The sequence below is a fragment of the Nipponia nippon genome, unplaced genomic scaffold (genome assembly GCF_047370975.1).
Source record: "Nipponia nippon isolate SJK-2023a ecotype South Korea unplaced genomic scaffold, ASM4737097v1 scaffold_1, whole genome shotgun sequence".
Classification (NCBI taxonomy): Eukaryota; Metazoa; Chordata; class Aves; order Pelecaniformes; family Threskiornithidae; genus Nipponia; species Nipponia nippon.
This window is the reverse complement of record NW_028262290.1, coordinates 19,487,931-19,750,029: the sequence shown is the minus strand read 5'-3', so window position 1 is coordinate 19,750,029 and position 262,099 is coordinate 19,487,931. Positions and strand designations below refer to the sequence as shown.

General features: G+C 40.4%; 4 protein-coding genes across 11 annotated transcripts; 2 read left to right on the top strand and 2 right to left on the bottom strand.

Annotated features, from left to right (window-relative positions):
- Window positions 1-45,087: 45,087 nt before the first annotated feature.
- Window positions 45,088-100,433, bottom strand: NUDCD1 (NudC domain containing 1). Of its 2 annotated transcripts, none has more exons than XM_087747364.1 (10): window positions 100,173-100,433; window positions 91,235-91,389; window positions 80,876-81,061; window positions 77,602-77,785; window positions 73,950-74,135; window positions 71,571-71,778; window positions 63,461-63,605; window positions 61,109-61,234; window positions 52,982-53,141; window positions 45,088-49,381 (listed from the first exon to the last, which is right to left on the bottom strand). In XM_087747364.1, the coding sequence occupies exons 1-10, from the start codon at window positions 100,288-100,290 to the stop codon at window positions 49,089-49,091; spliced, it is 1,761 nt and encodes a 586-aa protein (XP_087603490.1). In that variant the 5' UTR covers window positions 100,291-100,433; the 3' UTR covers window positions 45,088-49,088. The 2 variants fall into 2 exon arrangements, with proteins under 2 accessions (XP_087603490.1, XP_087603498.1); XM_087747372.1 differs by lacking the exon at window positions 100,173-100,433 and adding an exon at window positions 96,153-96,459.
- A 76-nt stretch (window positions 100,434-100,509) lies between these two features.
- On the top strand, window positions 100,510-106,300 carry ENY2 (ENY2 transcription and export complex 2 subunit). Of its 4 annotated transcripts, none has more exons than XM_087747397.1 (5): window positions 100,510-100,573; window positions 101,000-101,093; window positions 102,982-103,052; window positions 105,023-105,097; window positions 106,040-106,300. In XM_087747397.1, exons 2-5 carry the CDS (start codon window positions 101,026-101,028, stop codon window positions 106,114-106,116), a joined length of 291 nt encoding a protein of 96 aa, XP_087603523.1. In that variant the 5' UTR covers window positions 100,510-100,573; window positions 101,000-101,025; the 3' UTR covers window positions 106,117-106,300. The 4 variants fall into 4 exon arrangements, with proteins under 4 accessions (XP_087603523.1, XP_087603532.1, XP_087603509.1 ...); XM_087747406.1 differs by lacking the exon at window positions 100,510-100,573 and adding an exon at window positions 100,683-100,813; XM_087747383.1 differs by lacking the exon at window positions 100,510-100,573 and adding an exon at window positions 101,761-101,924 and having other exon boundaries at window positions 100,685-101,093.
- Window positions 106,301-115,935: 9,635 nt separating this feature from the next.
- On the top strand, window positions 115,936-140,597 carry EBAG9 (estrogen receptor binding site associated antigen 9). 3 transcript variants are annotated; one of them, XM_087734842.1, is made up of 8 exons: window positions 115,936-116,109; window positions 122,340-122,515; window positions 123,445-123,542; window positions 126,996-127,074; window positions 127,281-127,439; window positions 133,551-133,658; window positions 134,692-134,783; window positions 140,061-140,597. In XM_087734842.1, the coding sequence occupies exons 3-8, from the start codon at window positions 123,460-123,462 to the stop codon at window positions 140,179-140,181; spliced, it is 642 nt and encodes a 213-aa protein (XP_087590968.1). In that variant the 5' UTR covers window positions 115,936-116,109; window positions 122,340-122,515; window positions 123,445-123,459; the 3' UTR covers window positions 140,182-140,597. The 3 variants fall into 3 exon arrangements, with proteins under 3 accessions (XP_087590968.1, XP_087590958.1, XP_087590976.1); XM_087734850.1 differs by lacking the exon at window positions 115,936-116,109 and adding an exon at window positions 116,318-116,464; XM_087734832.1 differs by lacking the exon at window positions 122,340-122,515.
- Window positions 140,598-145,962: 5,365 nt separating this feature from the next.
- SYBU (syntabulin) lies at window positions 145,963-189,238 on the bottom strand. Of its 2 annotated transcripts, XM_087747343.1 has the most exons (7): window positions 189,059-189,237; window positions 188,694-188,880; window positions 174,204-174,401; window positions 153,024-153,126; window positions 150,421-150,624; window positions 149,281-149,430; window positions 145,964-148,055 (listed from the first exon to the last, which is right to left on the bottom strand). In XM_087747343.1, exons 1-7 carry the CDS (start codon window positions 189,083-189,085, stop codon window positions 146,942-146,944), a joined length of 1,983 nt encoding a protein of 660 aa, XP_087603469.1. In that variant the 5' UTR covers window positions 189,086-189,237; the 3' UTR covers window positions 145,964-146,941. The 2 variants fall into 2 exon arrangements, with proteins under 2 accessions (XP_087603478.1, XP_087603469.1); XM_087747352.1 differs by lacking the exon at window positions 150,421-150,624 and having other exon boundaries at window positions 145,963-148,055; window positions 189,059-189,238.
- Between the last annotated feature and the right edge of the window lie 72,861 nt (window positions 189,239-262,099).

Below are 262,099 nucleotides of genomic sequence, written 5' to 3'. Positions count from 1 at the left end.
GGGGCTCTTCCTTATTTACTGGGGGGCTAAGGCTTGCCAGCTTGTCTGCCTGAGCAGCACAGGCCACCAGACACATGCAGTGGGGTCTGTTTCTGTGCATACGCTCCATCACCATGGCATCTGAACACCCACACAACTGGAAGGGGGATGTCCAGACTCTTTGCTGTTTTTAAAATAATAAGGAAAAAATAAAATGACAGAGTAAGCACCATGGCAGCCAAGTGGGCAAAGCTGACTGGGGTTCAAGAGTCAAAAGAGAAAAATACCAATGTTATTCTAGACTTAGTACCTAGCAATCATATCTCATAAATACAATACAATAGCAGTGACATACACTTTGAACAAATCTTTCCTTTGTAGAGCTTGATGTGAAATGAGAGAGTTCCATGGCATTTTACCGCTCACTTGCTTAAAGTTACAGTTTGCCACCATAAGGGGAAGTCAAGGAGAGGTACCATGGGCCTGTTGGAGCAGGTCCAGAGGAGGGCCACGAAGATGATCAGAGGGCTGGAGCACCTCTCCTATGAGGACCGGCTGAGAGAGTCGGGGTTGTTCAGCCTGGAGAAGAGAAGGCTGTGGGGAGACCTTATAGCAGCCTTCCAGTACCTGAAGGGGGCGTACAAGAAAGCTGGAGAGGAAATTTTTACAAGGGAGCATAGTGCTAGGGCAAGGGGTAATGGCTTTAAACTGAAAGAGGGTAGATTTAGTCTAGATATAAGGAAGAAGTTCTTTACTATGAGGGTGGTGAGGCCCTGGAACAGGTTGCCCAGAGAAGTTGCGGATGGCCCATCATGGGAAGTGTTCAAGGCCAGGCTGGACGGGGCTTTGAGCAACCTGGTCTAGTGGAAGGTGTCCCTGCCCATGGCAGGGGGGTTGGAACTAGATGGTCTTTAAGGTCCCTTCCAACCCAAACAATTCTATGATTCTATGATACCACAACCTGTATAACATTTCCTCCAAAGCAACTGCCACAGTAAAATGAAATTATCTGGGAAATCTTACACAGGCATTTATATTTACTTAGCCAAGAGGCATATTCAAAGTAAAAGCAAGTTCCTGTGTCTGCCTGAGCAAAACCTTTGTGTGCAGTCAGCCAGCACCACTCCCAGCTGATTCAAAGCAGATCCCTGGGTCCATACCAGAGGGAGAGGGTGCAGAGGCAGCCGCAGGTGGAGCAGGCACGTGGAAATCCTTTCGCTCTTCAGATGCTGTTATCAGTTAGGCATCTATCCAGTGCTTTCAGACTAGGCCCTACCTCACAGACTTTCTAAAGAGGTGCCAGAACTAGGTCCTTTTCTTACTGAAAAAGCGAGCAGACCTCCAGGACAAGCAGCAGGCAAAGAGAATGCATGCCATGGACACCTGGCTATACTGTTGGGACCACAACTGTCTGGGCTAAGTATGCATGTAATAACAGTAACACAAACTTATGCTTTTATCTTGACCTTTTTCAGAGTACAGACTGAACTACAACTCTCATAGACTGACAATATCAGAATTAAATTCTCTCCTTTATTTGCCTTTTTGCTCAAAAAGTAACTTTCTGCTTTCTCAGCCTCTGTCTCCATAGTTCTTTATTTTCAGATGCTCAGGTGAGGTATTTAAGCCCATATTCTTAGTGAGGTTTCATCAAGGTCTAAAGTCTATGTAGGTGGTTTTTTATGCACCATCGCTTGGAATTACAAATGAAAAGGAATTATTTCATGCTGATATTTATTTGTGCAAACAGAAATTATTATGCATGCAAAATTGTGTGCAAAAATGCAATATCTAAAATTGCAGATTTAAGTTAAGGTGTGATTTTAACTTATAATGTGCTGTGACTATGTCTTTACAGATGTTATTCATGAAATCCATGGTAATTTTATACTGATTCCTATAGCCGTATGAAACTTTGCTAGATATCCTCCTAATGTGATTTTTAGATCTATTTCTGTGTTTGCCCTTCTGTTTATAACAGCTATCAACCTTTTTTCTTGTACCTAGATGTTGTAGATTAGATATGTGGGCATGTATTTATTTAAAAATTTGTGTGATTTTAAGTTTATTAATAATATAGCAAACTTTTTTGCTAGAAGTGAAAGTGACTGGATGTCAACCACTGACTGCAGTAATACAACTATTTCTCTTTATATACTTATTTTATGGATAACAAATTCCTTTGCAACATTTAGTTTGAAAGAATTGTCTGATTGGTAGCAATACTGAAATCCATGTCTATATCCTCATTTAATGGCTTTGATGTAAGAGACTGCATTCTTATTGCATTTTTATTTGGAACTTTACCCAGCACGTAACAGAAAAGACGCTGCTGTAGCATCTGGCTTTTGGAGCTACACTGCTTCCCGTGTGAAATACTGAGATGTTGAAAACTTCAGTGTTGGCAAATTGTGCAGCTGAGAAAGGTCAGGTGTATTTAAAACACACTTTGGTTCAAATTAGTGCACGACGTCTTTGAGGTCAGAGTTAAGGATATATCAAAGCAGCTCCAATGTATTGTGAAGGGGTTTATGATGCTTCTGTGGAAATGAATGGCACAAGTGAAATGACAAAGCTCTCACTAGCTTCCCTTCAAAAACAATTATGCAATACAACTGACTGAAGGACTGATCCTACTTCAGGAGCTGCTGCCGTAGATCCCCTACTACACAGTGAATGCTCGGAGCAGTCACTTGGCCTTTGGAAGTAGACAAATATTTCTTGGTTGTTTTTTAAAAAGCAATTCTAAAAAAATACCCCAGATCTGAGCATTGTCACTGTGGAAAAAAACATATTATTGCAAGAATGTGCAAAGCTAAATTGTTCTTTCAACAATGCCGCATATGCTTATTTATTTCTACACTATTGTATGAATTCTACTGTGTACAGTTGTTTTATTTGTCACAAACTGCAGTGAAATTTCAAAATGATTTTTCAGTATTTTGTTATCTCTTCTTCAGACAGAATTGTTTCTTTTCTATTTTATTCTTTTCAATAAGAGATTATTTTCTCGTGATTCTTTCATTACTACTGGGATACAGTGATACAGCAAACACCAATGAATTTTTTCAGCTGGAGTGATTGAGACTCCAGAATTCCTTAATTTTGGAGCTGAATCCTGGAAATTTGAATTCACACAAACTATTCAAGAGCAGCTGGTTAAGAAGGAATTTCTTTTTCACCTACTCCAAGTAATTCTGATCTCATTCTGTCACTGCATGTGATTTATAAATTTGTTTATTGATATGATCGTGAAATTGTTCAGAGAAATGTACTGCTGATAAACGTAGTCCTTCTAAAAATTAAGAACAATTTTTGTTCAAAAGAAGCAATTTGTAATTCTTTGATGCATGCCACTGTGGATGGTTTTGTGATGGATTTTTGTTGCTACTCTAATAAAACGTTGAGCAAGATAATTATACTGCAAATTTAGTTTTTTAACAGCCACTTGAATACATACCTTTTGCCTTGCTGTCCTTGGCAATGGACAGATAATGTAACCACATCCTTTGTCATCTGTAGGGGAATGAGCATCCCAAAAAAGCAAGTTTTGTTTCCTGAAGGAAGAGCAGTTTGCCAGTAGTCTAGCAGTTACAGTGCTAAACAGGAGGGGATTCATGTGAATCCTTGTCTCTGCCACAAGGATTATTTATGCATTTTGTATTGGACAGAATTAAACCAGAAAAAAAAAGGAGAAAAAAAATCATCTTGGGAGTAGGGCCAGAAGCCACTTTGTTCTTTGGTCCCCACAATCAACTTAGCTGATTCCTCTACTTGATGGGGAGTGCCTTGCTTTTCTGTTAATGCCAGCCACTTGTTCTTGGACCCAGCCTCAAGAGAATGAGTGGAAGTACTTGGTCTACTCTGATTTTCCTCCAGGTAATGCATAGGAAACTCACTCTCCTGGGGAGTAGGATATACACAAAGGCTGAATTACCTAAAGGCTAGACTAAAGCCAAATGCACATCTCTCATTTCTTGGGTAAATGTTCTATCAGTAGTACTAAAGACAGATGGCTTATTCTCCTGTCAGATCTTGCTGACTTCTGTGAATCCTAGGCAGTAGGTATCTTAATCTTTTCACTTGGTACCCAACTCAAGTTGTCTACATGGGGATGAGTAACTCCATACTTTAGTCCATGGTGGGAGTTGACCTGCTGGAGACCAGCTCTGCAGATATGAGGCACTATGGATCCTGGTGAACAAGTTGACCATGAGGCAGCAATAAGCCCTTGCAGCAAAGAAGGCCACGAACCTCCTGGGCTGCACTAGACAGACCATTGCCAGCAGGTCGAGGGAAACAATCCTTCCCCTCTGCTCAGCACTGGTGAGACACATCTGGGGTACTGTGTCCAGTGCTGGGCTCCTCAGTACGAGAGAGACACAGTGTGGTGGTGCATTCCATCCCCCCCTTTTCTTCTTGTGCACCTGGCAGAGCATGGGAAGCCAAGCTGCTTTACAATCTCAGTAACTCCTGTCAAAACTTGGCCTTTGTGTAATGAGTTTGACAGTATCAGAAACTCTTACATGGCTAAGGTGGGAGCAGCACTGTCTGTACCAGGGAGGCAGCCCTGACAACCTTGGAACATATTTTTCATTTGTACCAGTCGCCTCCCGACAGCCTTGGGGCCTGTCTTGTCTGAGCTGTAACTTGGGAGGATCTGTACCAGCATCACTGGAATTTTTGAGAACTTCAGTAGTTTCCAGCTCGGGTTGTGAAAGTAGGATGGAAATTTACTGATGCCTAAAGTCAATCGTTTCGTGACCCTATAAGCAGCTGTACCAAGTGAGACCCTTTGAGCTCTCCTGGACCACAGCAGGCTGCACCAGAATCTCCCTCTGAGTGGGACACCTCTCAGAGCTGTGAACTTCTAAATTTGCATACGGAGGCCTGGCAACAGGACCTGAGTTGATCTCCAGCACTCTTTGCTCCTCAAGGTTTGACTTTCGTCCATTGAGACAGACCTTTAAAGTGAGTATTTCACTAAACCTGAGGGGAATTTTTATAGGTGCCTTTAACTGCACATATTGCATTTTTACTAAACTTGAGTGATTTGCAATAGGTGCCTTTATCTGCACATATTTCAATAGATACCTTCATCTGCGCATATAAGGTGTATTTAGGCCTATTGTGTGGTTGTGCGTGTGTGAATCGATTCAAATATTGTAGTAAACCTCATTTAATCACTTTGTAGATGCCAAATTATCAATGATTACTTACTGCTACATTCTTGTGATTTTCTCCTTGCTGCAAACAAACCATAAACTGCTGCTAAACATATATAATCCTTAGACATAAACTGTTGACCAAGTCTGAGACTAGGATTGGATGCAGCCACACCTAGACTCCTCTCTGAGAAGGAGTTTAGAAAGCAAGGGGGTCCATTCTGAACCTGACTCAAGAGGAGGGCCCCCTTTTCCTCCTTGTATTTTCTTTGAACTCAATTTCCTCTTTCTTTCTCTTCATATATATATATATATATTCCATTCATTTAATAAGTAATAGAGTGAACCTTGCCATTGAACTTTGTTAAATCACACTTTTATAGATTTCTATTAAAATCGCTATTTGCAAATATCTTTGGCAGTGATTCTTTGAGTGGCCTAACCACTCATCTGTGACACGTGGAAATACTGGGGTGAGTCCAGTGAAAGTCTGCAGAGATGATGAAGACACTGGAGTATCTGACATATGAGGAGAGCCTGAGAGAGCTGGGATTGTCCAGCCTGGAGAAGAGCAGGCTCAGGGGGATCTTACCAGCATGTATAAATACCTGATGGGAGAGAAGCTGGACCCAGGCTCTTCTCAGTGGTGCTCAGTGACAGGGCAAGAGGCAATGGGCACAAACTGAAATACAGCAAATTTACTTAAACATTAGAAAAAAAAAAAACTTTTACTGAGGGTGGTCAAACACTGGAGCAGATTTCCCAGAGAGGTTGTCAATTCAAGGTTAAGTTCCTCCCTAGAAACCTCACTCTTTGAGCTTTCCCTAACAGCTTTAGATGGTAGCAACGGAGTGTTTATTTGCTCCCATTCAGAAGAACTTTGTTATTTGGTGAAAATGCATAATTGTCCTGTTCCTCTGCAGTATATTGCATTTCTCTCTCTTTTAGGGCAAGTAATTCTTCTATGTGTTTTGAGGCTTTTTGTGAAGTTTACCATACATGTGCTTTTATTGATGATTTGATGTATAGAACTAAACATGGAGGAAAAAGGCATTTGTTACATTTTGTTAGTATTGAAGGCATAATGATTTGTGCTACTTCAGAAGATTCAAGTTCCCTTTATTGCCACTTTTGCACATAAATCCATGAAATATTTTTTTCTGAGAGCTGCTTCAGTTTTATTTCAGTATTAGGTGTTGCCACAATTTTCAGTAAGAGGGAAATATCACAATATTTGATATCATAGCTTGCTTTTGTATGCTTTTGTGTCAAAAGAACGTGTCTACATGGCTCTGAGACTTCTAAGAAGTCATTGAGATGAACTCCTCTGGGTAGTGGAGGGATCCCCTGAGAGGGGGATCCCTCATGCTAAAAACAAGTGCTTGAAAAGATAAAGAACTAGTGAAGCACTGTCTGACTGTAGCGCACTGCTTGCCAACATGCCATGGTGAAGTGCGGTAAGGAAACGGGACTGATGACACACGCACTCTTGTCAGACTGTGGCTGCAGAGGTTCATGACGCTGAAGCTATTACTGCTTGCACAGTTATGAGGAGGTTGAAAGTACCAGCACTGAAGACTCTGAGACCAGTGGTGTTGCTCCCAAATCTTCTAAAATAAAGTGCTGCTACCAAGAATTATTTGCATTTGTCAAATTATCTCTTTTCAAATCTGCAATTATTGCACATATTTGCATGAACATGGTGGGTTTTTGAGCTTTCAGTTTAAAGCTAGTATTCAAGAAAGAACAAGATATTGAATCCTTGCTTGGAATGTTTTATAACAACTGGATAAATCTCCTGAGGGATAATCAGACCCATCTTAACAGGCTGATGACAGGCCAGCTAGACAGCTGGATTTTGTCATGACTTAATAAAAGCATATGAAGTAGAGGAATGGACCTCTACAAAAAGAAGAAATAAAAAAAGAAATAAAAACCAAAAAATCCAACCAAACATCCCCCCCCCCCAAAAAAAAAAACAAAACCAAACAGAACAAAACAAACCATGTCAGCTTTAAGAACAGGGATGTGCTTACAGAAACTACCTGCTGGTATTATTCATTTTCAGTATTCATTCAGTATTATTCATATTCATTCATTCAGTATTACTCATTTCATTCCATTCATTCAGTATTATTCATACAGTGAGTCTCTGAAGACAAAAAGTTGGTAAGACCTTACAGAGCTTATGGATTGTGCAGGAAGCTGGAGAGACTTCAAACTTGAAATCTGTTTCTTGAAAGTGGTACAGGTGCAAGATTGCAGCTTCAGGTCACAATATCCAACACTGGGGAAAAACTTGAATAGCCCCATCACCTCATCAAATACTTGGCTGAAAGAAAAGCCCAAATACTATAATAACCCCTGCCCAAACAGGTATAGAAATAAGTTTTGAAATACATCTATATATACTGTAGGCAAGTCCCTTCTGCCACCTCAGGGTTATTGATATGACTTTCCCAAATAATCTCCTGAGAAGGCAGATATATTTTTTTCAGACTGGAGGAGTCAATGAGCATGGATGGACTTGTAAAGGATACAGAGATGTGCAAACTGTAAATCTGCTCTAACCAAACTCAGGTGGCGAATAAGACTGCAGTTAGAAAAATAGTTTCAGTGAAGGTCTGAATGAGCAGCCATATGTAGCTTGACATATTAATCTGGGGTGGCATTCTTCTGAGCCAATGTAGAGACCCAGAAGTAAACTTCACACTGTCACAACCAATTTCTCTGGATTGACCATAAAGATTAACTGAATCCCTAATGCATTACATATGCCCTGTATAGCTGATGGTGCACCATGGTGGGTTGATCCCAGCCAGCAGCTAAGTCCCCACAGAGCTGCTCGCTCACTCCCCCCACAGCCCCAGCAGGATGGGGGAGAGAATATGAAGAGCAAAAGCAAGAGAACTTGCAGGTTGAAATAAAGACAATTTAATAGTGAAGGAAAGAGGGGGGAAAAAACTAAGCAATGAAAAGGCAGTCACTTCCCACCTCCCACAAGCAGACTGATGCCCAGCCACTCTCTGAGCAACAGACACCTTGGAAGACAAAAACCTCAGTCTCTTCTCTACCACTCGTCTTTATTGCTGGGCATGACATCATATGGTATGGAATATCCCTTTGGCCAGTTGGGGTCAGTTCTCCTGGCTATGTCCCCTCCCAGCCTCTTGCCCACCCCATGCCTACTTGCTGTGGGGACAGAGCTGGAAAAAGAGAAAGTCTCGATGCTGTGGGAACACTGCTCAGCAGCAGTCAAAATACTGATGTGTTACTAATGCTGTTTTAGCCACAAATGCAAAACACAGCACCATATGGGCTGCTATGGAGAAGGTTAACTCCATCCCAGCCAGACCCAGTTCATGCATTTAAATAGTTATTATTTCTTAGTAATGCCTAACATATTAAGAATTTATTTTACTAAGTACGCATGTTCAGTGCTATGGTACAAAACCAGATTTAGCACCATATGAGAAGGTGTCATTCAGAGGGTAGCCAACCCTGCTAATCTCCTGGGCGAGTCCGCTGTGGATGAATAGGGCCTGTGCAGACACATGTCTCCAGTGAAATTTGCTGTTTCTAGTAGAACCAGCAGCAGAAATTTCTGACATTGATTCACTGGAAGTATCCCCACACACCTCGGGGGGTATTTCCCAAAGGAGCAACTACTAGATGCAAGCTGAGTCCTATGCAGTTTTATTCAGAGTAGCTGATGGTGGGGGCGGGAGGGAACTCCACCACAAAAATGCTCAGAGACATCCCCCATGATCACACTCATTTGGGGCCTGGCTGGTCCACCAGCCACACTGGAGGGATGTTGGGCTCCCTGGGTCAGTCAGTGTCCTGTAACTGGCCAGTCCACCTGACCGCACCTCTGTGCAAAGCCTCAGGGCTCCCAGGTGGTCCTGCTCGGCGGTGGCCACCCTTGTACCCCTCTGGGCTCAGATGACCCACTGGGGCTGGGCCATGTGTCCTCATGGTGCATTGAACCCCCTCTTATAATTAGGTATGTGCCTATGTGCTCCTCAATCATAACCTCTTCTTCACTGTTCTTGTCCAAAAGGACAAGTAGCTAAATATCATTAAATACTAATGAATTTCTACTTAGTTATTAATAACAATGACTAATTAGGGGTCTTTGCTACTTAGGGGTCTTTGCTACTTCATTAGGGAGCTAAAAATATGTTACAAATTGTACATGGAAAAACAAATGAGCTGAAATAAAATGAAATAACCCAATGTAAGTTATAAACTAGACATTATTATAACATTGTACCAATTTTGTTAGTTAATGCTGAGAACTGATTTATTTGGGGGATAAGTGTTTTAGCTATTCTAAGATCTAGCCTGCCCACCTGGCATGCCTTGGGCATTGGTACGGTTCATGGCAGCGCAGAACAGTATTGAAGTGTTGTTTTCCAAAACACACTTTGTGAAATAAGGAAAAACTCTCTGGGGAGGAAAGACTTGTTTCTTTTAAGGTCTGAGAGATTCTGCCAATGTTCCTGTTCCCCTTGTGTGCTGTCTGCTGTCTCTCTGGAGAAGGAGAGATTAGAACAGGATGTAAAAATCACAGTGTAATTCTTATCCTCACAGACCAAAATGGGTTGCAATGCACATCAGCAGACTGAGAAGCTGAAGGAGTTTTGGGCCCACTTGCTTTCAAACCAGCTGAGTTGCTCAAGGGGACAAGGAGTAACCAGCAAAACTAAACTACATGTGCAAGAATCCATTTAGGAATGATCTTTTATGGAAGATGGGGGAAAGAAGAATTGTGGCCACATTTTGTTTTGTCACACAACTAGTGTTTGTTTTGCAAAGTTGTCATATCAGAAGCATAAAATTTGGCAAGTACTCAAGATTTTTTAAAAAGAACACGTGCAGAATATTTGTGGGGCCAGTATGCTGGAGGTGGAGGAGTGGGGATAAAGCAAAAGTAAGAAACGGTTGTACAATGAGGGACGAACTAGGATGGAGCAGCCCGTGCCTGCTGGAGCTCATCGTGCTGTTCATCCTTCCCCTTGCTCTTGCTGCATGCACCTTCTCTGAACTACTGCCACTTTGCTGAGTGCATGGCTCATTTTCAACCAACCTTTCTGAGCGCAGAGGGCGTTTCACCTTTGCTCTCCTACATAATATTTCCAGGGACATGTGAAGTGGAGCAGTTAACAGCGTGCCATGCCAGAATTTCCTTGCAAACTCTGAACATGGAAAAGGTCCAGGGAACAAAAGAGTACCCAGAACAGTTTGAGAGAAATGTTCACTCTTGCATCAGTGCAAATTCCTTCAGGGGATTTTTTTTTTTTACCAAGTGTTTATCGCATTAAATCATTGATTTCTAAGTAAAAGTAAATACTTGTTAGCTGCATTCCACAGATGCAGCATCTCGCCCTTGCCCAAATTGTGTCCCCCCCACCCGTGGCAGGAGGTGTGTTGGGTGGGTGGGGAGAAGCACCACCTGGGCTGGGGGACAGACGCAGAAACAGGCCGCTTGCCTGTGCTCTCCCCAGCCAATCCCCCCCTGCCAGGAGGCAGAGGTGGGGCAGTCAGAGGGCTGTGGGGCACGTGTGGGGCAGGAGGGAGGGCAAGAGAGGGGATATGTAGAGTGGCCCTGTAACAGAGATGCTGGAGGAAGAGTGCTATAAGAGGGCAGGCTGAGGAGAGGAAAATTCAAGGACAGGACAATGTGCAGAGCAGGACCTGACTGGAAGACCAGGGTAGAGGTAGAGGTTAGGGAGCTAGGAGAAAAAGGCTTTTCTATATTAGTAGAAAATGCCATCCAGGGGGACCTGGACAAGCTTGAGAAGTGGGCCCATATGTATCGAATATATGGTCAACAAGTCCAAGTGTAAGGTCCTGCACCCGGGTCAAGGCAATCCCAGACATGAGTACAGACTGGGAGAAGAACTCATTGAGAACAGCCACGCAGACAAGGACTTGGGGGTCCTGGTGGACGAAAAGCTGGATATGAGCCAGCATGCGCACTACCAGCCCAGAAAGCCAACCATATCCTGGGCTGCATCAAAAGAAGCGTGGCCAGCAGGTCGAGGGAGATGATTCTCCCCCTCTAGTCTGCCCTCGTGAGGCTCCACCTGGAGTACTGCATCCAGCTCTGGGGCCCTCAGCACAAGAAAGACATGGACCTTTTAGAACGGATCCAGAGGAGGGACACTAAGATGATCAGAGGGCTGGAGCACCTCTGCTATGAAGACAGGCTGAGAGAGCTGGGGTTGTTCAGCCTGGAGAAGAGAAGGCTCCAGGGAGACCTTATAGTGGTCTTCCAATACTCAAAGGTAGCTTATGTAAAAGAGGGGGAGAGACTCTTTATAAGGCAGATAGAGATAGGACAAGGGGGAACGGTTTCAAACTGAAAGGGGGAGATTTAGATTAGATGTTAGGAAAAAATTCTTTACTCAGAGGGTGGTGAGGCACTGGAACAGGTTGCCCAGAGACGTTGCGGATGCCCCGCCCCTGGCAGTGTTCAAGGCCAGGTTGGATGGGGCCCTGAGCAACCTGGTCTAGTGGGTGGTGTCCCTGCCCATGGCAGGGGAGCTGGAGTTAGATGATCTTTAAGGTCGCTCCCAGCCCAAGCCATTCCATGATTCTATGATTCTATGAGTGTCAGGAAGAGACACTGAAACTCCATTATCCATATCATTGAATTGTTAGAGCCATGTGGATTGCTAGCACCATTCCAAACCATCCCTTGGTGAGCTTCAGAAGCAAATATGGCCCAGGGCTGTTCCAGTAGATACTCTGAGAGCATCTGTCCTGTTTGAGAGGACATGCAAGGCATGGGCTACTCAATGGTATAAATATACTCAAAGAAGGAGAATGGATGTGCTACATTGTGAGATGGGTGGCATACCGGGAGAAGATAGAAGGCTGCAGTCCTCCAAAAGCTCTGTCAGCCCTCCCTAGCTCCTTCACTTCAGCTTTCCCCACGAGCGCCTGCCCAGAGCTCACTCTGCCACTCCAACAGAAGTGAGTTTTGCAGCTACCAGTCCCAAGGACAAAGCTGGTTGCTTGAACTTTGAGCTCTGGGGGCCCTGGGAGAGGGGCATTCAATGTGCCTGCACTTTAAGAAGCTTTGGGAAGGGGATTTTACCTGCAGGGTGTTTTACAGACATGAACACAGTAATGCTGTTTCTTGTAGTCATTCTGATGGCAAATCCACTAGGCTGGAAAAGAACTCGATGCAAAAATAACCTCTGAACCCCTTATCGCGATGAGTTCTGCCATAGATTTGTTACCTTGCCCTGGGAAAATCCCTTAAACCCTGTCTCAGATCACCTGGAAAACTGGAGTTAATAGTCAACTTGCAGAGTTTGTGATGCATTCTGAGAAACGGAGCAGAACATTCAGTGCATTGGGTTTTTCCATAGATCTTCTCCTTTTACGTACCAACAGGTCAGATACTGGTTCCACAAGAAACTCACAAAGCACAAAATATAAATTATGTTATTTCTTTTTTTTTATTTGTTTGTTGATTTCTTTGCTTCTAGTACAGTTCTGCTGCTCTGCTGGAAATAGCCAGTGTTAGGAAAACACTGCTGGAAGGAACATCTGGGAGGACATAAATACAAACAACGGCGAGTAAAGAATATCACCAGCAATTAGCTTCCCTCACAGTCACCAAATCTGCCATGATTTGTATCTGGGATATGCTCGAATCCTAAGCATATTTCTCTGCAAATATTCCTGATGTAGATGATTGCTCAGAAAGTCTGTCGATGGCAGCTGCTGGCCCAGAAGAAGGAATATCTGGACTCACACTTCAAACAAAGAAACTTTCTGAAAGTCTCTTTCCATGCCAGGGAAAAAATTACCCTTTTCTGCTGACAAAAAAAAGTTGTGCTAGATAACATTTTGACAGAAAGCTAAGTGTAATTAGCACTTCATTCTTTTACTGCAATGAGGTTTACTGAAAAGTCTGAATTACTTTCATATTTACTGTATACCATTACATCACAATCTTATACTAAATCGAATGTGCACACAACCATGAAATTAGAGAAAACTTAAATTTTAAAGGATTTTAAATTTAATTAATATAAATTTTACTCTTGAATTAAAATTTCCTTTAAAATATAAAATAATTTTAGATTTGAAAGGAAATTTTAATTCAATTTAAAACCAGCATGTGCTTCTATTTAGAAAGAAAGATTCCTCTGACACAGTCAGTGCTGGCCACTGCTGGAGATGATAGGGTGTGGAACCAGCAAAACAACTCTGGCCAAATATGGCAACTCTGGCATTGGTGTTATTTCAGGAATGAAAAGCTTAAAATGGAATCATTTAAATACAAATATAATATTTTTTAAAAAAATTAAAGAAATTAAAAAGATGTCATTTAGATTGCTATTCTTGATTGTATTCATACATACACGTATATATTTAGACACACACACATATATGTGTGTATCTACTACACCTTAATATGAAACCATATCTTCCTCTCAAATAAGTCTGCTGCATTATTACTGGATGCCTGTGGACGTGTAACTACAATGGTAAAATCCAAGCATTTTCAGATATTTTTGGATTGGGTAATGAAGAACAAATCCTTCTCAAGACTGCGAGAAGACCAGAGGGAAAGAGCAAGAGTACATTTAATTCCCAGGCACACCATTAGTTTTTCAGTGGCAAAACCAATTCATTTAGAGGTTCAATATAAAAGAAAATGAAATATTACCATTTGTTTAAGCAGTGAACTGTCGAAATATCACAAAGACATTTAGATATAAAGAAAGAGAAGAAAGAGAAGATACAGACACAGTCTCACATCTAGTAGAAATACAACAATTTCTCCTATATAAGAACAGCGTCAAATGTCGTTTAGTTTATAGCATGCTTCGCTAATGATCATAGCTGTTAACAAGGATTTGATAACTTACCAGGTGAATAGACACCAGAATGAGCAGAGAATTATTAGTTATAAGTGATAAAGTCAATGGTTAAAGTCATAAAGTAACAGTTTTGGTAAATTCTGCTATGAAGTGTAATGAAGACAAGAAAAACAACTTTTCAATTTGTAGCTTATTTAGAAGTTTATTTTATGAACCAGCTACATTCAAATTTTAAACTGTTTTGATCGACCTGATGTGAAATCATGTGGAATCTTTCTTCATTAGAGGAAGACAATTTCTAGGTAGGCATCCAGCAAAGTTAGTGGTTAAAAATTCATAGCAAAATTTGATTAAATCTGAAATTGCAATAAGCAGCCCAATTAGTAGCTAATTTCTGTTGTACTGAACTAGGAGACCAAAGCATTGGAAAAATGAACCCATTTGTAAATTCAGTTTTTTTCTTGCAAATTTTACATAGGATAAGGTAAAGTTCGTAGGATAATTAAATACATGGACCTTTGGAGGCAATTCCCCTGTGAACTTTGATCCAGCAGAGCCACCAATACCTGTTGAAGGTTCAAACTAGCTTGGCCATCATGGTCATCGCCTGGTGACAGCACAGACATGTGAGCATGTCCCGGTCTCAGATGAGGGTGCAGGGCTGCTGCTGGGGAGGGAGTGCTCAGCGGTGTGGGGCAGGGCATTGGTGTCCGGCAGAGCACCGGCCCCAGACGGAGTCCTGAGGGCCTCAGCATCCTTCAGCCACATGTGGCCCCAAGTCTTAGCCTGCACCTCACTGAGTTTCCCTCCTGAAATACTTGCGCTTACACTCACCATCGGATGTTGTTTCCAAAAGCAATACTGTGATATAGTGCAATACCAAACACTCTACAGAAATGCACTAGGGCTGCACTGGCCTACGCAGATTAAACCTGCCTGATGGAGCTTTTTTTCTTTCACACAGAACTCAGTCTTCCCCTGCCCAGAGAGCTCTTGGGCTTATGCTGGCATTTGGAGTCTCTTTCAGAGCTTGATTTCAGCAGGGAAAAATTAAGGGAAAGCAAAGCTGCATCTGTGCTGACAGATCTGTACCCCGCGTGCATAGTATTCCATCAGACAGCAAGATATTTCTGCTCTGCACACATTTCTGATCCAAACAGGCAGAGGAGAAAAGTTTTCGGTCTGCCAAGACCAAAGCAGGAGGCAAGCAGATGGAATGTAAGAAACAACAGAAAATAATAACAATCTCATATTATAAATTTCTATTGAGTGCAGGGTAGATGAATGGTCCTTCTCATTGTTAACAACCATTGATATCCTACAGCTTGGATATATCCAAACAGGGAATCATGAAAATAAGATTGTAATAAGAGATTTTCACCCAAAAGCTTCACTTGACTCATAGCGTCCAATAGAAATAGTACATAAAACAGGTGGAGTCTAAAATAAGTGGCATCCATCCAACAAGGATCATTTGTGAGGTGAGAGATCTCCTTGTCTATGATGGGCATACCCTGAGTTTATATCAGTTTCAGAATGTAATGATGCAGGTCTCCTGCCAGCTCTGCAGCAGAAAGAGGTCCGGTAACAATGAAACAAACCTCTTTTGTCCACAAACAGGTTTTTCTTTCAAGTTCTGGACCATAATTATATGAAAGAAAATAAATATTAACATGAGACAGCTCCAAGTGTCTGGAGGAACTACAGTCAGCAATTCAGGATAGCAGATCAGTCTTGTATGCCACTGGTTTATATTTGACATAGAGCAAAGCATATTTAGAAGGAAATTATGGAAAGATTTGTGGTTTCTTGAAAGATAGGCTGTAATGGGTTTGGGAAGACATTGTCATTCAGGAGGACAGTGAGCAGAAATTAAAAAGGCTCAGTGAATTATTCAGCACATAACATGCATGTTTAGAAATGAAATGGGAAAAGACAGCTTTGTTGTGTGGAAGCCTCTTAAAAATTGCCTCTTTATAATGTACACATTAAATTTTTAAATGTAATACTGGATCTTACCCTGTTCATGCAGAACAACAACTAAAAGAGCAAGCGACACTGTGAGAGCATATAATGGACATGTGGAAGAGGCAGATGGCAATGTCTCTATCGCAGTGAGAACGGGTTAGTCTAATTGTTTAGAGGTCATGTCTAATAACAAGTTGCACATCAAAGAAACTTCAGAAGTTGTTGATGTTACACTAAAATAGGATGAGACAAGATGCTTGAAAGAGACTGCTGTGTCTGTTGTACTAGAAAACATAAGGGAGCATGGAGTGAGCTCAGATAGTAAGATTGTATTTTTCAAAATTACAAACTCTAGTTTAATTTCCCCAGTGATATGACACTCTGGAGTGTCAGACTGAAGTTCAATACACTACTTCTTATTTTGACTTCTTAAATTAAATATTTTGGTGCTAAGGGAAACTGTTTTGCAGGTGATAATTGCATGTAGCGAATAGTAGTGAATTAAGCAGCAGCTTGGCACTGGCACTGTTCTTCTGCCATCGACACTGTTAAGCTGTTGTACGGTCTCTGGAGCACGCCTAGCCCCATGGCAAGCGATACTCTCACAGGCAAAGGGCAAGGGTAAGCCCAGCCTGGCAGTATTCCCAATAAGCACTTTGGGTGTTGCCACCCTCTTTGCAAGGGTACAAGAGTTTATACAGTACAGACACAGACCATGCGGTGCCTGTTGTATCTGAAGCTAGCAAGCAGATGGTGGTCTAGTTTGAGTGTTAACATAGGCACAGCCACCCTACCTCATGGGAACTAAATGCCTTTACTATCTTTTATTTATCAACAGACTCCTCTTCTCAAAAGGTAGTAATTCACCTTTCTACCCTATCTTCATAATGAAGTTAAACTCATAGCAGTTGTTCTCTGCCTGCAGTTTGGTCCTTCACGTCCAGATCTGAAATTGGACTTGTGTACTAGAAAGCTTGTTTGCTTTCTTGAATGGTTGTAGATGGTCTAATAAAAGATATTACTTCTCCCTGAAAAATATCATTCTGCTATTATAAAGAAGAAGAAAATAAACTTTACTATAATATGGATTAAATTTTTCATAGAATAAGTGTTTTATACTGTTTGCAGATTGTGCTGTTCACGAGAAGCTAAGAAAATGACAAGAGAAATGAGCAGTACAATGCAAAGTAAGAAGACCAACTGAACATGGTTAAAAAACACTATAGAAGGGGTAAATGCCATCTAATTATGCCATAGATAATTACAGCTTTTTAAGTGCCTTTCTCAAAGATACCAAGTTTGTGCTGAAGTGCTGTCAAAATTCTTCATATCACGAAATTCATCAAACACAAGCACATGCTTGATGACCTCTATGTACGTAAAATCTTTGCAGAACGACATTGGCTAATGAATTGGAACATTCTTTTTAAATAAGAGAGTATATATAAGCAACAACTCTGTGGACCGAGGCAGTTATCAAAATTCAGGACGTAATAATTGTAAGAAATCAGCTTGTGCAGAAATCCCCCAGCCTGCCACTTCAGTGAGATGAATCCCCTTCCTTGTTGGAGGTCAAGCTCACAACTCCAGTTTCTGCCTCTGGCACAAAAAGCCTGCCACTGGTGTCCTGTTTTCTGCCGAGGAAACCACAGCACACCTCCACCCTGACCGTGCACATCAGCTCTCAAGACCGTAACCGCTGCCTGAGAGCCTCGCTGCACAGGGGGGATATCTCCGCCACCCACATGGAGCCAGTGCCTTTGCAGAGAACGTGTCCCCCTTCCTCCCATTCCCCCATGCCAGTTGTCATGAGTACACTGCAGTGCACCTGGATAAAAGAGGGGTTGCGATGCTACTAGAAACGATAGCACCATTCATGAGATGCCTATTGCAAACAATAGATGACACAGAAAACTTCATCTTATGTTAGAATGTAAGACTAAATCTGAAATAGGGGGTTATTTTCTGCTCTTGCCCCAGTAATAAGACATCACAGACTTTTCAAGTCTGATGGCATCTTAGTCCTAAACACTAATCTCATTCCGTGGACAGCTATCACAGTAAGAGAAGACACCGGGATGAATTCTCTCTTCCCACTTAATGAGACCTGTCAGAAGTCAGATTTTTCTGATTATGGTTTTAGCAAAAAAAAAAGGACTTCTGTCAATATTTCAGAAGTCTAATCTCTAAGACTGTTCCAGAAGCAGCAAGTCTACATGAACGTATTAGATGCACAGTGGGAAATAAAAGACTGCATTGAAAAGTATCTCAAATGGGAAATAAATTCTTTTAATTCCTTCTATTTCAGTACTCAAAAGACACTCTTTGAAGCGATATCCCTCAGTAAACCCAAGTGAACAGACTGCATATGTAGGAGAGCTGCCATCAGCAGGCAGCTAAATGCAAATTTATAAAGTATATCTTGTAAGGCTAACCACTAAAACCTATGTTTATTAACAGTGGATTTAATCTGCATACGTTGACATCCATAAGAGAAATGAACAACAAGTAACCTCTGAGCTCTGCAGCAGGGATTCAGTCTCCAGACTTCTGAGTGAAGATGTTTTCTTTTAGTCTGTTGTCAGGATTTTTTTTCCCACCAAAGGATGCTGTCTAATGCCTGCTTTCCCTTTTGCTCTAGGCCATTTATTATCCCCTAACTTGCTGTTCAAGCTGCAAATCCCATTTGCTGGTTTGGGGCTGGGAGGCAGTTGGATTTCTAACTTTGGTTGGTTTCTTTAGTTCACTAAGACAAAATAGTGAAACTCTTAGAGCACATAAAAACTAGTACAAGCCCCCACAAGCCAAGTGTCCCTTCTGCTCTCCAGAACATGGCTCCTTTGTGAAGCTGCTGTTTTAAGAGACTGACTTTGTACAAGGCTTACACCTGGCACGTAGATGTCTCTGGTAAATCATATGCCCCATTTTCATGAAAGATGTTCCCTTCTTGTTTTTGGCATTAATAAGGACATTGCAGGGGCAGTATCACGCAGCGTGTGCTCTCTACCACTACAGTTGTAAGAGTCAGTGAGTCTTTATGGGAACCTCCATGCAAAAACTGTCTTTGAACATTTATTTCCATGAGTGCCACTTATCTCTCTGCTGTTTTATGTTCTGGTTACCACAGTCTCTGAGAAGCTCCTATTCCTTACTGCACTTATTGCCACAGCACAGGCAGAGAGAGGCTGAGGCTGTGCCTGTGATGAAGGCACACAACACATTTATAACCAGATCTGTAGGCAGCTTGCTGCATCCACCCTCAACCCCAACGTGGAGTTTCCAGCACAAGGAGGGCTACAGCTTCCAGCCTGCCCATGTCCCTCGGCCCCACGCCGCAGGGCAGGAGCTGCATCCGAGGCATTGCTGCAGGTCCCCGGGGTGGGGGAAGCAGGGGGAGCCCTGTCTGTGCAAAGATACTGAAGAAATCAACTTCGCAGAGGATTTTCCTCACTTCAGACTGCCTCATCTCATATTTGCACACAAATTCTTCTTCCAGTTAAAGTTTCAGTCTTCTTAGTGCCTTTGGATTATCTCCAACAGAAAATTTCTCCCAGTTTGTACATTCATTTTCAGGAAAATTTCCAATACTTAACGAGGCTGTGTTGAGTATTTATTTATGTCCTGGGTTTTATTTCACTTCTTTTCTTGAGTTGCTTGTTTCCCCAAAAATGTGGCTGGAACAGGCTAAGGTGTGACTTGCTAAAAGTATGGTTAATCAACAGGTGCTTTGCACTAACAAGGACTGTGTCTTTATGAGGTTTGAGTACTTAGTTTGCAAAGCTCTTTTGGGAAAGGAGTAATAGAAGTGCTGATCATCAGTATAGTTACTCCTGCTGCTTATTTTCCCCAGGTAACTTCTTTTCCCCAGGTAATTTTCCCCAGTCTGTAAAAGAGAAACAAGTATTTTTGGGGAGAGGGGGGAATTCTCTCTCTAATTAAATTATAAACTACTATAAAAGTCAAAAAGTAGTGTGTTACTGTGTCGTCTTTTACAGAACGACTAAGGGATTTAAAACCTCATTTTTGTGACATGAAGAGAGAATGTCACATGAATCATTCCCTGCCAGCATGACTAGGAGCTGTACCAATCTAATCCATCATTGCTACAACCTTCAGAATGTCATTTTTCATAGTCTCTCATATGATGAAATTAATTGAAATTAATTGAAAATTAGAGGCATGTTTTACTGATCAGGAATGGAAGGGCAAGGCAAAAACACCTTCTGCTTCCCCATCTGTTACCATCAATTCCATCAATAAACAGAAATAAATCAAATATTGGTTTGAGATTTTCTGAGTTTCAGAACTTGGTTGAAAGATACAGTATTAATTACTTACACATAGAGCAATTATTCCTACACTTGATCCAGCTGGTAGCAGAAATGAAAGAAAGCAATGAAAGGTTCATGTAGCATAGCATTTGCCTTTCAGGATGAGTAATTTCAGAAATGCAAAGGATTGGAGCAAGGGAAACAAGAAGATTGCACTGCATTATGTCTCCTTTAATAATGCCACGTGAAACCAGAGGATAAAGCGTGATATGAAATATTTTTTAATCTGAATTTTGTATCAAGAACATGGTTCAGAACTTACAAACTTACTCTGAGAAAACAAGAGTCTCTGGACCTAGCTCCCCAAGCCCTTGAAGATACCAGAGTCCATCACAACATGCACCACTTCCAGTTCCCTTCCCTCCCTTCAGCTGCCACTGCTTCTTTAATAGCTCAGTGTGAGGAAGGGTCAAGGACCATCCTTGATTATACTCAGGCTGTTTCTGTTGCAGGCTCTTTCACAACAGATAAATAGCAGATGCGCTCTGACCAAAACATCTGGAGAGCTCAGAAATTGCTTTCTTCAAGTAATACCTTTTTAGCGTCTCAAAAATATAAAATATCAAAATAAATTGAAAATTTAGAGTTGTTATTACCATCTGCAATGCCAGATCCTGTAGTTGCCTTCAAGTGTGGTGCAGTGGTGAATTCTCCCAGACCACTAAATGGATGTAGCTATGGAGTGAGTGTTAGACCTGGTAGTAGGTGATTTTAGGCTCAGGACCTAAAAGCATTACTTAACTACTAGAGAATAACTCCCAGTGAGTAATAAAATAAAGAAAAGACTACATGAGTGGGGAAAGCCATTGATTACTTGCAGTAGTTCTGTGCTTTGTGACAATACTGAGGAAGAGGCTACTGTATGCTTCACACTACACTTCATATGCTAATTACACCTCGGTCACATTGAGAAAAAGGTGTTTTATTTCAGATGCGATTCTATGTGGCGGTTTCAATGTGCACTGAAAACTGTTGTAGGTAAAGACCTGTGAGCTGCTCGGTCCTGTAAGTTAATGTTAGTGCTTTGCTAAGTATTTCGCTTTTAAGTAGAATGAAAAAGAAAGATGATGAATATAAAGAGCATGTCACCTCCTGGTAGTGCAAGCCCTGAGGATGCAAAAAAGCTATATCAAGTCTTACATATTATGCATGAAATTCATTCAGTTCATCTTTCTTTCCTATCCCCCCTCAAGGTTCTTGAACTTTCCCAGCTGTGATGATTTACAGTCATCTAAAGGTGATGAGCTTGTTCCAGTACATGGAGCCATGAAGCAGAGACACTGAAGTGCCATGTGGCTATGAAGCTTGCCTTCCAGCGAGGAGGCCCTCAGAGAAGCTGTGCTACTGAAGAAGACAGTGCCTAATGGTGTGGACCTTACTCCTGACGGACACTCAGATGGGGTATCCTGTGACCCTCCTGCATGTTTCTGCTGGACTAGGGGCCTGGCATGCACAGCTGCATGTTTCCTGCTGTATCCCAGGATGGAGAAGCTGAGAGGTCCAAGCAGGCCCAACAGAACTTCATGAAGAAGGACTGACTTTTGGAAATTGCAATGGATTTCTGCAGTTTAATCAATATAAAATTAGAGGAGATGGAAGCTGTCAGCTACATCAGCAGCTTCCCAGTGGTAAAGGAGTATACCCCGTTGGTAACATAGAGAGCTAACAAGGATTCCAGGTACATCTCAATTTCTTTCTGACACATGAAGCTCAATAGAGGAAAAAATAAGCCTTGACTTTTCTAGTTTCAAGGAACGCATTCCTTAATTATAAAGGTATCAGTGTTTATCTGATTTTTCAGACAGAAGGAAGCAGCAGCTTCAAAGTGCAAACACCTACCTTTCTTTTCACTGGGTGAAGGTTAAGATGCCAATGATAATACTGTTAAATGTCAGCTTTGTCAATTAATTTGAGAATCCTCTAAGTATGTAAGAAATGAGAGGAAACATCTTACTATGGAGAGCCAAACTATCCACTTTGAATGAGTGACAGCTCACTTTCATGAGATACTATTAATGTGTGGTCTTGCTGAAGGGCATTTGGACTGATTTTGTTTCTTTGTAAATCAGATCAACTTTCAGAAACTGGGAAGATGATGAGTTTGATAACTCCAACTGGTACTGACTCAAGAGCAAATTCAGTTTATCATAAAAGAGTGTGACAATGTGATCTTGATTCCACGGCTGTTGAAGGCATACCCTATGATGTGTTCAAAGGAATCATAAATCTCATTAAACCATTGCCAACAACAATTGATTACGTTTCTTCAGTGGTTTGTTTCCTGTATTTCTAGATGAGAGGTTGATATTTATGCTCAAAATACTTAGGAAAAGTGAGTCTTTCCTAACTTCATAGTATAACTGAAGATTCAGAGCAATCTGAAGATTGCTTTAAGTTTGAAACTAATTTTTCAAGCACTTAATGTACTCTCTTGAGACTTGAACCAAGCTCTTTGTTTGGTACAAAGGCCAGACTTCCCATACATTTCTGTGTTTGGAAGTGAAAGTACTGCCTGAAGTTGTCATCACCTCTCTCCACATGTGTTCAGAAATCTCTGCTATGATTTCAGGGTCACTGAAGTAAGGGTACAGATGAGAAGTTGTTCATCTGTAATTTAGGTAGGCTGAAGATAACATTCAACAAGATTGCCACACTTCCTTCTAGATGCAAAAAACTCTCAATAGAAAGCAAGGAATGATTTGACTATGGGAAACATTAAATAATTTGAAAGAATTGTTCAAGTCAAAGCCAAATCTTAAGATTTAATAGACAGAACTACCCTACTTGTAACAGTGCTGTCTAGGAGTGATAGTAACTAGACAGGTGTAACAACCATTTTCTTAATGAAGGCAGTGTTTAAAGTACTATTCTGACAATTAATGTCAATAGGCTCAAGATTTCATCCCCAATGTCTAGCTGTTTAATCAGTTATTTATTTGTTTACTTTCCTGTCCTTTCCTTTGTTCATGATCACAATTTTCTTTATCTTACACTTTTTTTTTTTCCTAGAGTAAAATGCTTTTTAACCATATAATATTATGGTATTTAATTCAATATAATTATAACCTGCGGCACCCTCAATTTGTCATCCCCTTGGTAGCCTCACCTTGGATAAAAGCGTGGATTCGGAAAAAGACAGCCTTACTGATCCTAAGGGGAGACACTGAACTCCCTGAGCAAGAAGCCATGTTGTATGTTGCTGTAGGTTGAAGAGAAGGGTACGTAAAGAGGTGACTAATACAAAGCAGGGAAGGTACCTGCTTCATTTACAGTATTTGCAAAGGGAACACAAGGTGACATGAGCGATCCCTAACCACACCTGAGCAGTCATGGAGCTCAAGAGATCACATCCCAGATCCTCCCACAGAAAAGCAGAGGTCTGTGTTCATTAGACAGAGTACAACATGTATTTGAAACAAAAATCACTTTAAATCTGAAATTTTGAAGGCCCTTAATGTGGGCAGGTCTCAGCAGCACTGAATACCAACTAGAATTTCTGGTGTCATTTCTAGAACTTTTAGAAATATGGTGAGGCTGCCTATAACAAATTCAACCTCAACAGGTGAATATCCTACAGCAAAAACAACTGTAGCTTTTTCCACAATAGAGTCAATATATTTAATTCTCCATGATGTAGCATCAAATGTATCAGAGCACATCAGGTCTCTTTAGAAGAGGAAATAAGCCTTCATCTCTGTCATTTTCAAATCAAAGTTTTGCCTTTATTTTACTGCAAATTATCATCTTTCTGTATTAGAACTAGAAACTCTTCCTAACTGGATGAGTAATCAAAGCTGCAAAATGCTTATGCTTGGGTGGCTAATCAGAGCTGCAGACTGTCTGGTTGCTTAGAGCTAGACATGCTTTCATGTTCAGCTGAATAATTAAAATTGAATGTTTTCCTGTGGAAAACGAGATACTCAGGGACTAATTTGCAAAATATTTAAGTATTAGCAGCTTGAAAACTCTGTCAAGCTAGAGAGGAAGAACTAAAGAGCCCCATAAGTATCTAGGCCTTGAACTAGGTTTCGTTTTCCCCCATCAGAAATTCAGCTTTTCAAAGTAATCAAAGGTGGGGGAAGGTGTCTCTTAAACAATGATGGTGCTCTGCAGAGATTCCATCTGTTTCAGTCAGGAAAGATTAGAAATAAATCCATATGATCGGGTGCACCTCTTTCAGTCACAGTAAATAGCAGAGTAATGGAGGACTTGGTAATTTTTATCATCAGTGCCTGGTACTTGTGAAGTGCTTTTCAATTCTGAGTCTTTTGCAAGTACTAAATTATCATTGGAATACTCTTGGGAGGCAGGCATTAAGGTTATGCTACAGGCAGGGCTCTAAAAGTGGCTTCCTTTTAGAGTCTGAGCATATATGACTCCAGACTAATCTCCCTCTGATTCTCCAGTTTTAAGTCCAAGAATTTTGAGTGACATGTTCAGATCCAAAAATCAAGTGAAATTTAAACTCAGAAGAAGATACCCAAAATGTCTGACTCCCAAGACTGCACAGGAAAATTTATACAGCTACCATTTAACATCATTGCCATATAATCTAAGCAACTTCAGAGGCTGTGTGGAGTCAAATCATACTAGGATACAGTGCTAAAATACCCAAACTGGCAGCAAATGTCATTCAGATACAGTAGTTTCAGGTAAGTTCTTTTTGCAGGATTGCATATAGACTAACATGGATGACACTCCATGGATATATCTATGGTACCTTCAGTTCTAGAGCTGGTTGTTTGAAGTTAGCTTGGCTCTCTATGCCTGGCACTTGTCTCTGTGTTGACATAAACACAGTAATTTAAATTAAAAACCCTTTCTCTCAGAATTTTAGGAGATGAACTGCATATTCTTACTCTAATGTAGTACTAATCCCTTATCTTCTTGCTGCATGCTGCATGCTCAAAAAAAGCTTCAAAAAATTTCCAAATCAGTTTGCTGGACCAAGCTAAGTTGCCATTTCCCCTTGAAATTCCCATCCTTGAGGGAAAAGCATCCCACCGATTAGCATTTCTGAAAGGCAGCAAAAGCTGACTTCAGACCAAGCATTGTCAAAACTAAAAATATACGGAGCTGTAGGCACAAGAAGAAATGTAGATGCTGGATGTATCTTCACTAAACAGAATTAAAGCACTCACATACATGGCAGAATCCCCACAGATGTTGATGGGACAAGGATTTTTCCCATGGCAGTGTAATTTGACTTTCACTGGCGTGAGAGCAACAGGCTCTATGGGTTTATGAATGAATACCAAGGTAGTAGAATTTACAACTCTGAATGCAATGGTTACTTTGCAACAGTTCAGCACTTTTAAAAGACAACTTTTTTACTGCTTCCTCTCTGTTTCAATCTTCATTATCTTTAAGAACGTCTACTGTAAGAAGATCCAGGAGGAACAGGGAAAACTAGATACAATGCCCATCTTTTACTAGAAGGGAAGAAGGTGGCATTGTAAATTATAGATCTAGCCAGCTAACAAAACAGGAGCCAAGATGTTTTTATTAAAAGTCAATAATAAGAAACAAAAAGAGCTACATTTATATCTGAAATTCAGAAGGGTTTTTGACACTTACTGGAATGCCTGGAATGTCTGGAACGTCTGGAATTTAAACTACTAATAAATCTGGCAAGATCAGATTTATTCCTTTGGGTTCAAAATGTCATTGATAAACAAGTATTTGAACTTTTTAGACAGAAAGTAAATATCAATGAAAGAGAATACAAATGAATTTTCAGTTACGTTTCAGTTACACTGTAAAAAGAGAAAACCACAGGTAATTAACTCCAATATAGATGTTAACTCAAGCACTTCAAAAAACAAAGGGATTCGCTAAAAGAGTTTTAGTTTAGATCAGAAGTTCCCTTAGAGGTAAATCTCCCAATTGTCTTCACAGTGGTTTGCATCCTGGAGGTTTTGAACCATGCAATCTAGATCCCTTTTCAATAAAACTAACCTGGAAACTGTGCTCCAGTAGCAGTCTCAATTAACTGCAACCACTCCTGGGCTGACCCAAGGCTGCCAAGAATGCTAGTCCAAAATAAAATAATAAATAAATTAATATGCATTTATTTTATTTATTTATTTATTTATTTATTTATTCAGGTCCAAATGGGCCTTTTTTCCTTCAATACCAAAAGAACCTCATACATTAGGAGAAAGAGTCCTAAAATAGCACTTCTAAAAATCTAATTTAATTCTATCTAATCTGCACAGAGTTTTACCATTTCAGTTCGTGTCTTAACAGGAAATACTCTCTACAAAGTCCTTTGTTACCTGAGTCACATTCATCTGCTTGGTACATCACATCCAAGTATTCTGCATGCTGGGGTGCTCCTTGAAATGTGTTGTTGATAGAAGATGCAGAAGGAGAAAAACACAGCTGGTGTCCTGTTAACTGAGCAGCTGCACCTAGACCAAACCATCTTTGAAACACAGCACAAAAGGAACCTGTCGTAGGTAGGCAAAAGTAGACAAGCTTCAGGTTTGGGCTGGTGAAAAGGCTGTAAGGAGGCCCATAACTAGGAAACGTGTGTGAGAGAAGTGCATGTTGAAACAAGAAGCCCATACCAGAATAGGGTAACTATGGGTAGAGATGGGTAGTGTTGAACAACATTCTCCATCTGTTGTTTCATTTCGTTCCTTCTACCACAGCCTCCTATGAACTCTTTTCTTTCTGTCTCTACTTTCCTTTATTTTTCCATTCTCTGGAAAACTTCTAACACTGTGAAAATACTAGACTGCTGCAAGGTTCCCTTGCTTTCCAATGCTGGAAACAAATCTTTCTAACATGAAGCAAGAATTATCACCTCTGGTCTTTTAGCACTTCAATACCTTAGGGTTCTTCACAAGGCTCTCAAGAGGAAAAACAGGTCACAGTTGTTTTGTGATAAACAAAAAGCTCCAAGTGTATCAAACTGTTTTCACTATTTAGAAATTAAAGTTTGTTGTTGGCTTTGTCTTTTATATGTATGTGGTTTTTATATAATTTTTTTCCATTTTCACTGATGTATAAATATTCAAGGAAATTCCCTTCTCTGCATATATTCTCAATCATAAATATTTATGAATTTTCTCAAGTAAACCCCAAATTTAGACAATGAAGTTGTCGTCTTCCTCTGTCCTACAGACAAATTCTCTAGCACACACTTTACAAATACAGAAATTCCTGGAGGCATACCAAAAACATGCAACAATTTTTGTGATGATTGTACATGATCTGCCATACACCTACACACTCTTACTCAGTGCCCTGCAAGACAAGTCCTGTGCTATCCCTGTCATTTCCCATAAAGAGAAATCATCTACATCACTAAAATACTAAGAAATCACTAAAATTCATGAAAGCAACCACAGTGCATTTAATAAGTACTGCCATTTCTCTGCCAGTGGACCACTCTCCATTGTACTAAAAATTAATATAGTATACAAAATATACTGCAAATTCAACTTATAGCAATAAAAACCCTATCATTGTTCAAACAACAATGCTTTTACTGCGCTTCTGTGCACCATAAGACATAGTAAGTGATTTGTAAGAATGTGAGAAGGCACATGTCCAAAACCATAGGCTTTTCCTCAAAGCAGAAAGCAAGGAATCCATGATAGCATGCTCTCGTCAACTGTGGTCAAACAGTTAGCAACTGTTGGGGTTTTAAAGAATTCTGAAAGTTTCTGAACTTTAACACTTCTCAGTGATTCTCCCTCTCTTGCTGTCACTGATGATCTGCACAACACAGCCTGCAGGCTTCATTTAAGCAGGTATCATTCAGTTACCTTAAGCTTCCCAGTTAGCATCCATCAACAGCTCTTCATTCTCCTAACACAACATCTTGTTTTCGTGCTTTATCTAGAACAATGATAACTGGGTGGACTCTGTATGATCACTGCGGAGTTTGTTTTGCATCCTTCATGAATTCCTACAGTTTTAGAAATTGCACTTTCATAGTACAGACAACTGTAGGCAGTACAATTTTCTAAATGCAGCATTTGTTATGCATGCGTTGTCAACGTCTATGACCATTATTTCTAAGAAGAAGCAGAATTACTCAAGGTGGTAGACCATAAGCTTGTATCTCTCCAGGCCATCCCAGTAGCCCACTAGAGAGCCAATCTCTTACTCTTCGAAAAAAAGAGGTCTGATTTCCTGAAAACCATAGTAACGTGTACTTTTCCAGACACTGGTAAATACAACAGGGCAGTCAATCAGCAGAGTACTGTAGAGCAGATGGGGTAGGGATTCTCTAGATACTCCTATGTATTGAAACCATCAATAAACTCCCCAGGCCTGACAAACCTTGAATACATAGTGGTGATACTCATCATTGTTTAAAAGGTATCTGAGAGAAACTCTTTGATGGTTTCCAGGATGCCACTTGACACCCTGAAGTTGGATTTAGTCACCCCAGATCTGCAACATGGTCCTTTCTCACCTTCAGTGTTTACTTTGCAAGACCAAAGAGAGCACCCCACCATGAAAGAGGAAAGTCCATCTTAAGGTGTTCCTGAATCTCACAACTCTTCTTGCCTTTATCTATGTTCATGTCTTCTCTTTATGAATTTGTATCCTGTGGTGACATCAAATGCCTGCAAACATAAATGCCTGCAAACAAACTTCTGTGCATTTCTGCCCCCAGAAAGCTGTGGTGGCAATGTGAAGGCAGCAGCAGCTATCCAAACAATTGGTGGTTCATAAACCAGTAAGATTAGAAGTTCCATGGATTCTGAATTAAATGCCTTGAAAAGGAAGTCAACAATTTCCAGCTATTTTCTGCTAGATATCCCACTTGGCACTGCAAGGAAAACCTCCAAAAACTTAAAAATTGGTAGCAAAGAAATGCTTTAAAGGAAATCCATTATGTGTGGTTTTAGCAAAGTAAAAAACAGATGTTAATTTGGAAGTAGTTATCATGTATTAATTAGCACAAAACCTTTATGAGCCTGATTTCATGCTGTATCAGCTTGCATAATAAGCTGCAAATGGGGATAGAAGCCCTGCAAGATCTAGAATTTGGTTTTATACTACACTTATAGATTATTTTACATTTTATACATACATTGCATACTATACATACATTTTGCATAGATCATTTACATATACATACATCCAGGGCCTAATTACTCTAAAGGCAACTTTGATTCCTCTTGATTTCCCCAAATCAGGGAAAAATTGGGATCCATTAAAACCCAGTTTGGGACATACAAATGCCCCAAAGTGTGACAGTTGCACATTTCAAAATACTTTGTTGTTGTTGTTTAAGAAGCGCTATATCATTTGTAAGGGAGTACTCTAGTTGCCTGAGCAGTAGCAGCCAAATTTATTTCCACAGAAATCGGAAATTTCTTCTCACCTATGACAGGTGCACATTGACCCAGGGTTACTAAAGAGGACATTACCTAAGGAGAATGTGCATGGAGAAATTTATCATCTGCCTAAAATTTTAGAAACTTTCACATGTCTAAAACTTGAAAATCAATCTTGTATTAACAAAACCAGAATAATTCTTCTTTGAAACACTTCCAATTGAAAACAATAGAAACATTTCAAAACAGATGCGTAATAGCTCTTCGGATTTCCTAACCCAGCTGCCATTTGCTTTTCAGAAGGTGGATTTTGTTATCCGTCTGCCTTAAAGTTAAATTTGTGCACGACAGTCAGCTATTTGGCATGCTTCCCCATCGTCCAGCTCTGGAAGGTATTAGCAGTGCTTCCACTGTGTAGCTGCATCTCTACTGATAAATCTCTTCATAAAACTCTCATGTACCACCTAGCAATTTTATAGTTTCTGAGACAGGCAGCATCACATCTTAACTTTGGAAGAAAGAACCACACATTTTTAATAACTTTTGATTTAAAATACCTTCTGTTATCTGGCACTATTATTTAGGACAATTGCTTCCCTGGTAGCTTTCTTTCAAGTTAATAAATGTTTTCTGCTCTCTCCTCAAAGGGATTTCTCATCCTTTCCTTCACAATACACAAGGAAAGCAAAAACAATAGCCTGAAAACAAAAATGATTAAAAGCTGTCTTTCTTCTCTTTATAATAAGGGTAGGTATATCTGGCTTTAGAACTGATATTGCACAACTACTCATAGAATCATAGAATCATAGAATCGTTACGGTGGGAAAAGACCCTTAAGATCATCAAGTCCAACCATTAACCTGTCGCTGCCGAGTCCACCACTAAACCATGTCCTCGAGCACCACATCTACCCTTCTTTTAAATACCTCCAGGGATGGAGACTCAACCGCTTCCCTGGGCAGCCTGTGCCAATGCCTGACTACTCTTTCAGTGAAGAAGTTTTTTCTAATATCCAACCTAAACTTCCCCTGGTGCAGCTTTAGGCAGTTTCCTCCTGTCCTATCACTTGTTACTAGGGAGAAGAGACCAACCCCCACCTCGCTACAACCTCCTTTCAGGTAGTTGTAGAGACTGATAAGGTCTCCCCTCAGCCTCCTCTTCTCCAGGCTAAACAATCCCAGCTCCCTCCCCCAGCTCCTCGTAAGACTTGTTCTCTAGACCCTTCACCAACTTTGTTGCCCTTCTTTGGACACGCTCCAGCACCTCCATGTCCTTTTTGTAGTGAGGGGCCCAAAACTGAACACAGTGTTTGAGGTGTGGCTTCACCAGTGCCGAGGACAGGGGCACTATCACCTCCCTGGTCCTGCTGGCCATACTATTCCTGATACAAGCCAAGCTCTTCAACCTTAAATCCCTTCAGCTACGCTGCCTCTCAGGCAGTGTGCATGAGCATGATATGTATGTTACATTGCATGTCAGTCGCTTCACCCACCACTGAAGTGTAGGTCCCTTGGTGGTGGCTGTGGCTGGAGTCTGGGACCGTGCAGCTTCACTCTCTGACAGTAGCAAGCTCAGATCAACAGAGCTTGATCCCACGATCTGCAACACTGCTGTTTCAGTGTGAAACTGATGCTCACAGGTGTCCCCAAGCTGCTGGGCACTACATTTTGAGTAGCTGTCAGGAGCCGCACCCCTGGTGCACATCCCTGGGCAGCAGCCAGGTGCTGGCTCCCTGGGGTTCACTGGCTCGGGAGGCGGAGGGCTGAGGTGGCCAGCCGGGGCTCCCTGAATTTCTCCCAGTGAGCTGGGCACTGCAGGAGGGGCAAGATCTGCCCCTGAGAGCAGGCTTACAGACAGCAGCACTAGCACCATGTGTGTACCAATTTCATTACTGCATTCCTTTGCGGGTCAGAATAAATGCACAGGAGTGATATGAGGTTAGCATTTCAAGCCACAGTGCAAGTTTTGTTTGTCATGCTGACCAACCTTGGACTGGGCACCGGGGAAATAGTCCTAAACATTTTCCTGTCATCTCTGGACGTGTTAAGACAGCTTTGTGATTTGCAATTGATTCTTTGTGAATTGCAAGGGACTGTTATGCAGTTGAGACACAAAACAGGTTTGCCAGGCAGGGTGGAGATGCGTGGGGAAGGGGATGTCCAGGAAAGACCAGATTTAAAGCAGTTCAATGCATCATCCAAGACCTGTAGGTGAAAGCAGACAATATCCAGAACTGAAGTGACAGAAAACAGATATGAGCAATAGGGAAGGAAAAAAAAAAAAACAACAAACACCAACAGGCAACTGGGACAGGACCTGAAAAGGCAGAGACTTAATTAATTCCAGACCTAGATAATTAGCTAGATTTTGAGCCACTATAATTTAGAGTGTAATTTGTGATGTCTTCCTGTCATCATCGCTGAAAGCGCGCCTGAACAAAACCACTCTCTCACTCAGCAGATAAAGGCAAGCTATCTAAATGAACAAGGAGTGCTCGGGCGCTTCAGCATGCATTTTCTTTTCATTACATTTAGTCAAGCACTAATCAAGCAGACATACTCTTGTTTTCTAGTCCTTATCTAGTCTGAAAATCCTCTTGCATTTCAGATATGCCAGCATATACAGAGAGGGGACAGAGTTACATCTATATGATGGTGCTTCTCCCCATGTAAGTTATTCCCGGTTTTGTACTCGATGTTACAGAGCCTGTGCATGTCCCTGCCCAGCTGCATTTGCTCCTGTATGTGTGCCAACATACAGGCATGAAAGATGTGTTTCATGCAGGGAGATCCACCTCCCATGCTAGACTGGGTGTCAGGATACCTTATCAAATGTTGAGTTTCTAAGATTTCCACATCACAGGCTGATATTCAAGGCCAGTTATAGCTAATCTGCCTCATCATCCTTTTTAAAACTCTCCTCCAGTATAAATCCATGTTGTTCAACAGCCCGGTATCCTTTCCATCCTCATGCACTTTCACACTGTCTCTGCAGTCCAGTCACACTCAGGACTGGGCACAGACTGCGCCCCTTCGTTTTTAAGGATTTAGTTAATGGTACGCACACTCTTGGAAACAAATTGTTCCACAGATATTAAGGGTGAGGAAATCAGTCGTGTTTCCTAGAGTGCTTTTTTTCAGGGACTTCTGATACTGGTGTGAAAGAAAAGTAGCTCTGACTGATGCCTTTGCCTCCGCTGTGGTATTCCTAGGGTTTCTTTCCTCTTCCCAGCAGCTTATTTTAATGAAGTTTATAGGAATCTTATTTTGTGGAGTTCTTCATGTCTGTGTTGAACTGGGTAGAAATCAGTCCACATAGAAAACAAGGCAAAAAGTAAACTAACTTTTCATTCAGTAAGAATGTACATTTTTAAATTTAGCTGAAAGCATAATGAAGCCAAGAGGATCCTTTATGCTTCTTGAAGAATATTTATCTCCCAAAAATTCAATGAGCAACAATTGCAAATGGTACTTGAAAGCCATGTCATATCAAAGGATCAAAGATTTCTCTCATAGACAATGAATGGCTAGCGTGCAACACGCTAGGTATAGTCTTTGTGTTGCTGAGCGCACCACAGAAAACACATCAATTTTCTTTTGGACATAAAAAGATGAAAAAAGGAGAGAGAGAATAAACCAGGTTGTTGAGATCCATCTTTTTTGATGCAGCAAGAGAAAAAACTGTCAACTTGAGCCTTTGCAAAGGTCACAGAAAGGCTTTATTCCTATAAATGTCATACTTCTAGGACGTAAAAGATCTTCTCCTCTCTTTTGTGCTTCTTCTCAGGTTTGGATTGATCTTTTTTTCCTTCTCCCCTCAGGTCCTTCTAGTACCCCACAGCAGGTGCAAAGCTCCCCAGGCAGGCGAAGATATTTGGATGAATACTGAGCTGAAAATGAGCTCTCATGACTTGGTTTCCTGCCAGTAAAGGCACAGGAAAACAAAAAAATTATGTCTCAGTTTTGACTGCCTTCAATATTTTGTTTTGCTCTGGCAGCAGAAGAGGAAAATTCTCTCCTACCAGAGAATTACCCCTCTGACTGGATCCACACCTGCCGGTCTCTGGGGACGGGTGTCACAGGGCAGGACAGAGCTGGGAGGGAAGCCTCCGGCTCCACAGCAAACAGCAGCAGGGATGGGTCACATCCATGCATGGAGCCCAACACACTGAAAAAGAGTGCTTTCCAGAATAACTCCATTTTCAGCTTTCAAACTGAATGCAAAAAATTTCTAAAAGTGCTGTTCAACTCATCTCACAGCAGACCTTAGCTGAGAGCTTCCAGGACTTTCTAGGAGAACAGCACGGTCTCTTTTCAGATACTTAACTGAGGAGCGATCATAAAGAAACACCTAAATCCAAATCCCAAAAGGAGAGCCAGGTGGGATGGAGAGTCTCCAGCCCCCATTCATGGCATAAATTCTAGTACCTCTTCAGTTACAGTGGAGTTGGGTATTGTCCACAAGAACAACTGCTTCACTAAGAAATGTTTAATACTGGAAATCAAATGCCTTTTAAAATGCAATTTACTGAGAAAGCAAACAACTAATTTACTTCTCATGGTGTTTGTCAAACAGCCCTTCCTCTTTCTTTCATGTATGGCTGCAGTGATGAGCTCCAGAGCTTATCTATTAATGACGGTGGCCTATAGCCAGTTCCACAGCTCTCCTTTTGCCTTATCCTAGAAAGACTAAATCTGACTATAAATGAATAAGTCTGAATCCTTTCCAGGAAGGAGAAATCTTAGCAGCTGAAAAGTGCCGTAATCTGGCACAAAGCCCTGTGCCAGGCGTGTCTGAGCCAGCATATATCAGGGAAAAGGCAACTCATACCTCCATTTCAGCTGACTCACTAGCACCTAGGCATTGCTCATCTCAGTCAATGCCAGAGCAGCCTGAAAAACACCAAACTTCACCATTTCCCCTTGGGATCATTTTGTAATCCTGTGTCAACAGTATCTGAGCCCAAGAGAAAATCCGGCCCAATACAATTTAGCATGAGAGATGGCCAAACAGGTATATGGCTTCTTTTCTCCCTTCTCTCACCCATGCCACCAGAGAAAACTTGTCACGGTTTCATGTACTCATGTTTAAAACCTAAAAACAAGAGTAGAAAAAAGCAAACCCTGCCAAGTAAGACACCAATTTCTTATTTATCAGCAAGCACCATGAATAAGTAGCTCTGCATAAATAGGAACTAATAAATCCTCTAGTTTAAACAGCCAAATGGCAAAACTAGAATGCAGTGTAAAGCTGTAATTCATCCTACATATTAATCCTCAATAAGTGGTATCTAAGTCATTTCTATTTGTATATAGAGCTAAGCGTACAGAGTACTTTACAAAGACATGGATCCTAAATAGCTGATGATGTGAAGGCCTGAACTTGCCAATATTTACTTTCTGTCCTGCAAGTGAAAACTAGACAAAAGCCCTAGCAGCAAGAAGACGTGAGATCCACATGGAGAGTATGAGTTGAACCAAGTAGTTGATGATTTATGTCATATCCTTACCAGAAACAGCTTTCTACACATATTGGATCTTGACCTATGTTTTTCACACTGCTAACCTGAAGATTGCTAATGGATTTTGAGTGTTTACAGTTTGTTTTGGAGATCACTGGGTTGTAAAGCTCCTGGGCTTCAGGGTAAACAAATTTTTTGCACGTTACCAAGCAGCTGGAATGACAAAAAAAAAAAAAAAAAAAAGACAAGTAGCTGTCTGCTGGCTAGCCCTTAACCAGGAGATGGCATCTGGACAGGGTGGCCACAGAGTATGTTTTTGCAGACAGGACAACTAAGAACCCAATGGAAAAGAATACAGGTAGAGAGGGAAGTCATGATGGATACATGAACTGTTTCATGTGTAGATAAATACATCCTGTATCCCCTTCCCAAGAAAGAAAATAAGAAATTAAAATTTCAGACGATGTACATGTGTAAAAAAGTACTTGTGAACACAAGTTATTGACAATCACGTCAGCAATGGGTTGGAGCAATGGGTTCAGACTAGAACCTGTTCTTCACATGGATGTCTTCTGCTTTTTCAGGTCTGTAGGGTACTAGAGGTTCTAGATAGTACCTCAACCAACAGGATTTGCCTTAGTAAACATGGACTTGTTCTTGAAACTAATGCTGGTCTTGAGCATCAGAGATGTGGGGACATTTAGGGATACTCTCTGCAATATGACCAAAAGAAGGTGTTTCACAATTGTCTGAAACATTAGACACTTGGGAACTTGAAGTACATGAGTTTATAGCCCTTATCCACTAAATTAAGCTATTCTTTCCAGGCCGGGAGTGGAGGGGGAAGGGAAATAATACATAATATATACAATTAGGGTGTGTTTAATAACAACAGCAAGCAGAACCAGCAAGCTGCTACTAATACACATGAGTTAATCTAGATTTCAAACCAGATGGACATCTCCATGATCTCACTTACTTAGGCAACAGACTTTGTAAGTTTGAAATACATTATAGCATGGTCACAGTTCTGGCTTGCAATTAGAGATTTTCTGGAGATCAGGACATTTTAATTTCTAGTAAAACCAGAACAAAATTTTACATACAAAGTCAGATTCTATAAGGCTGGTGCAATAAAAATGAGTAAGCTTGAAAAAAGCCTTGACAATTTCTGCATCAGAGAATGATGTTTCAACAACAATACAGAAGGAAATAAAAGGAAAATAAATAGGTAACCATGATGAGAATCATGAAGAAAGGAAAGAAGGAGGAAAGAGCAATGAAAGAGAACATAACTCTAAATTACCCTTTAACATAGGCTCCTTGTGGTAAGAGCCCAGACAAATTTCAATGACTCCAGCACCACACCAACAGGGCAAGACCACTCATTATCTGTGAGGGCATGTTCCTGGACACATTGTATGTGAGGGCTGTGTGGTGGATTGACCCTGGCTGGACACCAGATGCCCACCAAAGCCACTCTATCACTCCCCTCCGCAGCTGGACAGGGGAGAGAAAATATAATGAAAGGCTCATGGGTCGAGATAAGGACAGGGAGAGATCACTCACCCATTACTGTCATGGGCAAAACAGACTCAACTTGGGGAAATTAGCTTAATTTATTACCAATCAAATCAGAGTAAGGTAATGAGAAAATAAAAACTAAATCTTAAAACACCTTCCCCCCACCCCTCCCTTCTTCCCAGGCTCAACTTCACTCCCGATTTCTCTACCTCCTCCCTCCAGAGGCACAAGGGGATGGGGAATGGAGGTTGTGGTCAGTTCATCACACGCTGTCTCTGCCGCTCCTTCCTCCTCGGGGGGAGGACTCCTCACACTCCTCCCCTGCTCCAACATGGGGTCCCCAACATGGGGTCCCTCCCACAGGCTGCAGTTCTTCACGAACTGCTCCAGCATGGATTCCTTCCACAGGTGCAGTCCTTCAGGAGCAGACTGCTCCAGCGTGGGTCCCCCGTGGGGTCACAAGTCCTGCCAGCAAACCTGCTCCAGCGTGGGCTACTCTCTCCACAGGTCCTGCCAGGAGCCTGCTCCAGCACAGGCTTCCCACAGGGTCACAGCCTCCTTTGGGCATCCACCTGCTCTGGTGTGGGGTCCTCCACAGGGTGCAGGTGGATCTCTGCTCCACCGTGGACCTCCATGAACTGCAGGGGGACAGCCTGCCTCACCATGGTCTTCACCACGGCCTGCAGGGGAATCTCTGCTCTAGCACCTGGAGCACCTTCTCCTGCTATTTCTTCACAGACCTGGGTGTCTGCAGGGCTGCTCCTCTCACATATTCTCACTCCTCTGTCCGGCTGCAATTGCTGTTGCGCAGAAACTTTTCCCCCTTCTTAACTATGTTATCCCAGAGGTACTACCACTGTCGCTGATGGACTCGGCCTTGGCCAGCGGCAGGTCAATCTTGGAGCTGTCGGACTTTGGCTCTATGGGACACAGGGGAAACTTCTAGCAGCTTCTCACAGAAGCCACCCCTGTAGCCCTTGCCCTTGCCCTTGCCCAATTCAGGCTGCCAAGGTAACGGAATGAAAAGGGATGATCAGGGTTGGAAGGGCAATGTATGTAAAATCTAACAACTGGCAGCTCACAAAGCACATGAGACAAAGCCTTCCACTGATGGCACCAGAACGCCAGCTGGTGTGGGGTATTACACACAGGTACAGCTGCTTAACTGCACCTTTTTCTCATTAAGAAGTCAGCATTCATTCCTATGGCAAAGCTTCACTCATTCCTGCCGCTGCAAAGAACACCAGCCCCAATGGACCCACAGTTTCACACAGCAAACCCTCAGCCTTGTGCTCCCTTCCTCTGCACTTTGGGACTACAGTTGCATCAGCAGCTCTGTTGGGGTTGTTCACTGGGGACAAGATTCTGGCCACAGTTCTTCAAGTGAAAACGTTTCCTCCTAGAAGATAAAAATAATTCTTACAGAAAACAATCCAACTAACTACTGTAAAAATGCCCACCAATTTAGTGTTCTGGTGCCCGGTTTGAATGCAAACACAGAGCAAACTGTAACAAACAGTAACAAAAGGTGAAGAACCATTCTAGAGCTTCACAGAAAACGGGAAACAGAGGTTAAAAAAAAGTTGAGGAAGATGCGGATAAAACGTGTTTCTTTCTTAAAATCCTCCTGAACTTTTAAGTTAAATCGACTATAAATTATAAAATGTAAGTTATATAAAACTAAGGCAATTAAAGATACAAACTTCTTGTCAGCATATTGCTGTGCTAAAATACAGTTTTCTCTGCAGCGGGATCAAAGAACCGTATTGCCCTGGATTCACAGCAGCCAGGGTTGTTCTTCTGTTGGAAACGAAACACACGGATGCTCAGACAGGACACTTTCAGTTGCTTCGCTCAGGTTTACTTTCTTGATGAGGGATGTTGACAGAAACAAGAGTTGATAAATGGCAGGCTGAGTTTTGCTTTCAGGGGTGGGACAAGAGCTGCTCGGCAGGAGGTGGCTCTGTGTTTGCTTTCCAGCTGGGCGCCAGCCCTGAGAGAGCCCCTGGTGCTGCCTTTGTGCCTCAGCCCCACAGGGCAGCCTGGGGGCCAACATCCCTCCTCCCACGCTACCTGTGAAAAATAATTTCACTGATATCGCATCAGTACGTTTACTAAAACTCTTTGTTCGAGTTACTGGAGACACTGAATGCTGCTGGTTGTCAGTTAATTTTATTTAACTAAAATCTGATTATATTTCCTTGTAAGTTTAGTGATACAACTCTCACATGAATATGATGTGATATTTAATATTCCTTCAGAGTAAATCTAAATAAACAATGTGATGCACTAATACTGTTTACCATGTATGTATGTTTCTTTTCTTTCTAGGAAAGTACAATATTAAGAAGTCCGATGCACGTGGGCTAGGGCATGCAGGCCTTGCAAAGTCGTGGTAGAAGTGAAAACAACACACTACCACACAGCTTTGCCAGGACATTTATGTTCTTTTACGGAGATAGCTGGAATATTCTCCATGCAGCTCCCACCCTGGTGCTGTAAAACAATTTCAACAGTTTCCCCCAGGGAGAACATCAGCCCCAACAGCAGAGTCAACCACATCCCTCATAAGGTGTTTGGAGAGGCGAGCTGCTCGCGGGATATCAGGGAAAGCGGCCACCATAGAAAGCATCAGGTAGAATTAAGAATCAAGTTTTCAATCTACTTTTTTCTGTCTCAAAGACAAAAAAAATGATGCTAGAAGAATGCCAATACCCTGTCTAAATGATCTTTTGACATGCCCCTGTTGCTATGGATAGGTGTCCTGAAGAAACAGCTCCAAACATCTGTGCTTTGAACTTACCTTTCTGCATAGCTCCCAGTGCATTTCTTTTCGGATAAATGTTTGGTTTTTCTGCCAAAGAAAACACACAGAGGAAAGAAAGGAATCTTGTATAGAAACTTTTCTGTCATTCATAAAGGCAGAAAGCATGTATTTTGAAGTCTATGAGTAAGAGTGATGGTTCTAGATGAATCTTTGAATGACTGCTTCGGTAATTACAGAAGATAATGTTGGTCTTAATAGAATATTTTTAGAGTCTAAGAAAAAAACCTGTAAACATTAGGAAACAGATGCTTTCTAACTAGCTACAGGGCAGCACCAACATATAAAAATAAATAAGCTCCTTTTAATCTTATTTGTATTTCAGGCTTAGTAGAAGTCCAGACTTTTTTCTTTTTTTCTTTTTTCTTTTTTTTTTTAAGTCCTTTTTAAGGGCTGCTTCTCTGAATCTTTAAGCTGGATGCTGGCTTGCTTTTTTTGTCTTTCAAATGTTTGTGTGTTGATTCAGCTAGTTTCCTGAAGCACCAGCATGGGAACATCTGAACCTCAGCAGCCTCATGTGTATCAATGCTTACAGTTATTAATTTGCCTAACCAGTACAGCCATTTGAAACCCACTGCCACATGGCTCACTTCTTTCCTCATCTTCTGCCCACATTTTCATACATAGAAACACATATGATACTCAATTTATTTAAAATATACCCTCAGCTTTCTCTGGAAGTTTTTCTCAGTTGGCAGTAATCATATACCCTGTTTCCTCTCAATTATTTTAATGGGAAAAATTCGAAACAGCTTAAAAAGCAATGCACCTTCCTTGACCTGGCTTTTGAAGAGCATCTCTGTGCTGTCATCACAGGAACTCTAACCCACGCCACAGTTAAAGGCAGAGAGGTTTCCTCCATTAAACTAGAGAAGGAAGAGAAAGCTGGCCCCGAAAGGACACAAGAGCAGCACGGTTTAGCCATGGTTCGGATACAGGTACTGCTCACAGGAGCCCTTAGGACCAGATCTGATCATTACCTGTCAGGCATCCCTTAAACTCATCTTCTAACAACTCCTCAATCCCATCCTCATTACAATTTGGTCTGCCCACCTCTGCTCCTGGAAACATGTTTAGAGTTTACCTGCGTACATAGATGGGAAAATCCTCCAGCAAGCAGTGCCACAACCCTCTCCGGGCTGTTCAAGCTTGGAGATACACACTGCATTCCTGAAGTCCAGGAGGGCTGTTTTGCCATAAACCACACAAGGCAGAGGACTACAGCAAGCACTGCAACGCAAGGCTGGTGGTTGCGGAGCGTGGTTGTAACCCAGCACACGAGAGTTTCCTCTGTCGGAACGGCAGAGACACCAGGAGCTGAGCGTGACCCGGCAGGTGAGGAGGAAAGCTGGAGCTGTGCCGTTTCGTGCGTGTGCCGATGACAAAGCCAGCAGCCCAAAGCTGAGGGGCCTGGGGCTGCAGACAGCAGGGAGGGTACATGCAGAGCAGCTCTGCCTGTTTGCCCATAACAAAGCAATCATGCCGCTAAAAGCAGCTGCTTAAGGGACAGAAGAGATGAACAGATTGAGCTTTGGTCTGACTACTTTATTATACATTTTTATTGCAAATCCAACCACATGCATATCTTGCATTTCAGAGGAAAGTCCTGTGCATATGGGTACAGCTGGACATCATTGGTATTCTGAAGCTCAAAATACATTATTGTTTTAATTTCACAGAGTCAGAATCTCTGCAGAGCTGTAGGGCAGCATGGGCTGGGTTACTATGGACTGTGACTCCAATAGCCAGTTACTGACCCAGATACCAGAAAGTTGGAATTGGGATCATTACTTGAGATAAGCTTGGCTTTAATTAAATAAAAGGACATGATTCAGATGGGAACTGCAAGTTGCTTCTTCCTAGGCTATAATCTTGGTTAGGACTAATGGGGGCTGCTAAGCTCAAGAAACACCCAGAAGTGGTAGGATTTAAGCAGCTGCGCTCCCTTTGCATTGGCAGGGAGCTTTTATCAGGATGCTTTTAAAGCACCGTGAAGCACTCACTAGTCCTCTCTGGCCTTGTTCACTTTGACCACTGCCAGTACTTAGGAGGCAAAGCTCCACTTTCTTAGGCAGTAGCACTCAAGAGTTGCAAAGTGAACTAGTTTTCAGAGGTTTCAAGAAATTTACTTCACATAATAAGGACTGAGTAACCAACTGAAAATGAAATACTAATGAGAAGTGCTAATTATCTCCAGTTCTGAATTAATGTTCTCTTATGTTTACCTACAGATCTGTGAATAATTCCACTAGAAAATCTGAGTTGTGGGAATTCATTAATTATAAAAATTAATCAACTCAAAGTCAAAAACACATAAACAATTTGTCATGGTATAAATCACATTTGATAGAGAAATGTATCTCCCAAGAGCTGCCTTTGTGCTCTTTCCTTGCAAAGTAGATACTGCAGTGAGTTAGCAAGTTAACTTATTTCTGCCATCATAGACAACAGATATTTATGACATGAGATAACTGAGTAAGAGCACCGAAATCTGCATAGACACATCAGATGTGTTCCCAGAGTGAAATGTTGTGCTAGCTAACCCACAGCTGCCTTTGTTTGGGCACCCGAGACCTTCCAGTACATTGGATTACATGGAGCTCGGAGACTGTAGCCATGTAAACAGACACAGTGAACCTGGTAAAAATAAGCTGACTTCAGTTTTTCCCCACTTCCCAGTGGGATAGCCAGCAATTCCAGCAACTCACATGCTCATTTTTCTCTGAAACACAGAGTCAGTGACAGATATATTGAAGCCCCCATGGCATTAAGACACATGTCGTGGTTTAACCCCAGTCAGCAACCAAGCACCACACAGCCGCTTGCTCACCCTCCCCTCCGCCCCCACTGGGATGGGGGAGAGAATCAGGGAAAAATAGTAAAACCCATGGGTTGAGATAAAGACAGTTTAATAGGACAGCAGAGGAAGAGGAAATAATAAAATAATCATCATCATCATCTTTGGCCACTTTGGGTCAGCCGTCCTTGCCTGTGCCCCCTCCCAGCTTCTTGTGCACCGGGCAGAGTATGGGAAGCTAGAGAGTCCTAGACCAGTGTAAGCACTACTTAGCAACAACTAAAACAGCAGTGTGTTATCAACATTATTCTCCTACTAAATCCAAAACACAGCACTAGACCAGCTACTAGGAAGAAAATTAACTCTATCCCGGGCAAAACCAGCACAACACACCCGGTTTAAATTTTAAAAAACAAATGCAATATCCTCAAAGCACAAGACAAAGATTTCTAAGATCAGAGAGAAAAAGGTTACTGATGTACTTCCCAGAAAAAGCAGTGACACAACAATAAAGCAGCCTGAGTTTTAGGGTTTTTTTGGTTTCGTGTGAAAAGGCACATTTTATTACAGATGTCATGTTGGATCCAAAGAGGTTCAGAACTGCACTGCTAACAGCAGCCAATACTTTTTTATGTAAATATCTTGTTAGCTATTATACTTGTGAATTTTTCAGACAGCAGAGAGCACCTGGAGCTACATCAGGCAAGAAATGGCACAAAAGGAGTAACGCCAATCACACCAGCATCCAGGCAGTTTTGCTGATGACTTACCCTTGCCGAATGCATATAAAATAGGAACAGAGGAAGCCTCGATCACGCACATGTTCTCTTTCTGATTGATCCAACTGCTTTGAATGGAGTATCCTATATATTTCTAGGAGACTTTAAAAGGTAACCTGCATATATTTTATCTTGCCTAAGCAAGCTTATTCTGCACAGGTTCCCATGTTTTTAGTCTTTTTAGAATCTAACATTACAACTCAAGAAAATGTCTTCACAGCACCAGTATTTATTTCTGTTTAGATGGTCATCAGCTCTTGATCAAATTGAGAGCCAGTGTTCCTGGTCTCTTTACGACTAGACGTATCCATCTTGTACCTCATGCCCATATTTTAGATACCCATGTGCAAGTCTAATTCAGTTATTCAGGAAATTCCAATAAATTGTTCAACCTTAAATTACCATAAGGTGCTCTGTATTTATTAGAGGGGACACATGGAACAGGGAGAATGAAGAGCTTCAAAGAGAAAAATCATTAAAGGCCAATCAGCAGCAATTTCAGTGATAAAGTGACCGAATTAGTACTCGGCGGACCTTATTTCTTTTCGCACTAAACCCTACTTGTTTTGATAAAAATAAATGCTTATTACTCCTGCATCATTTCTTCCAACTTGAGGCATCTGCTCAATACTTGGTCTCTGAGCTGTTTAAGTTTGGGTATAATGCAATACTGAGATATCACATACTTAATCCTCAGCAGAGGAAAAACTCCATAGGATTCATAACTGACGTTTTCACATAAAGCAGTTATCATGACGTTACAACGCATTTATGCCAGACTTACAGGTGTTTGCATTTTGATGTGGGACAACGTGCGCAGGAAAACTTGTCACAAAACCAGTAGAAAAGGAAAACCAAAAATATAATACACATTCCAAGAGGACTTTGAATTAACGATCAAGATTTCTTCACATTCAAGAACTTATTCCCAAGTGTAAATCCGTGTTTTAGCACACAGCAAAATATTTCTACGTAAGGTCAGACTGCTGGCTCCACAGCAGACAGACTCATGAACAGCCAACGCATTTTTGGAAAAGCTTGAGGTTAATGAAGAATCTATGCTTTGCTGTCAGTGATGTTAAAAGATTCTCCTCTCTGGAACCCACCGCATCTTCCTCAATACTTTAAAGCAGTACGAATACATACATGTGTGTGCGTATATAGGTGTAGCTGAAAATACAAACGTATATACACACACAACCCTTGCACATTCAGAATGCAAGTAATCTATTAACAAAAGCTAGTGGACAACGTATATTCATCATAGCATAATAAAAGTGACACTCTCAAATGAATCATTGTTTAAATTTGAGTTTCTAGCATTGTTCTTGACAATTCCTTGCAAGTGCCAATTTAATTCGATTGCAAAAACACACTGGAATGGTTTATAAAGGATATTTTGCTTAGAGCATTAGATCAGTAAAGATTATGATAAATACTTTCCAGGTCTACATTTTAACTTGTTAATTATATCTATCATCAGATTGTAATTGATACCTAGCTACCGCATCACGGTAAACATCTTTGTTAAAAGAAAGTTAATTTTTCAGAAGTAGCTTAAATCTTTTTTAAAGGAAAAAAATTACACAAGCAGATTTTGTAATTATTGCAATAGTCTTGACCAAAAGACTTGGCTGATATTTGGATTTTCTACCTCAAAGACTGCAGCTGAGTTATCTTTTGACCTTGCTGATCTTTACCCATAGCACAAATGCAGATGACTTGCATGGGGAGGAGAGGAAACAAATCTCACCAGATTTCCAGAAAGCTGTTATGAACGACACATGGGACTGCCTGCACAAATTTCTAAACCAAACTGCAGGAGCAGTTTGCAAAAGCAATCCTACTAGTCTAAGCACAGTTGTTAGTACCTGAAGCAGCTCATATTTGGGTATACAAGACCACGTTCCTTTTGGGAGAAGGGGAGTAAGTTCTTACTTAAATTCAGTTATGGGTATCTGCCCTACCCAGCAAGAGAAGATGGAATAATACATGAAAAATCTAGGACTACTGATTCCATTATCAGAGAGGTGACCATGCATATGTTATTCTCCCACAGAATGAAGAAAATCTTGAAATGAGAATCAGAAGCTCATGGTTGCCACTGTGATTATAGCAATTTAATTCACAAGCAAGTGGTGATATGTAAATTTGGGATATTAACAGTTTAACTCAAAAAATCCAAACCTAGCTACAATATTTTATGTGGCAGAATCAGACAGCAATAATTCAAATAAAAATTTTTATTACATGCTAGTGTGTGATTGACTGCAGGCTTCAAGTTCATCTAATCTGCATAATGAGAATAGAAAATATAAATTGACAGAAGGCAAGGAAATTCAAAAGTTATAGTAGTAATAATGTCCATTATTGAAACAAAGCACAGCAAACTAAAATAAAATATAAGCTTCAACATTATCTGTTACTCTTACAGGGTCTGCTGCTTCACTAATGAAGAACCACTTTTTGACACAGGACGTACACACAGACAAAATCCTTCTTCCTCTTCTCCTTCACTCTCCTGCAAAAAAGCACCCCGGGTTGAGGCAGGGGGCGGGAAAGGATGTGCACATCTCTACTTCTTCCATCTGGAAGGGTTTGTCCAGATCATCTGGGTCTTGTGCACAACAAAGACACAGGATTAGGGGATGCAATGTACACTTTAACATGAACACACCTGAATGCATATCAACCCCCTCCAGTAACTACCTCTGTAAGTGTGTACGTTGGCAGATAGGAGATACGAAAAAAACTCTACAGGGGTTTTCACAGAACTGACCAAGGAGTGCAATAGTGCACGTCTTGGCAACAGACATGACTTTGCAGCGCAGACACCCATCAGAACTTCACCCTAACAGAAAATTCCTTAGCATAACAAGTCTTATTTTAAGGAATTTCTTGTTTCCATTTTTCTATTTTGTTTCAGTAGCATAGGAAGGATGCACATTTGAAATGAACAGAAATCCTTTAAAATATTTTTAAACCCCCTTTATTAATAAATGTAACATTTTTTCCATTTATTTAAACTTGTAGAAGAATACATGATACATTTCAAATATGCAGCCAAGGAAAAAACTGAAAAAGAATATTAGAAATAAATAATTCAAGTCTGTAATAGCCAAATATTTTCTCAGAAATTCTGTAAACAGATTGTGATTGGGACCTCTCAGGAAGTACTGCGTCTTAAAATGTAAGGTTTCAAGATGTAAAAACCTGGAAAAATTGAAGTATGGTTCTCAGAAAACCACCTCTTTTAAATATCCACATTCTATACTTTGTATAAGCCTGCATTAATATGCTAAACAAATAAGCCTTAAAATTAAGTGAACAGAAATGGAAATGCTGATAGTAAGTGCCTCCCTGTGGCTTTCAGCCATTTAATTATAGTAGCTTGCTGTGCAACAGCATGCAAGGTTCCTCAAGGCAACAAATCTTTTAAATAATACAATGTCCTTAACTCTCATAGAAAGCAAAATAAAAGAGAGACTACCTGACATAACCTTTCTGAGAACACCATGATTGCAAATAGATGAGTAACACGGAAAAAGAGATGAACCCCTTCCCCATGTTCAATTGTTCCCAGGAGCAAACAAGAACTCCCTTGAAACAGACACACGCTTGGGCAGAATGTGAGCTTTAGTCAGTACATACTCTAACACAGCCTCTGAAGAGGTGATCATTTTACTTGACAGCAGAAGCATGTTTCCAGATATCTAACGCACAGCAAGGAGAATTTAACAAAGAACAGCTGAAATCCACCACATCTATACTGAAGCTTCCTGCAATAGACCTGAGGTGACAAAAGCATGTTGCCTACGAATCCTTCACTCCCTCTTCATTCCTCCATTCCCCAAATTTCACAACACGTTCTTAACTCTGTGTTCCCAGTGATTAAATCTCAGGTTACTAAGTAATATTCATATAAATCTCAAAGCACTTACTTTGTGCTGCCAAGTAATCAGCTACGTAAAATCTTTTCTAAAGGACCTCTGCATGAATTCTACCACATTGTTTTCATTGTTGGGCAATAATGAAAATTTAGATGCAAGAGAGTCATGGAACAGTAGTACATTCACTGAGCCTTTTTAAAAAGCATTTTCAAGACAGTTTTTAAGAAACAGAATGAGAAGGGAAGGTTTGCAAATCAAGTCTGTTTTAACTCACCTGGGTAAGAGTAAGGAAAAACTTTTCAATATTGGATATACAATATAATACTGGTGTAAGGAGGAAGAAAATCAGCTTCCTTGAAAAGCTACTGAATTAGGAGGTTTTTTTGGAAGCCACAGCTCCTTGTCTCCCTCTTAAATTCTCAGTGTATTATTTAATCAACTAGTCACAAGTCTGGAGAATTTACAGGAGAGTCAAAACAATCACAACTAAGAAACTGTTAGTCCATAGAAAAGGAACGCTTAGTTTCCTCCCAATAGATTCATAAAGAGGTCCAAAATAATATTGCAAGAGATGCAAACTATTAGGCCACCTGTATTTGTGTCTGTCTCAGTAATTTGTATCTGTCTCAGTACTTTGATACCACAGATCACAGCAGCTTTCCTGCCAGTACACAATATATCGATGAGGCATTCTTTGCTATTGAGTTGTAAGCAAACTATGAAAAACTATTAAAAAAACAGTCCAGGGCAGAACTGTCACAACTGACCCTTTTTTGGTTTAACTGTATTGACAATGTCAATACAGTTGCTCAATGTCAATACAATTGCTCTCTACAACTACCTGAAAGGAGGCTGTAGCGAGGTGGGGGTCGGTCTCTTCTCCCAAGTAGCAAGCCATAGGACGAGAGGAAACGGCCTCAAGCTGTGCCAGGGGAAGTTTAGGTTGGCTATTAGGAAAAAATTCTTCACTGAAAGGGTAGTCAGGCATTGAAACAGACTGCCCAGAGAAGTGGTTGAGTCTCCATCCCTGGAGGTATTTAAAAGAAGGGTAGACGTGGTGCTTGAGGACATGGTTTAGTGGTGGACTTGGCAGTGCTAGGTTAACAGTTGGACTCGGTGATCTTAAGGGTCTTTTCCAACCTTAACGATTCTATGATTCTATGATTAAAATAAGAAACAGAAATCTTCAGATACAACTTTTCAACAAAATTAACCATGCCAGTTTGTGAAACAGAAGCATCCTCATGCCCTGTGTACTCTTAGCACATTTGGACTTGTGCATCATGGGCAGAATGGTTAACTAATAACAGTATTTCCAGTGATATCTGAGGCAGAAGCAGCACTTCTGAGTTTCCCATCTCAGGTTACAATACAGGTGCTTTTTCTGTTAGCCATTTTCTAATTGTAATTTAGTCACTTGCGGTGAAGTACAATGTCAAGTGAAAATGACACAACTGAGAGTATAACTAGACCTTGACTAATACCATTCAATATATAATCACCAGCTATACATTCACTCTTTCTTTGCTTCAATAAAAAGCTACTACAAGCTATTCTAGCGTCTCTTAAAATGTGAACAGATTTCACTGCAAGCATGAGTAAGTCCCAAATCAATAATCTAAAATCTGCAAGTTATTCCACTTGAATTAATTACCTGTATAAGAAACATAATACTCCATTCATTCCATTCACATTTCACTCAATATTACTGAATATTGAAATATTAAATCTTTTTTTTGGCCAACAGTATTTGAATTTGGAATTTTTTTTATGATACACACTTCTTCACTTTGCACATCATACGCTTGTAACTCAAGGCTTTATTTTCTTTATCTGACTACTTCTTTCATAGGTAAACAGTGATATTTAAAAACAGAAGTGACTTCTCAAAACTCAGAAGTATGGCAAACAGTCATTTGGAAAGAACAACACATAAATCTATTCACCTATGCAATAGCAGCCTCTGACAATTGCTTTGAGAAAGCTGTTAGTGCAGAAGACATTTTCCCATAGCTCTGAAAAAGCTTACTTCAGTGACAGCCAAGTTGAAAACTGTCTCACTATCTTCCAGACAAATTCTAATGAAAAATTTTGATTCCCCTGTAAAATACCTCCTTTTTAAACTTCAACAAATTGTACTGAACTTCTGAGATCATTTACCTAGCCAGTTTTTTAACAAATTGTTAACACAAACTACAGCAGAATATACTGAATAATTAATTTCCAGAGTTCACCTTTATTAAAAACAAGGTTTTTGTTGTGAGAACAAATAATCTCTCACTTGTAGCTTGAAAGCCTAAAATAGGATCATTGGCTTCCAGGGTTGCTACTAGCTGCTTAGCAACCTGTCCTACTTGTCTTCCTTCCTTCCTGTTGTAGAGAACTGTGGACAGAGGAGTCGGCTGACGATAGATGAAAACTCGCCGCAAGCACTCACAAAGAGCAGCATAGGAATAATCTGGAGCACAAGCCATGAACTTCTTGTCTTGCTTTGATGCTTGGACATAACCTGCATAGCCCAAAAAGAAGTAGAAGGGAGAAGTAATACATTGGTTTCAACAGCACTCTGTCTAAGACAAAATCAACCTTAGCTTAAAAAATTATATGCAATGAGTAACAAAAAAGAAAGAAAGAAAGAAAGAGATATATGTTGTTATTAAATAAGCCAATGGTTTCTGAAGGTATGCATTAACCAATTTAATATCAACGTAGAATTCTTCTGTACATCTTTCTAACTGGCATTTTTGATGCGCATCTATGTATAGCTAGATACTGTTCCCACATCATCTAGACCCTCTCCGCCTCACAAGGTCTTCCATTTTCTCAGCAGGATCATAAGGCACGGATACACACCTTGGCCCAATATTAGTAGTCTAAACAGAATAACCCTCTTCTCTCCCCTCATCCCCCATTTTGTAGTTACATTTACAATTTGAGATTTCTGAGTCTACCTAATCTTGAACACACACTTGTCTTCTATTTAGAACTGACTGAAAAAAACGCAAGTTACTTTTCAACACACTGTAATCTTTGTTAATATTCACTGAGAAGGAAAGATCTTCCTTTTCCTCTTCCATTACAGAACTCGATTAGTAAACAGACTTACTTCAGACTGATTTCCCTTCACACTTTTGTAGAGACTTGAGAGAGAATCTTTGCAAAGTGATCTACCATCTTTCTGAAAGGTTATTTGCTTCACTTCCATTGAACAATGCATGGCAATGGTTATCACTGAAAGACAGCACCTCTGAGAACAGCAAGCATGCTAGAGTTTACTTCTTTTGTCTCTCCCTCTCACAGGATAGAGGTCAAAGTACTTGTACTGGGGCTGGCTGGGATGGAGTTAATTTTCTTCACAGCAGACCGCAAGGTGCTGTGTTTTGAATTTGTGACTAAACCAGTGTTGATACACGATTTTTTGGCTATTGCTGAGCAGTGCCTGCACATTGTCATGGCTTTCCATTTTTTTCCATTTTTCCAACTCTGCCTGCCCCCAGTAGGCTGGGGGTGCACAAGAAGCTGGGGGGGGGGACACAGCCAGGACAGCTGACCCCAACTGACCAAAGCGCTCAGCCCATGAGCTTTCTTGCTTTTGCTCTTCCAGTTCTCTCCCCTGTCCCGCTGCGGGCAAGGAGGGGGAATAGGAAGAGAGCAAGCAGCCGTGCAGTGCTTAGGTGCCCAGCAGGGCTAACCCGCAACAGTACCATCACACTTTAAGAGGGCATTTTCATGCCTTGAGGGTTGTTTTTTTTTTTAAATGTTAACCATAAGACTTCTACATTTACAAATGCTTGCTGCTGTCCTCAAAACATGATCTCCGTTCAAATCCAGCTTGACAGTTTTCACCACAAAACAATCATTAACTGTATAGCTAGACTGTCAATTGACATGATTGCTGTACTGGGAAATATTAGGACAGCCAGAAAAACTTTCCAAGTGTGAGTTCATTAATTTAATTCATATATTTAAACACTGGCACTATAAGCAGGATAGCCTTGCAGGTAAAAGAAGCTTTTGAGCCAGGGGACTTGTATTTAAATGGGATTTCCCAGAAGGGAAATTGTGGACTCCTTATTTTTTAAAAAAAACAAATCTAAAAAATGTCACTGTCCTCTATTTTTCTGGTTTATAGTTACAACCCTGTTAGGAGCAGGGGATTTATACAGCAAGACTAATGAGTAGTCAGTGAAAGATACAGGCTTCTTCAGCAAACTGTGGTAAGTTAAAAAAAAAAAATATTAATTTTTCAATCATCATCTTTGTACAGCTTGTTAAAAATAAATTCCAAAATTTTGAGCAGAAGCAGAAGGAAATAGGGCTACTACTATTGCTTTGGTCAATATAATGACTACTGCAGGTTTTGGAAAACTAGCCTTTTAATCTAGAAAACACTAATTTTTACTACTAGCTCTTGCAAAGTACTTCTAAATTTGGTTGTAGATAAACAAGCTGATGACTTACATCACCTCTGGCACACAAAAGGTGAACTAGATTAGTACAGAAGTGTAGACGTCAAGATAATATTGTAAAATGACAGTACAATAAGGAGAAAGAAGTAGAGGAACAATGTTGGTTTTTATCACCTTAGGCACAAAAAGCTCAAAGATATCATAATTTCCTTCCTGTTATTTTCAAAACAATAGAAACATTCTTAAAACAGTACTACAAAGTCAGCATAGAAACCTGAAACTAATACTAATTTGAAAAAACATCTTAATCCTTATCGTCTGTTTTTTCCCAGCATAATGAAATTTGAAATGAGTAAACAAAGAACAAATTGTGAAATTAATCTCTTTTGTTCGAGGATTTGTTAAGATGCTTATAGCTTAATTTGATCTTAAGTTAAAATAACAGGCTATTAAAAAAAATTACTTATATTAAAAAACTAAATAAATTGCAAAAGCTCAGAACAAAAACAATTATGTGTTATGGTAACTTACATGAGCTCTATAAAACAACTAATATCTTCCCTTTCGTTTTGGACCCAGCCTGAGAGTGGTGTGGTCAAACAAATGTATTTGGGGGAAGAAGGGAATAAATTGTCACACTCATGGCATTACTGAAGGAATGGGTCTAGAGACCACTTAGAGAACATGAAGACTACAGTTGTCACAGCAGAAGTAAACTCTGGACCAGATTAATTTTCATGAAAACTGATTTATTCGTTTCTTACTTTATAGGTATAATACTGGGCTATGTGGACCATCCTATTTAATCTGATGTGGAAATTCTTACTGATGCATTCATATTTTTCAAAGTACTTTCTTCTTCTGAGCTCTAGGATTCTGCTTCCAACAGTGGGTAAAACCAAATTTTTAGTCCTGATTGCAAGAACACAGCAATAACTAACGATTCTTCACAATCACATTTTCTACTTTTCTGGCAGTCTGTAATTTCAGAACAGTCAGGGGCTTCTTGAGCCAGAGCTGGCATGGTTATGCTCTTGATTGATTTTTCCTGTCATGATGATTTTTTATTTTTTTTTTCAAATTCATGAAAACTTTCCATGTCCACAAAGTTTTGCGGCAGAGGGTTCCACAGCTTAAATGAGCATACGTGAAGTATGTCTTTTAGCTTCTTTTGAACCTACTATACACTAGCATCATTTGATGCTCCTAGTTCTTATAACAGAAGAACAGTGAACAATCATGTCCAATTCTTTGGACTTGTCACCTGGGACAATGAGACAGGAAAAATCTAAAGGTCACTTATTAAAACATCTTACCATAAGCATATATACACCTAGACATGTCAACAATGAACTGCAGCTGTTCCCCTGGTGATTTCTGTATGAGCGTTAAGGTTCTAATTGTGCTTTTAAGTCTTTAATTTGAGTTCACTTATCCAAGGAAGACTCCTTTTTATTTTGCAGTACTGTGCTTGCATCCTGTATATGGTCTGAAAAGGCTTATTTTCTTCCCAAGGCATAAATATTTTATTTCTTATGCTCTAATACTTCTAAAATGAAGCTAGCATGCTGCTATCAACAGAATTATAGTACCTTTCAATTCAAATTTAATTAAGTGAAATATCAACAGAAGCCATACTAAGAGTATTCAGGTAGAAAAGTCTCAGATAGAGGAGTGTAACACAGAAGTTAATTTCCTACCTAAAGCATTAAAAGTTGCAATGTGTTCCCACATGTTCTCTGGTTGGTCTGAGTGGGGCTGCCAGAGAAGAGCATCAACATCATGCCTCAGGCAGAAGCATGGCATTTCTCTGGGATCCACAACAACTGAAAAAAGATACTGGTTGCTTCCAAGATTAATCTGAAAACAAAACAAAGAAATAGAAAATATTGATTCAAAGCATAAATAGCAGATTCTGTCACACATACTGCCAAAGTCAGATGATCAACTCCTTCATGTTTGTTAGTTGACAAAATGTTTGAGTACATTATGCTGCATCCCACTGATCAACAGCTCAATACACTACAGGTAGCTAATACATTTCAAGCAGATGCAATTAAGTTTCTTGGGATAGTATTTAGGGAAACGTTATGTCACTACACAAGCAAATGGGAATGTGTTTTGTGTAGAGATGGTTTTCTAGGATAGAGGATCCTAACCTACAACTTCTGATGTTAGGAAAAGATCGTCTCTAAGTAATCACGTCAGGTTTTCTGCAGTGCCAACAGAGAAGGAAATGCTGTCCCTCTGCAGTAAGCACTGAAACAAGGATTAGTTAAAATACTAAAATTACGAAATGTCATCAATTTTTTATTTACTCACAATCAAATAATTACTAAATTTCAGATTAGCACACTCTTCATCAAATATGTCTAGATGGCCAAAAACATTCAATAACCACTTCTATTCACCAGGAATGACCAATCACATAAGAAAGACAAGACAGGCATATCCTGCTACCTGAATAAACAATAGTAAGAATAAAAAATAAAATACCACATATTTTGAGCTTTCTATGTAAGGCCTTCTAAGGGAAGTTAATAGCAATACTTTTAATGTAGCACTATGATTAGCAAATGCTCAAAGAGGAAAGAACAATCTGTTCCCTTAAGGTCTATCAAGAAAGAATAAAGAATGCTCAGGAATTTCTGTTTGTACTCAGAGCTGATCTACATCATTCATGTTACCAGATGAACAAATACATTTGAACTACTTTTTATATCCAGAAGCTATGTCTGCCACAGCAACATGGAGGATGACACCTTAATGCATGGTACGATATATTACTCCTCAATGAGCATTTCAGATGCTGACATTCATTGACTAATCATTCTCAAAACAGTCATCACAGCACTCTTTTTATTACATATATTGTGGCAATAACTATGAACTGCAAGCCTTTTATGCTATCATTGTACAAATGTCACAGGATGGAATCTCTGTCTTGAAGACCTTAATTTAATCTCATAAGATCCAGTGGACAGAAACAACAGCTATTGAGACCCAGAAATTTGTTTACTCGAGGTTATACAGTCTACGGCAGAACTAATGTAATTATTTCAGCTGATTAAGTTCAAGTCTAATGGCTCAACTTCAGAACAGCCTTCTATTACTACGCCATTCAACAAGCACACAAATTCTTCAGTTTTATTAAAACTACAAAAGAGGTGAAATAATCCTCAGTCTCCATTAGGGCCAGATGCTATCATGAAATGAGGGTTACTAATTTTCTAAGCAACTTAAGAGGCAAGGAAACACTAATGAAGATAACATCAAGAGCTCCACTAATAAGGTGCCTTAAGGAGAACAAAGCAGAAAACAGGAGGCAGGTCTTGTATTGGTGCAATGTGCTGAGCAAAACAGCAAGTATGAAGGTCCCAGTCCCTCAAACTTCTTAACATCTGAGAAAGGTAAGAAGTCAGCAGAGGTCAGGCAGATGACACCGACAGAAGTGAATGGGACAGACTTCCAAGGAGCACAGGAAAAAATAGGCAGAATGAATGAGAAACAACTTGAGAAAGGGAACAAGTTGAGACTTCTCATATGTTCAGCTCAGGACTCACTCCATGGGCCCCTATTGCCTGCTCACAGTGGCACATGCTTTTCACACCTGGGTAAAAGTGAATCATGGGGACTGTGCATCAGACAGACTGGTGTGATGACACTCCACAGGGTCATGGACAATGAGTTACAGTATGATTTGACCAGAAGAGCCTCCTAGAAGGCCCAGCCTCCTTGGTTGTTTTTCATCAATGTGACCTCTGTTTTGCTGCTGGACAGCTAACCTCCCCAAAAGTCATCGTTATTGCTTCTACTTCATTACCCCATCTCCCAGGTAAGAAAAGCAAGTTGTTCCTGGAGCACCAGAAGGAAATGAAGCTTGGCTTCCTACAAACTGGAATTACATTTGCCTAAGCTTCTGTTCCCCAGAACTCCTTGTAGATTTCATCTGTTCTCATTTTTAAGCTCTTTCCTCCCATAATCCCTATCTGCTTTGTTGAATATGAGGTAGCATAGTCTAGGACTAATCCTGAACTTTGGCTGTGCTTACAGGCCAAACAGCTGCTGCCTTTTAAACTGGATATGCACTGAGTTACTGTGGTGGGTTTGACTTTGGCTGGCTGCCAGACACCCACCCAGCTGCTCTCTCACTCCCCCTCCTCAACAAGACCGGGGAGAGAATAAGATGAAAAAGCTTGTGGTTTGAGATAAAGACAGGGAGATCACTTACAATTCTACCATCAGAAACAGACTTTGCTTGGGGAAAATTAATTTAATTTATCACCAATTAAAAATAAAGTAGGATGATGAGGAACAAAGATTAAAAAAACCCTTCCCCACACCCTTCCCCAGCTCAACTTCACTCCTCCATTCCTGACTGCTCTACCTCCCCTGCTACCAGAGTGGTGCAGGGAGATGGGTAATGGGGGCTGGGGTCAGTCCATAACACTTCCTCTCTGCTGCTCCTTCCTCCTCACGCTGTTCCCCTGCTCCAGCATGGGATCTCTCCCACAGGATACAGTCCTTCATGAACTGCTCCAACATGGGTCCTTCCCATGGGCTGCATTTCTTAAAGAACTGCTCCAGCGTGAATCCTTCCCAAGTGGTACAGTCCTTCAGGAACGGACTGCTCCAGCATGGGTCTTCCATGGGCCACAGTTCCTACCAGAAAACCTGCCTCCTGCATGTGCTCCTCTCCACAGGCCCCAGCTCCTGCCATGAGCCTGCTCCTGTGTGGGCTCTCCACTGGCTGCAACTTTCTCCAGGGCACGTCCACCTGCTGTGGTGTGGGGTCCTCCACAGGATGTTGCATCGATATCTGCTCCACCACGGTCCTCCATGAGCTGCAGGGGGACAACCTGCCTCACCATGGTCTTCTCTATGGGCTGCAGGGGAATCTTCTCTGGCACCTGGAGCACCTCCTCCCCCTCCATCCTTCTCTGACCTTGGTGTTTGCAGTGCTGTTGCTCTCACATTTTTCTCACTCCTCCTTCTCACTGCTGCTGCACAGCATTTTTTACCCTTTCTTAAATATGTTTTCCCTGAGGGGCCACCGGCATCCCTGATGGGTTCAGCTGTGTCCTACAGTGGGTTCACTGGAGCTGTCTGGAACCAGCTGTGTCTGGCACTGGGTAGCCCCAGCCTCTTCTTGCAGAGGCCACCCCTGCAGCCTCCCAGCTGCCAACACCTGGGTATGAACACCCAATACAGCTCTACAAGCTGAGGCACCATGTACAGGTGTCTCCCCTTACTTATTGTTGTATCTCAACTGACAGAAGTTATGCATCTTTGAAATGGATAACAGCCAGAGCACTCTTCTCATCCACAGCTTACTTCATTATGCATCAGTCCTTTAGCTAAGGGAGAGGGTCGGACTCTGAGGAATCAACTCTAATGAAATTTCTTTGAACTGAGGAACTAGTTTCACAGACAATAAAAAAACTGCACAAATGTTTATGACACCACTGTAAAATCCCAACATTAGCACAAAATTAGCTTTGAAGTCACCAACGATCACCATTTTCAACTAAAGGTACAACAGTATATAAATCAAATTATTTACATAAGACAAGAAGTAAACTTTACAGCACCCAGCACTGAGTAATTTGTAGATGTCTTTCAACAGCAGCTACACATATTTTTAAGGGTCAAGCACTTAGTATTTTGTAAATCCCTCATCTAGTAAAGCACACAGCAAAATTTAAAAAAAATGTATTCTTTTAGAAGTACCATGTCAGGAATGTGATAGTTTTACAAACATCAAGATTTTGGTTCTACTAAAAATCTGTAGTTAAGCAAAAAAAACCACAAAACACGCAATATGCAATTTAAATCTACGTGTCCTAAAAATAATGTTATTACCTATGTGATAAGTACAAGTGCCATGTTACGTTAATTTTTACATCACAAACAGTTTTGACCAGATGAAAGTAATTAAGTTTTTTTCCCAGGTTTCAGTAAGTTCGTGGAATATGTAGAGAAATATTTTAAATGTACAGAACCTCAAAGTAATTCTGAACTTTGATTACTTTTTTCCCCCAGAAGTAATTTACAGTGTTTTGAAAAACTCAATAAATGTTATTTAAGCTGGGTTAGTTGCCTATTTTACATGCAGCAGAGATATCACTTGGACAGACAGTCCAAATGAAAAAAAAATTTTATGAGTGTTGTCAGAACACGAGAAACTCGACTGTAATAAAGAATCATTCAAACCTGAAGCAGTTATTCAGGCAAAGCATCCAGACCCAGAAAAGCTCTTGAGGAAGACCTTGCCTCTTCTCTATCACCACTAGAGCATCTCCACTCCAATGGACATGCACATGCCTTCCACACTCTCATAGCTCAGATGCAAGCATGATGTGGTGAATAGAGTTAAATCCAGTTGGCAGCCAGTCACAAGTGGTGTTCCCCAGGGCTCAGTACTGGGGCCAGTTCTGCAGTTCTGTTTAATATCTTTATCAATGATCTGGATGAGGGGATTGAGTGCACCCTAGGTAAGTTTGCAGATGACACCAAGTTGGTCAGGAGTGTTGACCTGCTGAAGGGTAGGAAGGATCTACAAAGGGATCTGGACAGGCTGGATTGACGGGCCGAGGCCAACTGTATGAGGTTCAACAAGGCTAAGTGCTGAGTCCTGCACTTGGGTCACAACAACCCCATGCAACGCTACAGGCTGGGGGAGGAGTGGCTGGAGAGCTGCCTGGCTGAAAAGGACCTGGGGGGGTTGGTCGACAGCTGGCTGACTATGAGGCAGCAGTGTGCTCAGGTGGCCAAGAGGGCCAATGGCATCCTGGCTTGTATCAGAAATAGTGTGGCCAGCAGGACCAGGGAGGTGATTGTCCCTCTGTCCTCGGCACTGGTGAGGCTACACCTTGAATACTGTGTTCAGTTTTGGACCCCTCACTACAATAAGGGCATTGAGGTGCTGGAGCGTGTCCAAAGAAGGGCAATGAAGTTGGTGAAGAGTCTAGAGCACAAGAGCAGCTGAGAGAACTGGGGTTGTTTAGTCTGGAGAAAAGGAAGCTGAGGGGAGACCTTATTGCTCTCTACAACTACCTGAAAGGAGGTTGTAGCGAGGTGGGGGTCTGTCTCTTCTCCCTAGTAACAAGCGATAGGACAAGAGGCAACTGCCTCAAGTCGTGCCAGAAGAGGTTTAGATTGGATATTGGAAAATATTCCTTCACCAAAAGGGTTGTCAAGCACTGGAACAGGCTGCCCAGGGAAGTGGTTGAGTCTCCATCCCTGGAGGTATTTAAAAGATGTGTAGATGTGACACTTAGGGACATGGTTTAGTGGTGGACTTGGCAGTGCTAGGTTAACGGTTGGACTTGATCTTAAAGGTCTTTTCCAACCTAAATGATTCTATGATTCAATGTATTTCACAGAATGACATGCAGTTGTAGTTAACAGAGGTCATTCTGGCACCTACTGAGAAGGCAGATTCATCCTTCTATATAGGCATACAAGGAAGGGAAGAGTGATCTTGTATGTCAGCTAGTAGAAAATGAACAGAAACAACGGTTGTTGTTTCCATAATCCACCTATCAACCAAAAAAAGTCTCCTGCCACAAATCAACTGTTCTCCGAGATTACCTACTGCAATTAGCTATTCAAAAACCTAGGTTTACATAGTCCATTTCCTATTTTCTCCTTGCTCCACAAATCACTGGGAATATTCTCTTCTTTTCCATCTAAAACCAAGCAGCGTCTCTTCCCTTAAGCCATCCCAATTTTCCTACGTATTGGGATGCCTGGGTTACCCCACTGCAAGCACACAGCGCCACTTTGTACTTCAGGCATCTTTCAGCATTTTTTCAACTACTAATTTTTGTGCATTTTGTCATACATGCCTGCAATTGGTTTTAGCAGGATGCATAAATACAGAACTCAAGCATATGGTAGTATACATATTTATCTACATAACACAGAGAAGGCAAACTTCACGCTGTAAATGCTACTGCAAGCAGTTCCAAAAACAAGGTAGTGTTTTTAGGTAGCCCATACTTCACCTGACAAAGCGCCCCCCCTCCACAGCAAAAAATGTTGTCCATCATGCATCTCTAGTTTCTGATGGCTTGGAAACACAACACACTGGAGGTTAGGCCACCGTTAACCTAACTTAAAGAATTTATATTAATAAAGCAAATATTTCTCCATAGGAGAAACTGAATAACTGCATTAGAGCTAGAGGAGACAAATGTCATTTTGCCATACAAGAACAGGCCAGTATAGCAATATATTTGACAGAGATTGCTGGCTGTCAAACCTATTTATTTCGGCTGGATTATTGCCATTGAAATGCACTAGAAAATGTCAAGAAAAATAGAATCAAGTCTCTTTACAGAACAGATATCATTACATCATCTACGTTTTATATCCTTAAATTATAACTTAATGTGGGAAATGTTCCTATATAAATATTTCATGGTCTTAAATTCTCTAAGATCCTGGATGCACATTTCACAAAGTTCTGTCCAACTTAAGAGCAAAGTCATTGAGGCACGAACTTCTTATCCTTCAGGGCAAGAAGCAGTAGTTTAGGCTAAGTTATTCATAACTTTATCCAGTCCGGTCTTGAAAACCTCAAGGGCAGAGGTGGCACAACCTTACTAGACAGCCCAATCCATGCTACAACCATTGTGTGAAAGTTTTTCCTTCCACCGAGTTTGAACCTCGTTTCTACTTATGCCTGCTGTCTTTTGTTCGCTTACCACACATCACTGAACAGCTAAAATCCATTTGAACTGAGTTGCTATAAAATGTCCTCCTACCAATTACTGATTTTATCTTCTGACAAATGCTACCTATCACACTGTATCCACAAAACAGACGCCTTTCTTCGTGGAGCATGCTAGCCTTTAAAATTAATCTTTTTTTTTCTTTGGCAGCACAGATGCGTTTACAGGCATATATATACATACATATATATATACACACATACAGACATATACATATGTATCTGTACTGCAAAAGGAAAAAAGAGTATTTTTTTTTTAAAAGAACAAACCAAGATCTGTAAGACACAGACTTAAGACTTCTTCTAGAGCTTTTCTGAGGAAATGGGAAATTATTAACTGATTAAAAATCTTATCCTGTAACTATAACATTTTCTGTACGAAACAGGTTTTCCTACATGTACTTTGCATGACACAAGGTAGTGATGAGGTGCAATACCAATGTTTATTACAAGCTTAGTAGAGACATCTTGAAAAAAAACCAAAAAACAAAAAACAAAAAAACCCAAGATGACAACTTAATCTGTGATGCTTTCATGTGATTATTTTGTTTCCCCCTTTAGCCAATGGACTAGATCAAGTCCTAACTTACTGTTAGTCAACGTTGCTTATAACTCAGATCAAGCCTCCTATTTCAGCATTTTGCTTACAATCTGTTATTTCCAGTGTGACTGACAAACAAGTATCATAAAGTGATCTATGCTCCAGCTCCTTAGTAAAAAGGGTTAACTTTCTACCACGCTATCTGAAAAATTACTGAGCGAAATGCAAGCTAAGAAATCTAGAAGAATTTTATGCCACTGAAAAAGACCCCTTTCTTATCATTATTCTGACATTGCTTTTTCAAATGGCTCACTTGTGAAAGTATATATATTTTTAAAATCAGAATAAAAGGAGCCTTGTTTTTACGTTAAAATGGCATTAAAGAACACATATTGGTTGATAATTTCCGTTGCTACTGTGATTTTACATTATGGAAGAAATTTATGTGGTTTCAAGAGTTCGCACAGATTTTTGTTCTGATAATAGAATTCAGCTTGCATTTCAAAAAATGTTTAGAAATATTTCTGTATAATAACTTGCAGCACTTACTACATGAGTGACTTTCAAGGTATCACCATCAAATCTGCATAAGCTTGCGCTATCTTCAAGAAAAGCATCACATTCTTCTAATTCTTGAGCATTACAAGGTGGGTTTTCCTTTTCAGGGTTTGGATTCTGAAATAAAAAGACAATGAACTACACTGAAAATCCAAGCTACTGAACATATATATATAAAAAACCCTTTTCATAATAAAAAAAGAAGTTCAACAGAACAGAAAGAATCATTTGCATATCTTTACATACTTAAAAGATCAAGCTATTATGTACTTATTCAAAATGAATAGAACAATTTCTGTTGTGGAGGATAGCATGAGTGGTAGGTACAACAAAATCCATTTCAGTTTAAAGAAAGGTACAGAAGCCATTAAAACATGGACAATAAACTCCCTTCTGTAAGTAGCAGAAGTATACAATTCTGAAAACCTACGCAGGTTTAGTAAATTTACATCAGTGTAAGCTTCTTTCAGATTGCCATCGGAAATGCTATTAAAATGGATTAATTCATTTTGTAAGAAGCTCTGTTATTTAAAATTAATAATGTTGCTATGCCTATTTTTCAATGCACTCAAAACAAGAAAAAAGCACATGTATTTTCTCACATCCCACAAGTGAAAGAAAGGAAAAACCATCACTTTTACTAGTAATTTGAGAGCAAGATAGAATACTACTGGATACAAGAACAGCTTACTTCTGCTAATGACATCTTCCTTGGGTAATTTTCAAAACAACCAAGCTATGTTACCTTTGTGATATATTTCAAGAACTAATTTTATGATAACAGAAACAGACCTTTATTTAACAGAAGGCAAAAATATACACTTCCTCATTAAGTACGAATTAATGTTGTCTCTTGCACAAAAAAGACCATCTTGACAACTAATATAAGCTGAAAGCTGAGGCCAAACAATGTGTAAGGAAAGATTAAACAGGGCACTGACTCAATTCATCTGACAGGGAGGAGTTCTTGAGTTTCTGTGCTCTTTCTTCGTCCATTTCAGCTCATTATTAAGAACTTCTATTTTGGTTCCGTCCATAAAGTGAAGGACATGACCACAATTTTTTTTTTAATTGGTAAGACAATTTAAGTTCAAAGAAAACAAACACTAAGAGATAACAAAGAAACATCCTTAAATGACAGGGACCAGGACAATTAAGTGTCATATACTGCAGACTAATGCACAAGACTTAAAACAGGGTATCTGTCTCTTTAGACGATAGACTTTGGGGTTCACCTCTCCTCTACCAAGCATTCTTAATGGCTTCTGGTTTACTGTTTCATCGGGGGGCTTTTAAAATAACCTTTCGGGTAAACATCATTACCATAAACAAGTGAGATGACCAAAAAGAATCAATGCCCTTACTATACGTACGTAGCTAATGCTGCAGTATAACAAATTACGCAACATTTATTTAAATGAACAGTTACCTAAGAAAAGATTTTTTTTTTTTTACATTATCATTATTGCACACAAGGTGAAAAGTTGTGCCAAAAAAAAAAAAATCATCACTTTAAGCTCAGTATGAGTTACAAAAGAAAAGAAATTTGAAGTTCCCAATAAATCTACGGTCAAAAGATGTACTACAATATCTTGCCCACAAATAGTGGGAGAGAGAGGAGGGAAATCAATTTAAGCACTAAACAGAATTTATTTTAATAACACTTTTCAGCCTTATTAAAAAAAGCAATAATCCAAAACTAATATATCAAGACCCATAGGGAGTCACACTTCACAAGTTTTAGATGAGATGCCATTTTCTAATTAAACCAAAAGGGGAAGTATCAAGCAAGCAGCAGTTAAAAATGACATTTCATTTTGTTTTAAGTAGACTCCCTGTAAAACAATAATGCCAGAAAGTTCATGAGTCATGCTTATGCTTTCCTAAATTTTCCTTTTAAAAGTGTCATTTACGCTCACAGTCTGTAAGTCAAGTACAGTATCCCTAGGAAGACAGTATAGAAGTGTTGCTAACCTATTGATAAACAAGGAACAGACATCCTTCAAAATTACTTATATCAACTGCTTTAAAACAAACTGCCACATTCGAAGTGGTGAAAACAAAATTTATATTCAATGTTAAATCAGACTTCTGTTTTTGTGCACAGACACTACCACGTAAGCTAAATTCAGTCCCCCATGAAGATGATACTACTGTTCAAAGTATATTCACAGCTCTAGTGCCATAAGTTTGTTAACAGTTTCAGTTAAAATGAATGTAGAGTTAGGATTCTGAATAGTAAATGAACTGATGAGCTATGTCAATGAAGTGCAAATTAGGATATCAAGAAAAGACAACAAGAATTCTACAAGAATTTTAAATGTTTTACTTTCAACTCCTTACCATTACTTCAGAGGTAAGATGCATCAGGCTTTCAGTTATTTCAGAGCATTGAGAAGAGTCCATAATGAATTCCCCTCTTGTGTCACCAACTATTAGCTCTGGCCACCGGGGTCCCTCATTTTTCTTAATTAGAGAAATTTCCAAACTAAAATGCAAATAGAAGACAGAGTAGTACATAAAAATACTGCATTGGTTTCTCAGATTAGTAAAAAAGCTCTAAATGTAGATTTGAGCACTTCTCCTCTCCAAACTGAATTAATAATGAAAATCACATAACAGAAACAATTAGCATTCAATTTATAAAATAAACTATTCTAATGGAAAATATTCTAAAGAAAACCAGACAAAGGATATGTGATTTCTAAAAGCCTTAGAACAAAGAGAATGCATTCATACAAGTGTCCTCAGAGTTTTCAATGTAAATGCAGTTTCCACCGAAGCAGTCTTATTAAAATATTGTAAATACCACATGAGATCACCTGTAAAGAAATCTATTCAAAAAGTGACAGAATTTTACTATAGAGGTTTATTTGAAACCTAAGAAGTACTTAATAGGGTTACTTAAGTATGCACTACCCTTATACAGCATCTAGGACAAAAATATTTGTATTTTATAGAACTCAGAAATACTAAAACAGTTAATTATCTACATTGTAATATCTAAAATCATATCTCAGAAGAGATAGGATTTCTGTAACCTGTAAAAAAAACCAACAAAACACCAAACTTAAGAGAACCTGGTATAACCATTAGGAATAACTAACTAAATGAATAGAAAACCAGAGACTTAGCCCAATGCACCAATACAGCAATTTCATTTAATAACTGCGTTAGACCAACATATGGATATAATGACAAAACAAGAGTTAGTTTTATTATATTCACTTTTTGATACACTTATAGGGTTTACAATGACAGCCTTTTACCTGACAGAACAGGAAAACCTTCTAGAGTTATTACCTACTGCATCATAGCAGTAACTATTCAGTTAACTCTGAATCAGTTTCTGAAGCAATTACACTGATATTAGAAACGGCATACTTTTACAGAAGATATTTGGAGCAAGTTCTAGACTTTTAATCAAGAGGTTTAAAGTGGTACTGCATTAAGAAATGAGTGTGACTTACTACATTGAAATGTGTAATTACTATTTCCCATTTAAAATAGAAAACCAAGATTCATGCAATATTGCTCACTTTATTGAGTAATAAAAAAATCGAGTTACTCAGTTGAGTTATTTTTCAATATGGAATCTAATAATCAACAACTGAAAATCACATTTTAGTATATAGTATTAATATAAACTACATACAAGTATTAGTCTCTTTATTGAATTCTTTTGGAGAATAACTATCTTTTACAGTTAACCTTTTGGGAAAAAGCAAAGATTTTTGATGAAGCAAACCAAGGGAAAGTCATAGAATATCTCAAGTTGGAAGAGACACATAAGGATCATCAAGTCCAACTCCTTGCTCCTTGCAGGACTACCTAAAACTAAACCATATGACTATCAAATGAAACTGAAAAAAATTTTAATTGCAAGTGTAACTGCAAGGGGAAGGCTGTGGATGTCGTCTACTTGGACTTTAGTAAGGTCTTTGACACTGTCTCCCACAGCATTCTCCTGGAGAAACTGGCTCCTCATGGCTTGGATAAGCGCACTCTGTGCTGGGTTAAAAAATGGCTGGACGGCCAAGCCCAGAGAGTGGTGGTGAATGGAGTCAAATCCAGTTGGCAGCCGATCACAAGTGGTGTTCCCCAGGGCTCAGTGTTGGGGCTGGTCCTGTTCAATATCTCCATTGATGATCTGGATGAGGGGATTGAGTCCACCCTCAGTAAGTTTGCAGGAGACACCAAGTTGGGTGGAAGTGTCGATCTGCTGGAGGGCAGGAAGGCCCTGCAGAGGGACCTGGACAGGCTGGACCGATGGGCTGGGGCCAACTGTATGAGATTCAACAAGGCTAAGTGCTGTGTCCTGCACTTGGGTCACAACAACCCCATGCAATGGTACAGGCTGGGGGAGGAGTGGCTGGAGAGCTGCCTGGCAGAAAAGGACCTGGGGGGGTTGGTTGACAGCCGCCTGAACATGAGCCAGCAGTGTGCTCAGGTGGCCAAGAGGGCCAATGGCATCCTGGCTTGTATCAGGAATTGTGTGGCCAGCAGGACCAGGGAGGTGATAGTGCCCCTGTCCTCGGCATTGGTGAGGCCACACCTCGAGTACTGTGTTCAGTTTTGGGCCCCTCACCACAAGAAGGACATGGAGGTGCTGGAGCGTGTCCAAAGAAGGGCAATGAAGTTGGTGAAGGGTCTAGAGAACAAGTCTTATGAGAAGCAGCTGAGGGAGCTGGGGTTGTTTAGTCTGGAGAAGAGGAGGCTGAGGGGAGACCTTATTGCTCTCTACAACTACCTGAAAGGAGGTTGTAGCGAGGTGGGGGTTGGTCTCTTCTCTCTAGTAAGAAGTAATAGGACGAGAAGAAACGGCCTCAAGCTGTGCCAGGGGAAGTTTAGGTTGGCTATTAGGAAAAAATTCTTCACTGAAAGGGTAGTCAGGCACTGGAACAGGCTGCCCAGGGAAGTGGTTGAGTCTCCATCCCTGGAGGTATTTAAAAGACAGGTAGACGTGGTGCTTGAGGATATGGTTTAGTGGTGGACTTGGCAGCGACAGGTTAATGGTTGGACTCAATGATCTTAAGGGTCTCTTCCAACCTTAACGATTCTATGATTCTATGTCTTGCAGAAAATGTCACGCTAGGTTTTTTATTATAACCAAACCTCACAAGGTATATACACCTATATACTTCACACACCTATATACTTCACACAGAAGTTCAAACAATGCATTACTGAAAAATATCAACATCAAGCTTGTCCAAGCACCCAGAAGTCAGTATTATCTTTATCACATCTTTTTTCACTTCGTATTTTAAACTGTTATAATGGCAAGAGTAACTACTGCCATATATATTATGTACAAAGCAATACGAAAACTATCATAAAGACACAGTATCTGAAATGTATAACACTCTGCTCCCCAATTTCCACACTTGGGGAATGGTAGTGAAAATATACATATTTAAAAGTTGTCATTTGAAATTGTAATGATTTTTTTTATCCTTTTTTCTACTTGAAACTCAGACTTCATGGTGTCAGAAAGCTATGGTTAATATAAAGTCTATTTTTCTCTGAGTCTTCTCAAAAACCCTCCTTAGATGGCCATATTTTCCATAACATTATGTTTGGGAACATTATTGTGCCATTGAAATAAATCTGTATTCTCCCTACTTACTGCATGCTCATTCAGGTTTATAGGATTAAAGTTTGTGCATCTCAAAACCTCTCAGAGAAAACTAAATTGGAAACTCTGCACAAGAAACTCTGCAGGAAACTCTGTGGACCAAAAATGCCTAATGGAAACCCAAGGACAGATCCAAACCACACAAAGCTACGGGGTTTTTTTCATATCAATAAGCTTCACATATGCAGAAATAACTTCTTGAACTGGGACGCTGAGACAGAAAACTGAAGTGCATACACTCTCATAAAACAGGTATTAGATACTGAAAAGTGAAGGGGATTAATAAAACCACTAGCCCTGCTCTAAGGCTCTACCTGGTAAAAAATAAAGTGCAATTTTCCTATTGTTTGATTATTACTATATATTGCATTCAGAGTAACTAAACTGTAAAAAAAGTAATAAATCTACAGCAAAACAGGGGGAAAAAACCCCAAAGGAGCACTGATTATAAAATAAAGGTAGAGACATACTGAAAGATTCTTCTACAAAGGTATAACACTGCAATTCGAATCCTGAATTGCTGGAGTCAAAAACAAGATTTTCAAGAAATATGCATGGTCAAAGGGATAATTTTTCTTCAGAAGAAATCACTACAGCACAATCATATTTTATTGCCAGATGCACAGCAAGAATCACTTCTACAGTACTAGATAATTGGAAATTTCTTTCAACACCTGTACATCTATGCTCAGAGCAAGTATTTGGTGACTGTTAATCAAAGAAAACTCAAAAAGTAAAGAAGTCAATAACTAAGAACTCAAAGTTTTTAATTAGTAAGTTTAGTTTATGGAACTTCAAAAGGGACTGTAATGCAAGTAGCAAACACTGTTATCTGGCATTTACATTTTTCAGAACCCATAGTGCTTCAAAGTAAAACTATATTGGATATTAATGAATGGTATTAGAAAATGAAAGGTCAAGCAGAGAACAACAGAAGACATTACAAAATGCCTTGGAAATGGACACAACTAATACATTCCCCGCCCCCTGGTCCCATGTCCAGGAGGTATACTGTGGCTATTAATACATTAGGAACTTTAAGGCAGAGTTTTTCTTAACCAAAGAAATTCTTGATCCTTAAATCTAGTAAACAGATTTAAGCATTTCTGCTGCACTCATGCACTGGCTTTGGCTGAGATAGAGTTAATTTTCTTCATAATAGCTGGTGTGATGCTATGATTTGGTTTTGATTTGGATAAAAGACATATATACTTAGTGATATAGGCAAGTTTATATTTTGCTAAATTTATGTCCTTTATCACACAGTATTTGCAAAACTTCCTCAGTGAGAAAAAATAATTTTTATATTATTTAAAGGAAATACATCTATTTCCATAGAAACAACTCCTTTCTTCTTACATTTTTTCACGTGATGACACCATATACGGAAATTACTCTTTAAGCAACCATTTAACCAAATCTGCTTATTTCAAGAAACAGTGGCTCATTACTTTATCCTAGGAGAAAGCAAAAGCAGCAAATGTCCAAATATGTATAATATACTGACAGACCATGTTGCTTTTCTTATACTTTTTGGAAAGTCCAAGACAAATTCCATCATGAACCACATTCGAACAATTAAACTTGAAACACAGTTTTACTTATTGGCTCCTTTCCTTGCATTCCCTCTTCCCCATCAGCCTGTATCCTTCTTCCCCACCCTTTATCTTATGTTTAGATAATATTTTTGGTTCAGGACTTAGCCTATGGTTCTGCATTTGAATGATCAACACAAGGTGCTTCCAGTCTGCAACCCGTGTTAGATGTCACAGAGCTTGTGACAGACTAAACCCCAGGGGGTGGAATGTGACTCACTGAACAAACCCCTACAATGGAAGATTGCTGGTGGAGGTGGGCAAGGGGATGTGCCCACAAAGCTCAGGGAATAATGCAAAGAAGCTGACCTTATCTCAACACAAAGGGTGGCCTTTGTTTTAGATAAACAGCTATCAACAACTGAGTAGATCAACTGGTGGTATAAATGTTTCTCCTTGAGTTCATTAAAAGAGTGTATCTCCCAGAGGAGCATGGGGGGAGTGAATATGTGGCTCAGCCCAGGCACAGTATAAAAACTAGACAACTAACAAAAGAACTTGGAACAGAGCAAAGGGCTGGAGCTGGCTTCAGCCCATGTATTCCTTCCTGGGAACTGGGGATGCTCAGCGTTGTGATGGTAAGCATATTACAGAGACCGGTAATGGGAATCACATTGGTATTGTGACTAAACCGTGTATTGCAATTCCTATATTTTGCTAAGCGTAACTTGCATTTGTATTGAGTTTTCAGTGTAGTTTGTATCACTCTGCTAAATCAGAAATGCCGTGTAACATCAACTGTCTTCAAACAAGTAAATGTGATCATTACACCCTCCATGCATGGAATATCTAAAAGAACCTAGTCAGAGTATTGGACTCTGACAGAGAAGCACATAACAGCTGCAGCTCATTCTTATTTTGGTTGAAGTGAACAAACCAGCACAAATACCTTCTATATCCAAATATCTTCTATACCTTAAAAGGAATACCAAAGTTAGCCAGTTAAAGATTAACTTTTCATCCTGTAGCACACTACTACAAATATGGCCTCTAACAAGTTCAAGAAAAAAAAAAAAAAGAAAACTCACAAATTTAATACTGTAAAAGACACTGGAAAACAACTGATTTAAGTTCATTCTTAAATTAAGTATGGACATTCCTACTACTCTGAACTCCTTTTGTGATTGCGTATTAATTATAATAGCTGTGATATTAACTAAGGCTACAATAACTACCAAACGTATAGATGGCTACCACTGGTTAGAATACTTTACCTGGAGTGAAGAAATATTTGGGTGCCTAGATTCACAGATATTACAGAGAGAATACCTGAAGAACCTGGACAACTTTATCTTGCAATAAGACTATATATACCAATATCTGATAGCTGTGGACTTACGTACAAATCCCTACTTGAACATGTAAGAGACTAATATGAGACTTCTAAATAAGGAAACACACCCCTAGGTTAAATGAATAATATGCTGAGTTACAGACTGTAAAATGCATGAACTTTTCAAAGTTCAGAAGTATGATCACAAAGCTCTTACAGCAGAAAATGTTTAGCCCGTTCCAGATTTTCAAAACCACCTCCCTCAGGCAGACAAACAAAAACCCACCAGTGCACTTGACAAGAGATGCTGTAGAAATTCCAAGGTACTTTTACAGGTAATATGGGCTTAGAATACAAAGAAGAACAAGATCATTAAAGTACGGATCAACTACTTGTTTTTCGTAATGCACATACTGCATTTCATTCATCACCACTTAAGTCTTACTTTGCACCATTTAGATGGTGCTTCAGTTCTAGCTGTTCTGTTGGCCCTGCTTGAGCAGGGTGGGTTGGAGCAGATGATTTCCAGAGGTCCCTTCCAACCTCAACCATTCTGTGGTTCTGTGACCAGGTAGCACAAGGGGAAGTACAACTGCCAAAGACGAGCAAAGACTTTCGATCCCTCTTGTAAGTGGAAGAATCAAGAGGAGTACATTTAGCAGTATTTAGGCATTCAACAGCTTTCTCAGTTCATGTCCTACAAGGTAGGACAAAATGGTGCATGTAAGTGTTCACTGCACCTGTTAACTGCAACAAAAAAAGTGGCTTATAACATAAACTTTTAGCTTCAAGTCTCAAATAGAAAACTCAGAAGGGTCCATTTCCAAATATATAGGGATTTCACACTCCCTTTTACATGTGCAGAAACATATGTGGAAAAAAATCTGAATACTTATGCCACTTTCCAGATATGAAGCATTTTTATTGCTGCAAATGCGAATGTTGTAGACAATTTGCACCAAAGAACCCTAAAACAATGGTTGAACACATCTTGTCACTGAGATCAGTTTAGGGTCTGAAGAACCCTCCAGAGGCTCTAATAACGACATAAAGTCTAAGTAGAAGGCAAAATTAGATGTCCAGGATTAGGTTGCAATTCTCTATCAGAGAACTAAAGTTCTAAAATTTCTGGCTATTTGGAAAAAATAAAGTTTTTCGTTAGTACTTCAAAATATTATTAAATTAACTTACTGAATTTATCACTGAAGTTTCATAACTGTATGATACACTGTCTTTATGAAAATCATTTAACAGTTCGCCTACTCACTTTTCCACTGTGATCAACTAGAAGTGAATGGACACGATTATTCTCAAAGAGGATAAAAAAAAAAAAGGTAGTGATACAGACAGGTAGTCATACAGACATGCACGGGTTCATCTCCAGTAGCTCCTATCACCAAATACCATTTTAGAAAGGCAACTGACAACATTAGAACAGGACATTAACTCTGGCTGCCAATAAACACGGGCAAAACGTGTGAAAATAGCGTGAGGAGGTTAACGTTATGAGCATCAACATAGCCTAACGTTGCAAAGAACTCTGCTTCACAGCTCTGTAGTAGAAACTCTTAATTTCCTGGTCTGATACAGGTATAGCTGTCAGTACAGACAGTTACGCATAATGCCTTTTTTCCTGAAACAAAATAATTTATTATTTTGGAAAGGCTGCTCTATGTTGCTGTAGAAAATAGCTAGTCATGTAGCTTATAAGCAAGTAACTGTAAGAGGAGGGGATTACTTTCACAATTAGCTAAAGAAACAGTATTATGAGACAGCATTGCAAAAGCCAGTGAACTATTTTCAGCAGAGGAAATAAACTGTCGTAAGGAGGGATGCAGGGTGCAGCATTAAATGAGTCTGTACCCAGAGGGGCCAGAAGTCAGAGATATGGTATACACTTTGAAATCCTTTCCTATCAATAGGAAAACTAAAAACCATATACAACACCTTTTGTTCTCTTTAATTATCCATGTGCAGCTTTCATGGTCCACAGACGAATAGAGTTTTCCTTCCATCAAAGGAGGCTGGTCTTTCAGTGTAACACATATGTCATCAGAGGAAAAGTGTACTTTTATGTCATCCTTGGTGATGTCTTGAGGAATGTGAACTGTTATTGTCACATCATCTTCAGTCTGCTGCCAGTAATAGAGAGGGTCTACAATTGAAACATGCAGAAAAATACAAACTAGATTACAAATGCTGTCCTGGATTCCACAGAATGCAATGTCGGGAGATATGGAATAGAAGTTTGTAGAAGAGTCGAAATTAACGTTCACTGAACAATTTATGTAAAATATATTCTGATTATAAAATGAAGAAACTTTTTTTTAGCAATTAAGTTCATTTGTGCCCCTTGTCTAGAGAGGAATTTATATTCATGTCTATACTCAAATATGCTGATAGAGTTATACAATGGGCATTAACTATTACTCTAAGTTTATTGTAGCATTCAAAATCAATAACCAAAATGTACTTAAATACACTGAGACGTTAATGATTAATAATTTGGTTGAAGAGACCTCAGGTGCCAGTGGTACTGACAAGCTACTGCATGCTCAGAAGTATATGCCACTGAGAGATCTGAATATTTTTTTCTTACCTATTTTGCAAGAAAATACGCTGACTATTCAACAGAAATTATTTTAGAAGACTGAGTAGTCTTCATCTGCCCCAGCTGATGGAGATTAAATAAAACTGCCTGCCCAGAGGTAATGCTTGACTTTTGCCCCTGGGTCTAGAATCTGTCTGATGTCTATCTTGATTATTAAACTGCTATAAGAAGTGGCCTTTTAAGAGAAATGTTTATACAAAAGGAAAGCTATGACAGCATGACTCGGTAGTGCACAGTTGTTCACAGAAAACACAAGTACGAATGCATTCATTTTCTAAAGAGCAATCTTGTACATTCTTTATCTATTTTGCAAAATCCTATAAAAATTAAGAGCTCTATTTCTGGCACATCTTGTTTCATTATCTGATATCTATTATGCCTGCAATTTTATATAACCATGCAACTAAAATTATAGCCTACATTAGGTTTAGCAAAAGACAAATTCTCTATTAAAAAGGTATTAGACTTCCCTCGAAATTAGTTCAGGTGTCAGTACTTTCTCTACCATTAGATTTTTGTGCCATGAGAAGTTTTCTAAAGGTACTGCTGCAAACAGTAGTCCACACATTACAGGTTTCTGGGCCTTGGCAACACCGTATGTGCACATACATGGATGAAATGAGCTATCCTAAGAGCCATATAGTGCTCTTTACTGTGTTTCTTTAATCACACCTACTCAACTACCTAATCAACTCAAGAAACTCTTAAAATTCTTAAACCACTGAAGTAGCTAATTCAGGTGACAACTGCATAGACATTGTATTATGGTGATCAGTGCACTGAAGAACTCCTTTGCCTCAAGATTTATACACACAGACTATTCGTAATACAATTACATGTATAACGTCACAGTTATCACAGCGTATAACATCAACACATTCCAGAAAATTGACCTTTTTATACTGTTTCCCAAACAGATTTTTGTACCATTGACAAAGACTGTGCTAGTATCATTCAGTTAGGATTCGTTCATTAACCAATGTCTCATATTCAGAAGCAAAAATCAAATCTGAAACAATAAAATATAACTGTATAAACATACAAATTGCAGAGCTCAGTGATATTTAAGATGAAACAACTTTATTAATAGGTTTTTACATACCTAATTCTGTTTTGATCTCAAAGAAAAAAAGTATGGATGCCTTTTGTTGAAGTTTATTATTTTTTCTGAACTGCTTTCCCACTGGAGAAAAAAATAATTTTACAGGACTCTCGTTCTTTGCAATGGAGAAGTTTTGTTTGTTTGTTTGTTTTTAATTTGGAAAGGCAGGAGTAAATTACATATCAGAGAGCTTTCTGATGAGAACTATTTGGGGGAGTCAATGGATGCTACACTGCCCTCTCTTATCTAGGAAGACTGGCTTCTTAATTTGAGTACTTCAGCCAGATGCCTAAGTTTAGGTGCTACCTTAGCAATTCAACTGCTAGCAAATACATAGTGTAGTTCTGTATGCAAAATATCCTTTTCCTTAGGACAACAAAATTCTTTAAGTGTCTCCTATCCAAAAAAGCTTCTCATATAGGTTTATGCACAATATAACTTCCCAGGGTGAAAACAAACAAAAAAAGCCAATCTGTGCTTAAAAAAAAAAAGCTGGAAGATAGATATTAAGACAAACGTTTACTGCTACAATTTCCAAACAGATGCTAAACTGACAAGCTACTTTCTAAGCCAAAAGAGAATAGCCTATCATAATCTGCCAGATAAGTCTTACCTTTCTTTTCATTTGCTGCTTTTGCATCGTCATTTTCTTCTAATTTGTCATCTTCATCTTGCATAAATTTGAATGGTTTGTAGGAAACAATCATTAGACCGTCCCCGCTTGGCTCTATTGCTGCATAATGGGGGACTGATTTTCCTTGTAAAACTCTCCTTTTAAAGATTTCATATCTATGATCACCTATAAAATAATAAAAAAAAAAAATCTAAGTGGTAACGTTTTTCTAGAAGACAAATTATTTTAAGATAATGTCATTACACTTAAAAATACTAAGCAATCCTACCAGTAAAATCACAGTACCATAGTTTAAAAAGAAATTTCTCACAATTCTGTTTTCCAATGAGTTTGCTAAACATGTAGACCCTAAAATTAATCTAACATTGCCCTTTTTTCTCATGATGGCTTTGTTAATCACAGTTAGCCCAGCAATTCATAAAACCACTCACAGCCTCTGTACAAACAAGTTTTCCAAATACTTTCTGAGCTACTGTAAAAACTTGAAAAGCAATGAAATAGCTAGTGGTAACACTTTATTCATAATGGAAAATGCCCATCTTCCTCAACTCTTGTAAAACACTGCCCTTTAAAGGGGAGGTCGCAGAGGCTGGCTACTGGCATCAATGACCATGCCATTCTCTACTGTGCTCCCAAACACATGAGAACTGATAACTCAAATCACCAATAAGGTGACAGGTTCTAGGACAACGTTTGTTCTTTTTCCATTACAATCTTACTGCCCACAGATTCCTCCGTAATTGATCAGCTTCTGAATAATAACAGATTGTACCAATGGATTTTTAGTAAAAAAGTAAAACTTGATACAATTCTCACAGGTGATAAAATTATCCACAGGAATTGTTTAGGTTTTCACATTTATGCTTCATCTTTTCATTAAATCACTGTACTTGTAACTACAACTTTACTTGAAAGAAACTGGGAACTCATTAGCAGAGACATTAGACAAAATCAGATTATGATGGTAAAAATCACCTATACCACAGCAGTACTCCAAAATGTGTTCCTATTTGACCTCAATGTTAAGCTTAGAGGAACATCGAAATCATAGGAGAATATAGATAATAATGGATAAGTCAGGTATAATTTAGGTCCTCTCAAGCAGTTATCTTGTTTTGCTAAGCAAGAAGTGGTGTAAAGAGTAATAACCACACTATCACGTAATTCTGGTACTTAGTGGTGTTAATTAAAGCCCCCTCCTTTTCCCTAAAAAGTTTGATCAGGGCAGGAGGGTATTAATTGAAGAGATTCAACCATTCTAATTAGAGACAGAGTAGAGAGATCCATACAATCAGAAGACTCCAGGCAACAGGGTAACCTGCTTTAAAAATTAACAAATTAACTCAGCTTAGATACATGACCAAAAAGAGCATGTCTTTGTGTAGTGGGAAGTTAGCCACTCATTGAACGAGCTGTTATTTAACTGACCAAATTTAATCGTGCACTGAAACATCAAATTTGTCTGCATGTCTCTCTTACAGCATTTGCTCACTTATTAAAAGGCTCTACAACCTCACAACTTGTCATTGTGTGACCAAACCTTTTGTAGGGTATTTTCAATCAATCATCAACACTTTTACATTTTTTAAGTAAGCCTTTATGATCTTTTCAGTAAGTTTATATCACATGATTTTTCTTGTAAAGAAGGTCAGAAGAAAGCTAAGCATGTAACATTTTCTAAGTCTAATAAAGCACCATGGTGGTTCTTCATTTCAAGCTTTTACAGTGAGGATTCCTAAAACATTAGTTAACTAAAGAAAACAACAAACTTTGAAAAGGTCTACCTGTGTCACAACCCTCTGAAGTACCACACAAGATGTGGACAGACCTAATCCCTGCTTCCATTCAGATTTATTTTCATGCTTCCATTTTTTGCTCTTTGGTAATACAATAGTGGTAGGCGTGATCACTTTGTCTAGCCAACCAGACACGGCAGAGACTCTCACAGTTGTTGGTGTCAAGACACATAACTATGTTTTGAGGCTGTGCTTTGATGAAGCGTAGATTTTGGTAATTTGAGAAATGGCTTGTTGATTAACTACTTATTTTTGCTACAATCTGATTTGATAAACTGCACCCACAGGCAGAGTTTCAAGAAAAGTTAAGCATAGCAATTGACTACTGAAGAAAGAGGATGCAAAGTATTTTAATTCCTCAAAACAGCTTTTATCTTCGAGACTGGTTCATACATGACTCTGATTTGCAAGATGCTTATTTAAAAGAAATCAAAACTTATTTATCTCTTCATAATTAAAGTTTGCTTTGAAACTTGTTATTTACATCTCTGCTGACTGTAATTACAAAAATTTTGTCTGCTACTTGGAAATGCTGGAGAACTGGCAAGATTTTTTGAAAGATTTTTAAATCCACTTTTATGGAAGAGTTTCATTCCATGAACATTTGTCTTAAGTGATAAAAAACACACTGTAAAAAAGAATTTGTTTATGAAAATACGCAGTATTATGAAGTATAACAAAAGTTTGTGTTACTGTTCTCTTTAAGCAATGGTCTTCAGTTCTAGACTGGCAGTATTACTGATTTAATTTTTCTTACAAGATATAACCAGTAGTGTTCAGAGGTTTCTTTCTCTTGTTGAGCTCGCCACAAAAGCATAAGGCAATCTCATGTGGCTTTCTGGCTCTCTTAGAAATATTTCCATCATCCAAGGTTTCAACAGCAGACAACATGAATAAAGCCACTCATTCTCCTATCCATACTATATATGTAGGAGACCAAGGAACATTTGGGTAGTAACATCGCAGTATGCAATCAAATGCTTTAGTTCAAGTAAAGATCTAGTTTCTATTGGTACCAAAATTATACTTTTTGGAAGATATTGAACGAGACCAGATCACAGTCTTCCCAAAAAGGTAAATTAATTTAATCCACACATCTTTAAATCAGATGCCGAAGCATGGGGTCTTGTATCCTTTATAGGAATCATGATATTTAACGTATATATGGTCATACTGAACAGGTAAATTACCCTTTGCCAAACTTTATTAGGATAATACATTAATCAGTAGGTATTAATAACACCAACTAATATGTTTTTAATGTGTTGGTCTAAAATTAACTGAATAACTTCATACTCTCTTATTGTAGGGAAACCTAGAATACGCAGTATTTACTTTTTATGCTACAGTTTTTTATTTATCTCATACTAATTCCAATCCCATGACACTGTTAATTGGAGGCTAAAAAACCAACAAAAAAACCAAAAGATAACCAAACAAAACCCCATATCCAGCTGTACAAGATTTTAAAAAGTATAACAGACATTAGTTAGAAATAGTTCTGTATAACCTCAATTTTACAAGATCAAGCTAAACAGGAATTGCATTTCATAATGTCACAAAATAAAGTTCTATCTATCTTGTTTTCTAATTAATGACACACGTATAAAACTTGACTTCTTCCTGTCTTCCAAGTGTTTGTAAGAATTGAAGTCTAAAACCGATAACTTGATCTCAAAATATAAGAAAAAATTACCTATGTAAAATCCAAGCTGAAGTTTTGGAAAAAGGAAATATCAGAACCTGAGGAAAAATCAACTTCTGAGACAAAAGAATAAAAGCAGGATTTTTTTTTTTAACATTACTCACCAGTAATATAAATGTAAAACACTTACCCTCTTTGCTTATCTCTGCAATTGTAACCCATTCCAAGGTAATATGAAATCCACTTCCTTTTGTGTCCAATTCATCTTTTTCTACCCTAAGCAGCAGCACAGCTACTGAATGCATATCAGATTTTACAAATGAAACACTGTGTGCTATAATAAATGGACTTCCTAGTTCTTCATTAAATGCAATCTAGAAGACAAAATTGTAGTAAAAAAAGTCAGTTAAAACTGGAAGTCTTGCTCTTTCTCAGAAAGCAGTGAAAGGCTTCAGTGAATGTCAAATCAGTTAAAGTTTGCTTCCCACAAACCTCTCTGCTAATATGAATCCACGAATGTCATACATTTCTGGTTCCTCCCTCCTTGGCTATCAAGCCACTGTTCTGAAATGCTTTTAATTATTATTGTTTATATTATAAAATCATTATAAGGGCCCATTACACAAAGCACAAAGACCCACAAAACCACTTGCATTACGGCTGTTTACTACTACAACAAGTAGAAGTACAACAACTGATCAACAGAACAGGATCCATAAACATAGCGTATCAACCAGGGAAAACAGTCTCACACTCAAGACGAAAATGTAGGCACTTCATCAAGGCCCTCACTACTTCTCTAGACACCCCAACGTGCTGAAAATCTTTGTAGACCTTGACATGCGCAAACAAGAAAATAAAAAGGTCCACTGCATTACTGTCAGTGTTTAATCATCAAACAGTACTGAAAGGAGAGGGGCTCTCTTTATTTGCCTGCTATCTTTACAAAGAGATTCAATTTTCCTTCTCTATAAAGTTTTATGAAGTGGAGTAAGAAACAAAAACCTACAACTAAATGAAGGAGTATAATATTCATGTGTAGGAGGAGCTACGGATAGAAGTTTTTGAATTTTTATGTATACGGTTTGGAAAAGCGCATCCGTATTTGGATGGGACTAGGTAGGCAGAGTACATAAATAATACTGTCATATAGAAAGGCTGTTGTGGTTTAACCCCAGCCGGCAACTAAGCACCACACAGCCGCTCACTCACTCCCCCCTGGTGGGATGGAAGAGAGAATCAGAAGAGTAAAAGTGAGAAAACTCATGGGTTGAGGTAAAGACAGTTTAATAGGTAAAGCAAAAGCCACGCAAGCAAAGCAAAGCAAGGAATTAATTCACTGCTTCCCATGGGCAGGCAGGTGTTCAGCCATCTCCAGGAAAGCAGGGCTCCATCACGTGTAACAGCTACTTGGGAAGACAAATGCCATCACTCCAAACGTCGTCCACTTCCTTCTTCTTCCCCCAGCTTTATGTGCTGAGCATGACATCATATGGTGTGGGATATCCCTTTGGTCAGTCGGGGTCAGCTGTCCCAGCTGTGTCCCCTTACAACTTCTTGCGCACCCCCAGCCCACTCGCTGGTGTGGTGGTGCGAGATGCAGAAAAGGCTTTGACTCTGTGCAAGCACTGCTCAGCAATAACTAAAACATCCCTGCACTATCAACACCGTTTTCAGCACATATCCAAAACATAGCCCCGTACTAGCTACTATGAAGAAAATTAACTCTACCCCAGCCAAAACCAGCACAAAAGCTAATAAGCACCACCATAAACGTGAAATAATTTCATACAGAAGGACTGCACTTCTTGTAGCATGAGACATTTAGCAGTTGGTACCTATAGCTGGAAGTTTTAATTCTACAAATGATGTATTTCAGCTGTTCTCAAAAAAGTACTCATTCAGCAAAAACCCCAAGAAGATAAAAACAAAATTAATCCAAATCGCAGAGAAGAAGAAGAAATAAAACATTCTTTATTTGCTAGAACATTAACACATGAAAATGAAAGAATAAATGACAAGGAATTCAAGCTGCGGCGGCTGAATGAGTCTAGGCTCAATCCAGCTGTTGTTACTGAAAACTGATAAGGTTTGAGGATTTATGGGGTTGGGAAGTTAATATCATTGTAAACCACTGGGTGCCCTAAATACTCAAAAAGTGAATTTAAATGGTGACAGAACCTCAAGATATAAATGTCATGTTTTTGTTATACTGCCAACTCCTATTTATGTACCAACACTCTCGCACAGAACAGAATAAAAACCAGTTGGTATTTATTACCAACCACCTAAAGAATAAGATGACCTAGTTACTGAACTCTCAAAAGATGTAGGGGAAGGAGCTCATCAATCATGCTGAAATCTTCCACTTCAGGACATATACCTGATTTCCTCCCAATACTAAAACCTTGATTGCCTAGGAAACTGCCCTCTAAAAAAGCAAATAGATGCAAAATGTGAGAGCTTTATACCAGATTTTTATTTCATTAATAAAGAGGAACTAACCACAGACCATGAGACTCAGTAGCTCAGGTAGAAATGTAACTTGATTATATTTGTTGTGTCCAAGCAGGATAACCAAAACCATTATCAGTGTAGTAAGATCATTTTGATGTGGATACAAAAAATGCTCCTTATCAACACTCTTTAAAAGAATTATGTAAACAATTTAATCACGAGAAACATAAAAACATACTTCAGTTACAACCAACTGTAATATAAAAATATAAAAGTATTAAGCATCAATCCTTCTCCAGAGCTAAGTGCACAGTATGAAGATTTTCCCTACCAGAGAGGTGGAAATATTACTGCTTACATTATACCTGCTCTGCAGGTAACCCTCAGGGTTACTTATCAAAGCTTTTTAACCACCAGTTTTGTTTAAGTTTTATTCTAGTCTCTGTGGATGCTTTTTTAAGATGGGGCAAAATAACTGGTGAATATTTCAAGCACAATTACATCTGCACAGACCAACATCACACAAACCAGAAACTACCTAACTTAAAAATAAAAGTAGCTTTTAGCTTGGTTGACATTCATTTCAAACTTTGTAAAAAAATATATATGTTATTCCACAGACCAGTTGAAATAGCAAACAATAAAAGATGGGGGAAAAAAATCCTAGACACACACATATGAACAGGGAATGGAAAACGGAAACGTGTTTTAGAAAAAGTTCTGCTAGACAAGCACTTATCCACCTATTTAGAAACACTCACTTTTACTTAGATTTTTCTTCAGTCAAAAGGCTGTTTCCTTTCAAACATTTGAATTTTAAATATCTTGTGCATAAAGAAATCATTAATTTAGTCATCAGTTTGAACACAATCCTGTATCAGTGATACAGTTATGATTTAAAGCTTAATTCTTCATAACATTACATACGTGCAATTCTCATAAGAAATACAAGAATAAGAATTATTTGGTAGATGTACAATTCTTAAACATGTTATTGCATGACTTACCTCCCACTTTTCAGATGCACTGTTTCCACGCTTGCCTGATTTAATTAAATACAGTCTTCCTGTACCATCAGAAAGGGTAACCCATGTGGAAGATGAGAAGTGTATTGAGGCACAAAGGCGATTATCATAAGCTGTCAAGTCTGTAGGTAGCCTGAAAACTTCTCTTGGTTTTTGTAGAGCAGTGTCCTAAAGCAAACAGTCACACACTAAGACTTTATGAAGTATTTATCAATTTCAGTAAGTATTACAGACAAAGTAAGAGTAACAAATCTCAGCAGCAATTCACCAGTTTCTTTTTTGCAAATATGCTCAACTGCACAAAGCAGGTAGCAAACGTCATTCCCACATTTGTGGAAAAGGTGGTGGAATTTCATAATTCAGTTGGTTTCTATTTACTGAAAACATGAGTGTTCTATAATTGACATTTCAGCACTCCATTTTTTTTCCTTCCATTTTACAGCACTAATTACATTTTGCATTGAAAAAAAAGGCTTTTCACTTCTTTTCCCCTAGCATGCTCATATAATTAATCACCTACCTTAAATAATTCTAGTCCCAGTAAAAATGCGGAGACTTTAAAAGAAATGAAAGTCACAGAACTGTACTCAAACTAATTCATAAAAACTCACTTCTAAATTAAAAAGAATTTTAGCCTATTCTCTTACACAACTGGTATTTTCAAGCTGATATGTAATTTCTCAGCTTTCCTAGAGTGGTTATTTTATTCAGTAAGTTAGAGAAGTAACAATTGTGATTAGCTAGCAAGGAAAAGCTGTACTAATTCATATCATATTTGCAAATAACTTTTCCATCACATTATGATTATACTACGCATCAGGCGTAAATTTATTTAGCATCCTGTGTCAGTGGCACACTGCAATCTTATTTTTTGTTTTTAAGCCAAACATAGATAGCATAGATAGTTTTTGAGCATGAATAAACAGAGACACTATAATGAACAAAGTGCACAGATGATACAATTCTCCAGTGAATAACAAATACATGTTTTTTTAAAAAATGATACATATCACTAAATGTTAAAAAAAACAAAACAAAATGGAAAAATCCAGTATTTCTTGCTGCATAAACTTTCCACAAATCAGCCTGACTGAATAATATTGCAAAATGAATGTTAGATTACCAATTTCGTCTATATTTCTAGTAATTGTTCTCAGAACTCCTGCTTTAGTTCAGCGTTGCCTTCTTCATTTCCTGCTATTTCTAACAGAAGAAACTGCTTTCCTGCTGTGAATTGGATTTCCAGCTGTTGTCATTAAGTACAAAGGCATGTCTTCCAGGGTATCTTTTAGGGATTATTCTTTATCTTGTGCCTTCACTCTTACATACAGCCCTTTCTTTGCTGAATAAGACTTTGTAAGTCTCAGCTCATTATTTGGCTTGCAGAATGTCAGCAACACTGCTGCCTGCTTAGAACTACGATTTACCTCCCTTTTTTGAGTTGAAGTAATCTCTGAATATCCAAGAGGCTTGTTAGAAAAAAAAAAAAACCTGGCCAAATCTTTATGATTTGAAAAGAATTTGGCATCACAGTTTAAAAAATGGTCAGGACATGCTTATCAGCTATAGAGCTTTATCTGCTACTTACTAAGCAGATCAGGCTGCAGCATTAAGAGCACAAACAAAATATTCTTACAGAAAAACATAAGATGCAGACTGGAGATTCAGCAACATCATAGTCAGATCTCTATAATCTTTCAAATAACTGAAATAGAACTTAATTGCTTCAAGTTTTGCAACTGAACTAAGTAGTTGCTAAATAAAACAGGCTGTCAGTCGGTCACAAGTGGGGTCCCCAGGGACTGATACGAGGCCCCACGCTGTTCAACATCTTCATAAATTACCTGGATGACACTAAACTAGGTGATGAGGTAGACATGTCACAAAGGAGAGCCATCTTGCACAGAGACCCAGATAGCCTGGAAGAGTGGGGTAGCAAGAACATTGTAAGGCTGAACAAAGACAAGTGCAAGGTCCCGCACCTGGGACGGAATAACCGAAGAGCCCAGTACCAGCTAGGATCTGTGTGTCTGGGGAGCAGCTTTGCTGAAAGGGACCTGGGGTTCCTGGTGGACAACAAGCTGAACATGAGTCAGCAGTGTGCCGCTGCGGCAACAAAGGCAAATCGGATCCTGGGCTGCATCTGCAGGAGAATTACTAGCAGCGGTAGAGACGTGATCATCCCACTCTATGCAGCATTTGTAAGGCCACACCTGGAGTACTGTGCCCAGTTCTGGTCCCCACAACTGAAAAAAAGACATGGTCAGACTGGAGAGGGTCCAAAGGAAGGCCATGAAGATGATCAAAGGGCTGGAAAACCTGCCCTATGGAGGAAGACTGAAGGAGTTAGGTCTTGTCTCCCTGAAGAAGATTCAGGGAGGACCTCATCACAGTATTCCAACACTTAAAAGACAGCTACAAAGGGGCTCCCTTTTCATAAGAAGTCACATCGAGAAGACAAGGGGCATTGGGTAAAAGTTACATCAGCAGAGGTTTCATCTTGACATAGACAATTTTTTTGCAGTGAGAACAATCAATGACTGGAACATCATCCCCAGGGACATGGTAGAATTCCCACCACAGGAGGTTTTCAAGACGCAACAGGCCAAGGTGCTAGATAATCTCATCTAGGCTCATTTTCCCATGGAAGGTTGGACCATATGATCTTTTGAGGTCCCTTCCAACCTGGGCTGTTCTATGATACTAAAAAAATGGTGGACACTAACTATGATTTTTAAAAAAATAATAAGTATTCACCACCTTGCCCCTTATACTGACTGATAGACTTCAGGATCTGATGCGGTCTCCAAAAAGGTCTTTCAGTAATAACAAACAAAACCAATTCCTGTTGTTTCTGTGCTGTATCTTAAAGAAATGTTTCTCATGAAGTTGCGGTCTTTTCCCCTCATCTCTCCGACAGTTTTATATAAATCATAAATAAAACAAAACTAAATACAACAGGTTTCATAGATACTTTGCAGGCTAGCGTACCTACACATATTTGAACAAATAAACAATCATCTCTGGGAAAAAAAGGTGCCTCACTGGCCTTTACAGATCAATATTTCCCTTTTTAAACCCAATCTATCTTCTTAATTCAACAACAAATAGATTATGTTGAGAACATAAGTAATGGTCATAGAGCCAATTAAACTATTTTCAGTTTTATTTTACTAGGCTCATTTCCAGTCAGTTGATCTACAATCGTTTTAGAAGCTCCACAAATCAGAAAACTCTGCTTAGCAATAAGGAAATTCTTCCCTTGTTACTAAAAATCAACATTAGTGTCACAAAAATGAAAAGATATTTAAGTAGAAATACATTTTTAAAAATAGAAAAACAGAATTTGAAAGAAAAACATTACAGGAACAGTTTTGAAGATATTTACAAGTATGTTAAAGGAAGCACAAACAGAAGCGTATTTTTGTATTGAAAAGGGGGGGGGGACAAGTATTTATCTATTCTGTGCCACACAAAATGCACTCTCTTAGTACAGTAAGGGTGGGCTTGAGACTAAGAAACAGCAGTGAAAAAGTATTGGATTAAAACAGTGTCTCATTACAGGCCCCAGAATTTCAGCCACAAATTATTATAATATTTTCTAAGCATCTCCTGTCCCTCTGTCTTCACTTAAGCAATGGATAGCTTGAGGGGTGAAATCATCTATATACGTATCTACTTCTAGTAAAAGAAACTCATTCTGATCTATAAAATAAGGCAGTCAAAAATATACATACAAAGCACCATCTTTAAGAGTTCTTTGCACTTGTGCACGTGCATGCAATACAGAAAGAGTACATTTGTGCATGCAAAGCATGCCATGGCCTCATTTGTTGAGAGTCCTGTATTTGAGGGGATTTCAAATCCTTCATATTTTCCAGATGTTATTAAAATCAGATGTGCACTTAAAACACGTTCGAAGGTAAGCAAGATAAATTGGATTTGGCTAAGTACCATTTTAATAAGCAACAGCAAAAAAGACCAGATGACAGATAGCCTGCCTGCCTTTTGGGCCTACTTGAATTTGTATTAGAGATTACTGTGTACTACAAAAAGGTACAAGGGCTATTATGAAACTTGCAATGGAAAAGATGCAAATTTGATTTTTAATTATTGGAAGCATTCAGGATCACTTTGTAGATTCAGTTGCATCACTATGCCCCTTGAACTATTTCACTAATTTATAACACATTCAGGAAGGGAGAATGAAAGAATTAAAAAAACAAACAAACAAAAAAACCCCAAACCAAACAAACCCACAACCCAAACAAAACAAAAAAAAATCCCACAAACATTAGATACAAAGAATTTTGGCTTCCTCATCTTTTACTTAATTTTAAGGTTTCACTGAAAGGCAGTATTTTCTACAGTAAAAGTGTTCCATTGTAACTAGCAAGTTGTATGACTACTGTGCCTAGAAAAAAAAAAAAAAAAATCAAAATCCCATGCATCTTATCATAGAAAGACAAGAAAAAAAATCAAAATCCCATGCATCTTATCATAGAAAGACAAAACATCAGCCTGCTAACAGTGATTTACAGGGCTATACTATGTAACATTACAGAAGACCACACTTTTGTCAGCCTTCAAGTGATTCTTAACAGTAAGCTTCAAATAGTTTTAGATGTAATTAAAAAAAAAAAAAAATCAACTATCAAACATTTAATCTTCTAAAGCCCACATCAGATTTATCAGCACTGAGCAGGAATGCCAGGACTCAATACATCTCCTGAAAAAAGTGAAAAATAATTTTCATTACACATCACAAAGCTTCCCTCTCAATAGGCAAGAAAGGAAATGCTCTTATTCACAGCCCTTCTGTTCACTAATTTAACTTTAGGCATTTATTAGAACAGTCTCTAATCTCAGTCTGACAATGAAAAGGATGGACTTACTTGAAGCTGAAACAAAACCTGTCCTCAAAACCCTTCTCTGTCAGACTTCTTTTTTGACTTACTGTTTCTCTGTTCACCAGCTGGTTATCAGGAGTTAATAGTAACTCCCTACTTCAGAAGTATGAGGGGATGCTGAAATACTATATTCATGTTTTATACGAGTAAGAACTGGCTAAAACAACTACAGTCATTTTAACAGAAGTCAGATTTACTCACTGTAATTAGCTTTAAATGACAGCAACAGTTTGTTTAAAAAATAGACGCAGCTTCCTGTCAGACCCAGTTCTTCATCTCCCTTCACTTCTCTACAAAAATTCTTCGTTTAACTATTTTTCACTCCCCAAGTCTCTCTCTTACCTCTTCCACTGGCCTTTAGTTCTAGCTCTGCCCACTTCCATACTTCTTGACAGTGCACTCTGCTTCCTTTTGGCCTCTGCCATTCTGTTCGTCTTCCAGATTTCATCTGGGTGCCTTCACTATTACAACCACCCCTTTCCTTTCAGCCGCTCGTTTGCCTCACCTGCCTATGGCACTAACCCTGATTTTGAGCCTTTTAAGCAGCCCAGGTTTCAAATTTGTACAGAAATTCTGAGCAAACAGTTCCTCCGCAGGCAAAGTCAGGCAGACCAAGCCTGGGTGTACTCCAGTTGCTCAGGATAAGGAGCCAGTGTGCTTGTACAAGAGGTAAAATGTAAAATGCAAGCTTAAAAATTCCCTCTGTTCCTGACTCCCCTGCGCCAGGCTCCATTTAAGTAAGCGTGTCTTAGCTTACATAGTTAGAATAGTGAAATTTTACTTAGGTTCTTTGGCATGCCTGTAAGATTTAAAGTGGCATGCCTGTAAAATGTAAATTTTTTAAGTTGTACTCAGAAATTGTATTGTTCCAAAGCCACAAACTGTTTGTCATACTGTAAAAACAAGCGATATTTCGTAAGAGATTTAAAATAAGAATGAATTTTCCAAGGAAAAGACAGGGAATGAGAAAAGAAAAAAACATACCAAAAGAGAAAGGAAAAAATAAAAGCTGTAAGTTATATGGCAATTTCCACAAAGTAGCCATAACAAATATAAAACTTTGTTTTTATGAAAAATCAAAATATCTAGGCATTGGACACGTCTCTAACTGAGCAAAAAACCCCACAACCCAAAAAAACCCAACTCAGTAATCCTGACACTACACTACCCATGGGGTCTTTAAAACAAAGTACTGATGAGGGCTTATTGAATGAAAGAAAATCAATAGCTGTAATAGAAGAATGTTAAAGCTTTTATGTAGTATTTCCAGTCAAGTTAGGGTAACAGCTTTCTCAAGCCAGTATTAAAAAAACACTGGAATACCCATCCATCAACTTAGAAAAAAATGCTCATGTTGATAATTTTTCTTTTTCAGTTATGTTTGATGTTGAGCAAGTGGCAAGGTATTATCAGACTTCACAGATGACATCTTTTTAAACACCTAAGTTGCAAGGGTAATTCCTGATTTATGGATAACTAACACACTGCCATATTAGAATCAAAGTTGCAACAGAAATAGGAAGCAGAACTAGAAATAGTTACGTGTTAAAAAGCCTATGTGTTCTTTCACTTTGGATTTAGGATAAGCATGTTAACCTGTTTCACCTTCTGTTTTAGAGAAGACTGACATTAATTTTAATTGTGGCCATTGCTAATTTGTAAGCTATACTTGGCTGAAAACTATTATTTGTAATATACATATGACTAATACAGGGCCAGGCACATTTGTAATAACACACCTTGTTGATGTTTCTGAATACACATTCCTTTTTATACATATGCAAACATGTTTCCTTTGCAAAACAGCACTGTATTGCATATTAGGACACAAGATGGAGGCTATTTATTTCACTAGAACTCCTGACAAGATATTCACCAAATGCCATTTTCTTGAAGATTCCAATGGACCCACCAGTCCTAGGGAAGAATATTTATTATTTCAATTTACTGCATATAAAAACGCGAATTACTGCCTGCCAGAAAATCCTTTATCTGGTTTATCTGCTAAGAAAGAAATTTACACACTTTAGTGCCCTCCTAATAAAGGAATGTATTGGATGTCTGTGCTGTGCTGGCACTGGGGAGCTGCAGGGCTGCCCCGTGCCACACAGCCACTTCCAGCTGGCTCCAGTGGACTGGCCGCAGGGCACAGCTGAGCCCGTCAGCCAAGACGGTGGTGTAGAGCACAGGTTCGCCTGCAGCCCTTGGAGAAGACCATGGGGAAGCAGGTTGCTCCCCTGCAGGAAGATCACAGTGGGACAGATATTCACACTGCAGCTCACGGAAAGCCTGTGCTGGAGCAAGCTCCTGGCAGGAGCTTTGTGTGGCTTTGTTGCCCATCACAGAATCATAGAATGATTTGGGATGGAAGGGACCTTTAAAGGTCATCTAGTCCATCCCCCCTGCAATGAACAGGGACATCTTCAACTAGATCAGGTTGCTCACAGCCCCATCCAGCCTGTCCTTGAATGTTTCCAAGGATGGGGCATCTAACACCTCTCTGAGCAACCTGGTCCAGTCTTTCACCACGCTCGTCATGAAAATTTTTTTCCTTGTGTTTAGTCTAAATCTACCCTCCTTTAGTTTAAAATCATTATCCCTTGTCCTGTCACAACAGGCCTTGCTAAAAAGACTATCCCCATCTTTCTTGTAGGCCCCCTTTATGTATTGAAAGGCCACAATAAGGTCTCCCCACAGCCTTCTCTTCTCCAGGCTGAACAACCCCAGCTCTCTCAGCCTTTCCTCATAGCAGAGGTGTTCCATCCCTCTGATCATTTTTGTGGCCCTCCTCTGGACTTGCTCCAACAGGTCCATGTCTTTCCTGGGCTGAGGACCCCAGAGACGGACACAGTACTCCAGGTGGGGCCTCACCAGAGCAGAGTAGAGGGGCAGAATCACCTCCCTCGACCTGCTGGTCGCACTTCTTTTGATGCAGCCCAGGATACAGTTGGCTTTCTGGGCTATGAGAGCACATTGCCCGCTCATGTGCAGTTTTTCATCTGCCAGTACCCCCAAGTCCTTCTCCTCAGGGCTGCTCTCAATCCCTTCATCCTGCAGCCTGTATTGATACTAGGGATTGCCCCGACCCAAGTTCAGGACCTTGCACTTGGCCTTGTTGAACCTCATGAGGTTCACACAGGCCCACTTCTCAAGCTTCGGCCCACTTCTCAAGCTTGCTACTTGCTATCATCCTACTCTATTTTTAATTGGCAATAAATTAATTTCATTTCCCCCAAGTCAAGTCTGTTTTGCCTGTGACTTAATTGGTAAGTAGTCTTCCTGTTTTTATCTCAACCCACGAGCTTTTCTGTCTTATTTTCTCCCTGTCCTGTTGAGGAGGGGGAATGAGAGAGCGTCTGAGTGGGTGTCTGGCAGCCAGCCAAGGTTAACCAACCACAAGGAAAAAAAAACAAAACACAAAAAATGAGATTGTGACAAGCCAGTGTTCACAAAAGGCTTTCCCTGACAAGCTTCTTTCTTTTAGACGTTCCTACTGGGAATCCAGATGATCTCAAAAGATTTGGAAGAAGTCCCAGAAGATTATTCTGTCTCAGCAAGAGTCTGCCAAAGGCTCCAACTGCCTATATGTTCTATGAAAAGTGAAAGAACTATTTTGCAGCTCCAGTTCTCAGCCTACCATCCTCTGCAAACCTGTATTTCCTGGAAAATCTAGAACTACCATTTCAGGATTTCTTTCACCTTAGCCCCAGCCTAGTAATTTCCACTCCTAGAACCTTGCACAGAATAAGTCACACTCTCTCAAAAAATCACACATCATCCTGTGTTTTCTTTTGTCCCACAGGGTTAGAGGTCAAATTCCTTGTCAACATGACAATGGATATTTTCCTTTCCAAACCTGAAAATTACATGTAGTCAGTTATAGCAATGAAATAAGTTTAGGCCAGTACTCTGTGGACTGAAGAGCAAAATGTTCTGTGGAGTCTAGAGAGAAGAGTATGAAGAGACTCCATAAACTTTAAACATCTCAGCAGTATACAATCACGCTGAATATTTGATTAACAAAAGGTTAACGACTTTCTCCTCCACCCAACTCCTTTAAAGATTCCTTCTATTTAACACTCACACAGTCTAATTAATCTTATGTCAACCAACATGATTCCAGAAGTCAGATTACAGTAACTGGAAGAAGTTGCCACACCAAAATATATGAATGAAACAGGAACAGCTATAGAAGGAGGAAAGTATTAATATGTGACACATTTTGTATTTTCCAGAATTATATTAATCTCATAGCAGAATTCAAGTGACTTGTTACATAAAATTAACATTGTTTTATGTAAAAATCAAACATCAGCCCTGAATCATTTACTGCCAGAGCAAATCTTATTATGAGAATTGAGTATTGACATGTTATTACCTTTCTCAACATAAAATGTTAACTAAATAACTGGTTATGAATGAAGCATTGCTATTTAAATTAGCTAACAACTGGATACAGTTATGGACTTCTTTTTTCCTTCTGCATAGATGAACATTTAAGAAGCTATACTTGATGAATTCAAAAGGATTGAGTTAAAGTAATGAAAACAAAAAATCCTACTTTGTGGTGAAAAACTGCAAGCATATATTTACTGTTCATCAGGATACAAGTCAAAATTGTCAGAGATACAATCTTACTCTAAATTATACATTCAAAGCTAAGAAGACATTGTGATAGCTGCAAAATCAGTGCCAGTAATGCAGTCTTCTATTCCTTAAAGACCAAGCACTACAATTGCATGTACCAGAAACACCGTGTCCACAGAGGCGTACCCTTTCCCCTCCAGAAAAATGAATGACTTTGTAATGGAAACTAGTGCATCCATGCATTAAAATGGCTCAAAAGAAACATAAAGTTTGACTACTTAAGAACATCAGTATAAAAGCAGAGAATTGTCATGTTTTTCAGACTCGGTCTAGCTTGCTTACACGCTATTTCAAGTCTGCACAGGACCACCAGCATCTTTTTGCCTCCAATGAGTGATGCCCAGATTAACCTATTAATATGTAAAGGCTTTCATTTCTAATTCTAATGCGTACAGCTTCTTTCTCTCCTTATATCTACAATGACTGGATTTTCAAATTAGCAAACAGACAAACACCAAGTAACATAGGGGAGAAACAGCTGGCAACTAGAAAAGAAGTGTCCACTCTTTTCTTCAGCTTGTCACTGTATCTCTATCTTCCCCAGAATGGAAGCAGATGCAATACCATTTCAATACTAATGCAATACTACTAATGAAAAGATGTCAGAAACCTCACTTAAAATCCTTTTATCCTTCCTGTTGAACTGCATTTTTGTTAATCTATCTGTCTTCCTGGCAATAGCTTCCCCCAATTTTTGCATTTGAATCCTCCTTGCCATATTTTCTATCTTATCTACCCTCTACCTTTTCAAATTCAGTAATTTTTAGAAAAAGTTTATTCTTACCAGAGTCACTGACAGATTCATAACCCTTCCAAACTGATCAACATAGTAGACATTATCCTGGTACCAGGAATCAAGGTGAAGATAATTATACATGCCAAAAGCACGCATGTGGTCAAGGGTATATTGATCATCACGGAGTTTCACTTCTGCTACAGCTGGGGGGGGAAAAAAAAGACTATATTAACAATTATTTGTTTATAATTTAATTATTTAAAGTTCAAACTAATAATTTAAAAATAATTCTTCCATCCTTAGTCCATAGGTCTGGTTTATTTGAAGAAAAATACATTATGTGTACATAGGTTTAAAACTTCACCATGAACTTGGAAAGCAGGTTATCCACACTGAAGGTCACTGCAGTCATTCACTGTGATCAAGTAATAACTATTACCATTTATAGTGGCCCATACTGTCTCTTCCCAACATGTGTTGAGATCCAGTTTGTCAATAACCCACACAAGATGAAACACACATGCAACAACTAAGTAAAACCTACTTTTAAGTCTGCTTGCAAAGGGCACGAATGATTCCTGATATGTACATGGTACTACAGTAAGGGAAAAAAATTCTGCTCTATGGTAACTCCAAGAAAATAACAGCCAAAAGAAATATCCCATCTAACGACATGGATTTCATAGTCTTAAATACTGAACCAAGCTATCAACACTTGCAAGGCAAAAGATCAACACAGTACAAAGCAGAATTAGTACATGGTCATTACTAAAAAAAACTATGTTCCTAGCACTCCCACTGAGGTTGAAATCTTGAGAAATGTCCAAGATACCACCAAAATTTCAGACTAAGCTTTTTCTAACTCAAAGAGGCTGTAAAGAATGGCTACTCGTTATAACGGTACCTTCTTCAAGGCAAGAAGCATGCTACTTACAGTCATCCACTTGAGCAAGATTTTTCCAAATAGGAAACCTCTCCTCAGCTACCAGTAATCACAATGGGGGTTATCTTTCTAAGACTAACCAAGTTTTTATTTAAACTAGCTTCAGCTCTTTCTTCCTATTCCATATCTATACAGAGATCAAGCAGCTGTAGTCCCAACATCTCAAAATACAAAAAAATCTCAAGTTTTAGCAAAGACATTAGCAGAGGTTTAGCCCATCCTTCTGCAAATAGTTACTTGCAGTTACTGTCTCAGACAGAATGGAATTCCAGTTCACTCTCCAGTACAGTCATCCCAGGATCCTTAGCTTCCCTGCAGAAAGTTTATCTCCAAGTTCACACAACAAGCAAAATCCTTTAGAAAGTTATAAGTAAACTCTGTTAGCCCATGATGATTAGCCTTCAAACCCAGGGTATGGGTAAAGCACCTCAAGGCTAATCCTTCTCATAGCAACAGTTATTTTTAGTTCCTACTTTTTCAGCTTCCACTTTCTTCTCTTTTCTGCTCAGAAACAGAGCAAAACTATTTCCAGTATTTCACTTCTATCCACCCCCATAACAGGGACCATTCACAACTCTATGCAGCAAAACCTACTGAAGAAGCAGTAGTTTATTCTACTCCATCAGAACACCAATTACTGCAAACAGCAGTTCATTTCACAGTGCAATCATTGCTACTGCATAGCTATCACAATACCATCATCAGATAGTCACTAGATGGCTCAGAACTGACCCCATTAGAGATATTGGCTATTAACATAAAAGTGGCTATAGGAAACTATGCAAGATTATACTGTCTGATTAATTAAAAAAACCAGTCATACTATACAAAATGCTTGCAAAATGACAGTATAATTAGCAATTAGTCTCCTAATCACTGTTGATATTTGGAAACCAACAGCATTAATTCCACTCAGCTCAAATCATTATTCATATTCACCACACAGGAGGGATTTCCGTACCTCTGCAATTAATAAATTGCTGTTCTCCAAGCCACGGCCCTTCAAAAAAAGCTAGAATATCAACAAAGGAGTGAGAAGAGAATACACCTGTCATAATGGGAAAAACTGCTACCCATTCCAATTTCTACTTTAACTAATTAGAATATTTTACAGTAAATTTCACTGTAAAAGATATTAGAAGGATGTGTTGTGAAAACGTGTTTTAAAGCTGTTTGTACAATCAAGCTTTATCACAGAGATATTTTTCTCAACACGACAAGAGATGATGCGAATAGCCTGTAAACAATTAAAGACAAACCAAACATAATCTACCATAATTATTTTCAGTGAAACCAAGTACATGTCATCTACTTCCTGTATAGCTACATTAACTGATCTGCTGAAATTAGAATACACATGCGGAAGCACGTAAAGCTTTTTCAGCACAGAAAGCCTAAAATTGTCTTATTTTGTAAAGCTTCCTTTCTCCACTTCTCCCCCCTGAATAATAAGGGGTCAGGAATAGGAGATTCAAATCCCTTCCATAATTGCAATATGCAATTAATTCTTCATAAACAGAAGTCAGAAACTATATAATTTGTAGGTGATTTTAAACCAGTAAATCAAACAAATGTGTACTCTACTGTCATGAAACACTTCACATAAGGTTATCAACTGCTTGCAGAATGTGTCCTGTATATATAGCTCTCTGCCAAGAAGTAGTAATTGGAGAAACTATTCCATCCTTGATTAATTGAAATTCATTCTGTGATCAAGTGAAATCTGTGCACAAATGCCATCTGCTATCACATACCACGTGCTCAGATAGTTTATAGGAGATTTTACACTAGGAAGAAGTTCATTCCTTCCAGGTTCAAGTTTTCTTGATGGTCTTTGGAAAATGAGGAGAAAACCAACAGAGCTGAGTGGGAAAAAAAAATTAAGGACAAAAGAGAAAAAATGAAGAATTTTAAAAAAGTAAATTCAGAAAAACAGAAGTTAATATAAAGGGAAACAAAGAGATATTTCAATCACATCATCACCTTATTCAGTCACATAGTTCTGGGTTTTTTTGTTTGGTCAGGATTTTTTGCTGATTTTTTCTTGTTGGGGGAGTTGGTTTGGGTTTGGTGGGGTTTTTTGTTGTTGTTTTTTTTGTTTGTTTTTTTGTTTTTTAAGAGTCACAGACTAATTCACTAGCTTCAACTGAGTTCAATTAACAAACAGCAGTTAATGACAGCTATATTCATCAGAATGATACATGGTCTCCTTCAAGTTTCTGGTAAATAAATCTGCACTACTAAAACCCAGGAACATTGATTCATACTCTGTCACACCAGAAAAGAGAGCAAATATACAGAACATATAAATTAAATCTCAGCTTTCAATATTATTTCCCAACGACCCTAGTTAGGTGTGATATTTCAGACCAGTACGAAGAAAATCATGCCATTTTTCTAGAACTGTATTTATCTCCAGCTCCATACTTAAAAAAAAGTAATTTCAGTCAAAATATTTCAAAGATAATTAAGCAAAGATTTTTACTCACACCACCTTTACTTAAAAGCAAAAGCACTAAATACAAAGCAACTCATAAGAACCAACAGGAGGAGTAAGATATCCCTAACCTAACTGGATCTTATTATAATTATTACTCTGCACTGCAAAAAAAAAATCTCCTCTGAATAAAGAGTACTATTACGGGACTTAGACTTTAAATGAATAGTGAAGTCTTACATCTGCCATCAAACACCATAAAGCAGAACTGGGGAAAAAAAAAAAAGTGGAGAAAAAAGGGTGAGAAACACCCCTCACTCCCCCTCCAGTTTTAGATGTTTTACTATACATCAAAACAACTTTACAATACCGAAAAATATGTAAAATAATTATATCAACATATTATTTTAGGGCATCAAATGTTATATGCTTGCACGTCATACTTTGTTTTGCAATGCCACCCAGTGGAAGCAATTTAGTATTTCACATACACTTATCTACTAGTGGAAGAGATTACATTAATTTATTTTCTAGTATCAGCATTCAAAGATCCTTCTAACTCTGTATTAATTCTTTTTTCTTTTAATATGAACAAATATGTTTTTATTGTTAATGGCAGCATCATCTAACTGCTGTTGTTGAGTAAAAGTACAAGGCTTGTTTATTCTACTGCAGTAAGTATGTTAATAGACTAAACACAAAAATTTACTGTTTAATAAATGCATAGCTTGCTGAAAACAAGCACGGGCTGACAGATACCATGTAATGAAGTATTTTTGCCGGATCAAATCACTTACACAGGTGTGAAAATTAAATGGGATCTATCACGCACTAAATCGAACAAATAAATTGAACAAGATCCAAAAACCAGCAAGGCATTTGTGAAAGTGTCACTATAGCAATGCCTTGATTTATAAGCTGACTTGTGCCAGCTGCAAGAAACATTTTCTTTAACAACAGTTACAAGGCAGAACTCACCTCTACGTTATCTTTTTTTTCTCAAGAAATTAAAGTACAACCCAATAACAGATATACATGTGCCTGAGACCTAAACCTAGATTTATGAACTACAGCTGTAAATGTCTGAAAAAGCCACAGCTCAGTTTCTTAGTATTTCCCACAAATTAAAGACTTTTTTTCTATATTTATTTTTTCAAATGGAAATGGAAAATGCAAATGGAAGTCTCTGTAAATGTTTGAAACATATCAGTGCCTTTGGCTCCATAAAAAGACACAAATGCATGTTTTCCATGTAGCATTACTAATGGGCAACTACCTTTCACTACAGTACAGTGAACGGGCAACTACTTTTCTCTGAAGTACAAACCTTCTCATGTAAACAGGCTACAAATAGGGCAGTCATTTATTAACACCATTTTTCAGGAAAAGCGATAAAAAACTATGAATGCACGTGATCAAAAGAATGCATTCTCTGCATATTCTCCTGGCTTGCAACAGGAGCTCCATGTTGGAGTGAATGTTTACTATGCCTTTCAGATGTCATTATATCTAAAAGCATATTCTAGATCTAATGTGCAGGGGTTCTGTCAAATAGACAAGAGAGGAAAGGCATGAGGGATACCCACATTTGAACAAATTCCAGGCCTCTGGGAAAAAAAAAGGAATCGAGTGACATCTGACCAGTGGAAGTTAAGAGCAAGGTTCTCATTCCCTTAAAAATGTCGTGCATCTTAGACATGCTCCGTGTTGAAGACAAGGATTTGCCCCACAGTCACTGCTTTGAGCTCTGCCGAGATCAGATCAGGGCAAGGCAGAAGAGATGACAGTAAACGAGATGCTCTTTCCTCCCTCCCAAACGTTCAGTGATCTAAAAGAAAGGCATTACAAAGCTCAATGCAAAGGAAGCATTTGAAAATAAGTTATGGAAATAAACTAAGGAAAATAAGGGAAAAAATAGACAACATTTAGGATGGAGAGTTGGGAATTAAAGGCATAATAACGTGGGACTCATTACTAGTTGAAACTTGTTACCAGGATGAGAGATGAGAAAAGAGAAATGACTGTGAAAGTTTAGATTAACTAGAACAGAATGGGTAGGAGTAAGGAAGAAATAAAAGAAGAATGTGCAAATCAGAGTATTTAAAAGGGAACATAAGATATCAGAATTTCACCATTCTTCTTCACTGTGACCATATATTTCAGAAACTCACTAGAAAATTCCCCTCTACCCCAGATCTAATAAATAAATAAACAAACAAACAAATAAATAAATAAATAAATAAATGTTATATTTCTTTCTGCTTCAGCTGCACATCTGACCACTGCAAATTCCTGGCAACTACAGCTGGACAGTTAAAGGCAAATTAGAACTGAATAGTATTCAGTTTTACATGATGGTCAGAAAAGGAAGCTTGTTGTAGTCCACATGAGCATGACAACCACCACAAGTTGCCCCACAATACCACGTGCTGCTATCCACCTGCTCCAGCAGTAATAGCCTGCATCAATTACATGTGTCAATTTTTTTTGGTCATTTTATTTTAAAGCTAGCAGTGAAATTCATAAAAATAGATAACTATAAAAACATAGATGAAAATATTGCCAAAGAAGATTAATACTCCAGTGCTTAATACACAAGATTGTAATAACACTGTGTAAATACTCAACTACAGCGGAGGTAACTCAGTTCTACTTAAGAATGAGTACTATTTCTATTTATTGTCACGTATTCTAAGTACTGTAAACCCTACATGTTCATTTTACTGCATGAAATTTGGGATGCCACACAGGCAGAACTCCAAATCCCAGGTCATTTGACAAGTACTCCTAAAGAGTTTCCTGGAAAACAAACAAAAAATTCAACAGCCTTTGTACATTAATCTTCCAGATTCTACTACCACACTTTTGCCCACAGTTGTGAATAAAATCACAAATTAGTCATGCTGACAGTGTTCCTAAACATTTGACATTTTTTGAAGCTATTGTACTTTACTCACTCTCACTTTGAGGAAATTAAATCAAACTCTTTGCTCAGTGACAAATATTAATTTAATAATCCACAAACTACCAAGTACTTCCATCACATTCCTGAGACCTTTAATCTGCTCACAAATGTGCTAGAAACCAGAAGCCCTTGGCCTTCTCACACAATATTAATTTCTTCTCCTGTGCAATATTTTGAAAAAGCCACAGCCTGCACACCATCCACAGTCTCTACAACTCAACCCATTATTCCTGCACAACGTAAAACTCAAGTTATGGGAGGATGCCCTCAATATAACACATAAGTAGACCACTGACACGAGGAAATACAAAGTTCAGGTACAGAACATCTCTGTACAGTGAGAAAACTGCCTCAGGGATGTTTTAGCTATTGCTGAGCAGTGCTTACACAGAGTCAAGGCCTTTTCTGCTCCTCACCCCACACCACCAGCGAGTGGGCTGGGGGTGCACAAGAAGTTGGGAGGGGACACAGCTGGGACAGCTGACCCCAACTGACCAAAGGGATATTCCACACCATATGACGTCATGCTCAGCACATAAAGCTGGGGGAAGAAGGAGGAAGGGGGAGATGTTCGGAGTGATGGCATTTGTCTTCCCAAGTAACCGTTATGCGTGATGGAGCCCTGCTTTCCTGGAGATGGCTGAACACCTGCCTGCCGATGGGAAGCAGTGAATGGATTTCTTGCTTTACTTTGCTTGCGTGGCTTTTGCTTTACCTATTAAACTGTCTTTACCTCAACCCATGAGTTTTCTCACTTTTACTCTTCTAATTCCCTCCCCCACCCCACCAGCGGGGAGTGAGCAAGCGGCTGTGTGGTACTTAGTTGCCGGCTGGGGTTAAACCAGGACAGTGAGCCAGCTGTATAGCCTCAGAGCAGGCTGAAATACAAACAAAACATCCAGAAGACAGATATAGGACCTGGTTTGGTTTATATTTCACGTTACTAATTTTAAAAAACAACAACAAAAAAAAAGGCTTTCCACTCTCCAGTGGACCAATATATCTATATATATACAGATACACACACACGCAGAACAGAGTAAGTGACTTCGTATTAATGATTTAGTAGGAGAGCAAAATAAATGGGACTGAAATGAGTCAGCGTCTTGGTGCTGTGGGAAGCAGAGAAAGAATGGAGGCACACATACCCATCTTCTATCACACAAGTTACCATAACTATTATGTAAAATATCTGAATGAACAAGAACTGACTAGGTCCATCTCTCCATTAGCAACTCCATCATTAAAATATTTTAATGAAAATCTGCAATCCTCATCTACTTAGAACAGATGCATAATTGACTATCCAAGAACCACATTGCTTGTTTGACCATAAGCAGAACATCAAATAAAGGACAAACTAAGAGACTGTACCTTTGCTACGTAACTGTTGCCATCTTTGACACAGCTGTAGTACGCTCCTAACACACATACACTCACATTTGGACTGTCTTTTAAAAGGTGACACCTACATCAGTCTTACAGTAAAAATGTCAAACTACATAAACAAAAATGTTACCCTCGTTAAATTTTTCAGTTCTATCATAGATACGTATACAGTATCGCCTAACTCATTCACTCATCCTTCAATACGCAAGTCGCATACAACTTCCATCTTACTGCTGACAATTCACCATGGCAAACATACCTTTCTGTTCCACTAGTAATATAATGTATTCAACACAAAACTAAAGTAACATATAACAGATAACTCATGGCTGAGTAAATATAGTGAGGCAGAGATCAGTCCACTCAAACTGTATATTGCTATGCTAGCTTTACAAAAAACCAAAACTAATTCATCCACGTTACAAAAGACCTGAATTTCACAAATCAATGAAGGTAGAAAGCTGAGAGACTTCAGGGGGCATGGCTGAGCTTGTAGGCACACACCCAACATGACTCTGTGCTAATGTTCTTCTCAGTGAACTGAGAACTCAGTGAAATCATCCACTAATGGGCCAGTACCTCAGATGCTAATAATGCTTAACAGAAAAAGGAGAGGATGGAACGAACAGCCTGAAGATCCACCTCTGAACTGCGGGCAGAGTAAGAAGGAAAAGTGGTTAATTCACTGAAGTCTGTAGAAGATGCTCATTTCACACATAGTCGTCTAAATCACGTGCATTCATTTCAGACACCGCCACTGTGAACTACCTCAGCTGGTCATCCGGCCTCACCACGTCTGCACAAGCCAAGGCCAGATTTAGCACACAGATTTTCCTACCCATCCAGAAACTAAGCTCAGACTCACAGCGGCAGACAGTTGTAAGGCAATGATTTGACAGCAGTCAGAGACCTTGGTCCACCATAAAGCCACATGAGGCGGGGGGAGGGGGGAGGCAATGACAACACTGCATGCAGTTGTAACGAGAAAAAACGAGAGGAAACGCCGAGCCTCTTACACGCCCGGCGCTCCCCCAGGGGACAGGCGGGCAGGCCTGCCGGTAAGGCGGGCCGGGCCTCCCCCGCCTCAGGGCACGCTGGCAGCGAGGGCCGCTGGGCCGGGCGGTGGAGCAGCGCAAGAGGACGGAGGGAAACGCGGAGGGATCCGGTGCCCTCCCCCGCTGCCCGCGGGGCGAAGGGGAGGCCCGGCGGGCGCTCCCCCTCCCGCCCCACCGGACCCATCCCCGCTGCTCACCCGCGTCGAGCCCCAGCTGGTAGCAGGCCAGCGGCTCCAGGGACAGCTTGTAGCCCTCGAACTTGGGGTCCAAGAGCAGGCGCTTGGCCTGCAGCGAGCAGTGGGCGGCGCCCGCCATGCCGCGGCTCCGGGGAAAACTTCGGGACCGGGCGGCAACTCGCCGGCCGCTCGGGCGACGCGCGGGAGCCGCCGCGGAGCACCACGGGAAGGGCCGCGCTGCCGCCCGCCGGCCCCGGGGCTCGCTGGGAGCGGTAGTCCGGGCCCCAGCGCAGCCGGCGGCCCCGTCCCAGACTACGCTTCCCGGCGGCGCCCGCGCGCGAGGGGAGGGCGGGCAGCAGGCGCGTTGTGCGGCCGGGGCGGCTCCGCCTCCTGCCGCCGGGGACTGGCGCCGCCGCGGCGGGGTGAGCCGGCAGCGCGCCGGGCCTGGGCCTGCGCCTGGGCCTGGCGGCGCCTTCCCCGCGCCCGCTCCTCGCTCCGGCCGCGGCGGGGGAGCCGCGGGGTGGGGTGGGCCGGGCCGGGCCGGGCCGGGCCGGGCCGGGCCGGGCGGGTGAGGCGCCGGGCGCGAGGGTCGGGCTGCGGGGAGGCCGCGCCCGCGGAAGCGGCCCGGTGAGCTGCCGGTCCCCTGGCGCTAGGGCGGCCGGGTGAGCGGCGTCCCGGTGCGGCTGCGTGCCCGCTCGTCACCAGAGCTGGTCGCGTACTGGTGTTCCGGCACTGACTGCGGGGGTGCCTCAGTGGGCACGGCACCGCGGGCAGTTCTGTGCAAGTGACTTCGTTTTGTGGTGTTGGTGACGCCAGTATTTGTCAAAACTCTCTTCTGCTCTGTGTAGGTTTGTGAAAAACCTAGATTTCCAAAATGAATAAAGATGCCCAGATGAGAGCAACCATTAACCAAAAGCTAATAGAAACAGGAGAGCGAGAACGGTAAGTGGGCTTCCTCCTCCCTGCCAGTAAGAGGCTTTAAATATTAGCAAACGTGAAGTATACCTACAAGTAAAGATTAAGTAAACTTAACTCTAAATTCTTCAAATGCTCGTATGTAAAAGTCTTGTGTATGCTATAAAGCTATATAAAATTTTTTTTTTGCCTTTTGAACAGTTTTATTTTAGCTTTACACTTGAGAAGCTGGGAAAATAAAGGATGGGGTGGTTGGCTTATGAACTCTAAAGCTTTTTCTTATTCTGGTATATTGTGCCGGAAGGTTCTTTGTTCATATAAAAATCACCATTCAGTGCAATTTGTTGCAGTTAAATCGTGTTATTTCCTGATAAAGAGAATGAGACAAAACTTTCCTTTTTGCTTTTAAGTTTTTCTTGTGTTCCTATCTCTTCTCTTGTTAGGGAAAGAACTATACAGTGGAACACTTAAAACAGCACTTGTACAAGTCATTGTAGAGATCCCAATAAAGGCAAACAAGTAAATTATGCAACGTAGTGTGGCAGCTAGTTTTTGGCCTTTTGTTGTCTCTGCAACCTGTTCTATTTGTGTTGTATTTACATATCACTAGCGTGCTTATGATGTGTCCCTCCTCATCATTTCACTACATTTGTGACACCATGCACCAAAAGCTCTATTTCCTTCATTTTTCAAGGCCTGTATGAGAAGGAGCCTTCTTCCTAGGTCATCGCATAGCTCTGTACCTAGTGTAACCTTTTGTAGACTGACGTGGTGCCTGTGCTCTACTTCTTTCGTGCTTGTGACCATCCCCTTGGAGACTGCACGGAGCTTCAGCAGAGCAAGCAGTTTCTTGAAATGGTATTGGGACCTATTTTACTCTCATTTAAGAGTAAGAAGAGTTTTGACTGGATGTCAAAAGCTGTATTATAAACAAGCTTTATGAGAGCTGTACTATGATCAGAGACAGAGCACTCAGATTTCTGGAATTAAGAAATACCCAGAAGCAGTGAAATTCACCTGTATTGTTACTCTGCTTTTTGTCGTCAGTTCATCTGCCCTCCACACAATTCACAGAGGGATTCACAATTCTAAAAGGATTGGACCTACACAATTCAGCCTCTTACTGCAATCCTTTCATTCATAAAAACAGAATTTTGCTCGATATATTTAGGATGGTACAAAATAAGTAGGCTTGCTAGCTGATAGAATAAAGGATGAAGATATTAAAGCTTATTTTATAATATCTTACTTTCATTTTCTCTTCTGTTTTTCAGTACTAATTTTTACTTTTTTAGCTAGCTTTCAATATTCTCTTTTGATATATGGAGTAGACGTATCCTTGCGGCAGGTTGTTGTGTGTCTTCTCTGTTTAGTGCCCGAATCCTTGTTGCTTATGCTTATAATCGCTAACCACACTTAGGAAGCTAAGATACACAATCCCTTTGTCTTCACCCAGCACGATGTAGCGTAACTGGGGAGAGAAACCTGCAGCTGAAGACAGTAGTACAGAATTGTCCTTTCAGAAACGAGCGGGGAAAGTTTTATTTATTTTGAAGGCCTGGTTTCAGGTGAAATATTTTAACTTTGAAAGTTAGCATACATTTGCTAACAGAGTAGACTCGGGCAGTTCAAGTGATTCAAGGGCATCTACCTCTTTTCTGTGGCTGCAGCATCAATGCTGCCTGAAGAAATACTGTGAATTAGCTCCTGAGCTGCCGACTCCTCATAGGCCAACATGGTAAACTGAAATTGGTACTCATTCGGGTTAGGATTCACATGGTGTTCAGCCATTTCTGCTGCTGGTCTGGGAGTTCTGCTATAAGTAGTAATTGCAAGCTTAACTTTCACACTGAAGCATATTTAAGCTGTCAGGAATGTTTGCCGTTGCTAACAAGTTTGTATATTGTCTTAACAGCCTTAAAGAGTTGCTGAGAGCCAAATTAATTGAATGCGGCTGGAAGGATCAGTTGAAGGCACACTGCAAAGGTAACGGTGGTCAAATAACTAATATTCTTTGTAATCAGCTGAGGGTCTGGCCAAATAAAAGTCACAGATGAAAGCTTCATTGCCTAACACTCCATTTAAGTGAGACTTGGGCAAGAGGAAATTATCTCTGGCAGTTGGTTTTGCATGCAAGAAAGCATCTTGCCATCTTGGCAAAAAAAATCTTGAAACTTTTTCTCTGATCTGAAACTTATTAAGCTCCTGAGAGAAGTATTGGAATTGGTTCCCTAAATATTCATCATGATACAGCTTTTTGTTTTGAGAGGGATCACTTTCTTACCACAGGAGAATAAAAACCAAGATAAAGGAAAATGGAGCAAATGCAGTAGTTTGCAACTTAGAAACTTTAGAGAACTTTGTTGTCTGCATGTGGGAGAGAAAGAAGTGCATTTGTACTCTTTCTCAATACAATTCTTGAAAATAAGATCATCAACTCAGATGAGAGAAAACAAGCAGATGAGTCTCCAAATACCCAAATCTTTAGTTTTGAGTGAAGTATTCAGTATTACTACAATTTACTGACTTTTGAATTGTATGAAACTGTTATAAATACTATGTAAGCATCCAGGAATATTACCGCATGATGATATTTCCTTAAAGCAAAATCCCTTGAGCTTTTGCTTTAATTCTGATTTGGTCTGTTGTGCCCAGCAATTCAACATTCCATTACAAAGTTTTTTGTTTGGTTGGGTTTTTTTGTTTGTTTTTTGTAGGGCTGAGTGTGTTAAGTTGTTTTCATAGGTGGATTTGCAGAGAAGGCTGAAATGACTCATGCTTTCAGTTGTCTGCCTGATGCCACTGCCAGAGATTACACATTTCAGTAGTACAGATAGCGAAAGGGATGTTTATCTGCCTTCTCAACTATACACTTTATAAACTGCTATAGTAAAGTTATGTAAAGTTGTTTGGTTTACATTACAATTTTGAACTGTAACTGCAGCTGCTGAGAATGCAAAAATAAGTTCTGTTATCCCTGTTAAGGGCCTAATAACCTGCAACAGAAAGGACAGAGAAGGATTTGGGGGTTTTTGTTGTTGTTGTTTTGTTAGGGTATGGGGGTTTTTTGGTAGCTTGTTCTAGAGCCTCTTGCCATTATGGATTAGGGCCAATAATTGAGCAATCCAGGATCAATTTCTACAGGGAATTCAGCCAAGAAAAAGTTTACAAATAGTCCACGTGATGTCAGTTCAGAAAACATATTTAGTGTCTTGGGGACAATCAATCCTATGTACTGACATATAGTTAAAAATATTCATGTTTAGACAAAATATTTTAGGTTTATGCTACTGAATTGAGGTTTCTTCTCAGCATTGAATTCTGCATTTTTCAGTAGTCTTTGAGGCACTGTAAGTAGACAATTTGTTTAAATACTGGTATGTATTAATCACACAGTATATCTTAATCATAGCTTTTATTTTGCTGTAGATGTATACCTTTCTTTCAGAGACGCTTTTTTACTTTGCTGAAATATATAGAGAGATGCTGTTTAAACCAGTTAGGAAGAGTAGTAAGTATTTATTGTCTCTGTGCTCTCTCTTGTATGTTCCAAAGTCTTTTTCCAATTGCACCTCTTTCTCACTATTATGTAAATAATGTATTTGAAGAGATAAGCAGACCAACTTGTGAACTGCTACAACACTCCAGTAATATGCAGATCTGGTAATGTTCAGATAAGCTTAAACTTGGTAAAGTTTGATTTTTAAATGTGAGCTGATCAAGATGCATCAGTAGTGACAAGTTCCCATCCTTAAACCTATGGTATGAATGAGAGACTAAATCCACTGTACAATGCAGTGTAGGTACTGAATTAATAACCTACATTTAGGTCACAAGCTACTTCATCTTCTCTGATGACCTGGGCATGCAGGTTTTGCCTCTTAATCATTGGCACAGGTTTTGTCTTCTAATGAATGGATTAAAAGACTTAAAATACTTACCTTGGTCTTCCCCAGATGTCATTAAAGAAAAAGGATTGGAGCATGTTACTGTTGATGATTTGGTGGCAGAAATCACTCCTAAAGGCAGAGGTAAGAAAATGCAAACATGGATGTGGTAGTACCTCAATAAACATACCTACCTGTATTTCATTAATATTTTCAAAGCAGTACTATGAATTTACCTGTGTTGGATTCAAGGAAAGATGATAATAGCTTCAAGGAAAGATGTTAATAGCTTGATATGAACTACAAGTAAAACATCTGAATTCATATTGTGTAACAGCCGTTCAAAATCTGTGATGAGCTGTGTGTGTAGACTACTTGTGCAGGTTACATTATTTAGTCATGAGTCTGTATTTATCTTTATAGTTGACTTAATGGTCCCAAGAGAACTTGGGGTATGAGGCAGAGATGTTTTAAAATTCCAGTTCTTTTTAAGATGGAAAATCTGGACTAACAGTACTTGTGTAATGCGAAGCGGCAAAAGGAAAGGACGTAGTGTCCAGATACGGAAAAATGGAATCTCTTAAGGAAATACTGCAGTCTTTATGTAGTTCTTTTTGGACTCTCTAATAGGCTTTGGTGTTAGTGGGAGAAACTTCATTAAGTCTTAAATAAAAATCAGCCTTCAAAATAACTTGCTGAAGACCCTTACTCTGAGGTCATAGCTGAGATTTTTTTTTTGTCTTAAGTTTGTGAAGAAGAAAAGTAGGATAATCAAACTAGTTTCTGATGATTAGATCCTGTTTACTGTTGAATAATCCTCTCCCTCGAACTTTCCAATTTTCTTGACTATGGCTAGGCAAAAAACCCAAACAACAATAACAACAGGGTTCTCAATAGACTTCAATTTTAGCCTATTTTAAATGGGAGAAATATAGATATGCTATATGAAAATCAAGTAGCCTCATTTACTTTCGGTATTAACAGAATTGCAAGAACAAAGAATAGAAGTAGCTGTTGTAAAAGGTTGGTATTAGCGTATTTTCCATTTTGTCTTTTTTACTTCCTGCTTTCTTACTTGTGTTTCAGCCTTGGTACCAGACAGCGTAAAGAAAGAACTCTTGCAAAGAATAAGAACCTTCCTTGCCCAGCACGCCAGTCTTTAACTTTGACCTTCATCTGGGATACAGTGTTGCTGTTTCTGTATTATGTCAATCATGTCAGGATCGGAATGCAGTTTCCATACTTAAGGATGGAAAATCATTATTTTTTTTGTATGATGAGTTGAAGTTTCTTTGCACTGCATTGATTTCTTAAACTTGGTGTTATTTTAATAAAAAATTTTGTCGACTTGTGGTTCTAAGGCTCTTTTCTCTCTCAATGCACTGTAATATGGTGTCACCTATTCCAGTTTTTAATAATCTATAATTTTATACAGTTGTACAAACTTGCTCAGATTTTCATAAAAGAAGTGTGATTAACAAGTGTGTTAACTAGAAATGCAGAAGTGGGAAAAAAGTCTGTGGAAAATGGGATATGATATGCTACTGAGCGTATCCTTTCTAATTTTCCCGAAGTAGCTGAACAGCATGAAGTTAAGACTACGTGACACTGTTGGTGGCATTCCTCTTGGTGCTTCTTTGCTAGAGTGTGAGTGGTTTGAAGTCTCTGACTTGTATTGCAAATATTCACTAAGTAATTCATAGGAGGATGAATTCTTCAAACAAAAAAGGCAGTCATGTCTTTCATCAATTATTCTCTCTTCTTTTCACATTTACTTTAATTAAAAAGAGTCACTATTCTGATCCACAACAACTACTGTTTTCTAGCTTTGCTCATATTACTGGTAATTTTTAATTATGTGGATCTTTGGGGCCTTTTGAAATTTAAGTGTGATACAATAATTTGCCAACATCAGTCTCTTAAGATGACACATTTTAAGTTCTCGTATCTGGAATTGCAACATCAGCCAGGTCTATAAATAGCTGCAAAAATAATGGTGATGAATAAAGAGGCTTTGAAGTGAGAATGTTTAATTTTTGTCAGCTTCAATTTGAGGTAAGTGTCTAATAGACTATGAAGTGGAGGAGAAAACATAAGCGGGAACTGAATGAGCAATTAGATACTGTTGTGACTCGGCTACTGTGAAAAATTAATTGCCTCAACATAAATCTTAATCCTCCTAATTAGAAGAATACTCAACGCTGTCGCTTGGCGGGGGGCTGTCCTCCAGCTGCTCCGAAAGCGGTGCCTGTGGCTCTGCGCCCTTTCCCGCGGGGCCGCCCGGGGGCAGCCGCGCCTCAGGCTCCGCTCCGCAGCCCCGCCGCTGCCTCCCGCTCCCTCGCCCGCCCGAGAGAAAAGCGATGGGCTCCGCTGCCGAGCCAAGGCTGCGGGCCCAGGCTGCCTGCTGCCCGGGAAGTCAGGCAGCTGGGGCTGCGGCCACCCGAGCCGGTCCCCTGCACAGGGCTGGCCTGAAACGGCAGCAGCAGGGCTGTCGGTGCCAGGCTGACAGTGTTTCGTTAACTTCCCCGCTCAGACTGCGAGCTGGGGAACAGATGGGAGAGAGGAGTCCAGCAACAGGCCAAGGCAAAGTCTGGCACGCGACAAAAGTCAATGTAAACTGGGCAATACTGACGCTCAGTGGGACGAGAGGTAACCGGTCACGAACACCTCTTACCTAGGCAAGACCGAATTGCTGCTGAGACTGGAACACCGCAGGAGCCGGGATCAGGGATCTACTGCAGCGCACAGATACTCCTTCTGAGGACCTGTGCTGTACTGTCTTAAATACACCTTCACGCCAGTTTGAGCATGCTTGCCGTATGTCGTTGCCTCTATGCTGTTAAATAATGGAGGATGCAAGAAAGAAGAAAACTTTCTTCCACTTAAAAGTCCATCTTGGTTTTTAAAAACTTTTTTTGCATTGAGTATGTTAATTCAATGTTTGATTGCAACTTCATTTGCAATGACTATGTTCTGTTTGAATTGCATATACTTATATCTGTTCTCATCTCTTCATTCTAGACTTGATTTACCCAATGCTAGTAACGGATGGAGTACAGAATGTTTCTTCACGCAATCTAGCAGAACGTACCCTAGCTGAATGTATGTTTAATGTATGGCAAGGCTGTAAAATATCCTCCGTATTCTTACTCTTTTGTCTTAGAGGTCTTTGCTGATGTTCTTCGATATTTTGCATGTGACTTTACGAGTCTTTGCTTGATGAATGGCTGCAGTGTGTCATGGGCACACAATAACTTGCTCCAGAGCTTCCACTTGATTTCCTTCACTGTGGTGGAAGAGGGCCAGACTTAAGGTATTCACACACTGAACTGTGGAAGGCTGGTTGTCTGATAAGTAAACATTTGAGATTCCATCTAGAATGTGACAGTTGAAGTGCAGTTGCTGGAAGTGGGGCGTAGTTTTCCTCTGTAGGCAGTTCATGCTTGGCACAGAAGAAAGACTGAATGCCGTATGAATTTTCAGAAAGTGCTGCTAACCAATCTGAAGTTAAAGGCTTGACAAACGGCTCTTTCATATGCTTCCAAAAATAAGTTGTAAAGTTCTGCCCAGACTGGCTTAAAATGCAAGAGCATTCAGAGACCCAGAAGGAAGGGGAGTGACTGCCTTCCAGACACGCACCAGCGGCTCCCATCTCAGCGTAACACAGGCTGCTCTCTGATGCAAACAGCCCAACGCTGCACGCTCCTGCCGTGAGTTCTGCTGGTCACACCAGTGCAGCCTCCATTCAGTAGCCAGGCAAAAAGCACGTTTGACAACATGTGCAGATCCAAATTACACTGGAGAGGACTGGTCAGATGTATCTTGATGGATTTTCTTGATCCATCCAGCTGAAGATGTCCCTGCTCATTGCAGGGGCGTTGGAGTAGATGACCTTTAAAGGTCCCTTCCAACCCAAACCACTCTATGATTCTATGAGTCTATGATTCTAAGAATGAAGTTAGATTTGGGGTGATATCAGCAATGGGAGATGGTTTCTTGAGGAATAAACAGGTCCCCTTAGTGGCCTCATATTTTTGTTTCAACTGCAGGTTTTACTCTCAGATGCACAGGGTGGCTCTGTTTTGCAAACTGTTCTCTGCACAATCTCAGTTTCTACTCATTTGGTTGAGTGCTGAAACCAATCAGTAACATTCAGGATTCAGCCAGAACATTATTCTCCTGTTGAGGTTTTCTTTGCACACTGAAAAATAAGATGATCTGTGCTGTTAAAGGTTCCATACCTATAGCATATACAGACATATAGATGCAGTAAGTACTTTTTCTTTAAAATTTCAGCATTTTTGATGTCATGAACTGCATTCATTCCTTACAAAGGCAGACAGCACCCAGAACTGCATAGCCAAGAAGTGACAATTTAGGATCGATGTGAATTACCTCAGCTGAGGGCATATACTTCTTTTAGATGCAGCCCTATATATACACTCTAGTAGCTGATTCAGCTTGGTCTTTTTGTAGACAAGCCTGTAAAAAGTAAAATCAGTTTGTAAATTGACATTGAAATAATAGGTCAGATAACAGCTAGAGTAAATTGGTATAGCCCTGGATGCACACTAATCCAAATTCTATGTGACAGTGCATTGAATAGTCCTACTGCTGTCAATGAAAGACCAATAGAAAAAAGTTAGCCTAGCCTCTCCCTTAGTCAGGCCCTGGGGGACCTGAAATGCACAATGAACTGAAACTGGTTAGATTCCAGTTTGTTTGATAATTACTTCCCCATGAATACTTCTCCACATTGACATAGTCCAGTCAAAAAATGTTATAAAACAGTAACATCACCAAGAAATTCTGCTGAGATGTCAAACTTACACTCATACCTTAGATAGAACCTTATCATTTTGGCACCACAGGTTTGTCAATTTTTTTTTTTTTTTCTATTCTTTTTTTCCCATTCTTCTTCATTCTTGTTTACTGCCGTGATGTTTCAGCATGGACATTTATCACTTGGAGAACAAGTATGTCTGAAGTCTGTTTAAATCCAGCAAGAGTCCATCACTGCTGTTAAAAAATTATTGCTGCTTCTCAGTTCTTCTCTCCGGAGGGTCCTGTGGGGTGACAGCTCTGCACTACCTAGCCCATGTCCTCATCTTTTCTTTCACATAATTGAATATGTTTAATTGTAGTGATTGTGGCACCTTGATAGTTTGGCTTTATCTTAGTGATTGAGTTTTCACTGGAGCAATAAAAAATACCCAATGCTTTTACCTGCTGGCTTTCTTTAAATTTCTAAGTATTTGCAATTGAAATCAGAATTGTGTTCTACTTGGCCTGTTTTTCTCAGCTATTCAGTTTCTAAAAGAAACAGCTGTGGCTGCAGAGCCAAATTTGTAATGACTGGAGCCCAAAATGAGGAAAAATAAATTCCTTTTCTCATAAATAATTTATACTTCACCACTTCAGTGTAATGAATAGGTTAATCAGCATTCTGCTTGGAATGAGAAAAGGCCTAATCTCGTTTTAGTGTATTCCACATTTACCATGGTGCTTTCCATCTGAACAATATTATTCTAAAAAATGTTCCTTACGCTTACCTTATAACTAGTGAAGTGATTTAGTAGTAGATCATAAAAAATATCGCTCTAAGAAATCCCTGCTGATTTCTGTTTGTTGGAGTTGCTAGGAAAGAGGTTATCCATTCTTTCAGTCATTGACCCCGAGCTAAAGTATCCAGTTGCTGCTGATAAAATCTGCAGCTGGCAGCCTGCGGGTGAATACTGACAAGGGCAGAGCAACCCGGCCTCTTCTGTTGGCCGGCTCCCTTTAACTGTCTGTATACAAAGTCCGTGCAGTGTTGAGTTTTTACATCGAGTGCAGAGGGCAAAAGCAACGCTTAATTCCCTGGAAAGCAATGACACTGGAAATCACAGTGAAAAGCTCATCATCTGCTTCCACGGGATCTTTGAATACACATGAACAGAGATAAGCGTAACACTGAGCTTTGTATACGGCATTGCTGAGACTGACACTCATGATGTACGACTCGCAATTTTGAAAGGAAGAAGGAAAAAATGGAGTACTGAAAGAGAAAAAGGCATTATTGAGGGCTAGCACTTCTATTTAAGCTTTAAAAATCTCCCAGTGTTAGTTTATTGAAAAGAAAGCTGACTGACAGAAAATATGGTTGTGATGTGTCAGAACCTCCTCAGGGAGAAAATAGGAAACAAAGGGCACTTCAGTCTAACAGAGAAAGGCATGAAGAGTAGATGGAAATAGAAGTCAGACAAATTCAAATTTAAAACAAGATGGCATTTGTAAAAGTACAGCTGCTTGATCACTGGAACAAACTATGAAGCAATGTGGTGGATCCTTCATTTTTCAATGCTTTCCTGAGTACAAGATGCCTTTCTGGAAGAGCTGCTTTAGTTCAGAGTTACTCAGACTTTCTGGAAATGCAGTACTCACCTATGAGTGTTCCTCAGAGCTGGCAGCAACAGCTCAGTTTCTTCCAACTGAGAAAGGAAAACCAGAATAAATACTGCATGTTTATACCTCTGCTCCCGTGCAAAAGAAACAGAGGCATCCCCAAAAAGGTAAGGTCCAGAGCAGTTCACTGATCTGTATAAACTGCTTTTTAACTCCTCTGTTCTGGAAAAGCTGAGCAGCATCTTAAATGCTATTTTCTAATACTTTCTGAGGTGAACCTTTTAATGAAGTTTCCATAAAGAGAAATGGTGCTTTAGTTGAACACAAGCAGAAGTTGTTAGCCCCAGTACAGGTGTAACTGGGTGGAATGTCCTCAGAATGTACGATGGAAGTGGCAGTAGCAGTTAAGCATTACAACATCTTTTTTTGTAACTTGAAGAATGCTCCTATCTAGCGAATTTGTTTGTTAGCTTTTTCACGCGCATTTCATTCTGAGGTAAGTTTCTGCCCAAATCCTGGATCAGTTTGCTAATATTTGAGTAGTTCGGATTACATTTCAAAACACCTGTTGGCATATTTTTTGCAAGGAAGTGTTTCATGAAATAGTCCATGGATGGAAGAGGACTGTTCTTCCTCTGTTGAATAAAGATCAGAAAGAGTATTGTCTATGCCTGTTTTCTGCCTACTGACTGCTGCAATGATAAAGATGACTTGAAATGCTTCCTCACTATCATGACATAAACAGGAAAACTTGATAAAGAATGAAAAAATGTATTTATTTCACTTCCTCACTTCCCTTCTTTGATCACTGTCTCCTCTAGACTACATATATGAGGCTAACCAGTTATATTCAAAACCAGATGTTGTTTTTTTCTCCCCATCAAAACTGGGATCTAAAGGTCCCAATCCAAATTTTATTGAGACAGTAAAGTTTGTCTGAAGCTGGCAATGATTTTAGTCAGATTTTGGGAGCCTTCCAACAGCCTTTGGCACTTCCAACAGCCACTTGGGCTTGGCAATAGGTGCTCAGATAAGAACTTGAGTTTTGGAGTTTTTGAGCTATAACATAGATCTTTTTTGCTTAATTGATTTAAAATGGGAAAAGAGAGGATTCATGATTAATTTAAGGTTTCTTTTTCTGTTAAGTTCTTTTCCCAACTTTAGAATAATTCTGCTTGAAACGAGACGATTAGATCTGGCAGAGGGCATGAAAAAAAGAAAAGAAACACACATTCTACCAACAGGTAGAAATTCTTCTAACAAATGCTGAAGTATGAAGAAACAAAGAACAGTTTCATGATTCTTGCCCTCCAAAAAAAAAAAAAACCAACCCTAGAAAGAAAATCCTTTGCTTTCCTAAATGCTTTCCCCAACAAAACTTCATGACCTTATCTTTCCATGCTATGCACTCTCTCTCCCGTTTCCCTAAATGCAAATCATACACATACAGACATGCACACACAAACGTATCCACGTAGATAACTATTTTTATAAAGCAACATGCTAGATACCCAAGTATTTAGAGGATTTGAAATGCTAACACTATGCCTAGGATCCAAGTGAGCAGTCACTGCTGCTCTTTGGCCTCTCTTGGCCACTGCTTCCAAAAAAATTACTTCGGGTGTGCGCCTTTTCACAGTTTCGAATATGATTTTTTATATATTGTATGCTTGTTAAAAGTCAGTTTGTTGAATTTTCCTACAAAGGCCTCTCAGCAAGATCACCAGTCTGGAAGTTTCCTCTACAAGGCATATCGGGCCTTAATGTGCACGAGGGAAGGAATTTAAGGTATGCTGGCAGAGGCAGCGGAGAGTAGAGCTTCAGCCTGGAAGACCTTTAGAGAGAGAAGAGGCTTTCATGACTGCTTGCCTACTTACTTGGGAAAGGGGACAGATTTTCATACATGCTAGGATACACATTTGCCTAAACTTAGGCAAACTCTTTGGACAATACTTAGATTTTACCAACAATAGGTGCTCAAGAATACTACAAAGGAATGGAAAATGTGTCTAACGATGGAACTGTCCCCTCTCATCTAGACTTTCAAGATAGTTAATGATGAAGTTTCAAAGAGCAGAATATGAATTTGTAGCAGCAGTATGGAAATTTACTTCTAAATTTTATAGTAAAAACCTGCAATTTTTCTGTGGTTGAAACTATAAAAACTCTACTTTGACCAGAATCAAACACTGGTAAAGGGCAAATTTCTTCTGCAAATGTAAAACACAAGTTAGTGCACAATTCAACAGGATTGTAACTGAGGAAATGTACCCTTAGATAAAAAAGCTATTTGTAGCTTTAACAAATGACTGAGAGAGCACACAAGTAAATGAAGCACATACACTGTAGGAAGAATTCATATTGAAAGAGAGACTGTATCCCTTTTATAGACAGAACAAAGTTATTAAATACAAACATGAATGTATCAGGATGGCATCTACCCAGTGGCTGTGGAACAATCAACCATGAAGTGATGGAAATTGCTTTAGATGTAAAGAAGTGACACTAGCAAACTTGGAAATTGTCAGGTGATGTGACTGATGTGTTTAATCCTTAGTATCTGTAAAAGAAAAGAAAAGCATTAATTTAAAAAAATGTAGTTCCCTAACAAACTTTGTTAGTTTACTGTAGCAGTACTACGTTTGCTGTGGCAATGAAATATCTAAGATTTAAGATCTGTTTGGGAAAACTAACTGATCCAAAGGAATACAAGTTAAAAACTTAAGAGCTAAGGGTTAATGAAGTTTTGAACAGAAAAGTATTTATCCCAGCCAACATTTCTTTTAGAAATTAAGTTATGTTTATATTATTCCTAAATTTGAAGTTGCATAATTATGTTTTTATGAAGACAGTTATTCTTCAATAGCGGTCTGCCAGTTTCCGGGATTTTTTCCTATTAATGCCACAGCCACACACAGGTCTGTTGTGCATTTAGGGGGATAGTGTGGGTGAGCCACTCTGGCAGTTTTTCTATTAAGTGTGGGCGTTTAAATGCATATTTTAAAATGTTTCATTCTCACTGTGGCATATTCCCTATTGAGTACATAGACTGTAATGCCAAAAACTGAACGTGTTCTCAAAGGAAATGTCACTGGCTATCTTCACAACCCGACCTCTCCCAGCGTCCCATGCTTGCAATTTTGCTTTTATGTGTGAATGCAGATGAAGATTATCTTCCAGTTTCTGCTTTAGATGGAAACCTATACTGAAAGGTGTAACCCTTCGCTACACAAATGGTTTTGAAATGGTGCTTAAAATTAAAACCAGCATTGCATATGTTGAGTTTCTCTTATTGAATGCAGGTTCTGCAGGCGTAAGGGTGTCAGTCCCCACCTGAGCAACACCGTATGAGTGCTGCCTTTCAGCTTGGCCACCGCTGTGCCCTGACTCGCTGTGGACTCTATTGGTCCTGGACCAGTAGACTGACTCTCTGGCTTGTCCTCAGATCTGCCTCGTCACCAGAAACCTGCCTGACAGTCTGGACTCTGAGCTGCTCTGGTCCTGGCTGGCAAGGCCTCTGCCCTGCTGCCAGCCATATCATGCTTGGCTCCTTGTCCCTTTGGGGCCTGTTTCCTGATGAAGAGTTGGGGAAATGCAGTTACAGCACCTGTCAGGACATGGGAAGAGGGGAACGAAGGAACCCTATGTGATAGCCGTGCCTCCCCACAAGAGCCATGTTCCTGGCATCCACCTCCTCACTGCCTGAACCAGCAGTACAGAAAACAGCAGCGCGCAGGTTAGCTCTCTGGGCAGAACAGGCAGTCTTTAAGAGAAGATATTTACAGAGAGCAGAAAGAACTGGGTGGTATGGTTTCAAGTTGAAGGGACTTTTGTGTCAGTGCCGCCTTAGAAGTTGACTAGGCCTCCCAGTGAGACAGGGACAAAGCCTCCCTCTACCTCATCTACTGAGTCTGTTGAACGTAACGCAACTGGAGGCACACACCGACCTCTGGAAAATCTTACGTTATTTAACATCTTCCTCCTTCTCTTTTCCGCACATCAGCAGTGAATGAATACACTGTACCCGGGAGCCAACCAGTTAACATGCACAAGCATTTTTTGAAGCATCTGGGTGAAGTGAGACACTGGCAAGACCCGCTGCCAGCGGAGGACACGCCCTGTCAGAAGCTACTTCAGCATATTTTTTAGTAGCTTCCAAATTTAGAGCTCAGCACCTAGCCAACCACATCAGAACACCTTTACAACCACATATGCAGCACATTAAAGACCAACGCTTTTTTATTACAGTTCCCCGAAGTGACAAAGACCTGGCTCAAACCCCGCCGGTGCGAGCCGGCCGCTGTGGCGAGGAGCGGCCGCAGCGAGCGGGGCGCAGCCCACCGCCCAGGGCGGCCTCGGCCAGGCGCGGTGCGGGCCGCGGGAGGGGCGGAGGGCGGGCGAGAGCGAAGGAGGCTGGCGGGGGCGGGCCGCGGGGCAGCCGAGCGCGGTCCCCACAGAGAGGCCACGTCGCCCCGGCCGCCGCCGCCTCCGCAGCCGTTGGCCTCGCAGCCGTTGGCCCAACGGCCCAGGGCGGGAGCGGCGGGCACGGGGGCGAGCGCCGGTTGGCGGCGCGGGGGGAAGAGGCGCGCCCGGAAGGGGCGGGCCCGTCTCCCGGGTGACAGGAGGCCGAGGCGGCGGCGCGGGAGGCGGCGGCGCAGCGGTGCGCGCCCGGCTTTGAATGAGGGGCGGCCGGCGAGGGTGGAGGCTGCGGGAGCGGCCGCCTCGGCCCCTGGAGCCCCGCGCCCCCCGGAGAGCCCTCCCCCGCGGGGCAGGTGAGCGGGGGGGGCCGCTTCCTTCGCCGCCGGGTGTCCGCTTCCGCCTCGGCGCGGCTGGGCAGGGGGCCCGGCCTCGGCGCCTTCCCGCCGCGGGGCCGGCCCTCGCGGTTTTCCCTCAGTAACGCCCCCGCCCCGTTCCCCTCCGTGCTCGGGACGCCCCGGCGCTGTGTGGCCGCCGCCGCACCTGCGCCTCGCCGGCCCTCGCCCAGCGGCGGGCCTGCCCGGCCGTCCCCGGGGAGAGAGAGGCCTGCGGCCGCCTCGTGTCCCTGCCCGGCTGGTCCGGGCCCCTTATGGGGTGGAGGGGGGTTGAAATCTCACGGGCTAGGAAGCACATGAAGTGACTGACGAGTAGGTAGGCAGCGTTTGGGGACTGGGAGGTTTGGCCCTCTCTGGAAAAGGAGCGGCGGGGTGGGGAGTGCGTCCTGTCGGAGCTGGGGGGTTTTAAGCTTTTTTTTGGTGTTTCTAGGGGCTCTGTGGAACCACGCTGCCTGGGGTTACCTAGCCTGAAATTTTTCTTTGTTCGTGCTGACTGACACATTGCATAAAAGTTAACGTGAAAGTTGCTTAGTACACCCTTAAAGACTTAAGAATCTCTGACAGGTCATAGAAAACTTAAGTGCTACCATCTGGTTTCAGTGCTGCCTCTAATAACACTCGAGCCTGGGCTGTTCTGTAGAGTGGTGGGGCACTGTTTCATGGTCATGAATTCACAATGTAAGTGCCTCAGTTGCACATCTAATGAAAAATAGTATAGCTTGCTGCTTTATAGTCCTTCTGAATACTCTAGAAATACAGACGTGCCCTGTAGAGATTTCTTTAAGCCATCTTGCACAGCATGTCTTGTAGTGTATCTTGACTGTAAATAGCTGGTGCTTGTCGAGACAGCAGATGTTGCAAGATGATTTTGTGGTAGTAACTGAGAGTGCGTTAATGTGTCATCTCTGGCTTTCCATATAGGTACAGGTAACTTAAGTCCAGGATGACTGATAAGGGCTGGAACAGAACTGGGGTCTCTTAAACCCCGGTTCTGTGTCTGAGAACTTCTCCAGTGCTGCGAAGTCAGTTACATGAATTAGTGCATTATGTCAAAGACTTCTTGCAAATGTGAACTAAGTTGTAGTGTAGTATGGGATTGAGTGACTTCAGTCTTTGTTCTGCCTGCTGCTTTTCAGAAGGCAGTAGCACACAGACATAAGGAATTGTCAAAGAATGACTCTGATTAGTCAGTGAACGTAAACTTTCTATTTTAGCAAACGTTGCCTTGAAAAATAGAACTTATTCTAATTCAGAACAGAAAGCTTAAGAGTTCACATTAACAAGATTGGAACTATATCAGTTTCTTGGAGAGGAAGGGGTAAGATGAGGTGGTATTACTATAGAAGTTTTATGGCTCTAGGAGTAGCATGTTTAAAAAAAAGTTGAAACTCCATATGTCGTATAAGAGAGTGTTGGGTGTCTAGGAATAACTTAGGAATCGTCAGCATGCACCAATTTTTACTGCCTTTAGTTAGAGAGACAAACATTCCTTCTTGAATTTTATCTTCTGTAGCTCCTGATAGTGGTGAAATTTCTTCCTGGATTTGAGCACCTTGGATGACTTATCTGACGCTCCCATAAATCATAGGCAGAGTAGCCTTCTCTCCCAGCTACCTCACAGCTGCCTAGTTAGGGTACTTGCACTGAAAGTTGGAGCATTAGTGTTGAAACTATAGTGCCTATTACAGACATCCCCTGACCACCTACCTATAGTTGGATAGAGGAGATGCCTCCGAATCTTCCCTTTGGATTCCACTCCTCTCTCTAATGCCATAGTAGCATGGCTTTAAGGTTCAGTCATGCTGCCATTTAATGTATCCATTTGTCAAACTCAGTGGTAAAGACATTGACGTGATAAGTTTTTTCTTCCTCCTCCAGTGTTCCCAGTATTAAGCTTCTATATAAAGTGATGAAAAAAAAAAACAACCAAAAAAACCCCGAACACATAAATCAACCAGGAAGAGGGGATTAGGCTACAGAATCATGGTTGCTCTGTTTGAAATGCAAGGGATGCTGGCTCTGTCTTTCAGTACCTGACTGAATGCTGTTTGTGAATCATTATGTTGCTGCTTTTAAAATACAGAATGTCTGTACATCTTGTAATGTACGTGATTTGGAGGAGGGTGTGCATGCTTGAAAACAAACATTTTTTTTCTAACTCCATCTACTAATCTTCATAAGATTCCATCTCTCTCTAAACCTGCTTGGGCATCTTCAGATTGATGTGGCCACTCTACTTCTGTAAAATTTCATACAGAATGAACTTTTAAGAAATCCTGTCATTACCACTGAAACTTTGGGGTAATCATATGGTACTTGCTCAGTTCAGTGGTGCTTTTGTGGAGTTTTGGTGCTGACACATATAAGCACTCAAAGCCATGTTAGTCTTTTGTACTAGGAAGTAGACTTCTCATTTTGCTTTAGGAGGGTGAGGCTTTTTTTGTGGCTACTCATGTAAATATGTAGTTGGCGGTGAACCTTTCAGTTTCAGACAATTTATTTTTAGTCTTGATTTAGATGCTATCCTTTTGTTATTTACCTAGCTGTGTTTAATATAAGTTAAAGTCACAATTCCCAAGGTGTCTTCATGTATTCCAGAGTCACAGATGAACTGATGTGAAAGAAAGAAAATGTAATCAATTCACAAACCACTGGTAATTCAAGGCAGAAATTCCATTCCTAAGATGGTGATATCTAAAGAAAACCACACGGTACAAATCAGTCAGCATTGTAGGGGAACAGAGGAGAGCAGGATAGGTGCCCTGTAATATGAGTGTTTTGACATCTTTTTCAATGTCAGTAGGAGATGAGTTCACTAGGAGAAAACAAGTCTCTAAAGCAACTTTAGTGCCACAAAGTCACTTTATTTTAGAATCGGCTCTGTCTCTTGAAATATTGTTTAAGTGGCGTTAGTGTGTGCAATTAGGTATGAAAGAGGAAGTGCTTCTCCAGATGACAACGTGCTCATTGTACGGTGATGGCCAGGGAGAGTCTTGCTTATTGCACCATAGTTGACTAACTCAGCTGGACTATGTGTGCTGCAGGCGATTTGCTGGCTAGTGTCAGTGAAGTCAGAGGTGCCAGGAGTTCTAACGAGGCTGCTGCTGCAAGCTGAAAGCAATGTAAAAATGTTTCAGTTCAGTAAACGTCTGAACTTCCTCCCCCCGCCCCCATTTCCTTTATGGATCCATAATATGTTTTTGGCGATAGGTTGCCTCATTCTTCTGACTTGGCTCTAATGTGTTTAACATCTCACTGCTGCCGTGCTTTAATTCTTTCTGTGCTTATCTTACGCGTGAGCAACTGCTGTGACTTTGTACCAATAGAAAGCAGTATGAGCTACACAAGTCAAATCCCAGCTAAATTTGGTGTCCGTTACAAAATTGTTGCATTGACTACTGGAATTAAATTAATTAGGATTTGTGTCCTGATTTATTTACTTATTTATATCTGTTGTAATGGAACTTAAAAGTTCAGCTGACAGTAAGTCTGATAAATGTAATAAATCAGAAGCAATCTCAATAATGGGAGAAGAAAAACTATCCCATTTTACAAATGAGAACCTGAGGCATGAGGCGTGATATGCACAAGGGTGTATCAGGCTGAGAGACAACTCTATCAGATTTTCTGAATTCTAGTCCAGTGTTTCACCTTTGCCTCCATCTGTTAAGAAATGTTCTAGGATTCTTGCTGGAGCGCTACCACTTTGCGCTGTCCTGTATCATGCTCGGCTGCTGGTATAATTGTAGTTCCTTTTGGGACCGATTATCAGGAAAAAGCTTAAGAGAAGAAAAGGAAGAAAGAAGTTGTGGCCCTGCCATTTAGCATGACACTGTTCAGTATTTGTTCCCATTCATGAGATAAAGAAGATACATGGCTGTGCTTCTTTCCGGTACTTGAGAAAGATGGACAACAAGAAAAGAATGAACACTTTGTTTCACTTAACAAGCTTAGTGTAATGGTATCAGGTGAATTAACTTTGCAGTGAACTCAGGAAGTATTAAGGTTCCATGTACATTTTTATTCATACAACTGTTTCAGAATATAAAATTATTTTCCTTTGATAAAATCAATTAATTAAAAAAACACAAAAAACAACAAAAAAACCTAAACACAAAAAAAAACCCCACCCACACAAAAGGCACCAAACAAAACTCAAAACCTTTAGTTTACCTTAAACTTTTCTTTTTGGGTAATGCTGTCCTTAGAGCAACAATGCAAATACTTCAAGTACTGTTTCAGACACTGGGGAGAATGCTTGACTTGTCCTAATCTTGAGCCAATAATTGGTTCAAGATTCTATTTTAAACAGCTTTTAGCATACCGCTAAAATTAATGCCTGTATACTGCTTCATGTCTTAATTAGCAGTATAAAAACTAGATACACTGATGAAAGTACTTTTTAAAGGTGGAGGATTGCTAATATTACTATGGCTAGCTGATAGCATATTGTTGCCAAAACTCTGGTTGTGCATCTGGCAATTTGGAGTGTATAGAGCTGAACTTAATTGGGAAGACTACAATCAAAGTTCAGCGAAGAGGCAGGCAAACCAGTACTTACTGTCTTGAAGGGCCTAGCGCTGCCACAGTTGAAGTGAGACGCAGCTCTAACAAATACGTTATGTGATTGTGTGTGTGTGTCTTTCATCATAACTCTGAGATTTTTTGAATGACACATAGCAAGTGGAGAGGGACAAGTTATCTGATTGTTATGGGGAATGACGATAGCTATTGAAGCCTGCCAAACAGGTGTCCTGGTGATACCGGAACTGTAGTCAGTCATGTATAGGAATGACCTGGGAAAAATGGATTAACTTCTGGTGGCTAACTCTTGTCAGCAGTGGACTTCACAAGCTTGCAAGCCAGGCTTCTTGTGCATTCTGTTCTTTTAGTTGTTTAACTTCATATTGGGAAGTCAATATAGTATATGATTTGAGAGATATAAAAAAAATGGAATTAGTTGAAAAACAGGGATTATATACATACACACACACACATATATACACACACATATACATATATATATGACACACTTGAACATTGTTTTGGTTTTAGTTTTGCACTAATAAATTTCCCAGTCCTTTGAACTTACACACAAATAATATTAAGTCTGCAGAAGTTTGTGAGTAATGGTTGCTTCCTAAACCAACCTTTTCAATCAACAGTTTGTTGATTTTGGGTTTTTTGTTTTGTTTTTTTTTTTTAGTTTAGGATCTGTCTTGGCTGTCCAGTGTGGCAGTTAGGTAGGCTAAACAGTGGGGGAAATGGCTTTACTCTTTCTAACATTGAGTACTTTTCTACTCCTTCCCTCCTGCCCCCCAAGCTGTGAATTCTCATAGAGAAGAGTGGAGTAAGCTTCTAAACAAGCTTCCTTTCAGAAAAGATGTACCTTTATTCTCATTTCAGCAGTTCCCCTGCTCTTCGTACCTCAAATCCCAGGCAGATGGCTTCTAGCTGCCTCTTTTAAAAGTAACAATTTCTTTCACCAATTCAGTGTTAGTTTGCAATAATTTCTATCTTTAGAATAAAGAACTGCACATCTAGTTGCTATCCACTGTTTTTTCACTAACTTCTACTGTTTCTGAATCCTTCAAATTCTTGACTGATGCATTCTCCTGTCACCTAGATATTGTCAAAATTGCTTATTCCAGAAGGTAAGGAAGTGCTTGAGCACAATGTGAAATGAGAGTCCTGTCTTTAAAACTAAAAGCTAAATGTGTTGGATGGTGTCTGCTGTTCTTGCTTCTTTGTGGGAAGTTTGACTGTTCCCTATTGCTGTTGGGTGAAAAGGTCATTTAATACCCATTCTCGTATAAGGTTCTCTACATTTTTAAGTCTCCCATGAAATGAAATTAAGACAACACTAGTGTTGAAGTAGAGGTGAAGTGTGTCCTATGAGGCCTCTCTCCTGAGCTACAGCTTGGTAGTGTGGTCTGTAATTTGGTGGTTACTTACTGACTTAAGCCTTCCATTTTACAGTAAAAGGGCCTGTGTTTAATAGCCACCCTGTATGATTTTTTCAGTAGCAGAAATTCCTTATCTGGACTGTATGCGAAGCAATATTCCAGTACTATATTACTACAGTGTTTAATAGTAGTTACATTATCTAGCAAATGAGCACCAATAAAAAATAAATCTAAGCTCCATGAAGCTCACAAATCCCATTATGTACTTTTTAATAAAATCCTCAGGGCAGTATTGGAGCAGCCTACCTAATGATCCACCTTCCTGACTCTTCCTAACTTAAAGCCTGGAATATAAAAAGTGATTTAAATGCCATAGCATATTTGAAATCAAGCTGTCCTTCCATGGAATACTCATGGCCTGAGGAAAATGTCACAGGGCTGCCTTCTCTTCTCACCAGGAGGTATGTTAAACTTAAAACAGAAAATGTTGTTACAAGTGTAGATGTATATAATGAAAAGCTATTTATGAAGCCTAACCTCTTCTTCTTTACTCTGTAATGTTCACCTGTAGGAGAGAGAAAAGGGATCCTTGAATTACAGCAGGTTATTTTGACTCAGTCTGTACCTATTTGAGGGGATCTGTTGCAATAATGTGGTATACTGAGTATAAATTCTCTAGGTTATCAAACTGACACTGAAAAATAGCTGCCAACATAAGTGGCTTCAGCCAAAGATCAATTTTTTCGTGGCTGGGTTTGCTAGCATGATCCAGTCTGGCTTAGGAATATTGATAGATCTAGGGGTTAACTGGTGCTACAGTTCACACAGGATTAACGGAGTCTTTCTTTGCTGATGATTTTTCAGTGACGCTTGTTCTAAAATAAACAGTGTTTGTTCTTATCATACATTTCCAGCAAAATGGAAACTATATTTAAACGGCCAATTTTGGGTTTTGACTTAATGACTAAATTTATAATTTGTATATGCAAGACTTGCTCAAGCAAACGTGAGCTTCTTACTGATGATTATTCTGTTCTCCTTGCATTGCTGGTGTTCAGTGCCATTGTTAGTTTCTGAAACAGATCAGCTGTACAGTCACTGCAATTGATTGCCTGCACTTCCCCTTTAAAAGTATCTTTGACTGTGACTTGACCTATGGTCATGTGCTGTTTCTTTAAAGGCCATATACATTAGGTACTTGTATTATTTACATCAGTGAAATGTCCTGATAGTAGGCAGGTAGCGTCTTTGCTCCAGGTACCTCTTCTCTTTTCTTGCATTAATATAGTTTCACAGAATGCTCCTTGCTTATGAGCAACTAAGGATATTGGCTTTAAGAAGTGTGTAAAGATGTGTAATCCTCTACATCTAATTTTGTTTTCTTTTGCAGGAAGGGTTTCTCACCATGGCCATAACACAGTTTCGACTCTTTAAAATCTGTACTTGCCTGGCAGCAGTGCTTTCTTTCATTAAAAAGTTAATATGCAGGTAAACATGTCTTATTTAATTTGGTTACCTTTTCTTTTTTTATTACAGGCTCTTATACTTCTTTCCTTCTCCCAACACCCACCCACCACTTTTCCCAGTTCTGATTTTACTAATTGCAAAACAATCAAGACAGATAAAAACTAAGTCAAATTCATTCTTTAATATGTGTATTCCTTCAGAGTTCAAAAGTCTATGTAGTGCAGTTGTGAGTATATTTTGTGGCATGATAGCTCTAATGAGGAGTGTTTTCTAATCAGCTATGACAGGGTTTTAAAATTGCCTTTTAAAAATATCCTGTGTCAAACTTGAAAAAAAATTGTTCTCTGCATTTTCTAGAAGTACTTGGCAAGTGATATTTTGGTTTTTAAGCAGTTCAGTTAATGCAGCATCCTCCGAGTCATCAGTCAGTAGGATTTCGTTATAAATGTAAGTGATTCTCATCCTGCTTTGTCAAGAAGCAGTTGCCTGAAACTTCAGATTGTTCTGCCTATTGAAGTTTCTTTCAGAAGATTGGGGGACAGCAATTAAAGTTCAAGGGTACTGCTTTTGGGTTGGTTTTTTGTGTTTGTTTTTTTTTTTTTTAATGAACAAGACTTATCTTTGCTTACTCTTGTAAGTCATACTTGGTGTTCTTTTGAGTTGTAGGCTGATGAACACAGCAGTGTAGTACCTAGAAGCATTCAAAAAACCCTCAAGAGTTATGGTTATATAATAGTAGAGTTCAATACTACAGTAGCAGAGTACCTGAGGTAGATCTTCTCAGCACTGTGCTGTCATCTGAACTACTGTTGCTTCTTGCCATTCTTGCAGAATGTTGTTTTACATAAACAAATAGCAATCTAGAGAAATGTATTCTCCTTTTGTGTATGATGACTGCTCCTTTGCCAGTGAGGTTAAAGCATATGCAGAATATGTGGTGGACAAAAAATAACTGTTTATTTCTTGTTTGCCTTTACTTATTCCAAGAATAAGAGGAAGCTCTCAACTGGTTGGTAAATTCACTACAGATCTAGTGAAGCTTTAAAAAGATACATTATAATGCTGTGCACAACTATATAGATGTGAACCTTAGTTCTGTGATTCGAATTCCAAATTAAATTAAGAATATTTGCTGTTCAAGTTCTAAAAGAAGTCAAAACACTGAGTTGATCATAGCTTCTATATTATGTGGACCCTTCATCTCTCTAAGTGTTAAGGTAGCTTTTATAAGCAGATAATTATTTAGTAGGTGTAAAGACAGTATTTTCCTCCGTTTTTCAACTTTTGAATGAACTAAGTCCTTGAAGTGAACAGCTGAGGAACTGCTTGGAAGTAAAAAGGAGGAGAACTTTTCTTCTGTGAATAACAGTTAGTTGAAAGAACGAAAATTTAAAATCTTTCACGTAAGCAAGTCAGTGGATCAAATTAGCTCAGTCCCTTAACTACAGATGTTTCTCCTGTTTAATGTCAGCTGCAAAGCATAGCTTGATAAATTTTGTTTTCCTGTAATGCATCCCTGCATATGAGTATGGCTGATAATCAGCAAATGTGATTTAATTAAATGTACATTTTAATTCCATGTATATGAGCTAGTACTTATTTAGATTATTTAATTTATATTAGTTTTTAATTTAAACAGGTGTCTGTAGAGATCATGCATCCCTCTAGCCAGCATAAAGCCTACCTACAGTACTAGTTATCTCTTTAGTTAAGACTTTTTGATAAACAACAGCCTGCCAGAATTCACTGTTTCCAGGAAATAAAAGGTATAAGTATGAAGAGAGGTGAAACTTCATTCTGTTTAAAATCTCTAGTTATCTTCTCCATTTGAGAAGTCTGGATGCTGCTAATTAGTAAGGAGAAACAAACCCAAGACTTCTTGAGGCATTTGGCATTCAGAGCAGTGATCAATATCTGTCTAATGATGGTTGCGAAGCAACTGTTCCTATAAGCATCTTGTTCCCTACGTAGAAAAAGAAGTGGAGATATGTAGCCTTCCTGAGCGATGCCCTGTGTAGCATATTCTTTCCCATGTTGTATGACAGAAACTGTTTCCTCCCACCTTCACCCTTGTCAGTGTAATCATTTTGACTAGATGGATGTTTGTTATAAGCCACTTGCTGGAGTCTTCTAGACCATGTATATTTCCCTGTTTATATAATTGCAGAAGTGATGGCTTAGAACAGTATTGAAGATAGGTATGTTGTACAGGTCTAAAGGAGGATGTTTCTAAGCTTGAGTTTCCTTTAGAGACATCAGTTAAATCTAGTCAGCCAGAACCAGAAGTCTCTAATATGTTTGAGGGAACAATGTTTTCACCTCCTTTACCCCTAAACTATGTTGCTTTTCAGCTTAAAGGACCAGTTTCTAAAGGGAGTAGAGTTAATTATATAAAGCTTGAAAATTTGATAATAGTACCTGATCTTTCCTAAGGAAGAATCTATTGGGCTTAAAGGAGGAAAAATATATCTAATCACTCACCAGCATGCAGCAGAGGTGGTATCGCAAGCAATTCAGCTATTCTGAGTTGATGGTAGAACGTTCTATAATAGTACAACTAATGGATACGAACTCCAAATTCCAAGTTTCCCAGTTGTATTTCCATCAGTAGTAATAAATGAAACTTAACTTCTCCAAGCTGCATAAGGTCAATTACGTGACTGTCTTGCTATAGGAGCTTACACTCCTTGGGGAAAACATGAGTGTGAGCCTGAATTTCTTTCATTCTCTTGTGTTGTAAGGTTTTAAAATATAGCGAATGTGAGCTAAGAATATTTAAATTATTATTGTGATCTTTGAACGCTGTCATTAAGTAAATATCTAGGTGGTTTATTTGGAGTGCACCAGTGTTTGTCTTCAATTAAAATTGATATAGTTGCTGAAATGCTTTTATTGAAACAGTATTCTTTAAGTAAGTAGAAGCATGTATTGAACAGAAGCTGTTGACTTGCATAATCTTGTACTACCTCTGTTTAGACTTTGAAGGAAAAAGTGCTTTAGAGGGGCTTTCAAATCAACCAGCTCAGAAAGCTATTTGTTAGACACAGCTTAACATCTAAGACAAGTTGAAAGATTTCTCGGCTTACAGTAGAAATGGTTATCTTTGAACAAATGTAGATCGATAGTGTTTGCTTCATAAGCACTGACAATCTAAGAATTGTAACTGACTATGCAAATAACTGAGTTAATTTGTCCATTTTCATATTTCTTAGAGTTGCTGCTTCTCTATTTCCACTGCAGTTTGAAAAGCAAATTGCACTTTGAAATTCTTGTGAATACTGCTTTAAATTCATTATGAAATTCCTTTGTTTAGCAGACTTTTGCTGGCAGTAGTTAATATTAAGGTAGTTTAAGCACTTAATGTTTTAGCCATGACTATTTTCAGTAGTGCTGTTCTCAGACTTCCTTTTTGTTTTTTTTAAACGTAGTGCTCATATTTTCAGAGCTTGGAGGAATCCTACATTTTTCTTTCAGGTCTGGAAGAGGGCGAAAGTTAAGTGGAGATGAAATAACTTTGCCAACCACAGTGGATTATTCCTCTGTTCCTAAACAGGTAATTGCTTAAGTGGTAGGTGACTTAATCACTCTGTTAAGTCGTTATCTATTATACCAGTCCTACAACAGGATTGGTATATATCTTAGAAAGATGTAATGTTATTATATATGCTATATAATATTAAGTATATATCTTAGCAAGATACAAGAAGACAAGTTTTTACTTGCAGCCAATATTAACTTGTACCATATGCTTCTATTCAGGCAGAAGTAGAAGACTGGTCTTCATGGGATGAAGATGCACCTACCAGTGTGAAGATTGAAGGTGGCAATGGTAATGTGGCTGCTCAGCAAAATCCTTTGGAACAAACGGAACCTGATTATTTCAAAGATATGACACCAACTATAAGAAAAACTCAAAAAGTAGGTATTGCACTTTCAACTATACTTATGGAGGGTTTTCCTTGCTTCGAAATAGGGTATAAGTAAATTGGCAACTTCTGGTAAAATTAAGCTGTCCTATTGAAATGAGAATAGGTGCCTATGTCTAGTCTAACACAGCCAATAAAGAATATTGACTCTTTGAGATCTTACCAAACGTGATGCTAGTTCATGTTTACATCTCTAGTCTTAATATTATTGTAAACTAATGAAGAATTTCATAGTCTGAAGGCTCTGGGAAGTATATTGTGAGAACCCTCGAGTCACTTTAATTCTGAAAATGGAACCACTGCACTAAGATACTTGTGGCCATTATTTGAACAGAGATCAAATGTGTCCTGCTTTACTGAAGTTTGAGTTAGCAGCACTGCTGTTTCAGAAAACAATGGTTACTCGTTTCACCAAGTTATATTGTGGAGGCTGGAATTAGGGAGCTGATATTTCAAAATAGCTTGCTCTTCAAGTATCTATTTTTATTATGGGGACAAGACAGAAGGGCATATCCATAAAAGCATCAACACTGTAAATAAATGCTGATTAAACTTCTGGTAATTGCAAGTTTTGTTTCTATGTGGAAATCTTTCAGCTGGGTACTTACAGGGCTTTGAGTCAATTGGAAAACCCTTTTCACAACGAAGGCAGTCAAACACTGGAACGGGTTACCAGAGAGGCTGTGCAGGCTCCGTCTCTGGAAGTATTCAAGACCAAAGTGGATAAGCCCTGAGTACCTCCATCAGCCTCAGAGCTGGCAGTGCTTGAGGAGGAGGTTGGGTTACAGACCTCCCGAGGCCCTTCCAACTTGAATCTTCCTGTGCTCCTATGAACTGGAGATGATACTGGGTCAGTTTTCTGTACATTCAGGTTCTGCAGTATTCTGTAGACTAAATTCTTCTAAGGATTTTGATCTCCCAAAATCTAGGTGGCAGAGGAGGACTAGGAGAGAGGTAGATTTCTTCTTTGTATCTAACAACATTTTCTGCCTAATAGATTGAGCTTCAGGTACAGAACAAAACCTGAGAAGAGTCCATGCTGTGTGAATACTGTATACTGGGTTTAGTTTAAACGTATCTCTAAGGATGACTGCAGGCACCATAAAGAACATTCCTGCTAACTTGGCTTTGTTACTACCCTTAAATATGAATTTGCATTTGTATTTTCACTGAATCTGGGCTCAATATGAACCCCAAGATCTGAGGTGGAATCTATTTGTGTTACCGCTCATATCTACAATGTCTGGAAATGGAACTTCTGTTAAATAACAGAGTTTGTCGTTGCCAAGTAAGATGGTCTAGTCCGGTTTCCTTTTTGGCATTGGTACTAGCATTTGTACAGTCAATGGAACTGTGAATCTACCTCTCTTGAAATTAGTAGAGACTTAAAGTAGGCTAAATGAAATAAGTGAGTAAGTTGATATCTTGAGGTCAAGACAAGGAAGGGATATGTGATCTTAGCAACCATGTTAAATTTGCTAATAAGCCTTTTAGAAGAAGCATTAGTGCATGTTTTTCAGCCAAATCAGTATAGAGCTTTACCAGCTGATGTGATAGTGAATTACATTTTAACTCTCCTTGTGGTCTACACCCTCCTGGAAGAGACTTAGCCATGGTCTCCACTTGGACAAGAGCCATCGCCAGAAGGGATGTGGCGACGCAGACGGAGCTCCCACTAAAACATGCAGCTGCCCAGGTCTCTGGCTGTAGGGAGTGCCAGAGCCTTGCTCTGGTGGTGGAGGGCTGCCGACACAACGCCTGCGTGAGGTGCAAGCAGGTGGAGGATCTGCTCAGCATGGTGGCAGAGCTGAAAGAAGAAGTAGCAAGACTGAGGAGTATCAGAGAGTGCGAGAGGGAGATAAACTGGTGGAGCCACTCCCTACCATGCCTGAGACGAGCACGGCAGGTGGAAGTGTCAAGAGAAGGAGAGGATCCCTTACCCTCTTGCCACCAGGCAGAAAGAGGGGACCTAAGAGATGGAGGGGGATGGAAACAGATCCCTGCTCCGTGCAGCAGGCAAATTCTCTCCTGGCCTACCTCGCCCTCCCAGGTGCCCTTACACAATAGGTACGAGGCTCTGGAACTCGAGGGCCAGCAGGATGAAGATGCAGACAGTGATCCATCCAGGAGGTTGACCAAGGGGAACCAGTCAGCCCCACACATTACAACGGCCACTGGTAAAAAAAAAAAAAAAGGGGTAATTGTCATAGGCAACTCCCTTCTGAGGGGAACATAGGGCCTGATATGCCAACCGGACCCATCCCATAGGGAAGTCTGCTGCCTCCCTGGGGCAAGGATAAGAGACATTACTAGGAAGCTCCCTAGGCTGGTAAAATCATCTGATTATTATCCACTATTGGTTGTTCAGGTTGGCGGTAATGAGGTAGCTGATAGAGGCATAAAGACAATCAAAAGGGACTTTAGAGAACTGGGGCGATTTACTTGAAGGATCAGGAGTGCAGGTGGTGTTTTCCTCCATCCCTTCAGTAGCCAGGAGGCATATGGAAAGGAACAGGAAGATCCATCTCATTAATGCGTGGCTCAGAGGCTGGTGCCAGCGGTGGAATTTTGGGTTTTTCAGTCATGGGGCAGTTGACATGGCACCAGGCCTACTCGAGACAGATGGGGTTCACTTATCTCAACGGGGGAAAAGGATTCTGGCTCAAGAGTTAGCAGGCCTCATTGAGAGAGTTTTAAACTAGATGCGAAGAGGGAAGGGGATAAAACCAGGCTTGCTAAGGATGAGCCTAGGGGTGGCACGCCTGTGTTGGAGAAGAGGTCAATAGCCCAACTGAAGTGCATTTACCCAATGCACGCAGCATGGGCAATAAGCAGGAGGAGCTGGAAGCCACTGCGCAGCAAGAAAACTATGATGTGGTCTCCATCACGGAAACATGGTGGGATGACTCACACAACTGGAGTGCTGCAATGGATGGCTACAAGGTCTTTAGAAGGGATAGGCAAGGAAGGAGAGGTGATGGGGTAGCCTTGTACGTTAGAGAGTGTTTTGATTGTCTAGAGCTCAATGAATGTAATGATAAGGCTGAGTGCTTATGGGTAAAGATCAGAGGGAAGGCTAATAAGGTAGATATAGACCACCCAACCAGGATGAGGAAACAGAGGAAGTATTCTACAAGCGGTTGGCTGAAGTCTCACAATCTCTAGCCGTTGTTCTCGTGGGAGACTTCAACTTACCAGATATCTGCTGGAAATACAACACAGCAGAGAGAAAGCAGTCTCGGAGGTTCCTGGAGTGTGTGGGAGATAACTTCCTGACGCAGCTGGTAAGCCAGCCAACCAGGGGAGGTGCCCCGCTGGACCTGCTGTTTATGAACAGAGAAGGCCTGGTGGGTGATGTGGTGGTCAGAGGCTGTCTTGGGCTCAGCAACCATGAAATGATAGTTTTCAGTTCTTGGAGGAGTAAGGAGGGGGGTCATCAAAACCGCTACCCTGAACTTTAGAAGGGCAGACTTTGGATTGTCTAGGAGTCTGGTTAGCAGAGTCCGTTGGGAGGCAGTCCTGAAGGGCAAGGGAGTCCAGGAAGGCTGTATGTTATTCAAGGAGGAAGTCTCAAAGGCACAGGAGCAGGCCATCCCCGTGTGCCGTAAGTTGAGCAGGTGGGGGCGAAGACCGGCCTGGCTGAATAGAGAGCTTTGGCTGGAACTCAGGAAAAAAAGGAGAGCTTACCACCTTTGGAAGAAGGGGCAGGCAACTCAGGAGGACTACAAGGATGTTGTGAGGTTATGCAGGGAGAAGATTAGAAAGGCGAAGGTGCAGCTGGAACTTAAACTGGCCACCGCTGTTAAAGATAACAAAAAATGTTTCTACAAATATATCAGCGACAAAAGGAGGGCCAGGGAGAATCTCCCTCCTTTGTTGGATGCGAAGGGATACGTTGCCACGAAGGATGAGGAGAAGGCTAAGGTACTTAATGCCTTCTTTGCCTCAGTCTTTAATAGTCAAGCTAGTCATCCTCAGGGTTTTTGGGCCCCTGAGCTGGGAGATGGAGATAGGATGCAGAATGAAGTCCCCGTTGTCGAAGAGGTGGCAGTCACCGACCTGCTCCTCCACCTGGATGCCCACAAGTCCATGGGGCCAGATGGGATCCACCCGAGGATCCTGAGGGAGCTGGCAGAGGAGCTTTCCAAGCCACTCTCCATCATTTATCAGCAGTCCTGGTCAACCGGGGAGGTCCCAGATGACTGGAAGTTAGCAAATGTGACACCCCTCTACAAGAAGGGTCGGAAGGAGGATCCGGGGAACTACAGGCCTGTCAGCCTGATCTCAGTGCTGGGAAAGGTCATGGAGCAGATCATCTTGAGTGCCATTATGCAGCACGTGCGGGACAACTGGGTGATCAGGCTCAGCCAGCCTGGGTTTATGAAAGGGAGGTCCTGCTTCACTAACCTGGTCTCCTTCTATGAAAAGGTGACCTGCTTAGTAGATGAGGGGAAGGCTGTGGATGTTGTCTACTTGGACTTTAGTAAGGCCTTTGATGCTGTCTCCCACAGCATTCTCCTGGAGAAGCTGGCTGCTCATGGCTTGGATAAGTGCACTCTGTGCTGGGTTAAAAACTGGCTGGACGGCCGAGCCCAGAGAGTGGTGGTGAATGGAGTCAAATCCAGTTGGTGGCCGGTCACAAGGCGTGTTCCCCAGGGCTCAGTGTTGGGGCTGGTCCTGTTCAATATCTTTATTGATGATCTGGATGAGGGGATCGAGTGCACCCTCAGTAAGTTTGCAGGTGACACCAAGTTGGGTGGAAGTGTCGATCTGCTGGAGGGCAGGAAGGCCCTGCAGAGGGACCTGGACAGGCTGGATCGTTGGGCTGGGGCCAACTGCATGAGATTCAACAAGGCTAAGTGCTGAGTCCTGCACTTGGGTCACAACAACCCCATGCAACGCTACAGGCTGGGGGAGGAGTGGCTGGAGAGCTGTCTGGCAGAAAAGGACCTGGGGGGGTTGGTTGACAGCCGCCTGAACATGAGCCAGCAGTGTGCTCAGGTGGCCAAGAAGGCCAATGGCATCCTGGCTTGTATCAGGAATTGTGTGGCCAGCAGGACCAGGGAGGTGGTAGTGCCCCATACTCAGCACTGGTGAGGCTGCACCTCGAGTACTGTGTTCAGTTTTGGGCCCCTCACTGCAAGAAGGACATGGAGGTGCTGGAGTGTGTCCAAAGAAGGGCAACAAAGCTGGTGAAGGGTCTAGAGCACAAGTCTTCTGAGGAGCGGCTGAGGGAGCTGGGGTTGTTTAGTCTGGAGAAGAGGAGGCTGAGGGGAGACCTTATTGCTCTCTACAAGTACCTGAAAGGAGGTTGTAGCGAGGTGGGGGTTGGTCTCTTCTCCCAAGTAACAAGTGATAGGACGAGAGGAAATGGCCTTAAGCTGTGCCAGGGGAAGTTTAGGTTGGATATTAGAAGAAACTTCTTCACCAAAAGGGTTGTCACGTATTGGAACAGGCTGCCCAGGGCAGTGGTTGAGTCTCCATCCCTGGAGGTATTTAAAAGAAGGGTAGACGTGGTGCTTAAGGACATGGTTTAGTGGTGAACTTGGCAGTGATAGGTTAACGGCTGGACTCGATGATCTTAAGGGTCTTTTCCAACCTTAACGATTCTATGATTCTATTGAAACTTAAATTGTCTGCACAGATACACTATTAAAGTAGCTAAGAGAGCTTATGTTCCAAAGCAGTATAGCTGTGCAGACGGTGCTGTCCTCAAGAGTAGTACCTTACAGTGACCTATCATGGAAGCAGGATTTCTCCAAGGAATATATCATGTAATTGGTAGCTTATATGAGTACTGGGAGATGTGGCTATTTGATCTGTAATTCTTTGTGCCCTTTCTCTGTCTTGATACAGTCATAGGTCTCCATGTGACTTAAGAAAAAGCTAGTTGGGGGAGGAGGGAGTTCTTGTGCCTTTTGCATTTAGCTTCTCTCACTTACCAGTTTATTTAGCTGTACAGCTTCCAGAACCTGAGCAGGTATGAGATATGGTGTGGTGTTGTGTAGCTGTGCCTTCGCAGGCACAGAATTGTATGATCATAAAGGAATCTGTGCAGTGCTTTGACTCACCACTTATCATTCTTTTTTTTGAATGTTTTCAGATAGTTATTAAAAAACGAGAGCCTTTAAATTTTGGGATTCCAGAGGGAAACACAGGATTTTCTAGCAGATTAGCAGCTACACAAGATATTCCCTTTATTCACCAGTCTGTAAGTATGCTCTAAGTATTGATTTTGTATTTGACAGTTAAATGACTGTTCTGTAGGAGAAGGAATAGTCTGCCTAAGGTGTGCATTGTGGGGAGCAAGAGGAATAGTTGTGGAATAACGTGAATTGTTTTAAAATTGAGTATTTGGTTCAAAGCAATGCAGTAATTAATCTAATTTGAACTGATTTATTCTCCTGAGAAACTTAACATATCAGTGATAAAAAGGTAAGAAGCTTCAAATGCTTGTATACTTGCAAATCTTTTAAAGTAATGCACTATACATTTTTTTGGGTTCTACCCAGTAAATTCCTAGCAAAAGAGTAGAAGTTGTTTGTTTGTTTGTTTGTTTGTTTGTTTTTTCTTGAAAGCACCTTTGTTTTATTATCTTGGACCCATTTTTACCTTTCTGCTTCTCCTTTCCTTTCTGTAGGAGTTGTATTCTAACAGTCTCCTAACTTTTGCTCTTTAGCCTTTGAAAATAGTCTAGTTACCTAACAGCCTGGCTGTTTAGAGGGAGGTGCTCCTTCTCTCTCTTCCCCTTTGCCTTCTTTAACGGTGCTTCTGCTTTGATTAACATAGTGCACAAAAGGGTCTAGGCAGAAAGCAGTACAGAATGGTCATGCCACTTCCTTAGACTGTCCATAATGAAAATAATTCAGGAAAGAACTTCTAGTGAGTAAAAGCAGCACTCAGGTGATATTGGACACACAAACATGTGGACGTATGTGTTGGTTTGTCTGTGCAACTTCCAGAAATCTTTTACACTATCTAGTCAATTCATCTGCTCAATTTATCTTCTTCCTAAAAATGCACCCCAGTACTTCCTTCCTTCCTTTGTTACCCACCGATAGAATAAAAAAACCCTCCAATAATTAACTGGAAAAAGTCAGTACTAGAGCAGGGGAAAACGCTTAGACAGTAAGCTGAGAAGTACTGTTGTATCTCAAGTATTTCTGGAAGTCTGAGTCATCAAGGTTAAAAATAAGTGTTTTATCTAATTTTTCCATGTGCTTAGAGCTTCTCTTTTGTTTCAGCCTGAACTGGGAGACTTGGATACTTGGCAGGAAAATACTAATGCCTGGGAAGAAGAGGAAGATGCTGCGTGGCAGGCAGAAGAAGTTCTTAGGTAACTGAAAATAATGTAACACTGTGTAACTTTTACATGTACGAGAATCAAATACAGGTTCGTTTGTTGTAACGCCTTCCTGATAAGTGCTAAGAATTGTTAAACAGTTCTTTAGACAAATTATGCATCTAATCTCTCTGTAGCTGGTACTTGGCAGAATACATTTTGGATCTAATCAATTTAGTAGATGAGAGAGTAGGGGAAATCTGAGAATCACTGGAACGTTAGAACAACACATTAACCCTCCCTGCCCCCCAAAAAACCCCAGCAATGCCCCCCCAAACCCAACAATTTATTATGTACAAATAACATGTTTCAACTTGATTAAGTAAAATACCACTGGATGTCGTTATAAAAAGAATCATAACCATGTACTGTAAAGTAAAAAATAGTTCACAATAGAAGGTGAAGTGATAAGTATGTTCGTGGAATCCCTGTAGGAGCCATGCTTTTCTAGCTAACTTAGCTAAACTAGCTGGTAAGGCTTGAATGTAAAATCAGCGTCTTGCACAAAATGAGCGTGAATATTTAATCTGTTCCATTTGTGTTCTTTTTTTCCTCTTAAGAACACGTGGAAGGAATAGGAAGGGTAAAGAGATGGAGATTGAGTTTAAGCTAATCACATGCAATGATTTGAATTGGCAGTGACTTATGTTAATCTGGTTCATTTCAAGGTTTTATCAAACTTTAACTGATTGCTACATCATCAGACAACCTGTCTCAGGTGGCTCCAGCTTCCTGAACTGCTCTCATTCTACTCACAAAGTTACCAATACATGACTTCAGTGGGACAATAGTGATAATATGAAATAAGGACATGATATATTCAAAAATCATTCTAGAACTGTGAATCTTTAAAGGGAAAAAAGGTATTTTTGCAAAAAAAGGATTCTGGCCAACTATTGTAATATTTAGGAAAATTTACTTTTTTCAACCAGTAGAATAAGACAAGAGGGAAGTCACCAGCACACTTTTGATGCATTAATGATAGATAATAAATTTAACCAATTCTAATTTTGTCAGTCTTGCTCTGCAGCAGCTTAACATGTGAGAATAGGGCTGTAATGCAAATATTTTTGTAAACTTAATCAGATACCTCTATGTGTACAGTCTGGTCAATATCTTGTGTTTTTTTAACTTGAACACTGGAACTGTTTCAGGTCTTGTCTCTCACTAATATATCACAGAAGTACAAGCTTTGTGATATGAATGATGTGCCTTTGGGCTGTTTTTGTTCCAAGGATAGTACCTTTTCCCGTAAAGAATATCAATAGGCTCAGTAAGGTTTAATCTCTAAAGTGCAGTCTACTGAGACTTAATCTATGATGCACCAGACAAAGAAAATGAAAGACAATGAAAAATACTGCTTTTTTTTTTTGAACTGAGAAATGAAACAACCGCTTTTGCTAATTGCAGAGGCCGCATTGTACTTTATTTAACCCTTGCCACATTCCATTACAGATGTTTTTAGGACTATGAAAAGAAGTGCTCAAACTTTCTGAAGCAGGGACTTGTCTTACACAAATCAGCTACTACAAATAATCTGGTGTGTGCATATGCCATCTTATTTCTGGAGTGTAAAATTTGTGTAGTGGATATTCCCAGGATGGTTAAAGGTATAGTGTCTGCCAATTGTCAGGTTCATACTCTAGAATACTTAGTAAGAGAGATCTCTTACATGGCAATAGCAGTGGGGTTTTCCCATAAACTCAGTTTTTCAAAGTGTCATCTTAATTGAAGCTGTTCGAAAGATTTCAGCCTGACATCTTTGCTATTGAAAGGCTCAAGTGGTTACTTTTCATAGAATTCCTTCCTGGCCCCACTAAAAATTATCTTTACTTGTTTTAGAAGAGATGCATATGTGTGCGAATATTTCAAGTAAATAGAAAGAACATGATCAGAACTGTAACTGTCTGTATTACATGCTGCTTGGCCAGCTATGCATGGCCACCTCGGTACAACTGATGATTGTGTAAGCTGTATCCCAGCTGTGTGAAGTAAAACCTTTGTTTTGTTCATGACACATCCAATTACAATGTTTTTCTGTAATTGAGGAAAGTGCTGGCTGATTTTTAGCAAGATTGATAGGAAATACCTTCTGGGTTTACAGTTTCTCTTGCAGTAGACATCTGCGGCGTAATTAACATCTGACATTTAACATAAAACTTAAGTATAGTACTTGACAGGCCTGGCTCTGTTTTGAACAGACTGTACTAAGGAAGTGATCTGGAGTCTCTTCTTAATGCTAGAAGACTTCATCTTGGTCTACAAAATGATCTGAAGATTTCAGACTGCTAAACGGGGGGCAAAGTCACCATAACCCTCCACAGTGTTAATGTTGACTGTACTCCAGCAGTGCTTATTGAGAATGGAATAAGTGTGCAGAAAAAGTAAGGATCTTCCTTACCTAGCTGTGTCTGGGTACCTGTTGGTGCTCAGTTAGTATTCAGAAGTGTCGTGGACTGGAATAATTTTCTTGTAGTAATGGAGTGCTGATCTATCATGCAAAAATAGGCTGTGGCCTGCTAAATAGCAGAGAAGACTGTATGCTGTGGCCTTCTCTCTGGTGACTTAATGTGTATGCGTAACAGTTGAAATAAGCATGTATAGCAAGCCAAATGCTTCCTGGAATCAAAGCATGCTGAAAGACAATGCTGAGGAATAGGCTGCTAGTGCCTGACAAGTTCCTGTAGTCTGTTTTGTTTTTTTTTTTTTCCCGACTCTCCAGAAGGTTTTGGGCTGGGATGCACTGAAATTTTCCAGTCAGTGATGAATCAGCATAGTGGATGATAAACTGGATTTTCAGTTAACTGAAGTTAGTTAGAACTTGGTTTCTTCTGCAAATTGTAGATACCTGTTTGCACCTTTAGACTTTCTAATACCAATATTTTTTTTTTTCCCCAGTGGGAACAGTTAAGCTAAATGCTGGTGCATTTTTAATTGTGTCGAAGTAAAAGACCAAATGGTATGAAATCATTTTTATTACAGTTATTCAGTATGTGTACAGTAAATAAAAACATGCTGGAATAAGAATGTTTGCTAACAGTGTTCTGATTATAATTAGTGTTCTGCTAACCAATGAGAGAGGTTTAGGTTTTTTGGACATAACTCATGTTAGGAATGCAAAGCAAGATTGATGTCAGGAGGAATGAATACTTTCCTGGTTTAAACAGCTTACATCATTCCATCCAAACTCTGCTGAACTCCTTGCTTTGGAACCCAGAAGAAGTGAGTCAGATATGGCTGTAGTTCATCATAGGCTCTTCCTTTACTGAGAAATGAAACCTTTCTGAGCCTGAAAGGTAGTAACTTTATTCCAGACTTCCTGCATGTTTTCAACATAGAGATCAATGTTTTGAATAATGACCAAGTAAAAGAGCAGTGGAAAGGTAATCACTTTGTGGTAAGCTACTTGTTTATATTTTTTTGGTGACTTCAGTTCCTCTATCTGAGGTGATGGGAAGGTTTCTTCTCACTTGGGCATAACTGAAGTCCAATAAAATTACTCAGCCAGTAGAGGGCATGGAAACCACTTCTCTGTGCAGAAGACTTCTGCATTGTGCGGTTTATAAGGGGAGAAAGAAATACGATCTGCTTTGACTTTCCTCACTTCAGAATTGCAAATGAATAGCAGCATTGCTTAACACCTCATGTGGCTTTTTGGAACTCTGCTGTCTCTTCATGCTGGCTGGTGTACATATAGCTTCTTTCCTTCTGCATTAGTTCAGAGGTGTGGGGAATATAAGAAAACCTGCTACTGTAAAGTGACAAATATTATTACTCTGCATATGCTAGGCTGACAGCACTGTCAACTATCCGGCTTTCTGGTGGAAGGTAGAATAGTGGGTCATGATCTCAAAAAAAAGTTTGGGCTACCGTTACCTTGGGAGGTTGATCTTGATGTGACTAATTTCATTCTTCCATGACAGACAGCAGAGCAGCTTAATAGAGTATAGGAAAACATCTAGCCATTAAAAATCAATCAAAGGAAACCATGAAGGTGTTAAATAAGTGCAGTCCCTCTCCTGTCCAATACAAAGATAATACGTAGTCTTTATACCTCAAATATTTTTAAGTTTTTTGTGCCCAGTTTGTCCATAGTTGGAATCTACCAGAGAAGGTTGCTTCAGCATAGTTTTTAATTCTGTATGTTTACACACTTAAGTGGATGTGCACAGGTAATTTAGATATAGCGAAAGTTAAATCCTTACTGCCTTGTCAATTAGAATTCTTTATTCTCTTTTAATAAGCAATTCTTTATTCTTACTGAATCTGTGTTAAATTTCACCTTTTCAAGTTAATGAAGCTTCATTTTTATTTTTAAAGTCCTCTTGCAAGCAACTTAGCAAATTTTTCATATCTAATAAACTGAATCCAAAGCAGGAGTGACCTCCTTACACTATTCTATTACTACTTATGCAGTACAGGAGAGAGCTGCAATGTGCCGCTTGGAGTATGGATCCTTGTTGCCCTGGCACCACTCAGTGATGTGTTCTATCTGAAGTGAGGGAATAAAATAAGTGGATTTTTGTTTTGGTTTTGTCCTTAGCTCTAGTCAGCTATGTATTTGTTGAAATTAGAAGCCTATTTCGGTAGACAGATTCTTTGAGCTAGCAGATAGTGATGTCGGGTTTTATAGCAGTGATAAGAAATAATGCTGAAAGGATATACAACTAAAGACTTTTTAATTAATTTTTTTAATTTCCTTAAAGGCTATTGCTTATATTTGTAATGAACAATAGAGTACAACACAGATCCTGAACATATGAAAGGGAATATTAGAAGTTATCATCTCATCTGTTCATGAGGAAAATGTTTGTTGCACTTGCATTACAAAGAGGATAGCTACTGATGCCTCTGCTGAGGGAAAGGAGGGCACACAAGTCAGTGTTCTAGACAAGTCGAACTGTTTTGGTCTGAATTTGAAAAGACAGGTAATCTGGCTACTCAAAACATTAGATAGATTCCCACCCCCCAAATAGCTCTAGGCCTTATAACTGTTTTACAGTCTCACTGATTCACTGACTCTGAAGCTTTGAGAATTGAGTGGCTTTTAGATTGTAAAATATTTGAACAAATGTTGCTGCCTAAGACTAGATTAATCTGAAAAAAGGACTTCAGCACAATAAAAGAATAACTGTTCTGAGCCTAACTGCAGTAGACTGAAGCTCTGTTTTATTAGTTATAATAACCTGTGTATTGACAGGAATTTAAGGTACAACTATGCTGAAAATTGGATTCCTGTTATTTAACAATTCATATTTTCTTTAATTACAGGCAACAGAAGATAGCAGAAAGGGAAAAAAGAGCAGCAGAACAACAACGAAAGAAAATGGAGAAAGAGGCCCAAAGGCTAATGAAAAAGGAACAAAACAAAATTGGTGTAAAACTGTCCTAACAGAAACCAGGCATCAATGGCAGTGCCAGTGAAAAAGAGAATTTCAGCTCTACAACATACATATTGGTATTGATTTAAGTATTTCTAGGACTTCAACACACTGCTTGGTTTCAATGCATTCTTCAGGTCATCTTGGAAGCCAGGATTCTCCCAAAATACCTTGAACTACTAGTAGATGGTTCTTAAAGGAGAAAAAAACCCACAGAAAATCATGCCTTGATGGAATTATGTTTCCTGCAATAGTTCTATTCCAGCACCCTTCTTTGCAGCAAAAGTGATTGAGCAAGGATGTTAATTAAAAGACACTCGCAATGAACAGCTCAAGCCTAGAGAAAAGAATGTAAATATTCAGTGGTGGGAAATCTACTCTATTGTCTGTGCTTACCTGAAACATGTAATTAAACAATTTTAAAGAACCCTTTGCTTCCTTCCTGATAAAGAATGTCTGCTTTTGCCTTTGTATAGAAGTATTTATAAATACTTCACGGTTTTCCATGGGAGATCGTATTGACCTGTGCAGAAGAAAATTACTTGTTATGGATGACCTGCAACCTAAATGTACTCGTGGTATGCTGTGGTAGAGCACAAGTTACAGCCGAACACTAAAGTGGCTTTCTTGTCACTTTGTCACTTGCAGGTTCCTGTGCTACCATGCCCATTTACAGCTCTGCAATGGCTACCAGCAGTGGCATCACTACACAACAGCTCCTTTCTTATGAAGGCTGATGTTGTGAACATAGGGGAGTGATTTAATCACTTACTTGTATTAGTAAGCTTGTATTTCTAGCACAAATTCTTCTACTTCCTACAGTTAAGAAAAAAAAATCTTCGCACCTTATACTCGTTGCATAGGCAGTATAATTGGAGGAAAAAAAAAGTGTCCTCCTGTTAATAAAACTAGTGTGAAAATTCCCAATTCAGTTAACAGCACTTCTCAAATTCCATTTTTGTACACTTAACTGTATGTACTTACAGTGGAATTCCTCTGGGAAAAGTGTGCAAGGTAAATATGCAGTAGAAGACAACAGTGCGTTAATGAAGAAGAGTTATTGTCTGCTGGAAGGCAAGGTGGGTGGGAGGAGGGGAGTCTATGAGGTTCTTCTGTCCAGCTCAGAGCTTCAGTGAATACCTTCTCAATCTTCTGTTGCGTGGATGCTGTTATCCCTGAATTCATGGGTTGTATGGATTTCTTCTCTTGTGACAGATGAGTGAAGGTGGCAGATTCTGTGCCAGAGACTTGTTCCCGGTGTAGACAGGGCACAGCAAGTTGTAAAAGAATGGGGAGAGGTGGGGGGCTATCTGACTAGATCATCTCTGCCCACAAAAATAGAATTTTTAACTAAGTTGTAAGTAGACTCTGACACAAGTTTTGCTTAAAAGATAATTCTTACTGTCTCGCTTTCTCAATTACTTATCTTTAATGGCCTTAGTCAAGGAGAAAAGTTTTTAGAAATGTTTAGTATGCTTGTCGTATTGCGTAAAATCTTGCACAAGTCAACTGATTTGACAGCAGTTTTCAGATATAAAATAAGTCCTTGAGAAATGTTACATTTTGAAATACATGCCTAAGTGTTCTGGCCGGAGTAGAATGGATGGCTACAGTCTGTGTGGACCAAACGGTGGTATGGCAACCAACTCTGCTCCTATACACACCTCTAATGTATCTGACAGTGGATGGGAGACAAGGAGAGTCTGTGAATAAGCTTTAGTAACCATCTATCTGTGTTTGTCCTTTTAACGGCACTGATGAGGTAATGAGGTACAAGTCATAATTCTTTCCCTATTGCTGACACAGAGCAGGGAAACCTAGTATCTGTTGCCTACTTAAGGTAAAACCTGTTGGAAGCTACATCTCATCTTTTAAAAAAACTAGTTCAATGCTTACTATTATTATTTCTGAGACAATGTAAAATAGATGCAAATAAATTATTTATTAAAAATAACAAAATATGGGCTAGTTAGTAAAAAGTTATAAACAAAGCCCCTGAATACATCATGGAAGCACAGCTGGTTTTTGAGCTGTCAGCCATTTTAAAAGCCGTTAGGTACTGCCACCTTCGTGCACGTCAGCCTTCCTGCAGTGCTTTTCCCTCTCCTGCTGTGTACTCACGCTGTTTTGTTGTTCTTTCCTCCCGCTACCTGCCTGTGCTTGAGCACAGCTGCTCTAGGAATTACTCCCATCTCCTCTACCATGTGCTGAGGTAATGCCTGTAAGGATACCGTGCTCTTGTATGTGGTATCTTGCATGTAAAAACCCATGCACTCGTATCTGTTTCATCTTTTCCCTCTGCTATATTATCTTTTCTCCTTCCTATATCTTGATTTTTATCCTCAACAAATGTGATTTTTTTTTTTCCTAACCCTTGTATTTAGCTGTTGTTCTGTCATTATCTTTTCCATCAGTTTGAGTTCCTTGAGGGATCTTGTACACCCACTGGGTTTGCTGCTTTCCCTCCTGCTGCCGTAGGCTCCTCCTTTTCCCTCTCCATACACTGCATGTTGGCCGTGTTCGTTTGTTTTTGTTTTTTTTTTTAATGAAAGCTAGTGATTGTCTTTGCTGTTATTCTTGACTATGGAGGACTGACCTGCCAGGAGGACTGAAAAAGCATCCTTACCTTGACTGTGCTATAGTTGTTTATGTTTGCAATGTCCTGTGTTCATTTGCCTGAAGAGTTTTGGAGTAAAATGTTCATTTATTCTTCTCATGTAGGACATATATAAAACAGTGCTTTCATTTTAGTATGTTTCTGGAGGTTGGGATTTAGGAGAGGTACTTAATTTGGGGGGAAAAGAAGGAGAAATGAGTAAGTAATGAGAAGTTAAGAGCAGCCTTGTGAGAGGGTAGACATAAGTAAGGGTGCAGGTGAAATCTCTGGTGGGGAGGTGGGCAGTGCCTGTGCTGCAGCATTTTCAGCACTGTGGGGGCATGTTGGGTACCTCTAAGCTGAATATTAAAGAAAGGCTTTTTTGTTCCTGCGTTAGAAAGGAAAATGCTTAGAGGATCATCGACAGGCATTGCTTCAGCCCAGGAAGGAGCTGACTTGGTTCCTATGCTATCCTGTAAGTCTGAATTCAAGTAGACATTTGCTATTTCACCCTTAGCCGGTGAGCTGCATGCCCTCCTCACCTGCATGCTTTGAGACAAGACTTTCCAGTGCGGTATGGGTGTGGGTATGAACATTTTCTAAACTCAGAAAACAAGGATAGTTTTTATTGAACTGTTTGGAAGCTGACGGTCCTCCCCTAGCTACTCTGTACAGCACCAGTGGGATCCAGGTGAGACATGACTAAGACTAAAGCCAAATATTAGAGGGAAAAAAATTAAGATGGTATGTCTGCAGCAACAGCTGGCATATCCTCCGTGGATCGGGGAACAAAGGCCAGTCCCCCGAAGTCTGGGACTGGAGCATTTATCGTGGCACTTCAGCCCTCTTCTTACAAAGGGCACCTTGAGATGCCTATGTCCTTGCGTATGGAGGACTGTTGTGGTTTAACCCCAGCCCGCAACTAAGCACCACACAGGTGCTTGCTCACTCCCCCCAGATGGGATGGGGGAGAGAATCAGAAGAGTAAAAATGAGAAAACTCGTGGGTTGAGATAAAGACAGTTTAATAAGTAAAGCAAATTAGGAATTCATTCCCTACTTCCCATCGGCAGGCAGGTGTTCAGCCATCTCCAGGAAAGCAGGGCTCCATCACGCGTAATGGTTACTTGGGAAGACAAACGCCATCACTCGAATGTGTCCCCCCCCCTTCCTTCTTCTTCCCCCAGCTTTATGTGCTCAGCATGACATCATATGGTGTGTGATATCCCTTTGGTCAGTTGGGGTCAGCTGTCCCAGCTGTGTCCCCTCCCAACTTCTTGTGCACCCCCAGCCCACTCGCTGGTGGTGTGGGGTGAGGAGCAGAAAAGGCCTTGACTCTGTGTAAGCACTGCTCAGCAGTAACAAAAACATCCCTGTATTATCAACACTGTTTTCAGCACAAATCCAAAACATAGCCCCATACTAGCCACTGTGAAGAAAATTAACTCTATCCCCTTCACAGCCAGCACTAGGAAGAAAGGTGGAAGCTTGGAAGTGAGCTGAATTTTGGGTAGAGATCAGAACAAGGACTTTTATCGGGAATGTGATGGGAATTTTGGCACCTCTCACTGAGCATAGTTAAATGCCTTATGAGAGCTGAGCAGACAGTAAGATTTTTAAGGGCAGGAACCAACTTTGACATTATTCTGGTGTTAGCACCTTATGTCTTAAACAGCATGTTTAAAAACACTGCTGTTAAATGGAGCTTGCCTGAAATATGGCTTGAAATAAGTTCAGTCTATTGAAATTTTAAACATAAGTTTAGGTTTGTGCTGCTTTGTTGCCTGCTTGCTGCAAAAGAAACCTGGGCAGTCACAGGTGAATGTCTCTCCTAGAACTGAAGATCACTTTTTCCTCTAAATTATGCTCCATTTCACCACCATTCAAAGTGAAGGTCACTTAAACAATAGTGGGTGTAAAAGAGAAATCCAAAATTGTAATAAAGTTGGTAACATCGGGTATAAAATATTGCTCTCTTGGCCTTGAACAGACACACTTTGAAGTAGGAATAAGGCATTTTCTGTAATGTGTTCCAGTCCCAAGACGAGTTATCTAGGAATGATGAAATGCCATGGTTGTGCAAAATTTAGATTAGCACCCCTCCCAAACTATTAATTTTGGCCCTTGTCTCCATGTAATTAAAAGAAAAAGCTTTTAAAAGTGACCTTTGGGCAATATGTATTGCAGTAGTGTCGCAAGGCAAGCCAGCTGGCCTGCAGGAACCCAAGAAGGCAGGAGAGCATGGAAGAGGAAGTTACTGGCAGAGAAAGTAAGATGCTCTCATGGCCATCTTTGTAAACTCTTGGGGACTATGTTACATCAACTTGTCTGTTAGATTTTTCTTCCTTAATATAACGCTTAATGAACCCTCCTGAATCTTTGTTGCGAACACAAGTAATTCAGAACCCAGGCATCACAGGGATGTGAAAAGTCTCTGAGTCACCTCTCTAAGCATCAGTGTCTATCACCCTCTTGAGTGTTGCAAATGCTCCCTGCATGCTGGCCAATTATTCCTCCTCCTCTGTGGCTTACTGACAACTCCCTTCTTCCCAAAAGCTGCAGAGCAATGCATGGCATTGTTTGGCTTGACTAGACCTCTTCTGCTCTGGGTTGCACAGCGAAATACTACATTTGCTTTGCAGGAGCGGAAAACAGGAGGCCAGTGAGGTTTATATGGCCAGAGGTGTTGCTGAAAGGTTGGGTGGAGCCAGACAAACCCCACTGGTCCATCTCTAGGGTAGTGTTGCTCTCCTCTGATCTATGTACAGATCTCAAGTTTTAGACATGGAGAATTCATGGTTTGATGGTCACAGTGGCATCTCAGTGTGCACACCGGGCCTGCATGGCTCTCGGCTGGGTTAAACAAGGCCTTCTGGACTTCTGTTAAATGCCAGGAAGACTAATGCTCTCCTGGCAGTGCAGAAATGAGAAGTTACAAGCTTCTAGAAGATCGCATTGGGTTAAAGATTAGGTCACTTGCATCTGTTAATGCAGCATGGGTGCGGCGGAGCAGGTGGCATGCACTCTGGCTGAGTGCTTACGCTTGGAGCTGCACTTAGGTTTCTTCAGTCTAACTCTGTTCTCCGGGTCCCGACGGTTCCTTATGGCCTGACACAGTGCCTCCTCCCGCTCAGCCTGTGCCTGACAGCTCAGCTGAGAGAGGGTATTTTTTATAGCTTTGCTTCAATAAAACACTCGCGCATGTTTAATATTTTTAACATGCTTTACTGAACTTGTGATTATAAAGGTAATTTACAATAAAGCAATTAAATAAACAATAAGTTAAAACACAATACATTTATACATAGTATTTCAAAGGGCTCGAATGTCTATCAGGTTCCAATACATTAAGACTTTAAAACAACGTTAATATTCAAAGTGTATCCACGCCTATACTTACCATTGTAACATGTTTCAAGACTCCCAACAACGTACGTTTTTGGTTACAGTCCCCGTATACGCACAAGACCAGTGAAATGCTCGAGCAATTGTACGATTGAGAAGAGCACTACACGAGACAGGCACGAATGATGTGCTGGAAGCTGCCTGGGGAATATGGGTTTTACCTCTAAACTGAATTGACACTTCAGACAACAAATGGAAAGTGCTAGCATGCTTTCTGGAGTACATGTGGGAACAAGGCTCCATGTCACTTACTTACTTAATACTGTAGTTTCACAAATGTTTTAGGTTAGTGCTGCCTAAAGAAATACCCCACCTTTCTCTGGCCATTTGCTCCCATGTGCACCTCACACCACCCTTGAGCCAGTGCAAAGCACTTGTACCTTTGCTCAGTGAACCAGCCAGGGAAACTGAGCTTAACGCTAACGCAGCAAACAAACATGAAAGAGCACTAGCTGTAATTCTCCTTTATTTCCCTGGTCATGTTCACCGTGCAGATGCGCTGGCACCAGAAAGACACCAGCACAGGGGAGGGGGACAGTGCCTGGGAGCAGGAGGACTATTTCTGTAGGCAGCAGTACTGTTAAAAACACCAGTTAAAAACATCTTGTGGAACTACAGGGTTCAGCTTTTTCATTTTGAAACAAGGAACATGTTTTCGAACCGATTTATAGTGCAAATCAAAGAAGCAAAAGCAAAATGATGGACTCTGCCAGAATATACAATAACTTTATCTCATCCCTCTTTGTCTTTGCCCAGGGAACAGAGTGGACTTTAGGTTTTGATATTGAAGGGTGTACGGCGTAAAGAGTGCAGGGCCACCAGGCAGCAACCACGAAGCAATGCTCCGATATTGTAAATGGGATCTGTTCCTCCTCTCTGAGTACTGAAAGCCCACATGATAGTTGGTACAACTGGGGCGGCTACAGCCAGAACATCTCTGAGGAGACTGCTGCTCCAGTATCTCCTCTTTATTCCTGTCTGAGAGAAAGTATTGACACACCCAAAGGCTTCATCATCATAAGGTTCTGTGAAATCAAGTTCTTTCATGAAATGCTTTTCATTAACTCCGCGCTCCACCTTCCTGCATGGAGACTCCATAGGAGACAAAAGGATGGCAGAGTTTGGATCACTTGGAGTTAAGTCCACTATGATACCAGAATCACTGAAGCTTCCAAGAGAAAATTGACCCAGTTCCTTCAGTGAAGAAGGTGGGCTTCGAGGACAGGCATCTTGAGCTCTGAAGATGTTCTGAATGAGCTGCTCCACATTTAGGCTATATGGCACCACATCAGTCTGGATGGCCTGTTCCACCATCACATTCCTGCTTTTCTCCTCCTCCTGGGAATAAGTTAGTTTTTCATCCAGAACGTTTTCAAGCATCTCGTTATTCACAGCAGAACTGGAGAGAGCTGGATCACTCAACTCAGAGGTTTTGGTGGTCAAACTCTCTTCAGATGAATCAGTCCCATTAGCTGTGTCCTCATTAAGAAGCAGCCCACTATCTGCCACCTCCTCCAGAGCTTGGTCCTCTGTCATGAGGCTGTCTGGCATCATGGCACAGAACGCTAACGGCTTCCCCTCTGAGTCACACGTGTACTCCAGGCACTGTTCATCCCTCACAGAGCTGTTCTGAGCCATCTCCATGCTCTGCAGCAAAGATTCCAGTTTCTTGTTTTGAATGTTTATGTCCATGAAGTATTTCTGAATTTTTTTGTCTTTCTCAGCCAAGCTGTTTTTCATGGTTTCAATAACCTGCTTGAGTTGTTTAATTTTGCTTCTTGCTTCCTTTAAGGCCAGCTCTGCCTCCACACGGTTACACTCTTCTTCAATCCAGTCTTCCCTCATCCGTCCCAGCTGAGCTTTGAGCTCTTCTATTTCTGTTTCCCTGTAGCAAAATAAAAATGTTGTAACACTTCTGCTGACTGGTCAGTTAAGGAGTCAACGCGGGGCTCCACCGCACTGGGATGGCTATGCTGCAGAGATGCTCCAAGAAGGAAGATAATTCCTCCACGCACCATTTGCTGCTGCCTCTGAGAGAGCTGGCAGAGATTTAAGCCAGCTGCCAAGACATGCCAGCGGATTGCTAACTGGAGTCACCGACCTCACCACACAGACAGCGGCCTTGTGGGCTGAGCCATGATCCCGGACATTTTGAGGCAGAAGCGGTGTCCTCTAGGTTAGATCCACCAGCACAGCGCTTAACATCTCACCTACTGCCTCGTCCTGGAGCAAACAAGAAATAGCTGCCTGGATGCTTCCCCTGCGCCTGCCAGCAGCTCGTCACGTACAGCCAGAGCCAATGCTGGCTTCGGACAGCAGGATGGCTTGGGGCTGCAGGCACCTGCCTTGCTTTGCCCAGCATGGAGCCAGAGGCTGCTGTCTTGACTTGCAAGCAAGTGGGGAGTGGGGGCCCCTACATGAAATCCAGCCCTTGCAGATGCAGAGGTCGGGCTATCCCGAGCTGGATCAAGGGCTCCCTGGGACTCTGCCCTGGGGCTCCATTCAAACGGCCCTTTGTGACCGCTTGGGTTGTGTGCTGGAGAACCAGCTCTCAGGGCAGTTTTAGTAAAAGAAACGACATTTGTTGCTGTGCAATGCACATCGTGACTTCTTTGCTCAATGTCCATACAAAGGACTATTGTGAAAAATTCAATATCTAAGCAACAAAAACACAAGCAGGCACACTGGTTTGTGTAAGAGCTTTTCTTTCATTAGTGGAGAAGGGGGGCATTTGTAGTCATATTTCACTGAGTGAGGTAGAACAGGAGACTAAGGTAATACACACTGGCAGGTAGAAACTGTTCTGTGTATAAAAGGTCTCAATGCTAAATCAGATGGGTAAAAAATTATCCTTTAAAAATATTCTATTGGGAAAGTTCAAAAAAGGGAAAAGAGACAGCCATATTCATAGCTAAACTGCATGGTACGTATTCACTGAGCACGCTATGAAACCTGAAATATCTAAAACCAACCTAATCAGACTAATCATGTTTCAAATTTCTTAATGAACAATTTATGTGGTCAAGAAATGAGTAAAAATTTCCAGGTTTTCCACCCCTAAATGCTCCTGAATAAATCTTTCTAACTCAGATTTCTGCAGTGAAATATACCTTTCTTTAAGTTTGCTCTCAGACTCCTTCAGCTTTGTTTTCAAATGCCGTACTGTAACTTCTTTCTGCTGCAGAGGAGTCAAATACTGCTCTGGATTTTGTGGCTTAATGCTGTGATTGTCACCACAAGAATTGTATCTCCCTGATCGCCTGAAAAGAAAAAAAAGAAACCATCACATAACATCAATCCTACAGTTCTTCAGTCCTGGCAAAAAGAAAAACATCCTTGACTGATACGAAGTTTGACTCATTTGGGGCTCCTCAGCATCCACACAAGTGATTCCCTCTGGCAAAGCAAAGTACTTGAGGAAACGGCTGAATTGTGGCTATAGTGCAAAATTTACTATTTATTGTACTTAGTTGCAGTGCCATTACATCAAATGAGACATTTGACTTTAAAATACCTAGCCATCCCCTCACCTGAAATGGGTGGTGTGCCCAAGAGCAGGCAGCTAGGCCACTAGTAAGGGCACCCAGCTGTAGATACAGCCAGGTAAGGTTGCCTACGGACCGAGTTCAGCTCCACACATGAGTTATGAAGCTAAGCATGCTGAAACCTAGATTCATCCTATCTAGCTTTAGTTGTGTATCATCTGACATGCTTGGCCGTTGAGTTGCCTGAGAGAGAGAGAGGAAAACAGCAGCAGCGTGGTGGCTATTTCTTCTCTGCAATATGTGTCACATGCTCTGGCAGGTATCCGTTTTCTTTCCTGTAGAGGAAACTGTGCTCCTTACGGAGGTGCCTGAGGCTGGGCAGGGTGAATTTTCACCTGAGTGTATAATGTTTCCTATACTACCCCACCCAGCTCTCTCCAAAGCGAAAGGACCCTTATACGAAAGAACCAGTAAATCCCCATGAGAACTGACGGCATGAAACCACATGGAGGAGCCTGCCTTGGAGTGAAAACCAACTACTAAGGGCTTGGACTAAAAGTAACCTTGAATTTTACCGTGCTGAAACAATAAAGCTTTACATGGGATGGAGCACCCTGTTGACTGTTGAGCCACCAACATGAGGAGCCACACCTATGCTGTGGAGCGAGATGACCTGCTTGGCAACCCAGACAGCTGATCCCACGTTACAGTGCAGAGAAGGTAAGCCAGTGCGCTGAACACTGGGATGCTGACATAAAGACTTGCCTCATCACTGGGCTGCTGTCGCTTCCTTTGTATGAGCCTGAGTTGCTGCTGCTGGCTGAAGAAGCCCTGTAACTCTGATGGATGTTAGCAGGACTCAGCTGGTTTTTGCACAGTGTTGTCAAAGGGTCCTTTTCACGGGAAGCAGGTGGGCTGGCTCCAGACTTGTAGGATAAGGATCCATTATTCCGACCATAAGGGCCACGACTGGAGGGGAACCAAAACGGTTAAAGCGTATTGGATTATCCTCATCATGCAACCTGTTATGTGTCTTATTTTACACACGAAGTTGTCTAAACACTAAACCAGACAGATAACTGTGAGTAGCTGGGAAGAAAGAAAGTGCTGAAGTCATCAGCCACTGCACGTTCTTTCACTGACTGTGGGGTGCTCAGTCTGAATTACGTGATCTAGGGAAACCTTGGCCATTTTCACATGCCTCTGTGGATAGCACAGTTCCCAGCGACTCCATCAGACCGTCCACGTTCCCTGAACCTCTGACTCCATTAAGTAATGAGAGGATTGCAGCCTGGACTAGTGCCAAAAGAACCACGTTTCGGCTTTCCCTGGCCAGGCCTGCGGAGAGATGCCCAACCCTGGAGATCTGCTGTAAGACTGCTTTCATGCTCCTCAGCCAGCAGCCCGAGGGATCACAGCGTGCAGTGAAAACAGATTTTGTTTCAGCCACTGTTCTTTTCTGCCTTTGGCATACTGGGTGCTTCAGCTGTCACTGTCAGCTATTCATTTGCTTAGATATAGTTTGAACCCCAGTGAGAGCAAGCTGAAATGGTATTAAAATAGACAAAGGAAAGCGTGGCCTTTTCTTTCTTCCTTCCAGTTTCCCTCATACATATCTACCTTTCTTTTCCCACTCTTCATTAAATAATCTGACTGTCAACTGCGTGTGCCTGAAAGCATTTGGTATCTGCACTGCCCAACAGCTGCCAAAGGGCTGGGGAGCTCTGAGGTCAGCTTCTTGAGGTGCCTTCCTCGCTTGCTCACTTGGTTTGCCCTCCTGCACTGCTGTGCTGCTACCCTCATCCTCCCATGGAAGTTGTTCTTCTAAACTGTAATGAAAGGGCAGGTTTCAAAAATTACAGAAAAAGGCAAACCCAGCCAGCAAAAGAGAAGGCTTGAACATAAAAATTTAAATACCACAGAATTATGAAGCAAAATCTCTTCTTAAAATTGTTTGACTTGGTTTCCTCCCTTCTCTGAAAATGGAACAGTTTATAAGGAACAGATGGTTGAGTGGCTGCTGCAAACCTTCATCACACTGCTGCGGTTTGGGTGATTTTATAATTATTTTACAATGAAGCGCAGGACTGTGGTTTGTGACAACATTGAAATGTTTCATAGTGAGTTAAGTCAAACAGTTAAAAAAGAACATATTGCAAAGGAGACATCTCCTTCCACTTTGTACAGTACAGCACCAATGCTGGTATGAGGCAGAACTTGCACAGACTGTGCATAATACAGCAAAGCATTTGAAGAAGCATGATTATAGAGGACTTCTGTCCAATTAAGTAGGTCAGTACGCTCTAATTTAAACTTGTATTTAAATACACAATAATACATGAAATGATACATAATCTTACTGAAAGTAAGGTGATTTTAGGGCTTCTTATTACACTTAGTACTGTTTTTTCCCACAGCCAGTACCTTTACTTGTTAGATTTAATCTAGAGAGTGCTTAAGTAATGTTTATTTTTCTAACAGCCTCACGATACAGATAGGAAATTGCTCATTAAGCATCATTCTGCCGATCTCTGTACGCTGTGACCTTGGAGACGTTGGTGTGACTTAAGCGTACGGGTATCCCGCTGCCGCTCCCAGCCTGCCTGCCAGCTCTTCCACAAAGGGCAGGAAACCAGTCCTGTCAGTCTGACCTCTTTCCGCCTACTCCAAAAAATGTAACCAGCAGGGATTGCGTGGGCAGAGCACAACGTGCACTGCTCCATCCAAGTGCCCCCGTATTCGCAAGCTGTCTGGATTTGCATTTCACGCATGATAGGGAGAAAACTTACAGAAATCCTTCATGAAAGGTTCATTTAGATAGATGACTATGATGATTTTTTTTTTTATTTGCATATAGCTTTAGTTATATAAAGGTTGGGCAAGGGTGTTTAAGAAAAAAGTGTCACAGGCAATATTGTCTGCTTCTTCCTACAAAAAATAACGTCATGATCTGGAAAGGTGCATGCCGAGCTGACAGTTCATTACAGAGAGAAAACAAAGTGGTAACACCAAAAGGTTAAGGTTAACTGGTTAGAAGTACTGCTGTTAACTAACATATACTCAGTTGTTTCCTCCAGCCGATGCCTTTTCTGCCTTACCTGATTATATCTCCCACACTTGTTATGAATAAACAACAAAAAAATACAAGTCAGCTGATCTGGCATATTGACAATTTTTGTGTTCCAAATACAGCAATTTTGTTTCTGTCTCATATCACAGTTCTCATCAGTGTAAGTGCTGCCCAAAGGCACAGCGTTACCCAAAATGTTTTAAAACTCACAATACAATATTAGCTGCAAGATCTTACATAGTAGTCTATCTTTGCATAAGCAACATTTGCAATATTCAGGAAAAATTGCTTTGCTTACTTGCGAGAAAAAGAAGATCTTTTGCTTCCAGCAGCAGACATATGGACTTCAGGCGCTGAAATACTGCCCGTGCTGCTTGAAGAGCTAAAATCAGCTTCACTCCCTGGAAAGGAAAAGGGAAGAGTGAAAACATGATGGAAATTATAACTCAAAGACTGTTTTCAAAATAACAATGAATCACAAGCATCCTTCCTTTGTCCATCCCGTGTGAATTTTAGAAGTTGCATGAATTTTCAAACATCCCTGAGGACGAGCGCTGGATTTGTTCCAGATTTTCAACATTTCTTCAGAACTGGCACTTCAACAAGAGAAGAAAAAAAAAAACATTTGGACACAAAACGCTCACGCTACAGAAGCCATTTTAGGACTCGACTAGGAACATTTGTTGTGACAACCTGTTTGCTTTCTCACAGCCACCAAGACATGAATGAGGCTGCTCACGTGGCTCCTTCAGGAGCACAGTGATTAGGAGCACACAATTGTAACTGGAGATTTCTCTTGCTTTAAACCATATGAAAATACTACTTGCTGGGAGGAAAGCTACTTCTACTTTGGTTTCTAAGATGATGTACACATGCATGTATATATGTGTAAATGTGTATAGGCTATCAGGGTATATGCATATATATATGTACACAGGTATGCAGGTTTTCATGTGGCATAGAAGCATAGCGAGGCAGCTCTAATTGCCTTAAAATAATCCAATAATCACATGTGGCTCTCAAGTGCTTCTTGGGTGCTAAACCACCTATCTGATTATTGTCTTCCTATGGATCACAGCTTTTATCTCCCAAGCTCTGGCATACACAAGGAAAACTGCTCTCATTTTTCTAAGGTCAGCAGTAGGCAGAAGTACTAAGAAAGTCTTATCATCTGGAAAAAAAAACACGCTAAAGTTAGGATTTTTTTCAGTCTGTCACTGAAATGGCAAATGTCCCAAGCCATATCCAGGTCTCATGCTGCAGAGCCACAATAATGGATGGTGACTTTATCTGAAGATATGGAAATAATTTTCCAACATCCTTTAAGCAGCCGGTCAGGGGGAGCATCTCTCACCTGAGAATTTCTGGGTGCCGTCTGATGCACAGACACCCCCAGCCAGAGGCTGCAGACTTACCACAAATCCCATTTTTGCTATGTTTTCCACGAGGGGGAGATGGAGCTGCAGCTACCATCATCCCCGCCGCGGCAGATAAACCTTCAAGTGCACAATCTCTCTTAAATCCTTTGCAGAGCTGCTGCTGATGGGCACATCTTGCACCCCTGAATACCTGGGACTGGGAAAAGGCCTTGTCAGAGCCTGTCTTCATTGCCTTAAGGAGGATGAGACATCCAGCAACCATCCTTTGCAACTCTTAGCAACCGGTCTTAGGATCAGACATGTTTGGATTTAACCCAACACTTTCCCAGGCTCACCAGGTCTGAGATCAGCCCCCATTTCTCTGTGCCTCTGGTTCAGCCCAGCCCAGAATATTCCTCAGCCCAATTTCAAAGTGCTCAAATGCAAAGCTTAGCTCTTCAAAGGGGTATCCCAGGGACCCAGGTTTATCACCTCTAAGCAACTCCATACCCAGTACAACACCCCTGGTAATCAGACCCAAGTCACCACCGCTGTAACCAGATCAGAACTGCGTGCAAGTTTGCAAGGGGAGGGAGGGAGAGCAGCAAAGCCGCTTTGTTTCACAGAGTATTTATATCACGTCTACAGATGCAGATGTCAGTGACCCTCTCCTTGGGGAAGCAAAATGACCGTGGGACATGATGTCTGAAGCTGCAACAGAGTTTTCCTGATAAACAAAACATTCCCATCTACGAGACTAAAGTACACTCCGAATACTGTCTTGGTACCACACTACTTCCAAATCTACTTTTCCAAACAAGACCCAAACAGGCAAACACGTCACGTGGATGTCATACCTCCGGTGTTCAGGCCCCCAAAACATTCCTGCCCTTGCAAGACACCAGCAGCTTTCCAAAGCCAAGTCCTGGCTGCGGCACAGAGAGCAGGAGCCCTAGCCGATGCTCATCTCTGCTTAAGTAGACCACATCGTAATCAGGTCGCGCTATCAAAAGCATCTGAAGGAAGCAAGGCTTAATAATCACCTCTCCCTGACCCACCTGGCTCGGAGCGCAATGCTGGGAAGGGCTGCCAAGCTAGGCGCTGCCGGTAAGAGTTATCAGAGCCTGAAAACACAACCACCTCCAAGGCTGAGATTTCTGAAAGACTGAACTGCACCTGAGACCACGAACTGTGTTTGCGAAGCACGAATTAACCTGTCCAGCCCCAATTCTGGCAACAGCTACACACAAGCTTAACGCTGAGCACAGGAGACTACTTATGTTTAAAATTAGACATCTGGCTATTTATAGGATCTTTGAGAACATTTTATAAATTAAAGGGGTCACTCCTAGTAATGGTTCCAAGTGTGTTAGTGATGTTCAAGCCAGCTTTGCGTGTAGCACAGCAATGTTACCAGGAGACTTTAAAAAATATTTTCCCCCATTTGGTAGAGATCTCTAAGCAAAATAACATGGCATCAATCCATAAAATATCAATTGCAACATATTCTCCTGGGTAAGTGTGACTTCTGTCTCACAAATGTCTTAACAAGGAGGGGCAACTCCTTGTCTAGCAGCAACGCGGGCAGGAGCCGAACATGACCTCTCATCTCTCCTAACACCACTCTTCAGAGTGACAGCTCCCTAAGGACGCCCGTTGACTATTTCTGCTGCTGTGACAATGTGACGGCAAAAGCTCATACATGTAAGCCTCAGAACAGCCCACTGATTCAGCGTTAACCATGAGAGAGGCTGACATTTCTCAGAAACATATTCTTTTGTCCTAACTGGCCAGAACGCTTGTTTAGCTCTGATCTGAGACTTTCCTGTTAAGAGGACTGTCTTACCCACCCTTTCCTGCAAAAGATGCTACATGTTGAGCCACTGGCTTCAGCGGTATCTCATCTGAAATTCATTCATACATATTCTTCCATGCTCCAGCCACTCAGTGTCTCAGCAGTAACAGCCTGCCGGCAGGCGAGCTGACTCGGGAACATGCTCTGATGAAAATGCTCATGCTGCACATACGGCATCCGACGCTGGGAAGCCCATCGCTCTGGCCTCCCCCCACCTCACAGCAGGCTCCGAGCAGCAGCACACCCACGCCACGGGAGCGGAGCTGCGCACTGCTCTGTGCAATGGGAAGAACAACACAACGATGGCCAACAAAGTACTGTAACATTTTCCAGGATTGCTCCTTGCCTGGAATGGATATCTGAAAAGCAGGAGTGAAATCGTGCAGCGTCTAGCGCCATCCCTGTGCTTTAATGCTCAACGGGCAACAGCACCGAGCTAAGAGCGCACTGCAGATAGCATCACGCTTTGTGCTGCCTTTTAGCTTTCTTGCTGCCCTGACGGCACCGTGACAGTCACCGAGCTCCAGCTGACATGGCGGGGAGGAAAAGGGAGCCTGCAACCCCGCGACTGCATGCTGCCCTGCCTGTGACAAGGAGCGCAGGCAGCGTGGGCAGGCACAACCCAGGCAGGGGCAGAGAGGGCAGCGATGGTCCGGCAGACGTGTGTGCTCATCTGCGCCGTGGGTCGGGGACCACAGCTCAGGGGGCTAACACCATCCTCCTGCAACACTGCAATCGACTGGGAAACCTCCTACTAATTACTCATGGGCAAATTTTCCATCCTGTATGTGATGCAAGTACAAACTTCGGGGCAGGATTGAGGAGAGGAAGAAAGAGCTGGCTGTGCAAGGGCAGGTACGCCTCCAGCCGGCACTGGTGCGTGTTTATCCCATTCCTGCAGTGCAGCTGTCGCGCCCACATTTTAGGTATAGAAAAGCTCTACCTTGAACTCTGCTCTCTTCACCGCCTCAGCCGTAGTGCAAGGACAATGACACAGTACAGTGACCGTGTCACACATTGCATTCACAGCTTTTACAGGGACATTGGGCCTCCCGGGACAGTATGCAAGCACAGAAACATGACGTCATGTATGTATATATGTATACAGAGACAGTATATACATTTCTTACACAGAGTCACACAGTAACCCCACATGCACACCTGGAGTATGGCATCCCAGTCTGCTATTTCTAGGCACTACACATGGTTGGATACCTTGTTGTATGGTCTTCTGGACTCAGTATTAAAATTTTTTCTGCACTTCAGCATTTAATCTTTTTTCTTCTGTAAGAATAAAGCTCAGACATTCTTGTGTGCATTTTATTGTCTATTTGCTCTCTAAATAGTAAGATTAAAATATGGAAAAAAGAAAAAAGTTCAAGTAATATCCGTGACAGGAACACTGACAGCTGAGCAGCAGAACTGGATTCCCAAAACTCAGGATGCATATGAGCTTATTAAAATTTAGTCTTTTTGTATAAGTCTTTCCTATTTGCAACTTCACCACTGTTTCATAGCTGCCAAAGTATATAAACCACAGCGCTTACCTATCTTCTGACTCCATAAACATGACCTCTTTTTATATATATATCACCCTTGATGCTAAGTTTTGCATATAGTCACCCAGTGAAACAGAGCTGTAAATAAAACAGTGCTGACAGAGACTGCTTGTCCTTAAAAAGTAAAGCACTTAAAGTTGCTGAGCTTCCTTGCCTTCAAAAGCATCCTGTTATACGGCAACAAGACCAAAATATGCATACATGTTCACCAGCCCCATGGAGCAACTAGAGGAGTTAAGTGGCACGCTGTTTCTATAGATAGCTTTATTTAGAGACCCCAGGGGAAGAGATAGGGCCTGGCTGTGTAAAAAACTTCAGCAAAGCCATTAGAAGCAGCTGGAAAAGTAGAGAGAATTCAGTTGTAATGCCCACTACTGAAAGGACCTGTATTTTTAAGATATTTGGTTTCATTTATCTTGAAACCTTTAACTCACAGCTACGTGTGTTGTTCCAGTCTTTAACAGCATAAGCAGTATATTTCCAGGAAACACTAATGCTGCTTCTTTTCCATTTAATACAGGGTTGTTCCTGCAAGATTGTTTTTGTACACAAGCAATTAAGGAAAGAAAACCACACTGCTCACATGCACTAACAAACGTAAGAAAAAGAAGCTGCAAAGAAGTGATGAAGTCTTGCTTTAGCATTTCAGGCTTTTCTTCAGATAACACACTTAAAATTGACCCATTTCAAGGGCAAAGTCTCCTAGTGGGAAGTGTACTCGATTCACAGTGTCAAGCGCATAGCTGACAGTGGGTTTTGGTTCCAGTCCCTGGCGTTTGACTTATTACTTGTTTGACTTGCTATTACTATACGTGAGACTCTTGTCTTGGACTTACTTTTATATTTCACATCAAACAGTAACTGGGTAAAAGCAGATATAACCCCGGCAGCAAGAAACAGGACACCGGACTCTCCTCCACGTGGACTGCTCTAGTCTTTGGGTGACAGAAGCTGCTCCCACATGCTCCCTCTCTGCCCATGTCTCATACTCTCTACCACCATGAGGTCTAAAGCCAGTGGAGGAAGCTGAGGATGACCAGTAGGTCGCAGAGGTTCAGGAACTCTTATGAGAGGTGTGGATTTGAACTTCTTTGGTCTAAGGAGAGCGCTGAGCTCTCATCTTTTCCTCAAGCTCTAACTGCTCAGCTATGACACAAAACAGGTAGGTGGCTAAGTCTGGGAGACAGGTGCTCCTCTCTGGCATCTCCTGTGGACTGGTGGAGGTGTGCTCCTGCCTGGCATGCTCTCTACTGTGAATCTTGGATTTTAGTACCCTCTGATTTTATATGCAGTTTGGTGATCAAGCTCAGACTTGTAAGTTGTGCTCCCAGATTGATGGCGAGAAGCTGGGCACAGCAATGCCTGGCATGGTCAATCCTAGGGGTACCAACAGGCATCCCCTCCCCTACCGTGCTGCGCTGGCCAATGAAGCCATCACTCCCCACTCTTTGGTGGACATCCACCCGACTGCTTGCCAATGCTCCCTCATCAGACAGATCTGTTAATCGCGTTTCAGCTGATTGCACAGTCCAGTAACAGCTGGTAACTTGAATAGCTGGCAAAGATGCAGTCAGAGGGGATGTGGAGCAAAACTTTCAGTGTGACTCTCCATAAATTGTTCAAACCTGCTGGGTGAGGAAACTTCCAGCTCAAAACCAGACAGAAGACTTTGGGGAAGAACTGCAACACAGATCCTGTTTCCCCACGTTCGGATCTAAACTTGATTTTACAAATGATCCCCTCAGTTCAGACTGCTGGTTGTGTGATCTAAACTAATTATTTATCTTGATTTTTGCTCATCTTGGTTGCTTACTCTTCTTACTTTGGAAGAAGGGTTGTTATCAAATAATTAAAATTTATCTCATTAAGCAGTTTTCTGATCTCATCTAAATACTATAGTTTTGGTAGCAATCTGAACTACATTAATGCAAATTATAAGCACTGCAGCACTCAAAATGAATACAGAATGTGACTTGTGTATGCTGTGAAACCACAATCAATCAAGCTCTTCTCTAAAAACACAGTCACTACAAACTAATTACTGATATTGGCTGAGAGCCATCACGTATATTCTGCATATCACTATGATCTGGGCTTGTGTTTTTCTTAATTGTTTTTAATTCATGGATTTGTAGAGCAGCCACAAGCGGATGTTGGAACAGACAAAGAGCATTACAAGTTGGGTTCTTTTTCTGCTTTATATTTTAAGGTGATTCTTCATATAGAAAGCAGCCTGACCTAATTATTTTTTGTGCTTTTATTCGCAGTTTGAGCTGTTCTAACAACACCTTAAAAATGGCTTCCATAAATTTTCTCTTCTCAGCCTGAAATGACCTTTGTCAGGGGGAACATACGTTCACAGCGCAGAAGGGAACAGTCTGGGGAACTTATCTCCCTGTTCAAACAAAAAGGCTCTTTGGATCAGAGACGGAAGGATGCTGCTTTGCTACACGAACCTCAACAGAAACATTGAGACTTTACGTTCAAAAAATACACTGAGAGTGGTATAACATGATACTCAACTTGCATTTGACAGTTTTATAAAATGTATGTGTAAATCCACCTACTTACAAGTATCTTTTATAAGCAAGCATGTAGTGTCACCTCAGGAGATTTTTTTGTGTACCTGGCAGTGCTATTTGGTCTGTTTGAAGGGAAATGGATAGGCTGGTCAGAAGTATTTTTAGGACCTGGAAAATGTAATCTTTGGCAGGGATGACTTAGCAGTACACAGAAAGGGAGCGAACTCCATCACACACTGGGAAAACATCCCAGCCCTCCCGTCACGTTGGTGGCAGAAGTTTAACAAAAGGCTTTGGGAGGCCCCTTCAACACATCTCCGAAATCTGGTTCCCATGCACAAGGCGGAGAGAGGCTGGCTGGTGCACAGCAATTAACTGCACAGGCACGCGTTCACAGCATATACACAAATGCATGAAATCACATGCTAAACCTGATTCAGCTGAAAGCTTTTGCACAGTCACCCTTAATATAAGACATACGGTTTTCATTATAATGTGCACAAAACATTTTAAATCAGTTTGACGTGTTTTCAACTGGCAAAAGAAAAACAATGGAAGGAGAAACATATCTGGGAGGTAACTAACTAAACAACCCTGCAGTCCCAGGATGAAAAGCAAGATTTGTCATAAACTAATCCAATATTTACAATGCACATGTTGAAATGATTACAAAAAACTAATAGAGTTCAAGTGTCTTCCATTGAAAAGAACAGTAAAACCCTACCCAGTATATTGATTGGTTGCCTAAACTATATTTTTTACAGTAATAAAGCCAAGGCAGGTCTGAGGGTACGGCATTTCAAGTTATGACTGCTGTCATTTGCCGATTTTTTTTCCCCAATAGCACTCTTATCGTTAAGAAGCACAAACGACAAGACATGAAGCCTGTGCTTTTTCAGCTTATTAATTCTTGCAGGTTTGTGGTCACATTGTATTCTGCCAACTCTAGCAAACAGTCACAGCCTGCCTGGATTTCGAAAGCCAACAGCTTTCTATTACTTACAGAATTTCAGAAGGGAGAAATAGAGACCTGTGATGAAGTGCCTCAGCGTGGAAGCAGGACATGGCTCGTAAAACTAATAAAATATGAAACAAACCCTGCAAAATATTCATTTCCTTTAAATACATTTTATGTAACGGTATATATAAGATATGCTATTATAAAGTAGGTTTACTATTTTGTTATGTCACACTAAAGGCAAAATGTTTCAAGCTCCTTGGGGAAACGATGTCCACCTTGCAGTGGCAGAAGGCTGGATTTATGAAAGGATGCCAGGTCCCCAGTTCCCCAGAGGAATTTTGGAAATGGCCCTCTGCCTATCTGCCACCTCACTTGGGAAATACCTCCCGTCAGTCTCAGTAAGAAAAGCTTCTCAGCTCTGTGAAACTCTTGTTTCTCGGTGGGCTAGAAGGGAGTCGGCATTAAAAGCACCGAACAGCTGGTACCTGGCTCCTGTCTAAAGACCAGGGTGGGTGTTTCACACTACACCAACTACATCAGGGTCCACACAAAACTGGCCCAAGGAAAGCTCTCTTCTGCTGTTGCTTTACTGGGGAAATGATCCATCTGGGATTCGCAGGGCCAGATTTAGCTTCAAACTGGGAAGAGGCTGCACAGCATCTCCCCATCACACCACCAGCAACACGCACTGCATCCAGCAGTAAGAACTGGATGAGGAGATGGTGTTCCCGTCCTTTCAGCTTATCATGCCCCATGAATCCACTGAATTTGGGATGCCTCCCTGCTACATGGGGGAATCCAAACAGGCCTGAATTTCCCACAACTCCCACCTCCATCAGGAGACCCTACCCAACACCTGCACCCAACACATCTGAGAGAACTAAGCTCTACAACCTAAAGGTTTCGGCAAAGTTGGGCAACCTCTATCTAGTTGCTCTTCCAGCTGCTGGGTTTTATTTTATGTATTGTAATTCTGGTTTATTTATTGGAACAGGGACTGGATGTGCATTTCTCCTTTCTCCTAGTCTCTTCCTGAGCTCAGAATTTTAACTTCAAATGAGAACCAAAACAGAGTGAAAGCATCTAAAACACAGCTTCCCGAGGATTTAGGTATGTGGGTACATAAAAGCAAGTAACATACCACTGCTTAAACAGGCCAAGTGATCAAAATGCCACCGCTATCTGCAAAGACCTGCTTAGTTGTTTATGCTTGAGCTTCCACTTCTGAGCCCAGTAACCACCAACTTACCCCATGTTTTTATAGCGCAGTAAAATCACGTAAGTGAGATTTGCATGACTAAAATAAAAACATTCCCTTAGCCTTCCATGCCTACGTATAAATACAGATATATAAACACAAGGAATATATAGACATATCCACTCAACACTGATCAGAAAGTATTTAAAGTAAGCACTCTGAGGGAAGCAAAAACTTCTAGGTAGTAATTTGGTTACCAAAAAACAAAGTTCAGAAAACACTGAAACTGTTTATGATTTGAAGTCAAACATGGCCAGAAAATGGAAAACCAGAATTTTCTACTTTCTGTTTGAAATGATGCTTTAATTTTGAAAACTGCCAAATTTCTTTTTTCTTTTAAAAAGGGGGAAAAAACATTAAAAAATCTCCCCAAACATTATAAATATTTTAGATTGAATATCGTCTTTGTTCAGTCTGAAACAAAGGTTTTCTTTAATGTTTTGATTCGGCAGCAACCCCCAAAATCAGTTATTTGCATAGCTCCACTTTGAACATAGCAAGATGTCAGACAAAAAAGAAATAGGGGATGTAAAGGAAAATAGAAAAGGAAATAATCTATCAATTCTTGAGTAAACATTGCTCAGAGAACAGTTTAAATCCCAGGATTCTCATTAAAAAGGCATTAATAACCTGGAGGAATTCCAAAAAAGGTCAACAATAACGATAACAGGATTACAGGGCACTGTTTATGAAGGGAGATTAAGAGAATGCAATTTGTGTATTCTAAGATAAAAAGAAATACTGGCAACACTGTTTATCACAGGGAGAAGGAATACAGCTGGAAAACTGGAAAGAAAACCATATAACAGCAACACAGGATTCCGGCTGCGATGCCTGTTATTTCATGAAAAATGACTTGAAATAAAAACGGATGTTGGTGGGAGTTGTGCATAGTAAAATGTAGCTGGAGTAGGTTCAGAATACTTTAACCAGGGAATCAGAAAGCTATTTTAAACATTGGCATAAATAATACCGATTGTAATTTAAAAGCAGACCACAAAAAAAAAAATCTCCTAAGGGAAGATTCATAATGGCCTCTTTTGTATGCACAGTATTTCTTTCTGTGGAGGTGAAGGGGGCTGAAAACCACAGAAAACAGCCAGAAGGAGCAGAAAATCCGCTGCAGTAAATGCACAAATTGCAAAGCATGTTCTAGCTTGACCTCACACGCATTTTAAAACAAACACTTAAGAGTGTGCTGTGTGTATAGCATTGGTTTATCTTTTTTGGCTCATATTCCACTCTGGATTAGCAGAGAAGAGAAAAAAAACCTGCTTGAATATACAAAAAGAATTTTTTTGACTAAGGATCACAGCTATTGCCATCTTTCATATCTGCCTCAACTCTGACCTCTAAACCCCAGTGCCCTTCTTAGGTCAGGCACTCAGCCGTCTTTTCCAGATGCAGGAGCACATCCCCACAATCCCCAGGAGACCTGCATCTCTATCAGAAGCCATCTGGAGCTAAAAGATTAATTGGCTGGCACAGGTCTCACCCTGTCCAGCAGCTCGGGTGCTCCCTGAAAAAGTCCCATATCCGCATCCCCTACTCACTCCGGTTTGCAGTTTGAGCCGTGGCTCTCTCACGGACCAAGCGCAATGCTAAGCTCGAGGCTGCAGGCATCCTCAGGCGAGAATCTCCCTTTAACAGTGGGTGTCCCACTTTCTGCACATCTGAAGCAGTACTGGGACAATTAACAGGCCAGAGAGAGAGAGAGAAAGGAGTTATGGTGTGCCTGCTGGGAACTCGGCTTCAAACCCCCAATAAAACAGTTAGTTACTAAATTATACGAAGTGGAACAGCTTCCCTGGGAGCCGACTCCCTGCATCCCCTCAGCCTGCCCAGCAGCCCTGTATTAGGGCACTCTCCTTCTTTGTGCTCAAGTCCATCCTCCAAAAGAGGTCCAAACAGATCTAAATATAAGTTTCATTTCCCTTTAGTGAACTAAGTAAAAGGGATCTCCTTTTATTTATTTAACTTTTCTTTGTGAGGAGGAACATAAGTACCTAACTGCAGAAGATTTTTGCCCAAGACTCTGAACTGTAGGTGGCCTGTGCCACCAGCCCACAGCTGGGCAGGTCATTATCTAGGACAGGTGGGACTCAGGCTTTCACCTTTTACTTGCCAATTCTTCCTTTGCAACTTGCTGGCTTCTTTTTTGGATCCTCCATTTTTGCTGTAATATCTGGGCACTTGCTGCAGCCCAAGAGTCTTCTGAACAAAACCAGATACATGTCTTGAGAGGCCACAGCCCAACCACTAATTGGCTACATCTCTACTAAGCAAGATCTAAAATAATTTTTCAGAAAAGAGTGGATCATAAAATTCGCGACACAGAATTAAAAGATTGTTTTTCTAAGCCACTTTAACAGGAACTTGTAGATTTGGGTTCAAAAACACGAAACGCTTTAAAGCCAAAGCACTCGTAGCTGCTACTTTGCCTATTCTCATTTGAAAGAAATACTTGGCTATCTGAACATGTTTTTCACATCTATTCAAGCAAATTTGTTTAAATTCAAAGTTTAAATCTAAAATATATAAAAATCTAAACTAAAAAAACAGAGCTATGCTAATAATTTTTACCTAACTTTCTAAGCATCTTTTGCTCAAAATAGTTATATTCTGATTATATTTAAGTATTATCTCTTGGAAGCTACAGAACACTCTTTTCACTTCAGTGCAATTTAGTTAGCTTATGTCCTAAAAATACTTCATTCCTGCAAATCCACGGTGTGAAATGAGATACAGAATCTCCCTGTGCAAAGCCAGGCACCTTGGGCAGCGGTCCTCAGAAACAGGACAAACAGAGAGTGCCTAAGCTTATCAGGGATGAACAGAAGAGGAAAAGGCATCTAATGAGACCTACTTGAAGATCCATGTATGATCTTCAAACACAAACTTTCTTCTGCAATGGAATGTCTAAGGCTGACTTTCCTTTCTGTTAAAAAAAAAAAAAAAAGAGAAATAAAAGAGATGATAGAGACTGTAAGACTGTACTTGGCTTCAGTAAGGGCTAACAGCAGAGTAGTCAGAGACCTGATGAGGAACACAGGAGATAGTGATGGGATTCATCTGACTAAACGTGGGTGTCTCTAATGTAGACACCCATGTCCAAGCCAACCTTGGTCCCATTTTTAGTCAGTGGAGTGTTAGTATAACCAGTGAGTTCAAGGTACTATTTATCTTATCCTAAAGTAAATGTTTATATATTTGGTCAGAAAGACTGCACACTAGATTCACTGATTTTATTTGTTATAGCTCCTTTAAAACAAAATAGGACCTTAGTCCACTTGTGCAGGTGGAGACGATTACAACTACATTACAGACAGGGAACTGAGGTCAGATAAATTACAGGCCATCTCTGCTCTACCCAATTTTGCTCAAGACCATGAATTCACATCTCCCTCACCTGCAAAACAGTTCCCATAACCCCCAGAAGAAGGGAAATGGCAGATTCACCTGTTTGAGCTGTTCCACCTCTTGTGAGCAATGGGACCAGTCGCTGATCAGAGAAAGCCAGCTCCTATCTGCAGCCCACAGCTCCTGAAGGTCGTCTAAGGAGACCTGTAGATTCAAACTTCACCTCTTCTGGATCACAAATACCAAGGGATTTATGCCAGACAGAGGAGATCCAACAGGATCTACTGGCTGCATGGGTCCATTGACCCAACTGGGAGGGACCGTTCCAAAACTGCCACAGGGACCCAGGTGTTCTGAAGCGTGCAGGGGGGGCTGGGCTGTGCAAATGACGGACCCCCCAACAGCCACTTCCACCCCACCTCCATCCACCAGACTTCACAGTGCCAGTCGCCTTCCAGACGTCACAGCACCGACTGCTACAGCACACCCAGCCTTTGCAGGGTGACGCCCCCTCCATGCTCAACCCTAGGGTGCAAGCTTTGAGGATAGCATGGGCTTGAACCCGCACACGGCATCCTCACTCCTGGGGGGCGAGATGTGCATGTTCATCTCCCTGCGAAGCACACCCCGCTCCTCCGGTACCCATGGCGACCGAGTCTTTAATAACTCCCTGTGCTGGCAGGTCAAGTAAGCAAATCTACACAGCTCCATAGCAACAGACGTGAAATTAAAGCGGATCCCATCAGTAAAATATACAGGAGGGCTCAGTGCATGCAGAATTACTATGCAGAAACACTTTTACTTAAAAAAATCAGCAGTAGCTATTTTGTATGGGCCCAAAATGAAAGGCGAAGAGAACGAAGAAGAGCAAAAGTAAATTAGAAAAAAGAATAGGGTTGAAAACTGCCACAACTGTATTTGTTAGACTCTGTGTTAGGAAAGATCTCAGAAACTTTATTGTCCCAAATAAAATTATGAAGTGCACATATAAGAAAGGGAGAAGGGTGAGATTAAAACTGTACAGGAAATAAATGTTGCATACTGTTGGATTTGAACGTCAGGATGGTTACGTTGGCTGCTATCAGGTGCGGGACAGAAGTGAAGCATTCCAACCATGTGCTTGCATCTGAGAAAGATGACACATGCTCCAGTGCTTCCTCCCTTTTTATTGCCAAGGTGATGTTTTAAAAAGCAGATAGAAAGCCTTCCAGAAGCACATGTAATTAACCAGTGTGTATCTGCTCTTTGCCAAATATCGAGCTGCTTAAATGCTCAAACCATCTTCATCTGCTTTAAGTTACTCAGGGAACCTGGGCTATTTCCTTGCAAGCTCCTCTGCACCTCTCAGAGAATGTATGCTTTACATTTATCAATAAACACGGCCACATCAAGAGATTGCTTATTATTAATTCAGATAGTTTAAGGAGGTACAAAAGAAACAAATATATGGACAACTTATGCTGACAGGCAAGATGCTCCATCATTTGTTATCCACTTACTTCACTCAATCCATCTTCAGATTATTTTTTTTGTTCTACTTTTTGATTTTTTTTATTGATTATTTAAACTACACTGAACCAGGTGTAGCTCATTTCCTAATTTCAGCATTCTTATGCACTTGACACCAACCACATATTTAACTATATGGATATTCCCAGGAATGGAAGCGTGAATCTTCCCATCTTCACTGCACAAGTAATGGCTGATTGCAGGATGAGAGGATGGTGTACTCTGATTAAATCCTGCATTTGTAACCGGGTTAAATGTCCTTTGACATACCCTTGTTCTTAATTATCGCTCCCTCAGAAAAGGTGCAGGCTTGCAATGTGGGTTATAAAGTAATGCTAAATAAGTCACAGCAGAAAGAGAGACACATTACAGTGAGTTTACCAGTCTTCTCATCACTCTCACTGTTGTGTGATTCTGCTTTTAAAATGAAGCACGCCAATTTATTTTAGGGATCAGTCAAGGTGGATTGCTATCTCCAAATACAGGGTTTCTGTTGCCTGGTTATTTTTAAACAACCAAACAGTGTGACTTTGCATTAGAATTCATAGTACACCAGCAGCATTTTAAAAAGTATTTCAACGTAAGAGGTAGAAGTACCAACTAGTAGTTATAAAGAACAATGAATCCCTTTGCATGCCACAGGATCTATTCAAGTTAGCACATTCTGTAACTCGGTTTTTGTATTCTGTACCGTTGTTCCTGAACAACGGGGACAACAGTTCTATTATTTTTCCCACTGCTTGCAGAAATTTGGTACAGAGAATGAACAAAAGCCATGCAAATAGAAGATACAATGTTCTTGGATAAATGCACCAGTAAAACATGTCTTTCTAATATTTTATTAGCCTTCCCAAGATAAAGCAAAGTCCTTATCATTGCATCCTTCTGCAATCAGAAAGGTGAAGTTCTTGAGAGTGAAATATATTTCCAGAATTACCTCTTAAGACAATCCTCTTGCAGAACTTACACACCAACTCATCTGTTTTTCAAGTGAAGCACATACATACGTATATATCAGTCAGACACTATTATTCCCACACTGTCATTCTGAAGAGAGGGAGCGAGCTGACAAAAGATCTGTAAAATCATACAGCCAGATGTCAGTAATATAACCCAAATCAGAACTTTTATGTTTTGCTTTTAAAATAACCAAAGTGGCTGCCTTTAGAATACATACGGAAGTAGAGTAGCAATATGGATAAACTTATCTGCTAATTGCACACTAATGGATTAACTAGCCACTACTCTTTGCTTGCACAGGGTGCCCCCAAGAATAAGTTCTAGACATTAACTATCCTGGGAATCTAACCCTCACACACCGGACAATACAAAAAAATGAGCAGGAAGAGCATTACATTTTAACAGCTAGACATTTTTAACACCTAGACATAATTTGCAGCTAACACCTGCATTTTCTATTTAATCTGTTTGGCTTATTTAGCTCTAACTGCAACATTCCCAAATGCCCAGGGTCATTTCCCTTGCTTCCTTTTTGTTAACTATCATCAGCTCCAAAGTTGATTAAAAAAGCACCAACTCCTACACTGAACTCACAACCAATTTAAGTCCAATACAGTCAGCTCCACCTGTCTCTCCTAAAGCTCCTAATAGTCCTAAAGCCTGCCAAGATTAATGTGTTCAGACCGGGACATCCTACACCAAGGCTCATTCACTCATGACTTGAAAAATCCACCATCAAGTAGTAGAGGAGATCACACTGGCAACACATGCTGAGAACAACATTACTTACTATGGGTCAAAGTTAAATGACATTTTTAATTGAATAGTGATTGTTAAAAGTTACTTTTTTATTCTTTCATTTCTATGAACTCATTGTAAGTGAAATGGCAGTACATGGACATGAAAGATCAGGCAGGTAAAGCACAAATTGTGCCTTGCAACTACTTAACTACAGATCTGGGTGATGCACTATTTAAAGGAAAAAAAGTTCAGACAGCAGAATCACTGGAGGTGGAAGAGACCTCTCGAGACCACCTAGTCCAGCTCCCTGCTCAAGCAAGTCTAGCTGAATCAGGCTGACCAGGACCGCGTCTAGTTGAGTTTTGAGTACCTCCATGGATAGCGACTCCACCAACAACTTCTCTAGGCAACCTATGCCAGTGTCTGACCACTGTCACAGTAAAAAAAAGTGTTTTCTTGCATTTGTATGGAATTTCACATTCCTTAATTTCTGCTCATTGCCTATTGTCCAACAAACGTCGGTGCTCTATGTGGTGAAAGCCTCCGAGATTTGCCTATTAATTTGAACAGACTGAAGTTTTAACGCCCGAGTTCTCAATGACCGCCCTCCTTGAAATACAATCCATTGCAGCTCAACTGCCATATAATCCAAAATGTTACTATTTTACCCAGATGCAGTAATAGATGGCCAAATGTTTTATCAGCAGTGAAAAGCAATAACTTTTTTGTATAGTCTGCTGCTACTGGGAATGATTAATACTGAACCAAGCCGTGAATGACAAACAGCCAGTCTTTACAAGTTTCGGGAGCTGACGCTAACTGCGGCTTACGTAGGTCTCCTTTCTTGCAGTGGTGCTTAATGTCTCAATGTTTCATCTTAAGTCTTAATAATTTCATGTGAAACTTCAGGAATTCCATGGGGCCTAAGAGACAGCTCCAACGGCAACCTCAGCTCATTCAGTAAACTGCCCCAAACGTGCCCATGACACCTAAAGCAAGAAAGTAAAGACCAGAACTTTTGCCAGAAACGCTGAACAGTCAGCTGATCAAGTGCCCTTCTCGAATTATGATGCTCACAGACATTTAAATGAAAGTACAGCTTTTTGTTATTTTAAACATGCAAGCCTTTCAAAAATTCTTGACGCAACTCTTGCCCAAGATTCCTTTCTTTACCCACGTCTGTCTAAGTTTATCAATACTTTGCAGCTTGCCGATCCAGATTTTGAATCCTTGCACTAAGCATTCAGATGGAAGTCAAAAAACAAGATGAGAAAGACTGTCAAAGAAAGCAAAACAGTTCCCACTATTCTTAACAAGATGTGGACATGAGCTGAAGGAATTCAGGATGGATCTTTGCAGGAGGAGTACACCAAGAATCTGAATATGTAGAAATGTTTATGCTCCTGTTTATTCAATTACCAAAACTGTAGGATTCAGCACAGCATCTTGATACAAAACTAGGACTAGTGTTAATTAAGCTTTTTGTGCCTTTTTGCGAGGCCATTTTCTGCAACACATTTTCTATTCTTTTAATACTGCATAAATTAATCCAAAAGAGGGAACAACTTCTAAAATCCTGAAATTACAAGGCTCGTAACTTCCTCCTGGAGTGTATGTTTTATATCTTCTTAATGTACCTGTCCTCTCCATCCTTTCCTGGGAACGCAGTCACTGATTTTAAGCCAAATTCACCTGTAACACTGCTGCGATTCGGATTTAATGCACAATAAAAACCATTACCAACTATCCCAAATGAATAACATCTTCATGATTATACATCTTTCAGAGGTTTAGCAAGATGCAGTGGTAATGCATTCTAGGATTAAGTATGGCTCACTACGCAAACAACATAAATTATGAATGGTATCTGAATCCAGTTTGTTAATACTTCAAGAGCTGAAGATGACTTAGATCCACATAACAATGCCTTAGGCTATTAGAGAAAAAAAAGCTACATCATACTTCATATTTTGAAGTACAGAAAAAAAGGATGAAGCGATGTTGCTAGAGTAAGAGAAAAGCACTGGAGCTTGGGAACAGCCTAAAAAAAGTCCCAGGGTTCATTCTCAGTGTGATCACGCTCTGACATTTCCTGAATTATCTAAATATTTGTGTGAGTGTTACTTCTGAGATTCAGCATGTTCCAAGAAAACAATCCTGGAAACAGATAAATTTTCGGCAAAATGACAGGCATTTTGAAGGTGCACACTGATTGATGCACTCGCCTACAAAAATGTAGCGCAGGACAGAGTCTGTAAAAGATAGTGGTAGGCTGGATTTTTGTCTCTCATGTCTGGCTCCTGCTATGTAGTCATTATCACAAGACTTTTTAGATAAGTAAAAAGTAGATATTATCTCCATAAATCAGCAAGTGCTTTTGGTAGAGAGAAAGATATGCTCCACTCTTTTTGTGCTGTAGTTTGAGGTATCGAGCTGTATGCAGAACTAGGTTATGTATGACAAGGACATGTTGCTGTTATTGTCCTCCCAGGTCCCACTTCCCTTTTACTACTCCCCTGTTACTCCCTGTGCGTTTTGCTACATGATGATGCCTCCTCTTTGTGCAAGGGCTAGATCTTCCCACTGAGTCACCAGAAATTCACACGCAAGTAGGTCATGGGGAAGGGACTGGATCCACCTGAAGCGAAGAGATAGCAATGGGAGAGAATTACATTAACCCCTGTGGCCAACAGTGAGGGAAATGAACCCCAGCTGTCCCCTGGCGTGCTCTCCATTTCGGGAATGTCCCTCACCTGTGTAAGCTCTCACACTAACTACGATGTGGTTTTTGACAACTTTCCACTAAAAAGGTGTGAGATATTTGGCAGGAGGAACATAGAAGTAGTCTGTAAATCAGACCCAGTTCCTGCTCTGAGAGTTTTGATGGATCCCAGGAGCAATATGCTTGAACTCTAGAGACAAGTTTTCCAACCTTAGAGATCAATCAATGCAGAAGTACCGACAGCTACAGAAAACAGCCCACCTACAAGAATAAAGCCACATTAAGAGGAAACTGCAAAGATGACAAATGAGAGCTTCAAATGAATGGACGAGGATGTCAGTACATCTGTCTGTCCAAAGAATGGCATTAAAGACAGCTCCATAAGCAGAAAACTAGACTCCTCTGTGTTGACTTTTTTCCCACCTGAAGCATATTAAAATTCTACTCAGATTGCCTTTGTTTCCCCCTCTCAGCCTTTCCACTTACATTCTTGCAACCTTACTGATTCTTGTACTCTTCTTAAATTGCTCAGGAAACTCAACAGAATTTAGCAGTGATGGATGTAAGAAAGGAGACACGGGCAAACATAGGTCAAATGATTACTTAAGCCTAATATTTGAAAGAAACATACTTTAAAAATTATAGTTTTTAAATACCTAAACTAAGTCTGTTCAAAGATTTGAAATAATACCATCAACCAAAAATGAAGATTACTTCTGACTATTACTGCAAAAGGCTAATAGCTTGATATTACATGTCAAAAATAAATGAAGTAATTTATTGAAAAAAAGGTGCATAACTCTTTTCCCATGTATATATGACTTTTCAGTAGAAAAAAAAAACCTTTTCAAAATTCTTTATCCACATTTTGCTACGTGTCATGGTTTAACCCCAGCCGGCAACTAAGCACCACACAGCCGCTCACTCACTCCCCCCTGGTGGGATGGGGGAGAGAATCAGAAAGGCAAAAGTGAGAAAACTGGTGGGTTGAGATAAAGACAGTTTAATAGGTAAAGCAAAAGCCACACATGCAAGCAAAGCAAAACAAGGAATTCATTCACTACTTCCCATCGGCAGGCAGGTGTTCAGCCATCTCCAGGAAAGCAGGGCTCCATCACGCGTAACGGCTACTTGGGAAGACAAACGCCATCACTCTAAACGTCGTCCCCTTCCTTCTTCTTCCCACAGCTTTATATGCTGAGCATAACATCATATGGTGTGGGATATCCCTTTGGTCAGCTGGGGTCAGCTCTCCTGGCTGTGTCCCCTCCCAACTTCTTGTGCACCCCAGCCTACTAACTGGTGGGGTGGGGTGAGAAGCAGAAAAGGCCTTGACTCTGTGTGAGCACTGCTCAGCAGTAACTAAAACATTCCTGTGTTATCAACACTGTTTTCAGCACAAATCCAAAACATAGCCCCATACTAGCTACTATGAAAAAAATTAACTATCGCAGCCAAAACCAGCACCCTAACCTACACTCATATTCACACACAAAATGGTTGATAGCCATTGCTGCAGATTTGACTGCCATATACCGTATTCACTGCCTTCTACCTGTGTTAGATTCCTTGATTTTAATGGAACAGAAAACAAACCTTGAAAAAATATTATCTCCCATTATGCAGAGCAATGTGAGAGTGGGAACCTTCAGGTAACACAGATGCTACGAAAGGAGTTGAAGAACTTTGCAGGGATAGTGGTAAGTCAGATCTAATCAGCCCTTCCAATGATCAAGTCAGCGAACAGTTTTTGCAACAAATTCTCTGCGGCTTCTGGATTAAACGTGGTGCTGGTAAATCTGAGCTGGCTCCTTGTGAAATTGTCTAAATTGCTTCCAGAGGTAAAATGACTCTGGAAACAGTATAGCCAGGAGGTACCTGAGCTCATAAACCACGTCAGTTCTGCAGCTGCTCTGCACAGGGTCAAAACACCCTCTCTGTCTCCATGATTAATTAAATACCAGCACAGATATCCTGACCATTTGCAATGAAGAGCTGCCTGTACATGAATCACAAAAAATATTTTATGTCTACTCATTAAAATTACAGCAGCCAAGGACACACCAGGATATTTAGTCTTGGATGTGCGACAAGCAGGTGCTGATTTAGTCTGTGGTCTGAGGAGGCCCGTTAGCCTGAGGTAATGGGAGACATACTCTTGATTCAGCCAATGCAGTATGGATCTACATCTGCCTAACTCCCACACATAGGCTGCCTGTTCTCTTGCCTTGGTTTGACACGTTGTATCCCCAGAGCTATCACAGCCTGGCAGCATAAACTTTAGGCAGAATCCAATAATAAATCTAACAACATCAGAAGAATATAATTCTTTGCTTCCGTAGGAAGAGTCATTTATCTTTGGCCAGTGAAATATGTGTGCAATTACCACAAAACAGAATAAAATCCATTTTAGTTGTTATTTGACATCACCATCCAACATCATAAAAGCAAGCGAAGATGTCAATTAATTATATTTCCATGAAAAAGATAATACCAATAGTGTTTTCAAATCTTGCAGGTGGCTCCACAGGAAGAACCCAACTTTTTTTTTTATTTACTGTCATCATTAGTTGTATCACAGGCAGCACAACACAATGTATCCGGACACCTGTAGATGCACTAGTCAATTAGAGAGTGTAATCAAAGAAATTAAAGGAACTATACTATACTCACCGGGCTTTACAAGGCTTGTCTTTGTCTCCTTCTTATATCGAGCCAGCTGTGGGTTCCCTTCGCTCATTGTCCCTGGACTGAATTTCTTCCTGGAGAAGTCTCCATCGCTACCAGTGCAAAAACTGATTGGACTGTTTCCAGCATCAGAAGGAGTCTTAACTGGAGATACTGACTGGCTACTAGGGCAGCCAGTGTCATCTGAAGAGAAAAGGGAAAACATAAAAATTTCTAACTAATAAGTACCTCAACGTTAGCAGAATAAAAAAAAAAAAAGTGTTTGGGCTACAACTGTTTACAGTCAGTTACCGGGTATGCACAACCTTGGCTCTGAAACCTAGTGAGAAGCTATTAGTTCCTCCCGTTTTGTGAAGAAGTCTTGAATACCTTGTGGCAGACTAAAATGGCAAGTGCTTGTTTCACTAAGTCTGACAAAATACAAATCAGGAGCTACATAATGAAAACTCACATCTAAGATAAAGTCTTTTGACTTAGCTATGTTAGGGAATATTACGGCATGAAGAAATGCATGTAAGACAGAAGAATGGCTTGTGTAGTGCACACTGGATGAAAAGCAAGCATGGGCCACATGCTGTCCTTCAAGATATGTTCCTATCTGAACAACAAGAGAACAACCTACAGCCCATATGCACAAAGTCAGGATTTTCACTTAACTGGAACTAAAAAAGGTTTCTCAAAATTGTTCTTCCTTTTAAAGCAACCACAATCACAGAGCACTTCCATTCTTGACAAGTGGCTGTGAGGAACCCGGCTCCGAAGAGGGTGCGCTATACACAGACTGCTTTTGTTTAAAGCTGAATTCCTCTGAGGGCACACCAGCGCTTCATGGCATCAGCAGCCACCTCGGGAACAGACCCGCGTTCCTGACCTCCAGGAGTACAAACACTCCAGCTCTTGACAACTAAATGCAAAGTAAGAAGTCTGAGTCCAGGTGAAATCCACATATCAAACAGCCCCTTCATCTAATCACGTCCTCTAATCTTGAGTAATCACAGCTCCCCTAAAAGTCACGGTGGTTTCAGAGATACACAACGAAACCAAACAGGCTACTCTGACACTGGGAAGCCTCGAATACTTACCTTCCTGGAGAAATGTAATTGTTTTTTCTTTCTCAGGACAAAATGAAAGCTGCCATCTTAATTATGCAATTGCAGTCTCCTCCTGGTGCATTATCTTTACCTAACATGAAACTCAAAGAAATACCTGCAACTAAGCCAAATGATTTGCATGACCATATTTCACTTCCCACTTCCACCCTGATCATAATTTAGGTCAAGCCTGATCTTGCAATGAGCTTTGCGTGGGCAGATTGTTTAAAAAGTCAGTATGCGACTGTGCTATTATGAGGCAAAAGAGGCACCCTATAACTATCTAATTCCCTCCCTGCCCGCCTCCTGTCCACAGGAAAGAGTATCTTTTGCTGTCGTTACTTATTGCTCAGAAAAACAGAAAAACAACCTAATCCTTTCATGTGAATCAGTTTTCCTTCATGCCTGGCCAGTTACCCTAACCTCACCTATTTGTTCCAATGTTCTGCTTCTCATTTCTCCGTGTCCTGCCTCCAGTGCTGAGCAAGGTACCTATAGGTGCTGACCGTCCAGAGCGTGCTATGTGCATTAGCATGTAACAGCAGCCAGCAGCCTGAGGTGTTGCTGCCCAGGTCTCTGCAAACTGCCAGACATGATGCCAAGCCATGGGGGCAGCCCAGCCTCCTGCCAGAGTTACCTCCCAAGGCACGCAGGGCAGTAACGGTGCAAAGCACCTAATCCAGCTTAATCATATTTCATTCCTTCAAATCAGCTCAATTAACCCTACGAGCATCTCCTTTTGCCATCTCACTGCTGCCTTCTGCAACTCAGAATCAGTTCCTAGAAAAATACTGGGAAGGACAAGACTGCTAATAAAGTTTTCAGCCCATCCCCACATTCACCCTGACTAAAGCAGGATTTTTGCCCACATGATTTTAGTTTACTTTTTATCCTTTCCATTCCCATCAACATCACTTCATAACTCAACACAGAGAAGAAAGAAGGCAGCAATTTCCTCCCAGATCAGCACCCATTTCCTTCTCCCAAGGGTTCAGAGTCTCTTCTGCAGGCTGAATAAATGCTGCCTACAGCTGCCTACAGGGCAGTGGATCAGCACTGCTGAGTGAGCTTCTGAACTGCATTTAAGCAGCTCCTTTAGCTAGGTTCAAAGTGTCTTCTCTTTAGAAGCACACAAACATTTATAATCAAATATATTCAGAAAAAAGTGCAGGTTCATGCAGTTTATTTTTTCTTACTACCTTTCCACTTAGATGTTTCTCTATGTGCCATTATTTTCAAAACTTTCTGTTTACAAAAAAAAAGACAAGAAACTATTTCCTTCATCTCTCCACCAATAAAATCACTGCAATAGCTGGACAAGTTCTGCAGACCTCATAGTATTTTTTATGGGAGACTTTATGTATAAATAACTCCCAAAGCTATCATAGAATCGTAGAATTTCTCAAGTTGGAAGGGACCTATAAGGATCATCAAGTCCAACTCCCTGCTCCTCACAGGACTACCTAAAACTAAATCATATAACTAAGAGCGTCGCCCAGATACTCCTTGAACTCTGACAGGCTTGGTGCCGTGACCAATTCCCTGGGGAGCCTGTTCCAGGGACCGGCCACCCTCTCAGTGAAGAAATGTGTAAGGATGGCACACAAGCTCAGAAGCTGATAAAACCTTTAAACAATGGAAGAACTAAACTACAGTGTTAAGAATTAGGGCATTACAAAACAAGTATGTGAAACTAACTGCAATAAGGAAATAGAGTAGCTAAAGAAAGCATATAAAAATAGAATATAAAAATAAATACTTTAATTACCACTCCCCCCACCATTGCCTCTGATATCGCACTGGTGACACTGTATGATCAGATTATGTCATATCTACATATCCTCATTTTACCCTTAAGGACTTCAGTTTTTGTTCCAACGGGGCTTTTATTAAAGGAACAAATGAGCCTGGCACAAAGAATAATATCTCTTCTCTACTCATACCCCTTCTGACCTTTAGACACAGCCATAACCAGGTGAGCATTCCCACTCCGGCTGAAGTAAATGAATGACCTTATTGTACTCCCTCTCCTCTGATCATTTGCTATTTTTTATACAATGTATAACTTTTACTCCTTCTACCTAGTATTAGCCAGTAATGTGAACAAAATCATAATTTCCAAATCTAGGGCAAGCTGCAGAGAAACATTTTTCTGTGTCAGCTTTTTGTGGTGCCTTTTGAATAATCAAAATGTTTACTACCACAGAAAGGAACAGCTGCATATGAAATGGGAGTGCTCACCATCAATGGCAAGCAAAGCTCTGCTGTACACTGGGGGGATCCGCCTCCCACCCGACCTGCACCTCACCATTCTGGCACAAGGAAAAGCCCTGGTGAACACAGAGGTGCTATCCAACTGCTCGCTGCAAGCCAAATTGCCTGCACTTATCTTTGTTCTTCCCTGCTACCGAAGCCTTACCAGGCTATTTAATTTTATTTAATATTGTAGGTGAACTCCCCACAGAAGAGCAGCAGACTTCCCTGTGGACCCTGACCACACATCAAGCTGACGCCCCATCCGTCCACCCTGCTCACTGCCCCAGAGAACACCTCTGCTCCTCATCCGCAGGAGGAAGGATGCAACCATGGCTGTCTGGGTTCAGGATTTCCTGTGGACCTGTAGGCTCCTCCAAAACCCTACTGACAACTCTGACAGAAGGAGGTGAAGACCTCCACCTGCCCAGAAATGGGCCAAGATAAGGAATCTATCTCCATAGTTGAGAAGGGGGTAACAGGAGCAGATGAGCCCACGATGGGATTCACTTTCTGCTGAAGACATGATGTGAATGTAGTTTTCAGCAAGGTCAGTTAAGGATTCAGTCCTATAACTTGGCAAGAGTTTTGTCCCAGTAAGGACTTGAGGTCCAGACTTCTCAGGAATACAGATAGATCTGATTTACCTTCTCAGGCACATGAGCATCAGGAAGACAGAAAAGAGAAAGCTGGCAAACGCTGCCCTGAAAGTCCATACTTCTGATCTTGCCTGTAGTATTTACTTGCACAAGAGGGAAAACCACATAAATTAATAACACACGACTTTCATTGCTTTCTTAGCAATATTCATGGTGTCTTTTTTCACAGTGGCCTCCCAAGAGCACTCTGGGAGTAGACCTTCCCTTTGAATATCAGCTGGATTTCATCACTGAAACTCTATGACCAACCCCTCTCCCAGATCAGACATGCTTGCCAAGTTTCAAAGCCAAGCACGGGACAGTGTCTCCTCAAACAATCAATCAGGGGAGTTGCTCAGAGCACTCTGACATTTGCATGTACTGACTAGCTTTCAAATAGTAAAATCAAAGTGTAAACAACAGTGTTAAAGATAATAATACTCTAACAACTGACAAAAATATTGTTCTCATAGACTTTAAGGCCATACTTTGTGATGCGATGATTTCCTCTGATTTTCTGCGCATAGAGGCTTTAGAAATTTCACTGGAATATGCATTAGAGCCTTCGTTAGAAAAATACTGCCTTTTCCTGAAGACTTCAAGAAATACTGAATTCGCAATCTCCTTATATAATGCATCCAAATAATTAATGATGCTCTCACTGAGGAACCACTGACTTATTTTTACCCTCACTCCTAGCTGCCAGATCTAGTTATGTATGCACTTCTATGAGTCTGAACTGTCCACCCCGTACCTGATCCCTTGCCTGCTGTCCCACTTTCATCTTAAGATCCCTTGACCAATGTTCAGGCTGTACATACTCTGCATTTCCACTAAGAAATGTGGATTCCAGAATTAAACATGGGCCTCTAATGAACTTTTGAAAGTTCAGTGTACCAAGGCAAAAACAGCTTCCTGACTTTTACCTGATGGTTCCCTTTCCGTTCATCCCGGCATCTGTTAGCCCAGGTAGCCAGGGCTCTGTGAGCTGGCTATTGACAGTGAACCACCAAGGGTATTTCAGAATTTTTCAGGATAATCTCCCAATCTGCTTGTCTGCTCCACATTTTTTGACCCCCTACATGTTGCTTTGGTCTTCTTTTCATGACTGGTCTTGTAGCACAGGTGTGTTTTATGCATTAATGAAAGTTGCTGACAGACACCAAAATGAATATATCACCCAGCTTCCACCTGCTGAGGCTCCTTCTGTTTTAAATGGAGAGAAAGAGGCCCCTCTGGAGGATGAGTCAGAACAAAAGCCCAATTTAGGCTTCTCCAGTCATCCCACTACTTTGAGTCACTGTCTGGAGGATCTCATCTCTTTCCATTGACTAGCACAACCACCGTTCTGACTTGGGCAGCTGAACCAGAGAGGTGTAAGGGCTCACCACCCAGTCAGAAAACATTGCTAACAGCAGATTCACAATATCATTCTGGAACAACGGGGCAACACAACGGAGCACAGTAAAAGCAGCAGGATGAAACATAATAGTATAAAATGAGTCGTACACACAGAAATACATAGGTAGAGCATATTCACATGCACACCATCAGGCTCTCAATAGGTAGGAGTCTAACTTCTACCTCATCAGGACACTGAATGGCCCTCTGGAGGCACCCTCTCCTGCCCAGCAACAATTTAGGGAGCACAGCTTAAGGTAAGAACTGTGAATATGCTCCTCAGATCCTATTTGTACTAAAACATTTCATTTTTACTGCAGTCATTCCAGTAGGTGATTCCATGTACTCTAGAAGATTACTCATTTGCTACAAACAATTTGTCACCTGCAAACCTGCAAAATCACACAGACTGTTGAAAAAAATATTTAATAACTTCACTAAAAGTAGAGTCCTAAAAATGCTACCAGTTTTGGTCTTTCTGATCAATTCTAAACTCATTTTGCAGCTATTTTTAAGATCTGTTGGGGTTGGTATTTAATAAGATTAATCAGAATATCATGTGCTTGTGAGTCAAGTGTCTTAACCAAAAGTCAAGCACACTAAAGCAAAGCAGAAGAGCAACCAGAACTATAGCCCTGTCAGGAAAAGAGAGGAGGCCTACTTATACGAAACCCTGCTAAGCGAATTAATTCCACATTTAATCTCTATGTCTCTGCAGACAGAACTTGAATTAACTATGCTCCATTTTGCCTGTGAACGAAGGCAGGCTAGCAGCTCCACGGCTCCTGAGGTCACCTAGAGAGGCTGTGCAAACTCTCGTCCTTGCAGGTTTTCTAGACTCAGATAGACAAAGCTATGGCTGATGTGACGTACTGCTGGAAACAGTCCTGCTTCAAAAAGGAGGCTGGATGAAATGATCTCCAGAGGTCCCATACAACCTACATGCTTAGGATCATACTTTTCTGTTACATTTTCTAGATATTCCACAGCTGTGAACTACCTTGTTTTTCCCAGTCCATCTTTCAAGCTGGAACTATTGATTTTAATGCTCTAGTGATAAAATCTAACCCAGTAGTGAAGTAAGTAAAATCAAGACTAAACATCTTCAACTCTTTTTGCTTGTTGCAGAGGTTCCTATTGTTAATATCAAGGCAACTTTTACACCTGTTCCTCACCAGCCCCTTTGACCTTCCTTCCATCACACCCAGAGGCTGACCACTAATGGTCACTACTGTAAATTTAGTAGGGCAGCTGCTCACTGAATGCCTCTGAGCTTCAGGTCAGCTTGCCGCTGAGGCAAGAGGTCCTCTCTGCTCACTCACAGCATGGCATGAACGGTGACAGGCTCAGAAGAGGGGAGAGGAAGGTGAAGAAAGATGGACTGACCCGCTCCTACAGCTTGGTAATCTTTTACAATGAAATATTTCCCATAAACATGTCCTTAAAGGTATCAGCTCTTGACATCTGACTGCACAATAGCCAAGTGTTGTGGTTTAACCCATCAGGCAGCTAAACACCACACAGCCATTTACTCATCCTCCGCCCCCCGTTGGGATGGGGAGAGAATCGGGGAAAAAAAAGGAACATTCGTGGTTTGAGATAAAAGCAGTTTAATAGGACAGAAAAGGAAGGAAAAATAATAATAATAGTGGTGATGATAATAATAATAATGATAAAGGAATATACAAAATAAGTGATGTACAGTGCAATTGCTCAGCACCTGCTGACTGATGCCCACCCAGTTCCTGAGCAGCGGTCCCCCGGCCAGCTTTCCCCTAGTTTATATTCTGAGCATGACGCCATACGATATGGAATATCCCTTTGGCCAGTTTGGGTGAGCTGTCCTGGCTGTGTCCCCTCCCAGCTTCTTGTGCATCTCCAGCCTTCTCACTCAGTAGAGCATGAGAAGCTGAAAAGTCCTTGACTAGTGTAAGCACTACTTAGCAACTAAAACATCAATGTGTTATCAACATTATTCTCATACTAAATCCAAAACACAGCACTATACCAGCTACTAGGAAGAAAATTAACTCTATCCCAGCCGAAACCAGGACACTAAGTTACACTGAAGCAGCAAATTTTTACTGACTTTGGCAGCAAATCTACTAATCTTCCTTCTATTTGAACATTTCACTAACAAGCAGGATTGATGTGAGCTCCGGGAAACCATCTGAAAAAAGTACTATATAATTGTGGTTTACTGGCTTTGTCATTACATTTATAGCACCACTAATGGTATTAGCATTACAGAGCAAAAGCATCAAGGCTTACGAGAAAAAATATCAATAAAAATAGTACTGTTACTAGGAGAGCGCTGTGGTCGGGAACAGCACAGCTTCTAGAGTTTTGATATCACATCACAAATAACATTTGGACAAGGGGTTTAAGACGATAAAGGACTGAAAATCTATTTGAAAACTTTAAAGAAAAGTTTTAACTAAAGGTCAGGAGAGGAAAGAGTCTGAAAAAGAGACGAAGAAGACTCTTGGCTGTTTGGTAGGGTTTTTTAAGCACTTTAGTAGACTTCACTAACCTTTCCTGAGGCCAACAACTGGAAGTGAAGCCACTGCTGCTACCTCTGGTGGGAGAGCCTTGACTACAGCAAGCGTAAGAAATATTACCCATTTTGTATCAAAATTATGTGAAAAATATGTGTATATATATGGGGTTTTGTGTGTGTGCTTTTATGTGTTTAATTCCATTATGCAGCAAAGGAAGAAATGATAAATATTCTATCCAATTTTGAAGGTACCATTGTTTTAAATAAAAACCTTAAACAGACCACATACATAGAAATTTGTACCTGTTCCTCAAATGGTACAACATGTTATACTCCTTCATTCTCATATAGCTCTGGCTCTATGGCTGACAGCGTATGACTGTGAGTGACCCTCACAGCTTCAGCATCACCTCATAAGGTTGCACTGTTTACCACCTAATGATGCATGGGAACCACATATATTCTATCCATTGTTGCTTTATGCATATTTTTCCTTTGGTTTTTTTTATTTAATTGCCACCAAACCGAGACCGGCACTTAGCATCACCATAGAACCCACTCACTGTATTTGGTGATACATACATGTCAAAACACCATTCCAAAATTTCAAGGATTTATATTAATCCTATAGATGTAGGGTAAAAACATGCCATGTAGAATTTCTTTTAAAATATCAAGACTCTCTTTTAATACAAAAGAAATCAAAGACTTTTGACTAAGGGTTCATTTCTGCTACAAGTTGTGATGTTCTTCAATATGCATGGCAACATTCAACTCAATAGAAAATTGCACGAAAACCACTTTAAAACAACATTATTAGATTATGCATTGGTGGTGAAGAAAATGCATGATATAGCTTAGAATTCAGTCCATAGTACACAGCAAGCTGCGACAAACAGGGTAGTAGAAAGGGTGAGGTACTGACTGTTCCCAGGACACCATCCAAAATATGCCAGAGACAACGGAAACTCTTCTACCGACCTGAGGAGGCTCTGGGTCAGGCTTTAAAGGTTCACGGTGCTGACAGATACATAAAAAGGTGACAACAAACATTCAAAAGGTCAAATATTTTGGCTTCCAGATGTTGTTGTGTGGCACAGGAACAAAACGTTCGTTACTTAGTAAGAGGGAATAAATAGTGAAGTTGAAAGGGAAGCAAGGAAAGGCCAAAAACTGAGGAACAGGCAGGCTTTGCTCTTTAGTACCTCGGCACTTCTCTCATTTCCAAGTTTGGAACAGATCTCTGCGCTGCAGAAACAGAACTGGTGGTTAACAATATGAAGCAATAATAAATTATTGCACGTAAGCTGGCCCAGCAGGAAATTCTCCAGGGAAGCAGCAGTGAGAAAAGGATGTCACCAGTGTCGCCCTTATGCAAAGGCCATATGTGCTTTTTTGAAAGCAGATTTTGTTTCAACGTTTTTGTAAATTAATATCACAGTGACTACTGAACTGCCTTACAGAGCGCTGCAAACAAAGGCACTGGAGAAGACCTCCACTTCAGAAGTTTGAAAAAATGGCAAAAAGACTGTGGAGAAGTGTAGCATAAAGGACTGCAGGAAAGAGAAGTTAACTTTCAGTATCACATACTTGAGCACTTTTAAGCATATCTCTTTGATTCAGTAACTCAGACTAAAAAACCAACAAACAAACCAGTAAGGATCTATTCCAACAAAATACCTCTTGTAACAAGAAACAAGAACGGGAGAGCTCACTGTTTCCATAATAATACAGACATATATACGTACACATATATAGACACACACACACACAAATAATAGAGGTAATTATTTCAGTAATTCATAATAACTCTCTAGCCTCAATCTGTTGACTTATTAAAATACTACATATTTGTCTTCCTCTACCTTTTTCTATTCAGAAATATGTATTTAAGTACACACACTTTAATAGCGTAGCCTCCAAGGCTAGCTGGTTTACAATACAACCTATTTCAATGCTCTAGCAAAGAAATTATTTACCAGAGTGTGAGAACATACAGCATTTCAGCCAGTAACATCTGTACAAATTCCATTCTCTTCTGGTCTGTGGCTAGCAATATAGGTAGCACATTCACATTGACTTAAATCAGCCTCTCTAAAACCTACATGCCTTTTTTTGACATATGCACTGCAAACTCAGCCCCAGCATCCATCAGTAGCTGGGCCAACTGGCAAATAGTCTCCGAGTTCAAGGGGACTGTGCACAGGAGCAAGAGAGCAGAGAACGGTAACACTGAGATTCCTGTTGCAGCGCCTACACTCCGGAGCTTACAGTGCAGCCACGGTACTGGAGCATATTTATTGTGCCACGCATGGAAAGAACAAGACTTTTAAAAAAAACTTTACACCAGAAAAGAACAAGTTATGAAATAAGCACTGAACCCAGACCTTGAAATTTGAAAGAAAATGCAAAAAAGAAGCTTCAACTCCTGTTTTTGAAAACTTTGTCGGAGTGAATCACAATCATTCATATACAGAGACGCTACTGTTTTTCAATGGCCCATAGTACTATGCGGTCTAGTTAAAAAGGTGATTTGCAGGTAAGCCGAAGAAAAGAGGAACCATTTGGTATGGGAATAAAACAGGTCCTCTGGCTCACAAAGTCTTTTGCTGAACTGATTATTAAATGCACAAGTGCTTCCTGCAAAGCTGCATCTCCGTTAACAAAGCGCTGCTGCATTACCTGCAGAAATTCAGGCAGCTGGCTTCTGAAGCAAGGCTGATGGGAAGCTTGGGTGTCATTACAAAGGTAGCATACAAGAAGTCTTCTTCGTAAGGAGAAATTTAACAGCTGAGCTATTCAGAAGCAGAAAATTAAAAAAAAGTATATCCCAAACTAAATTCCTTTTAAAATGAAAATCTAAACAGACTGTTACTGAGTTTAGCACTTCCAGGCTGTCTTCGATCCAATACACAACTGGCTCGGTATCAAAAGGACGTGTACACAACAACCGAGCATAATGCCCCACCCTAAGGATCTTACTTCTTACAAGGCAAACGCTGCAACTGGAACTACCAAAGGCAGCCTCGCTCCTTCTTGCGGCAGCCGCTCAGCCATGGACCCCTGAGTGGACGATTTTTTTGCGGTGTTTAAAATCGCACTCTCCGCCCGACTGACAAGGTAAGTGCACGCAGCCACTTCAAAGCCCAGTGCAACTTAGGAGGAAAACATGCATGACACAGGCAAATGCTCGGTAGCAGCTGAGCCAGACGAAGCTGCTGGGAGAGTGTTTTTTCATCGTTTGACATCATACAAGTTCTGTGGCTGACATCCAAGCCGAAGGAGGGCAGCGGCTGAAGGAAGAGAAGTGCTCCTGTATCAAATGACAAGCAGGACCCCAGATGCGCTAAGATCTTAAGGAAGGATTGCCCAGAGTGAATACTGATACAAAGGCTCAGCTTGGCTACACAATGTCCAGAGAGCATCCACGTTCACTTGGCAGAAACAAAGAATATTAAAAATACATTTTGTCAGGAATATCACAGATAAAACGGATTAAAAATCTCACCATGTTTCATACGGACTTGCAAAGCAAAACTGACATAACGTCAGTTGCAAATAACTGACCAACACGATCAAGTGAGTCTCTGATCCTGTCACACAAGACAAAGAGGGAGATGATCACGCAGATTTAAAACGTATCTCAGACAGAAGGAACAACTTCTTCAAAAGCAACTAAGCATTAAAACAAAGTGTCTTTTGTCTGTTGCCGAGTGGTATTTTTTTGCTGTTGCCACCATGCTTGCAGCACCACCATGATTCCCAAAGGTTCCCCCTACCAAAGCCAACATTAACGATACCTAGAAGACCCGGCTGCTCTCCTTTAAAGAGAAAGAAGAACTCCAAGCCTTCATTTATGCTTTGGGGCCAATGTAAGCACCCAGGGAAAATGGACAACCTCAGCAGCTCCAGGGCATCAAGCAGGAAATATGTATTTAAATGGACGAGGAAAAAAAAAATCATTTCTGCTGGGGGAAAAAGAAAGCTACTGATCATAACCACTTGGTGTCAACAATAAAGGAAGAAAGGTAGAGAGCAGCTTGTCAAGCGAATGGTAAAGCATAAAGGAATTATTCCAGAGGGCAAGCCACACTGTCTGCTGCTTATCAAGAACCTTTTAGAATTTAAGGCTCCAAAGAAGTTACAAAAAAGACATCTATCCAAATGCTCATGAGCTTTTTCATACTGCCATCACATTTCATACTTCATCACATTATTCATCTGCTCACTTATTCCAAATTTATTACTTGCTAATTTTAAACACCCTTTCTGTGGATGTCACTTCTCAATGAAGATGGTAAGTGCCTAGTGAAGCACCAGGAGAGGCAGGTTAGAGGCTGCGGCCCCTCCACTCAACTCTCCGCACAGCTCTTCTCCATCCCCTCCCCAGAAACAGGAACCAGCAGCCACCTGCTGCTGCTGGGGAATTTCAATCTAAATTAGACATACTATGATGAAGGAGGATTGTAAGTGGAAGGCAGGGAAGAGATGCCAGAGAATGAGGAAATCAAGTCAATGACTGTTGTCACACCTGCATCACGGTGAAAAATCCATCGAACCTATCAACAACAAAACCACACACTGGGATGGAGGACAGTGCCTTGGCTGATCCTTGGCTGCGTAAGGTTTGACGACTCGCAGCAGTCAAACTGGGTACTGCATACCTGTATGGGTGCTGCAAGCAGCTTGAGAAGCACAAAACTCTCAGCATGGGGAAAAAAAAATCAAACTAAATCAACGCAGCATTCATGGAAGAATAAAAGATGAATAAAGGAAATAAAAATGACCAGTTGTGCTGAAGAAGCAGGTTAAGAGACGCATCGCTTTTTTGAATACGTCTGCGAAAGGCACCTTAAAACTGTCAAGCTGTGAGATTGACACACCCAGAGTAAATACAAAGCTCCGCTGAGACTCGAGACAGCCGATATAGTGCAGTGGGACAGCAAGGGTATTACTTGGGCAGCTCTGTGTTGAGTAGATCTGAAGAACGTGACACAAAACCAAAAGATATCATAAAAAATAATGTCAGTAGCCAGGATGAAAGGCTTGTCAACACACAGGGGAAAAAAAACCAGGATAAAGACCAGCCATTTGGGAGAGATCATAAAAATAATGTATTTCCAGAAAGCTTCAAAAGATTTTACTTCCTTGTAACAGGCAAACTCAAGCAGGTAAGGTGGAGGGATTCAAAAGGCATGGGAGAAAGACTTCAGCATTTTTACAGTACTGTGTTGTTTGTGTAGTGCTCTGCATTGTTCATTAAACAATAACCAAATAGATCATTCCACTGAGCCTGAATTGCAAAATCTATCCAAGCTAAGAAGGAAATGGTAGATTCAAGCATGGATATTGTGTTTCTCATCTAGGAAAATTGACTGTTTTCATACACAGTGTTCAATACACTGCTTTTCATTAAAGGAACTAAAAAAAAAAATCTGATCCACTGTAGTGAAGACAAAGATAAATATGAGTGTTTCTGGCTGTCCTCAGGAAAACCTTTGGTCATTGAAATAATTTATGAATAAACAAAAATGAAGTTCAGGAACTTGCTCTGATATGAACTATTACAAAAATACTTGTTATAATTCAGATTTTGAGTTAGACAGAGAATGTTATGCTCTCCAAAATACTGACTATTAAACCAAATTTTTAGTCACCAAAACATCTTTAAAATTACCACATGCGTATAGAGCTCAAGGTGTTCGTGATGTGACCCTCAATGCTGTTATCCACGTGCACAATGTCATACATGGTGAAGAGTTTCACTGAATTAAAAGATTACTCACCACTAGTAGGTATCTGAGTCATTCACTGCTAGCTGAGGCACTTAAATTGTGCTACACTCTACAAGGACAAATATTTAACGTAAAAAATCTGGTTTCAAGTTGTTCCTGACGTAAAGGGATATACTCATTTTGAAGAGCAAATGACACTTTTGTGGTCTACAGTTGGATAGTAGTAATTTACTTCTGGTGTATCACCCAGCCATTGCCCTCTCTATAGAGAAGACATCATGCCCAGCTCACACCTGGTGACACGCTTGTCTGGCAAAGCCTGACTTCTCAAATAAACAAAACTCAATTTAATATGACAGCCAAAACTTCATGTACGTATTTTGTTCTGATTCATGCATGGAGATCACTGTCACAAAACCAAAAAGAAGTTCAGTATTTGACCTACGTCTGATACCCTTCATAGCAAATCTCCTCTTTTACAGACTCTTTGGCTTACGGGCTTTTCAGAATGCCTCAAACCCATGCTGCAGTTTTCAAGGCAAATCTTTCTCTTTAAAGCAACTATTCTGCTGCAGTAAAACCGCCAACTTTTTAGCAGTGGATAGCAGAACTCGAAATGGAAACATCTGGTGTCACTTACGGACGCGTATTAAAAGAACAGATACTGGATTTCCCTGGAAAAATCAATGGTTGCCCTTCTTCATCTGCAAAGCGGGATGCTCGTCAGGGCTCGATACGAGCCCCACACATGGATGCTGCATTTTGGGGTGACGGCGAAGCCTCGGGGGTCGGCGTGGTGGGGCCCACCCTGACCCCCGGGCTGAGGGCTGAGGCGGGGGGGGTTCCGTTTGCGGTACCTGAGCAGAAGCTGTTGCTGCTGACGGTCCTGCCGGAGCCCGCGGAGGAACTGGGTGGGTTGAATTCCCGGCTCTCCTCCTCCGAAAAGGGCGACTCGGATGCGGGGGATACCTTCTGCTGCGGCCGGAGGACCAGGCGGGGGATGCGGCTGCGGGACACCTCCTTCTCCAGCTGCGTCTTCTGCTCCTGCTCGGGAAGGGGCACCCCGGCGTTAGGGACCCCTCGGGTGCGCCCTCCTCCTTCCACCATCCCGGCAGGGGCAGGCAAACCCCGGCCCCCCCCGCCCCTGGAGGGGCGGGGGGGGCCGGGGTTTGCCTGCCCCTGCCGCCCCGACTCGCCGCCCCTTCCCTCCCCGTCTCCTCACCTTGCTGCTCTCCCGCAGAGGCCCCATCTCTCCTCAGTCACCGCGCAGCCGGGGACAAGCACCTGGCATGGGCGAGAGGGATGCGCTAAGCCGCGGTTGCTGCTGCTGCTGCTGCTGCTGCTGCTGCTGGCGCTGCGGCGCTGGGGGTGGCGGAGCCCGGCCCGGCCCCGCCGCCGCTCCCCGCCCCGACACGTGGTGCCGCCGCCGCCGCGCCCGGGGCCGCCGCTGCCGCCCGCCCCGAGGGCAGCGGGCAGGTGAGGGGCCGGGGAGGCATCCCCGCCTCGGCTCCTCTGTCCTGCCAGCCCCGGGCAGGCAGCTCCCTGCCCGCCCCCGGTCGCACAAGGCCGTAAGGAGCTTCGGCACCTTAAAATCCGGGCTGTGTGTGCGGCTGTGTGGATTTCATGCTGAGGCACCAAACCAGATACGTAACAGAGGGCAGATGTTGCCAGTACAAATATGATGGATGTGTAGCTATATAAATAGCAAAGCGCGTCGGATGTTTTCTGCACCTTATTATTCAATGACAGCTTTTTATGGAACATGTAGAGACGTAAAAACTTAACTTGATTCTCAGACAACACATTGCATAGTATATTTAATTATTGTATTGTCTCTCTTACCTTTCATTGCGATAATTGTTGTGGACCCTCCTATTGATTAATGCACATGTGTTAACCTTGTTTGTCTGCTCCCGAGAGCGGGTCTACTTAAAAGACATGCATTTATTAGGACTGCAATCTGGGCTGTACGCATATCCACACAATGGGTGAAAAGGACTTCTTTCCCACAAAAAAGATGAATTCTCGCTATCAAGCTCATTTGAGGTTCCACATAAATGTCTGCTTATAGGACTTAATGAGCTTGCAGAAACTGTACTTTCAGCAATAGTATTTTTAGGCAAAGGTTTCCTTTGCATGTCTGCTTCCTACAAAGGGCCCAAATTCCTGTTGGGAACTTCTGTTTGCTATTAGAGGATAAATATTAAATACTGTCTCAAAAATAATTAAGAGCAAATGTCTCTTTTATGTGCAGTGCAGAGAAAACACCATCAGTAATAGGAAAGGTAATGCATTCATCTAGTCCTCGAAGAGGAAAGATGACACTGGTGAGTACTGACACACTGATTGTTGCATATACAAAGAGTTATAATTACTAATTTATTAGCCCGGCATCGGGATTAGACCCATTACTTATGTAGAGCTCCAAGCTATGCTCTGCCAAAAAGATGATACCATCCTCCCCTGGCAGTGTCAAGACATCTATAATTCAGAGAAGTGAGAGAGTTACAGCTGAAAAAAATGCTTAAAATTCACATGTTAAAAATTCTGTGTGCTTATAAGATATCTTCTAAGCACTGGAATATACCTTCCTGAGGCACAAAGGAGCAGGAAGAATCCTGGACCTTTCCCTACTGCTCCAAGACTGTTTCCATGGAGAATGGAAAATTGCAAATCACATATTTTAATCACACAAATTTGCTCTTCCTTTCAGGAGGCACTAGGGCACCTGAGACCGTGGGCTTCTCCTGCGAGCCACACGTGGCACATGTGCGGTGGAAATTTCCCATGTACATTTACAAAGCTGTTGTACCGGTAGAAATAGTAAGAAGAAGCTGTGCAGGAGCATTGCCATTGCCATAGTAACTCAGCTCGAGAGTTGATGATGATGATTCAATTGTCGGAGCCTGCTTTATCTTTTTCCAGTTCAAGCTCAAATTTTTGCCTTGCTAAGAAACAAGATATGAAAAGTGAAATCTTCAGGCTGCCTCAGGATTCATAATGGGATGTGATTCCCTTTGATCTTCTCTCCTCTTTGCACTAGAGATTTATAACCTTATCATAAATCATAAAACAATCATTAACTTTCAAGCAAACATTTTTTTCCCTTACAGTCCCTGTATATCTAATAAATATTGAGGAATTAAGTCACTTTTCAGCATATTAAAATATTTTTACTGTGCACTAGTTAATCATCAGTACCAGGAGGAACGCATACTTGACATGATCATGTGATATCACTCTTATTCTCCTCTTGATGTCTTTTACAAACCAGCAGTATTGCTGTATTACCTATAAAACTAATTTTCATAACAAGTATGTAACTCTGACCAAACCTGTATTTGCTGTGGAAAGGAAAAATATTTTACATTCATAAGGGCCTCAGAAAACCTACAGAACACAGTATCTTCTTAGGCTTTTTCTTGCTCTCCTCCCTCCTGAAAAATAACAGCTCTCCAGGAAGCCGCGGAGGGCTGCAGATTCAGCAAAAGCGCCTGGACTCCAGGAGCTGCCAGGGAAAGCTGGGCACTGAGCCAGGCCCTTGGGTTAGACCTTATGCTTTCCTGAAAGGGGAGCAAGGTACATGAAGCAGTTTTTATTCCAGGCTTTGCTACTGAGATCTTCACTCAGATGGAGGGCTCTTCCAGAAAAAGTTGCAAGGGAGAGGGGACGAGGTGAATTATAGCAGATCGTAGAGCACCTTTTGCTGTCGCTTCTGCTCCTGTTCTGCTACTGCCTCTGAACCTTCTCAGTGGGAGGGGGAATGGGGTTGTAATTCAGCAGAGTTTTGTTAGCCAGCAGTTAGCTGTGTCCTTTAGCACAGACAGAAGGAGCTCAGTGCATTGCTGCTTCCACACCTGAACTGCTAAGAGAAAAGCTTCACCTGATGTTTTTGCAAAGCTTTCTGTGAAATTTGCTTTTGTAAGTTATTTGTTCCATCTGATGGTACATTGTTTCTGGACATCTGCAAATGCTGTTTTCCCGTTTGCTTTCTTGCAGTGTACTATTTTGCTCATGAGCTGTCAGAATAACAGCAGTAGAGCAGTCCAGTAAAGGTCTCAGCATCCTAATTAAGTACCCAAATATCTCTGTTCAGAATTGGGCACTTCAGAAGAACAAGCGAAAAAAATACCGTACCCAGGAAAGAATCGCTTAGAGCTCAGCAGTACATACGTGGGTACCTTTGCACCCTTCAGCACAAGAGGTTTATTCATGTTGCCAGCAGAGACCAAGTCTCAATTGAGACCTTCTCTGTGGTACAGCCTTGTATACTGCCTTTCTGATCCCATGAATTTTCCTTCTTTTCTGTGCAGTAGTTCAGCTTCAGCAAGAAGGCTTCCACTCCTAGCTCACTTTACTTTTGACCGGTCCTTCACAGAGTGGAAGAAAGCAGGACTTCTAGGAAGTCAGAAGCTGTAGTCTCCCCAGGTGGCAAAAGGAGTAGAACCTGTACTTTTTGGGGTTTTTTTGGGGGGGTAATAATTAAAAGGCTGAACAATGATTCCTGCCTTATGCGAATTATCACTAAACACTCATCTCCTGCACCTTTATTATTTTTATGCTGTCATCATTTGGTAGTGTTGCGTATACTTGCAAAATTCGACTTTGTGGGGAAGTGGCATGCTTCTGCACTCAGTTTATCGCCTGGGGGATGCTGGCCCAAAAGCAGGCTGGCTCATTGCTCAGACCAGGACAGTTTCAAGTTTTTATAACACTGAAAGCACTTGTGGACATTTGGGATGAAAACCAAAGAGGCATTTTGTGACCTTGTGTTCATTAGGGCTAGGTGGCTTTCTTGCAAAGTTATTTTGAATTGGAGAGTTTTGGTGCCTAAATCTGTGTAAATTCAATTTCAGGTGGCTGATTTTTTCTTTTAGGTTTAGCACTGGGCTTTTACAGGTCAACAAAATGCAGACAATACCTTATACTGCCATAGGCCAGGTTTTGTTTTTGAGTCACATTTCCCTCTGAGGTCAAAGGAAATGCTGAATGAGGCAGAGGGCAGACCTGGGCCCTGTAATCCTGATACTACATGGTTTCATTTATGCAGGCACATAGCTGATAATGTTTCTGTCCATGACCTAGAGAGCATCTGTACTTTGCCAGCTGAGGCCTGTGATGTTTTGACATTTTTGTCCCACCCAAAACAGGAGAATGATGTCGAAATTAGGTTTGGAAATGGGTAAATGCTGGGAAGATTGTGAAAGCACGTGAAGCTGGGGAAAATAAAGAAAACACCGCAAATTGTCAATATTAAAAATAATTGACTTGGAGATCTTCTTTACACATCTACTTTGTAACCAAGTGATTAATACGTAGGTGAGCAAGCACAGTGAAAAGCATTGCCAAGTATACAAGATTATTCATTTGCAATCATGTGTCTCAGTATATTAGTAGGGATGGATAAGACAGATAGAAACCGTGGAGAAATTAGCACTTGGAGAACTAGAAGCTTACAGATAAATCTACATTTAAAATGTCAGACTCAAAATGCTTTTGCATAAAGATTATAGATGAAAAATCAATGTAAAACACAATCACATAAATGCAAAAATAGAGAAAAAAAGATGAAACAAATAAATTTCGTTAAATATCATATATATGAAATTCATACGTATGAATGCTACTTGTACATTTCTTATTTTTGATGGGTGGTAGAAAATGGACATTTTTTTCTGCTTTAGAAACAAGGTGTGCAATAGAATTAAAATCCAAGTGCAAAGTCCTGCACCTGGGTTGGGGCAATATCCAGTATCAATACAGACTGGGGAATGAATGGATTGAGAGGAGCCCTGCAGAGAAAGACTTAGGAATACTGATGAATGGAAGCCTGGACATGACCCGGCAATGTGCTCTCGCAGCCCAGAAAGCCAACCGTACCCTGGGCTGCATCAAAAGAAGTGTGGCCAGCAGGTCGAGGGAGGTGATTCTGCCCCTCTGCTCTGCTGAGACCCCACCTGGAGTACTGTGGCCAGCTCTGGGGTCCTCAGCCCAGGAAGGACACGGACCTGTTGGTGCGTGTCCAGAGGAGGGCCACAAAAATTACCAGAGAGCTGGAACAGCTCTGCTATGAGGAAAGGCTGAGAGAGTTGGGGTTGTTCAGCCTGGAGAAGAGAAGGCTGTGGGGAGACCTTATTGCAGCCTTTCAATACTTAAAGGGTGCTTATAAGAAAGATGGAGAGAGACTTTTTACCAAGGTCTATAGTGACATTACAAGAGGCAACAGTTTTAAGCTGAAAGAGGGTAGATTGAGATTGGATATAAGGAAGATTTTTTTTAATGATGAAGGTGGTGAGACACTGGACCAGTTTGCCCAGAGAAGTTGTGGGTGCCCCATCGTTGGAAGTGTTCAAGGTCAGGTTGGATGGGTCTTTAAGCAACCTGATCTAGTAAAAGATGTCCCTGCTTATGGCCGGAAGGTTGGAATAGATATTCTTTAAATCGTTCTATGATTCTGTGATCTCCATTCTGACCAGCCTTAGTTCAAATGAGTTCCAATTCTCCAAGCAGAATAACACCCTCTAGTTTGCTTAGCAAACGTGTTGATCCTGTTTTTTGATTCAGATGGGTTGTATAACATATCAGCAGATCTCACTCAAACATTTCACAAATGCTGAAAAGAATGCCAGCTGGCACTAACTTTTCATAGCAATAGTTTACATTAGAGGTCTTCAGAGAATTACCTGAAAAATTCTCTCATCATCTTTAAGACATACTGGAAAATGAGAGAAAGATGAGAAGGCTATGAATATCATAATATATAGAAAAGAGCAAAAGGGAAGCATTACTTCATGTCGGTCTTGGGCAAAATAAGAGAATAATTAATATGGGCCTCTCGCAACACAAATCAGAAGTTAAAAATATAACTAACAGCTATCAGGATATCTTTGTAGGAAGCATATCTTGTAAAAAAGACTCATTAGATAGAGCGAATAGTAACATTTAAATAAAATACAGCCAAATTCAAAGAAAAACATCTGGGACAAATAATAAAGCTCTGCCAACAGGATGGGAAACTGTTTTGGAAAGCAATTATGAGAAAAATTCTTTGGACCCATAGTAGCGAATGTCTCAATGTGAGTTCTTAGACCACGGCTGTGGTTAAGAGAATTAGTGTCGAAGAAGTGGAATATTTAGCTGAAATAGGGGAGTGATCTTGCCTGTGTACACGGTGTCGGATGTCTGCTGGAACAGCGTGTTCAGTTCTAGTGGGGAAGAGTTCAAGGGAGATGTTATTTTCTGCAAGATATTCATTTAATCTGACTTCTGATAAGAATTGTGTGATCTGTTTGTACTAGACAGATCTCTGTCAGTACTACTCAGTGAAATGCAAGCCAGAAAGCAACCTAAAGCACTGTACGCCCTCAGATGTTTGTGTAGCAGCCTATATATGTAGAAAGGACTTGGGTTGACTTGTGTGACTTCAAGCATCTGAAGTTGCTGCATGAAATCATGAGATACATAGAGGCAGAGTCCTGGCAAGCAGTCACATCCATGCCTGCGCCCACACTGGAGCTGGAAGTGCGAGGAAGGACCTCTGGCCAGTGGCTGCCTGGATTTAAGCTTCCCTCCCTGGGGTCCCAGAGCTCTGCCAAAACTCATGACTCAGCTCGGCATCCAAACAGTTTGGGATATATGGGAAATTTGGGTTAAAGTGCAGTTTGGATCTGCCTTTAAAATACAGTGTAAACACATTTAAAAAATCTATCTAGAAACTAAACTGCCTTACCATAACAGGCACTCCCATCAAAGGCTATTATATTGTAAATGTGCAGTCTAAGTGGCACAGAAATATCCTGTGTGTTTTAGACTCCAGCTGTGCCTGAGCTCCAGTAGAACGAAATCTGGTATTGCTGTATAGGTCCAATTTATCTAATTCATAAAATGGTTGTATATAGCAGGACACATATTTTGATAATCTCTGAGAAGATTATTGCTTGATCCAGTGTCAAAGTTTAGAAGCAACCTTGTTATGACTCCTGAAATTCAACCATCTGAGCTGAATAACCGTAGCATACAGTACCATATGGCTTTTTTGACATAACGTAAACTCTATACAGATTTGCAGTAGAGCTTGGGATGTGGCTGTGATGAGGTCCTGAAAAAGATGATGATGTGCAGCTATTTCTGCTAGATGAAGCCTGGTGTAATCAATAACCCCAATTGTTTTAGGGTTTGGTCTCGTGTTGCTGAAACATGAATACTCAAGGAAGACAGATTGTACTGAGATGGACACATACATAACGACACCTATCTAGTTTTGAAAGCTTTCTTGCTTTGGAGCAAATGTTTTCCACTTTTATCTTGGCTCAGGGGATATCAGCCAACCATCATTTAAACTGGACGATACAGGTATGGTGGATCTGATAGAGACATTTTTCATATTAAGTCAATGAATGAGAAAGTAAGTAGCAGTGGTATTCAGTGGTTAATTATTTCTGAATGCTGCATCTCCTGGGGTTATCAAGAAAATAATTTAAATATCTTGCTTTATTTTCCTCAGTACCTTATGTACGTTTACATGGTATGTAGCACTTGCAGCACAGAGTGGACAGAAAAAGCATTTGATTGGGAATCTGGACTGAAGTGCCACTTGAAGAGGCATAGTTGACATTTTTAGTTCTATCTGGAGACAAGTGTCTTTTGATGAATACAGCACTTGTGAAAGGAGTTTTATGACCCCAAAATGGGTGTCTGAGAAGTGTCTTCTCATTTATCTTGTACACTTAGTTGGGCCTCTCCGTTCTGAGGAATAAGAGATTTATTTCTGAGCTACTTTTATTCTGTTCTTACCCTGCAGGTAGAGAGGAGTCTGATTTCAAATGCTCTTCAGTATGGGAAAGACAAAGGATGCAGTGATACCAGTATATCAGAAAGTTTCCCAGGAATCGAGGCACACTCTTGCAGAGATCTTTAGGTGAGCTTGAAATTGGTTGATGACATTTAATAGGGTTAAGAGGATAAGTTCTCACTGACCTGGAATCTAACACGGTTCTTATGAGCTCTCCCCTTTCAATCACAGTAATGCCTTGCCAATTACCACATGCTTCTGGCAAAACGTAATGATTGGAACTAGGACAAATCTCATCAATTTATGGGAACACTTGCACAGGAGCAAAAAGCAAAATGAGAGACCGTCATGGTGGAGAAGGAGATGAGGTCTAGAATGTCCCCACAGGCTCCGTTGTATGAGCCTCAAAGCACTGCACGTGCTGTAGCCAAGTGAGACATGATGTAGGAGGTGATGATCATTGCTAAGTCCCCGGGGGGCAGACACAAGGTAGCGGGGAAAGGATATCTAGGGTGCAGATGCGATCCAAGGCACTGCTGACCAAAATAATGTGATTTCCCGTGCTCACTATATGAAGCACGAATCCATCTGAACTGCCACTGAAATAAGAAAAACAGCGTAAATGGTATACAATTGCCAACGTTAGTAGCTGTTCAACTTAAGAGAAGAGCAGAAACTGTATTAGCAGAGCATTATAATTTGAGCTCAGGATAACTGAATTGGATTTTAACCATATTTCACAAGTAACAGTGATGAAGAATGGTCAAAACAGAGGCTTTTTACCTTGATTTTTTAAATGACAAAAATATGAACAATACTTCCCCCCCAAAAGTAGACTTTAAAAAGTAAGAATCTTACAAAATCTCTTGTCCTAATTATCTTATTAAGTACTGTATTAGTCCTTCTGGGTTTGCTTTAATAATAAAATTTGGGATATGCATGGATTTGTTCAGTACTGAAGTCCTGTGTCGAATAAGTAGAAATTTATGTATGAGTATTTATATACGGTATATATATTAAATTAATTAATATTAAAATTTATATATGAGTATTTATATACGGCGTATATGTATTAAATTAATTAATTAATTAGTATTAAAAATTTATATATGGTGTATATATAAAAATTTATATATGGGTATTTATATATGGTATATATACCATATATATGGTATATGGGTGTGTGTATATGGGTATATATATGTATAAATTAGTTCATGAAAACATGAATAGCACCAAAGAGGAACCAGAAACATGGTTTTTATTTATTCAACTGATGATAATAGTGTTTATATTTTGGTGTTATCCTTTCAAGCCTGATCTTGCTTCTGTCAACTTCACAGTATCAATATATATAAGCCAAGGATCATATCATAGTTACTCTCATCGTCCTGCCCTTTTTCCTTTCTGCTTTTATTGATTTTCTTGGCTAGACACTTATCCAGCAGTATCCTCCACATAGGCACTCTCCGGGAAGGTTTAGAGCCTGAACTACGAACAGGGACAAGGCCTTTTGGTCTATTTTTTCAGTATCTATTGCAATGTGGTCTTGAACAGGGCCTTGAAATGCTACTCCATATAAACAATAGATGATAATATTAATAGGAGTAAATGATAAAGCTTAAGTCCTTCAACATCAGGAAGATTGTCGGGATGCCAGTTGGGCTATGAATTCTTCAAGTAATCAAACAGATTGTGTAGTCCTTGACGGCTTTTAAATCACCGGCATAAAGATTTTGGAGAAGTATGTTTGCAGTTCATGTGTGTGGCTCCTGACAGGTACCTTTCTGCTTGGTAACATCCCCCATGAGAAGGAGTTATGTTGTCACCATCCTCTCATTCCCTTTCAATAAGATAGTTGTGCTATCTGGGGCAATTAAATGGCAAATGCCACTTTTTTAACTAGGTGTCTACTTTCAGACAATTGTAGTATCATATTTTCCACAACTGTCAGTAAATAACAGTGGCACTGCTTTGATACAGAGGCTTGTGAAGTTTCTGAGAACACTGAATATGCAAAGGGCAGAAACAGAGTGCTCCACTTCCAGGAAAAGATGTGTGTTTGTAGGCCTGCTCAAGAGCCTTAATTTTCTTTAGAAATGTCAAGAAAAGAAAAGAAAATGAGATTTTTAATCTTCATTTTGCATCTAATTTGGTAATTTTATTTACATTGTAAGTTTGTAATTTTATTTCATTTTTCTCTAAAAGCAGACAAGATAGACAAGAAAATATTTTCTAGTGATCCTGAATTGTCGACCATGTCAAATATGCTGTTGATTTATAGTCTGGTTATTTAGCTGAAAGAAATGGGCCCAGTTTGAGCCATGAATTTACATTATGGATAACAGTGAAAGACTACCTCAGTCGCCCTTACCTTTTTGTTCAGACTCAGCTGCCTTTTGCAGACATTGCCCTTCTCTCTGGATGAGACCCTTCGGCTGTAGCCCATCACGATGGCAAAACTCCTGCTGAGATATGTGTTGGCTCACACCGTGTTGTTCCAAACTTGCTGGAGGCGCCAGCCAGCAATCCCTAGCTGCACGAGTCTGACACCCTGTCCCTTGACTCAGTTTAACCGCTAATTGCACCAAATGCCTCCTAGAATTTGAGTGCTGGGGGAGCTGGGACGCAGCAGGGCAGAGTCCCCTTGCATTTCCCCCTACCCACCCCATATTAAAATAGGCAGTGGGAACTGGGAACTGGCCCCCTTTTACTTTCACTAACAAAAAAGAAAGCTGCCTTGTAAGGCTGTAACACACTGGCAAGGCAGGGATCTTTGTAGGCATAGGGGACAGGGAGGAAGCCTGTCAGAACTGATTCCATATCCCGTTCCCCGCGGGAGGTGCCCTGGGTACAGTGCCGCCTGGCACAGCTAGATTTCAGCATCCCCTGCTGCAGCGCAAAGCAGGTGCTAGGCAAGCTTCAGTTCAGGAAAGACTATAGGATCAGGCCCAAATATTTCTGAAATAGGATTAAATCCCATAGTCCTTGTATATCCATAATTACCAGCATAGATGAAAGGTTACGTCCTGCCCTGCAGTTCCTACCTGAAGTAAAGGCTAAGCTTTGGAAATCACTTACTGAGGAATTCTTCTAGATACTAAGAGTAACATATGAATACAATTATCATGCAGCCATTGGTGATATGAATTTCAGAAGATCCAAAGTCCTTGTTAGTAAAAATGTGTTATTAAAAATTACCTATTTTACACATTTGTTTTCCTGATTTCCTTGTACTTAGCTATATTAATCTAGACCTCAAATGATGAGTGGGCCTTCTAACAGATTTAGGGGGTAACCAGTGCAAATTCAGCCTCTTAGTTTCAAAATTGTTCATTTTTCCTTTGTAAAAGTGTATTGAATGAATTTAAGTGTAGTAAATGGTAGATTCCCTTTATTATTCCGTATATATCTTAATTTTTTATCTCTTTCCTGGATATATTTAATATGGATATTTTATAAGTAAGTGTGAGAGACTATCATTACTGTTTACTGTGGGCTTGAATTGAGTTTATAGCAGTCAAGAGCACCCACTCAACCTGTTCGAAGCATTGGTCTTGAATCTTCATGGAATTAAAATTTAACCCACGTCAAGACATGATCCCCCAAATGCATGAGCCTGATGCAAGAAGGATTGCCATTCAGTCCATCAGCAGTTATGCACTGGCAAGTCTGCAGGATCTGGCCTCAATCCAGTATTAAAATTATATCACTGCTGGAAGATAACTTAAAAATAAAATCTGCATAAACAACACTCAAATAACACACGGTGTTATTTTTTATGGTATCAGTAGAGTTAAAAGAAACATACTTCTAGCCTAGACTCAAGAGAGAACTTGTGACAAAATGAAATATAGCCTGCTGAAACCTACTGTAAGCAAATACCACAAGCTGTGCCAAGCAATTATATTAGTTTCACTGTAAAAGTAACACCAAATAGAAAGAAAGGACTTGCATATTCCTGTCACCATTGTTTTTAAATGGTACATCCATGAAGAAGGCTAGCAATCATCTGGCTAAAAAGTCATTAAACCATAATCTCTTTATACAAATATCCAATAGAGACAGAAGTTTTAGGGACTTGTTTTTTTATAAGGAAAAATGGATCTGAATATCAGATCTGCTTCCTAATGCTATTTAGGAATATTTGGAAACCCTGTTGTTATTTCAGAATTTAATTTTCGTTACAGTTTAAACATTGGTTGGCTCCTCTGATCCTGTATGCATACAGACTCTTTTTCTACTTTTCATTTAGAAAAGCTATGGTGTAATGCATCTGCTATTTGCAACAAAGCAGCAAAAATTGGATTAATATTTAGTTCATGCCTAGTACATTATAACATTTGTAGCTCTATAAATGGATTTCTGTGGACACTGCTGAAGTGGTGAGGTTATATGTACTTAAAACATCAGGTGAGGGGTACATGTGTCAAAACCAACGACTTCTGATGTACTCTTGCCAAAAGATACTAAGTTTTGTACACTTGTCTAAGAAAAAATAGGCTGTCAACTGGTCTGGGATCACATACTCCTGGCTCAGGGCCCTAGATGCAATTTCTCATCAGCAACTCCAGTGCTTTTTCAAACACTCTGTGCTTGTAACCTGACCTCAACCTACAGAGAAACTCCCTTCTCCACTGCAGCAGATGAAACTGGACATGACTGGAGAGCTTGATAATGAGGGGGGACTTTATAGTTTGTCAGAACACACTGCCAACAGTTTTGGTTTCAGAGATGAGTTCAGCTTCTTCTTCAAGGAACCCTTTTTTTTGCCAAATGGGAATCTTCGCAAATACTCAGTTTCAGCAATGCTTCAACAGGAATACAGATGTCTCATGGATTTTATATTTTTCGAAAGTCTGAGTATTGGTTTATTTGTAGCCCCAAATATCATATATTGGAATGCATTGTACCTCACTAAACTTGTTTTTCACAGCCTATCATCAGTCAAAAATGTCCACGTCACTAACCCTACACAGTCTAATTCCACCAAAAGTTCCTGAATTTGGGTAATTTTTTGCATCATCTGGCAAATCATTCAGTACATTTTCAGGGTTCCTTTATTCATCTTCTCCCAAGTACTGTAGAATTCTCACTGCTGTGGCACAGAGTAAATCATGAGTATATATCTGAAGAACATAAGGTGAAGTTCCAGCTTTGAAAGTGAATCAAGTGTTGACATTGTTAGTAAAAACTGCAGTGCAGACGTCAAGCTTATAGTCCTGCCTTATCAATAATATTTTATTATTTTCTCACTGATCCTATTTTCAAGCTGTAAGAGAGAACTGAAAAGAGCTTTCCTTGCTATGGTTTGGGTTTTTTGTTGTTTTTTTTTTTTTTTTCTTCATTTGCTTTCTAAAGTTAGTCTAAACTACAGTTTCTTCCATGACCTCAGCTAACTTTTAAAATCACACTAGCTTTTACGGGTGCTTTGGCATGAACCATAAAATGATCTAAGCATTTTAATGACTTCACTGAAATGTACCTTTTTAACAGTGCTTTTATCTGCCAGCTCCCTATGACTTACAAGGCAGTGTTTTGAAATTGTTAATGACATACAGTTCTTGAAGCGGGCAGAGACTTCTTTCTTGCCTTTATAGAACCATACAATCGTTTAGGTTGGAAAAGCCCTTAAGATCATCAAGTCCAACCCTTAACCTAGCAATGCCAAGCCCACCACTAAACCATGTCCCCAGGCGCCATATCTACATGTCTTTTAAATACCTCCAGGGATGGGGACTCAACCACTTTCCTGGGCAGCCTGTTCCAGTGCCTGACTACCCTTTTAGTGAAGAAATTTTTCCTAAAATTTTTCTAGGTTAAAGCTGGTGCCATCTCCCATAAGTTGTACAGGTTTATAATTAAAGGGCACAACAAATTATAAGAAGTCATTGAGAAGCATGTTTCATGTGGCAGCATTTTTTCCATTTGGGAATGTTACAATATGAGCCAACAGTAAGAACCAAAAATACAGAAACTGTTGGATGAACATGACCGTTACTAGTTCTATAGCTTGACTGATGATACTAGTCTTTGTTTCTTATTCTGGTTATATGTGCTTGTCTAAATTCATGCCATGACAGGCTTCTCGTTTGGTTTTGTGAGGTATCCGCATTTTTTCTATCATGTGAACAATATCATGCAGTTTGGTAAAATTACATCTTCTGTCTACTTCAATGTGTAAGAAACATTAATTCAGAAATCTGGGGTTTTTTTAATCAAAGATAAGAACATTTGGGGATTTTAGAAGCAAGTATTTTTTTGGTGCTTTGTAGGGTGGAAATATCCACTGACAAGGTCCACTTTCAATGACAGGCAACTAATAGCATCAGCCGAGGTGGTGTTATTTCTTCCTTCTCCAAGTAGAATCTCATGTTCTGCAAACGTCGAAAAACTAATTACATCTCTCACTGGATTCATATTGCACTATGTCACAAATGCTGTTCATACTCTTTCTTTTCACAGTTCTTAGATGATGTGATGCCTTTTCTAACTTTTCTTAATGATCACTTATTTCTGCTTTTATTAAAGCCCTTGTAAGCTTTCTTCAGCTCCTTTTCAGAAGTCACTAGTCAGTTCCCAATAGGACTAGAAAAAAATATGAACAATATGAAATCATACTTGGAATTTTTCCTACTCAGAAAATGCTTGTAGATTAAAGAGTCTGACCTCATTTGATATTTAAAATAATGGTGATAGTAAATAAATCTGAATTCACTTTGTTCTATGGAAAGAAGAAATTAAATGGTACCTTATTCTGCAATCAGGAAGTTTGCATGGGAGTTGATTTAATGTTTCTAATAATATGACTTTTTTATCATCCTCCTGCAGGTTCTGGGTCTTGGCAAATATCATTGTCATTGTAATAATTATAAATGAGTTTGAAATGTTCTAAGCGGTACAGATGGTATCTTATCCTGTTGTTTCTAATAGGGATGTTGGAGAAGCATGAGAGAAGCCATAATTCTGCAGGCAGTGGTGTGCATGTGCAGTCCCCGGGGCTGTGTAAAGGTGCAGGCATGCGCTTATCTGGAGATGCTCAGACTTTCTCTCACTGCACGTAACAAATCAGGTTCCTTCCTAATGTCAGTGTATGTGTTTTGGTTTTCTCCGTTGTTGAATATATCAAATAATAAATACTTAATAAATCAAATCAAATAATATAATATAATATAATAAATAATAAATCAAATCAAATAATAAATACTTACAATATTAGTACAATAATAAATACTTACTCTGTAAGTGGTAATTGAAATTATTTTAGTAGTAAGAGTTTCAACTATACCTATGTTGTTTCTGGTGGATACATGTCCAACTTGCTCTTAGAAGTCTCCAGTGATGGTTTCCATAATCTCCCCAACTAAATTATTCCTCTATTCTTAATTATCTGTACTAGGTGTTTGGTGTGAAGTTTCTGTGCTAAAGTGTTAAACTCATTACTTCTTGCCCTGTCCACCATAGACATGAAGAACAGAGTGCCCTTTTTGTCTTTGTAGCAACTTTTTATGCACTTAAATATTGTCCTCTGCTTATCTCTTATGTAGGCCTAACACTTGTATTTTGTGCAGACTTTTGTTTGAAGGTCTTGCTTTGTAGTCCCCATCCCACCTATAGCAGCTCTAAGTGGCATCCAAACCCAGACACACTATAGCAGTTGAGCCCCTGCAAGCTGAAGAAGTACTTCACACTTAGTGTCTATAGAAACCATTATGTGTTTTTTTTCTGTTTATATGACAATGGAGTTAGCTTGTGTTTCACAGCAGTCCTGATCCTTTACTGCAGAACTGCTACCTAACAAGTTTTTCCTCATCCTGTACAGCTCATTATTCCTTCATTAATTTTCATTTATCCTTTTTAGAAAATCATCCTATTATACTAAGATGATATAATTTGTTAGGATCATTTTGAATTCTAAGCATTCTCCAAAGCACTGACAGTCCCATTCAGCTTGGAGTTGTCTGCACATTAATAATATACTCCTTATTTCATCATTCAAGCTATTAATGGAACTGCTTGCCAGACCCAGGGCAGATCCCTGAGGACCCCACTGAAATGTATGCTGCCATTTTTACAGTGAACCATTGATAACTGTCCTCCTGGTATGATTTTGTAACTGGTTTCACACCCAGTCAATGATATTTTCATCTCTATCATGTGTCCCTAGTTTGCTTTGAGAATGCACTGTCAGTACAGTGTCAGAAGAAGTGCTAAAATCAAAATATATGACTTCAGCTGTTTCTTTCTTACCCACAAGGCCTGTCACCCTGTCACAAAGGAATTTATATTGGCTTGACATAATTTATTCTTAACTAATCCACATTGGCTGTTAGTCATCTCCTGTTCCTCCGGATGCTTACAGATAGTTTGTACAAAAATGATCATTTTGCTTAGGATTGGGGGGGAATTGAGATGAGGCCAGTGCTGTGGCTGGCTCCCAGCTGAGCATCGGTGCAGAATAAAATCTACCTCTCTAGGCTCTTCAGCCCAGTTGCCTTTCAGACTGCAGCAGGGATTATTGCTACCCGGGAGTTTAGTAACAGGGCTGCGTCTGTGCCAGTCAGCCTTTGTGCCAGGGACTGGTTCCTGGCATGTTCGATCGACTCCTTGGGATGCAGCTTCAGTCTTCTTAACCTCTTGCATCCCTTTTCAAAGCTGAGATCTTTCACAGTTGTCACCAGTGGTAACACAGTGATTGGCAAGTGATCTTTTTAGTGAAATGAAACTTGGCAGCATCATTTGTTCATGCCCACTGAGTGGTAGACTAATAGTTCGGATTTTTGTCCTGTTATTGAAGTACTCCAAATGTCCCTTGCTAGTTGCATCAATTATTTTTTCACTTGTATGAAAGTAATGTTTGTCTTGCAATTAAAATCTGTTATCTGATAGTCTTTTTAGAACAAATTTCCATTGAAGTGTTGGCTGAGGTGTTTATTTTCATGAAAACATGTAACAGCTTAATGTGTATATTCATATCACTCCATTTTAAAACATAATGTCTGATATGTTTTTTTCAGGAAGTGGGCATCTCAAAGATGAGAACAAATGCCATAAACCTATGTATATATGTATGTATATATGTATGTATAATAAATGTATTTTTCTAGGAATAAAGTGTGTATGTGTGCTTTTTTAATAATAAACTCATCAAAATCAATGTAATGAACCTATTTAATTATATACTTGATTTTACCCCTTAAAAGAAAGAAAATTGGTTTTGGCGTTAGGTAGTAAATGTATAGCAATATTTGAAAGGACAGAGGAATTCATAGCTATGGTCTCCCTGCATAGTATTGTAAATTATGTCTGCTAACATTACTTCTGCTAAACAGAGTTTTCTATGGAATTAATAGAAATCCCTTCTCTTTATCAAAACTAGAATATATACTGTCTTTAGAAGGAATGTCTTCTGGCAAGTACTTGAGAAATGCAGTAAATAATGATGAAGTTGAATACATTTTTTTAGTACAAGGGAAAAACGTAGAAGCTAAAATACTGTACTGAAAGAAGACTTTCCAAATTAAACAGGCATAAAAATGATGCTGCCAAACTTTACTTGGAAATTTTGGAGGTAAATAATTTTTTTTTCCCTTTGGTTTTCAAATTTGTATTTATTATAATACAAGCACTTAAGCTAATGAGAACCTAAGAAAAGCCATAGGAGCTCAGGCAAAAGGGCCGCACGACAGTGTCCCGCCTGCCACTGGCCAGCACTGTGTGCATGAGAAAGAATAGAAGGGCAGGGTTACACATGCAGTGATATATTTGCAAAATATTTTCTCAGCCTGTGGCAATTTGTAGGTCAAGGGCTTTCTGCAGCAGAGGTGAAGTCGTCGTATTTTATAGGTGTAGCTCAATTTTGATCCATGAATTTGCCCAGTTGTTTTCTGCAGCCATCTCTACGCTCTCAAAATCCACCACCTTCTGCAGAACGGCATTGCACAGCTTAGTTAGGTGTGGGGTCACATCACTAATTTTCACTGAATTTTGTCCATGACATTACGGCCTAACCACTCAGCATCATAACGCAATAGCACTCAGGTAACTCAAATGATGCCCTGAATAACTTGGTATCAGCAGCAGCATTTGTCCCCTCTCTGGTCACTGCTTTTTCCTTTGAGCTGCTGCTCATTCCTCAATTGCACAAGTCTGTCTAGGATGGAAGAGGCTACTCTCCCATTCTTAACCCCTTCCTTCCCTTACCTACTGCTTCCCCCGTACCTCAAGCACAGAAAAGATGGGACATGCATTGGTGCAGCCTCTGGATGCTGCTGGCACGTTCCCCCGTGGAAGTGGGCTGCAGCACCGCTAGCCAGGGCAGCCTGGGGGAAGGACGTCTGCATTTAACTATCCTGTAAACTCAGGCATGATGGGTGGAAAAGGCACCCTAAGAAGGTTGTAGCTGCTATTCCATTCCCAGAGCTGAATAACGAAAGGGTGGCCTTGCTGTTTCTTGTTCTGTCCTCAAATGATTGAACTGATGGATTATACATGTTGCCTCCAGTTAAAAGTTTGCTCTGACACCTTGACGCAGACCAGGTGAGCTGAGTTCCTCCATTTGAAAACTCACATGCATTTAAAAATAATTAAGGCTAATTTTGAAAGCAATACAAAAATTAAATCAGGTGAACTTAGGAAAAAGGTTTTCCAAATGTGAGAGAGTAAATTAACTGTGGCAGAAAAAAACATTATGCAGTTCATTTTAACAATATGGCAAAGAATTCCCTTATTTGCTTTGATGGGTCACATGAAGGTCCTTCTGCTTTTAAGACTGGACAATGCAGGTGACTGTACACGTGGAAGCTGTGGAAATAATGAAAGCATGGGAGAAGGGAGTTATACACTCTGTGTTTGCTGTCATAAATACTTATTAGCCTGGATCTTTTGTCTGCCTGAATGCAATGCCATCTTTCCTGTTTTTATTCTTTAATTATTCTTACTGCTGTTTGTCACTTTCTGAAGTCAGGGGATCATAGCAATTATAAAAGTAGCAACACCATACTTGTGTACTAGCATTTTTTTTCATGCATCTAAAAATATGAGAAACATTCTTATTTAAAAGGTGAGATGGTGCACTGCTTTATCTAAGTACATCCCATTCCAGAAGACTTCTGTTTGTAATTCCAGGCTGCAGGCTAAGTTATTAAATTTGTTCTTTGGAACTTGGATGGCTAAAAGATTTGATTGAGACAGAGCCTTCCATCCCTAAGTTGCAGATTCAAATCAAAGCTCATGTTAAGTTAAATATTTTAATAATTGAATTAACTCATAATCAAAAATATTTTTACAGCTGTTTGACAATCTCTGTCTTGAAATAAATGGGGATGTCACAATCTGGTTGTCAGCAGATCACAATTGTCCAAACTATCAAATTTGGTACATGCAACAGAGAAAATGAAGAAAATTACCCAAGAATAGCACTTTTATAGAACAAGCTTTGGCGCAGTAGCAGGGCTGCCTGGTCCATGCTGTGAGCTTAGTACAACCACGACAGCGAATCCAGAAGCAGCTGCAGCTTTCCTGCTACTGTGCCCCTGAGCACAGACCTCGTGGGCCACCTCTGTCCCCCTTTTAAATCTGCTCTCAGTGTGACTCAGGGTAGGGATCTGTCAGAGCTGAGATACCCGTAGTACTGAGACACTAGTCCGAGCTTGCTATGGTCTATCGGGACCCTCCTGCAAGCCAAAAGCATAGTATAACACTGCTCTGCAACCTCCCACAACAAGTTTTAAAAGCAAAAGAGTACGAAAAATAAATGTAGTTGTTCTGTTTTTCAAAGCTGTTCTCAGTCTGATGTCATCGATCTTGAGTTTTGTAAGACCTTTGACACAGTCCCACACAACATCCTTCTCTCTAAATTGGAGAGATATGGATTTGATGGATGGACTATTTGATGGATAAGGAATTCACTGGATGTCTGTATCCAAAGAGTTGCAGTCAATGGCTCAATGTCCAAATGGAGATTAGTGACAAGGGCTGCCTTTCAAGGGTCCACATTGGGACTGGTACTGTTCAATATCTTTATCAATGACATAGATAGTCAGATTGAGTGCACCCACAGCAAGTATGTGGGTGACACCAAGCTGAATGGTGCAGTTCGTACGCTTGAGGGAAGGGATGCCATCCAGAGGGACCTTGACAGGCTTGAGAAGTGGGCCTATGAAGTTCAAGAAGGCCAAGTGCAAGGTCCTGCACCTGGGTTGTGGCAATCCCCTGTATCAATACAGACCAGGGAATAAATGGATTGAGAGCAGCCCTGCAGAGAAGGCCTTGAGGGTATTGGTGGATGAAAAGCTGGATGTGAGCCAGCAATGTGCTCTCGCAGCCCAGAAAGCCAACTGTATCCTGGGCTGCATCAAAAGAAGCGTGGCCAGCAGGTCAAGGGAGGTGATTCTGCCCCTCTCCTCTGCTCTGCTGAGACCCCACCTGGAGTACTGTGTCCATCTCTGGAGCCCTCAGCACAGGAAGACATGGACCTGTTGGAGCGCTTCCAGAAAATGACTCTTTAAGCAACCTCATGCAGTGAAAGATGTTCCTGCCCATGGCAGGAGGGTTGGACTAGATGATTTTTAAAGGTCTCTTCCATCCCAAACCATTCTATCATTCTATGTTTCTATGATTTTCTACAGAACCTTTAAACAGGTACATGGGTGAGGCAGATACATAAATTCATGTTTAAGATTAGAAGATGTTAAATCTTTTCCAAATAACAGATGAATCCATCTCAACAAAATCCCAGACCTGAAGAAATCTGGGTATGTTATTTGCCTGCACTTGTAATATGCCATTTGAAAGGGATAGAGCAGACAGAAAGAAGTCTGAATTAGCAAGGGAATGAAGTAAAGAGATGGGATAACAGAAAAAGCAGAATAACTTTCATGGACTTTGATTGCATTTTGAGGAACAAAAGTACTCAGACAGCTGTATGACAGACTGTTCTCCAGCACCCTCTCCTGGTTGGCTCAAGAGTGGCATTACAGCCTTGAAAACCATCAGCTCTTTTGGGGGAGGTGAAGAAGACAGGCTACACCTCCATTTTGAATGGAAAGTCAAAGTGAGAATGAAAGGGATGAGAGAAACAAAATTACTTTGCTGTTTCCCAGCAACCCTGAGCCTACCTACAGGACTGGAGAGGGGTTAAATTTGTCATAAGTTATTATTCACGGCCAGTTGATAAGGCTGTGTGGGAAATGAAATTATACAATTGCATTTTCACATGCTCAGAAACAGACCCAGAATAGCCACCTGTCTGTGCCTTCCCCAGAAGTGGAGCCGTAGCTTCCAGTCTCTAACCACAACGTTTCCCAGGGGACACAGCACGGGGCTTTTAGCTGTAGTTCTGGAAGGAGGGGAGCAATAAAACAAAACCCGTGTACTGCCAAAGTCAGTCTCATGCCTAACATGAATAATTTCTACAAAGTATGCACAACGGAGAGAGAAAGAACACTTTCTAATCAGGTAACCACTGACTTCAGTTGCACATATGCTGCTAAAATGCAGTAATTGTATTAGTCTTTCATTTCATTTGGTGCATATGATTGCTAAGGTGTGGTGAAATGAAAGGCAAGGCTCTTAAGATCAGGCTGTTTTAAGAAAATGTTGACAAATTCTATATTGCAAAAATGTATCAGAGAAATGAAAGTTAAATGTTTTTCATGATTTGAAGGTATTTTGTAAGGATGTTTATACTTAAATATGCATATAAGATTAAATTAATCATAGAAAATATATATATTATATAGGCAAATAAATACATATATAAAAAGATTATATATAAAAGAAATAAAATATGCATTTAAATGAATATGAAAAAGTGAGTTATTTTCAAGGCTTTTGACAGCTATTTTCTCATAACAGCAAGAATAAGCCTGATGTAAGGCATTAGTTTGTCAGAAATTTGCTATCTTCGATCAGTGGGTATTTAAGATCCTTAGAATATTGGTCTGAAGAATATCACATAAAAGATGGAAGTGTTTTGGTTACTGAAATGACACCAGGTATTCCAGGTCACACCTTTCCCAGCTGACTCCATATAATGATGCTTATATTTGTCCCATGGCACAGGGACTTTAATTAGGCTTCAGGAATGGGAATGGCTGCACTAGGAAGAACCGCACTCCAGTGCTGTGAAGATACTTCTGGGGAAGTACCCTTGATGCCTGGAAAAGGAAAATGCGCATGGACAGTCTGTCCCTGCTCGACTTCAGGAAGAGGCTAATGGCAAACAGGGTAATGAGCTCCATGTCACCATCCAAGTGGAGATGTCCCTCAGAGATCTTTGCAGTGAGTGGGGGACTCCTGTGGCTGGACCTCTAGCTTCTCCTCTAGCTTCTCATAGCTCCTAGCTGCTGAAGTCTCCAAACTGTCTAACACTTAAAATTAATGTAGCTGACTCTTTTGTAAATAGAACTCTTTCAGTTCTTGACACGGCTCCTGATATATAGAATTTACTTTGGACAAAGGCTTTAGATGGTATGGGAGAAGAGGGGCAGATCAGATGACCTAAAAATGATGTTTCTGAGAACCAGTTTTTTTAAATGAGCAGTGCGTAAATTGTAATTGCAGTTTTATCATTTTATTTGGCAGTATTGTAGGCATTTTGTCTTGAAACAGATGTAGCAACTTTCGTCACGATTGCTGAACAGGAAATGCTGAAAGTGAAGTAAAAATATCTGTATTCCTGTATTCTTCAGTGGTTTGTGTAACTTGTCAGATCTTAATATCAATAGAAAGTCCTATAAGCACATATATTATTACTCATACAGATACGTAAATGGCTCTCTATTTGCATATACAAAGATAATTCAAGCTGGTGTAAGAAAAAGAACTTTTTTCAGAATCATTTAATCAGTCCTCCACTCAGAATAATTACAGTCACACAGCAATGTCTCCAGACACATTAATTTGACATCAAATCACATCCCTTGTGCTGTATGAACAATGGGAAATAAGAGATTTTTTCCTAATGCACACATATAACTACCTGAAAGGAGGTTGTTGTGAGGTTGTTATCAGTCTCTTCTCCCAAGTAACAAGCGATAGGACAAGAGGAAATGGCCTCAAGTTGTGTCAGGAGAGGTTTACGTTGGATATTAGGAAAAACTTCTTCACCGAAAGGGTGGTCAGGCATTGGAACAGGCTGCCCAGGGAGGTGGTTGAGTCTCCATCCCAGGTATTTAAAAGATGCATAGATGTGGTGCTTAGGGCCATGGTTTAGTGGTGGACTTGGCACTGCTAGGTTAACAGTTGAACCTGATGATCTTAAAGGTCTTTTCCAACCTAAACAATTCTATGATTCTATTTCAACTGTTAGAAAAGCTGTTACTATGTGAATAGGAATAAAAATTTCTTGTAACTCATTTACCAGTTTCCATTTAGTTTGCCAGCTATTTTTAGGTTTTTAGAGAAATCACATTTTTTATAATTGTGCAGGAGATGAAAAAGGCCCTTAAAGATTCACTTACTCACGTGCTAGGGAGCCAAATGCTTTGAAAAGAGCTGCCCAACATACCTGCCTTCGTGGGCTTCATCAGAGATCCTGACCTATCTGAGCCGATGATTCTTGGTGGGCAAAAGCGCTGTTCGTTCTTTTACTAGACTCTGAAATTTCCTATGAATACTGTTAGAATTTTTTTCTGATCAAAATAAATGTAATAATTAAATCTACATGAAGAACAAAGTATGGTTAGTGGCAATTAACTTGCTAATCTAGAGTGCTGCAAAAATTCCTGCAGTAGTTAACATTCCTTTGCCAAAGCCTTCAGTATTGAGATAGAGTGTGATTACTTTCATCCTGTCTGACACTTAAATGAAAATTGTAGTGACGTCATTGAATTATTACAAAGCATTAGAGATCAGGTTCTATTTTAAGTTTGCTTGGTTGGTTTTTTTTTTAAATAATGATCAGATCTGTTACACCTTGCTTCTAAATCCCACACCTGCATTCAAACCAATTGCACTAATGCCTTTCAGAAATACTGCAGAAATGTAGGTCAGGAAAAAATGCAGTGCTACTCGCGATTTTACAGAATTTAATGGTATTATAGCAGTTTCCAGGCTATCAATTCTGAAATAAATTCACTGAAGTAGCACTATTTGAGTGACCTGGTCACCATAGCACCACTCTAGCTCACACGACTTGAATTAACTATAATTATTTAGGCTTGAAGTCAATCTCATGAATAATATTGTCAGTTCTATTCTTATTGAGATTTAATGATAAATGACCTTCCAAATTTTAGTATTCTACAGAACTTTAGTAAAAACTAATTTAATTTTAATGTCTTATCTGCATGCTTAATACTTCTAACTTTATAGATGACTTTAAAGGATTTAAAATTAGTTTGCTGTTCAGCTGCTCTGCTTCTAGGCAAAGAAGAAGGCAACATGAGCCTTACAGCCTTTGAAATGCATACAGAGGAATTTACTGCTTTCTGAGGAAAGCACAGCATGCAGTTTTTGGTGTATATGTACTATGAGTGATGGTCTGCTAACAATTAGATTGGTGGGTTAGATGTGGACATCATTTGCAATTGCTAATCACATAGTATTTATAAACAAATCCAAGGGAGATCCTGATCCAAAATGATTGAGATTATTTAGTTTAGGAAGAGGGAATCTGGTAAAAGAAGTAGCATTTCACATCCATGTGTCTGAGTGAATGCTTCTTCAAGTATCTAGTGTGAGATACTGTCTGGCCTTTTGACTTGTGTGTATGAATGGGGGAAGGGACAGTGGAAATATGGAAAAGGACACATGAATGTAAAAATACGATGTCTCCCGCTTCTTTGTCTATGCTTCACATTTAAATTCTTTCACACAACTGTATTCCTTACACCTTTATGGAGCGTACCTTAGGTAATTGATTGCCTGTTTGGGGTAGATGGGCAAAAATCTAGTCCCTCAGACTCTTAACTGCCTGCTCTCTCTCCCAAATTTTCTGAAATTTTCAGGAACAAAGAATCCATGGATCCTTCACTTTCTTGACTGGCATATGCACAACCATCTGAGATTTCATGGTGTGCAGCTAATCAATGTCTAGGACTGTTTTGCAACCAACAGGTTTTATTTCTTACTCCCTGTTATTTTCCTTTTCATTACATTATTATTATTATTATTATTATTATTATTATTATTATTATTATTATTATTATATTATATTTTATGTCAATTATTAAACTGTTCTTATCTCAACCCATGAGTTTTCACACTTTTACCCTTCCAATTCTCTTCCCCCATCCCACTGCGGGGGGGAGTGAGTGAGCGGCTGTGTGTTGCTTAGTTGCTGGCTGAGGTTAAACCACAAGAATTAGGTAGGATGTGGTAGCACCTCCTTTACCTCAGCTGAGGGCTTCTCCCACAGCCAAGGAAAGAACAACACTTGAGGACTCTGCTAATTCTCAGGTGGAGCTCTTCCAAGCCCATTAGCCATAACCATTCAATCAGCTGCAAAATATTTATTAGAGCCAGAAAAAATGTGCCTGCCTAAACAAAGAGATGGATTTCCAAAATTATTTTCCAAGGTACTTATATTCTTGAAGAAGATTAAAAACTAAGGGTCAAATCCTTTCCACAAGCACAGAACTGAAGAAATTTATCACATCGTTATCTAACAACTTTTCACAGAGGCGCTTAAGGTCTGCTGATGGGTAGTTAGTGCAGTTTGAGCCAATTTTCCTCCTTTATGCTAATGTCTATTGATTCGCTTTTACTGCATTCACTGAGAATACTCAAAATCTTCATAGATGCAAATGAAAGGAAAATAATTTTTTTTTACCATTTTCTGAATCCATGGCATACACAAATGACACAACATGGTATTTATTAATTCTTCAGCTTTATATGTATCCAGCATGTCTTAGAAAAAACAATTATAATTAATTCTTTCATAAAAGTGATATCTTTAGTATGATAATTCCATGAGAAATAGCTAGCTCTGAAGCAAATAACCAACATATATAATCTCAAAGCCCATTACCATGAGGTGAATTATCTCTTTAAACACCTTTGGTCCAAGAGGATATATTATGTTGCTGGTGATGTTCCTTGGCATTATGCATAGCAATTTAATTAAATCCATAGTGAATTTCTCCTCTTTTCCTTTACACAGTTCATGTGACAAATACAGTTCATTTATTTTTGCAATATAAAAACTTTAATAAAGTCATTGAAAATATGTCTCACAGTATGAGACACTTGATAGTTGTTTTGCGTCACTTATCATTTGTTATTATTACAGGTTAATGTCTTTGCTTGTGGACAGATGAGAAACTAGTGAATTTCTCAAAAACTCCATTAACCTCAAACGCAATGCTATATTTACTTGTAAAACCACAAAAGACTGACTCCAGTGAAGTCACCATGGTTCTGTTTTAGGCACATTTTCTAAAGCTGTGCCAGGTGCAACGGAAACTTATAATTTCACAGCCTGACATCTTGGTTTTTTCCCATAGTCAGCATAGACTGAGAAACAGGGAATAGCATCTTCTTACTGTCAAAACTGCGTGTACTGCTGATAGCTGTACAAAATTACTGTCACGTTCCTTCTTCACAGGTGATGAAGCAAATTATCCATATTCTAAAATTAGTCCTTAAATGATCCTAATAAAAGAAAGGACTCGGGCACAAAATTTCTATAATGTAACAAGTTATGTTGCATTAATTGAGCTATAGTGATGAACTACATGCTTATTTTTATGATAGATGCAAAGTCACTTGAGTTAATTTAGCCATTTTTCAATGCAGGCTAAAATGACTTGAATTACATCACCCTTGTGCCAGACTAGGAAAGTTCAGCCTCTAATTCAGCTGATAAATTTGATCACTTGTCCATAGATGGCAGTTGCCTTTTTTTATGGAGTATTTTGTTTCTATTTTCCTTGAATAAATTAAGATACTTTAGAAACTCTGTATTAAATTTGACCTTTCTGAAGAGTAAGGATAATTTATGCTTATACATAGATGCTTTATTTACTTAATGTCTGTAGAGATTTAAATTCTAGTCATGGTCTTGAGTGTTTGAAAATGGTACAAAATTCTAAGCTTTATAAAATTTTCTAAAACATGACCAGTGCTTCAGTGTATCCCAGATTAAACAGCTGATCATGAATCTTCCCACGCAGAAGATGGTTCTAAGGTGAACCAACACATCAGCAAGCTACCGTATATCAGTGGCTTTGCAGCAACTGGCTTTGGAATTGTTTGCTTCTCTCAAATGAATGGGAAATTGCCTTTCTATCTATAAAAGGTAAGCTATCTTAAATTACTTTGCACTTTTTAGGGGAAAAGAGGGCATATAGACAATTACTGTAGAAAAAATTATGTGTGGTAACTTATTCTGTGCACTCAAACTCCAAGTGTGAACTTGATGGAAGAGTTGAGCAGTATCACAGCCTTCCATGAGGAGTACTGGCTGGGAAAAAGGAAACTACTGAAATTATTAGGGGAACTTAAAGGAAATAAGCATGGCAGATCAGATGGAGCACCTTTTCCTTCTTAATCCCTAATTATTGATAAAACTATTTTTTCTTAACTGATTCTGAGAATCACAAGTTTCATCAAATAAGGATGCAATAAACTCATTTCATATAATCTCAATGTAGGTAAGACAATCTACCTTTTCTTAGAGAACCTTTTCTTAGGTCTTTTGAACAGCAAAGATATTATGTGTGGGTTTGCAACAAAACTGAAAACAATAAAGAATTGAGAGAATATTTAAGACAGATTTCACAGATGCTAGATACATTAAGGTATCCGTTCTTTATAACATACAGAACCAAAAACTCGTTCATACAGAAACTCCATATGAACTCTATATGAGCCAGATAATTCCAGTAAATGTCAAATGAGACTGTGTATATCTATATAAGAGTAAAAGCTGACATTCAAGGTCATGCACTTCCTTTATTTATGCTGACTTCAGCAGGGCTAACTATGGAGTAAAGCAGAATTTGAGTGTGGCTCAGTGCAGCACATGGCCATGAGCATGCTTGGCATGGGGGACTTAAAATATAAATGAGAATTTCAGCTTTCATTCTCCTATGAAGATAACACAGAAAAGGAAACCCAGCTATTTCTGAGTGCAAGCTTATGACAGCAAAAACTAGGGCACCTGTCTGTAACAGTGTTGCCTACACTTTATTCAAAATCATAGGCTCTTCTCATTAAAATTCACTGCTCTTCCTTTCCTCCCTGTAGCATATTTACCACTTAACATCAAGGAAGAAAGTAACAGCAAAGAACTTCAATATATACCCACAACAGATCAAGTCAGAAAGAACTGCATATACCACATACTGCTCTTCTAAACTGCACACTAAGCACCATGAAGACCTCCGAATCAAAAGCAAAATGATTTGCCACTGCTTGTGAGCCCACATCTCCAAAGTAGAGCACGCTGCCTTGACATTTAGGCAATGTTATGAGTTAAGCACACTTAATGTACCCATTTACACATTTTGACCTCTTAAGGTACTCTGACTTCAACACTTTCCTGTTAAATATCAAGATTTTATAAAAGAAAATGGTAAAAATATTTTACATCAAATCAAATAACTATATAGAGTAGACTAGACTAGACTAGACTAGTTCAGTTGGAAAGGACCTACAGTGATCATCTAGTGCAACTGTCTGACCACTTCAGAGCTGACCAAAAGTTAAAACGTGTTGGTAAAGGCATTGTCCAAATGCCTTTTGAACATTGACAGGCATGACCACCTCTCTAGGAAGCTTGTTCCTGTGTTTGACTACCCTCTTGGTAAAGAGATGTTTCCTTTATACAGTTCAAAACTCAGCAAACTTTAAAAAGATAAGTTTTTATATGTCAGATCTTTCCAATAAAGTTATATCTTCCTGCAAAATTATAAGGCTAAAAAATATATACGGGAACTGCAATCAGATTAATAACTACTGTTTTTCTGTCAGACACTGTCTAGTTATGCTGGACTGTACAGCAAATCTGGGCTCACATTGAAATGCTGCCTACACTGATAAAGACTGTTAAAATCAGTTAGTATGAAATGCTGTCTAAAAGGCCAAAAGGTATCTAAAATAATATTTTAAGGATTATTGTAACAGTCAAAGATTAAGATTTCTGTGTTACTGTCTGAGATGAAACATGCTGATTTCTTGATTGCTGTATTGTTTTAAAGCTGTGAACATGAAGGATTTCCAAAATTATTTCCCTCCCACTAAAATTATTTTCTTAATCTTTTTAGTACTGATTCCTGGAACAAATCCTGTTGATTTGATTTGATTTGATTCAGGAAAGCAAGCAGGGCTTGGGCCAACAATGTCGGTACAATAGGAATGATGTATCTCCTTCACATGTTAAAGAAGAAAAGACTTGCCTTTTGAGAAGAAGAGATGAGATAACACAGCAACAGCTGTATTCTTCTTAGAGAACTCTGTGTTAGACACACTGGTGAAAGTTATCTTCCTTTTTGATCTAGATCCAAAGAATGAAGCTGTTTAAGTGCACTTAGCATGTGGTTGTTGTGCCCCTTCCAAAAGAGAAACGAGAGAGACATGCACTAAATCCTTAGTTGCAGAACTGCACCTTTGTTCTAGGCAGAATGCTAATGGAAAACCTGCTACTTCACACTGCTCCTGTTACTTTGTTGAGCAATGATTTGATCTGACAAAGAGCTTCTAGCCAAATATCCTGTTAATAAAACAAGACCTGCTGTGCGGCACACGTTCAGAGTGAATGTGGACAAGAAAACAGCAACAGTTAAGGGCATGAATAAATGAAGCTGAAGGTTATAAAAGCCTTGGTCGTGGTACTGTTTGTTGCCCTTCCAAGAAATTCTCCTACAAAGCATATTCAAGCAATGAAAATAAAATTTGAATGTTGAGTAATTCCACCCCTTTCTTAACATACTCATATCAATTACAGTGAGCCTGTCTCAAAGGAAGTGTGAATCAGACATGTCAGTACTGCTCCGGAGTACTATATGCCTTCTGTGAAGGACATATATTATTTAAAATGAAAAAGATGTATAAACACAAGTAAGGAGATGAACTGAAGCCAAGGAAAATACTGTGTAAAATTAAGAACACTTTGTTTCTATGAAGTCCATGATAAGATTTCAGTGATTTCATTCTATGTGGCATAAATCAGTGGAATCTGTTGTGGACAGTGCCATCTGTCCTATGGCAAGTGTCACAGCTGGGACTGTGAAAAAATCCATCTCTTTAATGAATCTACTCACATGCTTTGCGTACTGTAAGTTGAAAGAAAGGTGGTTACCTGGACATTCAAATCCATGAATTTTGACCTTTTTTTCCGTCTTTAGTAAATATTCACAAACTTCTAATAAGTAAAAAAAAAAAAAGAGTGAAAAGTAACAGTTAATCAAATTGTAGGATAGCAATGGACTTAATTAGACACTCCTAAAGGACCCCCAGGGATTTCCCAGGCCTACAAGCTAGGTAGCCCTTCTTTGGTATCTCTCTTTGGGATTTCCGTCCTGTTTTTTTTCTCAGGAGTGCTTTTGTGCACTGCTTATGAGTGTGACAGCTTTATTAGCTTTGTTTATGTGCATCTCATTCATGTCCTTCTCTGGCCACTTGCCAGATAGAGAACAGCTTCCTATGTCCTATTTATCTTCCTAATAAAGTCTCCTTCTCAAAACTCCTAGGTTGTCCATACGAAGGACTCACTATCCTCCTGTGGAAGTAGATGTTGCCTTAAGTCCTTCCTTGACTCAGATGTTTGATCTTGTCTTTCTCTGATCTCTTTGAACTACTTTATTAATTCCAGAGGAAAAAGAATATCACCCAAAATCCAGGTTTCTTCTTAAATTCAGCCTAGGTGTTCTCCTGTTTTCAAGAAAAAACGTGGAATCTCTTGAAGTGCACTGTTAAAACCAGCTAACTGCTAACTAACACTGATCACAAGAACCCAGCCATAACTTAAATATAATTATTTGTTTTAAACCTACAGCAGATTCTGAAACAATCTCTGTGAAAAATCATGGCAGAAGGGTGACCACACTCCTGTTCGAGAAAGCTGTTTTATTCTAGTGACATTGATATCGAAATGTGTCTGTTTTGGAAAGGGATTAGCGCTGTTTTAATCTGCTTAAATATTCATAGAATCATAAAATGGTTTGGTTCGGAAGGGACCTTTAAAGCTCATCTAGTCCACCCTCCTTGCCATGGGAGGTGACATCATATAAAGATATTTGTACAAGAATTAATGTTCTCCCAGAGTAATTAGTTAGGATTATTTTTTAGATCAGTGCAGGTAAGACTGTCTTGCGTTGTTTCTATCTGTCTGCATTCACGGGGTTCGTACAATTTCTAGATTTTGCTCTGCCGAAAGCGTTTCCCTTCCGCCGCGGAGCCTCCAGCACCGCGGACAGCGCCCGGCCGAGCGGACCCGCGCCCGCCCGCTGCCTGCACCCCCGCCGCCGGGCGAGGCGGGCCGGGGGAGGCCTGGCAGCTCGCCCTGCGGTCGGGAGGTGCTAGCCCAACGGCCTTCGTTAAATCCGTTTCGTCTCTGAAGTGCGCATGATGTATGAGTGCAACGGGCATTAGTCCTAATGGGATGCAAACCAGACTCCAGCCTTACGGGAATTGTGCAAATGGAAGGAGCATGATTGATGATAATGGCAAATGGACTCGCCCTTAGACATACCAAATAGAAGAGCTGAGAGTGATTTGCACTTCTCTGAATGTAACGTTGAGAGGGCTTTGAAACAGCAGAAGACTAGCGTAATATACCTAGGTATTTGTCCACTCAGCATTACATTAGATAAATTTGATCTGCAGCATAACCTGAGTATTTCACTTAAATGAGTCAGAGAGTGTGTAAGCTTCATAAAACTTATGCTCAAAGATAGAAGGTATGAGTTGCAAAAATGAAAAGGTATAAGCAAAATATGATTTACATCTTATGTTGGTCAAAGGATTGAGTCTATATACCAAATGACAGCAGTTGTGATGGTAAGCAACACAATTCAACAAAGTTAATAAAATAACATGCAAGCAGATAATCTTTCTGAAGCTTCTTCGGTTATTCCAGTGCTGCTTTGTTGCTTAATGGGTGGGTAGAAACACTGATGTTTTCTCAAAAGCTTTGCTTTTATTGCATATGTACCTCTGGCTGTGGAGCACATCCAGAAGACCTCATCATTTCCCTGCTTGCTAGATTTTGGCACTTGATGAACAGGATCCGAACTCATGTGTTCATCGCTGTCATATAGCACTTGCAGAGTAGTTTGAGCCTTTTCATCTGTAACAAAGTATTATACATGCAAAAGTTCAAACAAGAAGGCAATTCTTCAAAACTCATGCAGGCAAGATAGCTCAGTAGAAATAAAAAAACCTGAATATACGGCAGTCCTAGTTATGAAGGTATGGTCTTGACTTGATGGGGTTAAAGTAGCATTTGAGATTATTATTGGAAATGTTCACATGCACATTAAATGGGCTTTTATACATAGTGTTGTTGCTGCTTCTCTGATCCTGAAAGAAGAAATGCGTTTCAAAAAATCAGACATACTTCTGAACTAGTGCAGCCTGTCAAGTGCTGTTCGTAAAAAGAAATCATCATATGACCTGCTTCTCTGTTCAGTGTGTTAGCTAAAATGTTTTTGGCACAAGAGAGAGATGGCTTCTTGCCATATGCCTCTTTCTCATACTTGGAGCCATCAGCTGCTTAACTCACCTCCCTTTCTCCCTTTCTATAGCCCTAGGATGCAAAATACTTGATAAGTGTACATTGTGCTTGTACATTAATTATAATGGTTTTCACATTCTAATATTAAATTGAACGTATATATGAATTACTCGAAAAATGGGTGGGTAAGGTATCCTGTACATAGACTCTTAGACAGAAAAGAGATAATTCATAGTAGTATTTTTAGAGGTATATATGTTTAAAGAATCAGTCTTAATCCCTTGAGCTTCACACAGTCCCAGGATGCACTGACACTGATATTCTTAAACACAGCAGTGACATGGTACTTCAGAAAGCCAGGATCTAAACACAAACGGAAAAATAATCGGTTTCTTCTGTTGTGTTTGTGAAGGACAGAGAAGGTATGAGGAGCAGAGACATCACATGCACCCTACCAAAACTCTTGGTGCAGCTGTGGAGATGGCAGAATAAGCTGTGAAGCAGCCGTGCCATCTCCATAGTAACAGAAAGGCAAGGATGATGATTCAGTATTGAGCATGCACTTTTCCCATTGCTATGCAACCTCTTGCCTCAGGATTTTTTAAGTGCAGTCTCCAAATAGAACCTTTCTTTTGCCCTAAAACATCTAAAAATACAGAGATTGCAGAGCAATCCTGTACTGCTGGACAAGTCTGAATAAACAATGGAAAATTTTATGTCAGAATGCTAAGCCATCACAAATGTAAAAACCGTAAACATATTTGCTGAAGAGATTGTGGAATAAATCCTGCACTTATTGAATAAAGAGTTAAGTGATATTACATGTTTTTAGATTCCCTCTGTTCCCTCCCCATTCAGGGAGCTCAGCTGTAAATCTTTCCGTTGCTTAGTGAAAGGAGGTGGATTAGACTGTATGTTACCCACAACCACCTCTGTGAACCACTTTGACAAATCTGTTGTTTTTCTTCACCAAAGAAGAAAGCAAAAATGGCTTCAAATTAAATTACCTGAAAAAAATCAAAGGGGAAAAGGTATTTTCTAAACAATATCTAAAAAGCCTGCAGCAGTTTGGAACCTGGTTACTGTTGGGTACATCTGTGTGGATCTTTGCCAGCAGACTGGATATTGCTACACCCACATAGCAGATTTCTCCACTTTCCTCCAAGCTAACTGGTACCCAGATTACTATATAAGTGTAAAGATATACTATGGTGCACCTCTTACCAATACTTATTATCACAGACTTACTGTCATGCACACCACAGCTTCTGGGATGCTGGCAATGTGAGCTCAGCGTTCCCACTGTCAGCCATGCTGATATACCACAAAGACCTTCCTGTATTCTGTTCCTTGGTTAGTGCAGTAAATTCGGGTGCAGGCACCACATTTCACATAACACATGCTTGAAATTCAAATTTGCATATGCCAAGGGCAGAACATGATGCAAAGACCCACAGCTGGAACCATAACCTTTTTCTTTGCTTATAAATTCAGAAAATATGAAAGTGTGACTAGTTCTTCTCCACATTTTTTTCAGATTTTGTCCTTCTAGTGACACCTTTCTCATTTCTTTCCCCAGCAAATTAATCTCTTATCTCTCTCCCTGTACTGTAAGGTTTTCATTGTTTCGTTATTTTTATTGCTTCTTTCTCTGGGAATTTCTACTATGTCTATATAGAGAATGTTGGCATGGTCAATGGGCAGAAGGATTGGAATCGCTAAGGTAGTAAAATGTAATCTGATTTGCATAGCGTTTTTCTGTAATGGTGAATCTTCCACTGAAGCATTGAAAAGAGGATTTATACATGGTCAAGGATTTAACCTGTGGTTCCTAGATATGATGGTAATAAACATGTCAGAAATGCACCCCAAAAGACATTATTGTTAGTATGTACAGGAAATTAAGTATGTATAGCTGCCTATATTTCCTTCTAATGACTAGATTCTGAATCTTTTCCTGGCTTTAAATGAAATGTTTTAATTACATTTCTTTTTTAATGTGTGCATATTTTTTTACTGAAAACAGCAAGTGGTGATACATGAAACCGCACGTCTTAAGCAAGTGAGAAGAATAAAGAAAATGTTTCCAAGATTCTGTTTTTGATATTAACATTTACTGACAAGTTTGTTACACTACCCAGCAGCAATGACCTTATTATGCCAGTTTCATCTTCACGCAGACTCCGTGCAGCAATGGGAAAAGAGAGTAGGCTATTTTTATAAAATAATACAAAATGTACACAGATCACAGTGCTCACTGAAGCAAACACATCTTATGATGACTTTAAAGGAACAGTAAAAAATACTAATAATGGGGTTGTTTTTTCTTTAGCTTGTAAGAGAAAAACTACTGCTATTCAAAGCATTGTGCTGGAGCCTAACCAGGACCGATATGCAGCAGTTTTGCCTGAGAATTCAGTGTGTAAGACATTTGAGAATAAATCCCTAAGCCAGATGTTATTAACATTGGTATGTGTATTGGCAAGGTTTTGGTAGCAGAGGGGCTGCAGGGGTGGCTTCTGTGAGAAGACACCAGAAGCTGCCCCCATGTCAGACAGAGCCAGTTCCAGCCAGCTCCAAAATGGACTTGCTGCTGTCCAAAGCCAAGTCCTTTAAACTTTGTTGCTAGCGCCTCTGTGATAACATATTTAAGAAAGGGTAAAAAATGCTGCACAGCAGCTGTGAGAGGTGAGTGAGAAAATGTGAGAGGAACAGCCCTGCAGGCACTAAGGTTGTGAAGGAGAGGGAGGAGGTGCCCCAGGTGCTGGAGCAGAGTTTCCCCTGCAGCCCATGGAGAAGACCATGGTGATGCACATTGTCCCCCTGCAGCCCGTGGAGGACCCCACACCAGAGAAGGGGGATATGCCCTGAGGGAAGCTGCAGCCCATGGAGAGCCTGCACTGGAGCAGGCTCCTGGCAGAAGCTGTGGCCTAAGGAGAGGACCCATGCAGAAGCAGGTTTTCTGGCAGGACCTGTGGAGGACCCACACGGGAGCAGCTTGTTCCTGAAGGACTGCACTACGTGGGGAGGACCCACATTGGAGAAGTTTGTGAAGGACTGTCTCCCGTGGGAGGGACCCCACGCTGGAGCAGTGGAAGGGCATGAGGAGAAAGAAGCAGCAGAGACAAAGTTATCAGTTATGAACTGACTCCCAACTCCCAAGCCCCATCCCCCTGAGCTACTCAGGGCAGAGAAGGTAGAAGAGTCAGGAATGAAACTGAGCCTGGGAAGAAGGGACGGTGGAGGGCATGGTGTTTTAATTTTGTTGTTATTTCTTACTATCTTACTCTGTTATTAATTGGTAATAAATTAAATTAATTTCCCTGAAATCATGTCTGATTTGCCCATGACAGTAATTGGTGAATGATCTCCCTTTCTTTGTCTCAACCCAAGAGCTTTTCACTGTATCTTGTCCCCCTGTCCTGCTGAGGAGGGGGAATGATAGAGCAGCTGGGTGAGTACCTGGTGACCAGCCAAGGTCAACCTACCACAGTGTGCTTCAATTTGAACAAACACATCTCACACTGGCAAGTTCCTTTTACATCTATTTATTGGGAAACATTGTTAATGAGCTTTAAAAAAGCACCAGGTATTCATAGGTTACAGAGTCTTTCCATTCTTTAGAATACCTTTGGTCTAGCTCTCACCATCTGAAGGCCTTTCATGACCTTTCATGGAAAGGAGTCCATATTCTCAAGCTGTGTCCCACAAATTTTACTCCTGTCTGAGAAATTCACAATAGATACATTCAGCTGTTGCCCAAGGTCCCTCCTTGTGGAACAGGCTCACCAAAAACCTAACCAAAGGCAAATATGAACCCATTCACTGGAAGCTAATGCTCTGGCTTCAGACCAGAACATGGCATTCAAACTGCATCACTGGTGCAAAGAGAGGATGGTTTCATTTCAAAGAACAGAGGGAAGACATCCATTCTCTTCCTCTTTAGCCCCTCTATATCATGTGATAGTACAGCCTTGTATAAGAGAGTTAGCAGAAATTCAGAATAATTTGATAAATTTATTTGAGTACTTCCAGGAGGGAACAATAAAATGGACAGTGATTGAAAGTTCAGTCCTGAGGACTAGTTTTACTTACAGAATAGTACAAGGGTTAGCTGTTTCTCTATAATCCAATTTAACATCTACTTGCAGATAAAGATGATACGTAGTGGCAGGTGATACAGAGCTACCTGAGCTTTACCACATATGGCAACAGGACTGTTATAAAAATTGCAAGTGTTAGCATACGATCTGCCAGTAGATGAAGAATAGGTAGAAACTGAGCAATTCTGGACAGCCTTGGTGCAGCCTTTTTTGTTAGAAGCAGTCTACCTGCGACTGCCTAATTCAGTCCCCTAATGAAGATCACTGCTGGATTCCTCACTGACATTAAGCCACAACCATTTCAAGTTGACTTCTCTTTTCACATTTTTGTGCTGGCTCTACAGCTGCGATGTAGCTCCATGACCATTCATGGATCTGAAGCCCTCAGAGCTTGGGAAGCTCCAGTTGGTACATACCACCACAGCATTAGTGGCAGTGGCTGCTACAAACACATAAAACCAGTTTCAACTCAGTGCTGGCTTCCCACAGAATATCAGATGAAGTTCAAAACCTTTTCTCTTGTTTTCAAAGTACTAAAAGACTTGAGTTCAAAGAGTCTAAAAAGTCATGTAACCTTCTAGGTTGAACACAATGACTGAAGATAAAGGAACAAACAAATGACACAAGTTAATCACCTATGCTTAATACAGTACCAGAAGAACTTGTATTATAGCAGAGAGAAAGAGGATAAAACATAGACGCCCTTGCTTATAATCTCAGTGGAGGTGATGTAAACAACTGCCATTTGTCATGAAAGCTGCTCGCTTATGATGATAAGTGAACCATGCTTGTGAGACGTTTGCTCTGTCATGGCTTACCTTAAATTTAAGTTGTAGATCGAGGATTTCAGTTCCCAGAGCTGTCAGCCTGATATGTATTACAATGTCTCATATCCACTGAGCTGCATCTGATACCTGTTTGATGGTATTAGCCCTGCGAAGCTCTCACATTCCAGTTTGACTCAGATCCCAGTTTAAGTGCTTGCCATGGAGTGAGATCTTTAGAAGATTGTCTTCTGCTCTGTGAGCTCATTTCATTTGATATCACCTGGAGAACTCGAGAGACACTGGAGTTGTGTCTTGGACGTTGGTGGTAGGATGTTTCCAGCTGTCAGTCCCATCATTAGAGTGCACTTATGCTGTTTAAGAAAAAAAGAAAACCTGATTTTCTGGGGACTTCAGTAACTTGCCTGTTAAGAAAGCTGGGAATCTTCTTTTTATCAAATTTAAAAGTTGTGCACTTCTATGAATCATTCAACCTGTGCTTTGGTGCTTCTGTAACTAGACATTTTAAATAAGATAAATGAAAGGATAAGAGGTTGTAAATGACCATAAAGCACAAACTATAAAACAACCATGTGACAACAGTATGAATTTAATGAAGGTGCAGGTATACAAAGAAGGCAGGTATTTACTGTGAAGGTAAGAGGCAAGATGATGGAAAAAAATCCTCCTTCAAGGAAATATGTTTACTTAACCTTATGTTTTCCCAGTCCCTTTAGTATCAAGGGAATTGTGGTACATGTTTTTCTCTGATGCCAAATACTACCGTGAAGTCTTAGTGAGACTCCATGAGCGTAGTCAGGAAGGAAATTTTCCTTCCTATTTTATGAGTAAGTCAGAAAAATACAAAGCAGAAGAAAGGTACCTTCTTGCCAGCCAGGTGGAAGGATACACCTCACCCCAAGTTGCAGTGTCTTTGAAAGAAACTGTTGCTTAGCTTATATATAATTTGTCCTGACTAGTCTGAATTCCTGGGCTTTTTATGAGAAATGATGGTGATAGCATGCTACGAATATTTTACTGAACTTCAAAGAAATCAGACAAAGAGAGAAAAGAGGGTGAGGAAAGCTGAACACTGATCAGACTTTCTACCTGACAGCGATTGCATTTTAGAACAAAGGTGTTATTTATGTGCAGAAACTGCAGCTCACCTCAGTAATCAAAACCATTTCTAACACCACAGTGAAAACAAAGCCCATAGAATTGCCTGCTGGCTTTTCCAGGGTTTCCATAAGATTTCATCATCCCTTCTCCATTGACAGGAAACAGGAGCCCTTCAAACTTTTTCTTTTTATGTTTTCATTGTCCTACAAAATGTCTATGATCTTTGCTGAGAAACTCTGGATCCACACTCACAAAGCCTCCATTGTATTCATTATGGAAGAATCACAAAATCTAAGCCATGTCGATGGCATGTCTTCCTTTCTCCACATTAATCTCTTTTGTTCAGGTGCTGTTTAACACTGAGACCTCTGGAGCTGATAGCTCCCAATGTGGGTTTTGCTGTGTAAGTTGATCTGAAGAGATCCCAACTTGACCCAGATAATCATCTTACTGATTCTTTCGAGCTGGTTTTGTCAACAGCCAGCTTGTTTCAGCAGCACTTCTATTTCTAACCTTAAGCATTATATCATTTCTGTATATTATCTGCAATTTTATTCATTACAGAATTATACTTCCCAGATATTTTGTATTCAGAGTAAATTGTATTTTAAAACATGAGGTTTTCTTTTTTAAATTATAATGTGGTGACTGTCCTTGATATAGGGTTTGTCTAAATTCAGTGTTGAGTACTTCTGCTCTTACATTCAAAGTTAATAGGATATGAGGAGGGTAGCAGTTATTAGACCACAAATATATCTGTAAAGTCCCCCCTGTAATCTATAAAGTCTTAATGGAAGACAGAAGAAGGAACTGACAGTGAAGTAAGCAAAGATCACAATCACTAAATCACCTCCCATTTTTCAGGGTGTCTGGTTTTCCTTGGGCTTGTCATGGGGGCTGTTTTTCAGCAGAGACTGTGTTTTCATGCACTACACTGCACCAAGGAGTGTCAGAACTGATCAAGTAATAATAGTAATTCACTTTGATTTACTTGTTGGAAACAAGCACTTATGCTTCTTTGCTACTGAAGCAAAAAGAGAACAAAGTCATGAATACAGGCAGATTCTGAGAGCTGTTCAAAGCAGCCTTGACCACCCAGTCTGTCTCTTTGGTTTGGCTGTCAGGATATTATGGGCTACTTATGCCTTGCTAAAGCCAATTCTCCAGCTGTTCAATGACCCAGTCATCTCATCATAGAAAGCCATCAGGCTCGTCAGGCATGATGCACCCATGGTATATCTGTGCTGGCTGCTCCCAATCAAATTCTTGTGCTTCATGTGCCTGGAAATGGCCTCCAGGAAGATTTGCCTCTTAATTTTCCTGTGGACAGATAATAAGTGAACTGGCTACCCAGGCTTTTTGTTCTTGCCCTTTGAAGATGGGTGTGACATTTGCCTTTTTATCATCATTGGAGATTTCACCTAATTTCCATGACCTTACAGTGATGATTCAGAGTGGCCTTACAAGAGCATATGGCAGCTCTTGCAGTACCCATAAACACATCCGAACCAGTCCTATGGACTTGTTTACATCCACTTTCCTTAAGTGGTCCCTAATTTGGTTCGAAAGGCCAGAGACAGCTGTGTAGCAGGAAAGTATCTTCACACTTGTATCTTAATATGAGAGCATTTACACCATTTTCATTACACTTGGGGTTGTAAAAGCATCTGTAAATCAAAACCAGTTTAATGAGTGATTGAAAGGGGAGCAAATTTGGCTACGACAATATTGCTCCACCATCTTTAGGTTAAATCAGACTACATTTAGCATGGCAGGGATTTCCTCTCTTATAAATTTCAGAATTTATTTTTTTAATTTGAATCAAACTTATGGCAGCTGTAATTAAACAAAACAATTATGACTGACTTCGAGTTATCCAGTAACTGTCATGCATTAAATCTGATCAGAAAACAAGTGTCTTTCAATACAGAAGATGACAGGGACTTTTGAATGTTCCCTCCTTCTAAGACATTTCTTGTCCTATCTCACATCGCAGTGCAATGAATAAAAATAGAAGAAAATTCCATGAATTCCAGCATAAAACTGTAGCTCATACTTCAGGGGACAGCATTCTAACAACACACTGTGTTTATCAGACTGAACCTGTTAATGTATGACAGTATGAATATAAATCCACATGGGACATAACATTCTGGTTTGCATGCATGAATTTTCACTTATTTCTGTTTTCTCAAGAAATTCAATTTTAACTATATAATTTCCTTCTAGTGACTTTATGTGGGGTTTTTTGTTTTTTACATTGGAGATTATTTGATTATATATTATATTATTGGATTCAAGCACAGCATAGCTAGCCAGTTGAGAGAGGTGATTGTCCCACTCTACACCACACTAGTGTGGCCCCACGTCGAGTACTGTGTACAGTTTTGAGCGCCTCAGTAGAAGAAGAACATCAGACTATTAGAGTGTGTCCAGAGGAGGGTGACCAAGATGGTGAAAGGACTCGAGGGCAAGACTTAAGGGGAGCAGCTGAGGTCACTTGGTCTGTTCAGCTTGGAGAAGAGAAGGCTGAGGGGTGGCCTGATGGTAGTCTACAGCTTCCTCAAGAGAAGCAGCGGAGGGGGAGGTGCTGATCTCCTCTCTCTGGTTACCAGCGATAGGACATGAGACAATGGAATGAAGCTGCGTTGGGGGAAGTTCATACTGGGTATTAGGAAAAGGTTCTTCACTGAGAGGGCGGTCAGTCACTGGAAGAGGCTTTCCAGGGAAGTGGTCACCGCATCAAGCCTGTCAGAGTTCAAGGAGTGTCTGGCCAACACTCTCAGTCATATGGTTTAATTTTAGGTAGTCCTAAAGTCCTGTGAGGACTAGGGAGTTGGACTTGATCCTTATGGGTCCTTTCCAACTTGAGATATTCTATGATTCTGTGAGTCTAACTGAGTCAAAATAAGAAGCAAAATCTTCTAGGCAGACAGATTTCCACAGGACATGATTGATATCCAGTTACTGAGATCTAGAGAAACTTTACTAGCAGTGCCTCTGAGCTCACATATTAGGAGCTACAGAAAAGCAGAGAATTGGTCCCATGAGGTGCTGAGTTCCTTCAAATCTATTGGGTGTCACTGAGGGTTGGGTATTACAGAGAACCTTCTATGACTGAGCCTGCAGGAGTCGCGCTGTGAATCCACAGGATTTGAGAGCTTACTAGTGTGCATCAGGAGAGAGATTGCACGCAGGCTAGATTGGATAGGCATTATGGTCCTTCAGTTTAAATAATTACTATTCTCTCTTTACACTCCTGCTCTCCTGCCACATGACAGCCATCACTCTGACAACATTCATGAAGAGCAAGATTGCCTTTCTGTAGCTTTGTCCCCACCACCTGGCCATAATGCAGGCTGGAATAATGCAGCCTCACACAGCTCTTGCCTCAGAGGCAAACTTTAGCTTGGAAGAAAAAGCTGTGTATAGCTTTTGCTCATCTGATAGTATATCAGCAATTGGTTAGCACAGCACATGCTTGAACCTGTTCTTTTTCTTCTCATTTCTTGTTTCTTGCTCATGGCTTGCAGTCTAAATGTTGGGGGAAAAGGTGAATTCAGGATTGAACCTCCTTCCCCCTACATCTTAGAAGTGAAATACTGAAAAAAAAAATCCATTCTTAATTACACAGAGAATGTAATTTTCTGACTCAGGATGGTTATTCCAGTTTACTTGAAAACACTCCTAAGCCAGACCAAACTGTTCAGACTATTTCAGGATGACAGCTGGAATCTGCTAAAATACGTCTGACTTCATGGTTTCTTAGAGACAAGTGATTCTAAGGTCAATTTATAAATGTTTCCAAATGAAGGCAAATGCTGACATCCAGAGGCAGGATAATGTAATACTTTACAGTAGCTCATGCAAATGTGAACACTGAATGCACGACAAAAGGAGCTTCAGGAATGGCTTCTAAGGAACCTGTTTACATATTTGCACTTCTAAAACAGGTAAATATTAACATAAAAGAACAAACAAACAAACAAAAAAAACCAAAAGAAACAAAACCAGAAGAGAAAGGATATGTTTTGAAATGAGGTAGCATGGATTCTTTAGAGGTCTGCATTTCTTGGAGATGGCAAATTTTAACAGGAAACAGCTGCAGCTTCAATACTCCTTCTTATACATGGAACACTCTCCTGTTCTACCTCAAAACAAAGCCACCAAGGCCACCATGTACTTCAAAGCCCTCCTCGTGATTTCTATACATGTGATGTCTGAAGCAAAAACCCAACTATTTTACAGAGTCTTATTAGAGAGAAACTGTATGAGTAGTTTTATTATTGTCTATTATACAAATAAACTTTACTGGAATGACCTTACTGAGAGTGGAAAGAGAAGCATTTAAATGTTAGGAAATATGAACTTACAAATGTTTTAATTCACAACAATGTGTTCATGACCATGACAGATAATCTTTTTTTCCCCACAAGACTGCATTTCTTTCTTAGTGTCTGGCCCAAAACATTTTTATTACTCACTTTTCAAATCCTGGTTTAAAACCACAGTTATATATTTCTTGTCCATTTGATACAAAATCATCTTAAAAATGAATTTCATTTCCCAGTACCATGACAGGAATATGTTGCATTAATCCTATTTTACAGACAGTGGGCTAAAGCAGATTGAGGGTAATACTGAGTATCTCTTAATTTTGGTGCCCAGCTTTAGACAAACAGGAATTGAGTTTTAAAATTCTCTGAAGCTAATATTATATAACACTTTATATGTTTAAAGCACTGGCAGATTCTAGGGTATAAAGAAAACCTTTTCCCTATGAGGACAGTCAGGCAATGGGACAGGTTGCCCAGGGAAGCTGTGCAGTCTCTATCCTTGGGGTTATTCAAAACTTGACTGGACATGGGCCTGAGCAACGATGTTGTCTCTCTCACAGCTGAGCCTGTTTTGAGCAGGAGGTCAGACTAGAGGCCTCCTGAGGTCCGTTCCAGCCTGAATTGCTCTGTGATTCTGTGACTGAGCAGCCAGGGAATTCACACAACAATATTACAAGTTATGAAGAGCATGGGAGTAGGGACTACTTGCAGAAAGCTTCGTTTAATTGATTAGCTCAGCACCACTCTGTGACAGAGATAAAAAGGAAGACGCTCAGCTGCTTAAACCATCACATCATTTTATCTCATTCTGTAACATAAAGCAAGAATAATCTAGACAACTACCTTTTAACCTGAAATTCAATCAGCCTGGGAGGCTGTAAAATATGAGAAAATATTGGACCATAGTCCATGAAGAGATTTCATTTAAAAAATACAGTTGTCCCCAGAAACAAGGCTAAAAATATAATACTTAATGACCATTCATTGCTTTTTCTGAAGCTTAAATGTTTATAAATTAAAGCCTCTGTGGGCTTGTTGGTCTGAAGAGATTTTCATAAAATATTGAGCAGTCCTTGCCTTAGAGAAAAAGCATGGGAAGACTGATCTAAGCAACAGCTTTTTCTTCCTGTTATCATAAAGGCCCTGCATGATGACATCATGGACATCACTCAGAAATAAATGTGTAATCAATGGCTATGTCATAATGCTTCAGTGCTGGCATTTCCTAAGTTCCAAGTGCCTCATTTTATACTATTAGTAATATTTTGTTCTGACAGAAATGCTTTCCCGTAGCATGAGTGTAAATGTTGGAGCTATTAAATTCACTGCAAAGACCTTAAGGGATTTCCTCTTTCCTGCCTTTTCTCACCAGACCGTTCATCTTAACAGCATTCGACTTGTATGTTTCTGGTCTCAGTGCTCTGTCTGCGTGGATCCAGCCCCTACAGACATGAGCTGTGCTCATTCTCTGCCTGCCCTGCCAAGGAAAGGGATTTCTCCAATAACCTTTGCTGACACTGGGCTGTGTGGACAGTGCAAGCTCTCATCACTAACAAGCAAGCAAGACCTGTGGATCTGATGCCAAAGGCTCTCCAGAGATCTGAAATGTCTCTGTCTGGGATAAAGCAGACTGGTATGTAGGATGGCATGCTGCTGGAGGCAATAAACTGTCTGTAGAGCCATGTCTTCTGATGATGCCCAATACTTGCAGCTGAGCAGGAGCCAGCCTGTGGCATGGTAGTTGTGGTGTGTTTGGAGAAGAAGCAGCCTCTCTGCATGGCTGAGGATGTTATTGTGCAGTTCCAGCCACAACAGTAATGTCTGGCCTGACTTTAAAGACTCTCCTCTGAAACTGGGACAGAGCTCTCTGTTGCTGCTCCAGCCCTTTCCTTCTGCCTTTTTGTTCCCCATGACGGCTGTGGCCTGTTCCTCATATTTGAAATAGCAAATCCAATTTTGTCTTACTTGCTGTGAAGCCTTGGGCAGGCTCTGCTTATGTCTTGCACCACGGCTCTCTTTCCTATCACTGCTGACCCTCGTTCAGTATTCCCAAGTCTGCCTGTGGCTGCTCCTGGTTCCTCCTCACCAGATGTTATTCCCCCTACCTCTCTTCATCCTTCCTTCCACAAATAATTACAGCAGGCAAAAAAAGCCAGCTATTCTGGGCAAGATTAATTTCTGGTTTGGTGAACTGTCCATATAATGTATTTCTAATCCAATCTAGTCTCCCCTTCTCACTCTGAACATCTTCTAACCTGTTGACGGGAATATTTTATATTAGACTTGTCACCAAGTTCTGGAAAAGGATGGGACCCCTGTTACCATGAGTGTGCCTAACATGACACGAGGTGCTAGTGAACATCGGGAAGGGACAAGCTCATAACAGTGGGATGGGCAATGACTTGGTGCTTCACTGAATCTCAGTCTGGAATGATGGTTTTAGCTAGAGCTGAATTAAATTTTTACTGCCACAAGATGGCACATGGGAACGAGACAAGACTACAGGGAGGGGATTTAACAGACCAGTAGATTTTCCTCACCTTTGAGCCAAATAATAGTTATGGACAGTGATTCATTTACCTTGTGGGCCACAATGGCATCTCCATGGCAAACAAGGAAATTTTTTCATTGACGTCAAAGGGAAGCAGATGACACTCGGGAGACAGCTGGTGTTAAAAGAATAGCATAAGAACAGCTCAGAGACTAATGACGTCAAGATTCAAAGTAGCATTCTGGCTTTTATAATGCTGATCTTTAAAAGAAGTACACTTCGTAGGTATGAATTTTAGACTCTCAAGTAAGAGCATGATTATAGCAAATGATCTTTTATTTTTTTATACTTTTAAATTTTTTTTTTTATTATTACTTCAACTAAATGTACCCATCAGGATGCAATCCCTTTCCTGAGGTGGTATGTGGCTTATCATAGGCCATTCCCTCTTCCTCATCTTAATCTAAATAACCATCTCTCCTTCTTAGGTGGCAAAAGCCTGAGTAATCTTCCCCTGCTCCAGGACACTGCCCTGTCTGAGGCAGATAATCTCCACACCAAAGCCAGATCTTTATTTCGTTCAGCCCTGAGCGGCTCTGAGCACCCCAAGAACATGTCCCCTTCAGCGCGGCCCTGCCATGCATGCTGCTCTGCGCAGCCCTCACTGGGAACTATGAGGCGCAAGGGCCTAAGAGGTTCTGACACTTGCTAAAAATCTTGGAAACAATTGGCAAGTTAGTTTTCCAGCCAACGGTTCTGGCCGCATGACTTACGTGTGTTTCTTTCAGTGTTTTATTGGAGAGGAGATAGGGGCTCCATGTAGATTTAACATCACTGAGCCATGTAAGCTGTGTACAAATGAAAGAATACACTGTGCCTTAGCAAGAAGCTAAACAGCACCAGTCTGGCAGCTCACCAGGGCACAGGCCCACTGAATTACAAGTGAAAATCAAATAGAGCAGCTTTTAAGCCTCTGCCCACCATCTGAAGCCGCCTTGTGAGAGGGCCTACGACTTTGTGCCCCCCCGCCACTCCCCCCAGGCAACAGCAGCGTGCAGAAGTGAGGGGTGTGGGTGCAGGGGTCATGGCAGCTTGCAGGCCCTCAGCTCCCTGCAGCCCATTGCAGCACAGGCTATAGCTCAAGCATTAGGGCCTCAGATGAAAAGCAGATGTCATGGGCCAGGGTGGGCCATGGCTCGGCCTCCCCAGCGGGATGGGGGCTGCCCTCAGCTGCCCTGACTCTGGGCTGGCCCTGAGCCCTGGAGCCAGACCTCCTGCCCTTGCAACCATTACAGAATCTGATAGTCCTATTTTAGTCCTATTATTTCATTACTGGGATTGGCTGCCTCTTGTTTTCAGGTAGCATTTTAAGCTTTTGATTTTACCCAGTAAGCCCTAAGTGGTCAAGTGATGCCTGTTTGAGGGATTACCAGTGTTGGCACATGGAGGCTGGCTGGAAAAATGGATCCCACCTTGCAGAATACCTTCACATCTGAAAGCTTGACACTTGTTTTGCAAGCTGTAACCAAAACCAACACCTTTAATGTTCCAGATAGCTAACAAATGGACTCTTAAATAACCACCAACCCGAGAGACCCCAGTTTCCAACCAGGCAGAGTGGAAGTTAGAGCAGTCTTTTATGCCCCAGCTGAGTGATCGAAGGTCCAGGCTAGAAAGCAAGTCTCTCTTCAGCTTGCCTAATTGAGCTGTTCTACTTCCTATAAATAATTAAATATTCATTAGACCTCTGGGCTCTGTAGCACTTTCCTATTCCCCATTCTGCCTCTTCACTGCTCTGGTTCTCTTGGGTTGGCCTCTCAGTTGCAATCGAAACACATCTAAGGAGCCCACACAAAGATATTTTTCACGAAGCTGGATACGTACTCAAGGAACATTAAAGTTTTGATGGAGGTAATGAAAAACTGTCCACCTTTCTGCAAATGAGTTAAAAATAATCTTAGGATGTTTTGACATGATGGTCTTCAGATTAAGAGCAGCAGAGTGCTGGCAAGATAATTTCTCCTGTCTGTTAGCCTGCCTGGAAACATCTTAATATTTGGATTGAAACAGCAGTAGTTTCTTGGTCCTCAAAACAGGCTCTACTTCCTTATCTTCCTGTACTGTAGTGAAAGGGTAAGAATATGGACAGATAGACACTTTTGTGGAAATGGAGAAGGAAACTGTTTCTGGACAGGTAGGAAATAAAACAGTTTGTTAAAGATTGAGATAGCCTCACTAAGTACCAGGAAGTAGCAAAAAGTATTGCTTTCCTGCATCTACAGATGTACCTGAAGAGCTCACTTTTCTGACTATTCTTTTGCATGTTTCCTATTTCCCTGAATATTTCATGTGGGATTTCTCCATAGGAGCAGTAGCAGTGACTCAGTCCATGCAAACCAACAATTCTCCCACTTACCTTCCTGTGAAGAAAAATTTATTTTAGTTGAATTGGGTGATTACAGTCATGGAGGAGAAATGAATGTTTGGCTTTTCAAGTGGAGGAGAAGTCAAAGAACCCTCAGAGATGGTGAGCTCTTAAATGAGATTAATGGCATCTCCTAGTTGATCCCCAAAGAAAGAACAAACTCTAGGCCACACTGGATGTGCTCTGACTTCAAGCCAGAATAGTCACTAGGCCTTTCAGGTATCACCTCCCAGTGCCAGGTTTGCCACCCTTGCTCTTATTTACAACCATTCTCATATACAGTGGGGAGGTATGACTCAAAACCCACTCTCTGGTAGTTTAGAGGCAATATGAATTGATATAGACATTGCAAGAAGCTGAAACAGATTAGACATTAGTCTGCAACAGCTTGGCCAAAACCAGGACTACATGACCTTTCTTCTTTCAGGCCTGAATGTAAGTATTTCAAGCATGGTGGACTTAACAATCATCTATACATATATGTGCATGCATATGTGTACACATATGTATATATGTCTATACATATACGTACACATGCATATCTATATATGCACACATATGATGTGAGCTGCGTGAAATAACATCTGTTCCAGTATACATATATTATACACATAATATATATTGTACCTATATGTATATAGACACGTTATTAAAAGTGAGAATCACATTAACATATGTACCTTTATGTGCATATCTAGATATATACACACGTTATACATGCATGCATACTTATATGTATACATACATATGTGTATAGTAGGTATAGATTATATACCTGTTATATACCTGTATGTATACAGGTACATATGGTATTTATGTGATTCCAAAAATTTAAGCGTTTTATAATCATGCTATTCAGTAGCCATAATTCAGCTCTTTGTTGCCTAGAGACTGATCTCAAGAATGAAAGCACACTGCTCTTAGTCTGTTTCTTTCAGGCTGTCTGTGACCCAGTATTGACGCAGAGATCCTGATTTCTGAGACCCCGCATAACTTGTGTGCCGGATACTGAATACTGAAGTGTGAATAGCAGTAATCATCCCATGCACTGTACTATAAACAGGATTTTTGATGACATTTCTATAGACTCCTGCGGATAGCAGTTACAATCTACTCAAATTTAAACAAACATCATGTGCAATGAGGGATTTCTTCTGGGAAAAGTTGTACAATTGCATCAATCCTGAAAAGGCCAGGCACTGCTATTTCAGGTCGTCATGCCCGCCTTAGTGCCAAAACCCATCCTCCTGTTGACTTTTTAAATACCAGAACTATAGCTAAAATGACCCCACAGAAGAGCTGATTGAGAATCAAGTTCATGGCTTTTCAACAGCAATCAGTTCCGGCACTTCAGATTTCCTGCCAAAAAAAAACAAAAATGAAATTTATTCCTCCTAGGCATGCAGGAAAAAGAATATTCTAGGTCATTTTCCTAAAGAAAGATGATTATGGGACTTCTCTGTCTGTGACTTCCCTCCATGCAGTAGGTTTTGAATCTAAAGCTTAATTTCAGTCATATTTAATGAGTTATTCCAGTCCCAAAACTGTGATGAAAAATTATGGCAGGGAAAGGAGAGAGATAAAATTAGTGTCTCTGATGAGATAAAAACTAAACCCTGAACTCAGCTGGTATTTCTTTTCTGGTTTGCAGGTTAGTCATTTGGCACGTTCACATGGCAATTCAGTCACCATGGGCATAGCTGGAATCAGCTGGGAGTTAGGAAGAAAAGGAGAATTGTGAGAGTACACATGTGGGGAAAACATGCATAAATTTCACTTTTTAAACTAAAAAAAAAAAAAATCTGTAGGAAGACAGGCTTTAGTAGCTACAAATATTCAAGGAACAATTTTTTCATCTGTGATTAACTCAAAGATTTTATTCATCACTTGCCAGACCCATCAGTGCCCTTTGCAGCAGTAAACTGAAGTACTGGACAGACCTCCAGCTTTAGCCTTAGAGAGCATTCAGGGAGCCTGTTTAGCCAACATGAGACAGGCTGTCATGTTACTTATTATCGTCAGCCACTGTAAGTGCACAGTATCTGTTGTGCTGCTTTCACATTCTATTGCAGGTTCAATCCTACTAGCTGCTTCTGGACTCTGAAGTCGTACAACACCACCTTCAGAAAAATACCTGACTTTCCATGCCTTTTCACAAGTTAGCATAACCTAAAACACCTTAATTGATGTTCCTTAATCAATTACACTTAGATACTGAAGTTAATCATTTACAATGGAAGTATCCTTGCACTTCTTTCTCACACTATCTAGCAGACACTAGTTTTTGCTGATACAGAAAGGCCAGGGTCAGATATAGGTATAATTGTTTGGCATTAAAAAGCTTATAGCTGACAAGTATTAGTCTGCGTAGCAAGGGATGTTAGCAGAAAGAGACTCCGTATGATATCAGTAAAAGGCTATAATGTTGGAAACTGTTCACAGTCAGTGGATGTCTTGCTAGCTGTCTGCCAAGAGGTTGTTGCAGTGATGCCATAACTGTCCCAGCTGTTGCTTAGAGTAAGATTAAGACTTCTAAGTGTTTATCAGGACAATTGCTCCTATTAAAAGCTACAGTATGTACCTAGTAACATAAGAAAGACAATTTGACATAATTAATCTGATTTGTGTGATACCATCTGTTTCACATTCAAGTGTTTAGCATCACAGGCTTCTTCTATACTCTATATACTATATAGATCATGCAGATCAAACTTTGTCCTTTGGTTGTGAGGGCAAACAGCATTGTATATCCCATATCTGTTCATCTAAATGATCTTCTCCCCCAGTAACAGGATAGCCTGGTCCATGTGGCCTACTGGAGAGGGTTTGTGTTCCATGCTATCCCCTGAAACATGCTCAGACATTCCTTTTCTGATAGTGTACTAGTTGGGTTATGCTAAAAGCATGCTGGGCACATGTTAATGGTTAAAGAATACAAACAATCATATTCCAATGTTTCAGTGAGGCTTTGGCATTGCTAAGTTTAGTAGTATACACATAGTAGCTGTTTTTTGCCCAGGCTGACCTCTTAAACATCAACTGTATGATCAAACATTTGAAAGACTGAAGCTTCATTTAGGTGACAAACATACAGTTAGATGCTGCAGTTATAAGGAAAAATAAATAATAGGAACAGTCCAGAAAGACCCTGGATGTTGGCTAACCAGGTGGATCAAAAGAGCCATGATACTATTAAAATAGTCTTAAAATTCCAGATTAAACCTTCAGCCTGAAGCGTAGAGCAATAAAGTCTATAGTCCATTACCCACCATCTTTCTAAAGCATATTTAGACATGGCATCTTTGTTGCATGACAGGTGTGTACCTGGCCACATGATGAGCACATACGTGTAGCTGCTGGATCACAGGATGAAGTGTGCATTTCTGACATGCCAAGTGTACTTCTGTTCATGTGCTTGGAGGCTGGTCCTGAGAACGGGCTAGGCCAGCTATGTGCAAGAGGATTGCAATATGGAATTATGTCTTAATAATGTCATAAGGTTGAAAAGCATTCAGTCATGTCATAGATTGGCGTTATGTTGGATATGTTCAATTGTGTGACAAGGAGGGTGCCATTAAATGTAGTCCTTAAGTGCTTTCCTAAGTGTCTGTAGAGTTTACTGAAGGGAAGGATTCCTACCACCGTTTTATCTTGGCAATTTGGACTTTGTATAGAATGGAGAGTGCTTATTGCTGCACAATGCTCAACACAAAAAATAGGGGCTAATCTAAGAAAAAGCTTTTATGTATTTCAGTTATTACAAATAAGCAGATAATGACAAAAGATAGACAGAGTTTCATATTTTGTCCCAATTTCTTTAGGAGAAAATATGTTGTCAATACCATTTGCTAGGTTTCATGCAAAGAACAAAAACCAGGTTTATTTAAAGACTGTAAAGGGTTTGGTGTGACCCTGGAGTCAAGGAAAAATGCCCTCTGCAAGACATGAGGCAGCTGTGCTCTTAGGGGAAAACAACTGTAATGAGAAAGGTAGTTTGAGGCACCTGCTTAATTCATAGTATTAATTGAAGGAGTTAGGAGCACAGGGAGACAAAAATAAAACATTTTCTCAGCTGCTATCACAGATGTGAATCTTCGTGCAGCAAGAACACTTTATCTGGTAACACAAATACAGAGGTGACAGCAAGTGCTAGGAGCCTTGTTTAATTGAGCAAGAGGAGGAAGGCACCTCTGGTACATTTGTGGGGCACTGCAAGGTCAAATCTGGTTTCTCTAAGTGGAATATATTTACTGCTAGCAGGTATTTTTCAAGGATGAAGGATTCAGGAGGATAAAGTTCAAAATATTAATGCCATTCTTAGTATGCATTTCAGTTTAGCCCAATATGAGACTCATTAATAAGATGTACAGTATATTTTTAGTAACCAGCCTTGCAGGAACTCAGAGATGAAGCCACGTCCTTCCTGTATAAAAGTACTTAACATCTTACCACTGAAGAGCTATCTCTAATTACATGCATCAGAACTCCAGAATGTTGCTATTGTAAATGTGTAATTAATTTGCATACTAACAAAATTTCAGGTCCTAAAAGTGTCTTAAAGCTTAATTATTGAGAGACTGTTCCACAAATATGGGATTCAGGAAAAGACAAAGCTGGATCAAAAAAGTATTATCATGAGAAATTTTAGTGAGATTTATGTTGAACAATGAAACACCTGGGAAAAAAATGCCTGTTATAGTAAGGCTATGCATTCCCATATGATTGTGGCTACTTGTATTACTGTAGGGAAGAGGCAAACAATAAGCATCACAAGGCAAGGGTTTATCAGGACTTTTCTACTGAAAACTCGTAAGAATATCTCAATATTTCTAGTCCTGTATATTTTCCTTGAATGGTAGTTGGGGTCTGTGGTTCTTTGCATGACATCCTTTCCACACCTAACAGTCACATCAATGGCAACTTCATATTAAACCAGAAACATATTATTCTGTCTGATGAATAATATTAGTGCTTTCTTTGAATTACCTCTCATTTTGTGGTTTTCCTCAGCTGAGACACAGAGGTAGCACATTATCATCTCTTATTTCCAGAAGGAACATTGTATTGGCTTTATCCTCAAAAGCACTTGGCTGATGTCTGGAGGGATGCACACATGAAAAGGAAGCAGCAGGAAGCTAAGCTCAAATGACTTCTGGACCTGGAACCAGGGAAATGAGAAAACAATTGGGTTTCTTTTAGTGTTGTTCTGTGTTTCTACACATTAACTCCAGACGTTGCTTATGGTGGCACTTAAAAACTAGACCCGCTCTGTGCTGGATCGATAGCATGAAGCAAAGGCCTGCTGGATCACGAAAATGGAGAAAGTCACTCAAAAGTTTTGTGGGAGAAAACTCATGTACTGCTCACCACATTTTACCTGTGATCTTTTCACTGTTTATAAGGAATGGTGCAATTAATGTTTGCAAGGTCTTAGGCTGAGTTGTTTAAGTATTTTTCTTCACAAGATTCCCATTATTAACTAAAGACATTATTGCTAGTATTGCTTTGATTCTGAGACCTTTATACAAATGGATTTTACAAATAGAGTAATTTCTGCTAAGGTCAAGATCAAGAAACGCCTTCACCTTAGAATTTAAGAATAAAGTTATGTCTGATTAAAGTGAACTTCGGAAGAAAGCAAGTAGAGTTTAACTTAGGAGATAATAAGCCTTGATGTTCTGCAGAGTGCCATGCTCTTATCAGCCTCATCAGCATTATCTGGGACTCTTTCCATAAACCCTAGCTTGGAGCTCAGTGGTTAATTTTTATCCTGATCTGCTGGGTAATGTTGCCGAGGTCTGTTCAGTGGGAAGCAGAATGCCAGCTCCTCTTCTTCTGGGCCAGCCAGATGCTGCACATCCCCTCTGAACTGAACACTGAGCGGCATACAGCAGCTGCTCCCTGAAGGACAGGAAAAGCACTGATAAATACAGAGTATCCCACTAGAATTGGAATCTAAAATTGAGGAGAGTCTTGGTGAAGTTTAGAAAAAGGCATTGTATACTCCTTTTCCAGATCTGGACTGTAACCCATCACATGAGGAATCTTGCTGCAGGGTAACCTTAAAAACTGTAAGTTGATTAGTAAAAACAAAAGAAACAGAAGCATCTAATATCATTGCTCAGACAGTAAACGTTATTGTATGTTACTTGACTGGCTTCAGAAATGAGCTACTGAGAGCAAGCTATTTCTAAGGAGATAAACAGCATGCAAAAAATCTCTGTGGAAGTAGATGAGCTACCTTTGTTCTAGACCCTAAGTGTTGTTAACCTTCAAGAGGGCACAGAGCATCTCCTCATGTCTCCTCAAATCCAATCAACTAGTGCCATTTAATTCAGCTACAAAGTGGATCAGAACAGCAAACAACAGAATAATCAGGTTACTGGACTGAGAAGATGCTTGTTATCCTCTCAGTGAGTGAAGTCTAGTTTCATGTCTTTTCCCTAAAAATATTCAGCTGCAACTGATTAAGTGTTTTGAATGCTGCCATTTAAAATCTTCAAGTCTTTGGTTAGAGCAACTGTCCCATTAAAAATGTTCTTGAAGACTTCTAGGAAGAAATGGGTGAATAATAGTAGAGGTCTAAGTGGGGGGAAAATATTTTCATGTTAGTTATTTGGATTTTATTTTGCCTTGATAAAATAAACAATTAGAGAGCTCTGAATTGGACACATTGTGCTCAACCAAAAATGAAATATTTTGCTGTTTTTTGAGCTTCCATTTTTCTTATTTAGATAATAAGTTTGGCTTTGTTTTAATTAAATGTCATTAAGAAACAAAACATGGTACAGTTTTATTGTCACAGTTTTCTCTTCCAGTTTTCTAGTAGAAAAAAATTATGGTAAATTCACAAAGAGTTTAAGGTTATCTGAAGAGGATTTTTGTTTTTCATCAGAAAAACTTTGTCTAGTTCTATCCTTGTATCGCAGTTACTCATATTACCACCTTTGGTAAATAATTGTCTTTGATTTATTTTTCTATATATGTGTGAAGAATTATTGCAAATGACTAGATTTTTTCTGCCTGAAATGGCTATAGTACTATTCTCCCTCCTGCCAAAGACATAATGGGCCAATTATAGCAGGAAGTACTCTAAAGGTTAAAGCTGTATATGTAGCTTATTGTCACAGCTCTGAAAATCCTAGCATTTAATTCTGTCAGAAGGAAAGGGGTATAATCAAGAGAAAAGCATGCAGCATGAAACCATTTCTTTGGTTATAACGGTGAAGGTGCTAAAATCACACATGCTCAGTTTGTTTCTGATGCCTTGTCAGATGATGTCCTTTTCAACGTCTCCAGGGATGGAGTGTTTCTCCTAAGCTTTTCTTTCATGGTTGTCAGTTTGAGGAATATTATTCATGTGAGTAAGTGCTGCATCTGCTGCCTGTACGAATTTGGGATATTCCCTGTTGATAAAGAATGTTTGTCTAATTAGCCATTTAATTGAAAGCTGAAATCAACAGCCTCATTTTGTATTCTGATTTGCTGAAACCAATATGGGGTGAACAGTTCTTGTCTTTCCTTTAAGATAAAAGGCCCAGCCAGGCAACTGCAAATGACACTGGAAGTCTGCAACATAAAAAAAAAAACTTTGTTGGAAGGAAACTGTCTTCATGGCCACCTCACTAGATAATAGTGAAAAGCACTCAACAAATTTTAATGCATCAAACACAGTATAACCAGCTGGTCAAAAGAGGTGATTATCCCACTGCATACAGTGTTGGTGTGGCCTCACCTTGAGCACTGTGTGTAGTTCTGGGCCCCACAATTTAAGAAGGATGTGAAGGTCCTTGAATGTATCCAGAGGAAGGCAATAAACCTGGTGAATGGGCTGGAAGGAATGTCCTACAAGGAGCGGCTAAGGACTTTGGGTTTGTGTAGTTTAGGAAGCATTTCTTTACTGAGAGGGTGGTCAAGCACTGGATCAGGCTACTCTATTCTACTCTACTCTACTCTACAGCTACTTGAAAGGAGGTTATCGTGAGGTGGGTGTTGGTCTCTTCTCCCAAGTAACAACTGATAGGATGAGAGGAAATGGCCTCGAATTGTGCCAGGGGAGGTTTAGATCAGATATGAGGAAAAATTCCTTCACCAAAAGGGTTGTCAAGCATTGGAACAGGCTGCCCAGGGAAGTGGTTGAGTCTCCATCCCTGGAGGTATTTAAAAGCCGTGTAGATGTGGTGCTTAGGGACATGGTTTAGTGGTGGACTTGGCAGTGCTAGGTTAAGGGTTGAACCTGATGATCTTAAAGGTCTTTTCCAACCTAAACAAATCTATGATTCTATGATTCTGTTCTGTTCTGTTCTGTTCTATTCTATTCTATTTTATTCTATTCTAATTCCTTTCTCTCTCAACTGCTTGGCTGTAATCCTCAGGCTAAAGGAGCATGTGTGTACAGGTCTTGATCCAAGGTGGGCACTACTGTTTGAGGGCTAGAACTGCAGAGGACTTCGGGAGCTAAATATCAGACGTTGCAGTGGTATGCCTCTGTCATACAGTGCAGGGCCCTCTGTTAGGTGCTCATAGTCTATTTACAGCGAACGGGGAGAAATAATGCTCTGTCAGTGGGTCTAAAAGAACAACTGCATTCATTGGGGAGCTTCCTGAAATCAGTCAGTCTATAGATGATGGGCAGTACAGTCCAAGTCTGCCTGAAGTCCCACTCTCCTCTGATGCACCTGACATAGTGGAAGAGGTGCCTTCCTTTCTTCAGGTTCAGCTGGACTTCTCTGCTGAAGGTAACTTTCTGGAGCTTTAAAGGCAATAAGCAGACATCCATCTTGTAAACTATTATGTAGGCTGGTGATTAAGGCTTAGATATAGGAAATGGAAGATGATTTCCTACTGATTTCCTAACCAGAAACTTATTGTGGATAGAGCCCTTTTTCCCCTTCTTCTCCAGAGGGAGTCAGGACAGAAGCAGAAATACCAGATCCATTGGGCCCAGAGGAATTATGTGGAAAGGATGACAATTCTGAAGACTAGTTTTAGGCCATTTACATCCTTTATGCAGATTTAGACCTATATAACTCATTAGTAATTAACCAAAATATGGAAATAGCATTGTGGAGTCTCCCATCACAAGTGTGTTCTCCAATGTGTGAGCAACAGTCAGTCTTTTGCAGTTCTTTTGACCCAATGACGTCCACATTTCTGCACAGTGGCATAGACTTGGCAAATACAATATCTAGAAGTTTAACACACAACTGTATTTAAAATTAGAATTTTGGCCACCCAAGGCCAACTTTCAGTGTGCAAGTTCCCTGTTTTACCAGATACCTGGACCTCTGCCTGGACTACACAGAGCTCAGAGAATAAATTTGAAATCCTACACTGCCTGTATTGTGCTCATCTTCATACAAGGACTTGGAACTTTCCACTCCAAAATCCTGCTCCAGATGACCTAGAAGAAAAAAAAAATCATGGGCAATATGCTTACATTTAGCCTAGCTTGTAAAAACAATTATAAAAGCTGTCTATACAAAGCAGTGCAAAGTACTTGATTTTTTCATAGATTAAGTTTATAAGGGGTTCTTATACCTTCATTGAAATAAAAATGAGATCATGAAAGCTGATATTTTTCTGATTATGAATCCTTTCTTATGAGAAAATCTTAAAAGGAAATACATGTAAATCAAAAAGAAACTTGAAGAGTCATTCAAAACCACTAGATTTTAGCAATTCACACTTGGTGTATTTTTTTAATACTATTTTATTTTCTTTCATCTAGAGGGAAAATAAATACTGTGTTGTAAGGTAGGAGCTCCTGCAGGTTATTGTCCTAGTCTGCTTTCCCATAGCAAGGATACTTTGATATGGTTCTTTGATTTCCTTCAGTTTCTGAATCTGATTTCTAAATAGTTACATGAAACAGGAATGTTTATTTTAAATGTCTCTGAGCTGTTCTGGCATCTTTTTGTTCAGAGGCTGGTATGGTGTTTTTTAATGCACTCTTTGAAGTCTTCAGTAACTATAAAAAGAAGAGCTGGATTCCTTTCTCATAGGCTCTATGGTGAAAAAGGAGCTGTTACCAGGTACAGTCTTCTTACCAATGCAAATGGAAAATAAATTTAACTATTGCTGAGTGGTAAGAGGACAGTTTGTAGGCAGGGTATAAAGTGAATTCTTTCCTCTAATTTTTTAGTGAAGAACTCTGATATGTAGTTGTTATTTGAAGCATAAGTCACAGCTCCACTACTATCAAGACATTATTTGCACCCAAAATGTACGTCCCCTATTCTAGACAGGTATGTGGGCCATGAGTTATAGTCTGCTGTAGACATGCTCAACCTTTGAAGAGGTGTTGGGAATAAGATTAGTCCTCAGCTATCCTATGGACTGATTTTGCTGACTGATTGCACTGACTACTGAAAATTGTACGCCGAGATGTTTGTTCCCCAAACATGATGTAGAGATCATACCTGACTTGAGACCTTACCTAACTCAAGATGGTGGATTCCTGACTGGGGCATGTGCTGGGGCCTTTCACGGACCCTTCCTAAATTTTTTAAGCTGATGTTCTCATCAGTTTAAAAGTAAATTAGAAGCTGACTACATGACAGAAGAAATAATAAGAAGCAGAAAAACAAGAGAAAAAATATTTTTATTCACAGTACAGGCACAGATACTCATGAGTCCAGATCCCCACAAAAAGCCTCCACTTGAAATACAGAAAATACAATGTGTCCTTCTGTGCATGAAATAAAATTGATATAACTGTGGTGTGGCAGAGACTAAAAGATCTTATACAGTTGGTTTCCAGGGGCAATGTAAAAGAAGAATAGCTTTCGTGCAGAAAAAGAAAAGGCTCAAATTCTAGAGAGAGTACTTCAGTTGCTGCTTTGTACTTGGTAGGGTGCAGAAATAACCAAGCAAATGAGTGCTGACTTTAAAGAGCAGATGGATGATGGTCAGAACTGAATGTGTAGAGATGATAAACTAGGAAAGCAAAGAAAGCCTGATTAAGCAGTACACTTAAACTTCTGAGCACACATGTAGATGTGAAGTTGGACACTTAAAATTGCCATGATACAATGTACAGCATTAATAGCCATTTTCTACCTCACTGTCCAGCAAGAAAGGACTGTCTTAAATTTCATTAGAGTGATTTTGATGTATTATGTGTAGCTGTGTTGGCTTTACTGAACTGCTCAGACTAATCAAGGAGAAAGCTACAAGCAAGCTATCAGATTAGGATTTTCCTTGCAGGAACTGTACCAGAAATGAAAGACTCTTTTAACAATTTGGAATGACAGTGGCAAACCCATTAGATACTGACATATTCCAGGCAAAGTTATGAGTAGTACTATCCTTTCAGACATAATGAAATACCAGTCTCCATCCCACTGCAAATAGCAACTGTTTAAACTTTCCCATAAAAGACAGGAATATCAGGATTAAATTTGGCCAGTGTAACTCAAAAAAAAAAAGTCATTAATTTAAAAAGAAATCATTGTCTAATCAAGAGTGAAAAGTATACATCAAAAAATCCTGATAATACGCATAAAATATTAAGCGAGTGCATTGCATTTAATATGATATTGGAAAAGGTTGCAGTGACAGTTGAAAACTACATGCCCAAATGGATGCTGGGGAAGGTAATAGATAGCTGGAGAGATCAAGGCTGAGCTTAGTTAACCTGAAAGTAGAGCAAAAATTGGGGCACTATTCTTATTCATTAAAAGTAACACTGCAAACATACTAAGATGCACCTATAGACATTTTGAGTGAAGATAAATTGACTTTGTTATGGCAACTAATAGCATTTACCTTTTCTGATAGAAGTTCCTTTGTTAGTTCAATGATTAATGACTTGGATGACAATGTTCATACTGTTTAATGTACTTCAGGGCCTGGATGTCTCGTCTATGTGTATACATCTCATCGGAGATTTTAACAAAAGCTTCTCTTTGACACAGAAGACAATAGCAAAATGAAAAAGAAACATGCATCAACTAATAAGCATGAGTTAACTAACAGATTTCAGAGAAAAAAATTGAGCGTAGAGGAACTGGTACAAGCTCAAATCCAGTGTCAGGCAATGAGGAAGGACTCCAGCACTTAGGCAATGTGTATACTAATGAAACCAGAGGGACAATGTCATTCTCTGCTTCTCATGAGAAGTGGGATCACACAGTTTGTGTCCATACAGCCAAATTCTTTCTCCCTCCAGAACAGTATGGCTTGTCCTTGGTGCCTCCTGTGAATGGTTTCTGGCTTTTACAAACTCCTAAGCTACCCCAGTGCTACCTGGGAGAGTGCTAAGGGGACAGACAAAAAGCATGCCAGGGATGGTGCTGTTGGTGTGGATGACTCTGTGTTTATGTGAGAACTTGTGCCCTGGTCCTTTTGGTAGACCAGTAAAAATATAGATTTAGTATCCGGAAAGTCCAAATATTCACACAGACCATATGCAAAAAAGGAGATAACTACTGAGCAAAGCTCAGCCAAACAAGCAAGCTGACAGAGATCCAATCCAGCAATAGCAATATTTCAGGGGTTTCTTCTGCATGCATCTGAACCAGAGGTCTTATTAGACCTAAGCTATAAAGGAAGTTAGGCAAAAAGTGTGAATTAGTCCATAAAAGAATGAATTAAAATAAAAACCAGCAATACAAAAACCAAAAAAAATCCAACACTGAATTTGCAGTGTAAAGATCCTCCAGATTTGCAACTTGGATACCATCCTAGTTCCTGTATGATGACAAAATATTCCCTTAATTTATGTTTTTTCCCTAGGATGTGATTTAATAACAGAATAAAAGGACTCTTGCAGTTAATGCTTCAGGTTAAGGGACATTGTGCAAAATCCATGCTGGATGGCTCATGTAAGGTTTGGTAGTATTACACTGAGTCTTTCTCCTTGCAAGACAGGAGGTTTTGCTTTCCATAAGCATAGAACAAAAGCCCTACTGGAATAAGGAATCCCAGTGCTCTTTCACAGAAACTGTGAGATCCAAGGCACACAATTAAGAAAATTGAATATTATTGAATGAACGTTATACTTTTTCTGAGAACTACAGATGCACAGAACTATACAACAGCAAAATATTATTGTTGTATTTTCCACATCCAAAATTTACATCACATTTGCTAAGGTTAGATGAGTAATGTTTCCAGCCTAATTAACCAACTAGCCCATATAGTAAGTTAGCTCCCTCTGAGATTAACATGAAAAATAGCAGACTGTTGCCTATTGCAATAATAGAGAAGAACACAGGATATGATTTGTAGACATGAAATTATGCATGAAAAAAACCAACGTATAAGAAAGTGAAAATTACCAACTGTAAACTGAATTCTTTATAAAACTTAATTTTTCATCAACCATGAAAAAAAGACTATCTCTTTTAGGATTTTTTATTCACCTTTGTGTGTTCAGAGTAACCCATTGATTATTATACTATTATTTATGAAGATTGTTTTCTCTGGTATTGATCACAAGACTTTTTTTTTTTTTTTTTTCATTTTTTTCTTCCCCTGGCAACATTTCTGTCAAGTGGTTGCTGTGGCAGAACCAAGGGAATAATAGCAAAAGTGGAAGTTCATCTGAAGGTCAGCTTGAACACATATTGTCTCTTTCAGTGATGCTTTATTTCAAGTCTTCTAGTTTGACATCATTTGACCACCATTAACCCCAGATCTGTGCACTGCCAAATCAATTGACAGGACAAATATGAGCCAATCTACACATGGTTACACAATCACCGTTCAAATGTACATTATAGGACTAGCAAAATGCCTCAGTAATGCCTCAATCATGCTGCCATGTATAGCAGACTGCATATGTCCACACAGTCCCTTTCTGGTCTAGGGACTGAGGAACACCAGCTCGTTTGTACTTTGGGATGTTTTGGGCAGCTCTCTGAAGGCAGAAGTGGTGTGTAGGGGTGGACAATCTGCTTCCCAAACCAGCCACAACCCAGGAACCAGGCACATTAAATATTTAATGTCAGACAAAGGCAGGCTGCCTTCTGCATTTCAGCACAGAGGGAATGATGTCTCCTTTTCACCTCTCACCTGAGCAAGTACAGCATCAGCAGCCTGGCTCCACATCTGCTGTGACTGCACTGTGGTGGCACAGCTGCACCCAGACTCATTGCACAACTCGCTCTCCTGCTCCTCATGGACCACAGACCACAGCAGATGGCAGAGGTGGAGGTGAACTTAGCACAGGCTGAACCCTTTGCATGGCTAGGAAATCCTGTGTTGCCTCCAGTGAACAGCAACCTGCTTCATATAATATCTAAGTTCATGAGGAAACTGCTGATTATGCTAGCAGTTTGGGACTGGCGTGCCTGCTGGAAGGGGACATTCAGGCTGGGAAGAAGCTAATGGCTATTGGTAGAACTGTGAACTCACCCCTAATTTGTCATGGTGGACAAGATGCCAAGGAGACTGAGGAAGAAGGCTGTGCTAGACATGAGCGAGATGGCATCCCTAACTCCTGTCACAGTCATCAATCTTCTTTGGGTTAGAAAGATTTGCGAAGTAACATCTGACCACGTGATGAACACATGAAGTGTCATATTGTGCGTTGCTCCATGAAATGTCCCTGTTATATAGACATTGTTGATGGGATACATTTTATTATTGGCTGCCTCCTACAGCCAAATCCACTTTCTAATCAGTGAGAAGGCAAGTTGCTCTGCAGGACTGCAAACCGTGGTAGATAACCAGGGTCGCTGATCTCAGCGAGTGCTGAACTGGTCTTGACTAGCATTCCCTGCCTGCAAACATGTCTGATAAGATCTGTCTGCAAAGCACTTGTGTCTGTATAGAGAATATCAAGGCTCAGCACAGGTGTGAAAAATAGAAGGTTCCTCATTGCTCTGAAAGCATATATAATGTAGAAATTACTTTTTTTTTTCAGTGAACTAGTTCATAAATCATTGAAAACTTTCTCAGCTAACTCCATGGTAAAGTTTTACTGACATTGCTTTGTAAGTGTGCAGAGTCATTCAACATTTCATGGCAAGACTGAGATTTTCCGTTCTTTTTGTATCCCCTGCAGCGACAGCCTATGAATGAAGTCATGTCTTCATGAATGAGATCAAATATCCAAGTAATTACTGGAATATTGGAAAGCTAATTTCTTGATTGGTTTGGAGGTCACCTAATTTGGCAACCACAGACTGTAACTGACTAGAAGTACCTGATGTTCATCTTGATTTGATATCTTAACAAATATTGAGCTAATTTCATTACAAAGAATGGAGTTAAGGTGGGAGGCACACAGGAAATGTCTTGTCTGATTTTCTTTTTGTATTTTTAAATTTCTAGTTACTAAAACTGCTTGGGATCAAAGGAAGGGAGTAACTTTTCTTATATTGTCCCCCTAAACTGAGATTTGATGATATAGGAAACTCATCTACAAGTTTCCTAGCACTCAATCCAAAATGACAAGTTCATATGACACACAGCATTTGTCTGCAACAAAATCACAGTTCTAAGCTGCTTTTATTAAAACATTTTAGCAAGTTAATGTCGCTATGGCTAAGTTGGTGCTCGTTCCACTGCTGCAACTCTACACTAAGGAACATGAATGCCCTCTAAAAGCCTTGATAACTGTCAGGTGCTGTCTAAACATAACTGATACTGATCAGGTAATTAGTGACTTGTCCCATCACACTTACATTTTCCCAAGGGTGTTCTGTGAGATCAAGCTGAGTAACTCCTCTACCAAAGATGCTTGAAGAGCAGATACTGCATTTGGGAGCTGATTATCTGTTTTCAGAATTTGATCCTTTTTATTTACATTCCAGGATGGGATTAAGGTGGAATCTGGAGTGTGAAAATGTTGTTCCTCTGTTTTCAAGGTAACTAGTTATTTCTGTTTCAGATCAAATCTGGAGCATAAAAATAAAGAACCTGTTTTCATGAAACAAAATGAGCTGACTTAGGCATCTTCAAGTAGTACATTGATGCTTTTTTTCTAAACCAAGACAAATACTTTAAGAAATATTATTTAGTATTTCAACTCTTCTCAAGTATGCAGAAAATGCACTATGAGTCTAAGCCTTCCAATCAGTAGAAAAACTGTCATTTATTTCAGACTTTATTAGTTCAGTCTTTATCTGGTGATCCAGAATGAAGAGCAAACACACACATGCACAGAAAATCCTAAACGGAGTATTGTTTGTAATTCCACTATCTACAGACAACTATAATTAAGCTTTGAGATTTTAGGTATTTATTCTGAACTCAAGTGTTTAAACTGTGACAAGGGTTCTGCAAGACTAATTTTTGACAAGTGGATATTTTAAAAATGCCTAATGAAATTAATAGAGCTAGATATCAATTTTCATCACCTAGGTCTTCTATGTAATTTTTTCAGAGGCACTTCCCAGACTACAGAGGATTGTTCATCCTGACCTAAGATTTTCTGTCTTTTTCTTTGGTTATTGAACGAATGTAATCAATTAACTCAGACTGTTTCTAACCCTCAGACAGCTGAAAGCAGATGAATCCCATCCATTACACCTGAAGATTCTGAGAGCTCACACATGTGCTTTCAGTTTTAAAAGGACAAATTGTGTTTGTATTCTCAGACATGATCTTTAACATTTGCAGGACTGATAAGTGTGTTGGAATGTTTGGTCAACTGGCTTTAATAGTTTTCCTCTGTCCTTCATGCTGGGACTTCTAAGTCCACACACAGGGAGGCTATGTTGCTGACTGTACCATTTAAAAATTCCATCATTAGCATTCATAAAGAGTTAATTTTGATTCACTGGAATAAGTATGATAATTTATGAGCAATACAGAATGGAGTCTCTGAAAATTTAAAGCTCTTTCCATTTACTTTTGGCATAGGTAAACCACTATCCATTTACACAAGCGTATTTCCCGGCTAAAAAGAATGCTGCTCTTGGGAGCACTCTGACTTGAGCACTGTGGAAATGTGCACTGCATTCCCACACATGCTTTCTGAGGACAGTGTAAAACAATTGCTTCTGACTAGCAAATACTACTCTAGATAAATAGTACCTGACTACAATGATTATTACAAAAAGGGCAGTAATGCACGTTCAGGAGAAGTAGTGGGCTTGGTCTTTTTTCTATAAGGATAGAGAGAAAAAAATTAGGATTTAAGAAAGTCTTCCCTACGGAAGATTCTACCATTTCTCATCCACATCCCCCTCTCTGCTCTTCCTCCCCTTATATTTTTCCCTATCCTTTCCCATTCACTTTGTCTTCACCCAGACATGGCTACCTCCCTGTGCCACTTACTGGTGGCTGGACAGTATCTAAAGCCATGATTTTTTCATTTGATCCCAAGTACTAAAAATACATTTTATATCTTTCAAGCCTTTTAAGTCTCTCGATGTATATTTTATGACTGTTGTTGAGAGTCTCCATCTCCAAGGGTAACATCCAAAGGCTTCTAATCAAACATTCATGCCACCAAATGTTCTCTCTGATATAGCAATTTTTATGTTCTGAAAATAAAATTGATAAGACCCTTTAAGAAATTTGAGGTTTTTAACTTTTTCAGGGGAGAAATTCTCATAAGTGGTGAAAATTAACAAATTTGATTTTCTTGCAATTCAGTGGATGGCAGCACTGGACAAACCAGTATAGATGTGATGTTCTGAGCATTTCAAATGTTTTAGATGCGTGTGTAACTTTTTTTTTCTTGGAAACTTTAAAACTGCAATAGTTGAGTTCTGTCAAACTTGATTTGAAAATCAGAATTAAATTTTTACACCTTGAATCATTTTTACTTTTTTTGCAGCCCTCTCACAATGCCAAATAAAATGCAGCACTTACTTAACAAAAAGCAGAATATATTCTTCCTTACTCTCAGTCCAATATGTTTTCAAAATATAGGTTAATTGATTTTAGGCTCTCAGGGTGTGTCCTACTCATTGTATTGGCATGAATCACTTCATTGCATTCCTGGGAAACAGGGGAGGCAAGATTTAATATCTAGAAATAAAAAGAGGTTGACGACTTATTCTTAGCAATTACAACTGTTTCAAATTCATACTGTTACATCAATAATTGCAAGTGGACAGACAATATTTATATGTAAGACTTCAGATTATTCTAGCCGTATGGGATGCAAAGATTTATTGCCAGACTAAAGAAAGCAGAGTAACAAAAGAGCACATGTGATACATGGAATGAGTATGAGCTCCACTTGATGGATTCATTAATGTACCTAAGCCTGTTTTTATGTATCTAGCTTGTACTACTTTAGGGTACTACAGTACTACAATAGCAACCTTTGGAATAATGCAGTATCTATACATTTTACCATTTTCTATCTCTATCTGCATTATCCCTTTTCTAGAAATCAGTACTGGTGTTTCAAATAACTTGAGCAAAAATACACCATGGTGGGTTTTTTTCCCTTTGCACACCTGCTTCAGAAGAGAGGTGAGTATCTGAAAATCTCTACTTCCATTAAATCTAGCTGCTGCTATTCCAAGGAAAAAGCCTAAAAATACGAACAAATGAACTCTAAAGATCTCATTGGGCCCTCAGAATGATTCATGAACTACTAAATTTACAGTTTTAAACCCATCATATTTCTGTGTTATCCAATGATTACTTTGCATGTGACCATTCACTGAAGCACGCAATAGTCCTTCTACCGTCACTCAGGTACCCAAACCTGTGATCGCTCTCTCTTGCACACCCTTTGTCTGTCAGAACATTTTCAGACATGCTGCAGAGAGTTTGGTATCTAGGCAGGCGTTAAATCAGATGTCTGGGGGTCCAGCTTCTGGCATTTTACTTTAAATATTTGAATAACTCTTTTGGCTTGTGTCTTATTTTAAACTTCTACGAGTTTAATTTTAGTCATTTTCACATGCATTTTGATGAGTTAACCTTCATGAGGAAATCTAGGGAAGTATTTCTGCTCCCAAAGCTAGACATATGCCAAAGTAGCTAGGTGATTCAGTTTTGTAACTAAGCATTTGCCTTCTTTAATATATAGATCAGGCATGCATTCAAGCACAAATTAAAAAGTAAACTTTAAATGTCTCTGGAAGGCTGGGATTTTGAAAATCAAGTCTGTAACTCAGTTTTACAAGGCATATAGAGTAGATATTCTGTGTACCACTGAAGGGCAGAATTTGTTCATTAGATATATGCAATTAGTCATCTACTCAGTTGTCAATGGAAAGAGATTAGGCACTGCTAAAGTTAAATTCATCATTTCCTAAGGTAAGTGTGTAGGAAAGTTGGGGTGGGTTAGCTTTTACAGGTGCCTAGCTCTCTTTTTTGGCTACAGTGGGACCCTAAGTAAGTAGTTCAGTGCTAGTTAACCACTGGCACCAACTGAAAATTCAGTCTAGCACGACGATTTCTTAGTACCAGTACATTAAAAGTACCAGGGATGCTCTCTGGCACTGAGGTCAGCTGGTATAAAGTGGCTGGTATTCTTACTATTGAATATATTTTCACTCTAAAATGCTGCAAATTGCTAAAAAACCTGATAATTGTCTTTAATCCCTAGACACATGAAGGAACCCTATGGGAGAGTGCTAGTCGGGCTGTACTAAATGTGTGCCAAGGATCTTTTTAACAATTTAGCAATGTAGAGGATTGAGTTTGAGTACCTAGAAGTGCTTCTTGCATTGATAAAAGCAGCAGTTTAGAAACAGCCAGTGACAAGACACTACTGAAATACATGCGTGGGACCAAAGAGGACTGCTGGAATTACAATAAGGGAGGTAAGAGAAAACCTATGTGCTGGTGTGGCAACTGGTAACTATGGGGACTGGATCCAGTGACCTGTGTGGTCTTTTCCATGTCCATGTTCTATATAAATGCAGATTTTTGTGGGACAAAAGAAGATCCTTTAACAGAAAATTATGCCACAGACTATCTTTTCCAAAATAAAAACACTTTTCATTGGGAAAAACTTTGACTCAGAATAGTTTGTTTTGAACTTAGATGCTTTCTTACTATTTTGGTTGGTGCAGGCACAAAGATGTTGATATATTACTAGAAAACATAATCTGTTATCTGAAAGCTCTTAGGAAAACTGAAGTGGTACATTTCTAAGCAACCCATTTCCAGACCCTGTAGATCAAGACAGTCTGGACAAAAAAACAACCAACAAGTTCATTTCTTAGCTGCTAATGTTTCTCTAAACAGTATTTACACTCCCACTCACTGCAAGATAAAATAATTACCTTACTTAAACATTTGCATTTATCACTTATTACAAAAGTTTGTCCTGTATGTCTCATTGTTGTGGTTTAACCCCAGCCAGCAACTAAGCCCCACAGAGCCACTCGTTCACTCCCCTCCAGTGGGATGGGGGAGAGAATCGGAAGAGTAAAAGTGAGAAAATTCATGGGTTGAGATAAAGACAGTTTAATAGGTAAAGCAAAAGCGATGCACACAAGCAAAGCAAAACAAGGAATTCATTCACTACTTCCCCTCGGCAGGCAGGTGTTCAAACACCTCCAGGAAAGCAGGGCTCCATCACGCATAACAGCTATTTGGGAAGACAAATGCCATCACTCCGAACGTCCCATGTCCCGTCCCCCCCCTCCCCCCTTCTTCTTCCCCTAGCTTTTATTGCTGAGCATGACGTCATATGGTGTGGGATATCCCTTTGGTCAGCTGGGGTCAGCTCTCCTGGCTGTGTCCCTTTGCAACTTCTTATGTGCTTCTAACCTCCTCACTGGTGGGGTGGTGTGAGAAGCAGGAAAGGCCTTGACTCTGTGTAAGCACTGTTCAGCAGTAACTAAAACATCCCTGTATTATCAGCACTGTTTTCAGCACAAATCCAAAACATAGCCCCATACTAGCTACTATGAAGAAAATTAACTCTATCGCAGCCAAAACCAGCACACCTATCTGAATTATTGTGCAGTAATCCAGAAACACTGCCAGTCATGAGTTCAGTTCATATGGCTTTTGCCGTCTTTGAAAGAAGATGTATGTCTTGAAAGAAAAGATAGATGTGACTCCTCGGGAAAATTAAATTCTAAATTTCCACCTGTAACATAATAATTTAAGCTTAGGAAGGTAAGAGATCTATGGGGATGTGAAAACCATGAGGTAACAGGTAACCAGTAAAGAAAAAGGGTAAAAATGGGGGAAACTAGAAATAAAAGTAGAAAACAGAAGGGGAGGCAATGGTACAGTAAGATAAGGGCTGCTGCCAAGAACATCGTCTATTGTACACCCACATGCAAGTCTGTTGTGCTCTGCTGCTCAAACTCATTTTCTTTTTCTTCCTAGAGTAACTTTCAAGACAGTATTTATAAAATCATATTTTATTGAGTCAGCTGAACCAAATGTATTTTAGAAAGCCACATGAATTCCTGCCCCATTTCAATTATTTAAGCCACAATATATTATGTAGTGTTCTGTGTGTTCATTTGTTTTTGGGCAATAAATCTATGTGTATCAAAGAAATGACATTCTAATTTGAGTGCTTTTTTTAAAATGGTATTAAGAGTTACTCTCAAAGAGAACTTTTAGAGCTCACAATAGTTTGTGTATTTCAAGAAACTATAAATGGCTTTTTTCTGTTTTATATGATAGATAGTTTAATTTCATTTCTCAACTCTCTCAGCAGTGTAAATTTAATCCAAGTGTTGTTTATCTATCTCTTTAAAAACGGTGGCATACATCTTCCCTAATGTGACCCAGAGGTGTCTGTCCCTTTTGCTGGGCTTTACGTGCTCTCTGGGCAGCTTCTTGAGCCCCGATGCCTAAATGCAAAGCAACATTGCTATGGAGTGGGTCTTTGCATGCTCAGGGGAGGAGCTCCTCTTCCTCCCAGTCTGATACAGACTCTGTTTTCCCACCTTTCAATGCTTGTTTTTATTTCTCATGCCAGAAGTAGCAGTAATGGAGGTCAAGTGCACCAAAAGCAACAATAAGGCCAGATTTCCAGGCTTAAAGGCTGCAAGGAAATTTCTGTTCTGGTGTGGCAGTGGAAAATGGAGGACCTCTGGCTACTGGGAGAGAAAAAGGGCCTTTCTGGGCAAGGCAAACACACTGAAAGACACTAAAACCAGGGGCTGGAATATCATGGTGGGAGGAGGAAGATGGCAAGAGCTCATGGGATAACTGATGGGATAATGGATACCTGTGGTCACCTTGGCCAGGGACAGGACAACGAAGGAGCATTCATGTACGATTCTATGATTCTATGTGGAGCAACATCAAACACTGCCCACTGTCACTCCTTACAAGGGAGGATCTAGACCTAAGGCAAACTCTTCTACTGTTACTTCCTCTTACAGGCGTTTTTAGTGCTTCCGTGAACAGCGATACTAAATCTTAGAGGTGGCTATCCTGGCAATTTCCATTCTGTAAAGTGTGCTGACAGATTTTGTTGCCATTCAGAGAAAGTGATTGTAATTTAGAAAATTCCTGTAGCAAGGCAGTATTTTCTTCCTAGTTTTAGAAAAAAACCCTAACCAAACCAGTTTGACTTTTAAGGCAGAAAATAGTGGGAGAGTAAGTCAACTTCCTTCAGTTCTTCAGTTTTCCTGGAGTAGGGACAAACTGTTAAGTACTCTGTGATGGAGCAGGAAGATTACAAGCCCTGCAGGCCCAGCTCCAAGTGTGCGTCCATGTGTGTCATGCTTTCCACCAGGCAGTCTTTGCAACAGGGCCCTGGGATCCATGTCATGATGCAGCAGGTATTGCAAAGTCTCCTTGGTGTCATGTGTTCTGGAAGCCATGGAGCCCTCCAGGTGAACTGTCAGGGTCTTTGGTAAAAGTCTATAGAAAATATTTCTGAGAAGTGCTTTGAAGACCTGTCATTTTTTTTCACATTGAAGTGACTTCATTGGAAAATTCCCAGGCAACTCCACTACTTTTCACATGCAAAGTTCACTAAGTGTGCAAGTGTTTTGGGATTTAGCTTAAACTTATAATTAACTACACTGAAGAGGAAATTAAAAGATCAAAACCATTTTTCATCTCTTACTAATCCTTTCCTATCATTTGAATCTTATTGATTAGGCTGACCAAAGAACTGGGGAAAGAAGCATATTTCCTGTGAATAGAGTGGAGGACTTAGGTGTTCTTTTGCATCTCTGTTTTCTAGGCTTGCTTTGTTTCCTTAGTCTCACTTGTGTGACTTTAGTCAGTTTAAATTGACTTGTCTCTTGAATTTAAATAATTAACAAAGGCAAGTGATTTTCCTGGTTATAGATATTTGTGAACAATAGTGATACCTGGTATTTTATGTTGAAAAATTACTTTCAGGAGATGGCAGATACATTTTTACAGCAAGAAAGTGGACAACTAGATGGAATAAAATTCAACAAGGAGAAATAATTTAGAGCAAAGTCAGCCTGTTTTGTTTCCAAAACCTCAATGTCATATTGTAGTTTTAACTCTAAGATATTTTTTTCTACCCAAGAACATACATGTTTTTCTTAATAAATAACATGAAATTCTACAAAGCTGGTGCTGAGCAGTCTTAAAATAATCCATGATTTGGATTGGCACGCAAAGTGAAATTCCATTCCCTCCCAGCTCTATAAGCACTCTGTGAGAGTAGTTTTGCTATTGGAATATGTGCTCAACAATGGGACATACAGGAATTAACTGTTTTTCTAATTGCTATGCTAAGTATTTTAACTGGGACAGGTTCAGACTTTAGGCCAGTAGCTAACATAGCCAGCAGTACTAATTTATGCTGTTTAAGACAACAGAGCAGGACTCATATAGCATTAAAGAAAACCAGTCTACTAATTTTCATTAGCCAACAGTATTGGCTATTTCTTGTGCTGTCACCAGTGTCATAATTGTTGCCTTGACTAAGTCTCCTGATGTATTTAAAAACCTTATTTTCACAAAGAAGAAAGAGTATTTCCTTAGCTGAGGGTGCTTTATAAGATGAAATACTGAAGATCTGAGACTCCTCAAGACTATGGTAATGGCATCCAAAGGACTGTTTTCCCCCTTTTTTTTGTAATGAGTCAACAACTTTCCTTGGAGAAAAGATTTATCAGAGGACAAAACTGACAGGATGCAAAATTAATAAGTCAGAAAATCCTATCCAAAAATCACACTCCATGCATTTCATGTTCAGTTGTGGGCCAGTGGTAACTGGGTAACCATGTTTTATTAAAGGAAAACTAACAGCTATATTTTTTAGCAGATCCTGCTGTCCTTGCCAGATGGCAACAAAATAACAAGCAACACTGCTGATGGAAGCAAGAAAATAGGGACATATGCACCTGCTCTTCCTACTGCTTCAGAGATAAAATATTACTCATTTTGCCAACCGTGATTGCATTAAGTGACAGTTTTGCCATGAAAAATCAGTACTTGCTTTTTATGGCTTAAATAAAAATATAATGCTGCTCTGATAGCCTGAGACACTGTCTAGTTACAGAGCAAACATCCTGTATGCTTCCAAACGCTGCCCTGTTTGGATACTGAAATCCTTTGGAGTAAAACTGAGAGGCACATGGTAATTCCATCTTCAGCTGCACCTGGTCTTTGATTTCTGTGGTTGCTGGAAAGCTTAGGAATTGAAGTTGTTTCTTTTTCCTCTTCCTCACATTTTTCTTCTTTTATTCTATGTATACTTGCCTTCTTTCAACTCTTGTTTGATTATTTCCTTTTCAATAAACTGTCAGAGAGCAATAACTTTTTGATTGTGAAGCATCAGGGCTGTTCCTAAATGTCTTTCCTTGTGGGTCTCTGGTATTCCACCATCAGTTTCCTAAACTGGTGTATCTTTCCCTATTCTGTCTTTAAGTGTCTAAACATTGCTGAGAACTTGTCACTAAAGGTATCTGAAGTACTGAGATGCCCAGAGCCACAGAAAGGCACCTGTGGAGATTTTCCAGCAACTAATTCTCATCAATTCCAGTGGCATCTTGTGACCACAGTGTTTCTAAATATATTATTAAGTCCTTCTGGTGATCTAAAAATGTATCTTACTGACACTTAGTATTGACCCCTTGTCTGGGCTAGTATATCTATATTTGACTGTTAGTATATAGACTATATAGATAGACTGCTGGCATATCTATATTTGACTTCATAGGTCTAACTGTTCATTTTTTATCTCATATTCGTACTTATGGTTCTGACAGTCTAGCCTCAATCCCTGTCTAAGATTGCATTGCTAGTGGCCAGTTTCCCTGCTGAATAACCTCACAGGCTTTAATGTTTCAGTATATGGAATTAGCTGCTTCTGTGAGAAGTAAACCACTATTCACACCAGCTGAGTGCATATGGTCGTGTTTTCCTTTCTATCTGCAAGGATATGAATAAGCTTAATGCCTCACAGGAAAATGGCTTATCCTTCCACTGAATTTGTGGAGTCTTATTCTTTGCCATTGGAGCCCCCACTTTCAGTTCATGTAGATAAACAGCAGTATGTAGTCAACGTCTGGAGCACTTGCCAGTGTGTTGGGCACTTTTTTAAAACACTGAAGAGTCTCAGAAAAATTATTGTACAGCATCTCTGACAGATATCAGTCTGTCATGGTTTATAGAAACTCAAGATCTAGAAAAGTATGCTTTCTGGTCTCAGCAAAACAATGCCAAATTTAATGCCTACTATGCTGTGATAAAACTATCCAATCTTCCCTCTCAGTTTATTGACCTCTTTCCATGTAGAAGTACAAAACAGCAGTAGTAAAGAATAAC

Excerpts from the sequence above, each read along its gene's own strand:
- NUDCD1 (XM_087747364.1), bottom strand. The coding sequence starts at position 100,290 with ATGGCGGGCGCCGCCCACTGCTCGCTGCAGGCCAAGCGCCTGCTCTTG. Across the intron at positions 63,606-71,570 it reads ATAATTAAAGAGAACAAAAG|TTTGGAAATTTCTCTAATTA; the intron begins GTGTTGTATATG and ends TTTGCATTTTAG. Across the intron at positions 49,382-52,981 it reads TGCAACTTTTAATGCTTTAG|GTTATGTCCAAGCATCAAAG; the intron begins GTAGGAAATTAA and ends TGGGCTATGCAG.
- ENY2 (XM_087747383.1), top strand. The coding sequence starts at position 101,767 with ATGAGAAGGAGCCTTCTTCCTAGGTCATCGCATAGCTCTGTACCTAGT. Across the intron at positions 101,925-102,981 it reads GCAAGCAGTTTCTTGAAATG|CCTTAAAGAGTTGCTGAGAG; the intron begins GTATTGGGACCT and ends TTGTCTTAACAG. Across the intron at positions 103,053-105,022 it reads GTTGAAGGCACACTGCAAAG|ATGTCATTAAAGAAAAAGGA; the intron begins GTAACGGTGGTC and ends GGTCTTCCCCAG.
- EBAG9 (XM_087734832.1), top strand. The coding sequence starts at position 123,460 with ATGGCCATAACACAGTTTCGACTCTTTAAAATCTGTACTTGCCTGGCA. Across the intron at positions 127,075-127,280 it reads ATTCCTCTGTTCCTAAACAG|GCAGAAGTAGAAGACTGGTC; the intron begins GTAATTGCTTAA and ends GCTTCTATTCAG. Across the intron at positions 133,659-134,691 it reads TTCCCTTTATTCACCAGTCT|CCTGAACTGGGAGACTTGGA; the intron begins GTAAGTATGCTC and ends CTTTTGTTTCAG.
- SYBU (XM_087747343.1), bottom strand. The coding sequence starts at position 189,085 with ATGGGGCCTCTGCGGGAGAGCAGCAAG. Across the intron at positions 150,625-153,023 it reads AGATCTTCTTTTTCTCGCAA|TCGTGGCCCTTATGGTCGGA; the intron begins GTAAGCAAAGCA and ends GTTCCCCTCCAG. Across the intron at positions 149,431-150,420 it reads GACAGCAGCCCAGTGATGAG|GCGATCAGGGAGATACAATT; the intron begins GCAAGTCTTTAT and ends TTTTCTTTTCAG.